Source organism: Phasianus colchicus, chromosome 28 (assembly GCF_987193195.1).
Source record: "Phasianus colchicus chromosome 28, bPhaCol1.hap1.1, whole genome shotgun sequence".
Classification (NCBI taxonomy): domain Eukaryota; kingdom Metazoa; phylum Chordata; class Aves; order Galliformes; family Phasianidae; genus Phasianus; species Phasianus colchicus.
Genome location: NC_143463.1, coordinates 570,905 through 813,945, shown reverse-complemented (window position 1 = coordinate 813,945; position 243,041 = coordinate 570,905). Strand labels below are relative to the sequence as shown.

The following is a 243,041-nucleotide window of genomic DNA, read 5'->3' as shown; positions in this document are numbered from 1 at the left end:
CCAGGGACATGGAGTCATTCCAAGAGGAATCCAGTTCAGGGTGTCTAGAGAGTACACATGCAAGTCCTGACAATACTAACAGTTTTAAGAGTAGAATTTGAAAACATATACATGACTTGCACTCTTTGTTTGCCTGTCCTCTGCTCTGAGATGTCCTCATTCTCCATTGCAGAATCATAGAATGGTTTAGGATGGAGGGGAACTTAGGTCATCTAGTTCCAACCCAGATGCCATGGGAAGGGTTCCCAGCCACCAGATCAGGCTGCCCAGGATCACATCCAACCTGGCCTTGGATGCATTCAGTGACGGGGCATTCATGATTTCTCTGTGCAACCTGTTCCAGCACCTTTGCACCTTTTGAGTAAAAAATTTCTTCCTAACATCTAACCTAAATCCCCGCTCTTTTAGTTTAAAGCCATTCCCCCTTGTCATATCACTATCAGATCATGTAAAAAGTCAATCTGCCTCCTGCTTGGCAGGAAGTGCTGGAAGGCTGCAATGAGGTCTCCCCAGAGCCTTCTCTTTTCCAAGCTAAACAAGACCAACTCCTCAACATGCCTTCTAAGGTGAGGTGTTCCAGCCTTTGGATCATCTTTGTGGCCCTCCTCTGGACCCTCTCCAACTGTTCCCCATCCCTCGTGTACTGGGAATCCTAGGCTTGGGCACAGTACTCCGGCTGGGGCCTCGCAAGAGCACAGTAGGGAGGGACAATCATCGCCCTGCCCTGCTGAACACTTTTCTCAGGTCTTCCATGCACTTCTGGCTCATCTTCAGCTTTTCAACTATCTGGACCCCCAAGTCCTTCTCCAAGGGCTAATTTCAATGAGTTCTTCTCCAGGTCGGCACACATATCTGGGATTGCATCAATCCCAGTGCAACACCTTGCATTTGACCTCATTAAACCTCATTAGGTTCTCATGTGCCCACTATTCAAGCTTGTCCAGGTCCCTCTGGATGGTGCCCCTTCCTTCTACAGTGTTAACTGCACCACTCAGCTTGACACCAAGCAAACCTGATGAGAGCGCACTCAGTCCCACTGTCTATGTATTTGATAAAAATGTTGAAGAGCACCAGTCCCAAGATGGACTCTTGGGGGGACAATACTTGTCAACTCCACCTGGACATAGAGCCAATGACAACAACACTTTGGCTGTGACCTTCCAACCAATTCTTTATCCATGTAATAATCCACTCTTCAAATCTATATCTCTCCAATGTTTATCTCCAAGAGATAAGAATGTGATATGGGACCAAGTCAGAGGTACATCATATATATACATATATATTGTGTATACATACCTGGCACAAGTCCAGGTAGATGGCATCAGTTTGTCCAAAGGTGCCATCAGTCCATCATAGAAGGCCATGATAAAGAACCAATGAGCAGCTGCTGCAGTGAAGGACTAACTAATATATTCATTTGTCACTTTTCTTCCTCCTTAGCACTCTTTTCTGTCTACTGTGGCAGAAGATATAGTGTCTCAAGCAAGATCCTGGGAAGGAATGCATTGGTATGGGAAGTGCTTCTGACTGGCTTTGAAAGAAACTGAAGAATCCTTGGTTTTGAATGAAGCAATTCCTCATGTGACCACAGGCAAACTCCTCTGCATGACTTATCCTTGTAACTTAAGAGGTACAGCTACAATTTTTGCTGGTAATGCACCAAAGTTCACTGAGTTTCTCTTGAGTCTCAAGCTTATAGGTGTTTATAGAGTTTTAGAGTGAGGAAGACCCGTCCTACCACTTCTGGCAGAGTTAGAGGGGTATTAGCAGAAGAGGAGCACTTTTTCATCTCCTCTGCTTTTTGCATTAGGATTTAGCCCCAAACTAGGAAGCTGGAGACATGCAAGCATTCATGCACACTGACCATTTTGGCACATAGTAGCAGAAATTTTCAGGTTTCCATTCTGTGTTTTTCAAGGAGAGAAGCTTTCTCTAGTTCCTGTGTGGACCTTTCACATTTTATTGGGCTTTGGGAACTTCACTGCTTTCTAGTAGACCTTGAAGCATATTTCTTGCTTCAGTGTGATGGAGCCCATGAATGGAAATAACAGGGATTTCATAAATGGCTCTTATAATACTATTGTTTATTTCTCTTTCTCTATAGCAAGACAAATAGCCATCCTTGAACTGTAGGAGAGGCAAGAATTTGAGACTGGTATTTTTTTTTAAAGCAGGTAATGTTTTCATCAATAAATCCTCATGTTTTAGGTGCTGTTTATGTTCTGCTGCACAGTGGTTCCTTTTGCAAACTTTCTGTATTACCAACCTTTTTACCTTAAACTGCAACAGACAGTTTAGGATGGCTCTAACACAGATGGTTGGTGATAATCAGGAGAGGTTCTGATACTGCTGCCCAGAGAAGCTGTGGATGCCCCATCCCTGGAGGTGCCCAAGGTTGGATGGGGTCCTAGACAGCCTGATCTGGTGGGTGGCAACCTTGCCTATGGCAGAGATGTTGGAACTAGATGATTTTTAAGGTCTTTTCCAATTTAAGCCATTCGATGATTCTATTAAATCTAGAAAATAAGGCAGGAAGAGGTCATTTATCCAGTACATAGCAGTTTTCTAATTAACCAGGTAAAGCCTGGATTTCTGCTTCATTCTCTCTATTCTTACACTGGAATTCAGTGTTCTCATTTTTACTTTTTGCTAGTCTCACAAGCCCATGGAGATTAGCTGCTGTCTTGACTGTTGTTCCCAAGTTTTTGTCTGTTGTGTTTTCAGGACAGAAGGTACTGCCTACCTGAAAGATTGCATGTGAGGTTTTCCATTAGCTCACACATTGGCCTCTGGGAAGAATGAGCCATGAGGATTGCTGGTATAATTCTGAATTTGCAAAAACTGCATTTAAAAAAGTGCTTGTCAAGCTTCTGGTTTTAAGCTTTTCAACTTCCTGCTCATCCAGGCTGATATAAGTTACATGGTTCTATACTGACATATAGTAAAAGGCTACATTTTCTTAGATGGACCATGGAGACTGCAGTATTTCTACTAAAACTCCAAGAACTGTGATGTGTGCTCCCTCCCTCCTTGATTCTTCGGATCTGCTCTTCCTGTCCTTGCATAAAAACATTGAAGTTGCTAAGTCTAATGGCAGTGGCTTCTCATTTGTTCAGCATGCAGCTGGCTAATCCTGCCCCACAGGGCTGGGTGTTGCCTCTTTCATAGAAATTATAAGAAGAAGAAATGTCCAACAAGAAGTAATCAGCCAGCAAAACCATGGGAATTGGCTTACTTGGTACAAAACTTACTGAAAATCTTCCTTCTGTAGTTTTATTTGGCGCTTGTTATGGCATTCAGAGACATCACTGGGTATGAATAACCTCATGTGTTTTCTGTCAAGGCAAAAGTTACTGCACACACTGTATTTTCCAACAGGAATTATAAAGACAGAACACAAGCTGGCTGCACACCTGTGGATGCACAACAGAAAAGGACTGGGAGTGTCTGATTGACCCATGTACCCAATTGTCTTCATTCTGATACACCTGCACACACATTTAACACTGTAGTTTCAAATGGCCAAACAAAATGCTGTGAAATCTTTGTATGATTCTGCTTCTTTTCATCACGTTACATCATGGCTGTGGCAGTCTTTGAAGATCCAAGACCTGAACTCACTGCCCTACTTGCCCAGGAGTGGTTTTGGTTTCATCATGCAGTTGCATGCATTCGTGTGCACTCATAGATGTGCCATTATTTGTTCAAGCAGTAGGAGTCCATCCTATAGGATGGAGAAAAGACTTTCTGATAAGACTGGAGTTCTGCATGCCTTGTGCTTGATCTGGACGTTGTTGGCTATACCCATTCTTGCCTTTTGCCACTCTTTAGTAACTGCAGAAGATTATCCAGACACAGGAGTGCAACTCAGCAATCTTCCTGCCGCAGCATATTCACAGACACTTGGCACAGCTGCCAAAAAATTTGGGAAAGAGTGTGGATGAGACTATCAACATCCTTCATCTTGTCCTAGGCAGCCTCCTCAAGGAGCTGCCCATCAGCACCCAGGACAATGTAAGGAAACTGCAGCCATATCACACCTGCAAGCAGTTTAAAGGCAGCAGTTATTTAGCTTCTTTATGAGGAAGATGCATCAATTTGGGACTTGTTTCTTACAGGAGTAAAGAATTCTTGGCTGTTTACTTGCATTTTGGAAAAGGAATTGCTGAATAAATATCCTCATGTTGTACTGACAGAGCTTTCAGTTTGCAAACAGAGGTGCTACTCAAAGCACAGTGCTGTGTGTAATTTATATGCTACCCATTAAATACTACCAAGAAGATACTTGATAAGAGGGGATTGGCAGAGTATGGCTTACAGTAGAATTTGGAGTTCAAGTTGATATGAGTCACTGCTGTACAGTGTTTTATATGTAACAGCCACATTTTTGGTGTGTGACAGCACAGCTCATTACTCAGGTTTTGTTCTTTGGTCTGTCATTGCTCACGATCTGACCTTGGACAAGTTGTTTAACCTTTCTGGGATTATGACTTATAAATGTCTGCATCATTCACATAAAAGCCTGAGATTACTGTGTGCTGTTTTGGATGATGCTCTCTCGCTTGGCTGAGATACTCATTTTGCTTCTAAGACCTCTGTAATTCCTCTTGGCTCATCATGCAAACTTACAAGGATGTCCTATCTAGAAGCTAAGAGAATCAAAGCTTTTTTGTAATTGAAACACTGTGAACATGACTCTTAAATATTTCTCTTGCAGGGCCAGTTCACTTTGATGGGATACGAGATACTTTCAATCAAGGAGATAAGAAGCAAATGGGAAGAAATTGTTGCAAACACATTTATTATTCCTGATTTGAAATTGTTGCAAAAAAAGAAAATAAACACAGTAGCTGAGCAATTCAAAAGCCACTTTTTTGGAAATCTGACCTGCTGTGATACCTGTGCTGCCCTTTCCACTTGGCTATTCCTGAATCCGAGCTGTTTATGGTACAACTGTAGGTAAACATAAATTCATTGCCATCTGGTCACTTCCATCTCTAGGCTCAACGATTCTGTGATTCTTTTATGAAAAACATGGAAGCTGTCCATTAGGTCAGCCAACTTTATTCTATGTGTAGAAATGAGAATCTGAGGGTTGAGTTGTGCTGTGATAACTTCATACAGATGGGAAAGTAGAAATATCTGAGTTCCAAGTTTTTGTCCCAGTGAGCAGAGGAGTGCCCCAAATTATCTGTTTTTTTTTTTCTCCATAATTGTTATCTAATTATCTCGGAGGATCCGAGAGCTGAGTGAACTGCAGCATGAGGAACAACTTTATGACATAAACAGCAGTATGTCATTTTGACACACCTTTCTCTAAGAGTTCTTATGCTTTGTCAGTTGGTCATTCCATTAGGATCCTTTCACACAGATTACAGAGCTGATCTCAGCCCAGAGATCACCAATTTCCTTGGCACTTCCTTGCCCACTCAAGGCTGGAAACCTTCTTGCAGGAGCTCTGTGAAGTGACCAACCTAAAGCTGAGGCACATCAGATCTGTGAATGAATTCACATGGAGGCAATGGATTTATGTAGCCCAGCAATCCACATGTAGAGATGACTTTCCCTTCTCTGCTTCTGAAAATGCCTGTGATGGAAACAGTTCTGTTAGCACATTACTGCTCTGCTGATCACATGACACAAGCATCACTAGTTGGAAGACACAGCTAGTTGGAAGACACCCTGCATGCCTCTGGCATCTGTGACTCCTCTGCATCTCATGCAGGCTGTTTTGGGAACACTGCTGAAGTAGTTGCTACTCTTGAGTGCTAAAAACAAGCAGCCACTCTGATGACCATACTTAGCTTTCTACACAGACAACTTGGTCCTACCAACTTGATTCTGGGTTCCTTAGCCTACGAAATCCTCCATGGCATTTGTAGGTTGCTGTACACTGGCTATTAATACTTACTCTTTGATTTCCAGCCTGAAGGAATTGTTCTTTCCTCTCCTTGATGCAAAAAGACTCCGAGTTGGCTACAGAGCTGCAGGATGCACTCCTGGATGAAGCTCTCCTTTCTCATGCTGTTGTTACCTGGAAAGCAGCTGCTGTCTTCAGGAGAGCACAGAGAGAGCTAGGACAGCTGGCAGCACAGTCTGCCCATGACCAGCACTGTGACCTTCCTCCTGGTGCACGGGCACTGGTAGTGCCTCAAACATGCAGTGCCACTGAGGTCCTGGATGTACAGGGACTGGCATTTCTTCCAGATTCTCACTACAAGTGATGATTTTGTGTGGACCTCTGAGTGTGGATTTATCTTAATCTAACTGGGGGTCAGCAGAAATCACAGTCCATGTGATTGTTGCGTCACTACAGATGTTAGCAGCAATGGATTAGCTGCAGGCTAAGACCACCCACCTCTAATGAAATTACCCAAATTTTGCCTACTGAACTTGGGTTGTAGATACTGTGCTACTAGAGAGCAAATTAATTTAATTATGTTCATGCTGTATACACATTTTATTTTCACCACTGTACAATCCATTGTTGGAATGCAAACATGTGAATACTGATTTATTGCAAAGTTGCACAACTTTGGGTGCCAGGTGGTCTCCTGCAAAGCCAGCACACCCCAGGATTTTTTGTGAAGCTTTTTTATACATATTTTTATCACATACCCACTGCCCTGGTACAGCCCTCTGCCTACAATGGGTGAGTTAAAGATAGGGCTCATCTCCCTACCTGCAGGCTATGTTAGTCATGCTCATTAACTACACTTTTTTTTCAAGATGCTTCTGTCTTCAAATACAATTTGTGTTGTGATTAAGAGTTCCTCTACTTAATTAATTAAGCAGTTTCAAGAATGCTCATCCTGACCTAAATAAAAGTACGTATTTACTGTATCTAAGGACGCACATACAAAGACTTGTACAGACTTCAGTTCATATTGACTGACAGCATTATGATTCTACGATTACATTGACATAGCCACATTCCTGTTGTTTGGAAGTTAAAGCTGGATAGAGTGGAGCCCGTGATGTATGAGATGAGCTTTCAATTTTTTATCGATATGAATATGATAGAGCCTGAAATGTCATCTAAGCAAAGGCAGCACAGTGAGAGAACTGTGATGAACAGCCTCCAAGAGGAAGGCTGCTGGAAGGAGTGGTCATAGGGTAACTTAGTGCAGGGCAATCAAAGGAGAAACTTGTGGATATTGTTTAAACATTTGAAAGGCTGAGGTACACACATGTGGCCATGGATTCTCCTTTACGGCCTCTTTGTGGTGAGCAGGACAAATGTTTGGGGTTCCAGCTGTTGCAAGGGAGACTTGGGTCAGTGTGAGGTGATAGTAAGAACAGAGAAGCATGGCAGCAATTTCTCCATCACCATCAAGAGCAAGTCTCACTTGGCCAGGAACGCCAGGAGTAAAGCTGTCCTGCTAAGAGGTAGGGAATGTTGTGCCACACAGCACAAGAGGTGCCGTGCTCAATGCTGCCAACCATCAGCAACACAGTGGGATCTCCAGCCATCTGATAACACAGCCAGTGATGAGTGACAAAACCCAAAGGTTCCCATTTCTCAATACCACCTGGTAACTTTTGGATGAGAAGATTGTGGGATTCTGCCTCAAGATGAAGAAGAACTGACTGGCATGGATGGAAAGAGAACACAGTGAATCCCTAAACGTCTCAGGCTGTAACAGCTTTAATGATGGGGATGTCTGTAGGAGCACACCTTGCTGTTCAGTGGGAATACCAGGACTTGCTCCTGGTGCACTGTGGAGCAGAGGCACCTTGCTGAACTCTTGCAGATGCTCCAGTGCTATCTCCTGCAGACCATGGGTGGCCCTGTGCTGCTATCTGCAAAGCTGGAGCTGGGACCTGCCTGTCTCATGTCTGGCTTTTGCTCTTGGTGGAAGGCAATGTGGCCCAGACACACCCTGCCAGGTTTCTCTTCTGAACTTCATTTCTAAGACTGCTTGGCATTGCTGCCCTGATGGTTCCTTGCCCTGTTCTCTGGAGCTGTGCAGGAAGACATGGGCAGGGATGTGAGCTGAATGCTGGGATGGGCTGCAGGCTGGGAGCTGGCACTGCTCACATCAAGGTTTCCAAACAGAATCAGGTAGAGCAGATTAATAGAGGGTCCCAGTTTCTCTACAAAGATCTCCAAACTGTGGCATGAACTGCAGCAATCACATCATCAGAGCTTCAGTGAAAGTGCTGAGCTCTGTGTGCTGGGCAGCATGGGGGCTCTGACATGTGGACCCAGAGCTGCAGGGGTGAGGCAGCCTGGGCTGCACAGCTGACCTGGGCAGAAGGCAGTCAGCCATCAGCAAAACAATGACAAAGAAGAGGAGTATCAGGGCTTGGTTGGCAAAGAACCTAAAATGCTTCTGAAGCAGCAGGACCCCTCCCACATGCATTCCGGATCTGCAGTGCAGTCAGAATGCATGCAGTTCTCCTTCTAGGCATGGTAGTGCAGCCTCCTTCCATGGACAATTCCCCAGGGACAGCCAGACCGGGCTGTGTGCTGGTAGCGATCCTAGTGGGTGTGACATTCCCAGGCTGAGCCCTTCCTGCACCTCCCTTTGGTTCCCAAGAGCTCCTCCTGTGGGTCTCTACTCCTGTCAGCACTGCTCCTAACAAGGTAATACTCCCTAAGAATGATGTAGGGTTTTTGTATCAATATGTGGTTTGCACATAGCAAAAGGTGGAGAAATAGCAGAGGAGAGGAAGGAAATCAAGAAGGTTCCAGCTGGACCCACGCTTAAGAACAGATTTAATTCTCACCTTTCTCCTCACATGAGAATATGAATACTCTCTCAGGAGCTTTCCCATTCTTTCTCTCTCTTTTCCTAACACTGCCAAGACCTGTGTCCCTTACCAGCCACCCTTACCGTGAGGCTCCTCAGACTACAGCTGGATGCTCTTCCAGACCCTGGGGAATCTGTGTCTGAGAAAGGGATATGGCTTTTATCTGATGACACTGAGAGCTGCTCACCTAACAGGGCTAAGTGAAAGTACAGCTCTCAGCTCTCATCAAAAGTCCAGTTTTACCAACAGCTACTTTTACCTTGTAGCTGTTATTATCTGTATGCTTGTGCAGTCACAGTCCTGTATTTTTAGAAGGCCAAACAAGACTCTGAATTTATATGTATGTGATCTCTGTGTTAGGATATGGAAGTTAGGATGCTGTCCTGCATGTTTCTGCTCTGACCTTGAGAATCTCACAGATCTCTGCAGCCTCCAGCCCTCCCCTCTGCCTCCAGCCTCCTGTGCGCTGCCTCTTCCACCAGCCATCCCTCTGCCCCCACCCACATCCCAGCTGCCAGGTTGGCACCATCTCCAAAGAGCACCAAGGAGGAACCAGCAGCCAGAACTGCCAATGGGTGCTGCCAATGGGCACTGCTAAAATGCACTGCCAATGGGTGCTGCCAATGCCAACAGGCACTGCCCACAGGTGTTGCCAATGGACTCTGCCAACACCAACAGACACTGCCAATGGGCACTGCCAATGGGCGCTAAGAGGCACTGCCAATGGGCGCTGCCAACTTGCACTACCAATGGGTGCTGCCAATGGGTGATGCTAATGGGTGCTGCCAGTGCCAACAGGCACTGCAGATGGGTGCTGCCTACAGGCCCTGCCAATGGCTGCTGCCAACACCAACAGGCGCTGTCAATAGGTGCTGTCAGTGGGTGCTGCCAGCATCCACACAAGCTGTCAATAAGCACTGCCAATAGGTGCAGTTAAAGGGTACTGCTTATAAGCACTGCAGATGGGTGCTACCAGCACCAACAGACACTGCCAGTAAGCACTACCAATGGGCACTGCCAGTGGTTGCTGCCAATGCCAACAGACACTGCCAGTGGGCACTGCCAATGGGTGCTGCCCACAGGTATTGCCAATGGGTGCTGCCAATGGGCACTGTCAGCATCTGCCCCGTGCCCAGATGGGAGGAAGGCACAGAACCACTTAACCCAAAATAATTTTATTGTTGCTGTTGTTTCCGATACAAAAAAGGAATCCCACAAAGAGCCATCTCTCTCTGTGGGACAAGGGCACAGGGTTCAGTTTCAATGCTTCCAAAAACATCCAGCAAGAAATGGCAATACAAAAAACACCACACCAGAGAGGAATTAAGGAAACCTTGAGCTTCTTCATGTGATAGCTTTGGCTCAACACACACACACAAACCCATCTCTGCTCATTTATTATTATTAATAGTTTTGTTGTTGTTTTTTTTTTTTTTTTTAAAAAAAGCACCTGTTGGGAAAACCAAACCAAACCAAAATAATAATAATAATAATAATAATAATAATAAAAACATCAGGCCACCCATCCTGTCACAAGCTCTGGAACTCTTGCAAAACCAGAGTCTGGAGCTGCATTATACAAAAAGAGTTTTCAAGTTTGACGTTAGCCCAAATACAGCATAGGTACGCTTCCCCACCCCATGCAGTGGAAGCGTACCAGGAGAAAACAACCACCCCACCCCCAAATACCAAAAAGAAGTTACAGAATATGCACTCCTCACACCACGGAGCAATCAGGCTGTGGTGGTTACACATAAATACGGAAGGGTGGATGGATACAGTGCACTAACGCCGACAGTTCCATACCAGCACCAGCTTCTGAAAGCACCTTTGGTTTGTTGTCAGGTAGTTCTGTGTGTCACCAGAGTGAGTTAGCACCTTTCGTGCCTTTGACGATGCACAGTGTTGATGCAGAAGTGAGAACAGATTCCTACAGAACGAGGCCATGGCACTGCAGAGCTCTGTGTGAAGGACCACCCTGAGGTGGGGGAGAAGCCCACCTGGACAGGGCAGCCCACGTGGCCAAGGGAGGCAGCGGGGAGAGCTCCTTTCACTTCACTTGTACCTTCTAGGCTCTTTGGAGCACATTTCATTTGTCTGCACTAAGAGGGATGCCTTTCAGTTGTCACCAAGGTGCAGGCAATAATGAGGGCAGTGCCCTGCAGCTTCCATATCCACTCCTGACTGTGGGAAATCAGCCCCCTGGTTCACACCGATGGGTGGCTCAGGGTCAGGGACTGACCACGAGGGTGGGCTGTCCCTGCCTCACGCTGCAGAGCCCACCCCCCTATCTGCTCCTGCTGGGAGGAGGGTTTTAAAAGATTTTAAACCACTCATCAGTGGTGGCCAGCAAGTCTGCCCCTGCAGTGTGCCATAGATGTGCACCAGGTTCTCCATCCCCACTGGCAAGGGAAGGATGGATGCTCTGAACCAGGCTGGTGACATGTTCCCTTCCAGTTTAGTTTGTTCATTTGCATTAACCAGTGCAATTATTTGCTTTTTCCCAGAGTTCCTATTCACTTCTGTAAGGACACATTAACCCCTGGCTTGCTGGAGCTCTGTAGAACCCCTTCCAGCACCAATCTTTGGAGGGAATGCACTGTTGAGCACACTGCAGTGTGAAAACCCTACGGTCCCTGCAGGAGCTCTGGTCCTTTGGGCTGGCTGCTTCATAAGACGAGATTTGCAGCTTGAGATGCCCCCTCACTCACTAGCAAGCTTTTCAGTTTGACAGAGCAGCCCAAAAGGACCACAGGACATGGAGAAGACAGAGAGACAGTGGAGCCAGTGTAAGTAGGGCTCTTGTGCAGCACCATTATGACAATGCAGAATCAAAGAAAAAAATAAACTGTTGGGAAAGGCACCGACATCACACCCTTGAAGCAACTCCCAAAGCCGCCGCCAGATCCCCTCCCATTTACTGGGATGTGGGGTGGTGTATGGGCTCTGAGCGTGAAGGACCAGAACCTTCCCATGGTGCTGCCTCTGCCAGCTGAGATCCACAGCACCTTGTTTAAAGGAGACAGAAGGAGCTGAGTGCAGGGAGGACGCCCCTGCTAACACAGCGGGAACCTTTGGCAAAGCTTGCATGAGCTCTTTTGTGGTGTGGCTTGGTTTTGAGCCAAGCACCCCATGGAATGGAATACCCCTGCATGGCCCAGGTGAGTGCTGAGCCCACGGGGACATTTCCCATCAGTTGTGCAGTGCAGTGGGGGAGGTGGTGGCAGGGGGTGCAGCAAGAGAAGAGGCAGATGTTTCCAGGTGTGGATGGCAAGGCTAAGGACTGTACTGTCGGTTGGGTGGGTGGGTCTCATGGCTGTTAGTAGAGCTGGAGCTGGAGCTTCATCCTCAGTGCTTGGCCCAGCTCCCCTGCTAAGTAGTTGAGGTCATTCTTGGCCTCTAGTTTCTGCAGTTCCCTCTTGCGGTACAGGGGCACGCTCATGATTTCCAGCAGGTAGGTGCCTGGCACTATTTTCTTGCGGCCAAGGTGCAGGAAGCTGAGCCCTTCTTTTTGGTGGATGCGGAAGTAGCCATCCTCATTCCCATGGGAGATGAGGTACCGCACGCGGTTCTCCAGGGGCTCCACAGCTGGCAGAAGCTCCAGGATGTGCTCGTTGTGTGCCAGGTCAGAGAGGTTCAGCATCATGGACAGAGGAGTCTCCACATCCATGCTGGCCAAATTCACAGTGTGATCCTAGGGAAGGAGTCAGGCGTGTTACTTACAGATGCCAAGAAAAAGGTGATGACCTGATATGAGAAGACTTGATTTAGGGGGTTCTGCCTCACGTGACATCCTAAGGCAGCTCTGAGGAATGGGTGCCACTTCTATGGTCCTCCAAGTGTTTCTTGGTGCCCTGTTTCCATCCTTGAGACGGAACCAGCATGTCCACAGCCCTCATCTTCAGTGAAAAGCACCAAGAAATTCTTGGGCATTTTGCTCAAGGCCTGAAGAGCCTCCCAGACCCACCTGTTCTGAGTAGGCCTGTGAACATGGAAAGCCTTTTACAGAGGTCAAGAAGAAGCTGTAGGGAGACTGACAGTTCTGGAGCCTGATAGCCTTCTATGGCACTGTGGAACCTGTTACCCCAATTGCATCCCTCACAGGGAAACATGGCCAGACCACAGAAGTGTGTGTCACCTAATTTCAAAGTGGATCTGCCTGGATTGAGACAATCCCACAGGAATGGGCATGCTGTATGGGTTCCACTCCAGGCAGCCACCCTCAAGCGACTCAGCTTTTATCTTGTTCCACCCCATCTGGGATGTCATGAATTTCTTACCCTGTGCCTCTCGGTGCCATTGACACTGCGTCGCTGTCGACCTCTCTTGGGATAGCCATTTATCTTGCACTCATAGCAGGTTTCAGGGGAGAGCAGATTGTCTTCATCCTCTTCTTGAGGGGCAGGAAGGTAGGACCCCTTCCCAAAACCCAAGCCAGAAATACAGTGTCTGGTGGCAGAAAAGCAGAGAGTTCCATCTCAGATTCATGCTTTGAGAAGGAAAACTTTGCATTGCACTCATGCGTTCCTCATGTGGCACCCAGACACAAAGGGAAGAACACGCCTTGCATGGCTTGTGCAGAATACCTTATGGTCAGGACATGCCAGGGGAGTTATCAGGCCACATCTTTTTTAATAAGGCAGTAGGTTCAATCTGTTTGAATCTGTGCTGCATCTGCTTCACTGATAGCAAGTGCACTAACTAGTGTGCTGGAAGAGGACACAGGATTTGCAAGAGGACATGGGAAGAGGATATGGGCATTAGCAAGGGGATTCTGTGAGGGGACAGCAACAGTCTGGCAATGGAGAAGCCAAGGGCTCATGGGAATGGGAGTTCACTGGCTTCCAGGGCTCCCCCAGATTGTTCTGGTGACTCTGGCAGGCAGCAGAGGAGTGGTGATAGAGGATGCCTGGGGACAGCATGCACAGAACAACCTGCAACATCCCCTGGCAATGTACAGGTGTCTGTGTGGACACCACAAAATACACATTGTGCAGCTCATGCCCACCTTGGTTGTCATTTTCAGGGGCTGAGCTGCTGAGGAACTGTGGTGGAGCTGGGGCACCTTCACCTGGTACCTGGCTACCTACATACTCCACACAGAGCAGCAGGCACTTCTTAAAAGTGTCTTGGAGCACAGAAGAGGAGTGTGAGATTGCTTTCTGGCAGTAGAGAGCACTCAAGCACTTTGCTTCACAAAGTTGAGGTGAAGCACAAGCTTGGGAACAGCACCTGATAAACAGCTGCACTTCAGCATTCACAGTGCTGAGAGATGATCACTTACAAGGTGAGGTTGGGGCAGTGAGTGAAAACTGCATAGGGTCCTTGTCAGGAAGCACTTCCAGGCTCTGGTTTCACCCAAGTCTAAAAGCATCCGTGATACAAACATACATGGCTCCAGAAGCAGGCTGGAGATGAGCTGGGGTGAAAACCAGCTTCTAGTCTTGCTGGTCAAGCTGGGCCATGGTGGGCAAGTCTCAGTCTCTTAATATCACTCTAGATGCATTTCAAATGTGCTTTATCCAGGTATACCTCAAATCTAAGAAATCCCTACAGCAGAGACTTGGCTCTTACCCTTGTCCTGCTCGGAAGTAGCCTCCAGGACAGCCACAGAGGTAACCACCATCTGTGTTGGAGCAGCCATAACTACAGGGGCTGCCGCCAGCTGAGCATTCATCCACATCCTGGCACCCCCCAAAGGCCTGGTCAAAGTCAAAGCCAGATGGACAGACGCACTTGAAACTTCCCAGAGTGTTGTAGCAGGAGGCAGAGCCACAGGCAGTTGGGCTGGAGCACTCGTTTTCATCTGCACCAGAGACAGCAAACTAGTTAGAAACTTAGTGGGCAAAGGTTTCTGGGGCAGAGCAGGAAGCATAGTGATGGCACTGCAGATGTGAACCCAAAAATCAGTGTCAGCAATGGTCAGGGTGGCTGCAGAGGGACTCAGGGCCCAGCTGCCATCTATCCCTCAGCCCTCAGCCCATGATATACGGGTCCCTGTCCCACACTTACCCACACACTGATTCCACTGGTAGTGCTGCACGTAGCCCTGCGGACAGCCACATCTGTAGCCTCCAAGCACATTCTGGCAGCCATGCTGGCACCGGTGGTTTCCATCACACTCATCTACATCTGCAGGAATGTAACAGAGGGGGTGGTGAAACAACTCCTCCCTGTCCCGTGGGCGGCCATAGGTGCACAGGGACCACACGTGTACACAGTACAAGCTTGGGAGCCAGTACCCATCAGGGTACTCATGCAGGTGAATGGTTCTGCCTTATTATTGCTCTGTGGCTTGCACCTGCATAGCACCATCAGCCCCAAGGCCCACATATATCCCCTTGCAGCTGCTGCTTGGATGATTTTTGCTCTGAGGCCTCTTGGTCCTGCCTGGACCATTCTGTTTTGCTTCATTCTGCCTGTGTTCAATACAGGCTTCTCTTTGGCATAGCACATGGTGGGGTTTGCCTGTCATGAGCTCTCCCATAGTGAGACACAGGCCCATTCCTTTCCCATTCCTGGCTGCTGTGATTGCAGTACCAAAACCTGCTTGTCCAAGAGCAAGTCTGTCTCCAGGCAGATCAGGGCAGTGTGATGCTGTGTGTCAACTAGGAGCTCTTTCACATCGAACACATTTCTGTCAAAGCACCTGAGAGAAAGACCTACCTTCACAGTTAACACCAGAACTGTCCAGGGAGAATCCCTTCTGACATTCACAGTTGTAGCTGCCTGGTGTGTTCAGACACTGCCCTTTGGCTCCACACAGAGAGGGCTGAGCCGTGCACTCATTATTGTCTGCAAAACATTAACATTGTAAGTCCAACCCCAGGGGGAGCGCAGCTTTGAGGACAGCTCCCTGGCACTGGTAACAGAAAGAAACATCAGATACTGACTGCAGAGAAGTCAGCAGCAGCTCTCTGCAGAGCTGCAGTATTCCACAGCCAGAGCTGCAGGACTTGGAGAGACTGTAGAGGGCCTGAAGCTAACCCCCCCCAAGACAGCCTCAGCATGCACAGCAGCCAATGCCTCTACTCACCTATGCAGGACGAGTGGTGCTGAGTGAAGCCTGGAGGGCATTTGCAGTTGAATCCTCCAATAACGTTCACACACAGGAACTGGCAGTTGTGCTGCTTGGTGGAACATTCGTCCAAGTCTAAAGCAACAAGCACAAGAACACGTCTCAGTTTCTCCTACTGAGATAGCTTATCTCTGTCTGAGTTGATGGCAGCTGTGTACACGTGGTGAAACAGCTGTACTGAAAAGATTGGGACCTGGCACAGACCAACCTCAGGAACACCACACATAAAGTTCCTGCATGAGAATCACAAGTCCAGGCAGCCTCTCCCCCTCTGATTACATACCAACACATAGGGAAGACACAAATTTTTTTCTCAGCCTCTCCAGAAAGCCACAAATCACAGCTCTCCCAGATTCTTAGATCACTTCTGCAGCCAGAGATGAGGCAGATTCTCTGCTGCTTCCTTCTCCTGGGGAAATACCTTTGCAAATCTTCCCATCTTCTTGCAGAACGTATCCTCTGGGGCACGAACACTGGTAGCTGCCCTCTGTGTTTTTGCAGATGAAGTTACATGGTTTAGGGGACTGGTTACATTCATCCAGATCTGCAGTTGAGAGACACAGGACAAAACGTTTATGGGCTGTGCTGCTGGATGGGACCCCATGTCACACTTGACCATTCAGGCTAACCTTAACGCAGATGATCCTGGGTTTCATGGCTCAACAAAACTAAGCAGTCACATGGGTCCTAACACTCCCTGCCCCAAACAAATCTATTTTTCCCACCAGGAGATCTAGAAGACCTCCTAAGGAAAAGAGCGTAATCATCTTCCTGCTCAGACATGGGATGTGATGTGACTGGAGGATCTGACAACCTCTCCAGTTCACTCCTGGCTGAAGAGATGTATGGAAGCTCCTCCCAAATACCAGGCACAGCCCTGTATTTCTTGGTACTGTGTCACCTTGGCTGAGCAAAGAGCAGCAGCAATGGGCTCTGAAAATACCCTTAACTTTGAGCCAGGTTGGAGGGCACATACCTGGAGAAATCAAATGTTTAGAGAGAAATCCTGGCTTGGTGCTCAAGGTCACAGCTCCCCTCCTGGGCACAGAGCTCGGTTTCTGGGATCTAAGACCTCTTTTCCACTCTGTATCCAGGACCTGTCTGCTGGCACAGTCCTCAACACCATCTCAGTACTGGATGTGTGGCACCTCTTCATCCCCTTCCATACTTTCCCAAACGCTAGCAGCTGTGATTCCAGGAGTGGCTTTTATGGCAATACCTGAGTGGCACTCAGGCTGGCTAAAGCCTGCCACCCTGCAGCAAAACGTGTGGCTGCTCACAGATTGTCATCTCTGAATCACGTTCCCTATCTGTCTCTGTGACCCCTGAGGTCAGAGGGACAAGACAAGGGTTTTGGGGTTTTGAGGAGTTAAGCACCGTGCAGGGATGACTTTGATGCACTGCCATGTAAGAGGACAAAGTGTGCACAGCCCTGCCACGGTCACACAAGACCATATGGACAGAGGTGGAAGCCAGGCTCTGGGAGAGGAGAGAGGCTATAGGACCCTCTCTTTGCATGCTGGAAAGTCAGAGAGAGGGAGGCCTGCCAAGGCCAAGGGCCGTACAGAGAAATGGGTTTCCTTATCCCAACTCACCTACACAGGCTGTGCCTGTGATATCTGCTGTGTAGCCCAGCCTGCAGTGGCAGCGGAAGGAGCCAATGCTGTTGATGCACTGTCCATTCTTGCAGAGGTTGGGCAGTACCTTGCACTCATCGATGTCTGCAGGAGAGAGGGAAGGAACTGTTAACGCCAGTACTGCCTCTATCCCCATGCTCCTATGACTGCATTCTGCCAGGGCAACCCAGGATCTATCTGAGCGCCAGAGGCTACGTGCAGGGAGCTGTAAGATAATATTGCAGAGGCTTCTTGTCTGCTCCAGGGACTGTGCAGACCTGCCCCAGTCAGTTCCCAGTGCAGTTCTGCTTGTACCACATTTCTTCTTTCTCCCCTCTGCACTAAAGGTGATTTGAACCCCAGCTCACCTCTCCCATCAGTGGAGTACCCTGGACCATGAGGACACATTTTCTTGTACTGTGCAGTTCCAAGTAGGGGGCAGAGCTCACACTGGGGTCCCCAGCTGCGCCCACTGTTACAGCAGCACTCAGATTTGGTGACCAGGTTGCGGTTGGTGGAAGACATCTGGCACATGGTTTGCAGTACTTCAGTGAAGCAGAAGCCCTGGCGGGTGTCTGAATAGAGAGGGTGGGAAGACAAGTTCGGGATGTAAGACTCTGCCAGCAGCAATGATAAGTGATAAAGCTGTCCAGACTTTGAAAGTTCCAGCACAGAGACTAGTCTGGTTTGGGTAATACAAAAGACAAAGGTGATTCCACAAGAGGCATCTCCCTGCAACTGGGTGCTAGGTGTCCAGGCTAGTCCCTGTCTCTAGCCTTTGTCCTTCCATGTCTCTAGCCACGTGTCCTTCCATAGGCTTTGCCATCTCTTTTACTCAGAAACGTTCCCTGGCACTACTTGAATATACATCAGAGAAACTGTGACCTGTGCCATGGGTGATAGCTCCCACTTTCTGAGATGCATAAAGTCCTGGTTTTCAATGAGGATATGCAGCTCACATGGGATACTTCTGTCCAACAGGTGAATCTTTTTTGTTCCTGTCCTGCGCCCCAGTTCTGGCCCACTCACTTCTCACCAAACCTGCCAGATCCTGGGGGTCTCCTTGGCGCTGCCCTGGCAGCTTCTCACCTCCCAACTCTCCTGGCACAGCAGTGGCAAGGCTCAGTGCCCTACAAGGCACTTGAGGTGCACCTTACTTCTGTGGGCAAAACTCAACATGGTAAAGTGTGGACAGCAAACTGTCCATAAAACAAATCTTAGCAACAACCTTGTCTGCATTTTCTTCTGTCCCCACAGCTCACTGAACTTGTGGTTCACCATTTTTAAATCTTACTTTGGGCAAATTCAATTCAGAAACCCCGAAGCACCTGAAAAGCACCACGCGTCACTAACTAGTGGCTGATCAAGACCATGGTAATTACCAATACACTCTGTGCCAGAGGGACTGACTTCAAAACCTTCATTGCAATCGCAGCGGTAACTTCCCACTGTGTTGATGCAGCGGCCGTTGGGGCAGATTCCAGGCTTGGTGCGGCACTCATTCTCATCTAGGAGAGAAGTCACAAAGAACTGCGGTGACAAATTTCAGCTTTCCATGAGTTTCCATGCTACCACTCAGCTTGAAACAAGTCCACACAGTCCTTTGAGGTACACTCCCACATCCCTGGACAGCTGAGAAACATACCCATGTTCCTCGGACCTCCCCTAAAGCAGAGTGCCCAACTTCCCTGCTTTGCACATTCTCCACCTGCAAGTGGCCAAGCTGCCAGAGTGGGAGTGGAGCTGGGTCTGCTCTGCATTCCTCCTGTCCCTACCACTGTGCAGGTGTGCATGGGCCAGCACTTCTGAAAGCAGCACAGTGCAAAGAGGCCTGACACAGACATATGGAAAAATTCAAGAAAAATGTAATGCTGAGTCATCCTGGGCTGGATATGGGTCTACCGATGAGCAGAGACTGTGGGTGTGCAGGCACCTAATAGGACTGGAAGGTGTGACACACGGGAAGTCCCAGGAAGGACTTGTTTGACAGGACATAAGCAAAAGCTACAGGTCTGCATACAGGTCCAGCCCCACTGAGAAACCCTCCCATCCCGGCCCTTGGTACCTGTGCAGCCCTCTCCATCAGGTCTGCGCTGCATTCCTGGTGGGCAGATGCACATGAAGGTGCCAATGAGATTCTTGCACAGCATTCCTCGAGACTCGCAGTCGTGCAGACCCTCTGCACACTCATCCAGATCTGCAACCAAAAGTTTGGTGAGACCATCCTGCCAGCTTGCATCACTGTGGGAACAGCTAAGTGGTGTTCAAAGCTACACTGTTCTGCCAACCCCTGCTGCCTTGGCCGAAGCTGGCTGGCACACAGTAGACACCAGTGTAGATGCAAGAGCCCGAAGACAGCAGTCCAGACGTCCTGCCTTCTGTCTAGCACCAGAGACAGACAACCCTGGAGAGAGGGTAGGAGATCCCCAAATGGCTGCAGAAGGAGGATTTTATACCTCTGCACATTCTTCTGTCATCTCGGAGGGCATATCCAGATGGACATGTGCACTCATAGGAGCCAAAGGTGTTGATGCAGCGGAATGCACAAAGCAAAGGATTCGATGCACACTCATTAATATCTGGAAGGCAGAAGAGAGGAGAGAGCTTGACTCTGCACTTCGAGCAGGATCAGCTGACAGTAATGTCAAAAAACCTGCCCAGTACAGACTTCCCTTCTGTGCATTCATCTCATGACAACTTTCTGTGCTTCACCAGGGCTTCCTGTCACAGTCTGCAGTTGTAAAGGGATACACAACAGGTGACTGAGCCCCTCTGATGGGGACAGGATCCTGGATCCTTGGTGAGGCAGCTACTGCCCTCACATTGGCCTCCAGCACTCACCCTGAGCTCCAACCTCAGAGGAAGCCAAAGGGGATGCTGACCTGACTGCTGCTCACTCAGCCAGGCAGTGAACGAAGTGGGGGCATGCACATGGCCTGGATGTGGGTGTGGTTTTCTGAGACAATAGTTCAATTTTTGTACAAGTGCCTATGGAGGTAGGGGGATGGACACTGTGGGAACCAAGAGATCAGGAGAGTGGCAGGCAGGAAGGGATTTCCTTGGTTTCTCCCATCTGCAGTTCTGCAAGGCAGGGTGAAGGGGCAGCCCTACAGCAGCTTTACCTTCACATGTCATCATGGGCCCGGGCTCAAAGCCCTCATCACAGGCACATTCGAAGCCTCCCACCACGTTGGTGCAGGTACCATTCCCACAGGGGTTGCCGATGGAGCATTCATCTGTATCTGGAGGAAGATAGGACCAGGTTACGTATATGATTTATATAGGAAAGATGTAAGGTGGTAACTTCTTGCAGCCAAGCATTCACACAGGCTCAGCAAAATCAGTAGCCAGGGTTAAAAAAGGAAGGGGCAGGGTAGAAGTGCATTCAAAAATCTTTCTTTCCACACACACACACTCACGTGCTTGCTCATAGCTGTTGACATGAGGAAGACAAACACTCAGGCCCTTACCCACACAGTTGACTCCTGTGTAGTCGAGGTTGTACCCAAACGGGCACTCGCAGCGGAAGGAACCATCAGTATTAATGCAGGCCCCGTTGATGCAGACACCCAGGTTCTCTGAGCATTCATTCACATCTAGAGTGGTAACCAAGGCAAGGTTAAATCACATGGGAGTGTATGGCCAGAAACACCCCTGTCCTCTCAGAGCTGGCCCGGAAATCCCAGCCTCCTGCCAGAGCTGGGGACTGCACGAGTGAGCAGAAACCATGAGCTCAGGAGGGACTGCACATCCCCCCCTTACTGCCACTGGGATTCAATCCTTCTCTCATGATAGCCAAGATAGGGCTGCTTCTAGACTGTCACACCTCGCCCCCCACAGGACACAATGCTTGTCCCTGGACCACACCATACCTTCACGGGTGTCACCCGGACCTGGGATGGCTCCGTGGCCATATGGACACAGCTCCTGGAAGGCAACTGGAAGAAAGCAGAAAAGTGAGCTGGGATTAGACATGAACCCATTCCCAGATGCCAAAATGTGTTTTTGCTGCTTCTAGGGCATGACTGACGGCTTGACAGCTCGCTGCACAAATGAGTCCATAAAATTCCAGCACACTGGGAAACACCTAGGCTTGCTTTGGATCCGGAGGCACTGAGATGCTTTCGTTTTATCTAAAGGCACATTGAGAATTTAGAGCATATCCAAAACAGAACTAAGCAATCCATTTCCCAAGAACCCGACTGTGGTTGCTGAAGACCTAGAGAAAACTGCAAGCTGGTCAGAGTGATTCTCCCCACATGGAGGAGCCTCTTTTGCTGGACAGCTCACACAGCTATTACATGTCTGGACCAACCTGCACACCTTCCCTGTGCTGCTCATGTTGGAGGCCATCTCTCCTAGGGCCCAGCCCACCTACCATTTCCTTCTTGTGGGCACAGCTCACACGGGTCTCCCCAGCCTTCTCCTGGCATCTTGCTGCAGCAGCACCGAGCCTTGGTGGTGTTGAAGGCCTTGGGGACAGAGCACTTCCCATTGTCAAAGCGAGTGAAGCAGAAGCTCTGGCGGGTATCTGTAGGAGGACAGGGAAATGCACAGAGCATTGCAGTCATCCAAGGGTGATGCTGTTCTCCTCTCCGCATTATAGCCCTTCAGCATCAGGAAGGGTTTTCTTCAGGATACTGATGTTTTGGATGGCTCTGCAGGCAGGCAGTGCTGCTGTAGAGGAAATGGGCAGCCCACCCACCCCTGAATTTTGGCTCAGAGACACGAAGTTGTCCTGCAGCAAACCAGGATATCTTAATATCCAACCCCCACTCCTACCAATCTTGAGAACACCTCTAAGGGGTCACAGCAGACAGCTGTGCCAGCTCCTGCCTCCATCCACGGTGTTTGTGTCTGCCATGTCCTGTACTTCCCCATCATCCTGTGGGCAGAGCTGCACTCACCAAAGCACCGTCGGCCATTATCAGACAGCACAAAGCCTGGGGGGCAGACACACTGGAAGCTGCCAGGAGTATTGGTGCATGTCCCAAAGAGGCAGATGTTGGGCTCCTCTTCACATTCGTTGATATCTGGAAGCATTGCAGATGTATTACTTACAAAGCAGCCAAAGATCACTCCTTTTTTCATGGCATTAAAACCAGCTGAAGTTGTGATCTCTGTGGAATTCTGCTGCCTGCAGGTCACCACACTTATTGGGGACAGAAACCCCAGCCCTACTCCTGAACGCACCTTCAGGGCAAATGGGACAATGAAGTGGTCAGGGTACAGCAAAAACACTGACCCTCCCCAATCCTGGGAACAGCTTGGCCTTGCTCTGTGCCCGGTTATTTCATGAGGGTATTTGGGGGTGGTGACACATGCCCAGCCCACCCAGGAAGAATACGGTTGCTATGAGAGCCACCCAAGTTGGTCATGAGCTGTGCTGGAAATAGAGGAGACAGAGAGGCAACATTACCAATGCAATTGTCGTTCTGCACTTCATACCCGGGGGGGCAAATACAACGGAAGGAGCCCTCCAGGTTCTGGCAAGTGCCAGGGGAGCAGGTCCCAGGCAGGCTTACACACTCGTTGATATCTGCAGAGGAGGGGAAATAAGCAGTGCATCAGTGCTCAGCTCTGAGAACCCAGTTGCAGACTGCCTTTCTGCAGGCAGGCCCTCAACTAGCAGCTGCACACTACTTTGCTCTAAAGACAAAAGAAAGCATTTTCCAGACATGCACCTTGGCAGTGCAGGCTCAGCTCTGCAGGACAATGTGTTGCAGGAGGCAGTGTGACAGAGACAGGTAACTCGGGCACAGTATGCTTGTCTGACCCTGCACAACAGTACTGGCAACAACTCCAGCAGAGCCAGTCCTGACTGTAAGGTAGTTCTCAAGGCATCACAGGTACAATTCTGGATGCTTTAGGAGGACGGACAAGGCAATGTTCACCCTTGCTGCCTGTAGGTCTCAGCTGGTGTTGCTTGACCAGAGATGCAGGCACAGTGGGCCCAGTTTCCATGGGCAGTAAAATGTGCTTTGGCTTGATTGGACCTGGGACCTTGTGAGTGGATCTGGAGAGTCTGTTGCCTCCTATGGGAATTCCCAGCTCGAGACCATGTCTCTCAGCACTGCCCAGTGGCAGCCATGCCAACACACAGCTCAAATCCTTGGGAAGGAAACTCACCTACACAGTTCTTCCCATCGGGAGTCCGGTCATAGCCCTCTTGGCACAGGCACTGGAAGGAGCCGATGCTGTTGATGCATTGGCCATTCCGACACACCTGTCCCACCATGGATGAGCACTCATCAATGTCTGTGGGAGGGAAATGATGAGCAGAGTGGGAAGAAATACACACAGCACATTATTGTCAGCGTGCCACCATAACCACCCCGTGCCCCTGACTGGTGACATGTACAACCACTCCTGCAGTCACAGCCTGGCAAGATCCACCAGTTACTCCTGTAACTGCTACAACCCGATACACAAAAGTGAATTCCTGTATGCCACTGCAGGACACACAGGGAACGCCGCACAGCTCTTACCAGATGACATCAGTCTGTCATCCATGTGCAACTCACCCATGCAGTCATTATTGTGTGTTAGCTCAAAGCCAGGGAAGCAGAGGCAGTTGTAGGACCCAACTGTGTTCTTGCATGTCCCATTTCCACAGGGCTGTCGGTCACATTCATCAATATCTGCAGGGAAAAACACACTGCTGACTGAAAGGCTGAGAGCCGCTGTCTTGAAGAAGAGAGCAGGGCCCAGCCAGATGCACAGTGCCACTGTGGTTTTGCAGCCTGGGATTATGAGGACACAGTGGCCCTGACCTTGGCTGTCTGTGGCACTACACAGCAGGTGCTGGAGGAAGCTCACGTCCGTCATGAAATGTGATTTGCTCAAAAGGGCAGCATAGAACTGGGGTGGCCACACTGACCCATGCACATGGTCTGCTCCCCGGTGGCCTTGAAGCCGTTGTGACAGATGCAGATGTAGCTGCCCTCAGTGTCAACACAGTCCCCATGGCTGCAGACGTTGGGGATTTCCTGGCATTCGTTGCGACCTGCGACAAAGCACAGTGGGTGCTGGTGAGCAGAAGGGATGGATCAAAAGGAAAAAGCCGAGGTGCTGCCCTTCTAGAAGGCACTGCTGAGTCTGTGAGCAAAAGCACAGCAGGACAAAGCTGCAGGTTTCTGAGAGATGGCTTCACTGAGAGCAAGCAAGATGTACTGATCTGCAATCTCTAAAAAAGGATTTCAATGAGTTGCTGAATGAAATCTGCTTTGCTGCTTCTGCATCCTCTGGGCCACATTAGAACTAAAAAGAGGAGCAGATAATAGAAGGATCTGGCCTTCTGCTGGGTGATAGACACCTGTGTGACCAGAGACCTTTCCTCATCCCTCAGGGGCCTACAGTCCCTAAGAACTATTCCGTAAGTGGAGGTATCCCACAGTCACAGTGTGGGCAGGTTGTGGTTCCCAGGACTGACAAAAGACCAGGAAGGAGCACAAGGGAATGGCGCATCCCTCATCCCATCCTTCCCTGAGCCCACCCCAGTGCTCTGCAGAGCCAACCAAAGCGCCCAGCAGTGCCAGCACTCCCACACTCATCTCTGAAGCAGGCAGCAAGCAGCTCCCATCTTACCCACGCAGGCTCCGCTAGGTGACAGCTTGTATCCAGTCGAGCATTCGCACCTGTAGCTGCCTGGGATGTTGATGCAGTCAGCATTGCGCTGGCAGAGGTTCTCTCCGCTGCTGCATTCATCAATGTCTGCGGGAGAAGCGCATACGGACAGTTGGGGCATCATCCTGCTGGGGCTGGAGAGGCTCAATGGAGTCACCTGAATTTTAACCCTTGTTTTGCTTCAACCAGTGTTTTTTTTTTCTTTGTTTTTTTTTTTTTTCTTTGTTTTTTTTTTCTTCCAATAATATAATATATTTTAGGTGCAACTCAAATCTTTTAAATGCTTTTAAACCCAATAATCCATGCCAAGGGACAAAGGAGGAGAAACAGACAGGAAGATTCATGAACATCAGCGATCTTTGTCCAACCATTAGTGTGGCTGAGAACATGCAGATTCTGTTCCATCTCTGCTGACTGCCCTGACTGTGATGCACCATGAGTGAAGGAGATGCCAATGCTACACTGCAACCCCCTCAGCCTCCCACTCTCCCCTGGCAGCAGTTCTGGCCAGTTACCTTCACAGATGAGCAGTATGTTGTTGTAGCTGAATCCAATGGGGCACTCACACCGGAAGCTGCCAATTTGGTTGATGCAGACACCATTGGTACAGATAGCAGGGATCTCGCTGCACTCATCAATATCTGCACACAGACAACATCTGTCACCATCCCAGGAAGGCAGAAAGGAGGAAAGCATCCCTCATTACTGAAATACCATTGCCCTTGTTTATTTTAGAAAGAAGATCAGCAGGAAGGAGCCAGCAGGCAAACAGCAGAACAACTCCTGCAGGAATGATACTGGGTTGTGTTGACAGCACTGGGCTGTGGCCATTCTGCAGAGCTCTGTGCACACAGCAGAGCCACACGAGACTCCATGTCATAGGAGATACGGGATTGCTGGCAAAGCCTGTATGGCACATGTTAGAAAGGAGCCTGCCCAGGACATCCACTTTGCTTTGTCTGATTGTACCTCTGCAGAAATGAGGATACTTGCTCAGGGTCAGGGACCAGGCTGCAAATGGGGAGCTCAGGAGGGCAATGAAGCACTGAGCTGGCTCAGGAGTCCCTGACTCTGATGCTGTGATCAGCACAATCCACCAGCAGCCCCATCGCTTTGCTTCCTGGGGATGGAAGATGAACTCATTTTCTCCCTCTTCATTCTCCTGTGTTCAGGTTGGCACTGTCATGACCAGGTGAAGCAATGATTAACTAATCTGCTGTCTCAGAAATGTCCAGCAAGCCCATCTTTTATGACTGCAAAACATCTGTGGACTCCTCAACATCTGTAGACTCCACAAACACCTGGATTCTCACCAAGACCTCTGGCTTTTCATCTATTGAAACACAAACCTAAAAGTTCAGCTCTCAGCACTCTAAGGCTGTCAGGTCTGTGCTGCTGGCAGCACGAGCAACAGGTGAATTCTGGGTCTAGCTGGCTACTGCCTGTGGTCACTGACCATCTGTCTCTCCAGGTGAAACAGAAACCAACAGACGTGCAAACATGGGAAGCTCTGAGCAAACTGGACACTTGGGAGAAAGGTTTGAAGCCAATCATGTTTGCCACTTTTTTCCTTGCCTTTTCTCTGCTCAGGTCTTAATTTGCTAAGGGAAGGGAAGCAAACAAGCTCTCAGGCACTGTGGTACTGCAGGGCATGGGACTGCAGGGCTGGCATACTCACCAATGGGCTTCCCTGTGTGGATGTCGATGATAAAGCCAGGGGCCTGGTTCCCACACAGGATTTGGTACTCGGCTGGAAGGAGAACATCACAGTCATGGCCATGCCTGGTGAGCAGGCAGTGAGGAACAAAAAGCCCAAATATGGCAGAGAGGATACAGAGAGCAGGGGGACCCGCACAGTGCTCAGCCAGGAACCATAGGGCTGGCATGTGAGTACACCAAGCACCTGTATGGCTCAGGGTAAAGGTCCCAAGCCACTGCATGCCCCCACACCTCCTCAGCAGATCACAAACCTCCCCATCTCTGCAGACACCAACTTGGTCACCTGCATTCCTCCAGCATGCAGAGCTGCCTGTCTGACATTGTGCACATCTGCAAGAACTGCCTGCCAGCCATGATGCTCTCCCTTCTCCCCAACTATTTTGTCACTCCCACTGTGCTCATATCCCAAAACGCTTGGGGGCAGCCATGGTCCCAATGTGCCTTTCCAGGAAGGCTGACTTACGGCTGGCTGGTGTAGGGCAGGGCTCACACGGTTTGTTCCAGGCTTTGCCAATGTTGTAGGAGCAGCAACACATCTTCTTTGTCATGTTGAAGGAGAGCTCATTCTCACACGTGTCATTGTAGTTGCGATAGCACACGCTCTTCCTCATGTCTGCAAAGGTAGCCCAGACAATGACTTGTGCCTCCTGAGCCCCAGCTGTGCTCCCAGCACTTCCTGTTCCTTCCACTCAGCCACAATGCCCACAGTGTGCTGCCCATCATACCACCCATGAGCAGTGCACAGCCAGGATACTGACACAGCCCTTCCCAGAGATTCAGATGATGCCATACCCATGCAGTTGTTTCCTCCATTGACTTGCATGTACTCGGGGGGGCACACGCAAGTGTAGTTGCCGAGGGTGTTGTAACAGGTCCCAGGGCCACAGATCCCAATGTGAGCAGAGCACTCATCAATATCTGCCAAAAAGAGGAGTCTGAAGGTTAAAGTACCGAGCACAGGTAGTGACAGGCCTGACACAGAATGGAGGGTGGGCTGGGCACAAGATATGGACAGGCTTGGACCAGGGTTCATACAGCCTGGCACAGGGATCAGGCTGGCCTGGCACAGGGAAAGGAGCTAGGGTTTGTGATAAGGATGGAGAAAGAAGAGATTCTGCCAGCCACTCCTACAGCATGAAGGAAAGGCCTTGCACAGACAGAACCACAGCTCCGCACACACATCCACACACGATGTACACACCAGGCACAAAGACATGCAGGGCACAGTGCAGTTACCTTCACAGATCCGTGTGTCCTCGTTGAGGTAGTAGCCAAGGGGGCATTCACACTGGAAGCTGCCAAAAGTGTTCACACAGTTGCCGCCCTGGCAGAGACCTGGCAGCTCCTGGCACTCGTCGATATCTGTGGAGGGAAAATAGGGGGTGTTCATCACCTGCAGCCCCAGCAGCACCCACAGCTCAGGACCCCCATTGTGCTGACCCACTGCCTGCACCCACTGCTGGCACTTAAGCAGCTCTGCCAGGTGTCTGGAGAATGCTTGAGGAGAATATATGATGTTGTCGCTCAGTGGCTGGAGCTCAGAGGGCCCAGCAGTGCAGCAAATAGTGGGAGGGCTTTGGGCAGGCTTACCTTCCAGGATGACAGTGATGGGGTTGGGCCGGAAACCTTCTCCTCCAGGGCACAGGGTTTTGTACTCAGCTGTGGGAAAAGTCAGTCAGGAGGTCCTGAGCCAAGTGAGCTCATGTGAAAGAGGGCAGGGAGGGAAAAACAGGAGAATTCCAGGAAAAACAGGCCATGAAGATGGTGACAGTGGTTCAGGGTGAGAGGTCCGACTTTCATCATACTCCAAGCCAGCTTAACTCTCTCCCTCTACCAGCCCACTCCTGAAAGGAGGTATTTCACACCCACTTCCCTCTCCCAGCCTATTGTGCTGAGGTACAAAGGACACCAACCTAGACTTCTCATGCACAACTTGCTGTTTTTCCCCATCCCACCTTCTCTCAGCCCTGGTCCACCTATGCAACCTTGCACAGCAGGGTAAGCCTCTCCTCCCTCAGCTTCCTTTGCTTTATTGTGATGATCACAAATACCAGACCTGAGGCCCCTGAGAAACCATAAGGACACAGCCTCTTCCTGTCTCCTCCCTCTTATACTGCCCATTCAGCCCATGCCCAATTTCATCCCAGATGCCTTCCCACTCACTTGTGTTGGCTGGAGGACAAAGCTCGCAGGGGTTGCCCCAGGCACGACCCAGTGAGCAGCAGCAGGATGCCCGAGTGACACCAACTCCAATTTCTGCACTGCAGGAGATTCCCCCATCTCCACGATCCTGGGTGTCGAGGAAGCAGTTCCCAACACGGGTATCTGCACAAAGAAAGCACTGTGTGAGCAAACCTGTCCAGCAAAGAATTGTATGCAAGGGAGAAATAACATCTCTCCAATCAGGAGAGTACCCATACTAGTGAAACAAGGTGGGCCAGGCTTAACAGGAGGAAGATACTCTTCTTTTGCTGCAGTTAAGTCTATCTCTGGTAGTGGCCAGCTCTGACCACGAGGGACCGACAAGAAGGACCACCAAGCTCTTGGTTGGAAGGTGTGCTTACAGATCCCCACTCACCCACACAGCCCACACCAGTGGGGTTCAACTCGAAGTCTTGTGGACAGTTGCACAGGTAGCTGCCAGGAGTGTTGACGCACAGGCCGTTGATACAGTTCACGGGGTCTGCACATTCATTGATGTCTGAAAAGATGGAAGGATGATAAAGACTGAAACGAAAGGAATCTGTAATTCTGTGATTCTGTGAATGTTGAAGACTGCCTCAGAAACAACAGTCCCTACCCTAAGTTCTGTGTGCTGTGTACAGGATGTGTTCCCACAGCCATGATATTTGCAAGGCTCACAGAATATGCTTACAGAACAGCTCAGTCAGAAGGGACCTGCAAAGATCATCAAGTCCAACTGCCTGACCAATTCAGGGCTAAACAAAAGTCAAAGCAAATTAAAGAAGGCATTATTTGAATGCCTCTTGATCACTGAACAGGCATGGGGCACAACTCTCTAGGAAGCCTGTATCAGTGTTTGACCATCTCCATGGTAAAGAAGTTTTTCCTAATGTCCAGTCTGAATCTCCCCTGGTGCAGCTTTGCACCGTTCCCATTTATCCTGCCATCAGTTATCACGGAGAAGAGATCAGGATCTCACTCTCTGCTTCCCCTCTTCAGGAAGTTGTAGCGAACAGTGAGGTCACCTCTTAACTTCCTTTTCTCTAACCTAAAAAATTGGATGTCCTTAGCCTCTCCTCATAGAATATGTCTTGCCTTTTACCAGCTTTGATGCCCTTCTCTGGATGCTTTTAAGTATCTTAACATCCTTTTTATACTTTGCAGCCCAGAACTGCAAACAGTGTTCAAGGTGAGGCTGTACCATGGTGTGTTGAGCCTCATCCCATGCACCCACAGAAGTCCTATACCTGTGCAGTTTCCTCCACTTCTGTCCAGTTCGTAGCCATCATCACAGGCACAACGGAACATGCCAGGCAGGTTCTGGCAGGTCCCAAAGACACAGATATTCTGGAAAGTGCATTCATCAATGTCTGCAAAAGAAGGAGAGCCGGGTACTTAGGATCTAGCAAGGTAAGGGACAGAAAGGGCTTCTCCTGCTCCCATTGAAAAACATTCACTACCCAGCCACTGATGTGGTAACCCACCTTCTCATGACTGTTCTAGTGCCAAAGGATATCACCTCCTGAGTGAACAGGACAATGCATGAGGTATGTATGCCTTCTCCCCTAACTCTCATTTATTTGATTGCTCATATCCTGCATGGATCCTTGGCTTAGACCAGCTCTCTGCAGGCTGGGGACCAAGTCCTCTAAGTGGAAGAGCTGACAATTCTGCAGTTGGTCTCACAGCCTGGACCTGACAGCCTGGAGAGCAGCAGATTGGTGTCAGAGCAGAGCCTGCAGTTTTGTATGGCCCACAACGATCTGCTCACTAGCAGTGTGGTACCCAGCACTGACTGACAGGTTTCTGAATATCTGCAATAACACAGGAGCCTTGCACCACCAAACGATGGTGAGTTTTGCTTAGTAGTGGATCTGGTGGCTATGGTGCATTTGCAAGGGAGAGATCAATGCCACAAAGGACCTTGCAACTCTCCAAACAGCAAACAAAACTCTGGTTACTTACCCTGACAGGCCTTGCTGTCTTCTGTGGGATTGAAGCCCATCTCACACTCGCAGCGGTAACCCCCAGGTGCATTGAGACACTGCCCATTCTCACACAGGTTCACATTGTCTGCACACTCATCCACATCTGGGGAGTCAGGTGAGATTGAATTGCATTAACCAAGAGAGAGGAACTTCCTCCACTTTGCCCAAGACATTCCCACAAGCTTGTTCCCTCCCCTCTGCTAGAAGGCTGCAAAGAAAAGGCACTGCAATACTTCTAATTGTCTTGAACCTCTCTGAACACCTGCTGAGAAGAAGGTAGATGTCTCCCTAATGTACCTCACAGGTTATTCTGCAGGGCAGGATGCTTTTAGGGGATATCTGGTTTGGGGAACTGCCCACAGGCAGCCAGATGTCAGGAGAGGTTGGTAGTTAAGATGAGATGAGACAAGCAAGACAGTTAAGTCACATTCCTGCTGCTAAGTGGGTCTGTGGGCCTCACCTGAACAAGAGAAGCCATCTCCATTGAAGCCTTCTCGGCAGGCACAGCGGTAGGAGCCCGGTGTGTTGATGCAGTTGGCATTCAGGTTGCACTTGTGCTCTTCTGTGGCACACTCGTCCAAGTCTGGGCAGGGAGAAGCACCCCCTCAGTATTTTTGCCTCTGGCCTTTCCTCTAAGCATGGAGAGCTAGTGTAGGGACTCCAGGGATGTGCTCCAGGTGGACACATAAGTGGCCCAGGAGACTGTAGCCTCCAGGCACTCGGAGCCTGTGTGTCTCCATGGCCATTACACACTCCCCTGGCAGTGCCAACAAAATCTGGCAGTAAGAAACACTCATGCACACGTATCCATATCCCTCATGCATCCCTAGTTCAGGCACACATACCATGCATGCACCCGTACAACCTTTTATACACACCATACACTTGGATCCAAAAAATCCCTGCACTCATGTATAAGCACCATACACACAGCACAACCCCACATACCTCCCACACTAACATATCCCTGCGCATTCTACAACATGCACCAACACACCACCATACAGCCATGGTGTCAGTCTGACATTCAACACACACCTCAATATCACCCACGCACTCCACATCCCACAGATACATGCCTTCACTCCCATACTAATTGCCATGTCCTCCCCAGACATAGTTGCAGAGCCTGACAGTGCAACACCTGCAGACTCCATCCCACACCTACAAAAATCCACATCTAGAGGGTTTCAAGAACACTGTAAGCACAAATGCCAACAGAGCCCAACTCTCAGAGGTACCCACAGAGCACACCAACATCCTCTTCAAGGCTGAGAACTCACCATTGCACTTCAGCCCATCTCCAAGCCAGCCTGTGCGACACTTGCACTTGAAGCTCCCAGGCACGTTGATGCAGGAGGCATGCATGTCACAGTTGTGGGCCCCAATCTCACATTCATCAATGTCTGCAGAAAGGAAGGACACTGGAGTACGACAGAGCTCAGCTTCCCAAAGACACAACGAGGGAGCCAGGTGACATCCTGCTAACTGCTCAAGACACTGATGGCTCCTGGAAGCCTGATCCCCAGGGAATGAGAACAAGGTGATTTGTGCAAGAGGCTGCCCTAGGTTCATATCCTTGAACTGAAGAGCTGATCTGTACTCCCCACTGGAATATAAAGATAAAAGGAACGGCAGGTCCCTGATTCAGATATAGAATAGGAAAGTGTTACCCTGTCAGAAATCTTCCCTACTGCCAATGTCTGCCTGCCCAGCAGGGGCTCCCAGCACAGAGTACATTCCTAGGTGCCCACAGTATCCCCATCAAAGGGAAGATGTTCCCTCCATGGCAGCTGCTATGGGTGTTTGTGAAGGTTCCTACCAGCACTCCTAGCTCCAGGTCTGGCGTGCTCTCACCTGTGCAGCCTGTGGTTCCCTTCTTGACAAAGTAGCCCAGCTGGCAGTGACAGATAAAGGAGCCCTTTGTGTTTTCACACTCGCCATGCAGGCAGATGTTAGGGTTAAGATCACATTCATTCACATCTGCAGAAGAAGAAGGATTTACTTTGACCACCACAATAACCATATTCTGACCCTTGGGCAAGCTTCTGCTGCCATCTTTCTCTCTTTCCAACAGCAGCCTACAGATCTAGTGCTGACATGTGCCCAGGGCACAGCCTTGTCCTCACCAATGCAAGTTTTCATGTCCAGGGATGCCATGAAGCCATCAAAGCAGAGGCAGCGATACTCCCCAGGGATGTTTGTGCACTGCCCACCATCACAGATGTCTGGATTATCCTCACATTCATCAATATCTAGAAAGAAGGAGACTGTTGCTGAAACATAGATGTTAGAGTGTGGGAAAGTATACTGTGGGAGCAGCAGGAGCAGGAGGGAGTCACAGGTGGGGCTGTGTAACAAGTCATGTAGTTACACAACTGGGGGTCCCAAAGTGAGGTGCAAAGCAAAGAGTAGTACAGAGAAATCACCTCTCTGGAAGTCACCCAAAAAATGAGAACCTTTCACCCTGAAGCCAGTGCTATGGGCAATGGACACAGAGAACGCCAGGACAGGATCTATGAGAGCCAGGCTTAGTGCTTACCTGCACATGATCTCTTGTCTGGCATCAGTGCATAGCCTTCACTGCAGCTGCACTCATAGCTGCCCTCCGAGTTGGAGCAGTGAGTGTCACAGCCACCATTGGTTATGGTGCACTCGTCAATATCTGGGGGAGAAAGGAGAATCTGATTGAGTCATCATCCAGACTACATGCATTGCAGCAGAGCTGCTCAGACACAGTGCCAGTATGGAAAGAGAGAAAGTGGGAGAGGTGCCTTTGTGGTGGGCTTACTGAATAGCTCCCCCATGACAGAGGAAGGTATCACTGTCAACTCTCAATAGTTGATTAGAACCCTTTGTCAAGAGCATTGGTCTGGCAGCAGCTCAGGCAAAAAGTTCACCTGTCATCCAGAGCTGACACTCAGGCACCCCACTGAGCACCTCAGGAGTTTAAGGCCAGGAGCTTTGAGGTCTTGGCACACCATATGGCAAAGCAGAGCACTCACCAACACAGCCCTGCCTGTCTGGCGTGGCCTGGAAGCCTGAATCACACGCACACTGGTAGGTCCCAATGACGTTGACGCAGCGTCCGTTGCGACACAGGTTGTCACTGAGGGAGCATTCATTGATATCTGTGGTGGACAGAATTAACATTTTGAGCAGCCAGCCATCCTGATGCCATGCTGAGCATCATTTGGCACCCAGCTCTGGGTGCTCCTAACTACTGCTTCCAAACTTGATTTGTCCTTGCTTTTTGACCTGAAACACTCTCAAACACTTTCTGTCCTGAGATGAGAAAGCAGGCTGATCCTCAAGTCAGGATTACAGATCCATACCAGCTCTGGGCTGGTATGATTTCACTCTTTCATTTTTCCATCCTTTCTGAGCCAGCAAATCCTCCCAATTTGCTGTCTTCTCCCATCATTACTTAGTGTTGTTTATGATTCCCCAAAACCTGAACCACAGACTCCTTTCTGGTCATGCTAGAACCCAGCCTCAGTTCAGACCGGGCAAGTTCCTTTTGCTCACATGCCTTTTGCACAGCTTACAGGTTATAGCCATGCAAACAACCTAAAGAGAACTAAAACCGAATTGGGTGTTTAACACATAACAGCCCCTGACACCTTGTCACACTGGATCTACACTTCAGAGATTACAAGGGACTAGGAACCACTCCTGCTTGAGGTGTAACCTGCTTGGGAGGTTAAGAGTTAGGGTGTATAGATCTGTATGGGTAGAGGTCATACGGCTCCAGGTCTAGGGAATGATATTTCATTTACTGGTAAAGACAGAGATATAGCAGTTAGAAGGAAACTCAGATTTTCCGTTTCCTTAGCATCATTCCTATTGCTCAGTCTTCAGTGAACAGCAGTTACAATAAGAGACATCCTAAACGCAATGAATTCCTGGGAGTAACCTCAGCCCTTCCTGGTGGAATGCATTCTACTCATACAAGGGATTGGAAGGACATTCCCAGGCCAAGCATGACACTCACTTCTCCCCACATCATTATCCTAACCAGACTCTGGTCGTAACATAGCTTTCCATCATCTTACCTACGCAAGTGTTCCCTTCCGAAGTCAGCTCATGTCCAGGGGGGCAGATGCATTCAAAGCTGCCATCCGTGTTCATACAGATCCCACCTCGGCACAGCAGTGGGTCTCGCTCACACTCATTGATATCTGCAGAGGGTGACATGGAAAGTGGCTGACAGATCCCTTCAGCTGGGCTTTTCAGATGATGGGTGATGCTGGTGCCACGCACCACAGCTTCATCACCAGAGATAGATCATAAAGCAGAGGCACATCTCCAAATTAACAGGACTTGGGTGAGTGCAGTGGACTAATGGTTGCATTTAGTGTAATAGCAATTCTTGCATTGAGCTCAGCAAAATGTAAAGTGTGACATTAGGAGGAAATAAGATATTAGCTTTGTGCAGATTAGCCAGCAAGGACTGGATGGAGAGCTCCTAGTTCCCATCCCACCACTCTTAGTCGATTTCCAAAAGTCCTGTCAGCATAGTGAGAGATCTCTGGAAAATGCATCACTGACAGAAGATGACCAGACAGACTCCATTGGCAACAGCCTTTGAGACAGCCCCAGTATCACACACGTGATCAGGAAATAGATATCTGTACACATCTGAGAAAATTACACATGTACAAGGCGACTGAATTTACTAGAAACTGGAGAAATTCCTTAAAAAGCTGAAACTGCTGTGATGTGATCCAACCAAACTAAGACAAAACCTGGCTGCTGGCACTAAAAAAGAAAAAAAGTAAGACAGTAAAGTTTATAAATGCATTAAGGAGGGAAAAAAAAAAAAGGAAAAAAAAACAAACCAATGAACAGAAAACAAGCAAACAAACGAAGACCACAAAGAGAACCAACGGAATGGTGCACTGGTGGTAGCTGGAAACTAAAAACATGGGAAGGAAAGGAGGAAGGAGGGAAGGAGGGAAGGAGGGAAGGAAAGAGGGAAGGAGGGAAGGAAGGAGGGAAGGAAGGAGGGAAGGAAGGAGGGAAGGAAGGAGGGAAGGAGGGAAGGAGGGAAGGAAGGAAGGAAGGAAGGAAGGAAGGAAGGAAGGAAGGAAGGAAGGAAGGAAGGAAGGAAGGAAGGAAGGAAGGAAGGAAGGAAAGAGGGAAGGAAGGAGGGAAGGAGGGAGGGAAGGAGGGAGGGAAGGGAGGAAGGGAGGAAGGGAGGAAGGGAGGAAGGGAGGAAGGGAGGAAGGGAGGAAGGGAGGAAGGAAGGAAGGAAGGAAGGAAGGAAGGAAGGAAGGAAGGAAGGAAGGAAGGAAGGAAGAAATTTGTATAATGCCTTTGTATAATAACATCAGAAATCTCATTACTGAAAGTTAGAAAGTCATCAGTGGGGACTCTGACCCACTCAGTAGCTCAGAAAAGTGGGAGAAAGGTGATCAGCCTGAGATGCTGCAATCCAGGCTATAAATTGTATGAAAAGACAGGGATCCATTCCAATAGCAGAGCAATGAGACATATGAAAGAACGCAGAGAACTAAATAAGAAACATAAATAAATTGTATCGGATCATGCCACAAATTGATACGGTTTGAAATTCCATGCCAAAGCGGAAAAAGCATAATATTAAGACTAGGTTACCCAAACAAGTTAGTCTAGCTAGGCCGATGAAAGGAGGAACACGGTATGCCAGGAGACAGAGGACAGCCACAGTCTGGCTGACTTGGTGGAGATGAATGGTCGTTGATGCAACTTATTAAGGCAAAACTAAAAATTATTGAATTGAAAATAGACGAGTGATGGAATACAAAGAAGAAACTGACAGATGGGAAGAAAGAAATTACTTGAGGATAAAGGATGATCAAAGGCACAAGTGAAGGGAAGCCTTGACAGTGATAACTGGAAAAAGAGCAGGGTAGAAGAATGCTGCTGGTTTATCAGCAATTCTTACGAAGGACTTGGTATGTGCTACATGTGGGGGACTAGGCACTGGGGCAGTCAGTGCATTCCTCAAGGGATGAAGCTGCTATGAAACTGCTGCAGATTCCAATCTCAAGGAAAGGTGTAGAAACAACAGCAGTTGATTATATATCACTGACAAATGAGATCAGGTTAACAGTCATTTTGGAAAGATTCAATGGAAGGCAACTGCAGAAAAATTGGATGAAACAGCAAGATTCAGAGCTGGAAGAAACCCAAGTTATCAAATGAGTGATCTGTTGCTGAGTAATGTATGGCACTTAGGAGACATCTCCATCTTCTGATGCTAAAGAAGGCATTTGATTTAATGGCACGTGATTCTAAGATGTGCAATGACAGAAGGAGGCGAAGCAGTGGTACAGAGATCAAAATTTGTCATGTATGTATCATTTATGTCTATGGATAAATTTATGTATAGGAATGGAAATAATAAGTCTACTAATTTCAGCAGTGATCTAACGTTAATATAGCTGACAGGAGCTTTTATTAACTACATGTAAGTGGATTAAAATGAGCAATGTAGCATTTGTGACAGCATTTAGGGCAGGTAACCCAGGTTAATCACAGGAGGACAATTCTGGTTGTACTACACAAGAAGATCTACAGGTTGAGAAACATTTTGCAATGGAATATGAAAACAAAAGAGTTGAACATACCATATCACTCATGCCTGGAGATGGGTGTATGTTTAGGAGTGTGGATATGTAATATGTAAACAATCGGTGGCAATAATTAATAGTTGTGTAAGAAAAGGCTGAAAAGCAGTATAAAGAGCTGAGTAGTCACACGGAAGAAAAAGCCAAATATGTATGAGAATTGGAGCTCAAAGCCATTAAGTTCAAGCTACTGGCCTGGCAGAGCTCCACTGAGCATGAGGTAATCCCCAAGTATAAGGGTGGTATCCTCACATGACAGGAATGAAAACACCAGGCATGGACTCTGCTCTTGGGTTAGTGACAATGGTTCCAGACAAGATCAGAAGGCAGTTGATCAAAAACCAATCAGGTAAGAGGTTCAAAAATGGATGTTTAGACACTCAATCTGGCTTTCTGGCTCGCTGAGTTCCCAGTATGGGCTCACCTCTGTTCTTCCATAGCTGAGGGAATTGTGGCCAGGACCACCATGGCAGGGCAGGACCAATGATGTCCCACTCAATGTCATGGCAAGAAGAGCCATGGATGCTCCCCTGGGACACATACTATTCCCAGAGGCCTGGCTGGCCAATCTTCATCCCCTGCTCAGAAGGCACCATCAGCCCAGGTGCTGGACAAAAGCTCTGGCTTCCAGTTGAGAAAGTCCTGATAAATAGATGTCTCTGAGGGAAAGCTGCCACTTGTGTCCCCTGTTATCAGGACTATCATTGATGGATTATCAGCCCACAGAAGGTACAAAATCTGTCAGGAAGTAGAGGCTACATATTTGTATTTTTGCCTTCCTTCTTTGGAGGGGTCCAGGCCTCAAGCTGGGGATGTGGCCTTTTCCTTTGCTTGCTCTAGCTCTTGAGAGGTTGTGCTGCATCACATGGACCCCTGACTTCACTTTGCGTATGCTTTGCTGTCATCGCAGGAACATCTACGGTTCTCTCAGCTCACACACACAGACCTTTATCTCTCTCACAGGTGCTGCCCTTCAGCCCAGTTCTATCTTTGCAATCTAAGCGAGACAGAGAACTCAACTTTGTCAGATATCACTTCAGCATGGAGACTCCTGTGATACCCCTAGAAGGCAATGTACAGATTTGGCTTGATACCAAAGAACAGAATGCTAATCAAACTTTTTATAGCACCTCTGCATGCCCAGGTCCTGTTTTTTGTAATCAGCAGTGCCCAGGTGCAGCCAGAAGAATGAGAAAGACAGCAGCTTGGTGAACCTTTACCAGATCTGCTACCAGCTACTTTCTTCTCCATTGAAAAACAGTAAGGGTGCTGTTATTAGCCCTTACCCATGCAGTTCTTCATCATCATGAAGCCGCTCTCATAGCCTTCGAAGCACTCACACTCAAAGCTGCCCGGCGTGTTGACACAGGTGCCATGACCACACAGGTCTGGTGAGATGCGGCACTCGTCAATATCTGTGGGGAATGAAAAGCAGGTAGTCATGGCAGAACAGGCTACAAGCGCTGCTACAGCTGGCATTGCACTGCTTGTCCTGCATGTTGAATTTTATGGCCCTGGACTCCACCCAGGCAGACCAAAGATGTCTGCTCCCTGAAGGGAGAGATAGCAGTGAAGAATTCTCTGGTGCAGAACCAATCCTTCTTCCCAAAAGATGGAGAAGCCTTCTGATTGTGACCCTGACCTTGGCTTCTCTGCACATCCACACAACAATTGCCATGAATCCTCTGGGTACCACCATGCTGAGCATCCCACAAGGCAGTGATGGCACTGAGATGGACAAGAGTGGTTCAGAGGGTGGTTGCTCTTCCCTTACCTGTGCAGTTTCTTTCCTCAGCATCCAGAGCAAAGCCATTGCCACAGATACATCTGAAGCTGCCAATGGTGTTTCGACAGGTTCCATGAGTGCACAGGCCAGAGAAGACTTTACATTCATTCACATCTGTGCAAGAAGGTAAAACAGTAAGTGTTTCAGGGAGGGGATGCCTGCAATGAACTTAGGGTCCCAGAGCAGGGAGCAGCTTCCTTGAGCTGTAGTTGAGATCAGCTGAGAACAGCCTACAATTAGCAGCTCCCCTCTTCCTTCTTACCTTTGTAGAAGGGCCTGCCTGAAAGCACGTCCCCTCGGTTGGCAAAGCCAGGTCCCCTTGGGCAGATGGCCTTGTACTCATTAGAGCCAATCTTAGGACATTCTTCGCAATCGATGCCCCAGGCTGAGCCCACAGAACAGCAGCACATGTCGATCCGGTACTTGCCCGGCAGAGGCTCTGTGCACTCATCTTCATCCCACTTCATGTAGCACTGTTCCACACGCACATCTGGTGAGAGAGCAGAGCTGAGTCCCTTCCTGCAGCACCTGATCTCTGGGAAGGCCAGAGATACCATTTTCTGGAACAACAGCTCTGTGGCACAGTTAGCATTGTCCTTGAAATAGCTCTGACTGGGGCTGGAATGCATTCTCCATACAATACCCAGACATGGACCATTTTGATATGGCCATCTTTGCTGGGATGCTAATAAAGATTATTAGAATGGATGTGGCTGGTCTGTGACTGCTGGTACTGGGGCACAGAATGGGCTCTTCAGGGGAACTAGTAATGCAGATGGCCTATGGAGGGCACGGGGTTATCATAGCGTGCCAAGAAAGCAGGCAGAAGTTTCTCTAAGGCTGCAGGGCAGGGTCATTAATTAATACTGTTACATCATCTATTTAAAGTCTAATCACTGTAATAGCCAACCATGATCAGAAGCAGTGGACCTTTGAAAATGCAGCACACAGAACTGGTTACTCATTAAGTCTACCTAATAACAGTGACTGCATTACTGGCTGGATATGAGGACATGAAGCAGTGGCAAACTTGCTTTGATGGGGTTGCTTGGTTTGGCAGCTGGGATAGGGGATGGTTGGGGCTAAGTAGGGATGGTTGATGAGGATCAAGATTCTGGATGAGATGAAGTGTTCTTACCCACACATGTCCTAGCAGTGCCATCGAGCGTCAGTCCTTCTGGACACTCACACCGAAAGGAGCCAGCTGTGTTCACACAGCGACCATTTGGGCAGACACCAGGAAAAACATCACACTCATTCACATCTGTTGGCAGCAAAGCAAAAGGCAGGCATGAGAGTGGCACAGTCACGACTAGCATGGCATAGAGGGACTCCTGGGGATCCAGAAAGAGCCTAGAGCTGCCCAACTGGCAAAAACTGGTGGCTGGTGGCTTGTCACATTGAAAAACACCCTCTAGGCACAGCCACAGCCACACACAGAGATGTTTGCAAGAAGGCTGTATCACAGTGTCAGAGATGAGCAGACAGAGGGTAGCACAGGTCCACAGTTGGCATAGTGCTGACAGAGAAACACCAGGGCTCACAGACATCAATACTGTGTCTGAACACACTGGTGTTACATTCTGGCCATATTCCAGCTGCAGTGCTCAGAGCAGGTGCCAAAACAAGAGAAAACACAAAAATCACAGAGCCTTGTCAGGCTGTGTCCAAACTCAAAGATGCATAAAAACAGCAAATAAATAATGACTATGTTCCCAATTAAAAAGTCTTCTGTGTCCTGCAGCACTTTACCTTCACAAGTAACCCCCTTCATCCTGGCATAGCCCCGGGGACAGGCAGTATCTGCAAGAGAACAGGAAACGTGAGGATTGTTAGCAGAGAAATGGGCTACAGCCTGCCTTCCTGCCAAGCAGAACCTTACCAATCTCACAGCGCTCACAGGGGCTTCCCCATGCTGCTCCCAGTGTAGCACAGCACTCTGATTTCAGCGTGGCCCCATTGATGTTCACCTCACAACGTCCATCCTGGATGTTCAGCCAGCATGTCCCTTTCATGCTGTCTGCAGGAGCAAAAGCAAGGCATGAGTGAAGAGCGGTCTTTGGCCAAGGTTGCTAGCTTCACAACAGCCAGCTTTCCACAAGCAGCAAGTAGGATAAACTATTTCTGAGTGTGTGACTATCGCTTCTTGGCCTCACTTTACCTTTCAGGCTGTGGAGTGAAGGATTTTGTAGCATGGACCCGAACTCTGCTCTTCCTCAGAGCCTTGTCCTACCACTGTTGCAGAACAGCATATCTGTGCTCTCTGATACAGCTATTTCAACAGTTCTGTGTCTCTCCCCTTTTCCTATTTCCATCCTCTTTCTCTTTTGGGTCTCTCTGCCTTGCTATCCCAGGTCACCACACATCAGTGCTCTGCAAAGGGCTGACCATCTAGGAAGCAAGGACCAGCTCACCATCTTGATAACAAGGGATGCGCTTTATCCTGGCATGCCTTAATCCCAGCACACTACAAATCCATCTGGTGAATAAGAACCCACCATCCTGATGCCCTGTAGGATCTCCTCAGACCCCATGTCTGCTCTTTGTCTTGCTGCAGTATATTTATGGATTTCTCTGTGACAGTGCTTGGAGCACTGCTGGGAGCTGCAGCTTTTCAGGCTTCCTGGACTCATGACAGAGATGTTCATTGTTACCAACAAGCAAATAAATGCAAGGTGAGAAAAAGAAAGCCTCAATGGATATCCCCATTCCTAAGCTAGGATTGCAAAAGGTGATGCAGGGCAGGGCTGGTATCAGTGTCCCAGATCTGCCTTCAGAAGGCCATATCCTTACCCACGCAAATGGTGCCGCTGGGATCCAGCTTGCTGCCTGGGGAGCACTCACAAGCAAAGGAGCCAGCATTGTTCCTGCAGACACCGTTCACACAAGGATTAGAGGTGCACTCATTGATATCTGCAGAAAGAAAGGGACTGTCACTGTGGTAAGTGCCATAGGACCCAGACTTCTGGGCCAGGTACTTGGAGAGATGAGAGGCAAAGAACATGAAGAAGGGGGATTTTCACTGTACAGAGGATCACCAGCCCAGGTTATTCAAATTCTACACGTACAACTCAAGTATGCATCATCTCAAGGAGAACAGGCACTGATAGCACACTCCACTACAGCGAGCTTCTTCAGGGTTGAGGGAATGGATGCATTGAGGTTAATGATAAAAACCATGGGGGAATGATGGACTCGCTTGCTCAGGCTGCTCCTGGCTAAGGTGGAGCAGTCATAGCATTGAGTATGGCCTTCATAAGCTACGTGAGTCTACACAGCACTTGCCATTTGTCACAGACAATGAGGGTTTTGTCTAAACACATGGGTAAAGTGCCACTGTTTTGGGGCTTTGTGGCTGGGAAACAAATATCTCATGCTCCATGCTGTAAGGTTTCAATTAAACCCTCAAAACTTGTAATTTTGGTTAGACTTAAGCTACAATTTGGGGAGCCTAGAGGAAATTGTTCTAGTTTTCTGTTACCAAAAGGCCAGCATCTTTTGGGTTTGGATGTCTTCTATTTTGAATGAAGAGTGAGATCCCCCCCCCCCTAAAAAAAAGAACATCCCAAAGCCTGGATCTGCTCCAGTACAAACCACTGCAGTCAAAAGAGAACCAAAGCCATTTTGAACCTTGAGCTCCTTTTAGGCAGGATCACAAGACACATCTCATCCTTTACACAGATGCTCTCTGTTGCCTTAGGGTCACATTACCTTCACAGGTATCTGTCTCAGTCCTGAAGACAAAGCCCTTGGGGCAGGTGCAGGTGTAGCTGCCAGGTGTGTTGCGGCACAGCCCATTGTCACACAGCAAACGGTTGACAGTGCATTCATCAACATCTGTGGGCAGAGAGACAGGATTTCTGAGCTACAACACCAGTGTGCGCCCTCCTGCAGCGCTCTGGCAGTTTGAGAGGCAGAGAAATGCCCAGATAACACTATAGAGGATATAAAGTATGTGAGTGAATACACACAGGTCTACAGACAAAAACTGAAGGAAGATGAGACAAAACAATCATCTTCCACACACTGACTGCTTTCAGTGGTTTGCAACAACACTATGCAGTGAGATGCACCTCTTCAGGGACTTAGCTGAGTTGGGTGGTATTTCTAAGGTAGGTTAGTCCATCACACACAGCCTAGCATCTTTCCTACAGCTCACTCCCCTTGTCTCTCTTGGGGGCTGGTGCTTCCAGGCCTGACACCAGGTGCTGGTGACAGTTTTGCTCCAAGGAGGAGACTGAAATAGGTCACTTCGGAAGGCTCCTCCACCAGAACTCCTGTGATTACGGTCACCTACCCTTCCCTTCTATCCAAGCTCCTTATCCAGTCAATGGAAGGTGGACAGCAGGTGATATGGTGTTCCTCAATCAGACTTGGGGTGGCCTGAATTGTGTGACGGAGGGGCCTGCCCCTCCTGAGCAATCCTAAAGCAAGGTTTCAGAGATAGTGAGAAGGAGATCCAGTTCCATCCTTAAAGCAACGCAACATGAAAAGTGTGTTAAATCCCACACACCCAACTTCTCATGTAGTTCCTTGTCCTTTTCCACTGGGACAAGGTAGGGATATTGCAGGGCATCAGCTGCTGTACTGCCTCAAGATCCTCTGCAGCTGTGCTGTGAAGGTCTGTGACTGCCTCACAGCTTCATATGCTGCATCTGTACCATCTCTCTCCTAGCAGTGAGTTGCTGCTTCCCTATGCCACACCAAACCCGGGCTGCCCCAAACTCACCCACACAGTTCTTGCCCGTGGGGTCAGACTCGTAGCCCAGGTTGCAGATGCAGCGGTAGCTCCCCCGCAGGTTCTCACACATGCCATTGGGGCAGATGTCAGGGTTGAGGGCACACTCGTTGATGTCTGTGTAGTGAAAGAGGACAAATTAGATGGATCATGGCCAACCACAGACACAGAAATCTTCCACACTCTAATTCCTCATTGCTTATTGATGCCAGTGGCCATCTGAGTCACTCCTCTGCAGAAATCCCTCATTCCTAGCTTACCTACCCCTTGGTATAAACCAGTAGGTCCTGGGAAGCTTTACTGCTCTCCTCTTGATGCTTTGGAGCTGTGTGACTTAGTGCTGGGGATGCACCACTTATCCAGCACAGAGCTCTGAGCTCAGCAGGAGAGAACTGGACAAGGGGTAGAGATGAACCCAGATGTATTACCACACCAAGCATGCCTAGGTTTCTCTGTTTTGTTCCTGAGTCTCCTGACAGTATCACTGTCCCAGGTACTCAGGTCAGACCATTTAAGTGTCCTGTTCATTGGAAGAACTGGGAAGAAGAAGCTGTTGGGAAGGTGCTCCTAGCAGGATAATGGATAAGCACAGAGCATGATGGACAACCTGCTTATGCATATACAGCCCTGCTGTGGGGGTCCACTGCTGAGGGCAAAATGGGGATAACATTACCCAGACATGCTGGAGAGCACCCTGTGGGCAGTGGAGCCAGCAAAGGATCATGCCCATGTCTAGATGGTCACAGCAAAGCTGTTCCAATGGCACCAAATCCTTGCAGCCCCTAGCCCAGCCATGGTGCTCAAGCCGAGCGCTTGCACAGACTCCCTGACCACAAAGCTGCCAGGTTGGAACATGTACTGATCAGGTCCAAGTAAATTTTCTTTTCTTTCTGCTCACACAAAGAACTGACTGGGCACAGCTTGGCATCCTGTGAAGACCAGGGGCTCTGAAGAGTGTGTGGTGGTGGCAGGGCAAGGAAATGAGGGGTGTGTTATGTCTGGGTGAGTCTAGTGCCATGAGCCAATGCCTGCAAGGTACAAAAACTTCAGTTTCAAAGACTTCCAAACTGCCTTGGATAAACTCTCCCCAGCCTACAAAATTCTGGGGCAGCTCTGCAGTGATGTGCACTGGGTACCATAGGCCACAGCAACCCATGTGCATGGTGAGCGGGCTGAGGTCTGCAGTGGTCTGGCAGTGAGAGGCAGAGATGTCTGCCATCACCAACCTCCTATTTCCCCCCACAGTGGAGCTGTGTCCTGAAGAGGAGGGTGCTACATCTGCTAAAGAACCGTGTGTCCTATACATGTAGAAAGCAAGGTAGAGGGGTAGAATCCAGGCAGGCAGCTCCTCCTGCTTACTATGAACAAAGCTCTGGTTGCCAGGCAAAGAGACTCTACCATAGCAAGAAACAGTCTTCCAACAGAATAAAGCAAGTTTTGTTAGTATAGTAGTATCCTCACAGTGCCATAGTCCCACATGGTAAGCCCAGACGTCAGGGCTGCCCAGACACCAGACACTGCTGGTCTTAGTCTCCATGTTGTCAGAGTTCAGTTATATCCACAGGGAGCTGCAAATCTGGAGAGGTGCTCAATATACATAATCCTGGCTATGGACAATCCTAGGCTGACCAGAGCATGTCTGACACTAGCATCTTGCATGGATCTTATCATCAGCCTGAGAACAATTTTGGCCAAGAAACGGTGCCCTGGGAGGAAGCCCAAGAAGTCACCAGTGATTTGCCTCTGGCTCATTCCCATTTGGAAGGTTTTGAAAGGCTGTAGTTATCCAGCTGCTTTGCGCTCTTCCTGCTAATGCAAGCACTGCCCAGGGTTGGCAGATCAGTCCCTTGGCAACACGTCTTATGCAGCACAACATGCATTCTCAGCTTCCACTCCTTGGGAGACTGCAAACCCTCCTGTTCTGCAGCCTAGGAGATGGAGGGCATAGGAATGAAATGAGCAAGAGGATGTAACTGTCATGTTCTTTATTCCTACCAAAGCAAGGCATAAAGTCAAACTCTGTGTGCACACCCCCAGTAATGTAGTTCCAGTAGGGTGCCAGAAATCAACTACTTGATTCAATATCCAGTCCTCAGGGATGTTTGATATCGTTTCAAACTGATGGAACAAGGGGAAATGGTTTCAAACTAAAAGAGGGGAGATTTAGATTGGATGTAAGGAAGAAATTTTTTACAATAAGTGTGGTGAGGCATTGGAACAGGTGCACCCTTATGGAGCTGTAGTGTCCCTGTTCATTGCAGGGGAGTTGGACAAGATGAGGGTCCTTTTCAACTCAGAAAGATTCTATGATACTATGTTTACTTAACATTAACTCACGGTGCTGCAGGGAGGAGAAAAGACAAAGAATACCTCTCTCCCCTTCTTCCCAAGCCCACATCTCACTTCTTACTAACACAGAGGTATGCTCTTGCATGCATTTACACCCACCATGCTATGCAACCTCCCCTGCACTTATTCACCAGCAGCTCTCACATACACATGCACAACGTTTTAACTCTCCTCCACAGCACTAAGTCTCTCATGACGCATGCTCCCACAGTCACACAGATGAATGCACACTCAGCTAAAAGCAGCTGAAAGAAAGACCTGAGAGTGACTTTAGATGTGTCTATTTAGAATACAGTATGTGGGATGCACGTACCTCTGCCATCAGCTGTTATTCCAATGCCACTGCTGCAGAGTGCCTGGAATTCAGCTACGTAGAAAGCACAGTAGAGTCATCAGCTTTTCTGGACAATTTAAGTACAGTTAAATTAATGCTGAGAAACACTGAATTTATAGTTTGCTTGTTACAGTATCATTTGTGGGCTTCCAAACAGTTTGTTTACACTTATGCAATACGTATTTTAGATCTGATACTCTTCTAGGAATAGTTAGGAATCCAAAACTGTGAGAATCCCTGCAATGAGATCAGTGTAAAGTTTGTTTGTCGATCCAACCTAAATGTGCTGACTGCAAGGTGTTGTCTCTTTCTCCCTGCCCATGTCTTTACCATACCACTGCCAGGCTCTCTAGGGCATCTCACTGACAACCCATCACAGACTCACAATGTCTCTGAGCACATTCCTGGCTTTTTGCAAACCCATATGGGAAAAGGAGCTTACCAGAGTTTTTGGCAGGGCAGGGTTGGCAGGGCTCTCCAAAGCCATGATCTGGGTTCGCACAGCAGCACTCAGACTTGGTGACTGCCCCCGGAAAGGGACGGGCACACGTGCCCTTCTTAATGCCTCCATAACATGTGCTGCGCATGTGGGTGTCCACACAGACTCGTCCATCCACCCCGATAGCCAGGCCTCCAAGGCATTCGCATCGGAAGGAGCCCTCTGTGTTAATGCACCAGCCATTCATACAGATTCCTGGTGTCTCACATTCGTCAATGTCTGGAAAAAGAACCAAAAAGTGGCTGTTAGCAAACCTTGGGCAGGAAGACACAGAAAGGGGCTTTGGTTTACTTTGCGTGGAGATCTGGAGTCTACAGGGGAGTCAGTTGGTCAGTCTGAAGCATCATGTACCCTACAGATGATTCAAGGAAAGGAAAAGTGGGCTGGACATCTTCTGAGACTCAGTCCCTCTCAGAGCAGCAGGGTCTGCTCCCTCCTACGTTAACAGAGCAGTGAGCTAGAGAATTCATCCTGTGTCACAGCAGTATTAGAGAAGTGCTAAGTTCTCCTTCCTTTCTCCACTCTGCCTTCATATCCTGAACTCTCTGCCTTTGGCAGATGACAAACAAATCCTCATGGAACACACTCTAGAGACTGGTGAGAATGTGGAGAAGACTGCTGTCAGCTCACACTATGTATGTCATAAAGAGTCTCATAGGTCTACTTAACCTTCCATGGAAAGAGGATTTAAACTCAAAATTGCACTGATGCAGTGGAGCTGCAAAAACATTTTCCTTTGAGTCCATTCCACTGAAGAGGGGAATTTCTGGCAGCAGAGAAGGGGATGCATGGCAACAGTCTTGCTTTTTCTCAGCTTCCCTTGGCCTCAGACCCATTGCAAGTCCCCAGCAACATGGATGGCCAGGTGGGAAGAGAGCAAGGCAGAGACCAAGAGACGTACGTACCAACACAGTAGCGCCCATTGGGAGCCAGCACAAAACCTGGCTTGCAGATACATTTGAAGCTGCCATCCTCGTTGATACACATCCCATTGAGGCACATGTTGGTTGTGGCACATTCATCATGATCTGGGGAGGACAAGCAGAAAACATGAGCAGAGTCTGAGAGCTGCAGCAGGATTCTCCTGTGCTCAGACACTTCTGTCACCCATCCTGTAGTCAAATTGCTTCTTATGGCAACAGATGTTAATCATCAAGACAGAATTCCCACCGCTACTTCTTCTAAGAGCTGTCCTGATGCATCCCTACCACTTTCAGCACCTTTGTCAGTGATCCAGCTTGCACTAGGACTTGTACATTAGCTGCTGGAGGAAGCAGCTCTCAAGGTGATGGAGAATGTCTTTCTTGCATACCCATCCCCACTCATGGTCCTGGATCTCAAAAAACCCCAAGGAAGACTCCAGGAGCATTAGCACCCTTATAAAAATGCTTTCCTTGTTTAGTACATCTCTTCTTTCACCATTCACTCTGTCATGGTAGTGTCTACCCAGAAGGAAGGAAGTTGATGATCCTTGGGGCCCCCTCCAACCCAAGCCATTCTATGATTCAGTGATTCTATGAAGTTCAGATTGAAGTAAAAACCAGTCCCCATGTAGGATATAGTTTCAGCCTCAGCCTTACCAAGGTGATGAATGACAGCATATCAGAAAACAGCTTACCAACACAATTCTTGCCATCAGGGGTGATTTCAAAGCCAGCATTGCAGATACACTGGAAGCTGCCATCAGTATTAACGCAGCGTCCATTCCTACACATCACTCCATTCATGATGCACTCATCAATATCTGGTAAGGAAATAAACATAGGAAATTAGTGGCAGATGGATTATGGAGCAGTTCCAGTCTTATCTGCTCCATGAGAAAACCAGAAAAATGCTCTCAGTCTCTCCAGGATCACATACTTCCACTATGTACAAACTGCAGAAGGTGAAGATGCGAAGAAAGCTCTCTGCATGCTCTGGGAGCAGCACTACATTTGGGAGTTGGGCTCTGGGACTTCTGGCTTTCCATGATGTCTCTATCAACATTATGTCCCCAGGCGTTCCTTACATCTGAAACTATCCTAGATCTGTTTAAGCCCATGGTAACAGCAATAAATCCATTCAAAATCATGGACTCTGTCCTACTACTTACTGCCTCAGAGATGTGGTCCCAATGCCTTAGCAAAAGAAACAGCAGGCAGAAGAGAATAGAACAGAATATTCCAAGCTGGAAAAGATCCATAAAGATCACTGAATCCAGCTCCTGGCTCCACACTTGTAGGACTACCTACAAATTAGACCATATTTCTGAGTATGTTGTCCAAATGTTTCCTGAACTCCAGTGGCCGTGACCCTGCCCTGAGGAGTTTTTTCCATGCCCAACCACCTGCTTGGTGAAGAACCTCTTCCTAACACCCAACCTAACATCCTCAGTCAGAAGCTGGGGTACAGAAGTTGGACAGGAAGTTGGACACAATGTAGTTGACAAGTATGGCAGCAGGGAAGTTGCTGTGTCACAGATCAAGAACACGGTGTGCACTCCCTCAGGGAGACAGGATACTGAATGCCTATGGCTAAACATGAAAGACAAAGAGGGTATCTCAGGTAGTGGACTGATACTGATCCTTTATCAAAAGCTGGGAAGGAAAGGGTGATCCCTTCTAAGAGCAAATTACGGGAAGTCAACAGTCCCCATACCAATGGGAGATACAGACTCTTTGTAGAACTCTGTTATAGGTGGAGAAGTTACCTGGCAGAAAAGGATCTGAATCACAGATGAAATGGGATGGTTAGAACAGAAGGAAATCTCCTTTGGGCTATAGCAACAGAATAGCACTGTGTAAGCTGCGTGGGATAGTTTCTTCTCCTGACAACTAGAGAGGTGACAGGTAGAGAACTACATCCAATTTAGCACAATGCATTAGAAAAGATAAAGACAAAATGGAGAAAGTTGACAACGTAAAAACAAGGATGATGACACGATCAGAAACATTAAACTCAACCATTCTGTGATTATTTATAAGAAGGGACTGAGAGGCTGTCTAGACAGGAGATGGTATCAGAGGGGTTGCAGGTTGCAGTTTCCCAGCACATAAAAACATGCTGAAAAGGAGACAGTGATGAGCTCATTTTTGTGGCTAGGAGGAAACATCCAGGAAGAATTCAGCTTAATTTTCAACTAAAAGATTTAGATTGGAAATTAGGAAAAGGCTTTCACATTGTCAGGCCATTGGGAGTTCCTTTGGAAATCCCTTTATCAGAAACATTTGATATCATGCCCCTGGAGGGAAATAAGGTGATCTCCTGAAAACCCTACTAAGACCTACTGTTTGTATTCCACTTCAACATTTCTCCTAGCCTCACCTTGCAGCTTTTCCTTGTAATATGACCCCATCTATGTAATGCTGCACAAGAAATAGGCTACAAAAAAAAAAAAGAAAATACCAAAAACACAGCCTTGGAATAAGAGGAAGCCAGAGTAAGAAATTCCTGCTCTGTGCATTGTGCTAAGTCACGAAAGAAGTGGACCAACCATTGACTGCAAAATAAAAAAAACAAAGGTCAGCCATTAAGAGGGTAATTTGTCATTTCTTCTTGTTCACATGGGACATTATCTTCCCATAATTCTTTTATAGCACCTCACCTGAAGTACCACTTTGCTGCAAGACGCTGACAAATCTTCGCTAGAAACCACTACTTCTACATTAATACAGAAATTACTCAAAATCCTAGTTTTTTATCAAAAGAAAACATCATCTCAAAGTAGAATTAATCGCTTTAAGAGGACTCCACAAGTTCCTGGATTGCTGTTAGCCAACTCTATGATAGATAAAGGCAGAAGAAACTGTTTTTCCCAGACAGATTGTCAGACACTGCTGACAACTCAACTGAGTTGATCTGAATGCTATCACATACCTAGCTGGGAAGTTGTTAGGTGCTGAGAATTTGTCACTGTTGTTTCCCTTTACATTCTCTTTTCACACCTAACTCCCTGATAATCCTGCTGACACTGGTGCAGCACACAGAAAAGACATACCGATGCAAGCCTGCTTTGTTGGGGTGCTCTGGAAGCCTTCGTGGCACTTGCAGTGATAGGAGCCAGGTGTGTTCACACAGTCGCCATGCACGCAGGGGCTGCTGGAGCACTCATCTACATCTGCAAGGAGAAAAGCATAAGTCTGTGAGTCACCATCATGCAAGGACCTCACATAGAGCTTCCAGGAAAGTCTAGCTTCTATGAGCTGCTGTGCCCATGAACAGCATGGCCAGCAAGGGAGAAAGCAGTCAGACTGTGCTGGGGAGCCCAGACCTGGAGCTGCTGGAGGATAAGGCCAATCAGGCTTGAGTACACAATTATGTAAAAAGAGTGCAGTCAGAGAAAGGGATCTACAGTCGGGAGACTGGACAATCTATCCTCTTGCATTTCTTTTCGGAAGTTCTGCCCACTGAGCAAAGCAGAGGGAACACAGATTTGCTCTACGCTGGGATGATGTTCGAGCACTGTCAAGCAGCTAAGCCAATGGCTACCAGAGGAAAACTGTCATCCTTGCTGGACAGATAAATACTTCCCATCTTCTTCCAATTTCATTAGCTGACATGAGCCCAATGCAGCCTTGTGAGGAACTGTCCAGAATGAGAACTGTTGGGGCATCAGCTCAAGGTGGTATCAGGAACAGGCATGGTGCTGGGGCACTCTGGGGGCTGACCTGTGTTTGTATGTATCCAGCAAATTCCACTCACCGATGCACTCTCCACGCACATCCTGCTTGTAGCCCATGTTGCACTCACAGCGGTAGCTGGATGGGGTGGGGATACAGCGTCCGTTCAGACACAGATTAGTGAAATGCTTGCATATGTCAATGGTCTGATTTAAAGTCGCAGTCCCTGGAAAGCACAGAAGTGGCATCAGACAGAGAATTACAGCTCCCTTCCTTTTATTTTCTCCCTGAAGCAGAATCACTAAATCCACCATGGTGCTGCAGGCACAAACTCAGCTGCATCAGAACTCTCTGTGGGCACCGTGATACCCAGTGTATCCCCACCCTAAGGGCATGCTCAGGATTGCACAGCAAGCACGAATGGGATTAATATTTATTGACATCCAGTGCACTTTTACAAGCCTCAGTTCTTGGCAAGGAGCTATACAGAGATGTGTATAAAAAGAGTGTCTGACACAGTGGGAAAAAAAGTTTGTTTAGGGGAAGCAGAGAGGGTGGGAGTGATGTTAGAGCATCATTCCTGTTTGGTAATTAGAAAGTTATTTCGCACTGGAGCCAGCTTCAGCTTCCTTGCTCTGCCAGGAGACACTGTTTGATCTCCTTCTGGGCTCAGTATTCTGCACAGCATTAGTATCACATCCCATCACTCCCTCGGTGTCAAAATAAACCCTGTATCTGGCTAACAGCACTAGTGCTCTGCTCATGTGTACACGGCTGAGGACTGGGCTGGCACACAGGCAGACATGCTGCGTATGCTCTGACAGAGGCAGCCAAACCAGGACAGCACAGTAAGACAGTAATTTTAATTACCGATGCTTGAACTTCCCGGGCCCATTCCAGGCAGGCCTGGGATTCCGCCTTGTCCATTTGCCCCATTTGGTCCGATGCCTCCAGGCCCGTTGAGTCCTGGCCCAACACCATTGGGCCCGAATCCAGGAATTCCTGGAAAGCTCCCAGGGAACCCTGGCACGACTGGGAGTCCTTCGATGCAAAGCCTGCGGTACTCATCTGAAACAAAGCAGCTGCCTTAGTGCTTGTCCAAGAGAGCAATAAAACCCTTCCTGCCTCTGCCAGAGTGCAGAGAACAGAAGCAAAGGGATGTAGAGGCACACAGCAGACAGGGTGGGTGCTAACGGGAACACAGCAGGTTGGTGAGGACGGCTGTAATACCCAACACACTAGAAAAAATGATAAGATACAGCTTGCAGGGTGTTTGGATTCCTGTGGTGTGATGGGCAGCTGGTACCAGGAGTTTCTTTCAAGCAGGAAAGGACAAGACACAGAAGGCTGCCAGACTGGGGCCGTAAATCTCTGCCCTTCTCAGAGGAGAGTTTGCCAGTGATAAAGGAAAAAAGGCAGAGAGATATAGATAGCTACAGCGTAGTGCCTTCTGACTGCCTCCTGATGCCTGATCTCACTGTTGTTTGGCCCAATTGGTTGTGGTGTTATGGTGAAAGCCACAGACAGCAAAGGGGGAAGAGGAAGGGGATAAACTCTTGCCTTGGCTGAACTCACCTGGCTCACCTTCAAATGAACACCAGGCATAAGATCCATCATTCCCATACCCACCCAAATTTCTCTGGGTATCATGATGACAATTCACCATGTCTGCGCATCCCTGGGGTGTCACCAGGATAACAGAGCCACAAGTTGGCCCAGCAGCAGGTGGAGAACCTTTGTGTTGCACTTACCAGACCCCCGGACAGGGCACATTTCTGGAGTTTGACCAATGGCCCAGCAACGCCCTGAGTCACAACAGCACTGCATCTTGGTGTATTGGCCAGGAAGGTCCCCAGCACAGCGGCCCCCAATCAAAGCAGAGAAACATGTCCCAACTCGTTGGTCTGCAGAGAAAAAGAGGAGAAGGAGACAATTTAGAGGGTGACTTCACCGTACTCTCAGGTCACAAGGGACTATTTCCATTGGTGAGTTTTTCCTGCTGTCTAATATCCAAATCTGAACTTCTGTTCTTCCTCATCCTCCCGGATTCTGATGTTCACCACCTTCATCTAGAGCACACTGAGACTGGGGGCAAGCTTCCTTCTCCCAGATTGGATCTCACATTCCCATTTAGCTTCCTATATGCTATAAGCAGCCTGACCAAGAACCAGTAGGTGAGCAAACCCCTTTCCATTGGATTTTCTCCATTGGCTGTTGTCCTGAACCCTGCAGGAAGAACAAGCTGACCCAGCAGATTTTGGCTGAATTCACTTAGAAGAAAATAGATGAGATCCTCCACTTCATCTCATCATCATTTGATTTTAACTCACACTTGAGTTTCTAGGCTGTGGTCTAAGAAGGAAGTGCCCCACAAACAGTGCTTGAGGGACCCTTCGGAGCCTCCTCATCACCTCTAAACAAGGACTGGGACAAAGCCTCTCCTTACCATTTCATGGCTCAAATACTGCATCAAAAGTAATTCAGACCTCCAGTGAAGTCTAGAAACAAAGCAGACTTGGTGAAAATGGAAGTCAATGTATTTGGAAACACCCTTAATGCAATTAAAGTATCACCAAATCAGACGAAGTAGCAGAATGAGAGTCAGTCAATATCTAGTTACAGCAACAGGCAGAAATATAAAGGCAAAACTTGTTTGGCTTCAGGACATGAATTAGAATCAATTCAGAGGAATCATGACCTGATAAGAACAGGATGCAGAAAACACCAACTAATTGATTATAATGCCTAAAGTACACAAGGAGACAAGGCTCTTTAGTAAACCTAGAGGGCCAAACACTTGATTTTGCTTACAGCATCCTTTAAACCCTCTGTTCAACTCAGATGAGTTAGGATAGCAGCTACAGTGAATAGACTTTTTTAATGAGCCTAGTGCATCAGTCTCATGCATGGCCTGAGTAACACTCTCCTCTCTCGGCAATGGCACAGAGCAGGAGGCAAATTCATCTGGGGAAATACTCTCTGGGAAGAGAGAGCCTTGTGATGTAGCTTAATGGTTGTAACCTCTGGAAAAGGACACATGTAGGTCACTCTGAAAGTAATGCCTCCTATTTATTTCAAGAGAAACTACAGCAACACTATTCAACTGTGCAAATTCTCAGCTACAAAGGACTGTTTTTCAACAGTCACCACCAAAAGCTATGTGTTTTCTCCAGCAATGAACAAGAGCCTGGATGCCATCCTCATAAAAATATGCATGGTCGTCTGGAACACAGCTTGTCTTCCACATTGCTGTTGCCAGCGTGATATATCTTCCTCATTTAATATCTGCCAGTAAAATTTCTTTACTATGATAAAAACAATCCAGAACAGTGTGCTACTGTTATGAGGGTTCCCCACTCCTGCTATTTGTTTGACTACCATACTCCCTTCTGTTTTCACTTGTTGCAGGACAGAGCTGACAGACCAAGGCAATCAGCATTTCCTACACTGCTGGTGATGCTAGGGATCAGAGTACAACCATTCCAGCATTAGCCCAGTGTTGTGCTAAGCAATTACTTTTCCACAGCCACCACGATCCTGCACATGTGGGCCTGCACATCTCCACCACGGCCCTCCCCCCCTTCCCACTATGGCTATATTGGCACACGCCACGTCCTTTACCTCCTGCCAGGTCCCAGCACCTCTCTCTAACCAACTGCAGTTGTTTCCAACCTCACACCCCTCCAGTCGGATCGCCTCCCGTTCCCAGCGGATGCCTGTTTCAGGTCATGGGTCAGTTCCCACTGCCTGGCCCGAGAACAAGCTCTGGATGGTGGTCAAAGTCTGTGAGCCCAGCCAAAGCCACAGACACCAAACCTGGCACTGGTGTTTAGTGTGTGTGGCTTCTGGACAAGACCCAGGAGACTGAGGGTCTTTCACATGTCTAGCAGGCCTTGTCTGGCACCAAGCCCTGTAGGAAAACCTGGAATCTTCCACTCATTCGTCTCCTGTCCTTGTTTTTCAAGCAAATTAATGAGGGGGAAAAGTCTGGTCTGATTTGTTGTTTGTGCCTCTAGACTGATATTAGTCAGCAGGCTGACGTTTTCCTGAAATATAATTGAAATTAATTGCATAGAACTGTTTGATCTGTGGCCTGTGGTTACATCTCTTCCCTAATCACAACTCAGGGACTTGCAGAGGACAGTGACCCCATTTAAAGCCAGGGTGACTAAACCAGCAGGTCCTTCCTTAGCATTCTGCAGCACTGAGCTCAACATTAACCATTCCTCTAATCACAAACATTATCCACCAAAGACTTGCAGAAGGACAAACAGACTTGGAGAAGGGAAATTTGAGCAAGAGGATTGAATGCAACACAGGATTAGCTGCTAATCCAAATGAAACTATATGATGTTTGAGCCACCCCAAGTCCTTGATCTCTGGCAAGTGACAAGAGTACCAGAGCAATGCCCATGCCTTTGAAGGTTTTGGCAGCAGCTGCTTGAGTGCAGAAGAAGGTTGTGTTTCCACAGCACCTTGACAGGTGGCTTAACATCACACATAGTCCAAAAAGCTGCTGATCTCTGAACAAACTAGGGAAGAAGAGTGGGATCATTTGGAAAATCTGCATGAACCCCTCCACCTCAAATCACTAGTGTGAGTTCAGCTTAACAAGTTGCTTAAGACAGAGCTTAGATGGATTTCTAAATCTGACTGTCCTAGCTTGGAATAAATCCTTTGGGTATTAGAGAGGAGAGATCCCACCCAGCCTTCTTTTCTTTTGTGGGATGATTGCTGTCATAAAGTCAGTGATACAAGGTGACAGCCAGCCAGCTAATGAGCAAGAAGTGATTTGGAGAATGCAACTTCGTTTCCTGCAGACAGACATTTGCTGACAGGTTTGACAAGGCAGGGAGGTCACACTAGTTTGTGTAATGGAGGGAATGGTAAAGCCCTTACTCATCTGGACAAATGTTTATTAAATTCAGCTGTCTTTGCTGCAATTTGTAATAATCTCTCTCAGAAATGAAGGCCAGAGCTAATTGAAAACCCATCTGGAGCTGCCTTGGGCAGAGGCAGGGGTGGATGGAAAGAACAGTGGGTCCCTGCAGTCCCTCTGTGACCTCTGCAGGACCACCCACATGCTGGAGGTGCAAGCACAAAGCCAGCACGCTTCTATTCTGCCCATTACAGCTGATAAGGGAACATGACACAAGGATGTCAGTACGTCAGATAACACTGCAGGTGAGAAAGGAAGTAAAATTCCACAGGAGATTACACAGTGCGCAGAAGTAGGGGACACAGCCACAGATTTGTTGCTTGTCTCTGATTCTGAATTTGTCTCTGATTCAGAACCAGGCTCATTAAAAAAGGCTTTACTAGGAGCAGGAGATGGAGTCTGGCCTGTACATTGTTATGGGACAGGAACAAGTCTGAGATGGAGTTGCCTGCTGGTGTCTGCCAGGGTCTGCACTCGTGGCTGTGAGTATCTCAGAGGTACAGGTGTGCCCTGATGCCTGTAACAAGCTGAATACCACAACCTGCACTGTATGGGGACATTCATCATGGCAAGTCAACATCACCCCTTTCTACGGGAACATCATCTCTGTGGTGGGCACAAGATCTGCCATGAATCAGTGCACTTTTTTTTTTTAGGTTTTCAGACATCTCATTGGGGTTCAACAGAAGAGACAGAAGTATGTGCAAAGGAATTGCACAGAGCATGGGGTTCCCTTGATGTACATACAAAATTCTGCTTGGCTTAGTCATGAGTAGTTCATGGAAATCATTTGTGGAATAGTAAAAAAGTCAGAGCACCAGGCCAAGGAGTTTACACAGCTCTGCCAATGGAGCTGAAACCATCACTAGGAGGTACTGGCAGTGGCACAGGGCAGTGCAACTGCAGAGGTGGGTGCAGCACCAACACTACCGTTATGGGAGCTGGTAGTAGAGGGAAGAGCAATGGGTGCAGCTTCTCAAGTAAACATGGATAACCATATGCATGGTGCAGTGCTGAGATTGAAGACAAGAACATCTCAAAGCAAACCTGCTATGAGTCATCCCCACCTCCCTTAACACCTTAGGAATTGCTGGGAGTTGTTCAGGGCTCTGTTCGTGGTCTCTCCAGCTCCTTATCATGTTCTCTCCTGCTCCTTATCAACCATTTTGAGACCATGTCCCTCACACTGCTTCCCTGTCGCCATTTCTTGGCCTTATAAATAGTATCTCCTCATATTTCCTATTTCTCTTTCCCTTCCTGGACAATGACAAAGCAGTCAGAGGGGTTCCCCAGTCAGGTGAGGCCTGCAGCAACATCCTCACAACCTCCTGCAAGCTCAGGAATTTGCAAAATAAACAAAATCTATCCCTAACTGGAACGTGAGGCAGTAAATGTGCTGATGTTACCCAAGGAAAGATAAGACACAAATCTCTCTGTCAGAGCTTTGATGCATTATTGGGAAAAAAAGAGCAAAGAAAGCAATGTGCAGGAGTGCTGACTTGCAATGTGCTGGAGTGCTGACTTGCAGTGAACAACGGGACATGATGTACATGACTGGAAATGCATCTGGAAGTCTTTTTCTCATTTGAAACCTATGCTTTTAAGCTCACAGCCTGCTAGAGCAGATTCTGCTGCTGCCTGCAAAACAGTGAGCCTGTCTTTTAGATGAATGAAACTGTTATGAACGCATGTGGAACTGGATTCCTTCTGTCAAGCACAGGTGGGTGAATCATTCAATGAATGTTCATTTCAAACCATGATGGACTTTCTCCAGCTACGCCACTGTTTGTATTCTCACTGAGGAAGGCAGCTAATGAGATTTGGGATCAACTCAAGCTCACTGTCTTGCTGTTTCAGCTGCAGAAACTACAGGACATTATTCAAATGCAATAAAAAGATGTTTACTTTACTAAAAAGGGAGAGGAAAAGGATGGGGATATACTGAGGTTGCCACTATAAAGTCACAGCATAGGCAATGTGGGTGCCCCACGATATATGGGCCACATGTGGTAGTAGCCTCTTCTGCTCTCTCCTGATGCTGTTCTAACAGTAGCCACATTATTTATTAACCTTCAATTTTACAATTTCTTTGATTGATATCATAGAACGTAATTCACGGGTTTAAACTCTCAAAATGAGCATTAAAACCCCCTCAACTGATATAAACAGGGTTTGTGAAATATGGATCCTGGGGCAACAGCACTTTATAGTAACTGCATTTTGCCAGAAAAAATACTGCCTATCCCAAAATGTGACAGCACGCTAGCTCAGGGAAATGGCTGCAGCATGATGCACTGACTTTAGGCACGGTTACAGTTTGCTGCAGCTAACTAAGCACTGCGCTATTTTTAAATGTTGGCTTTCTAATTTTATTTAGTTTTCCTTTCTTGAAGCACTCGGTTTCAAGGAAAGTGGAGAAATGTTCCTTTGACTCATCATGCAGCCATCACACCCTGCAGGGCTCATGGCAGGGCCTGGGAAACAGCGAGAAAAGGAATTCCATTCTTGTTAAAATCAGGTGCCCAAACAAGGTGACTCATACGTTATACTTTATGACTTCTTCTTTCTGGAACTGGAACATGATTAATTTTTATTGCAGATTCTGGGGATATAAAAGAGCTTGAAAATTCCTTTTTTTTTTTTTTTTTTTCTCTGTATTAATTTCCAAGTCTTTTGAAAGAAAGCCGTACCTAGCACTTTCCACTGCACTAACAATGATGCTTGCTTTTCTTCTAACAGTTTCTCTTTATGCGTCCTTGCATCCTTGCCTTTCTAAAGGCAAATTAACTTGTTGAACAGTGAGACAAACCCTGGGATTCATTTTGACTGAAGTGAGGGCCCCTGCTGAGAGCAAGTAAACAGAGAGCTGATCTATTTGTTATAGAAACTGTTGTCTATTACAAAGAGAAATGGACCATCAAATATTTAGAAGGCTTGGAAAGGAATTTTGATCTGTTAAACATGCAAGATACATTCCAGGTTCTGTAGTCTGAAGGCAAAACAGCCTGTAAGCCTGGAGAAAGCTTGCCTGGACTCGAGCCAGTTCTGGAAAGCTTTGAAATAGAGCCAAAATAGAGCCAAACTGAGACTAAGTGAACGTGTATGTCTGAGTTTGTCAAGCGGCGCACACTGGCCCAACCAAGTCCTTCATGTAGTCTACAGGATGAGGACTGCAAGACAGTGATTTCCATACAGGCCTGGAAGTCATTTTGTTGCCAGTAACTGAATATCATGGTTGGAAGGTGGGCTATAGGATAATGTGTAAGAGCTTTCACAGCAGCTCTGTGAGCTGACAGGCTCAGCATATGTGCAGGAATGCATGCCTCCAGTGCCCTGTCCCATGCTTGGGAAGCACCTCCTTCTCTCCACTGAATACGGAAGGAAACCGGACAGCAAGCTCAGTGCAAAGCAACTCAGTTTTGAGAGTCTGAATTCCATGAGACGAGGCCAAGTGGGTTCTAAGCCCTACTGACAATTAGCTTAAGACAGTAGAAATTTATGAGCTGTTACCTATGGTCTGAGCAGGAAGAAGGAGAAGATTATAAAAGTCACCATTTATTTGCACTGGTTATGCAAACCTCTAGAGCAAGCTCTCCTGCTCCTTTACCTCTGCGAAGCAAAAGGATGAATGTGCAGTTGCAGGATGTTCCCCACAACCATGCCCCTCTTTGCTCCAGGAAGGCAGCTGTTCTCAGGTAGGTGTTCTCTTGGACCTACACACTGCGCCTTGTGCTGACCACAACCACACACTGTGCCTGCAAATTCAGTTGCAGGGAGAGCAGTGATGTATCTGGCTGGCATCTAATGTGGTAGAAAAGGGGTGGGAGCACAAGGATCCTTCTTGACCTGCTCTAGGGAGCCTTCTTTGGCAGGGGAGTTGGACTTAATCTCTGGAGGTCCCTTCAAACCCCTACAATTCTGTGATTCACATTGACCACTGTCCTATCCAGACACCTTCTACCTCAGTCCTCCTTTCAGTGTCTCCAGCAGGACCCCCATAGCACTGCAGTGCAAGTTAGTTTCTGTGTCTGGGAAACAGCAAAAGCTCTGGTCCACAGAAGCCAAGGAGGAGAGCAACAAAGCTACTGCATGAACAATGTGTCCTTTTGGAATGATCTGTAAATCACTGTCGAGATGTGGGGTCTGGGTTTCAGGGATAGTTAGTGTCTTACCAATGCAGCGGGATCCATCGTGGCTGGTCATGAAACCACGTGGACATGTGCACACGTAGCTGCCTGCTGTGTTGGTACACTCTCCACCATCACACACGCCAGAGATTGCGCCACACTCATCCACATCTAGAAAAGAACAAACCAACAGGGGTTATGTTTCCTTGCAAACCATTTCCTACCTGCAGCAAGGATTCCGGACCAGAGCTGAGATCACATAGGACAGCTGCTGCGTTAAGGACTGCCATGGGATGCTTGAAACCCTGAGTTGACTCCCAGCAGTGGATCCATTGAGAAAACAAGACCCCTCCAAAGAGTTCTTCAGAGAGCTTCATGAAGGCATGTGCCTTTCTCTCCTCCCAACATAGGTTTTTGGATAGGCTGATTTAAAATGTTAAGCTCAAAGGAAGTTAGGACAGAAACATATGCTCAGCAACAAAGGTGAGGGGACAAGAAGGAGATAGAGAAGGATATCTGGAGTGATGGCATCCTGTTTGTCTTCCTGAGAAACCATTACCTGTGATGAGTATCACTTCTCTGAAAGCGGATGGACATCTGCTTGGTAATGGGAAGCAGTGAATGAATTCCTTGCTTTGCTTGCACACACAGCTTTTGCTTTGTCTTAACCCATGAGCTCTCACACCTTTCTGATTTCTCACACCTTTATGACTTTCTCCTCTATCCCACTGGGGGAAGAGTGAGCAAGTAGCTGTGGGGTGCACAGCTGCCTATGGGGTTAAACCACATCACCATGGAAAGTAATGGCATTACAGGCAGGCACAACAGCCGGCTTTCTGAGCCTCAATCCCAAAACTAAGCATCTAGTTCTGAAATCTTGCTCAGAGTTACATTCTAATCCATGCTGGCAAGTTGAGAAACTACAGCTTTCTGTGCAGTTTTCCCAACCTTCCAGTCCAGACCAGCTCAAGTAGAACTCTGTGGATATTCTTGGAGTCACTATTTCCTCTGCACTATTTGAAGAGCTTCATAACCTTGTGAAAATTCTGCTTAAAAACAAATGGAAAACCGTGGAAAAAGGTCAAAGGCTACAGCTTAACAAACACCAAACAGAAACAGAACAGTGTGAGGACAAGGTGCAAAATACAAGCAAAGAGAAGCAGATTGTGACTTCTGGGTGTAGCTATCACCTGGGATTTGAGGAAAACCAATGGGGAAAGACTTCCAAATTAGTAGTTTTGCAATTAGTAAGCTGTTTTCCACACATTTTGGCCAAAATGTCAGTGTTGTTAAATGTACGGGGTCGCGATACGATTCTGGGGCGACTGACTGGAATCAAGGCTGGAGATTTGCCTCTACTGCCAACTGAAATCTCTGCTGGAAGGTGAGGTAGAAGTAGATCCAACCACCAATCAGTGCACTCAAAACAATCAGCTGGTGGTTATGGTCCAGGGGATGAGTAAAAAAAGAAATATTTTCCGGAGAGATTTTTACAGTGGCAAAAAAAAAAACAAAAAAAAAACCAAAAACAAAAAACAGAACAAAACAAACAAAAAAAAAAGCAAAAAAAAAAAGAAAAGAAAAAAAACACCAACCCAAACTCTTAGTGATTGGTAAAATAAACACTTTCTGATAAACACCTTTTTTTATTGTATTTTAAACCTATCAGTTTTGCAAGTGAACTGAGGGCTTTATATGCACTTTAAGTGCAGCTTAGGTCAAAGTCTGATCCTTCGAGGGGTCTTTTTTGATGTGAACAGCACAACAGCCTTGCACCAGCTGTGGTGTTACCATGTGTGGAGGGTAGAATTACTGTAGGCAAAGACAAACATGCAGAAAAACAAGCAGAAATCAATGTGTGCCATCCCTGGAGACTTTTAAGGCAAGGCTGGATCAGGCCCTGGGCAACCTGATGGAACGGTGCTGTCCCTGCTCCTTGCAGGGGAGGTGGGCTAGATGGCCTTTAAAGGTCCCTCCCAACTTTAAGGATTCTATGATTCTCTAAAGTCCTCTCATCTGGGAGTGGAAATGGAGGATGCCTTTAGAAGAGATGAACTGGCAGACTTCAATGATGAAAGCAGCATAAACATGCTGTAAGGGAAATGGGGGGTCACCAGGAACTCATGGCCACTTGGATATGTATGAGCTACAGCGATGCATTTCAGAACTGGATAAACAATTTCTGTATGAAGTGGGTGTAGGCTACTCAGAAGGCTACTAAGCTTCTTTCTGTCCAGTGTGAAACTGAGAAAAACATGAGTTAGAAAGGAAATGTCTGACTCTAATCTCACAGTGCCATGCAGTGGCTAGTGATGCTAATGCAGGACTGAAGACATGGGAGAAATACAGAGCAGGAGCACGTGGGTGATGTTACCTCTGAAAGACATCACACAGTTCTGCGTGGGGCCAGCTCTTACAGCAGGATATTAATTACATGGAGTGGTTCTGAGTCCAAGGGAATGATTCAACCCTGGAAAAACCTGTTTGACATTAAGGTATTTGCAGAACTCAGTTTGATATCTATGCAGGAAACAGTGGGGATAAGAAACACAAAAACGATTCTGACATCACAATGCCCTACAATCTCAGAAAGAAAAGATGAAAGGTGAAATTCAGGCTGGAGTCAAGTAGGTAGCTTTACAACACTGGTAATTAAACCTTTGTTTTGGTATCTAGGGAAAGGGTTCTCCAATATGCAGGTTGAATTCAGCTCATCTCCTTTAATGTCTGTAAAAGTCAGTCTCATCTGGGCACACTCTGAGGCCACCAGAAATTTACCTTCTCAGTGAGAAAAGCCTTAGGAAGGTGTTGGATTCCTTCCTCTGGAGATCCCACCTGATCATGAGAGAGGAATAATCAATTTAGACTTCAATTCCCTGTCTGGTCTTGCCTTGAATCTGCAAATGAAGCCTCCCCTTCTCTGACAGACAGCTCCTGAGTTTTTCCCACCCACGTATCACTGCAAAGCTGGACTCTTCTCTTTGTTCCTTGCCCATGTCTCCTTCCTGTTATAGCAGCTGGATTCCATATAAGGAATTCTGCCTCCAAGCAAACAGCTCCACAACCACCAACATTTTCCAACCAACCATCAATCCCACCTGAACATGTTTTCTTTTCCTAAGGGAAAGCTCATAACTCTGTCCCACTGGTCCACACAGGCTCTGTCAAAACTACTTCCTACACATAATTATTTAGCTGTGGCTGAACAATTAAGGATTGGACCACTGATATCAAGAGTCAGATTTTTCATTAGAGAGTCCACCAAGCCAATGCTGTGTTTCAGGAGGCTGTTAATTAATGCCCGTGCAGCTCAGAGGTAAATGCACCCATGACTGCAACACCCTTGCAAAGCTGGGCAAACCTCTGCACAAGGCCAAGCGTTGATACGGAGAACAGACTGGAAGTGATTTCATTTCAACATCTCAGCATGCTTCTGGGGCTTTGTGTTTTGCCAGGTCCTGCCAAGGCACTCATCAGCATTCTACTTGTCCTGTTCTCCAAATCGGGGGTTTGAAAACTTTTCTGTAACATGCAAACCAAAATTAGAAACCAAACATGAATTCAAGCTTCAAAGTTGTTATTTTCTTCACTGTTTTACAGGTCTTTCTGCTTTGCAAGCTGATCTCTAAAACCTTCCTTTGGAATGGCTTTACTCCAGTCAGTGTAATGGGTATCAGCTTAACCTCCACAATGATTTCAGTCTGAGGAGGAGGATTCAGTTCTCTCAGTTTGAGCACACTGGTCTGGCAGATAAGTATAAACCAATGGTCACATAAGCTAGAATCAAAGTGTATGCAGGCAACTAGTAATTTACTCCTCCCCAAGGTGCTCCATCACAGAACCACAGAACCACCAAGGTTGGAAAAGACCTCTAAGATCATCCAGTCCAACCGTTCATCTATCACCAATATTTCTCACTAAATCATGCCCTCAGCACAACATCTAAATGTACTTTCAGGACAGCTCAGATGTGTAGTTTCACATGAACTTCTCTACCATGAAAAATAAGGCCCTTCTTTGGCAGCAATTCCTATCCCTCCAGCTACTGTGGATTCCCCTGGATAGATGTATCTCCACTGGAGAGGGACCTGGGAAATTCATCCAAGGTTCATATCTAAGTAATGCCTGTACCAAGTGGGAGGGGTGACTGCAGAGGTTTCACAGAACCAGTGCAACTGTTATTGGGAGCCAAACTGGGATGAGGGGGGCATGAAACCCGACAGCACAGAGGTGACTGTCATGGAATTAGTATTGTCCTCAGTCCTTCAGAAACACTGTCATAAACTTCATCATTGGCTCTAAAATTAGACTGCCTGCCAGGAGCCTTCAGTCCTTGCCTCTCAGGCCCGGTGACTCCACTACCACTGGCCTTTGCCTGCAGTGTGGGACAGTGATGGCCATCAGATAATTACAATTTATTGCCCTTGCTCTGGCTGGACTTCGTGCTGCTGAGGATTGCCCAGCCCTGCCGTGTGTCAGGGTCTCTGCAAGGCCTCTCTGCCTCTGAGGGAGTCAGCAGCTCCTCCAGTTTAGGGCTGTCCTCAAACTCAGCATCCACTCGAGTCCTGCATCCAGACACCATCTCCAGACTGAACCTCTCCTTATTCATAAAGGACTGATCCTGTAGAGAGGGGTGTGATCTGAGAGGCTTAGAGATCTGAGAGGCTTACAGAACACTCCTTCTTTCCTTCGGTGTGAAATCTCAGATTGAATTTGTATTTCATCTCCCAAAGGAAGTAGAAGCAATGGCTCCAACATCAATGTAATGATTTTCTGCAAGAATCGAGCTGTATGTTCTTAGCTGCAGAGATACACAAATAGATAACAATCACAGCAAAATATTTAAAATTAATTCCAAGGGACAGCTTCCCTCATGGAGTATTTAAGTGCTCTCAAGCATGAGTGCTACTACGGCAGTGCTGCCCTATGGGAAACTTCAATACATGGGGAAGTCTGAAGATCCCATGAGAGATGCAACAAATTGAAAAAAAAAAAAAGAGCTTTGTGTGATGTGACTGATTGCCATCTGACACTTGAAATGTGATTTAAGCTGTGTGTGACTCTGTTTGTTCTCCTTAAACAAGGACGAGTATGGAAGATCTAATAAATGTAACCTCTCTTGTTTCAAAGACCTAAGTTAAAATGTTTAAAGTATAATTTTAAAATTGAAAACATTGGAATCTAAGTTTGGATTCATGTGACTTGGCAGGAATGGATTTGACATGGATGTGCACTTCTGTTCTGACAATACTGAACGTACAGAAATAATCTGTTTACAGTTTTCAAATAAATGTTGGTCTTCTGCAGATTCAGCCACAGGTCTAGGAAAGCTGGTATAACTGTGAACAAGCTGTAATACTTCAGAAAGTTACTTAAGTCAAATTTGGAAGGAGTGTTAAAGGGGACAGCTGTAACTGAGAAATTTCATGGAATTGCAGCACAGCCCGAGTTGGAAGGGACCCATGGGATCCTTGAGTCCAGCTCCCAGCTCCACACAGCACCATCCAAACCCAAACCTTTTCGCTGAGAATGGTGTCCCAATGCTTTTGTCTCCAGGGGATGCTGCTGCCTCAGACCCAACTTGCTCTTGGCAAGAAACCATAGGTCCCTTTCTGCAGGCTGCCTTCCATCCTCTTGTGCCCCATCTTTACACACAGCCAGGGTCACCCAGTCCCTGGTGGAGAATCCAGATTTACTTTTGTTAATTCTATACAACTGGTGATTGCTCAGCCTTCTAATTTGTAAACACTTCTCTGCAAGGCCTGTACACCCTCAAGGGGATCAACAGCTACTCCCAGTTTGGCATCATCTGCAAACTTAGTACAAGTTTGAGTCCTACGTTCATATCATTTACAGTAAGTTTGAAGAGAACTGGCCCTAGATTTGAGTTTTGGGGAATCCCACTAGTGAGTGGCTGCCAGACCAATGTAACCTTTTACAATATAATTCTTTGTGCTCAACTCATTGGCCAATTGTTCACCCATTTTATTACATACTTCTCCAGCTGCATGCTGGAAATTTTGTCCAAATGGATACTATAATAGACAGTAATCACAATCTTTGCTAAAATATGAAAAAAACCAGCATCTGCTGGCTTCTCTGGGTCATCTAGATGGGTAGCTGTCCTTGCTGTAAAAGGAAAGTAAGTTAGTTAAACAGGACTTCCCCTCAGAATTCATGTTGGCTATGACCAATGGCCGTGCCATCTTTCAAGTGTTTTTTAATACGTTTCAGAATGAACCTCTCCATAATTTCCAAGCGCTGAAGTGAGACCAACAGGACTGTAATTATCAGCGTTTTCTTCCTTACTTTTCTTAAAAATTAGAGCAACATTTGCCAGTTTCCAGTTAACTGCTTCAGTTTCCCAAGACCATTGAAGAATAATTGAGATAGGTCTCATCATGATACCAGTCAACTCTTTGAAATCCAGGGATGAAACCATCAGGACTCAGAGAATTATGAGCATCCAGCCAGAGCAGCAAATCCCAAACAAGTTCAGAACTGGGGGGGAGTTTACCGTTGCCACAGTCATGATCCTCAGACTCAGGTTTCCAGGGAGGAGGAAGGCACTAAGTACCTCTGCTTTGTCTACACCTCTTTTTGTGAAGTGACCATCATTGAGTAACGGGCCAACGTTATCTCTGCTCCTTCTTCTGCTGTTATCATAATTTTAAAAGCTCTTTTTGTTGTCCCTCGCAGTACTGGTCAGCTTCAGCCCTAACTGAGCTTTGAACGCATATTTTCTCCCTACAATGGCAACCAGCATCTCCATAGTTCTCCCACGTTGCCTGACCTTGCTTCTCACGTCCATGTCATCATATATCAAGAGAGAAAGATGCATTCTTATTTGGTTTCTCAGTAACTAAAAGTATAATTTCTGCTGCCTTTTTTTACACAGAGTAAAAGACATTGCTTCTATCCTTGCAGTGTTCCTTTATCTTTTTGATATTCAAAGTTACTGCAACAGATTACACGATTTGAAGCCTGGAAAGACAGCAGTGCAAATCTATAGAAAACATTTCCCCCACATGGGCCCCCACGGCAGGGAATGAGATTTTATCACTACAGCCCACCCTGACATTTAATAACAGGCCTGTGTTTGGTTACAATTTGCAGAACACTCGAAGTGAAAGACCTTTATAAAGTGAAAGCTGACTGTGCTATTAGAAATAACTATTTAAAACATCCACATATCTCCCTTGAAGTTCATCGTGTCAGAGATCTGGAGGCCAGCTGACATCAGTACTTGGAATGCCAGTCACCCAAGAAAAGGTATTGTGTTGGGATAGTGGGGAGCAACAGCAACTTGCATTCCATTCTTAAGGAAAAACAGAGTTCATTCAAAAAGTTAAATGAAACTGCAACTTTTTTCTTTCTATTTAAAATCCTCGCTCAGATGAGATGAGTGTTAGCAACAGAATCACCAGGAAAAAAAAGCTAATGTTTCTTAAGGCTACTTTCACATCCTGTACTTTGAGAAACTGAGCTCCAGTCTTTGTTGTTGTTTCACTTCTTTCCCTCCACATCTACCTTCATTATTATACTGAAGTGCCTCAGAGTTTCGATTCATTCAGTGCTGAAGCCCTTGGGGAAGCCTGACACAGTGGGACACAAATGTGCACCTCTCATTAACACCCAGCTGCCAGCTCTGGCTAGGGAATTCTTCCAACTTCATCCTGGCTACTTCATGACTTTTCCAACGTTCTGCTAAGAATTAAAGCAATATTCTTTGCACTCTGCACTTCAGACAATGGCAGAATTCAATGTAAACGTTGATTTTGGATCCGGTCTCCCATATTGCTGGATTGGATTTGGCCCGATCACTTAATGCTGAAGATGCTGGAAGCCAAAGGCTACAGAGCTTCAGAAAGAGAGCTGCAGCCCGCAAAGCCCATCCAACTCGGGTGCCCATAGACATGCTGAAACCCCAACCTTCCCATCTGCTAAAAATACAGGAATTGATGGAGAAAACATCTCTGTGTCACGTAGCAGAGGTCATGCCTCATCAGCCCTCTTCTCGTGCAGCACACGGGACTTTCAGGCCTTCCTTTCCAAAAAGCACAAAGAAACCACAGAGGAGAGTAACACAGACCTCCAAGCCATACTAATTCCATGGAAATGAGCTTTTAATGGATATAAACAATGAGCTCTTTTGTAGTCATTTTGTAAGAAAATTGAAAACACGCTAATAAAATGGCTATCGTGTTCCATTTGGGAGGAAAATGGGCCGGCCTACCCTCTCAGCTCATGGATAATACAGGAAAACTCCGTCCAATTTTAAAACATGAATGAGATTCAACCAAGTAAAAAAAATAAAGCCTCGTCTTCATCAGAAAATTCGAAATGTGGATTAGTTGTGACAAAAAGACTACTGCAGATCAGCCCTTAGGGTTATAAGTAGCATCTAATGTGTCAGTCTACAAATGCTAAATAGAAAGGGGTGAGTAAAAAGAGGTGGGCTTTGTAATTAAAGGATCTATTCCTCCTTGGCAGAATCTGTCTCCTATAGAGGCAGATGACTGTCAAAAAAGATCTGTCCTGGATGGATTTAAACAGAGCTTGTTGCACACAGTATGCAATGCCTTTCACCTCCTTGTCTGCTTTTTGTCTGTGTGCTTTACTACATCTTGTACCTTATCGTTCTAGAACAATTTTGGTTGTAGGACAGTTATTGCTTCTGGGGCACTGGAAAGCATCTTGGGTGACATGCCATTACATATTTCACTGATAACAGGGCTAGGAATTTTGTCATGCAATAGAGGAAGTGCTATTAAGAAAAGTGAAATTATTGGAAGAGAACCATTAAAATTATGGAAGGAAAGGATTTATTCAGCCAGTGATTCTACCCTTGAGAACAAGCAAAGGAATTGTTCCCTTAAGTATAATCTGATTTCTTAATAAAGATCTTTGTATAAGGAAGATGTGTCTGATTTCAGGTGTGACGTTTTTCTTCATTTTGTACCACTATTTTCAGAAGCGTTTTCTCGTGTCCTCCACAATTGTTTTCTTCCAGAGGTGTTAAGAAGTTAGCTTGATAGACGCACTCTTCTTTCAGACCTCGCACACTTCTAGTTCCCTGCAAACCTCAGCAGGTGCTGCTCTTTTCCAGTTCCTCCATCTGTCAATTTAGCAGTAAACTGACAACACCTGCCCTCCTTGCTCACCTTCTCATATAAACACAATATAAATGCAGTCCTTCGGTTTTCCCAAAGCTGGCTTTTGTTTTCAGGACTTGCTAAGAGAGCAACCCCTTCTCCACCTTCAGATCTTGTCTCTCCTCTTCCTCTGTGTTCTGTGTTTCACAGATGCCTATATCTACCAGAAAGTGAGCGGGCAACTCCCTGTGCCAGAAATTTCTTGTTATGTGTTTCATAGCCCTGAGCTCAGGAACTCTTGATCCCTTGAGCTGGCTCAGAATACAGTGGCCAAAAGCAAAAAATAAGCCACTATTTGAAACAGTCACAGTTTTTTACCGGGCACGGGCTTGCTCAGCAAGGGGAGCAGAAGCCTGAAGGGCATGAGAAGGGAATAGAGAAGGGCATGCAGAAGGAGAGAAGCTGCGAGCCGAGTTGAGAGCAACCAGTCAATGCAGCAAGCAGAGCAGGCAAGTGTTGAGATAGGGAGCGAGTAGCAGGAAAAGGCAAGAGCACCAAGAAAAAGAAGGAGAGGGGCAAGCAGATCAGTTAGGGAAAAGGAAGGGCATGCAGCTCAGCTAGGGAAGGGAGGGGACAGCTGCTCAGCTAGGGAAGGGAAGGGACAGGAACTCAGTTAGGGAAAAGGAAGGGCATGCAGCCCACCTAGGGAAGGGAGGGGACAGCAGCTAAGCTAGGAAAGTGAGTGGATAGCAGGTGAGGTAGGTATGTGAGGGGACAACCACTAAGGAAGCCAAGTGAAAAAACAACTGCTCAAGTACGTAACGAGGGGCAAGGAGCTCAGCTAGGTAAGTTAGGGGGAAGCAGCTCAGGTAGGGAATGAGAGGGGCCAGCAGCTCAGCTGGGAAAGTGAGGGGCAAGCTACTAAGGCAGGTAAGTGAGAAAACAGCAGCTCAGCTAGGAAAGTGAGGGGCAAGCAGGTCAGCTAGGTAATTTTTTTCGACGGGATGCCATTCAGAGGGACCTCGAGAGGCTGGAAAGGTGGGTCCGGGTGAACCTGATGAGGTTCAACATGGCAAAGTGCAGAGTTTGGCACTTGGGCCAGAGGAATCCCAGGCATCCCTACAGACTGGAAGGAGCGGTCCTTGAGAGCAGCCCTACACAGAAGGACCTGGGGGTCCTGATAGATGAAAAACTTAACATGAGCCAGCACTGTGCCCTTGCAGCTCGGAAGGCAAATGGGATCCTGGGCTCCATCAAAAGAGGGGTGGCCAGCAGGGACAGAGAGGTGATTGTTCCCCTCTACTCTGCTCTTGTGAGGCCCCATCTGGAGTACTGCATCCAAGTGTGGAGCCCCCAGTAAAAGAAAGACAGGGAGCTGTTGGAGAGGGTCCAGAGGAGGGCCACAAAGATGATCAGGGGACTGGAGCACCTCCCCTATGAGGACAGGCTGAGGGAGCTGGGCTTGTTCAGCCTGGAGAAAAGAAGGCTGTGGGGTGACCTCATTGCAGCCTTTCAGTACCTAAAGGGAGCCTACAAACAGGAGGGGAGTCAACTCTTTGAAAGGGTGAGTGACAGCAGGACAAGGGGAAATGGTTTGAAGTTGAGGGAAGGGAGATTTAGGTTGGACGTCAGGGGGAAGTTCTTTACAGAGAGAGTGGTGAGGTGCTGGAACAGGCTGCCCAGGGAGGTTGTGGATGCCCCGTCCCTGGAGGTGTTCAAGGCCAGATTGGATGGGGCCCTGGGCAGTCTGCTCTAGCATTAGGTGGGATGGTTGGTGGCCCTGCGTGTGGCAGGGGGGTTGGAGATTCATGATCCTTGAGGTCCCTTCCAACCCTGGCAATTCTGTGATTCTGTGATCAGAGATGAATTGCAGAAATAACTCTAGAACTGAGCAACCCTGTATTTGGGGGACGTACAGATTCAAATTCAAACTTGATTCTGTGTGCACGTTTTCTTGTTTTGCAGATGGAGCATTTTCATTACAGGGCTGACCAAAGATTCATCCAGTGTATTCAACACCAGTCTTGCAGCCATCTGGTACGCTTGGGAAATTGGGACCTGAGCTTGCCTATCAGCACAGTCGATCTTGCATAAGAAAAGCATCTTTACTCTTTGGGGACTCAGAAACTGAAAATGGAGCCTTGATTCCAGGTGCCATTTGCATTAAGAGATAAATATCAATATGGGAAGCTAACAACATTATTTGCTCCAGCATACTCCCACCAATAAACAGCCCAAAGAAGATTGGTGTTACATGCTGCTGTGTTGATGGGGGAGACATCATTAATCAGCAAACACAGTGACACAGGCTCTGACCTTTGGCTCAAATACAATCCCATCTGCTGACTTCACTCCCCAGGAGGAATCTTCTAAGTAGAAAACACAAACTCCTGGGAACTATGGAAGAATTTAACAGAGATATTTAATCTAGCTTTAATATTTCCTGGTTGCTTGGCTCAAATGAAGAATCTGAAAACAAGTGAAAACTATCTCTTCTTCCTAAACAAGATGGTCTCAGTGCAAACTGAGAATTCACTGTTTTCACCAGCTGCAAAATAAGTACAAACAGATTCAAAAAGAGAACTGCAGCTTCGAGGTTTTATTTTTGGAGCACACCTGGATAAAGGACATATCTTCTTATGGTTGAGGTCATTATCTTGATTTAAAACACTGGTCCAATGTTGCTTGGACTGTTACAGTAGTACAGACATTTCAGAGAACAGGAATGCGGGGCTCTATCTGCTTTAATAAGTAAGCTGTTCCTGACATATCAAAGCTTCTGCAAATTCTTTGACACAGGGCCTAGCTCTTTTTATATCGAGGAGGGGAGAGGAGAGGAGAGGAGAGGAGAGGAGAGGAGAGGAGAGGAGAGGAGAGGAGAGGAGAGGAGAGGAGAGGAGAGGAGAGGAGAGGAGAGGAGAGGAGAGGAGAGGAGAGGAGAGGAGAGGAGAGGAGAGGATGGGGTGGGATGGGATGGCTCAGTTGGACGAAATCTGCAACCATCATCAAATCCAACTGCCTGACAACTTCAGGGCTAACCAAAAGTTAAACTATATGAGTGAAGGCAATATCCAAATGTCCCTTGAGTGCTGACAGGCACAGGGCACCAGGTGCCTCTCCAGAAAACCTTTATCAGTGTTTAATCACCTTCATGATTAAGAAATTTTTCATAATGTCCAGTCTGAACCTCTCCTGGCACAGTCTTGTGTCATTCCCTCCCATTCTAAATAACAACTTCATACTTAGTGTCGGACAAACCCCTGACAAGATGCCAGTTCTCCGTTCTCCTATTCACACAGTTGTAGTGACTCACATGAAGCACATGGAGTAGTGACAGCTCAGACAAAGGTATCCTCTTCTTCTGACTTCATGATTGGGACACACTGGTGATTCATGTCTGGGAAACGAGCCTTCAAAAACAAACTCAACCCTGCCAGTTTAGAGTATCCTTCATGTTTATGTTGCTCTCACAGAAAGATCTGTAAGTCAACAGGTTGTGCCATAGGCAAGCACCACTCTTTTGGTGGTCTCTTTAGCAACTGAGGAAAGATAAGCTATGGAACAGACACTGTAGATGCTGGAGATGTCTCTTTTTATGGCTGTTCAGGAAGGAGAGTGAAAGGAAGCTGTTTATGGCTGCATCACACTGCGTTTGCAGGCAATCTGGAAGTGAGGACCCATGCGGAGGCCCCTTGCATCTGGATGACAGATTCAGACAATGGATTGTTTTTAATCTTCGTGTATAAAAAATTCCAGCTAAACTGATTTCATATGTGCTTTGTCTGGTCCCTGGCCAGCATGGGTGAGGCAGACCAAGGCAATGAGAACATTTTTTTTGCACACTAAAGTTGGGTTCATGGTTCTAATATAGTCCAGCCTTGGCTCATTGACTAGTCAAATTGCATGGGACATAATTTGATATGGGGAACTGGTTTGTTGTCTGAGATCTGTGTTAAAGGACTATTTTAGATTCTACTATTTCCAAGTCCACGGGTGCTGGAGAGCTGCAAGAAACCCTCCTGTTCAAACTTCAGAAAGTCTCATGGCATCCTGCCAATAAAAATCCACTGACACAGATGTTTTCTCAACATAAAAGACTGTCCAGCCCCCATGGAAGATTAACCTCCATAGCTGTATCTCACTTTGGAAAAGTTTTTCTGAAGGGCTGAACCCAAGTCACATGGCATGCACTGACAGAAACACTGCTAGAATTATACCAGCAGAGTGTATGTCTGGATTGCAGGAGAGTGGGGATATGGGAACAGTCACTTGGAAACAGTGATTTTGTTTTTCCCCCCTGAGAAATGACTCTTAGGAGCAACCTCACAGGAAACACATGCTGCAAACCCAAAGTGTTAGGAAGGTGGGTTTCTGGCATGCTGACTGCTTCTAATAGCTAGCTGCTTACAGCTCTGCCACTGTAAATAACTTTGCCACCTGGAAACAAATTCCAGGTTAAACATCTGGATTCTAGTGCATTCATCATCCCTTGCCTTCATTACAACAGAGCCTTGGAGAGGAATGAAAGGCAAGTGTAATTCCTGAAGCCCAGCTAGGTGGGACTGAGTTGCATGAGCACAATGAACACATTCCATCCTTAAAGTGGCATACACAGGCTAGTGGGGTTTCATTACAGTATGAGCTTTCATATTTGAGACAGGAACAGTTTAATATTGTTTTCATTTGTCAGATGTTTGGAAAATGCAACAAGTGTTTATTCCTCTACTTCTGAGAAGCGCAGCCTGCCTGGCAAGGCACAAGAACTGCTGCAAAACATTTGGGGACAGCATGTTCCTCCTATAGAGGTCTGCTCACCTCTCAGGGAACATTCTGAGCAGTGACAGAGAAGCTGCTGAGATTGGACCCTAAGGAACCAGAGCTAGGCTATCAACACAGCATCAAGAGTGCCCAGATTGGTGACAATGAATGATAATATATTCACTGTACATAATCTTAGTCTGTGCCCCACATTTTATAGAATCACACAGAATCACAGAATCACAGAATCGTAGGGGTTGGAAGGGACCTCCAGAGATCATCGAGTCCAACCCCCCTGCCAAAGCACAGGATCCCTACACCAGGTCACACAGGTAGGCGTCCAGGCGGGTCTTGAATATCTCCAGAGAAGGAGACTCCACCACCTCCCTGGGCAGCCTGTTCCAGTGCTCCGTCACCCTCACTGTAAAGAAGTTCTTGCGCACATTGGTGCGGAACTTCCTATGCTCCAGCTTCTGGCCATTTCCCCTTGTCCTGTCTCCGCACACTGCTGAAAACAGTCTGGCCTTGCCACTTTGCCCCCCACACCTTAGATATTTATAGACCTGGATCAGGTCCCCTCTCAGTCTTCTCTTCTCAAGGCTAAACAGACCCAGATCACTCAGCCTTTCTTCATAGGGGAGATGCTCCAGGCCCTTCACCATCTTTGTGGCTCTCTGCTGGACTCTTTCCAAGAGATCCCTGTCTTTTTTGTACTGAGGAGCCCAGAACTGGACACAGTACTCCAGATGAGGCCTTACCAGGGCAGAGTAGAGGGGGAGGATCACCTCCCTCAACCTGCTGGCCACGCTCTTTTTAATGCACCCCAGAATGCTATTGGCCTTTTTGGCCACAAGTGCACACTGCTGGAATCATCACAGAATAGAATGATAGAATGGCCTGGGTTGAAAAGGATCACAATGATCATCTTGTTCCAACCCCCTGCTATGTGCAGGGCTGCCAACCAGCAACCCAGGCTGCCCAGAGCCACACCCAGCCTGGCCTTGAATGCCTGCAGGGATGGGGCATCCACAGCCTACTTGGGGTTTTACTGCGGAATTCTGTGTCTTAGGGGTAGAAAAGGTGATGAAGACATTGCTTTCTGTGTGAGTTCTGAATGCAGCCAAGTGGAGCAGCGAACAACTTATCCTAAGCCAGAGAGTAAATGATAGTTCCAGGGGCTTCCAGGAAACGTTCTGCTTTAATTACCACAACTAGTCTTAATGCAGTTAAATTTTCACACCCTAAACAAAACTAGCCCTCTGTTCTGAAAACCAAGTCATTTGGCCATTTCCAAACAACACTACTTATCCCCTGGAAAATATTTTGCTTGGGAATGGCAGAACAGTGCATCACTTCATCGTGCCCTGCTGAGCTGCTAGACTGATCCTTGACCTTTACCAACAGACTGTAATCTGACTGCTGACACTAGAGATCAGCTTGCCCACATGCTCAGAATAGAGCTGCACCTGCTCACCTGGGCAAGGCATCTGGGTGCACCACTGAAGTGTTTTTAGAAGACAATTAATACTTAAACAGCATAGATAAGCACAAACTGTGCCCCAGAAACAGAGCATCATTTCCAAAAGAAATGCTGAAAATGTCATTCTCATCTACAACTCATTTGAAGAGAAGCAGAGGCTGGGATGGCATCAGTCTCCTTGATTTAAAGGAGGCTGCTGGTAGCCATGCCTCTGACAGGCAATTCCTGCCTCTGCCACTGAATTTTTGTTGGTACGCAAGGACAAATTTCAGGTTCTGGTCAACACATCAGTTGGAATAATATCACCAAGTCAGTGAAACAACACTGCACTGATTTGCTCCACACCCTCATCCTATGAAATCAGGTCTTCTGCAGTGCAGTGATGTTATTTCTGGTTGTCTTTTTCGATCACCATGAGCCAGTTGGACTCCACTCCGGACTTTCAGTTACTCTACTGAACTATAAGCACCAAGCTGCAAAAAGATAAATACCAATTGGATATAAGGGAACTATTCCTCACTATAACAGTGACAACACCCTGGGACAAGAACTCCAAAAGGACAGGTCTCAAGCATTCAAAACTCCATCAGAAAAGGTCCTGAGCAAACTGATCTAGCTTTGAAGCTAGCCTTGATCTAAGCAGAAGGCTGAGCTAGAGACCCCTTCTGTTCAATGAGTCGTGTTGGAATTAAAACAGCCTTCAGAAAACATCTGCAGGAAAAAAAAAAAACAAAAAAAAACCAAAAAAAAACAACCAGCAAACTATTTTGAGTTTAAGAGGAGATCTGTTTCTCATTTCCTTGCTTTGCACTCCAGGAAGCAGATCAGAAATTCATACTGCAGTGCATTCTCTGACCTGCCTTGGTGCTTGCAGAGCCCATTCCTGCTTGGAAATCGGTATCAAGGTATGGAGGCTCTCTTGCATCTCTGTTTTCCCAGCCTTGGAGATACCCTGCATTGCTGAGAGATTCTCAGGTGTTTACATGTTTTTCTGTTCTCAGAAAGCACCTGGGAGCAAAGCGCTGAGCAGTCTGGTGAAGCTGTGCAGATGTCTGCAGTCTTACCTTCACATCTGTGGCTGGTCTCACTCTGCTTGTGTCCTGCAGGGCATTTGCATTCATAAGAACCCACTGTGTTGATGCAGTTACCACCCTGGCAGAGTCCAGGAATGGCTTGACATTCATCCACATCTACAGGAAGAAAAAAGCAAAGACATTGGAAATTATAGCCATTGAAATAGATGAAGGTTCAGCCTAGGATGGTGAAGAATAGATCTATAAGAAATAAGAAACCTTGCTCCAAGTAGGTGAATTTATATTTTTCAAAGCAATTATCTACCAGTTGCATTAGCTATAAGGACATAAAATGGACAGATTGCTGGCATAACTACACAAAAAAAAAAAAAAGGGAGAGAAAAGTGTAATAGTGTTTTCCAAAGCCAAAATCCCCAGGCTCAGCAAGAACCTTCATATGGACAGCAATGCTACGATCAGTGTGGCTGCTCCCTCATGGGAGTAGCTGAGTTTGTTCCAGGTTGGTAGCTGAGTACAAGATGAGAAATGGTTTGCCTGCAGCCTTTAGAGAGCAAAGTATGATGCTGGGCAAAGAGGGGAACCTACAGACTGTTAGCTGTTCCATCAGCCCAGCCCCAGGACGCTCAGCCTGCAGCCAGGAGCTCCTCAGCTGTGAAGGGGCACTGCTTTCCAAAGCACCTCAAGAAGTTCTCAGCACTCACAGCTAGATCCAGCACTTCCATGTGCAGCAGATATTGATACTCCAGTTTTGTCTGCAGTAACGGTGACAGCACATAAATAAGCCAAGCTCACACAAAGAGATTGGGGCCATATAATGCAGATTACGATAGGCAGCAAGAAAGATCTCTGCATTCTCAGTTTTATCCTATAGACAGTTGTTTATGTAGGTGTTGGATGCAATAGGCTTTTTGGTCACAACAGATAAAGGCTCACTTTGGTTGCAGATGCAGAAAGGAATTCATGCATCTCTGCATGGAGATCCCTGCAACCCACCAGTGGGGAAAACAAAGGCTGCCAACAAGATTTACTGATCAGAGCTCAATAGACCATTCTGCTGTTATTGCCTGAGTGTCCTGGACATTGAACAAAACCTCTAACCATTTTTTATGCCTGTTTTAATTGTTCGTGTGATCTCAAAGGAGATATGACTTCTGTTTAGACCCAATGTTAATGTTAATAGAGCACTAAGCACCAGATACAAGACCATGTGCTCCATTAGCAGCAGCAATGCTCCAGAATGAAGATACATGGAAAGCTTAAGTGGTAACTTAGTTTTAAGCCTGGTGAAACATTAGCCTGATGTACTTCATCTTGCAGCACTGGGGATGTCATTTGAGAACTACAGCATGGACAGAACCTTTAAATGAGATAAGATTACCTTAATAAATGCAAGCAGTGTTGAGCAGAGAAAAATTGCACTGAAGCTATCCATCAAACCTCTGTGTGCAGAAGATCTGATCAGTAACTGGAGCTACAGATCCACATGAAAAATTCTAGATTTTATTTTACTTGTGTTTTAAACTAAATGTGACCAGGAATATCCATATATTGAAACTGTCTCAGAATGAAAATCCCCAATAAGTTTATTTGGGATCTACACAGAGGCCTGAATACAACTATTATAACATGTTAGAAAACCAAATACCTACATGCACATTAATTAAATTATAATATAAGAAGTTTTACAAGTCTTATGGAGGAAAAATGAACAAGGAAGGCAGATATTAGGTCAGAGAAAATGGAATCAAATGATAAAGTTGAGATATCCACTTTTATTCAAATAATTCCAGATGTTCCCTTTGGAAACATAACTAAAAGCAACACAATCCACAAGCAGTTGTATCTCATGGAATATTTCCAGCTGAAGACGTTTCTGCTTGCAGCGTGGGTAAAACCTGAACACGCTGCCCATGGCACAAACATTTCTCTCCCCCAATTCACTTTCTTGATTAAGGGGAGCAAACTTTGGCCTTTAGCAATAGGTAAAAAAGTGTCATTCTTGGATGCCCTTATCTTGGTTCTGTACACATAACAGTTTTTCTCACTTATGAAGAATATCACTGAAGTGGTTGTCAGGTGGGAGAGCTAAGTCCACGGTGATACTTTGTGACATATAAGGATAGATATAGCACATATATTTACACAAATAGACGTTCTCTGTACTGCGGCTCCTGGCAGTCAACCTTCACTTGAGCTTTCAGTACACATCAGGATGGATAAGAGAAAATCCTCTTATGTGTTCATGACATTTACCTTGGCAGGCTCCAGTACGAATGTTGGGAATGAAGCCTCGTCGGCAAGGGTGAGGCTGGGCAGGGCACATCTCACACGGGTGACCCCATGCCCGGCCAATGGTGGCACAACACATGGTCTTGGTACAGACGATCCCGCTGAGCTGGCCCTGACACATCTGGTTATTTACTTGGCTAAAGCAGGGACCGGTACGATAGTCTGAGGGAAAATAAAAACAACCACAGGTTAGATCAAGATGCAAGTGCAAGGTGTCTGTTTAAACAGCTGTCTAATCAGACTGGATCTATTTCTCATCCTACCAACAAAGTTTTTCAAGTGCAGACTCACAGAATCATAGAATCATAGAGTCACCAAGGTTGGAAAAGACCTCCAAGATTATCCAGTCCAACCACAACTACCATCAATATTTCCCCACTAAACCACGTTCTTTAGTGGTTGACTTTCATCCATGTTTCATGAGACCACCAGGAGGTTCTCCAAAATAGCTCTTCCTGGTTTCCCCAGGCTCATCCCAAGAGCTACAGTTATTCTCTTCAGTCAGTGTTCTACAAGCACTGGCCCAAAACTAATTCAAAATGCAACATCAGGCAAAGGGGAGATTTCAGGGCTGCAAACTCAGCTGTTTTGTGGACTGCTGGCGACAGTGAAACAATCAAGCTTCATATAAATTAGATTAACTGGAGAGAAGATAATGGCAATGGCTTTAAACAAAAAAAAGAGGAGATTGAGATTAGATATTTGGAAGAAACTCTTAACTATGAAGCTGTTCAGGCACTGGAAAGAGTTGCCCGGAGAAGTTGTGGATGTCTGATCCATGGAAGCGTGGAGGGCCAGAATGGATGAAGCTCTGAGCAACCTGGAGATGTGGAATTTGCCCCTGCCCCTGGCAAGGGGACTGGAACTGAATGGACTTTGAGGCCTCTAGGGACAAAGACACTTATGGAGATGGCATTTCTTGGACAACCTTAGGGCCTGGCAATCCAAGTAACATAAACATACATACAGGCAAAGTAAGTATATCATTTCAGTCCTCGAGGACATCCTTTCATCTCCAGTGTCCCACTGCCATACTCAATGAATGCAAATCTCATACCTCCAGGTCAAGAAAATTTATAAAAACAATCTTGTTTCAAGATACTGGGTCGCTTACTGTGACCCTGAAATATAAATGAGCCCTCAGGCAGTCAGTCAATACAATCACACATCACCTAAGGAGAGAGATGAAGGAACTGTGCTCATAATCCTCTCAGTTTCAGGCACCTGAAGGTTATGTATATGGAAGTACATACGTGAAGGTGCTCCTCGTTTAGAACAATGGACTTTAAGTCACGATTCCCTCCAGCATCTTCTATACCTATCTCAGGACAGAGGGAGATCCACCAACTAACTTACATCACAGAAAAGCTGGACTTGTCTTAGCTTCCATGCACCCTGCAGTGAAAGGCAGATGGGGCTCACGGTCACATGCTTTAGCAGCAGGATTCTCAGCTGTCTGCTGAGAATGATTGACAGCACTGTGGTAAGCTCAGACCATCAGTTCAGCTGGCTGTTCTATTAAAGCAATAAACGATTTAGGCTTTACCTTCCTATAGCACCAAGATGAATACACATACTACTGTCTGCCTTGGGTCAATGGTGAAATAGAATTGAGAGACAAAGTTGTCGCAACAAATATACAACACAGTTCTGCTAAGAATTTTCTCTCAAATTTTTCTTGGCGACAATTTGGAGATGGAGATGTCTTGCTGTCAGCCTGCTGCTTGGCTTGCAGAGTACCAGCCCTAGATTCACCCACAAAACCTTCTGAGAGAGAATTCCCCAAACTTTCTCCATGCTGTCTGATGTAAATGGTGCTTATAAAAGGATTTCTGTGCTCTCTGACAGTCTCTGTAAAGGCAGCCTCCTTCCGTAACACATGTTATAGTGACTCATTTCTTCTATTTAACTCTTAAAGGTCCCTTGGCAATTTTAACTAGATCTTTAAAACCAGATGCTGCAAAAGCAATCAGCTCATTTCCCATCCCCAACAAAGTTACTCCCAGCCCTTAAAAACAAAAGGACTTTGAAGGGGCTTGTTTGCACCACGGGCAGTGGGTTTGCCACTCTCAGGGCTCTCATGACCCTTGGTTGGGGCTATTAGCACAGCAGGCATTCATCAGGAAACAAAGTTCTTAGACTTCTTCCTTCCACTGGGAATAAATGAATGCATGTAAATGTTTGATCAGTGGCTGGAAAAAGGACACAACCATATTACTGTCACACCAGAAAATTCCACATTAGCCATCATGGAAGTTAGGTGTTGGTTAAACACGCTGTTCTATATCAGATAACAGGCTACAAATCTCTGCCTGAGGAATTGCTTAGGGAATTTTGATGTTGGACTAATTGACTCAAAATTAAAATCCCAGCATCAGTGACCAGATTAGCCCACAGATGTCTTTGCAGTGAAACATTTGGATTTGAAATGCAAAAAAAGTTACATGGAAAGTGGTTCTAAGAGCTATAAGCAGCAGTGGTACACACATCTATTGACTTACAGCTCTGTTTCTGGAAATGGGTTAGTACAGCATCAGTGCTGAAAAGAGCAAAGCTTGTTGTCCATGCAAGTTTTCAGGTTATGACCTTTGTGATCAGCTGCTTTCTTTCTAAATCCCAGCATGCATGTGCAAAGATCAGGTAGATGGTTTGAGACAGGAAACTTTCCTGCAATGGACTTTTTTGCAGGACAATCACGTTGCCAGACCTGCACTTGCATGAAACCACATCAGAAAGGCTGGGCTGTAAAAAATCATCTAGAAATGCAGTAATTACTGCAAGCCTTAGAATGAGAGTGCATGTGCTGATCAGCCTTCCTCACTCCTGCTGCATGTACTCAGTGAAGACTGGGGGGGTACATCTGTGTTTCAGTTCCATCTGGCACCAGGTATGCATAAACTACATGGGAAACATACAACAAATCCTCCTCTGTCTCTAGGAAAGAGCCAATGACCACAGGAATTCCTTAATCACATCTTATGGTTCTCTCTCATTTCTATTTTTCAAGCAGCTGAAAGCATAACAGTACTCAAAAATTAATGCTGATAAAATTGTCCACAGCAGTTTGGAAAGTGGATGTTGCTGAGATGTAAACAGGAGGTATCTGAGGATAAAAGGGCAATGGTTTTGAAGTTACTCTGGTTAAAGCAGTGACAGGTGTGTGTAAAAACACCTCTGTTTAGACATGAGAACAGAACTATGCACTATCTTTGCAGTGGTGAATTACCAGCTAGTCATAGTTTGGCCTTTGACTCAAATTTTAACAATACCAGCCCACATGGTTCACATTAACATTGCCTGTCGTGCCAAGCTTAATGCTTTAGTTGGTTCTAATTTATTCCTAGAAAACAGATCAACATATTTTGAGCCGATTTCTCACTCACTGCCTTTCTTCTATAACCTGTAACAATTAATCTTTAAATGGAAATGTCTGCTGTCATTGTGGTGTGCATCTACAAAGGGCTCCAACTGACTTAGCAAGTCAGATCACAGCTGAGAACGGGGCAGGGCAGCACTGCCATGGGGTAAACCTGAACCTGTCCCGCCATCCTGCTGCTGCAGGTCGGGTGCACTGCAGCAGGAATTCCTGCAGACTGATGATGAAAGAGCAGTGGTAAAGGGAACGCTTAGTTTTAAACAGATAACTGGCAAAAAATAGAACTGCATATGTGGATCACTTCCTTGGAGGGAATGCAGCTAAGCAAATTGCAGCCTCGAGTACAGAAGGTCTGCCTGCATTCCAGCTGCCATCTGTTGCTAATTTTAATGGGTCCGATTACTAAACATCGAATGAGGCACCAATCAAGCTTGTCTTTAAGGAAATGCATGTGCTTAAGAGGCATCTAAAGCCCTCCTACAGTCTACGTATAGGATCCCATCTTCCAGCCTTACAGCAACAGCATCCTCTGGTAGAACATGTGAATCTGTGTAAGTAAACACTTCTGCTAAGAATTCTGTCACTTTTCTTACTTGAAAGTTGCATGAAAGAAATATAGAAAACATTACACGTGTTAAAATGTCCTTTGTGGTAAAAAACTTTTTGATACAGTAATAAATGCTTTATTTTATCTGTTGAAATTTGATTCCTACATCCTTCAAGTACAATGTACACTGTCTATTACATTCGTAACAGCAAAACATTATGACCCAAGAAATAGCTTCCTTCAGAACTTGCATATTGTGGTGTTCTGTTCTTTTAGTGATGGATAGTTCTTCAACAGTATACTTGGGAGTTCTTTCTGTGCATCTCTTACTGTGTTACAGGAATAAAATGGGATTACTGTTCCTCTTGTCTTTCTTTCCTCATTCTTTGTATTACCATGATAAGAGATCTTAAGATGTTGTAGGTCCCTATTCTGTGGGTCTTGTCACTCTGCTAAATGCTAAAACTTTGCTTCCAGTGAGGTGTACTGTGGCAGGAAGTGTTCAAGTGTCCCTGGAAGTGTTCAAGGCCAGATTGGATGGGGCCCTGGGCAGCCTGGTCTAGTTAAAAGAGGAGGTTGGTGGCCCTGCATGTGGCAGGGGGGTTGGAGCTTTATGATCCTTGAGGTCCCTTCCAACCCTGGCCATTCTGTGATTCTGTGATTCTGTGAATCTCGGTTTTCCCACTTGCAGGTAAATCTCTCATTAAGGGACTGCAGGAAATATGGGATCAGGCCTTATTTTAGGAAGAAAAGCTTCAGTCAGACTGAGTCTTTCCAAATCTACAGGAGGGACTTTCAACACAGGAAGGCCATGCACATCCAGATCTTCACCAATCAATTCTACATGAAAAAAACCAACACACCAGCTCACCGCCTGGCTTATCTCCTCCAAAAAATAGCAAACAGCAAATACTCATTATAGGACAGACGTCAGGTTTCCTCCCAATATCTATCAATCATCAGCTTCATCAGTGCATGGCTCTCACTTCTTTCTCGCGCTATTAACTTCAAAGCAGACCATGCTCAGTGCATTGCTCCGTGGGCTGCTTATCTCCATGAGTCAGATTAGGTTACTATTCACATCCTCATCTCAAGCAGCCCACAAGGAGTGAGAATGCTCCAACTGCAGAATGCACCAAGGAATCGGAGCTGCAGCATCAAAGTGTTTGTGTTAGCCATAAGAAATCGTATACCTCGCTCCTTGTTTTCAATGCTCTCCTCCCCCCAGCCCCACTCTGACGGTATGGCTTCAAGCACCAGCAAACCTAAACTATGGACTGTATGGGGAACAGCTGTTTACATGGATGGATAGTGATAGGACTAGGGGGAATGCTTTTAAACTGAGACAGGGGAGGTTTAGGTTGGATATTAGGAGGAAGTTTTTCACACACAGGGTGGTGAGGCACTGGAACAGGTTGCCCAAGGAAGTTGTGGATGCCCCATCCCTGCAGGCATTCGAGGCCAGGCTGGATGTGGCTCTGGGCAGCCTGATCTGCTGGTTGGCGACCCTGCATATAGCAGGGGGTTGGAACCAGATGGTCTTGTGGTCCTTTTCAACCCAGGCCATTCTATGATTCTATGGTTCTATGACTTCTGCAGGTGCTGCAGTCAGCTTGAAACTGCAGTAATTCCCATCTCCCTAATGCTGCAGCCAACACATGGCTCAGATGTGCTCTGAAGAATTGACCTCACCCAAATTTCCCTGTTTGGGGGCTGTCATGGGGATCACCAGGAATATGTATAGCTAACGAGTGGTCACTCCTGATGACTACAAGCCCCTGGGGAGTTCATAGGAGTCCACGCTGTTGGATGCATGTTTGCATTGAGCCCCTCTATTCCACCTGCAAACAGCCTCCTGCAAATGTCCCTTCAGATATTTTTTACCTTCCTCATTACGTGCCTACGATACAAGCAGAGGAATAACTGCTGCTGCTGCTGCTGACTACTCCTTCCCCAAACACGCTGTATGGACTACTGCTGGGATGCGCGGGACAGTCTGACACTACAGTGGAGTAAGTGGGCTCCAGTGCCCCCAGCTCAGCACACTCCAGCACCAGGGCCGCCCTGCTCAGGGGTGCTGCCCTGGCTTTGCCTGCAACACTTCAGCCACCTTCCCAGGACATATCTCACCTCCTACAGGCAGTAATAAAGAAATACACATGACTCTTTGCCAACCGTGGTGGTAATTTTTGCCAGAAATACAGCTTGGTCTCATGAAAAAGAATAATCCATTTCAGACTATTTAAAACTACCACTCTGAGACGATCAAACTTTTATGTAGAACAGTTGGAAGGCACCTTCTTTATTGCTAAGTTTCCCCAACACCAAATGAAGACAATGGAAATCTTTTGTAGGGAATGCCTCTCTGGGACACAGAGCTCAATGGAATGCCATTATTTTGTAGGGGAATATTAATCTGAGCAACTCAGTTTGAGTTCTTTGAAGGAGACCTCAAACCAAATGCAGTAAATAAGGACATTTTATCAGATGTTAATTGTAACTCTACAAGCAGCTTTACATTGCTTTTTATAGCAGCTGAATTGGACCCGAAATATTTACAAATTAATTTCAGAATCTAAATTACTGCTTTGCATTTAATTGAAATTCTAAATTAACTCCGTGCTGCCATTTAATTTGTCCTAATTGTCCCTTTGGGGGGAAAAAAAAAAAAGGTAGCTTCAGATACTGAACTATTCTGTGTGACAGTTTTCCCAAGAAGTAGAGCTCTCCCACTCCTGTGACATCCATCAGCCCTGTGCCGTAGCACTGAGTGCATCACTGCTCACCATGGGAATTCAGATTCCTGGGTAAAGACTCAAGAGCATGAAAAATTATACTGCTTTCTTTGCTATTTAGAACCATAATCCTAGAAAGCCAAACATGCCTGACCCCCCTGCAGCTTCCAGAAGGAATGCGAACCAATTGAAGTGTCTCTGCCTTTCAGACTGTCCCTTCTTCAGCACTATTTGTCTGGCATTCCTGTGAGATGGGCCATGGGCTGAGTGAATCCTTCTTCACAAAATAAGCAAACAGAACAGCAAGGAAGAAGAGATCTTTTTTGAGAAAAATCAAATTCCTACTCCTAACAAACATTGCTTTTGCCGAAGGCTTCTTCTTCAAGCAGCGAGGACAAATGCTCCTTGTGAGCAATCCACAGGGAGCTCCAGCGCCCACCACAGTGAGGTCAGTGCAACAAAGCTCAGCCCCTGGCATTGTTCCACGCTGCTCTCTAAAAGCTCCAGCAGCCAATAACATGGAGCAAGGACAGGGGATAGCAAGCCTGACATCTGTTTTTTAATTGTCACTGTGTGACTTCTTTCCCATTCGTGCCCAGCTCACAGAGAGATCACAAACTGGAAGCACCAGCGTGCAACAGCCACCAGCCAAACTGCAGGCTGAAAGCTGCTGGCACAAGGCTACCCAACAGCGTGCAATTGTTCCTGCTGTACTAAATGCACACTGAAGAGCATCAGTTACAGGTCTCTGCACATGGTGCAGCTCTGCATCTCTGCTGGGCTTCACAGGCTGTGTACAACACCAACAGCATGGTGGGAAGGGAGAGGGCAACACAGGGAGAACAGCGTGGGGGTCTCTGTGCAGGGCTCCTTCCCATGGAACGCTTTCCCCACCTCATCATTTCCTTAACTGATGCAAACAGTCACATTCCTAATGTTTAACTGTTTGGACTTGTGCAAAAAAAAAGAAAAAGCTGGCAAGGGCAGTCTATAAGGCCAGACATTCTATGCGCTGAAAAAACACCCTTAAAGGAAATAGTAAGGAGAGACCTTTTTAACATTTTCCCGTCCTATTCTTACAGTTTCCCGTCAGTCTCAGCCTGGTGAAACCTGAGAGAGAACTCCATGCACAGCCCTTCTCCAACAGCTCTGCAGAAATCACTCTGATGGAGCGATCTCCATCAGATCACTCCAGGCAGTGGTAGAAATGTGTGGGTGGGTTGGAGCTGGCACTGATGCTCTGTGCTCTCCATCCTGAGAGGGAAGCACTGAATCCCTGCTGGGTCAGCTGATGAAGACACAGAGGTCCTGGGGGTGGCACAGGACTTTCAAAGAATCACAAAATCATAGAATGGCCTGGGTTGAAAAGGACAGTGATCATCTAGTTCCAACCCAACCTGCTATGTGCACCAGGCCAGGCTGCCCAGAGCCACATCCAGCCGGGCCTTGAATGCCTGCAGGGATGGGGCATCCACAGCCTCCTTGGGCAACCTGTTCCAGTGCCTCACCACCCCTCTGTGTGAAATAGGTTGGGACTCTTCTCCATATTGTAAACTTTCCTACCTATGATTCTATGATTCTATCCTGCTGTACAGTGAGCTTGGAAAAATGACTGAGAACACAACAGAGTGAGGACTTGTAATAGTCTGGCTGGTTTAACAGTTCTTGTCTCAACATTACCATTGTATGAGCTGCAGCTAACTGCTGCTCCTTCAGCAAAGTTTCTGTATATGAAAAGCAGCAATGCAGTGCATGGCTTATGCTAAGAGGGGGGGAAGGTGATCGTTGGAAGAAGCTTATCTACAACTGAAATATCTTGAAATAGAAGGAAGGAAGAAGTCTCAGGAATGACCAAGCAGAAACAAATAACATTATCTTCTTTCAAACTCAGTCAGTGAAAGTAAAAATGTTGCATTCTCCTTAGCATCTTCTTATCGCAGTACACTGCAACAGGCTTTGGCTTTTCTCTGCATTCAGTGGAGAAATGATCTACCTATTAGGCAGATTATGAAAAACGTGCAAAAAGGATAACCTTAACTTTCAGATTGGAAGAAAATGCGTGCTCAGAGCTCAGCTCAGTAAGAGATAAACCAGTAGTATTCTCCTAGGCTAGAAACACACTGCCAGCCCCAGTAACTGCTCACGGAGTGGAAGCAGCTCAGTAGGAAACATGGAAGGCAGCTCAAAGGCCAAGACCACAAAATCATCCACTGTCCTGATGAAGCACTGAAGATGTAACAGCCCTGGCACTGCTTTCTAGTGCCTTGTGTAAGTCATTGAGAGGTATCAGAATAAGGTGATCAGATATACCCCAATCTGTTATTGTACAACACCTTGTTTCCAGCAGGACAAAATCACATGCTCTGAGTGTTACTTCTTCAATGACTGTGGACTTTCAGAGGAAAAAAACCACATCTGGCTTACCCAATAAAAAGCCAATTTACTGCTCTGCAAACCACTCAAATTGTAGAAAAGTGTGTGGAATTCACCCTGTCCAGTCCTTGTGTCCTTGGGTTGGAGTCCAATTTATTGATGATTGGGATTAGATTATTCAAAATTAAGCTGAGAAAAATTTTAAGTCCTCTTTTTTTTTTTTTTTAAATCCCAAAACATATTTTTTCTGGTCGCCCCATGAGGAAGTAGTTGCTTCATCCATTCATTTTGAATTAAAAAGACACTTTCTTGAGTGGACTTTCAGTACATCTCCTCTTAGGAAAGGAGACAAGGGTTAGTGCTGGGGGTGAAACGGTGAGGAGAGAACCTGAGACCAGTTCAGTTTGTCCAGCCTTCATTCATATCCTGCCCCACATAAAGGAAAGGTTTGGCTTTCTTGCAGGGTTCCTGGATTTCCTTCTAGTTTCTTAAGCTCTCGAGGAGCAGGACAACACACTGCTGCACAAGTGTGGTTTGCGGACCATGCTGGCCTGGACAAGTCTGGATCTCCTGTGCAACTGTGAGCTGAGCACCCATTTGTAGAACTGCCCAAGGGCCTTGACTACACATGAGCCAAGCAATGCCTCTCCTGCCACTCTGCATTTTCTCTTCACAGGTTTGCAGACGACAGTGTTGATGCCCATCACCCTTGGATTGATCTCAGGGCACTGGAGCTGCAGCAATTCATGTTTTTTGCGATGTGTTGTGCATTGCACTCAGTCAGCTAGCAGAGGCTGCTTGTGGCCCTTGCAGGAGACTCACCAGATCTGAGTGAAATGTGGAACCAAGCATTTATCTTCTTGCCACTTTCTTCCCACAAGGACCATTTCTGATGTCATGTCCTGCCAAGTGGCTGGTAGCTGCCAGATCCATTCTGCACTAGGGAGCCCTGCTGGCCTGGTGCTTTGTTCCAATGTGCCACGTGTTTAGATCCATTCAGCAGAGACTGTGGTGTGGATTTAGCTGTGTGAGAAACCAGGGCATTTCACAAGCTCTGCACCTTCTGCTCCAGAGGTGCTCTGCTTCCAAATGCACTGATCAGAAGGTTCAAAAGCATCAGAATACTCTGTTGGACATCTGGACACACTGCATCCTAAAGGTCAGACAAAAGGTCAGAAGATAGGAAGTCACCTTCCTGCCTAACCTACAGCAGGCAATGAGGTGACAGCTACAGAATGGGAGGCCCCAACCTATGCCATTCCATCGTCCTCTGGTGCACAGCTGAACTGAGCCTCTTACCAAACACTATGTGGAAAATAGCAGTATTAGATAGCTACACTGCCCCCCCATGGGGAGAAAAGTACTGTGTGATCACCTCATTAAGGACTGTACCCTAATGCCCTAATGGCCATGCAGCAAATTGGGATGTGTCTACATCCCACCAGTGCTATCAGCCAACCATGGCATGGCTTTCTGCAGAGGGAAATGTGGTTTCTCAGGACTGTAGCTAGCTTATCAAAGAAGCCTGTCCACAAGGACAAAATAGTAAGCTGCAGCTGTGTCCAGAGTCAAACTCCACCCATGGTGATATCTCTACCAGATTGTTCTGCATAAAGCATACTACAAGTTAGAGAAGTAGAGGTCAGCACAATCTTTGTTGTCTGGACTAAATTTGCTTAATAAAGTACTTAATTTAGGTACTTAATGTAGAGAAATGCTTCATATGGCAAAACTGGAGTCCATGCCTCACCTCTGGAGGCAAGCAGAGTAGAAGGAACACAATCACATCTCTCAGCTTTGAGTTCTGTTTTATGTCTCACCATCCAGATTACCAGTCTTCCTAATGGAAATTTTTTAATAAAGGCTTATTTGGGAAAAGGAATAAATCTTAACCACTGCCAGTAGCATTTGTCGATCTGATTTTTTGCTTGAAGTAATTTCAAATTTCATCTGGAATTAAGTGGAAGAGTCACTCATTAGGTGTAGGTAGACTCACATCTCAGTGACTCAACCATTCAGACAGCTTTGATGACAGAAACAAGCCAAGGCAGCCACTGTTTCCCATTGTTTTGTTTTTTTTTTTTCCCTATCCCAGAGAGCTGTAACCCAAGAAAAGTATAAGATATATGAAACCCTAGAACAACCTTTCAGCTCACGGGATTCCAGTGGAGGGTCATGCAAAGTGAATTTCAATTCAGTGTCTTGTATGAGTGCAGCTTACTCCATCCATGCTCAGTGTTTTTCTGAACCAACAAGGGATATCAGCAAGGCAAAGGTACAGTGTGTGCCTAGAACAAAAGCAAAGACTGCCCCACAGTATACATGAAATGATATTTCTCCTACCCCTTCCAAACACGGATCAAAGCAGAGTGCTCCATCTGTCTTACTAAAATCCATTCCAACGCAGAGACAAGAACAGCACAACAGGAAGGAAACCTCTCCCTGTCCTTCATCAATCTTTCACCATCTCCACTGTGCTAGGTTCACATCCTTGCTTATCCCCTCAAAGTGCTGCATCGTCTCAGCTGAACAAACCTAATTAAAAGACCTTCTACGTTATCTTGGGGATCACTAAATGTCCACGAAGTTTCCGTGGTCCCCTTTGTTAGCATGATGGCATGCCTGGCATGCCTGATCTTTGGGTTAGTTTTCAGCTGAAGGTATGCAATGTGGACACTGGCTCCTGGCTATTCTACTAAAAGCAGAATTTTGGACGGATTATGACCTAAGTTAGAAAGGAGTGAGCAAAGGGAACATGTTTATTGCTGGCTGCTTCCTGTTAGGACTTTCACACTGATGCTAAGGGGATCAGACACACCCTGTATAGCTGCTGCTTTTCTTATAAGACTCCAAATTAAACTGGAAATGTTGAAGAAAAAAAGAAGCAAATGTTCTGATGAGAAAGCAGAAAAGCTGAGAATAATTCACTCAATAACTCTTCTCATGGTTGGAGAGACCCTACATGCAAGAATAGTGGAGTATTCTGCAATATTCCCACCATCTGATAATCTGTGTGGATTAACGTGCCATCCAAAGTGAAAGATTCTTGAACATCCATCTGTATGTTACAAGACAGAGCACATATTCTGGTTATATACAGCATGGGGTGTCTTGTCACTAGAAAAGCTACAGCTGGAGGGAATGTATGAGATCATTTTGGATTCTTCCTTCCCTTAGACAAGACTGACTCTACCAGATTTTGTATTGCTTGCTATCAAGCACCTGCAGTTACGGAAATCCACACGCTCCTCCAGGAACTCTTCTATCTGGAATAATATATAAATAATAATAATATATAAAAGTGGCAGTTAGATTAGTTGACATTAATTGTCACAAACAATATGCTTAGAAATTAGAAGGATGAGAGGAATTGTTGTCCTATACAGAAAAGGTCTTTGAGAAATTGATGAAGCATACACAAATCGTGCTCATCTCGGGACTTGCATCAGTCTTACTTCTTGTTAATGGAGGTTTCTTCCAGGACTAGAATGGTATCAGTTGTGAGGAACCCACTGTTTGCAGACTCAAAACAAACAAAAAAAGACATCAAAGTCTTTTGGAAGCTTTGAAGAACCTACAGACACAGACACGTTGTACAGATCAGAAATCCCCCCTGAGATTTCGGAGATCCTCATGTTATGTACATGTTAAATATAAAGTTTTGCCTCGACATATGAAAAATAATGGAAATGCAAGACAAAAACAGGCCCACTGTCAGTAGCAAAATGCATTGAGTGGTGCTCTTTTCCCTAAGCGCTATGTCTTGTTTACTAGGAGATGGTGTGGCCCTTCCTTCCACAAGTAGCTGTGGCTTCACCTCAAGACCTGTTGCAGAGACTGGTCATGACTACACCATGCGATCAAGGCCAACACACATCAGATATACCCTTCATAATTGATTCAACTTGTACAAACATGGCAATCTTTTAACACTCCTGTCCTGCTCTCCTTTTTATCTCCACGCTCAATGGTTGACTTCTTATGTTTGTAAAAAAAAAAAAGAAAAGGAGAAATAAGAGTCCCTTGTAAATGACAATGTATTGTTGTAAGACATGTTGAGAAGGTGCTGTTAAGAAGCGTTTTCACTTCATTCCAACCCAGTACTGGATTTCGTTTTGGAAAGAGAGCAGTCCTGCAACGAGGACTAAAAGAACAGGAGCTACTTGCTATGGATCCATGGATATTGATGCCGAGGGCTTCCTGTGGCTCAAATCCTTACTCTTTTTAGCACTGCAATATTGTGTGCAGGAGTATGGATTGATTTTCATGTGCTGACTAATGATGAGCCAGAACTCAGACTGTGTGTGCCAGTTCTAAGTTTGCTATTATTCTTATACATGACATTATCAATTTCTGGGTCTTCATGAAGTCTGGGACGGAGTTAACTATCAGGATAGCAGCAATATTGTGTTTTACATTTCTCAGCCCAGCATACATTAGACACTGTCACAGAATCACAGAATCAAAGAATGGCCAGGGTTGGAAGGAACCTCAAGGATCATGAACCTCCAATCCCCCTGCCACATGCAGGGCCACCAACCTCCACACTTCATAGCACCCCAGGCTGCCCAGGGCCCCATCCAACCTGGCCTTGAACACCTCCAGGGATGGACGGGGCATTCACAGCCTCTCTGGGCAGCTGTTCCAGCACCTCACCGCTCTCATAGTAAAGAACTTCTCCCTGACATCCAACCTAAATTTTTCTTCCCTCAACTTAAAACCATTTCCCCTTGTCCTGCAGTTATTGACCCTTTCAAAGAGTTGATTCCCCTCCCCTCTGTAGGCTCCCTTTAGGTACTGAAAGGCTGCAGTGAGGTCACCCCGCAGCCTTCTTTTCTCCAGGATGAACAAGCCCAGCTCCTTCAGCCTGTCCTCGTAGGGGAGGTGCTCCAGTCCCCTGATCATCTTTGTGGTTCTCCTCTAGACCCTCTCCAACATCTCTGAACTGTCCAAGGACACAACAGCCATACACAACGTGTACAGCCTCATCTTTGGGAGGCAAAACACAAAGTCTCTTGAGACAGAGCATGGAGCATTCTGGGCAGAGAAATTCTCATCTGCACAAATGCACACCTTCCCTGGCATCTCTGACACATCCCAAACTGCAGGCTTCCTTTGTACTACCCTCTGTCTGGAACATGGGAACTGACAACAGATATGCAAGGCTCCAGAATGCTTTAATGAGAGGTAGCAAATGGCATCTACGGTGATGACTTCACCATTTGGATGGGAAAGAATCCCATAAATGAAACCTCATCCTTCTAACACAGGAGAAGCTTCCACTCCTTCACTCAAGATAAACGGCATTTTTTGCAACAATTTCGTTTCCTTCTTGAAAGAGGGTAAAATCAAAGAAATAACATCACAATGTTTCCTTTTCTTTTCAAAGAAAACTCTAAAGGAAACCATTAAATAGAACTAATCTCTCTCCTCACAGATTCATTTTCTTCTACACTAAGTCTTCCCCTCCTAAATCAATTTAATGTGATTTCATGTCACCCTACATGTCAAGCAGAGGGAGGAAATGATGTTAAGATTCCTTGAGTACTTTGCTATTACGGTGTTTACTTCTGAAGCAGAGCATTTCCTGAATGAAGTGTGAAAGTAGTTGACTTGCTCCCATTACAAAGCAGCTTCTTACTGGAGCTTTGAGCTGTTGAACATGCAACCTTGTGTGTACAGCAGCAGAAGCTGCTGCTTGGTGTTGAGAAATCCAGTTTCTTAACAATTTAAAAATTAAATTATCTCATTTTATGTTTCATAGCACAAAATAAAAGCAAATTAAAAGCCCAAAAAAAGTCTGTAATCTGATAGACCTATGCGTTTTGCATGCGTTCTGTTCACCAACACAGATGGGTACATATTTGATGCATGCCTGTCTAAAGTTACACCCCAAGTCTTTTATGGAATTAGACCCTCACAGTGCACAGGAACAGCTAATGGCCATTCCACTGTTGGTGCTAGAGACAATAGAGCTGCATTTGTCCAATGTTAACGATCCTTTCTGAGAATCCAAATGTTTTGGCACAGATGTTAGCTGGACAAATGGAGCTGTGTGTTCAGTATCATTATATAGCATTGCCTTCTGTACAAACAACAGTCTGAGATAAGGGGACAATGCTGTACTCTGCAGCAGGCAGAACTCTACAGACAACTATAGTTATACTGCTTTGGGCTTTAAAGGTTTAAATCCAGCATCAGATAAGCCACTGTATGACAACCAAGGACTCTGTAGGAAATCTTACTGCATATTCCCTCTTACTCTGAAGATGAAGATGGGATTCCCATGAGATGGGATTCTCAAGGATGGGATTCACTTGGATAAATGTTGAGAAATCCAAAGTGCTAACATCTGAGGCAGAACTGATCACCTAAAGGAAACATCTGCATTTGGTCAGTGAATCCTGCCCTCCAGCACTGCTATCACTCCACCACCTATACAGTTTCGTGAGCTGTTGTGCTCAGTTGGAAGTATCAACCCCCCAGGAGTCTAAAGAGAGGAGATTTAGCACAGGAGGGGCTGGACTCATTCCTGTGCAATACAACCAGCTGGAACTCCTTGTTAAGAATATCTTTCTCTTTTTTCCATTTTGTACTGGTTTTGTGTCAGCTTTCAGTTCCTTCACCTTGACTGAGCAGAAGGACTCAGGTCTCTGCTTTCACAGACTGTAACGTTCTAAAAGAAAAGTTTCTCTTCTGATGAGCATTCCCTCTGAGCTGCTGCCAAACAGTCACTTCTGCCAGTATGTGCACAGCTGGTGAGGGTACAGCCCTCAGGCTATCAAATATGTTTGACCAAAGGATATTCCTGAAGTAATTACACCGTTTCATTCAGATGTCCTTGACAAGAAATGTCCCTGAGAAAGACTGGTGCTTTATCTTCTATAAAGCACTGAGAGATTTCTCCTGGGTAAAGGGAATTCCTTGGGATTCTGGGCTATGCCCGTGCTGAATGCAGGGGGTCCTCCTGCAGAGCTCTTTGGTCAGGATGCTGATGGGCAGAGGGCAGATAGAGCAGGCCTTCCAACACTTCAACAGCACGCCAGGCCAAGCAGTCAGCAGTAAGTGGCACTGCTACATTAGGCATCATCTGGGCTGTTTCTGCTACACTTTACCTTTTGGATATCAGTGAATTTTGATAATGAGGGTTTTTTGGTGGATTTTATTTCAAGCTAAAAGCAGTGGTTTTGTTTTTGTTTTTTTCTTAGGTTGAGGCGACATCTCCACCTGCAAAAGCATAGTCAAATACAGAGTGCTGATGCTGGCTGGAGACAAACCAGCTCTTGGTCCAGAAGCCATTCACAATAATATGCACTGGTCTGAGCCTATCCTTCTTAACAGACCCATCTCTTAACATAGCTGTTCAATCTGAGGCGCCTTATGGTTTATTTAACACCATGGTTCCAGCCTGGAGGCAGCTTATCTGGAAACATGGACAGGAGCAAATGCTCAGCTGGCTTTATCTCACCACAGGGTCCTACCTCAATTGTTCTCTTATCAGTGTCAATGGGTGACTTATCAGCACTTCTGGAACCCTTTGGTGACTCCTCACAATTCCCATGCTGCAGCTAAATGGCTGCTATTTTATTGAGAAACACAGAGGATGGATATGTAATGAACTGCCTCACCAAGCATAAGCGGTGTCCTGACCCAGGATAGAGCAGCAGACCTTGTTCAGAACATAAAACCTCTGCATCATCCAGCTGTGAATCAAACCAACTGCTCCATTTCAACAATGAACTGGAAGAGATGGAGAGATGCAGCCTACAGCACATCCTGTCTTCTGCAGGCTGCTAGCCATTTATGTAAGTAGACATCTCACAGCTCAGAACTGAGGGAAATCACTGTAAATAGTATGTTACTATTTCTGAAGGCAATTAAAGACTGGGTATTTTCTTTGTAGTCTTTAGCCAGGACAATCTCCCATTTTGTACTCTGGAAGTATATTTAAGGATACTAGGGTTACTTAGTCAATAAATAATAGCAGAGAGCTGTGTTCAGTAACTACCAACAGATCTCTCTAGAGAAGCATCACAGTAGATACCCCAAGTGCAAAGGAGAAAGGTGAACAATATCTCATTAGAAAGTAACTGGTATTAATTGAAGCCTTCTCCCTCTGGAGACATGGTAGGAATCTTAAGTATTTCTATAGAACTCAACCATGTATAGAGCCATGCTAGGAGAGCATCAACATGGAGCCTTGGGCTGAAACTTGGATTTCCTACATACAAAATCAGTAGGTTCCAGGTTCTGTTTTGTATGTATGGGATGAGACTCAGAGCTAAACTGAGAGCTATGCATGATCCATGCTGCTTTCAAACCTGTCTCCTTGTTACTGGAGACTTCCAAGGATGCTTGTAAATATGTCACATACCATCACTGACTTAAAAGGTGAAACCGAACAGAAATTAAATGGTGATCATGTCTCCAGTAAGTCTGGTGCTTAAGGACTTAATGTGCCCAGCAATAGAGCAGGTATTCAGCCTCTCCTTGGAAGGGTTAAGTTCTTCACTGTCACACTACTGATTACCAGTAAGTCAGTCACAGCCACCTCACCTGGCTGCAAATTCCCAGCCTTCCCAGCCAGAAGCATCTTTGAGAAGTGTAACTTTTAACATCCTCTAGCCAAATGAGTGCTCTGTTTGTCTTGGCAGAGAAGACCTGTGTATACACAGCTGGAGAGCTTGTTTTGTCTCTTAGTACAAGTCTGGACCAAACCAAATCTCTATAGGCTTTTTAAAAATGCTCTCTTTATTTAAAGAATTTTATACATTACAAGATGTCTCCGAAGTTTGCCTGGACTCAGTCCCATTTTGCCTGCCTCTCCCACCCCCAGTCTTATTCCTTCTCCTACCAAGCACAGAGTGAAGTCCTTTGGATTTTTAAGCCTATCCTGGCATTGCTGTGTCCAGAAATGTCTTTAAGAAATGTGTAGGTTTCTTTTCAAACACAGTCAGTGTCCACACCAACTTTAGATCACTGTGAGTTAAGGAAAAAGCAAGTGGCTCTACAGACAGTTCTGGAGCTCAGGTTCAGGATTTGTGTGGAAGAGAGCCTGCAAGGTAGAGTCTTCAAGAGGGAAGGTTTTTGTCATAATATCTTTCCATAACTAATGCAATGTGTGTGTGCTTGAGAAAGGCAAAGGGAGGGATTAAAGAATACAGTTTGCAGTATAGTAGAAAGGAGGAGACTGGAATAATGAAACGTTACTTAAGTAAAGATGTGTGGAGGCTTTTGCAGAGCTTTCCATGCTTGGCATCCAATAAATGTGAAGCTCAAACTACAGCAGAGGCCTTTTATGTGGCACCTGCACCATGAAGTTGGGTACATACTTCTACAACCCAGGAAACATTGCACAGCTATGCTGAGTTCTGCCTGTTTCTGCTGGCTGCTGTTCAAACAGGACTAACTGATGCCTGGGCTACCAGAAACCAACTGTTATTCCTATCTCACCCTCTAAATCATGTTGCCAAAAATCCCCAACTTGGAAAAAAAATATTAAAGGCAAGAACAGACCAATCCTTGAACAGAGAGTTAAACTGAATTATCCCAGTGTTGGGAAAGTGACAGGCTAGAAAAGCGGAATGTCTCCAGGGCGCCCTGATTTTAATCCTGGGAGTCTGCACATCAGCTTGGTGTTTCAGTTTCATTTCTGCTCTGTGCCACTCCAGCCCTTCGCCAAACATTATTATCTGAGCAATGTTGTGAGATGTCCTCTTCTCTCATGTAACTGGTGATAGAACTAGAGGGCATGGCTTCGAGCTGCGCCAGGAGAGATTCAGGCTGGATGTTAGGAAATATTACTTCTCTGAAAGAGTGGTCAGGCACTGGAATGGCTGCCCAGAGAGATGGTGGAGTCACCGACCCTAGAGGTGTTCAAGGAACGTTTGGACTTGGTGTTGAGAGACATGGTTTAGTGAGAACTATTGAGATCGGTGGATGGTTGGACTGGATGATCTCGTATGTCTTTTCCAACCTTGGTGATTCTATGATTCTGTGATTCTGTGTCCACCTAAGCCAAGAGGAAAGGGTGAAATTTTGTATCTCAGAGCCAACACCTCAGCCACAGTCACACTGCTTTACACACTGTAAAGCTAACAGAGCCACTCAGCACGTGCTGGCTGGATGAAACGCAGCGAAGTCACCTTTCACTGTGAGCCAGACTTCTGACTCCTTATTGTGGCCTTCCAATATCTGAAGAGAGTTTATAAAAAGGAGGGGAATGGCTTTTACAAGGGTGGACAGTGATAGGACTAGGGGGAATGCTTTTAAACTGAGACAGGGGAGGTTTAGGTTGGATATTAGGAGGAAGTTTTTCACACACAGGGTGGTGAGGCACTGGAACAGGTTGCCCAAGGAGGTTGTGGATGCCCCATCCCTGCAGGCATTCAAGGCCAGGCTGGATGTGGCTCTGGGCAGCCTGATCTGCTGGTTGGCGACCCTGCATATAGCAGGGGGTTCGAACCAGATGATCACTGCGGTCCTTTTCAACACAGCCCGTTCTATGATTCTGTGATTCTATGAAAGCTGCAACTCTTTGTGAAGCTGCTGGTATTCATAGTGGATGAGCAGCTAGCATCAAACTGCATGAGGTTCAAAATAAAACAGAGCTGGCTAATGCTTCTCTTTGTAATGTTGTTATTTAAAATAAAGCTCGTTCACTGAAAACCTGATATTCTGGTTGTAGTTTTCAAGATTTTCAAATAAGTATTGTACCAAATCATAATAGTAACTTGCAGATGTTAGAAAATCGACTTTCTGGGTTTTGAGTCCTTGTTCATTTGAAAATCAACAGTTGTTAGCTCTGGTGACATCGTTAGTTTTCATTTTTGAGGGTACGCAGTATTCACCTCCTTCAGCCCAAAGGAATGGTGTCTTGCAGCAGAAAGACCATGTCAAATTGAGGGACTTATTGCAGAAGTTTGATTCTATATTGAAGGATGCAGGAGACTGCAGAAATGGTCCTTATGCCATGGGAACTGAGTGCTTGCCTGATGAACTGCAGCCTGTTCATGCCTGGCAGAGTTCCTGCAAGCTGTCCAAGTCCTTAAACCAGCAAAAGCTTTTGGTCCCCTAACTGCATGTGTTCTTTGGACATCACTCTTCCACAGCTGCTGCAATGAGAAGCAGTTCCACTTCTGAGCAGCCTCAGTGAACCTTGGAAATCTGGTTCAAGATAGGCAGCAAAATTAGCTGGAGAAGCCACTGATGTTTTAGCTGTTGATGAATAGCACTTACACAGCGTCAATGCTTTCTCCCCAGCCCCCTGACCCTCACCCTCAGGAAGTGGTTGGACATCTTTCTGTCAATGGGAAGCAGTGAATGAATATCTTATTTTCCTTTGCTTCCACATTCAGTTTTTGTTTTCCTTATTAAACTCACACTTTCACAATATATGAGTCTTCTCACCTTCCTTCTACCTTCTCCCCATCCAAAGGGAGAGGGAGGTGAACAAGATGCAGGGTGAGTGCTTGGCCAGAATCAATGTATCACACTGGCACATTAAAAGTTTTAGCGTACATTTCTTTTCACAGAATCACAGAACTGTAGGGGATAGAAGGGACCTCTGGAGATCAAGTCCAAACCCTACCAAAGCAATTCCCTATAGCAGATAAACAGAAATGTGTCCAGACAGGTCTTTAATATTGGCAGAGAAGGAGACCCCACCAACTCTCTGGGCAGCTGAGAGCCAGGGCTCTGCCACTTCGCAGTAAAGAAGTTCTTCCTCACATTCAGATGGAACTTCATGTTCCAGTTCATGCCCAGTGCCCTGGCCCCATCCTCTTGACTTGCACACTTCAGATATTTATAAACAGTGATGAGATCCCCTCTCAGCTTTCTCATCTCCAGGCGATCAGCCCCATGGCTCTAAGCCTGTCCCCACCAGGAGATGCTCTATGCCCCTCCCATCTCTGCAGCCCTCCACTGGGCTCTCTCCAGCAGTTCCCTGTCTTTTTTGAAGTGAGGAGCCCGGCACTGGGCGCAGTGCTCCAGCCGAGCAAAGGGGAGCAGCACCTCCCTTGCCCTGCTGGCCACGCTCTGTGCAGTGCACCCCAGGGTCCCATTGGCTTCTTGGCCACCAGAGCACACTGCTGGCTCATGGTTCACCTGTTGACTACCAGGACACCCAGGTCCTCCTCCACAGAGCTCCCTTCCAGTAAGGCAGCCCCTAACATGTACTGATGCATGTGGCTATTCATCCTCAGGAGCACGATCCTACCTACTCTTGTTGAAGCTCATTGGGTTCCTCTCTGCCGTTCTCCATCCTGTACAGTTTTCACTGAATGGCAGCTCAGTTTTCTGCAGAGTCAGCCACTCCTCCCAGCATTGTACCATCAGCAAACTGGCTTCATCCAAGTCACCAATGTAGATGTTGAACAAGACCAGAGCCAGTTCTAGCCCATTTTCTCCCCTCTCTCAGTGTTTAGGAAGGGGCTGATAGTGTCACCTTCCTTTATGAGGATGCTGTGGTAAAGGGCTTTCTGGTATTTCTAATCCACGCCTTGGTGATCGAGACAAGAAGCAGGAAAATGCCCAAGAGAAAAACGCAATTTTTGTTCTGAGCACAGGGATATTTTCATGTTTAACACTACCACAGGAGGCCACACGTGGGTGAGGAGTATCCACAGAAACAGAACAGCAGGCACTTTAAATACTTCACACTTGATAAGCAGAGATCTGAGAGAGTGCTTTGGACATGAGGCTGTTATTAGAATCACAGAATGATGAAGGTTGGAAAAGACCTCTAAGAACATCAGGTCCAACGTCAACCATGCCCAATAAACTTGAGTCAGGCCTGCTCTCCCACTAGAATGGCAGTATGAGTTGGTGTCATTGGCCACCACTCTTGAACAAAGGAAGAACCAACCAAGATGAGGGAACATTTACATTGATTAGGAGAAAAACTTCATTACTCAGTGGATCTCAGCACCACAGGATTTTCTGAGGTTGTAAGGATGTATTTGAGGAACATCATCTCTCAAATAAGACAAGTTAATAAAAACTGTAACTATATATAAAAAACAATCACCATCTTCATACTGAATATAATGGAAGAATTCTATATCATCAGCTATGCAAGTGGAAGAGATGAAGTCTTCCTCATGAGACATTTTTAATGCCTGCAGTAAAACTTTTTCAGACTCAATTTAATCCCAGAATTAGAGACTGTATCATCAGGCTAGGAAACTGAGAAGAAATTCACTTAGAATCAAGTATCCCTAGCATACATACCTGAATACAGAACTCCTACGCTCAGTCAGTGATAATATGAAGATGTTCCTTACCTCTCTCACACTGGGGGCCAGTAAATCCATAAACACAAGCACAACGATTTGGTCCAATGCAACGACCTCCGTTCTGACAGCTATTTTCACAGACAGCTGTTTAGAAATAGAAATGGAAATCAGTGATTTCTGCTCTCAGGGAAATGACAGTGTAACTGTGTAGTGCTGGAAGAACTCAGGATATCTACCACCTACTTTGTGTTATTCACCTCTTCCATGTAGTGAACATATCGAGAAATGCGTGATCTTTTCTTTTTCTTTCCCCTCGAAAATGATTTCCTGTTTATGAGTGAAACCATTTATAAAAAGGCTACAAACTCCCATTTCACTTGACAGGATTTCCTGTGCTCTGGAATCTCAAGTTCATTCAGGTCAGCACTGGGATTTAAATGTCAAGGTCAAGATGAATTTATACAAATGAGAAACTGCATAAAGGCAATTTAAATCTAAGGAGAGGAAAACCGGAAGACAATAAAATGTGAGAAGAGACCAGTCAGCCATTGCATCCCACACATGTGAAACAAGGAAGAACCAGAGGCCAGTGTGATATGGCAGCAAACAAATATTCTTTGACTTCAGATTAGCCCTGCTATTCTTAGTTGAAAATCTCCTGTCAACATGATGGAAGTAAGGCAGAACACTTATGTCACTGATTAGGCTTTACTAGCTGAAAAACCTGCATGATGTGAGCAGTTGCTGGTTGTGACAGGTAAGAATGTGAGCTGTTGAAGAAAGTTACAGGTTGTGCTGCAAGCATTGGCTGGGTTTTATTGGGAGGTGAGGTGAAATCGTGGGCACTTGCCAAACCTTGCAAATAACTTGACTGGGGACTTCTGAGGGAGTTTTAGAGGTCTTACAAGGCCAGCAGTATTTGGGTAACTGTATTGGCAATAGCATGCAAGGCTGAGATTGCATCAATAATAATATCAGAAATAGCAAATTTGGGTACAGAAGAGACAAAACTGAGACAAATAGGACAAGGCTTATTGGAAACAAGTTTATCTACAAGGAGACTGAGGCAGAAAATGAAAGTGGTGGTGGAAAGCAGGGTCAAGAAACAAGTGGCAGTCAGGTATGCCATGTGAGCTGTTGGGTGCTCACCCTGCAGGACCACAAACCAAACCTATTGTTCTGACTGCAACAGTGACAGCATGTGCATCAGGAGCACATGAATGGATGGATCAAACATTCTGGCACAGTGTCAGTGCCCATTCTAGGAGGCACTGGCATCAACTCATCATTTCCTAACACTATGGTAGGATGAGTTCATTCAGTGACATCAAGAGATGATGCTCTGCAGGAGAAAAATAACCTTCCAGAGAGAACTGATGGAGACATGTATAAAGCTCAGCTGGTAGGAACTCCTCTGTAAATGAAATGCTCTCAACTGTTTTGAAAATGAATGCTTTTAAGTCTTGCTATTTCAAAGGAGCTATACAGTTGTCTCTGATACACTCATGGTACAGCAAAACTCCTGTGAAGTACTGTGGATCCAAAGGGTCTCTGTGCCCTGTCTTTCCTCCACAGAGGCTGAAGAAGTGAACTAGATGGAGCTGGGACCCTTGTGAGAGCCACTGTGTGGGAAGAGGGGCTCATCCCTCCTACAGACAGCTTCTTTCCTTGGGCTGGTTAAAAAAAAAAAATCAGAGGCTGCATCTTCTCCAGAGTCTGTCTGCTCCAGAAATCCTCTTCTGGTGCCATGGACAAGCTTGCTTTCATTTTCTGTCATGTGTCATGTGATCCTACAGGAGTTTGTTCTCAACAACCTCAGGCAGTAAGGGACCACTTCTATGCCTTTGAGATCACTATTGCTCAAGCTACAGCACCAAACTGAAAGCCAAAGGCACGAGGAGGAAGAGGACTGCAGGTCCTGGAAGCTCAAGATTAAAGTAAGCATCCTTTTGTTCCATCAGACTCTCTGGCAGGTTCTGTGATCAGAGTGGGAGTGGGAAGTCCCTTTGCGAGCAGTAGGTAAAGAACACAAGCCTGAGAAAAGTCAGGAAATTTGGTTTCTTCAACAATCCAAATTCTGCTGTATAGAGTGTGTGGTATCACCAGCTCCCAAAACGGAAACACCTGTCTTCTTCTTCACCTACCTTCTTCAGTACACCCACACTAGCTGGCATTCTGTTGTGTGTGAATACAAGATGGAAGTCAGCAGTCATCTGCAGCACAAGATAAGTGCTGTAGAGAGAGTCAATGAGAGGCTGAGAGGGACAGGATCCCACAGAGCTATTAAAATCTCAGCACTTGTTGGGACTAGTTAGGGCTGCTAAGGTATTTCCTAAAGTTCCTATACAGATTTTCACCCTTCAAGCTACTCAGTTACCTAACACCACTGGCACACTGAAGATGACACATAATCTCATCTGAAAAGTGAGACCCACAGCAATCTTGTACAGCACTGAGCGTGGCCATCACTAGCTTAGTGCCAAGTGCCAGGCAACAGAGACCAGGTGCTGCTGCATATCACAGCTTTCAAAAGTTACACCCATTTCAGAGCTGAGGAAGCTGAAATCTGCTTGGCTGGAATGCTGCCAGTGGGGTCCCACCCTGCCAGTGATGTGCTGCCAATATGTGAACCGTTATGAAAACTCTACTGAGGATATTATAGGTGGAGCTGGTAGCAGCACTTAATAAAGGTTGCTTAGCACACTCCAGTATAAGCTCTGGTTTGCTGTTACTTACAATTTTCCCAAGCTTTAACTGTTCAGAATGAAATTTTCCATATGGTATGTCTGTCTTCAGCTGAACTTTTTGGAACGTTCCAGCAAAAATGAATCAGTTGTAGCTGAGGATAAGCTTAGGGAAAATATGGTCTTTTGTCTGTCCTAAAGAAAATTCTCATAGATTTCACCGAGAACCTCAGCAGTTCTCACATTCATACATGGATTTGAAATTTGCCTGTAAAATTCCATTTGATCAGAGATTCTTTTAATATTGTTCTGCATACTTGCTTCCTAGCTGCTTATTACAGACAGCACATAAGTTCTTTGGTTGTTTATTCTACAATATGCACAAGCAATCATTTAACTGCCAAATCCTATCATAGGGCACTGGGGAAAAAAAATGCAGTTTTTCCCTATGAAAAGTAGAGGTACTTTGACAAAACAGAAGATCAAGTTATAAATTATTGTGAAGTTTCTTTCAGTGACCACATTGGGGCTTCTTTATAAAAAATCAGTGCTGTCACATAAGCAGAACTAAAAATTTAGATCTTCAAAATGTAACAAGTACACTTTATAACCAAAACATTTTTGCCTTTTTTAAAAGGTTTTTCCTCTTCTAATTGAAAGCAGACTTCATTTGAGCTAAAATGAAGGTTTCCCACAGGAAGACTTTTCCCAGAGAATAAGCTGTTTTTCAAAAAATATGTTCTAAAAATATTTACAGAGAAATAATACGTAACTCCAGCTAGTGTGGTCCACTGTAAAACAACAGGGGACGATCAGCAAAGGCTGCACCTGCCCTTCCTAGCATGGGGTACTCAGGCTGAGAGCCAAGAGATGTGCACTCAAAGGCCACATCTTTGATATGAGCTCCCTCAAACTCATGTCTGGGGAGCAAGGTGCAAGTCAAGGCAGGTCATGACTTTGCAGTCAGCAGTGCACGATGGGCAGTGCTGGATACACACCGCAGGGCAGTTTGGATCTACAGCTGTGGGGAACCAGAAAGATGGCTGCAGTGACAGTGCTGACTCTTCTCCCAGCCACACCAGGCAGAACAAATGTAACCCGCGTCCCAATGAGAGTGAGCTGAGACTCCAATGGAGAGCAGAATGCAGTGAGGACATCAAAGTCTACACTGCAACCAGCACATCAGCACACGCAAGGTGACCTCTCTATTTATGAGGCTGTACAAATCTAGCTTTGTCCTTCTGCTCACTGTGCATACATATAGCTGATGTTGCAAGTACTTACGCTGCCCACAGTACGTTCCGGTGTAACCTTTCTGGCAGAGGCAAGATTCCTCATTGCAGCTTCCACCGTTCATGCATCTGACATTGCAGGTTTGGACTGTGGAGAAGAGCAGAGAAGTATTACAAGACAGTGCAAAAACCAGCCCATGGCAGGAGGTGCACACCTCACGTGTAACTTTCTTAATCTCTTCTCCCCTCAGTGCACAGGTGATGTTAAATATTCCTTCAAGTTAAATGAAGTCACTGCTGAAGTCTCGCTACAGAATATGTGCCCACAGTGGGTAAAAGGCTTGTACTTTTACTGAGGTAACATTATTTCAGAGCTTGTTACAACTATGAACACTTAGTCTGTTCTGTATTCCCTGGACACAAGACATTTGGACTGTACTACAGATGGAAGCATTGCACCGTTGAGACAGAGACAAGACATGAATGCTACAGACAGTCACATAACACTATGAGCAGTGTAGGAGAGGTGACACTTCAAGGCCATGTCACACAGGACAGGGTAGGATTGCTCTCTTATGGCAAGCAGTCTTTAACAGAAATAGACATCGTTCTATGGAAGCCAGAGGCACTACAACCTTCCTTCATTACAGGGTCTCCCCTGATTAAACATCTGAAGTTTTGTCTTTTTTAAAGGATGCAGCTCATGTGACTGAGAGTAAGGGCATATTTACTCCTGTTTCTCTATCTTCTGGGATATTACACATTTCAAATATTTGTGTACCCTTTAATCATTATTTTAGAATTTTTGCTCTATTTCCAAGCTTTTCTCATTCTGGGTTATTTAATCTTTAAAATGTTTTCTTATTACAAGCATGTTAAATGCTGAGAGGGCTTGGGAGAAGAATTTTATTCTGTGAAGGAAAACCATAAATTTTTAAGGTATTTCTCTTCTTTTTCCAATAACCATGTGGCCTTATTAATGAGTTCCATCTACAAGAGTGGGTTTTTTAACAAATCTGCAATGGAAAGCATGCATTATCTATTCTTTCTATGTTAAAGTTCAGCTTCCACTGTAGATTATGGAGCCGTGAATATGAATAATACACTGTAGGAAAACAATAGTAATACAGAAGAATCAGGCAGTTTTACACTGAGGGAGACACATCGCCAGTACTAGTTTTAACTGCTTCATTACTATACAATATTTAAGGAATGTGATATTAAAGTAGAAGAGCCCCAAAAGGGAGGTTTATTACTAAACACTAACTTACAAATACAGGTCAAACAGCTCTCATTTGTTACAGAAATGCCTGGAACAACGCATTCTTTCTTTGTCAAAAATGACAACGCAAATTGTAAGTGCTTCAGGTTACAGCAAGTTAAGTGAAAACTGTTTTTCAGCATATACATCACAGTTCCTGCCTGCCAGGATGGGAGGGGCTGATGGAGCTGGGGCTGTCCAGCCCCCAGAAGAGAAGGCTCTGCAGAGACCTGAGTGCTGCCTTCAGTATCGAAAGGGGCTGTAAGAAGGAACAGGACAGACTATTTAGTGGGGTCTGTTGTGACAGGACACGGGGAAGTGGTTTCAGACTAAAAGGGGGGAGATTTAATTTGGGTATAAGGAAAAAGTCTTTACAACAAGGGCGGTGAGACACAGAAACAGGTTGCCCAGTGATGTGATGGATGCCCATTCTTGGAGACAGTCAAGGCCAGGCTGGACCAGACTGTAAGCAACCTGAATGAGCTGTGGATGACCCCGATCACTGCAGGGGAGTTGGACTAAATGACCTTTAAGTATCCCTTCCAACTCTAACAGTTCTATTGTCCTATGACTTGGCAGCTTGAAGAAGGTGGAACAAGAGTGTGTACGTGTAAGGAGATGCTCAGATGAGGTTTGTGTCTTGTCTCTACGTGTAACAACAGCTTCAAAAGAGAAGAGCTGGGGGCAGTGCAAGTGAAACATCTGCCCAAAAGGCAGCAGGAATCATAAGTGTCCAATAAGGATTATTACACGGTTCATGCTTTGTTCATAGAAGGCCTGACAGGAAGAAGGAGTGGAGTGAGAAGTCTTGGAGCTTTGCATTCAAAATGCTAAGCACATGTGCTTTACATTTAATTCATGCATTTCTAGTATGGTTTGAATTAGTTATAATGTCTACAGTCCTTCCTATTGCTCTATGGCCAGAGATGAGGCCAAATTTAGATGAAACTTAATCATTAAAGAAACTAAGCTTAAGGCTTCAAAGCATTGCCCAGATTGTCAGACATGAGACCAGTCTCTCTGGGAAACAGCTCTGTTTCCAGCATGTTCTAACCCTACATCCCTCACTACAATTAATCAGTGCTGGGAAAGCAATTACATGCCACAAATCTGGAGACCCACCCAGAAAGAGGTAGCTAGGAAATGTCTGTCTGTCCGCTGTCCATCTGTCAGAGCTTTTCCCTATACAGTCTGCTTTGCTTTGCATTCAATGCATTCAGCAAGGGCTAAGATTTAATGAAGCTGAGAAAATTTAGGAGTTTGGAGTACAGACATAACGCCCTGACACTCATCCAGAAATTTTCCAACTAATTGGCAGTGATCGCCTTACTTCTGCAGTGATCCCAAAGGCCCTGAGATCCCATCACTATCTCATTTATCTGCAGTGCTGGCACTGAGAGGTCTGCTAGATTTGGAGTGAACATAATTCAGCCAAGAACTGAAAGGCCTGCTACACTTTGTTGGGATTTTCCAAGATAGCAGAGACAAAATTTCTAGGAAAAAGAGAATGACAGTTCACCCTAATTAACTCTTCCCATTGCATTGGATCAGTGTTACTTTATTTTAAAGGATCAGTGGTTGTGGCTGATCTGCCAGCCATCAGCAGTGCAATTTGCAGACAAGCTTTATGTCTGCTAACAGATTGCTACTATCTAAACAGTCACTTGCAAATTACTCTTTAAATACCTCAAGTAAGAAACCAAACTTTTTGTTATGACAGAGAGAGGCAGAGCAGCTTTTATTGCCTCTGGAATGCACTGTTTGACTATTTTACCTCCCTGAAGCATTCATGATAAATGTAGATACAAACATCCCCTCAATGAATGCCAGATTTGATGAAGCCTCTGCAGAGAAACCAACCCTACCCCCTAACCCTGAGTGCCTGCTGAAATCCACCTCAGGCACAGTGGAATGCCAAGTCTGTGCCCAAATGTATATACTGCTAACAGCATTCCTTGCATTCCTCTGTGATTGCTAACATCTGGACACTCATTCCAGAAACTTTTGTGTCTCCAGCACCTTCCTGTCAGCAGAGCAATGGTGAGGTCTGCAGAGCAGTGCTCACATAGGCTTCAGTGCTGAGCACTTTCTGGGGACATCTGCAGGGTTGAAGGGCAATGTGGCACTCTGGGATCAGATACTGAGAATTTCCTTCTTTGTGTCATGCTTTGAATGTGGTTTTGAGGTTTGACGGGGCTAGGTCTGTGGCCTTCAGTCAGATGCCTGCAAGACACTTTATTAACAATAGCATGCCTATAGATGGGCAATAATGGAAAATAAATTACTGCGTTGTTTCCAGCAATTGCCATGAGACCTAAAAGATGCTCTAAAATCCCACTGAATTCTGCATCTTGCATAGAGCCCTGGAAAAAATAATCAGCATTCTTAAAACACTGTGCCACTAGCTGCACACATAGACCATAGACTCAGAATTTCAGCATGTCTGTGCTTGGGAGGGACCTCACAGCCCCCTCAACCCTACACCTGCTATGGGCTGGGTTCCCCCAGCTCAGGCTGCTTGGGGCCCATCCATGGCCTGGGGCAGCTCCAGGAATGGGGCACCCACAGCTCTGGGCAGTGCCGGGGCCTCACTGCCCTCTGAGTGAAGAATTTCTGCATGACATCCAATATAATCTCCCCTCCTTTAGTTTAAAGCCATTCCTCCTTCTCCTATCACTATCAGAGTGTAGACAAGTCGGCCTTCTTCCTGTTGATAAGCTCCCCATCCCAAATACTGGAAGGCCACAATGAATACAGGCCTCACTGGCTCCTCTGGATGGGCAAGAGTACTTGATAACCACATCTTTCCGGCCTCTGAGTCCTATGAAGGAATCAGATGATTTTGTCTGCTTTTTATCAGCTGCTTGGTAGGTATCGCAGTTCAAAACTCAGTGTAAGCTACTCTTTCAAAAAGTCGTGCACAGACACACACAGGCTGGTTACAGGGCTTGCTGGATGGCTCCATCCAGCTTCCCCATGGCCACAATGGCTGTGACTTTTTCTGGCCAACGGTTGAAACCACCCAAGGAAGGCAATCTCCCACACCTCTGGTGACCTGTCCAAGTACTGCACCACCCTCTGGTGAAAAGAACTTTTGTGTACTGTCCAAACATCCCAAGCTGCAACCTGTGGCCAGTAGGCTTTGTAACATTGGCTGCCACCACCACTAAAAGTTTGACTGTACTTCCTCCATAGCTTCCAGAAATTACAGATCCTTCTTCGACTAAATCAGCTCAGTTCCACCAGCTTCACTTTTGAGGACACACACTCCAGCTTGCTGCTGATCTATCCTCATTTGCTACACATCCTTCTTGAAATGGCAGCCCCGATGCAATGTTCCAGCTATAGTCCCACTAAGCAGATAACAGAGAGGACAACACCTATCTTTGACTTTTTCATCATGATTTCCTTCGTCTAGGTTGCAGTGACTGGTTTTACTCACTGCCACAATGACTACTGACTCCTATTCAGCCTGCTATCTACCATAAATCCCAGATCCATTTCAATCATACAACATGGTAGGAAAAGTTGCACAGAGGAACAGAAAGTCCACACCAGTGAATACACAAGGCCACCAGCTAACAGGGGAAATGGCTTTAAACTGGAAGAGGGTAGATTTAGACATGATATTAGGAAGAAATTCTTTCCTGTGAGGGTGGTGAGACACTGGCACAGGTTGCCCAGAGAGGTTGTGGATGCCCACACCCTAGAAGCATTCAAGGCCAGGCTGGATGGGGCTGTGAGCACCCTGGCTTAGTGGGAGGTGTCCCTGCCTACAGCAGGAGGTTGGAACAAGGTGATCTTCAAGGTCCCTTCCAACCCAAACCATTCTACAATTCTATGGTTGTATGATTCAGACTCAAACAGGAGGGGTGCCTTCTGTGCAGAACCATGTGCCGTAGAATAATGGAGCATTTGCACACAGAATCTCATCTTGAATATGTTCTGAAAGAATTACCAGAGGGTTATGGGAATTGCCTGCTGGATATTTGACTGTCACTCTTCAGAGTCCTCCACAGTTTGTTTCTGTGCAGTATTTTTCAAAAACCTCAGCCACATAAGTTCCTCCCCGAGCTTTTCAGGTTTTTGTCCTGAAAGCCTGAGAGGAGAGAAAAAGGCAGAAAAAGTGGCAATGGAATTTCTGCATTCCCAACTCTGCCAGCACGTTAACTTCGTGTCACTGCAGTTCACTAAAAACACTGAGTGACTCTCCCTGACATTCAAATCACAGCCTAAGCAAAACATGAATGAATTTAACATTGGAAAAGATAATTATTTGGTAAACAAAAACAGCGACAGATTTAATCCCACTTCAAGGAGCGGTCAGGAGTGGATGGAGCGCTGCTATTTGCTGCTGTGAAATTCAGTTTCTGAGCTTTATCCTGTATGATTTCTCATACCAAAAAAGCATAAGTCAAAATAAATAAAAGATTTTGTGAATACTGCCCAAGTCAGTTTAGGACCTGCTAGCTTATTGTGACTGCAAAATTTTTATGAAATCACATAAATACTCCAGAGGGAGGAGAATCACCACCACTATTTTCTTACCTCCAGCTGAGCCACAGTTGGGAGAGAGCTGTCCATTGGAGCATGTACACATGTTTGGCCGTGAACAAAATCCATCACCACAAGAATTCCTGCAAATTGCTAGAGGAAGAGGAGACAGTGATTAGCACAACATGCTAGTGTGAGCTTACAGGCACTGTTTTGGCTGTCAAAAGGTTGTGAATTCACCTTGTTTGAAGAATTACCTGGGGAGGAATCTGGGGCACATTTTGAGGACCCTGGTGTGGACATTGGCAGAGAAGGATCCATTCATTCACAGGGCATGAGTTCCTTCCTGGCTGCCCAGAGCAGCTGGGATGCCCCAACCCTGGAGGTATCCAAGGCCAGTCTGGCACCCAGCTCATGGCACAGTGAGTCTGAACTGAATGGACTGCATGGTCCCTTCCAACCCTGTCTATGATCCTAAAGATGTCTTCCTTTTATCACACACTGTGGCTGGCTCTGTTACCGTATTTTCACCCCAGAAGAAAATGTGGAATCTTTCCCTGCCAAAATGTCTGCACTCACTGTGACATTCACAGTGAGATAGGTTTCCTTAAAATGTTGGTGTTCCCATGAAGCACTCTGCAGTCCATCATTTGGCTTGGAGCAAGCAGACTGTTACTGCGATGCAGCTCCAGCTGAATGAAGGCTTAGCTGAGTCAGTCAGAGATGCATTTACACGATGCCTTCACATCATCCTTTCTTGTCTGGAACTCCTGTTAATCTCTTCCCCTTCCCATGCCATAGGAGCCAAGAACACAGCTGACAGCTGATATTGTTTCACCTGTGTAAGCAGATTTTATTAGAGTCCCGTGAAACTCATCTCTGTGTGTTTTATAAATATAATCACAAGGCAGAATTCCCTGAGGACCTCCAGCCCAGATGGCACGTTTTACAGCTATGAGAGAAGTCAGCAGACAACCCTCAATGTTACTAACCCTGCATGCCACTGAGCAGCTATTTGGCTGTCAGTTCCTTAACCCTTCGCTTCAATCAGAATTAAACTGAAGCCCTGTGTGCTTCATGGGGTGTCTGCTCTCTGAAGGGAGGTAGACTTCCTAAGGTGATGATTTTTTGAGTTTGCTCATCTCTTCCCATAGGTAAAGGAGAATATGCAGAACATTGTATCTCACCAATCTATCTTTCCATCACCAAGGGTGAAGTCAAATGCACTTAACTCTGGAGTCGTTACTTACTGCTGATTTTCAGTGAGTCGCTTGCCATACTATGGCACTGGTTACTCAGTGTGTGCAAGGACATATAAACTGACCCCATGACTTGTGATGCACTAGACACCATTACTTCTAAAAGCAGAAGATTTGCAGCTCTGGGCTCAGGTTTGTGCATTTCAGATCCTGGACAACTACCTACTAGGAAACACAAGGCATTTCTCACTAAGGCAACTGAGTTTTCAGCTCAGTTATTTCAGTGAAATAACTTGCGAACATTATGTCAGAGATGCCAGAAGAGGGGCCTATGGTTTTCCACAGCTAGAAATATCCCACTGTCCATTATTTTTAGGAAGTTTTGCAAAAAAAGCATTCCAAATGTGCTCTAATATAGAAGGTTCTTTCAGAAAGCTAAGATATGGGCAAATCCAAGCATCTCAGAGTTTTTTCTGCTATTTGGTATGTCCAGGATGTGGTTAATATCTGCAGGACACCATTCATTTGCAGTATGTGCTTACTGTGCTTCAGTATGTAGCATGATCAAACACAGGCATAACAATGCCTTTTGTTTCCAATAAGAATCTCATTTCTTTATCCCATGGGAGCATCCTCTGAAGGGCAGACCCCTTCATCTCCCTATAGCTTATGCCTTAATCTACAGAAGTGAGATCACCAGCTACAGGTCCTAGGCCCCTTAATGAATTATATAGGTGTGTATCAGCACTTGAGAGTATAATAATGCTCTATTCCAAACAGGACAGCTACCTGTTGAAACAGAGGTGTGATCTACACAAGTCAGCATTCTGCTTTAGAAACAGGACACTGAAAGAAAGACACAAATTCCTGCTTGTGGACAGTTTCACATGATAACATACTTACAATGGCAGCATCTAGCTCTTGTCCTAGCAGCCAAATTATTTCATCTGACTAAAGACTCTAAAATTACTTTCTCAGGAGTCACTAAAATTGTTCCGATGAGCAAACACACAAGCTGTCAAGCAACAAGGAACAGCAGCAGCTTAGCAGAAGATAAAAGGCCATGCACTAAATAGGACCGACTGCAACAACCCTGCTTTAAAAAAAAGTAGTAGAGACATGAACACCCAACAATTACTGCTTCTATCCTTGTGGATTATGCAATGTTTTGTCATCTGCTGAAGCATGAGCTATGTTTTCCTTCCCACGTGGCAGTGAGTTCCGTTGGTGCCCTTAACAGGAAAATGGATACTCACGGACAATGCACTGGTTCCCTCCAGGCAGCGTTTTCCAGCCAGGGCAGCAGTAGGAGTGGAACCTTGAGCCACAGACATTGGGTCTGAAAATTAAAAACAATTTTTTCCTTTGTTTCTGAAGAGTGCCACTGGATATTCTGTACATATTATTGGTGCATGTGAACAGTTGAATAGTCTCTTAAATGACATTATTTCTGCCAAAATCCACTCCCTCGCTCCAAGCTTAAATAAGCCTTGTTTAATTCCCACTGAATGGAGTCACCATACAAAATTTTAATAACTGACTTCCAACCTTCCTGTTCAGAAAGCCCCAGTTAGCTACACATTTGTGCAAAGGGGCAGAGGGAGAAGTGACTGCCATCATTTCAGCTACAATGCACTGTGCTAGGGTCATGGAGCTCAAAACTCATGCTGCACAGAAAGTGTTTTTACAGACTGGCTTTCTGTTCATCTGATGACTTACACAAAATGTATGGTTGTTAACACCCTGTGTCATGAACAATGAAATCTAGGTTGTGGATTAATAGTCAAGTATCATGGCAGAGTTCTTCTATGATCCACCAGGGAGACTGATTTGCCTAGAGCAGATCTGGAAGTTTCTCACATCAGTAAGAGAGGGACCTGAGCATGAGAGCAAGTCTGGCCCCATCCTGGTCCTCTGAGGGAAAGGCCACTAAAGATCTAAAACCTAAACCACTTCTTTTCCTCAGATCCAACATAGGTAGTCCATGCATGGTTGGAGACAGTATGTGGTGCGGATAGTACCTGTGGATGTGGGGATTGCTAGGATCTTGGAGCACAATCAACATATCAGGTGAGAAGCGTGCTAAGCTGACCAGAACAGCAGGGTCTCAAGGTCCTACTGGGAGCTAAGGCTGGTGGGCTGGTGGACTCCAGAGGGGGATGCTGAGTAAGAGCTCGGCTGAGTAGGACAAGTAGAAATGCATGCCAAGTTAAAAGCATTTGGAGGCCAGAGGAGAGACCTGTGGTACAGACACAGGTGTGACCAGACACAGGTGTGACCAGTTCTAACCCTATATAAGTTCAATCAATTGTACCTGGTGTCAGTTTCCCTGAGGAGTAGGAAGAAGGAAACTGTCCAAGGAAAGTGCCTCTTCCAAACTGAGAGGCACAAAGGAGACTCGGGTGCTGCCTGAAGTCCATCAGGCTGGCAGGAGAGGGCAAGCCCAAAGGATGGCAGCTACCTATGTAGCTAAGCAACTCTATACCTGCATGGGGTATGGAGACGCTCCGTCCCCTGCATGGGGACTAAATGTCCTTATACATTTTTTTCTGCAGACTGTTCATGGTGGAGCGATTTGTTCACAGCAGCCATACTAGCTGAAACCAGACCCACTCTTGTAACTCCAGGCTGTCAGACTATGTAAAATCAGAGTCCCAGATGCCTAGCATGACCCTCTTAGGATGACATGGAAGAGTGAAGAACTGAGGCACAGTCAGGTCTACTCTGATAAGGCAGAGCAGGCAGGTAGAATCCTAGGTAAGGAATGGGGCCATAGCCACAAAGTTAGATACAGACAGTTCGTGACCTTTTCACATGGGAACAGAGGCTCCTAGATACCAAACAACCCCAAAAACCACAGGCAAGTGAAGTCTTGATCATCTGAACAGAGCAAGGGCATCTGTTCCTTGTGCATAGAACTCAGCAGTGCTGCATATGCTCAGCATGGACAAAATCCTGCTCTTTTATTCTGAGTGGCAAACTTATGTGCATTCAGAACTGCCAACCAGACAAGCTGGCCATAGCTTCTTCATTTTCAAATGTTTTTTGACAGTTTAAGCAATGCCACATAGCAAAGAAGACATGAAACCCAACCCAAGCATATACTTCAGCTTGGTATCTGCACCATGCTGTGCCATGCTACACATCCACAAATGAACTAGCAGACTTCCCCAGAAAATCTCCCTGAAGAAAACATGAAATCCACAAATTCATGCGATGCCCATACTCCTGTAACTTTGTGGAGTTATGAGAATGCAGCCCCTTACAAGATTTCTAACAAAGGACGAAACACTTGGGGGAAGCCAGTAAACAGATAAGTAGAGAGTTCATCCAGACTCTTGTGCAACCCATGAGATATCACGACTTTTAGAGAGGCATGAGAATTTGAGCTAAAATCACTACTGAAAGATAGACTGTGGTAGAATACCAGTAAGAAGTAATCCTCCCTGTTAAGGCTGCTGTATTTAGGATCTGAATTCACCTAGCTTCTACTTTCAGCTAAGGGATCTTGTTCTGTATTTCACTGCTGGATTTATTAATGAAGTCTCTTCCACTCATAGACCTATGCATGCTCTAACACCAACCATGGTCATCTAATCAGGATATTGCCCCAGATTTATATTGTTTGGCATCCATCATACTATCCTCATTCTCATTTGAATAAATCAAGCTTCATGTCAACCAATTCAGTAGGTAGCTTGGGGGTGGTGATTGACAATTAGTAGCTACCATCATCACTGCACAGAGATGGTGGTGTTATCGAATCACATTAGGCAGCTTCTGCTATGCAGTTTGGAATGATTATGAAACACTGAAGTTTGAACACCAGGAAACACTTCATCACTGTGACAGTGACAGAATGTTGGAGCAGGTTGACCACAGCCTCCATCCTTGGAGGTCTTCAGAAGCCATCCAGACATGGTCCTCTGGGCATCCTACTCCAGGTGATCCTTCTTGAGCAGGGGTTGGATCAGGGGCCCTCCCAAGGTCCCTTCCTACCTCAACTGTTTCGTGATTCCACGATTCTATGTCCACTGTAATCCATTTCAATGTGAAATACACTTTCACAACTGCATATATATCTTGTCTACTGGTAGAAATACCTCTAGCTAAGCTGTGCCTCAGCACAGGAGCAAATTTATGGATGCGCTGAGTGGAGCAACACCAATATCTGATTTTTAAAAACTACAAAAGCATTGGTTGCTTTATTTTTTTAATTTTCATTCTGGAAACCAGTCCATTCACCTCAGCTTGACCAGCGAGTTCATTTCATTTTCCAGATAACAGTCTCTCCTCATTTCCCTAGTGCTCTGTAACAGCTCTGCTGCTGGTCTGTGTTGCTGCAGATGGCAGCTGTGAGGAAATAACATCTGAGAACAAACCCTAGTTTGTCCTTTTTCAGAGTCTTTGCTGAAAGCAGCCTTCAGCCTGGACATGGTCCTTTCCAGTACTTTTCATGAGACTACTACTTCAAAACCAGAATCAGAACACCTACATTTAAAACCAGGAACAGAAATGCCTGCACTGCTCATGTTTCATTGTTCTAGCAAACTGCACAACTGAACCCTCACCTCCTATTAAAACCAAATGCTGTCAAAACCCTGTGTAGATTGTATATGCTTTGGATACATTTAGGAAAAAAAAGTGACCTTAATAGATAAAAGGATTTCAAGACCTAAAATAAGAATCTGAGCATCTGCTTCCACTTCTCATGGAGGCCAGAGTACCCTGCATGCCAATATATTCCTTGAAGTGACTCAGTGAGAAAGCACAGAAAAAATGAAATACCAAGGATAGCTTTCAGGAAAAAAATAGCAGCTCAGTATCACCAGTCACCTTGCAGGAGCAACACTAAGAACACTGCCTCTCTAGCTGTTTCTGAACGTGTTAAGCATCTCAAACAACATTAGTCTCTGGATGGACCTGGTTTGTTCTCACAAAAGCCAGGCTGTTGGTATTTGTTGTACCACCTGCACAGCATTACCCAGCAGAGCACAGACGTCTGTGCTGTTTTCCTTGTACCAAATCACTGCTGAGAAATATTATGTGTTGCTCCTGATGTGAATTTAGATAGCAAACTGGACCCTCTGGTATTCTGCCACCAGCAAAGAAAACACGTAAGACACATATTGTCTCAGCATCCCTTCACTGCTTCATAACAGCATCCCAAACATTGCCTGTGGCCTTGTAGACATTGTGACTGTGCCTCTACCTTCCTACCATGCCATGAAGTGCTTACTGCAAGGCTTCTCTTGCTAGTTCATCCTCAAATCCTGAGGTCTCACAGAATCACAGAATGGCCAGGTTTGGAAGTGACCTCAAGGATCATGAACCTCCAAACCCCCTGCCACATGCAGGGCCACCAACCTCCACACTTCATAGCACCCCAGGCTGCCCAGGGCCCCATCCAACCTGGCCTTGAACACCTCCAGGGATGGACAGGGCATTCACAGCCTCTCTGGGCAGCTGTTCCAGCACCTCACCGCTCTCATAGTAAAGAACTTCTCCCTGACATCCAACCTAAATTTTTCTTCCCTCAACTTAAAACCATTTCCCCTTGTCCTGCAGTTATCGACCCTTTCAAAGAGTTGATTCCCCTCCCCTCTGTAGGCTCCCTTTAGGTACTGAAAGGCTGCAGTGAGGTCACCCCGCAGCCTTCTTTTCTCCAGGATGAACAAGCCCAGCTCCTTCAGCCTGTCCTCATAGGGGAGGTGCTCCAGTCCCCTGATCATCTTTGTGGCTCTCCTCTGGACCCTCTCCAACAGCTCCCTGTCTTTCTTGTACTGGGGGCTCCAGACCTGGACACAGTACTGCAGCTGGGGCCTCACAAGAGCAGAGCAAAGGGGGACAATCACCTCCCTGTCCCTGCTGGCCACCCCTCTGCTGGTGGAGCCCAGAACACTACATTACAGTAGGTGCCATCATTCTACACCACTCTGTGTTTTCCTGAACTTATCCTTGTCTGTCTCCTGGAAGTTTTGCCTGAGTAATGGGGATTTCTGAAGGTTTTCTTCCGCTGGTTTCAATCCCCAAAGTTCTGTAGGGGTGGCAGAGGCTGCTGGGATGGCTGGGCACCCTGAGAAAAACAGCCCATCTCAGTAGCACCCTGTAGGGTCCATCTCCCAGGTACCAGTCTGTATTCTGGCAAGAACTTGTAGTAGTTTGCAACAACAGACCTATGGCTGAGAGAGGCTAGTGTGTTCCAGAATAAGCCACCCAGGCATACACGAGTTTTACATCTTCAGCATGACTGCAGACATGTACAGTAGATACTGAGAAAGAGAAAACATGCAGTAATCATGAAGCATACAACATACCTGCATAAAACACACACTAAACAAAAAGATAACAGCAGATGCATAGCAGTCATACACTGGACACAAATCAAACACCGCAGAAACACAACATGTTCACTACAGTCACAGTGAAGATGTACAGTGCACATCCAGCAAATGTACAGCAGAAGCACAGCAGACACAAAACAGGGACATGGCAGAAGTGCAGCACATATGCAGGACATAACCAGCAGATGTGTAGCAGACATGCAACAGATTTATGGCACACGTGTAGCAGAAATGCTGACGGTGTACCTTTCCAAGTGTAAGAAACAGGATGTTCTCCAAAGGGAAAAAGCAATTGGGTAGAGTTTACAAGAACAACAAAACAGCCAATTTGGGCTGAGAATAAACTCTCAAAATCTCTCTATTGAATATCTCCATCAATGATGAAGATGGATTCTGATAGAACAAAGCTGGGAAGAGTGGCTGACACTGCAGAAGGCTGTGCTGCCATTCAGTGAGAGCTGGATGGGATGGAGAGGGGCAGAGAGGAGTATGATGAGCTTCAACAAGAGTGAGTGTAGGTAGGGTCATGCTCCTGGGGATGAATAATTACATGCATCAGTACAGATTGAGGGCTGCCCTACTGAAGGGAGCTCTGCAGAGAAGGACCTGGGTGTCTTGGTAGCCAACAGGTGGCCACGAGCCAGCAGTGTGCTCTGGTGGCCAAGAAGCCAATGGGACCCTGGGGTGCACTGCACAGAGTGTGGCCAGCAGGGCAACGGAGGTGCTGCTCCCCTCTGCTCTCTGGGGAAGCACAGCTGGAGCACTGTGCCCAGTGCCGGGCTCCTCACTTCAAAAAGACTATGGAGGGCCACAAAGATGATTGAAGGCACGGAGCATCTCCCATGTGAAAAAAGACTGAGGGCTGGGACTCTCCAGCCTGGAGAAGAGAAGGCTGAGGAAGGGAAATCTCATCACCATTTTATATATCTCAAGTGTGGGAGTCAAGTTTTGAAGGTGGGCCAGACTCTTCAGTGGTGTGCTGCAACAGAATAAGTGGCAATAGGCAAAAACTGAAACCAAGTAAGTTCTATACAAACACAAGGAAGAACTTTTTTACTGTGAGAGTGATGGAGCACAGGAACAGGCTGCCCATAGAGGTGGTGGAGTCTCCTTCTCTGGAGATATTCAAGACCTGTCTGGGCACCTACCTGTGTGACCTACTGTAGGGAACTGCGTTAGCAGGGGACTGGACTCAATTATCTCTCTTGAGGTCCCTTCCAACCTCTGCAATTATGAGATTCTGTGGTGTTCCATGTAAAAGCAATCTTAGCTTCTGCTTTCCATGGTGGCTACAAGATGAGCAGCACAAATATTAAATGACTTTCTGTGCAAAGTTGTGTGCCGCTCTCCTTTTCAGTTCTGGTGTTCCCAGAGCACACAATGACCTGTGCAGAAACTGTGGCAACTGTCTACATGTGCTGCATTTGCCTGGTGCTCTCTGGAGCCTCTCTCCCCAAACCCAAAGTGCAAAATCAAAGTCTCTGCTATAACACTATCAAATTTGTTGTTACAATTGAAGGTGGAGAATAAATCTGTATTTTGACTTCAAATGGGCTTACTTTTTTTCCAAGAGGCTGGGCATCTGTTGCTTCTCCTGTGATGAGCAGATAAAAGGGGTCCCTGAATGCAGAATTGATTCTGTTGCCATGGATTTAAGTGCCCTGCAGATGGGGGAACATTTTGGGCTTCAGTTCCCGATTGCATTAGGTTGGAAAAAGTACAAAGCCAGCCAGTGCTGCCACTGATACTCAGTTGTAAATATCAGTAGAAGTAGATATACATCTTTGGTTGATATTAACTCGGAAGGCAGAGTTCACTTTGAGCAGATGGTGGTCTGTAAGTTTCAGCTCTCAAGTCCTCAGGATACAGAAGAGATGAATGGATGATCTTTAATGATATAGCACTTTTGATGCAATTGGCAGGGAGACTACATGGCCAGGCACCAAACACCGCAGTTTGACTTACATCTGAATGTGTCTGCTGGTCCTCATTTTCAGCACATAGATGTGAACAGTTATGCACAGAATGGAGCCACTGCTCTCAGCACACTCATGAATTGGACACCCAGGCCTCAGCCTACTTCAAGCTTATGTGAAGGTTAAAGAATATTATATAGTTATTTTATCAGACAAAATACTAGGAGTTTTTGGATCAAAATCATGGAAGGAAGAGAAATCCTGCATCAGCCTCATAGACTAAAACAAAAGAAACTGGAAGTTGAATTAAATTCAACATGAGGTGTGGCAAGTACCAAATGTGCAAAGGTAAAGATAAGACAGTTTTCTTAAAGACTTCAGCAAACCCTCTGCAGAGATCCTGGCAGAAGTTCTGGGCACTCTGTTACACAGTAAGTTAAGCTACAAGTTCACCACTGTTTCTTGAAGACTGAACCTTTACAAGCACATGCTAAAAAATAGCAGAATTTCAAATCAAAACCTGGGGAGAATTCATTGAAATTAATGGTGCCACAGAAATTACCTGGAGGGAGAATGAAATTGGATTCCAAAGCAAGACCTCAGTAAGGAGCATTGTGTTTTATAGGAAAAAGTAACTCCATCAGCAAAGTTGTGACAAAAAAAAATGCATGTTGAAAGGAATAGCAGTTATCTTGATCCTGGAAAACACAAGCTGGCAATACACGTCCTCCTCAGCGAGAGGGTATAAATAAAAAGCATCTCATTTACTTGTTCAGATGACAGCAACCACCGCTCATAGTGAAGTGCTTCAACTAACAAGAAGGTGAAAGCTAGAGGAAAATTCATTCAAGTTCAGCAAATTTGTACACAACATTCTTATTATAGCTGGTAATTGAAACCCACAGATATTTTAGAGTCCTAAATTAAGAATGAAGAGATTTTTTTAGCTTTCCTCATTTCAGCTTTATCTCTGGTAGCTAATAGTAGCAAGGGGGTCTTATCCAGACATGATGCAGTCCTGGAGAGACATAACTATACTGGCTATAGTGCCAATAGCCTTGTGACTTTTCCTTTGGGTATTAGAGCCATGGAAGTAACAGAGCCTGTGCAGACAAAGAAAAGGCTAAAAAGATGTTAAAGAGAATTATTTTAATGAAAATTAATATGGATTAAAGGATGATGCTAAGAAAGGACAGAGGGAAGAGCAATGCTGGCCATAGTATCTTCTTTGTTCACTTTAAATAAACAATAGGATTACAGAGATAAGCATGAATTTCAACTGATGGCACCAAGTCCTGCCTGCCGGCAGTGACTACATCTGAGAACTGGGAAAGCAAGCACAGAAGCATGAGCAAGCACTGGGAGACAGTTTACACCACAAAAATGTCCACAGGCTCAGGATGCCAATTTGCTAGTGGGGACAGAACACAAGTGGCGTGAGGCTGTTCCTGTTTACAGCCTGAGAACTACAGCCTAGAGCACTGAATTGTTACCTACTAGTGATGCAAGCAGGCAAAAAGGGCTCAGTTTGCCAATTATTGTCAGATGCCTAGTGTGACCCCAGGAGAACTGTATTCATTGTTAAAGGTAGAAGAGGGCAGACAGCACAGCATGTGAAGTTTGGGCTAAGAATGTTTTGCAGACTCAAATCTAGCCAAAAACTAAGTACAGCTACCCTGAACTTCCTGCTTAACCCACAGCTATGTTCTTAACACACATGGATGCATGCAGATCTTTGCACACTCCTTCAGCCTTAGGAGAAAGAATACCCAGTGTGAAGTCTGTCTTCTTCAGAAGGCCCTGCACTGTAATGGAAGGACTGCTTTGTGCAATGTCCTGCGAGTAGCACTTCTGCCACCCAGTAAGACCCAAAGCTAATGAAGCCTTGACTACATGCAATGTGTGCTTTCCAGACAGCAGGCACAGCAGCCCAGCATTTGTCTCCCTTGTCATGGGTAATCAGTGTGCCTCACGTTGTTGCTGGCTTTCAGAAGTGGTATTTCCATTCCTTAAATTAGAGGAAGACAGAAGTGAATGAAAATTGGTGGACTGCCAGGGCTGGGGTAATTCTCAAAGCTGCTCTGGTCTGCACATGGATTGTTCCCTGCTGCTCAAACATTCTCCTTGATGGCCTCACCATCTTTCCAGGAAAACAAATGATAATGTAAACCACTGTAAATGGTTGTGAAAGACTTGTTATCTGCCCTGCACTCACTGACTGTTGCATTACCAGTAACATCTCCATGGTATACCCTGGGGTACCACCAAAAGTGATGCTGCATTTCCAAAAGCGCAATTGCACAGGGCTCCTATTGAAGCCAAAATCTCCCAGGAATATGGTTATGGACAAATTAAAGCAGAATCTCTGCAGTATATATACATTTAATCCTAACACCTTCCCATGTAGCTGCAGAGCTATATCCATCCACTCTGAATGATTTCATTTGTTCTTTACCCTCTCCAGATCACAGGACCTTCACAGGAAAAAAGGATATTGGTCACTCTGTCTTGTTTGCCACAGTGCTTGGCTCACTATCATCATTTTTAAATAGCTCTAAAAGACAGTCTTCAAAGACGACTGACTTAAGAGCTCTCCAAACAGGAGGATATGAACTTAAGATAAAGCTGAACAGAAGTTGTTCTCCAGATCCATAATGTAACTGAAGAAACAAATGCATTCAGCTTTCCAAGGTCAGGCCATGAATCATTTCCCTCCCTGACACAGCCTAAATCTTTTTCCTGCTGGGTGGAAACAGATCAACAGATCCTCAGTGCTGTGGCAGCCTCCTGAGAACTACTTTCCAAGATTATTCCCTGTTCAGTGAAAAAGAGTCTGAACTAAATGGTCCAGCCAAGATATGCTGTGCTGAGCAATGACTTTCTGCACTACTTTGAGTCTCCTGGTGGGGACAGAGACAGCAATACTTTACATCTCTTGCAAGTTTAATGATCTCAGACTGAGGAGCTGCACAACTTAACTATCAAACCACAAATATAATGACCAAGAGGTAAAAGATTTCCTCATGATACTAAATGGGTAGCATGGAATGTGGTCACAAGAATGCAACCAAATGTAGGCCTAGAACCTGAAGGGTGTGACTGCAGGAAGAGAGGAGGTGGAGAGATGTTTTTCTAGATGTTTCACAGCATACACACATGCCCCTGTATACAAGCTTCCTGGGACAGTTAAATGAACTTGGCATTGCACCTTAGCACGTGCTGACTGCCCACAGATTAAAAGTGCTCATAAGGGTTCATTACCAATGCAAAGTAAACTGTGTTCAGACCATCTATCCCTGATCAGATACATCAGTGAAAGTTTAGTTCAACATCATTCTTAAGCAGAACTGTGCAGGCACTAAACTCTATCAACTGTCTCCTGGGGAACATACTACTTGCATTTTGAGACAGCACCTACTCACACAGTGGGTCTCCAGGGGCAGCAATGGAAGAAGTTCTACATGGTTAACCTGCTCACGCATTCCTCCTGCTGAACAGATCGATCCTATGAGAAATCCACAACAGAAGCGGCGGACATCCTGGGACAGATTAGGAGGAGAACAGACAGCAGGTCCAGGGAAACTATTCCCCTCTCCTCTAGGTAATGCTGTGGCCAAATGTGGAATACTGTTCCAGAGGGATAAGGGGAATGTGGAGGGAGGCCTCCTTGGACTCGAAGCTGATGACCTTTGTGACTGCTTACAGCTGTCCTTGCAAACTGCTCAGCTATTTCCTTGTTTCCATGCACTAAACATAGCCCTGAAAGGCCTCCAGTTCCCAGTTTCTTTTCAGAATGACTGCCTCTGCCCAGTGTGGAAGAAGACTTTTTAGTGATCTGTCTGCATCTTGAACTCTCACTCAGAATCATAGAATTACTCAGGTTGGAAGGGACCTCAAGGATCATCAGGTCCAACCGCAGCCTAACCACAGTACCCTAACTCTAACAACCCTCTGCTAAATCATATCTCCAAGCACCACATCCGAACGGCTCTTAAACACATCCAGGGACGGTGACTCAACCACCTCCCTGGGGAGCCTATTCCAATGTTTAACCACCCTTTCTGTAAAGAAGTGTTTCCTAATGTCCAACCTAAACTTACCTTGGCACAACCTGAGGCCATTTCCCCTCGTCTTGTCACCTGTCACCAGTGAGAAGACACCTACCCCGCTCTCACAGTAAGCACCTTTCAGGTACTGGAAGAGAGTAATAAGGTCTCCCGTCAGCCACCTCTTCCCCAGACTAAACAGCCCCAGCTCCCTCAGCCTCCCCTCATAGGGCTGATTTTCCAAGCCCTTCACTAGCCTCATTGCCCTTCTCTGGACCTGCTCCAGTACCTCCACGTCTTTTCTGTACTGAGGTGCCCAAAACTGAACACATTACTCAAGGTGAGGCCTCACCAATGCCGAGTACAGGGGCAGGATGACTTCCCTGGTCCTGCTCACCACACCATTCCTCATCCAAGCCAGGATGCCATTGGCCTTCCTGGCCACCAGGGCACACTGTTCAGCCGACTGTCTGTCAGAACACCAAGGTCCCTTTCCGTCAGGCGGCTCTCCAGCCACACCTCCCCAAACCTGTAGGGTTGCCTGGGGTTGTTGTGACCAAAATGGAGGACCCCACACTTGGCCCTACTGAAACTCATGCCGTTAACCTTGGCCCATTGATCCAGTCTGTCCAGATCCCTCTGCAGTGCCCTTCTCCCCTCTGGCAGATCAACACTCCCTCCCAGCTTGGTGTCACCTGCAGACTTACTGAGGGTGCACTCAATCCCCTCATCAAGAGCATCAATGAAGATGTTAAACAGAAGCGGCCCCAGTACTGAGCCTTGGGGGACACCGCTCGTGACTGGCCACCAACTAGATTCAACTCCATTGACCACGACTCTTTGCGCCCGGCCATCCAGCCAGTGCTTCACCCAGCAGAGCGTACACCCAGCCAGACCACGGGCAGCCAGCTTCTCCACAAGAATGTTATGGGTGACAGTGTCTGAAGTCCAGGTAGACCACATCAAGAGCCTGACCCTCATCCTCTAAGCGGGTCACTTTGTCATAGAATGAAACCAGGTTTGTCAGACAGGATCTACCATTCATAAACCCATGCTGACTGGGCCTGATCCCCTGGCTGACCTTTAATTGGTCCATGATGGTTCCCGAGATTATTCGTTCCATGACCTTCCCAGGCACCGAGGTGAGACTGATAGGCCTGTAGCTACCAGGATCATCTTTCCGGCCCTTTTTGAAGATGGGCGTCACATTTGCCAGTTTCCAATCCACCGGGACATCCCCAGTTAGCCAGGACTGCCAAAAAATGATGGACAGTGGCCTGGCAATCACATCCGCCAACCTCCATGGCACTCTGAGCCTATTTATCTTGGATGCTAGTGATCCGAGAAAACTCTTGTAAGTATTCATGGAACAGATCTCTGAGATGAATTCAGAACAACATTGCACCTATCAGTCCCCAGACTTTGCTTATCAGCTCCTTAGAAAGACTGCTAAACAGCAGTTTAATTTCACAACATACAACCAATGTCTATTTGTAAATACAGTCATATGGCATCTGTCTGTGGTCCATATATAGTACATTTTCTCAAGCAGTGACCAAAAATGGATGCATATAGAACAATATAAACATAAGAAATTATTTCCCCCAGAATGGCCCTCAATTCTACATTTTCAGTCAAGGATGTCCTAAGATAGATTTAATTTCTATGTATGCAATAATTGGCAAATGTCTATTCTTTGAACTTCTTTAGACTCCTCTTAACACCTTGTTATCTTGTGGTTAGCACCACAACTTCATTTAGAAGTCCATCAAGCTTGCCCAGACTCCTTAGTTTTCCTTCACCTCTTCTCTTGGCGTTTTCTGGGTATCCCAACAGGCTATAAAATCTCTCTTCTGCTCCACAATGCATCCACTTTGGGGTGGAACAATTCTGACATCTTATATGGGATGAATAAATAGCTGCTGCCCTTCTTAGGTGTTACATTTAGTTTTTATTTGTCTTTCAAAATTCATTTAAGAAATATTTATGGTGAAATCAAACCACTTGGAAACAGATTTGGACAATTCTCAAAACTTCTGTTTGTTCAGTTTTAGGAATGGACATTGGCACAAAGACTACCCTAGATATCCACAAACCATTTTGAGTTACTCTTTGCTGTAAATTCAGCAGCTCAGTGAGAATTTAGCTAATTCCAAGCTGGTAAATATTTATTTGATATTGCAGAAAGAAAGGGCATCTGCTCTCCACAGATCATCTATTTTACATATGAGATATGGAAACTCTTTTTAGAGTATTTGTCCTTGCAACTTATTTTCTTGTCATGGAGTTCATGCCTGCGCAAAGTCAAATAAGAGGAATTTGCATCAATACCATTACTGCGTTCTCTAGTTGTGTAAGATTGAAGCTTGTGGCTTTTCCAAGGAAGATGATCTTGCCTCTCCACTGAATCATAGGAAATCTTCCCTATGATTCAGAATTCTTTCTGGTATTGATCTTAGCCTGATTCTTTGTTGGGCCCCAGGGATCATCTCACACAATAAGTGGGAACACCACTGCAGGCAGTGGAGATCACTAGGGGGACAATAATTACTGCCAAATGTGATAGTGGTTTTTGTCTGTGTATCTCTCCATCTACAGGGATTTGGGATTGTGTAATGGGGCAAGAATAAACCTGAAACTGTGCTGACATTTGGATCTCTGGCCTAAAGCACAGCTAGGGATCTTGAGCGGAGTTCTTGACTTACCCAACCCCTCATATACATTGTAAGTACTTCTAGTGGTTTACTGTTTTGTAAGTCTAGGAGTGGGCTATCTGTACATTCACTGAATATTATCCCAAGTCTAGTCTATGCATGTTCTTGTGATGGACAGTTTGATAAGTAATTAGCAAACTAAAAAGAAGAGCAATGCGACTAGAGAAGCCAGATGTCTTTATCATCAACAAATACACAGAAGAAGAAATATACCAGGCAACCCCATTTAATGTAAGGATAGTGACTACAGGTGCTTAACTGCTCCTACCAGAGAAATCATTCTCTTGTTCTCCAAAACAGCATATCCTATACTTAGCTTTTAGGAGTAAGTTTGTCCCAGTGATGTCACTCATATTTGGTACTAAGAAACCAGTTTTAAAGGTGCAGAAATGCACCTTTAGTCTTTTTGTTAACATCAGCACAAGTTATGCACTTTGAAAGAGCATTTATTCTGCTGGGTAAGACTGTAGGCATGAAAGTAGTGACAATTCAGAACATACTGAAGTTGCTTACTGAGCAGAGCTACAGATCACTTTCCTGTGGCTATCAGGAATACCCAAACTGAGACCACCACTGTGTCAATGAGATGAGCCCAGGATGGGGCTGCTTCATGCTGTCTGGCACAGTCAGCAAAGTTCTCTGCCCTGGGGTGACATGCATGGACCAAGACACAAAAAGCAGGTAGCTGACCCTGTGTGGGACCTGCCCAAGAAGGAGATGCTCATCTGTGACAACAGAACTATTTAAATCTGAGCTACTGAAATCCCAGACTTATGATTCCCTCATATTCCTGCTGGAGACCGTTACTCTCTCTGGCCCCTGGAGGTCCCCTTACTTCAGTTCCAAAAACCTCAATCCTACCTCCAAAAAGTGGTTGTGAACTGGCACACGACTTCCTCCTGAGCAAACTCTAGTGCTATCACTGAGCACTTCCCTCATCTGTGCTCCTTAACAATACCAGCCTGCCCTCTGCTTGAGCCCAGACCCAGCTGGTACTTGGAATATCTCAACATTAAATCCACAAAGAGAACTGAAACTTTCAAGCACCTGAATTCAGCTGCCAAATACTCTAGCAACAGAACTGGAGATTGCTCAGAGGTGACAGCACAGTCACTTAGTCCTGGGATGGGACCAACCTCTTGTTTGTTGAGCAACACAGAAATGATGGTATCTGCTTAAAATGACCACGATAGAGATTGGAAGCGAATGGCTTGTCTGTGTTGCAGCTTCTTTTGAGGAGAATTTATTCTTTGAGCAAAGGATAGAAGAGAGGAGCCAGGAGATTCAATGAATTAAAAAAGGTGAGAGAGGATGTAGAGTAATCTGGGAAGGGTATGTCGAAGAAATTTTAGAGGAGAAATGGGGATGGAACATAGTGCCAAACAGCAGAGCAAATATAAAGAGCCATGGAAAGTTCTTTGGGCAAATGAAATTATCCCTTGTACTTTGATTCTCAACAGCAGACATCTTTAAGGAAATAGGCGCTCTACGAAGAGGAACAAGCATGCATCACTGCTCCTCCTCTCAGAACCAAGGATGTGCTGTCACCAAGAAACATTGATTTAAGTGAAGAGAGACTGTATTTTTCTTGGTTATTTTAGTTAACAAGAGGAAGTATTAATTTAAACAATTATTTTAATGTATGTTTTTATGTTTTAGTTATTTTTCCTAGAGAATGGATGATTAAACATAGCCTTGATGCTTAAATTAGGAAGCACACACTATCAGAATATATACCTTTTAAGTAAGCAATTATGTAGCTTAAAATAAAAATATTCATGTTTACTGTTTTCATTATTATATTAAAAAATGGTGAGAAATTAACTTTTTTTTCCCACTCTTCCACTCTTACACTTTTTAATACATATTTAATTATCTTTGGGTTGAAATTGAAACAGCATTAAAATGCAGCAACAAAACATTTATCAGAAAATTCTTTGCCTTCAAAAGTAATTTATAAATTGAAGGAAGCGCTGTGATTCCAGAGATGCTTTCTTGGGTGAACTCTAAAAGGTATCTTCTGAAGGGTGAGATGGGATTTCTTGCTTCCAATCACAGCCTTCTCTGAGATTTTAAAATCAGTACATCTCATCCTGTCAGTGTATGTTTATATTCCTAGCGCAGTAGAAAAAAATTAAATTCCCCCGTTCATCATTCCCAGACATTAAATTGATTTGGCTGAATAAAAAAGTTAATTCAAATTTATGATGGGCTCTGCCCGAAAAGGCTTGAGTGGGCCTTTAAACTGTGTGCCAGAACTGCTCTGCTCTCAAGGCAGTTTTCAACTTTGAATTTTGAATTTCAAACTAATTAGGAGGGCAGCTCCTATTGCTTTGGGAACAGCCCACTTGAAATACATTGCTTTAAAGATTACATACAGATGTCTCTAAGCCTCGTTTCATTTGTTTCCTTTTTACCTTACTTAACTAGAGAACACAAGTTTTATTTTGCTCATGACAGTAATTACATCAAAAATTAGTCCTCCTCTCCTATCAAAAAACCCCGTGTCTCATTTTTTTCTTTAATGAGTTAGCTCTGTTGTCAATTTGAAAGCCAAAATTAATGATTTTACATTTTTAATGACTTATTTCAAGTTGTCAAAACTTTCCTTTGTCTGTTGGCCTCTCTGTTTTGACATAAATGTTCTGACGTCTAAAAAAAAAAGAAACTTAGTCATCTCATTTACATAAAGGGCATTAGTGGTTAATTACTGTATGCTGGGAGTTTAGTTCCCATAATTTTCAGCACAATGAGCCACAAGATCCAAGATTCTCCCATTGTTTTTCAGTTTCATAAAAAGGAAAACAAGAAAAATGCAAAGAAAGCCTTGCTTTCACAAGACTATATACATCTACAGTTAGTGGCAACTTCAAGACCAATAATGTTAACAACCTTTTTTTTTGCAATGTGTGTCTCCTACATCTTTCATTATATATCTTTTCTTTGTCAGTAATTTTGTTTTTTCCCTTTATTCAGATCTTCAAGCATTTTGTATGAATGATGGTAGGGAAGTCTGCTCTTATTTGTGCAAATTTGCTTAAGTTCTCTATGTTGGCAAGAAACCACAGAGTAGACTTTCCTTTGAAAGAGACTGAAAGTGCAACTGATTTCCAGGAACTGTACAACACTTTAATTTGGAAAGCAGCGTTACTGACTCTCCCATCCTTTTTTTTTCTTTCACATTCTGAAATAAATCAAACTTCACATCCATTTCTTAAAAATTCCAAACAAGACCCTATATATGCTACACTTTATGCCAGACAATCTTTTACCATGCCAATACTTGCCTTAATGTTTCCTGCCAATAACAAGAGCAAACAGCCTTGGACAGAAGCTCAAGATAAACCGTTTCAAAACATAAATCAACACATAAAGAAAATTTAGGAATGAGAATCCTAAATCAGAAGCTGTTGCCTTAACACTGTTCCTTCTGTTGGTTGCAGTATTTCTCTTTCGGCTTCATGACTAAATATGAAGGTTTACATGCGTAGAGTATAAGGATCTGAATGCTGTCAAGATGTTCTCAAGGAGCGAGTGGAGCTCAGTGAAAGAAGCTCCAGCCACACTTTTATTGAGGTGCCACACAGCTGATGTATTGCCATCTTAAACTCATTTTTATCAGGCTTTGGAGCTGAGAGATTTACGTCCTGCCCAGCGCAGGAGTACAATGGCAGAAAGCAAGAAAACTTTGCTAGAATTTGGCCATGCTCTTCCCTGCCATGTTCTTCCTTGTTGCTACATGGAGATGCCCCAAAGCTGCCTCCTCGAAGATGGAGAGTCCTTTGCATGGACATGCAATTCAGGGGCTTGTAAGGAAAACCATACTTGATGTGTGGACAACCATAAGCAACACAGCTTCTTTCAAACAACAACTCTTTGCATACATGCATGTAGTTTCTTTTGTTGAAGTTGGTTAAATATCCCACAAATCTACTTAATGAAGTGTTTCTATCACTCTGGTTCGGGGTTTTTATCAGAAACAACACACACACTCAGTAAGTGGGAGTCTGACTGCATAAACTGTAAAATTCAGAAATGGGACATTTTAGCTTTCAGTGCTTCTCAGTAATCATGATTCCTGCTCAAAACAGGAATTCACTTTCAAGGGAATTTTCTACCACTTTGAGGTCAATATATATTTTTTTCCTTAATAAAGACTCAAAGTTGAGCTTCTACATTTAAAGGACTCTGGGACTCTGGGACAACAGCTCACAAACTTACACTAGGACTGGGATGGTAATGGCACAGGAAAGATTTGCTGACTCCCATTTAAGCCAAATTCCTTTTCATAAAATCAATGAAAGTATTATCCTAAACCTTACCAAAGGCAGAATCAGGCCCATAATCACGAGACACACAAACAAGTTGCTTTTTTCAAGGACCAGCTCTTTATAAAGGCTTGTTTCTAATAAACCTGAAGTATCAGCGGGGAAAAAATGACAGTTGATTCTGGTAAAAAAAATCAATCCTGGTGTTCGTCACACAGGGTATCTGTATACGGACTGATATTTTTGCTGAGTAAATAGGAGAGTTAATAATCCCCACTTACAGAACTGCAGATGCCACAAGACACATGGGACTTGGCTGTGGTTTCACTGTGCTCTGCTCCTACCAGGACTCCAGGTTGATGCAGACTGGTTTTGCCTCTGAACGGGACAGCCATGTGTTCTGCTCATCTCTGGCTGCTCACTCCAGTTGGGCATCATCTTCTCCATAAGCATTCCAGCAGCAACACAGATTAGGAAAGCAATGGCAACAGTAATGCAAAAGAGGGAGCGGTGTGATGGTGAGATCCCATTATGCAAGGACAAGAGAGCTGATAACAGCTCATAATTACTGTACTAAGATCTTGTGGAACTGCAGTGTTAGGGATCAAGTCAGATTGAAGTGCTGCTGAAAATCACCTGCTCTGTGCACATCTCAGTGAATTGGAAAAGCAGTGAAGCTGGTCTACACTGCGCCCAACTCCCTCTGACATTAAACATCATCACAGTGTCAACATAAATTTAAGTGGCTGCCACATCACAGAATCACAGCCTGTAGCTCCCCCCACAAACACTGTACTTGAGCTTCAAAGCTGGGGTGAGCGGAGAATTTAGCTTATCCACACCCCATCAATTCCTCCCATCTTCTGCAGTCACAGTGTCCTTCCTCTCTATTCCCCACAACTCACTGAAATGCTTCTCTGTCTTTTTGCATAAATCAGAGCAATAGAAGAGATACAATGCATGTCCTTCTTTCTGAAGCATTCCGTCTTCATCCATCTTCTCAATTGCAGTGGCCATTTCCTAATTAATGGGCTTGACATAATTAGTTTTGTTTAAAGTCAAGCTATAGCTGAGCCTTTATTCAGGCTTGAAAAAAACAGGCAGCCATGAACTTACAGGAAATCACACTGCCAGCAAACAGCTCAGCTGGCTGCAGACTAATCATCTTTTCTTTCCTCTTTGTTAAACACATTCTTGCTCTTGGAAACTGTTCAGTAGTTCATTAAACTAATAATCCTATTCAAATCCTACTTCACAAATGGATTTGTCAGTGCTGTTCCTTTCAGGAGACACTAATTCTAAATTGCCTCCACTTTAATGGGTTTAAGGACAGATTAAATCACAGCTTTGGCTGCGATTTATTGCTCCACATTATTTCATTATTTGCTATTTGTAAAGGCATTGGTGAATAATGCACTTGTTTACTTGCATTTATTCTGTTCTTTGCATTTGTTTAATACTTTCCCCTTATTAAAGAAGATTGGGAAGGAAACAGCACCATTTTCTAATAGAACCACACACAATCCTGCATTTCAGCAGTGGCGACAGCAGCAGTGGGTCACCTCCACTGGTGCAGATTTGTACAAGCACGGCATGCAGCTCTTGTTCATTGCTGGTGAAAATGCACAGCTAATGGTGCTGACTGTGCTGCAAAATAGTGTTTTGTAGCTGAGTATTTGCTCTATCAAACGGTGTTTTTGTGCTCTCTGTATCTTGTTTCAATGGAAATAAATAGGAGGTGTTACTTTTGAAGTGACCTACATACTAATTGATGATGGCTTCATATAAAGCCACTGGGCACCAAAGCAGAGCAGATATCCAGTGCTGCTTGGGTTTACACAAGGCTTTCCTGGGAAACCCACAGGGAATTACTCGTAGGAATGTGTTCTACGTGCAGCAGCAGGAAGAAACACCAAACATGCTTGCTTATTTGATTCCTCCAGAACTGGTAAGCATTCCCCATATGGCAAGTTGGAAATAAGTGGAAGACACCTGGGTCACAATTCTTTGTCCAATTCAGGTTCGATCCTAATCTCCTGCCCAAATTTAAATCAAACAAAATGTAGAGATGGAGAAAATCCATAGTTCCATTCACTCAGGACAAAAAGAGGGGCACAATGGATTAATTGGTAGAATAAGTATCAGAGAATCATAGAATCATAAAATTGCTCAGGTTGGAAAAGACCTTCAAGATCGTCAAGTCCAATGTCAGCCTAACCATACTTCCCTAAATCTAACAATCCTCTGCTAAATCACATCTCTGAGCACCACATCCAGATGTTTTTTAAACACATTCAGGGATGGAAGAACCAGCTCTAGTTTGCTGAAGTAGGTTGCTTTAAGTTCTCTCATGCATACATTTGTCTGCCATATTCCACTTTGGGAGCAAAAACACTTTCTGTCATACACAAAATGATCTGTTCATGGCATGTTAATATTATAAAAAGCTTTTAAGATCTGGCAGGATAGGAGATATCAAGCATACGTATAAAAGGAAAATAGATTTTATTAACTTGCATTGACAAAATGAATTCTTTCAATGAGTAAGAAGTCAAGGATACGGACAATTCTGAAGGCTCAAGTAGAAGGCTTCTACAAAAGAGAAGAGGAAGAAGAACTCAGGACTATGTACTGTACCATCATCATTAGATCTGACCAAAGACCCACAAAATCTTTTTGCCTCTTTCCTTCCATTCAGTACTGGTCTACAAATTTTTGAACGCTGTCACCAAAAATAGAGAGCAACCAGGCTGGGTTGGCAGCCCAGGTCTTACACAATCATCAGGCTGAGAAAGGGAAGCCACCAGCTGAACTCTATGTAATGCAGTTCAGCTTCATTGTATTTTAATTCTGAAAGTCTCAGAATTAAAGAGTCTTAGAAACAAAGATATCTCAAATGAAGGCTGAACTGAAATTGGTGTATCTCTCTCAGAACACGGGATACTCTCAGGGTCACTAGACACAGAGCATGGGAAGTGCCCGAGGCACGAGCCCAGCTACTGTGCTTTGGCAGTGCTCCCTGCATTGCCCACCATCATTCTCTCAACAACAAACTGTCCTCCCAAGGGCCAAGAAACAATGAATCTCCGTCTAACGTACATTTGCTGAGATGTCTTTAAACAGATCTTGCACGTTCCCCAGTGGAGTTTTTCTCTTCCTACAGCAATTGCTTCAGAGGACATTAGGAAAGCAGAGGGAAAACCAAAGAACCAGTGGTGTGGTCCTTAGCTCTCAGCAGGGGATTTGGAGCCAGGCCTGTTCCTGATCCTGCCTCAAACTTACTGTGTGGCCTTCAGTTGCTTACACAACAGATAATTTAGTATTGCTTTACTTCAGTGTTGGCCAACCAATGTCTGAGGCTTCAGAGAAAAGTTTTCAGAAGTCATTTTTAACTTGGGAACTCAGGCTCCATTTTTTAAAGCATATGGCATTTGTATGCTTCAGGCCCACTGAAAGTTAGGAGAATTCAAGCTGTAAGTCATTTTTGAAAACAGTGTCTGGTTACCTAAGTCCCTGAGTTTCATAAGATCACTGGCTTCTAGTGACCTTCCCTGAGATCCTGTGAGGAATGCAAATATCACTTCTGTGCTCTGCTCTTCCTTGTTTCTCACAGGGCTACACATGATAGGATAATTAATGAACACATGAACTAACTCCATTTCTTTCTATCTGCATTATGAAAATTGTGATCACCTCTAGCCCTGGGTAGCCACAGTCTCTGATCTGGCAGACTGTCATCTTATCCTTTGCAAGAAATGTCCTCCATCCCTTCAATCATAAAGATTTGGAATGTTTTATCTGAATGGACTCAAAGATATCTGAAAGAATCACAGTAAAGGTCCTTTCAGATTTTATTGGGGAGACACAGGGTAGCCCTGCTCTATGAGGGAGCTAATGGCCACTTTTGGTATCTAGTTTTGAGAAGACCAAACCCCTAGAAGAGCTGTTGTACATCATTTCCAAATCCACCACAGCAGAAGCAAGTGGCCATGCACTTTTGAATTCCATGAGCAAATGCTGCAAGCACCGTGGCCCTGCCTGTTGCAGCTCCACTGCCAAGCTCTGGGTTCCAGCTCCAGCCCAAACATGTACGTTTGATTGTCTGGGCTGAAAGCATGGCGCTCCAACCCATTCAATAAGAATTTCCCAGCAAGTTCTGGAGGACTCTGGCACCCTCCAAACTTTGCGCGTGTATCACGTTCTGCTCTGTTTCTGCCCACTAACACAGAAACGCTTTCCAAGAACTACAGCCAGGCAGACTTAAAATAACCCAGAATCAATTCTAGAGCCAGGAACCATCTTGAGAGCAAGCAAATACAGCTGAGCTCCAGCACAAGCTTGAGTATTCTTTAGCTGAGCCCTGTCTCCCTCCTCAAGTGGAAAATCCTCACGGATCCAGCTCTCACACCCATTTTTTTTACAGGTGGGGCCACAAGCCCCAACTTTACTTCACAACAGATAACTTAGTGTGTACCCTTGCCCATTAGCAATGATAGAGAGAACAACTATCAATGTAAAAGCAGCCAACAGTATAGCCCACATCAATTGGCAGCATGACAGAGGTCACACACCCAGTCAACAACATCCTCACTGGTGACAGAAAGACCAGCCAGAGCCATCCCTCCAGGTAAATGTCCAATACTCCTCCCACCTGCAGGCAAGATGTTGATGACTCCTCCCAGTACTCATGCATGAGCCCAAAATTGCTGTGACCCCCTGATCAAAGCAGAAGAGCTCAGTGCACAGCACTCTATTCACACAGCAGCCTGGGTTCTCTGCCTGCTTTGCTATTCCCCGTGGCAAGAGCTGTCCTCCTACACTGTCTGCAAAGCAGATTCCTTCCTGAGCGCAAGGAAAGGGCAGAAAAGCAATTCTGTAGGCATGTTACTATGTGCTATAATAATAAACCAAGTTCTGCTTTATAAAATAGAAATGAACATTAAACGTACCCTCGTAAAGTGTCTTGGCCTCTTCTTCTCACTCTGTTTGCTGGCTGTCTTTCCTCATAGCCTGCAAATCTGTCTGTCTGCAAGTCCCCTTCATATTGACCCTGGGCTTGTTCCACATACAAAACTGCTGTACATCCCAGCATGAACCTGGCCAGCCACAATACCCCCATGATGGCACGGATTCCACGGTTCCTGGCTGCCCTGAAATCTTCTTCCAGCTGGAGAGTCCCTGCTGCCTTGGTGGAGAATGGATTTTGGCAGCAGCCCTTAAATGCCAAGGTGCCTTCCTGCCGTTCGCTTTCTAGAATCAAAGACAGAAGAAAGAGAAACAAACAAGTGTTCTCAAGAGCTTCCACATTTTTAAAATTCACCCCAGGCTGCCCCTCCCCAGAGTTAATACAGTGAAGTCATACAGTCACACTGAGTGTGGCTCCTTGTACATGCAGCCAACATGCTTACAATGTCATTTCCCACCGTATCATTGCCAAAGCCCTCCTTTCCCAAGAGGTAGGAACCAAATGATCTCTAAGGTTCATGATTCTGCCCTTGCATCCATTTTCATGCCCTTCTGGTAGGGAAATGAAGAGTGACCACAGAGCACCTGCCCTGGAATCCCCTGGTATCAGGTTATGCTACTGAATTTGGCACGGTAGCTAAGTTCAGAGGAGCAATAAGAGATGCAAAGCTATGAAGCAAGAAGAGACCAGGGATCAACTTCTCAGGCCCCACTATATTGTATTCTAGCCAGGCCAGGGCATGGAATAAAGATCAGTTGCTTGAAAAAAACCTCCAGATACTTGGTATTTTGAGCAGTCAGAGCGAATGGTGGAAACACATCAGAGGGGCACGTATGTCAGTGCTGAGGTAGGCAAAAGCCTCACTGAAGGCTGGAGGGGGATGTAATATTGTTGTCTGAGGCTAGAGGATGAAGACAGTGCATTAAGCTAAGCCTGGTTTCCATGACGGTGAAGGGACAGAGAAAAAGGCGGTGGGCTGGGCGTGCTGGGAGGTGTGTAGGGGCAAAGCCCATGGCTGCCAACACACCTTGGGGTGAGAACAGCAGGGCCAGCTCTTCTGGGCTACAGGCCTCACCTGAGCACGCACATCGGGCAGGGCCCAGCGCCAGGGTTTTGCCCTGAATCGCACCAAAGCAGCCCCATGAGATTTTCTGCCCCGTGCAAGCCTGTGTGGAGCGGTCCTGATGACCAGAACCATGCTTCCTCCTGTGGGGTGCAGCGATGTGGGGAGGCACGAGGTCCTGTGGGCAGCTGAGGACGCCGCCCTGGGCCAGCAGAGCAGTGCTGGGGACTGTGCCCCGAGGGGCGGGCAGAGGTCACCTCCTGCCAGGGGGCACTGAGTTCATGAGGCACAGCGGTCTCTGGAGCAGCTCTGTTTCAGTCCTTGCCGTCATCCGAGTCTGATGCGGCACTGAGAGCACAGGAGAACGCCCTATGGTCTGGGGCGCAGCTCCCGGCACGGCTCAGCCCCCGGAGGACCGCTGTCGGGCCTCGGGGCCGCCTGAGCGCCGTGAGCACGGCCCGGGCCGAGCCGCGAGGAGCGGTCGGGGCGGCGAGGCGGGGTCGGGGCGAGCAAAGAGAGGCGCGGGGCTGAGCGGAGCGCACCGCAGATCCCCAGACTGCACCCCCGATCCTTCGCCTTCGTATTCCTCCCCCATCCCGCGCTGCCCCTCCCATTCCCCACATCTCCCGGCCCCGCGCTGGCACGTCCAAATGAGCGCTCAGCTCCTCCGTTTCCCACCCCCACGCTCCGGGGCCGGGGTCCCAGCTCTCCCCTCCGGATTCCGACGTGTGCTTCTCCAGGGAGGGGTCCCACCGGCCTCCCTTCTCCACCCAGAGTGGAAATATCTGGGAGAGACGGGGCCCCTCAACTCCCCCTGCCCGCCCCCCCAGCCGTCCCACAGCAGCCCGTTCCTGCTCCAGCCCAGTCCCACAGCAGGCACAGCCCAGAATGAGCCTGAACAAAAAAAACAAAAAACAAAAACAAAAACAAAAACAAAAAAAAAAAACAAAGCAAAACAAACAAACAAAAAAAACAAACAACAACCAACCAACCAAAAACTAACAAAAGAATACCCAAAATAACAGTAATAATAATATAATAAACACTCCCAGCTTCAGAGCAATGTTCTAGCTGGGAGTTTAACTCTTGAAGGCATGCATTTTTCAGGCTCTTAATATTTCAAATGCAGTGAATGAGAAAGACGGAGTAGGAAGGAAAAGGCAGGGCTGGGAGCAAAGGCAGAGACAAAGAAACGGCCCTTCCTGCAGCAGCCCTGCGAGCTCTGCTGCTGCCTTGCTGCACATGCCTGCGCCGAAGGCTGGGATGTGATTATCTTCCGCAGGACAAAAGGGAGAGCGTTTACTTTTCTCCCAGAGCTCTATAGGTGGCACACACATGGAAAAGAAGTCATAAAAAAACCCACATTTTTTACACTTCGAGAGGTTTCCAGCTTTCATGCAGAAACTTAAACTGAAGGAACTCCATTTCCTCACAGAGAACTGAGAAGCATGACAAATGATCGATACATAGGCACATACCATGAGAGCATTAACACAGTCCTTACTGAGAGTAAGGAAAAGTCATTTTACACCATCAAAAGAGAATTTTAAGAAAGGCTCAAAAGTTCCTTTGAGCGCTGAGAAATTCCATCAAGCGCCACTTGTAAGAATTTGCCCTGACAAAGCAAAGAGAGAATCAATCACTAAATCAGACTTAAAACTTAGCTGCAAGTTTGGAAGGAATCGGGAAAGGCATCTCAAAAAGCCATGTCTTTGAGTGTGCAAATTAAATTAAGCCCCCCAAAAATGTGCAAAACACCGTAAAATACAGTTAGGCAAACAAAGAATTGCGATTACAGATAGAAAGAAATCAGATCTTAGCTATGCAGGTCGGGATTTAGTCTGAAACTGTTTAAATACCTTTACGTCCTGGAACTGGTGATGTGCCCAGAGCTCCTTTGTTTAGTGGAGATCTGGGCAGAAAAGAAGGGAATAAAACCCTCACCCTTGAAGGAGAGAAGAAAAGGTACAGCCTAATCCAAATTGAGCAGGGGGAGGGCCTTGTGGCGGAGGAAGGGGTGCAGGAGGAGTGGGAGTAGCAGGAGGACAACCCTACCGCATTCTTGAGCCAAAAGTTTTTAACTTCAAGGAGGGGCTGGGGGGGGGGGGGGGAGGTTGGATTTAGCGTTTGCATGCAGACGTGGTTATCACCTAGCCGTTCCTCGTGAGCGCAAGGCTCCTTGGCTCACTTAATTAGTGAGTGCTTTCAGTTCAGCTGGACGAAGTGACTCCTTGTCCCAAATTTAGGCTGGAGCTGCAGGAGGTAGAGGGGCATTAGTAACAGTGACTTCACATCAAAAGGTTTGTTAAAAAAAAAAAGAAAAAAAAATCTTTTTCAATTTGGGACTGGTTCTTCATCTCTTTTTTGAAAAGCGATCGTGTGCTAAGGCGAGCAGAAAAAATAAAAAGGTTTCAAGTAAAACAATTTTCTTGCTGATCGTTCTCTTGCACAGCTAATATAAAATGAGGGGGCTTGAAGGATTGATGACACAGCCTAGGACCTTCACACTCAGAATTTACCTTGGCTCCAAAAGAGAAATTCTTTGAAGTTACAAGCACTTCCTCAAGGTTAATAAACAATAAATGTACAACAACCTTTGTTTGAATGTCAGATCTGAGTCTAATTCTGCTCTTTGGCTCTGTGCAAAAATAATTTCTCTGTCTCTTGCTTAGGAACCATTACTGATGTCTTTTCTTTATACAGAAAATACAATGCACATGTTCCTCCTCCTCTTTGAACTGTCTCTGCTCCGTGCTGCTGCACACCATCAGAAGGAAGTGCAGTCCGCACACATGGATGGCCAAAGTCTCCCCGGAAACCTCACATCAAGCTGTTTGTCAGGTCAAAGGTGTTCAGATAAGTCTGCACCAAATGGACCCCAAAAGGCTGTGCACGGCACACGCGTGAGGAAGCTTCCACGTTGTCCTGCCATGTGGCTCAGAGCTCAGTTACCTTTTTACACGCAGCAGATGAGGGCTCAAACACCGCTCATTTCACAGGGGTGCAGAAATTCCGAGGCAAATCCAAGCTGACAGGGAAATTCAGTCCTTCTCCTCCTGTCCCTCTTTGAAACATCCTCACTGCCGTCTTTGTTCTTTTCTATTTTCCTAATCAACCCCCTGCTAGCTTTATAGAAGTCAGAATGATGCTCAGCCTAATTAACAACAAACTTGTGGAGACTTATAGGGAAAAGGCAGACCTCATTTTCACCAGCAGCCAATAATGGAGCATTTCAAGGAATGTGGCTCCACCACCAAGTCTGCAGTGTTTTGTAGAGCTCAACAAGATACAAAAACTATTTCCTGGGCCTAATTCTGCGATACTTTTTCCTGTTAAAATAAATGTGAACTTTTCCTGATTGAGAAGAGCAGAAGTGGGCCCTCAAACAGAGTGGCACAGCAGTGGGAGCACAAGAAAATACATTTTCCTCACTGAAGGACAGCAAGTTGGTGACAACAGTTGATGCAAAATGTTCTTCTTGTCATTCCACTCTAGTTTAAGGCTTCCTAACTTCTGCATTGTCTTCATGACAATGTTTACATAAGTATTGGGTATTTAAAGGTATTTGGCACATAAAAGTACACACAGGGTCTTTGTTATATTTGCAGAAGTTCCCAGAAATATATCTGTGACTTTTGACCACGGAATATTTTAAAAAGTAGGCTTTGAAATGTCCAAAGCAGGTGATACTAAAATGGAAACATTTTCTTGTTTCCTTTCTAGGTGTGAACTCAGCCACAGGTTTTTTTTTGTTTGTTTGTTGTTTGATAAGCATTTGTAATTCCAGTTAGGATTTAGTTGGATATACAGTCTAGCGTATCTGGGCTAGTGAGAACTGTTCTTTGTGCTTGGAATAGATGCTGTGTTGTGTCTCACCTCTGCCACGATCCTTCTCATTCCATTTCCTCTGTTAACTCATATGTAACATGAATCTGAGCGAGCACATTTAATTAACATTTCCCAGGTTCATTTGCTCTCCTTTCTTTCAAACTTCTCTCTCAGGGCTGCAGTTGGACACAGATCTGCAAATGACCGACCTGCAAGGGAATAAACTTTTTCTTTCTACAGTCCACATTGAATGGTTAAGAAGCATTTTATCCATTCAATGTGTTCAGATCCTTATGAACACGATGCTTTTAGCTCTCTCTGATTTTCTAGACTGAGGCTTTTCAGCACAGCTGCATCTGATTAAGACACAGCAAGTTCCAGGATTCAGACATAGCAGCAAGATCTCCTTCAAAGTCTCATTCAAGCCTCCAACAGTTCTTTATTTCCCTGCCATCAAATGGTTGTTGCTGGCCACATGAAGTTACAAACACTTGTGTACGTTTTGTCTGGCTCTCCATCTGCTTTCCCTCTGGGTAGCTGACTGTTTGTGCACAACAGTGTGCTCACCCAAACTGTTCTTGGATCTACCTGGTCCAAGGCATAGTGAGTATCTAAATGTGTAATCTTCCTCTAAAGTTTGTGCCCAGTATAATTTTATATCAAGCCTCAAGCTGGGAATGGGAGGGAAGACAGCACTGGAGGAATGTCATCTTTCTTTCAGGCAGTATCGGGTTGTGTCCCAGCCCCCTGGGAAACAAGAGCTGGTGCCTGTGGCTGTGGTGAAACTGCTGCTTTTTCTCCGCTGAATTGTTTCATGGTCCACTAAATTGCCAGGGAGAAACTGGAGTGTGGGGCAAAGTAGGATGGTAAAATGTACCCCCAACCAGCCCACAGAACGCTACTCTTGGTAATCAAACAAGAAACAGTTGCCCTTGTGTGGTTTCAAACAGCCACAGGGAGCATCTCCATAGGAATGAAGATCTGTAGACGGATAAGTATACATCACATAGCGTATCTATCTGTAGCAATGTTTCTATAGGGTAAGTACAGAAGAAGCTGTTTTAACTAAGGCTCCCTGCCCAACTAACCTAATTTAGAGATCTTTTATAGTGTGGCCTTTATGATTTCCAAATCATACCCACAGAAAACTTTCCTTTTCTGCCTGTAAAAATTGTCTAATAAATATTGTTGCATTCCTGCTGCCTTGAAGAGAAGGAAATATTCCCAGTTCGGTCTTCAGATTTTCATCATACCTTTCTAGGATGCTCATGTCTTAATGTGAGCTCTGGGTCTCATCATGTGAAGCTCTCCAGAAGTTTCTCATGTGGGTGTTGGTAGAACTCTCAGTACATATGTCCATATCCTCTTTTCTGAAATTTAACTTCATCTTTTTCCTTTACAAACCAATTGCAATAGATCACCTTTTAATAGACAGTTTTGTGTCATATTTGTCTCTTTCCACTTAACTGTGCAATTAAGCACAGGATTTCTGGCTTTTCACTGCTTTTCACAGTGAACATCATCAAGAGATGCTTAGGAAAGGCTGAGAGGTGGCTATGCTGGTATAGAGCCTGCATAGCTTAGTAAGTACAGAAAGAAAAAGACAGACTGTAAAATGCAGTGAAACATTATTTTCCTGGCATTTTTAATCACCTAATCAAAGTAAAATGTAGAGTCCTACTCACATTCTTTATATATATAAATATATAACTATAAAGATATTCAAATCACGTTTTCATAAAATTATCTGATCTATACTGTTTCCAGATGTTTTACTTTCTATCTCAGCTACCTGTGAATCTTTGTGCTGTGGTACTCAGCATTAGAATATGTAAGTAATGCAAGTTCTTCAGATAGACATTAACACAAAAAATAGAATTTCCTCTTATTAAAGCCACACATGAACCATTCAGGAAATAAATATGCTTTATATTATGCACTGCAAACTACCATCTGTTTTACTTTGTTATATCTCATATATGGAAAATAACTATTAATCTATGAAAGTACTCGTTAAACTATTTCCACACTTCCTATCAAACTGCACTGACATCTCATTTAATGAGTATAATTTCAAGTATTTCAAGTAGATTACATCAGCTGCTCTTCTTTTGTCTACTGAAGACGACGTCATTCCATCACAGAGGACCATGAAGCTGTGCTGGTTGTCTTGGATCACCTCCTGATTTCGCATGTGCTTTGACATCCCTTTCAGCAGGATCAGCTCTGTGATCTTCCCAGGCACAGAGCTGCGACTCACTGACCTGTAGTTTCCTTGATCTTCCCTTTGTCCTTTCTTATGAATGGGAGTGATATTTCCTTTTTCCAGTTTCTGGGGACTTCACCTGACAGCCACGACTTTTCAAATATGATGGAATATGGCTTGGCAGCTGCATCAGCCAGTTCCTCGAGGACACTGGGATGCATATCATTGGACTCCATAGACTTGTACATGTTCAATCTCATCAGGTGGTCTCAAATTTGCTCTGCTCTTACAGGGGAGGGATTGTGCTCTCCCACAACCCTACCTAGAAGTTCAGAACATGAAAGATGTTGGAAGCCTGACTGCCAGTGAAGACAGAGGCAATGAACTTGCTGAGTTCCTCATCCTTCTCCATGCTGGTCTGATGCTCAGACTGACACCAAAGTTGGGTATGAAGTAGCACATTTGTAGCAGTAGTTTGTCAGCAAGAGATGAAAGACCTTGGAACCAGGGCTGGCACTGCTGTATTTTTCCATAGCTACATGATTTGGAGCCCATTGTTTTCAGAGGCCCAGCACAGAACCAGTGGGTCTCCTTTGCAGAAATGACCCTGTGGAAAAATAACATGAAATCATCATTAATTATTGTCACTATAATCATTAAAATGCAGAGGGGAGGATGTTTAATGTCACCTAGAAAGTTGTTAATCCTCTTTTTTTTTTTTTTACATACCTGACTTGCTACCTTGTGGCTTCTCCTCTGGGCAACACATGGCATTGGGACCTTAGGAATAAATGTGTAATGAGGGAAGTGAACTTGGCTTTTTCTGTCTCTGTCACTGGTGTCAGTTCTGATGCTACACATTATCACACTCCTTTCCTGTACTTCTGCATAAACAAGTAGGAGATTATTATTAGTGAATGTCAAAAACATATAGCAAAGCTGAGCTATGGTTGCTTTAACTTTTCCATTTTTGACTTCATGGAAGGTAATCTAAAATTAGTACATCTTGCTTCTTGCAAGATGACACAGTTGCTGTCAGGACAGCAACAATTCTTAAGCATGATGTCATGTAAAACAATCAAAATCAGACTCTTACATTCGGATTCTTGCTGAGAACTGAGGTCAGGGAATGTGGGATTTATGCTGCTGCTCCACGCTCCCTGCTAGGCTGTGTCCTGGCAGGCCCACAGCTGCTCACTCCAGCTTTGAAATGAAGAAATCAGAGATTATATTTAAGGGGGATGGTGTATAATAGTTCGAGCAGGATGCTGCATGGCATGTCCAGAGTCTTGTGCCTCCAAGAACAAGACCTGTCCAAAAATAGGCCATCTTAAGTGATCTAGGTATCAGAAGGGAAAGACACAAACCCTGTATGTGCTTTACTGCAAGCTAATAGAGCACCAGGCTGGTCTTCCAGGCCAAGTTTCTGGTAGTACAAAGCAGTAACTGCAATTCAGGCTCTGGCATAGCAGGAGCCATGCAGCGGTGTGTGCTCGTACAAATAAACCTGGCAAGTTAGCAGAATGTCTGACAGTCTGGGCGAATGGCCCATGGGCAGTCTGCAAGGCTGCCACATGGGAAAGCGGCATGTGCTGCTCACAGAAACTACAGACACTTTTTAAATTACTTTTTATTGTTTACCCATAGCTTTCTCAGCCTTCCATAAGAGTACAAGTCCCACATAGTATTATGTAGTCAGCATATTTTTGATGCTCTTCCTGGTGTTCTACATTATAACTGTTTTACATGTGCTCAAGATCTAGTCCAGGAAACAAGCTCCATCTTTTGCGCTGAGACATAATTGTGTCATCTCTCTGTGCTACAAGATATCATGCTCCCAAATGGGGGTATGATCATGTTTCTTTTGAAACGTGATTCTGAAGTGAATAGGAATCAAAAATAAATGCAGGAGATTTCCAGAAACTTCACATCCAGTTTCATTTCAAACAAACAGAGATCAAAAGTGGAAGCTATTAGCACTATATGAAGGATTTAAAGATTGTGAGGAACAATTTCAGACAAAGGTTTCCTCAGGGAAATCATCCTACCAGAATCATTTTACTTACTTAGATTTGTCAACAAAAGAAACATCAGAAAAATTTTATCATCCTATTTGGTATTCCAAATAATACATGCCAGATCATTTCACTACCTCACCCTTAACAGAGTCCAGTAATTTTTGTTTGCCTAAAACATCTATTTAAAAAGGTTCTATGTGAGCATCAAGGGAAGAGGATTAATGACATGAAGCCCATAATGACAAAGAGTCAGTGGAAAGGATAGCTGATTCCTGTCCTAAGGTCTTGAATAAACAGGCAAACTGAGCTGTATACTATATACAGCTGCCCACAATTAATGCCAGACTAGTTTATTGTGTGATGGGAAGAGTTAAATGATGTGTCAGTTCCCTGCCTTTGCCATGTCACTGATCTCTGCTGCATAGAATTTACTGGTTCCCTTAGAAATTTTCTTGCATCACTCTTGGATCAATAGGGGTCAGTAGAAGACAGACATCTGCCTAGGTCAGTGACAGCTGATGTTAGCCCATCTACTGACAGTGGGAAATAGCAGTGGCCTTCATTTCCTAGAATACTGCAAAACTCTACAACAGTGCATTGACTAGAATAGTTATTTCAGTTGGAATGGACCTACAAAGACCATCAAGTCCAACTGGCTGACTAGTTCAGGGCTAACCAAAATGTAAAGCAGATTTAATGAGGACATCATACAAGTGCCTCCTGAACCCTGACCGGCATAGCACACCCACCTTGCTAGTAAGCCTGTTCCAGTTTGACCTCCATCACGGTAAAGTAATTTTTCCTAATGTCTAGTTTGAATTTACCTGGCACAGCTTTCTGCTGTTCCCTCATGTTCTACTATTGGTCATCAGGGAGAAGCAACCAGCACTTCCTTTTCCATTTGCCCTCCTCAGGAAGTTGTGGAGATTAATGTGGTAGACTCTCAGCCTTCTTCTCTCCAGACCGGACAAACCAAGAGTCCTCAGCTTCTCCTCACAGGACATGCTTTCCAGTCCTTGTAACGCTCTATTGCCTTCCTCTGGATGCTTTCAGGTATACTAACATTCTTCCTATATTGTGAAGAGCAGAACCATATAGACAGTGTTTAAGATGAGGCCACACCAGCACTAAGTATAGTGGAAGAATCGCCTCCTTTGACCAGCTGGCTGTGTTGAATTTAATGCATCCCAAACTGTGGTTTGTCCTCTTGGCTGCCAGGGCGCACTGCTGGCTCATGTCAAGCCTGCTGCCAAGCAACATTCCCAAATCCCTTTGAGCTGAGCTGCTCTCCAGGCACTTGTTTCCCAGTCTGTACCTGTGTCCAGCATTACACCGTACCAGTTAATATGAAGAAAATTAATTCTATCCCAGATGAAACTGTGACATTTTTGTTACTACATGCTGTTGTTGATTGTCTACTACTCCAATATATCTCAGTTCCTCTGCAAGACTTCTTGATCCCTCCAGGGAATCAATAGCAGCTCCTATTTTAGTATCATGATCCTTGAGGTCCCTTCCAACCCTGGCCATTCTGTGATTCTGTGATATCATCAGAAAACTTGTTGATGATACATTCTATTCCTGCTTCCAGATCATTGATAAAAAATGTTGAACAGGACTGGCCCTAGAAACGAGCCCTGGGAAACCTGCTAATGACTGGCCTTCAGCCAGATGTAACCTCATTCACTGTGATCCTTGGAGCTCTACCACTGAGCCAGTTCATTATCCAGTGTAGCATGAATCTATTTATCTCACAGTTGGACAATTTGTCCAGAAGGATGCTGTGAAAGATGGTATCAAAAGCCTTACTAAAACTGAGAAAGATTATGTCCACTGACTTACCTTCATCCTCTAAGCTGGTGACCTTATGATGGAAAGAAATCAAATTGCAAAAGCATAAAACTTTCATGAACCCATGCTGACTATACCTGGTAACAGACTTAGTCCTTTATTGCCTTTCAGTAAGCTCTCAGATTCTTCTCCATAACTTTTCCATGGACCGAGATTGAAATAATAGTTTGTAGCTTCTGGTGTCTTCTCTCATACTCTTTTCTGTAGGTGGGCACAACATTGGCTACCTTCCAAGCAGTGGGAACCTCCCCAGACTCCCAAGACCTCTGCTAAATTGTTGTGAGTAGTCCAGCTGTGTATCTGCTAACTTCTTCAGTACCACGAGTGAATCCCATTAGGCCCCATGGACTTATAAACATTCAGCTGATACAAGTAGTCCTTTTTTATTTTGGTGACCACAGATGGCAAGTTATTTCTCCCACATTCATGGTCCTCCAGCTCTGAGGTCTATGTAGGACAAGATCTGTCATTACTACTAAAGACCGAGGCAAAAAAGCATTAAATACATCTGCCTTTTCTTCATCCTTACTTCTTAGGCGATCATTGGCTTCAAGTGTCAGTCCATTGTTTTTCTTTGATCTCTTGCTTTTCATAAAGGAAAACTTTGGACCTTAATATTTCACAATATTCCTTATGCTCGGTACATAAATGAACCAAGGTATATGACACCCAGGCAAGAAACAGGGCTGTAGAGTCTCCAGATCCAACCATCATAGCCTGGGGTGATCCCTCGAAGAGCTGCCTCCACAGAAACGACTTTGGTTTTCTCTGAAAAAAAAAACCTACAAATGACTCTCATTAAGATCTTCACCAAGTATTCAGAAGGTTTATAGCTCAGCTTATAGGAGAAGTATCTGTTTTTGCAGAAGTCCCCGCTGGACCCTCCTTATCATTAATCATTGTTTGGTATTTCTAGAAAGGCAGGTTTTGTTTGGTGTGTTGCAAAGGGAGCCACAGGCATGAGAAGAGCATCTGACTCCCAGCATACTGAGTGACAGGCAGTGGAGAAGTGGGGAACGGGACTGACAACGACCTTTGGGTGCACTGAGCAAACCAGTCACTTGTGGCATTGGTGGGAGATATTACTGCAGGTGCTAGAAGCAGTGGGAGAAGATAGGAGAGGAGTCAAACCTGTGTAGAAATGCTCAGGACAGTAATGTCAGCCGTCAGCCTTACCATTGCCCACAGTTCCCATGCAGGATCTGCAGAGTCCTGCTGCAGTTCATGCAATATGCATTTTAATAGTTAAAGCAGTCCTTTGTTTCATTGATTTCCAAAAGCAGAACGTGCACTTACTTCCTTTGGCTTTTGGGTCACATTTTCCAGATATTATGACCATGATTGAGGTTGGGCAGGAAAGGACAACTTTCTTCTAAACATGCAGGACAGGAACAATCCTCTGTTCTCAGTGCATGCAATTCCAACCTGAAACCACTATTACTTTGTATGACCCACAGACATTAATAGAGCCTTAAGTGGCCATGTTCCTGCAGCAGGCCAATCCTTGCTCTGCTTGCATAGTTTCAGCATATTCACTCTGCAACACGATCGGATCGGGACGGCACCTGGGGAGTATCTGCTGGCTAGGAGACAGCCCTAGTGCAGCTGGGCTGTGAGTCACCACATAAGTGCTAGTTAGATGCATCCTTGATTCTATTAGCATTACAAGAGTTAAATTTGGATTAACTGTCTACCTCCCAACCTGAGACTTGGAGGTTCAATCAGAGGTATTCAGATGGCACTGGGTCAGATTCAGGCCATGATGGGGTTGCCATTGGCAGTCACAGGAATCTTAAGTGCTGACCTTGGGAGGGTTGAGGGACATTGCTACTGGAGTTGGGGACAGAGGGGCAAGAGGCAGTCAGATCATCACTGCTTTCTGCCTTTCCCAGGGCTGTACAAATATTCCTTAATTTTGCACACAAGGCACTTATGTAACAGGACAGTGATGTTCCTGTGGAAGTTGGGATGCATATTGATCTGAGCAGACTCATCTACTTTGCTGGAGCCAACACTAAAACTCAAACAAAAAGTATCCACTCATGATAAGTTGCTATCAGTGTTCTGCTCAGACCATGGCTCCCGTCTGTGTGTAAGATCTGCAATCTTGGAGCTTGTGATCACAGTTGCAACATTCCTTTTGTTTTCTAGGAAATCAACTCCACCACGGAGAGAAACCACAGGGAAATTGTTTCAGTGTGCACTCTGGATTGGGAGAGAAGGGATGGGGCTGAGGCATGATGCATCACACACAACTAAACAGCCAAGATATCTTAGAAAAACACACTTTTATTTAAACCTAAGGAAAGTAACTTTTTTCTCTTTAGCTTGGCAGGCGGCAGCAGCCTTGCTGAGCCTAGGCAAGTGTAGATCAAAGCCAGGCAAGTCTGCTGTGAAAATCAAGCACTGGACATTTATTAAGGTTTTATTCATAAAAAGCCATGCAGTGAGTGCAGTGGGATTTCACTGTGGAACTTTTGACATGGGAGCTGCCTGATTTAGAATGAACATTGCGTCTTTCTCCTGCCAGGAGTAAGGTGATCCCTCCATTTCCTGTGAAATTCAAATGAGGGATACAAACACCTTTCTTGTTGCCCTCAGGTGGGCTGGAGCATGCATGCAGCCCTCATTTGTGGGGTGAGGGATTTGCAGACTTGGAAGGGTCATCCCTCCTCACTCTCCTAGCAGATGTTTGAATGTAGAGAGGTGTCCCCACTGCAGCTATCTGTGCTAGCTCCAAAGAGGCCCACCTTTCCCTTGTCTGAATTCCAAGTCCCTCGCTTTCAAACCTTTTCATTTGTAGTTCTTTTCTCTCCTTTGTGTAATCTGTAGCACAGAAGTTTAACTTGGCAACAGTGCCAGAACAGATGGGGAACACTGGACAAACTCCTCAGATCCCAGGAACTTCTGCTCAATACTGCATGCAGGATTTTCAGCTGCTTACTACTTGAATCTGCCAGACAAAGCCTAAGAACAATTTTCAGATTAAGAAAGGGGGATTTTCTTTAGGACATCAGCAATCAGTGAGTCACTGAATGAGTGTACTTCCCCAGTGGAGGGGCCAAAATCCACACATTTCACATGAATTAATTTCAAGTGAAAAAAAGCCACAATGATAATTTTAGGGAAACCTATGGTATCTATTCATATGACTCACTTGATAGGATTATCAGTGTGATAAAGCCATAGTTGGCTTACCTTGAAGATGAAAATCAACCAGAGCTCTGTGCTTGCCTTTCAAGCACATTCACAGATTTTTGAGCTCAGACATGAGCAAGGCACAGTTTGGAGTCATTCCTCTTGGGAGAGAACATCCTTTTATCTCCTTTCAGGGAAAAAAAAAGAAAAAAAAAAAAGAAAAAAAAAAGAAAAAACCATATTCATTAACATTGTGTTCAGTCCAAGTTTAGAGCGGGCAGTTGGCTCAAGGAGATATAGCAAAAGAATGAACCCACAGGGACTGGAGAGGTTCAGGAGGGGAGCGGAGGGCAAGACTTCCCACTTTCAATTGTAAGAGAGTCAGAGTGCATGACGTATGAGGAGAGATTGAGTAAAATGAGTTTGTTCAGTGAGGAGCAAGCAAAGGGAGGAGGATCCTGTTACTTCCTACTGCTACCTAATAGGAGAATAACAGGTTTTCTCAGAGATGAACAATGAAAGGCCAATATGCAATGGACACAAGTAGAACAAGAGAGAAGACTTGGCATTTTCCCATAGCCCTCCGATGAGAACTCAATCTTAGGACTCAATGATGAAGCAAAAATGAGAAAACTAAGAAAACTTGTGCTCAAGTGTCTATGCTTTCAAAAACAAATGAGTTGGTTCAGTATTTCATTAGTTCAAGCAGGAAGGTGGACACTGAGACATTGTTACGGAAAGACAAGAGATAATGGACTCTGAACAAAGTGCTAGGTTTTTAAGTAGGAACTAAAATAGTAATGACAGCCCAGGACATAACCAATAACCAAAGTGTCAGTTTTGGGGGATTGAGTAGGTAAGAAGTGTTGACAAAACTGTGTCCTACTAGAATTTCTGGAGAGTGAATAAAACTGCTTTCTGATCTGGACCCAGGTCCTGTTTACTACCATGTTATGATCTCTGCTATTGTCTCTCTGCTACCATGTGATGTCCCCTTCATGAACTGCACTCATGTTGGAGAGGCAGAATTTTAGATATTTAATAATGTTTGTGCTATAGGGAATATCACACCATTCTGCAGTCCCAAAGACATCTACCTGTTGGAAGTGGAATGGAGATAACCACAGACTCATAAGGTATCCTGTGTATGTCATGGGCTGGTTGCTCCTCTCACCACCAGCTTTGAAGGCACCATGGGTTTGCGTGACTGATGAGTATTTCTCAAATGAGATGCTTGCTCACAGTTTGTTCCTTCCCACTGCCAGACTGAACGCACCTCCTTACGGATTGCAGAAAGGCAAGTGACAAGCATCCCCAACAAGAAGATGAAAGCAGTTAGTTTAATTAGCTATTCATTCGGAGAATAAAAGCTGCCCCATGTATGATGTTTTAAATTACCTACTCAACACTACTCAACAGGTGGAAAGACCTGTGAAGTCATCTTTTACAGTCCCTGCCAATGTATGATGCTATATCAGATTTTGTTTTCCTTTCTCAGTAGACAAAACAACTACATGTTGACTGGGACCATGAACCTCTGAATTTTGATCTTCAAAATTTGCCTATGTTTGGTTCTGCTCTGTTCAAACAAGTGATCTTTCTGTACTCTGAAAAGAAGGGCAGAGCAGAAACTGATGTGAGTGAAGGGCTGGGAGGAATATTCCCAGCATCTTTCTTTGGACTGAAAATGGTTGTTTCAAATGCATCATCCCATCTTAACCCATCAAATTCCACAAGTGTCACCAAAAAGAAGCTGTCCTAACGCTGACCAAGCATTAGAGCTCTCAGCTGAGTAGAGAGCAAACATCTATAGAGAGATTTAGAAACAAATAAGTACAGTGCTCTTATGTTTATGAATTTTTGCAGTTCTGCAAAACATTTTGCTAAAACAGCATTATTCTTCCTTGAATAGATTGTCCCCTGTAGCAATGACTCTTGAGACCTCTACCCGCTATCAAGTGATGGGATGATGCCCTTTAATAGCTTTTAACCATTTTATTTCATATCATACCTTCTCAAATACTGCACAAGCTCTGCTAAAAGCACGAGGCTATTCTTCACTTCTTGTTCAAGATGTATATCAATGGACAAAACTGCCTCTGCACTTTGATCATTGTGAGATGACAAAGGCAACACGCAAGCTGGGAGAGGCAGGCTTACTGACCAGTGCCACAGAAAACAAAACCCAAGTAGCAAATTCAGCCCTGTATTGTCTCTGCAGTAAACTGCAATACTTCGAATGCAAAAGCAAAGCCTGTTTCTGCCACCCACTTCATGTTATGCTATAAGAAGGTGGAAGTGCCACTGCTCACATTAGTAAACTAATGGGAACTGTTCCCTGCCCTGAAAACTACTATTTGGATATTATGCGCATGGATAATATCCAGATGCTTATGTTGTTTTCCTGACCCAGAACAGACAGTGACATGTAAACAGGTTTTTGACCTCATTTATCCCCTGAAGATGGTAACTGGCTGAACAAATGTTCATTGCCTTGGTCCACACCAGGGTGCTAGCAGTGTATCTGGTTGGACTACAACAGATGTGTGTGTAGACCCACACAAGAGTCTGCTTGGCTGTAAGCCTCTCCTTGTTGCCTAAGAAGAATGTGAAATCTTCACAATATATTCGAAAAGAATTGTTGAAGAGCACAGGAAGTCCAAAAGTGATAAGAAGAATTTTTGTCCACCAGTCTTTAAATGACAATAGCCATTTACAAATGGCTAGGTAGTGTAAGTGTACAGAATTCCTGTCTTGAACACTTAGTGCAATCAGTGCAGTCTTTAGCATCATCATAAGCAACGTGCACAGCAAATGTCTTGGGCTGTCTGGCAGAAGAGCATTCTTTTTCTACTGGGAGTTGCATCATTATTTTGTCTTCTCATGGATATTATTAATATTTCAGGATCCATGGAAATACATTTTCCTTTTCATTCTTTTGATTCATTGGCAGACTGTGCTTGTCAGGGCCCTGTGTGAGTCACCATCACCCTCTGTTATAAGTTAGTCTATCAGCTGATGTCATTATTTGACCATAGTAACCTGAATGTCTTTAGTCTGTCGCCTGCAGGGTCTCTTTTCCATGCTAGTGCAATGAAAGAATAAACCAAGCACCAGTAGTAAATCTGTTTCCTTTTAATTTATATAGATTTGAGCTAATAGTTTAGCTTTTTCTTCCTTGGGAGCTGCAAAACACCTTCTTTCTTCTTAGCTCGTTCATAGTGCCAGCTGTGAACTAACAGTAGAAGTAAATTTTCCTCACTGCCAACACCTACGTGACTTATGCTCTCAATACAGGCAGTTCGTGATGTCTCTGTCTGATGTCTGACATGATCCAGGCATTGCCTGTTGACCTAAGGACTGGTGCAGCTGGTGGAGGCCGAGGAGCTGTGCCATGGAAGGTGTGGTGTGCTGTGCTGACACCAGTCTCATGGGTCTCCACTTTTGGTGAATGTTCAGGATTTTCACTAAGACAGGGAATTAAAGCCTGAAGGGACAGGATGAGGATTGATTTTTACTTCCTGAATAGCACAAGTTTAATTTATGGCCTGTATTGCTCTTTGTATTACCTACAGTGAAAATCTGTGGGAGAAGCTTAATGACAAGGTAAAGGTTAGTGGTTCAGATAGTATCAGTGAATATCCCCAAAGCTCCCTATCTTCCTACAGGTGTGGTTGTGTTGTTTTAATGGATGCTGCAGAGTAAGCATGTCTGGTAATACAGTGCTACCACACACTCATAAGAAATCAAGCACAATACAGTTATTTAAGTCACTTTCTAGGAGACTTTATTAACAAGGTAATAATAATTGTTGCCTCCTTTACACCTTCAACCTTTTATTCTTTGAACGCTGATGCTCTTTTTTTATTTTTGATCATTTCCTTTGAATGCTCCAGTCCCAAACAGGAATAAAAATATTTCATATAACGATCTTGTTTTCTATCCAATCATTCACACTGATGCTTGCACACCTATATCAAAAGTCTATGCTGTGTACTGGGTACATAAGTAGCTATGAGCTGTGCATAGAGTCCTCACTCTGTCCATCTCAGACTCATACTAATTTTCTGTTTCTGAAGCACGTGCCCTAGTATCATCTTTTCTGATGCATGTGGTTTTTAGAGGGAAGAAAATAGTAGTTTCTGCTACAAGTGTCACAAAGACTGTCTCATGTCCATGGGTGAGGTGTATTGGGTGCTGAGGGAGCTGGCGGGGATGACTGCCGAGCCATTCTCTGCCATCTGCCAGCACACCTGTTCATCTGGAGAGGTCCCAGAGGATTGGAGGCTTGCTGATGTGACTCCCACCTACAAGAAGGATCTGGGGAACTACAGGCCTGTCAGCCTGACCTCGGTAGCAGGGAAAGTTATGGAGTAAATCATCTTGGGTGAATCACACGCTATGTGCATGGCGTTCAGGGGCTCAGGCCCAACCATCATGTTCATGAAAGGCAGGTTGTGCTTGACCAACCTCATCTCCTTCTACGACTGGGTGACCAGGGAAAGGCTGTTGGTGTAGTCTACCTAGACTTCAGCAAAGCCTTTGACATGGTTTCTCACAGTGTTCTCCTGGGGAAACTGGCTGCCCGTGGTCTGTACAGGTATGCCCTTCTTTGGGTAAGGAACTGGCTGGAGGGCCGTGCCCAGCAAGTAGTGGTTAATGGAGTTAAGTCCAGTTGGTGACCCATTTCAAGTGGTGTCCCCCAGGGGTCGGTACTGGGCACATCTTGTTCACTATCTTTATTGATGATCTCGATAAGGGGATTGAGTGTACCCTTAGTAAATTTGCAGATGACACCAAGTTGGGAGGTAGGGTCGATCTGCCTGAGGGTAAGGAGGCCCTTCATAGGGATATGCTGGATCTGCAGATAAGCTGGATCTCTGGGCTGAGGTCGGATGAGGTTCAACAAGGCCAAGTGCCGGGTCCTGCATTTTGGCCACAATAACCTCATGCAACGCTACAGGCTTGGGGCTGAGTGGCTGGATGACTGTGAAGAGGAAAGGGACCTGGGGGTGTTGGTTGATGCTCAGCTGAACATGAGCCGACAGTGTGCCCAGGTGGCCAAGAGGGCCAGCACCATCCTGGCCTGCATTAGAAATAGTGTGGCCGGCAGGAGCAGGGAGGTGATCATCCCCTGTACTCAGCTCTGGTGAGGCGGCACCCCGAGTATTGTGTTCAGTTTTGGGATCCTCACCAACAAAGCTGGTGAGGGGTCTGGAGCACAAGTCTTATGAGGAGCAGATGAAGGAGCTGGGATTATTCAGCCTGGAGAAGAGGAAGCTCAGGGGAGACTTCATTGCTCTCTATAACTACCTGAAGAGAGGTTGTGTTGAGGAAGGGTTTGGCCTCTTCTCCCAGGCAACAAACAGGAGCCAAGGAAATGGCCTCAAGTTGTACCAGAGAAGGTTTAGGTTAGACTTAAGGAAGAATAACTTCTCTCAGAGAGTGGTCAGGCACTGGAATGGCTGCCCAGGGAGGTGGTGGAGTCACCGTCCCTGGCAGTGTTCAAGAGGCATCTGGATGAGGAGCTACAAGATACGGTTTAGTGCTTGTGGTAGCAGTGGTGATGGGAGGATGGTTGGACTGGATGATCTTGCAGGTCCTTTCCAACCTTGTGATTCTATGAAAGACATGTCTTCTTAGGGAGATGGGTGACATGATCAACATCTATTGGGAAGCTGTCTTTTAATTACTCTATCAAATCAGACATGCACACCTCACCGAGCAGACGACATCCAGCCAATGCCCCTTCCTGTGGCAGTATCAGAATCAAACTGAACTTTGACTTGTGTATTTGGGAGACTCAACTATAGAAAACAAATTTGTTCCTACTCTTAGTGTGACTTTGGCTTATCCCATGGTGAAGACAGACTCTGTATTGCCCATAATGGTAACTGGTGAGCAACTTCTCTGTCCTTACCTCAAACCACATGTTTTTCTCATCATATTTGCTCTCCCTGTCCTTTTGAGGAGAGAGACTAAGAGAGCAGTATGGTGTTCCTCAGTTTGGTTGCCCATCAGTGTTAAACCCCAACATCTTCACTCAGATTCAGCAAAACATTGGTGACAAAAAGCTGACTATTCATGCTTCAGAAACAAAGTCTTGGTTTTGTCCTGTAGGTGGTGACATTCTGGACCATGAGAAAGAATGTAGTTTGCAGCATTGCTAGGTGTGATCAAACTTTTTTCCTGTGCAGAAGTAGTCTTCTTTTTATTAGTACCATTGCTTTCTATTTCCATCTCATGATGTATTTTCTTTCACTACATCATACGGCAAAAGGCTTGTGCTGAACTTCAGCTTTCTGGTACAGGAAATTGTATTTTATAATAAAAGATTCCTTTTCTAGCCAGTGGCTGTGCCTGAAGGAAATGACTAGTGGACAGAACACTGTTACCATCTGTCAAGTAAAAGGTTAAAAAAATAATTAGTCACATACACAACGATGAAGAACTCTTCAGTCATTTCAGCACTTACCTTCAGTGCATTTGTTCACTTATGTGCTATGGAAATCCAGTACTGTCATGGTTTTATGTTTTTTGGTTTTCAGTATTCCACATCATAACATCATGTAGTGCACTGTTAAAGTGTTAATGCTCCAATTCCAGGTACCTATCCCTATATATTACGGAAGTCATGGGATCTGACCCTTCCGGGTGGGGCAGTCTCTACTGCCTGGCAGTGAGTGCTGGAGGTGCTTTCCTAGCCGTTCCAAGCTTTTCAGGTTTGACTCGGTCTCAGGAACTCTCTCTCTCCTATCTTATTTGATTTATTAGTCTCAATTTCAATTAGATTGTATTATATTGTGTTATCTTGCATTCCGATATCATAGTAAAATAAGTTTTCCTCCATAGATCATTGCTGCTGTTTTTTTTTTTCTTCCTTCTTTGAGCCCAGCTCCCATCTCCCTATCCCTTTTCCTTTTCCCTTCCCATTTTGTGGGGCCATGTGGGGGCCAGGGACCTACTGTCCCCCTGTCACAGGCATAGATTGATCTAGTTAACTCCATTACAAGTACATTATCTGCTATACTTTGAGATATTATTAGGGTTAATCATTTATTAAAAGATGAGAAGAATGGGTTGTAAATTGAAGCTAATCATATATCAGTGATGTTTTCACTGTTATACAACATGCCTCAAAATCCACCAACACAGAACCCCCCAGACACACCTTTGATACTTGTGACCCTTCTTTGCCTTGTTCTATGGTGTGTCCCACTGAAGATGACATCCTAAAAGTGTACATTTGAACAGCTTGTTATTTATGTCACCCTTTTGAGATTTGACTTCTAAGATATTCTTGATGGCACCTTACTATGTTGACTTTGACCTTACAACATGAGCCACTTTGTCTTGCCCATATACACAGATCCAGGTGATTAACATATTTCTCTTTAAACTCCTATAATTCACAGAGAACTCAGTATTGCATTAGTGTGAGACAAAGAAATAACAGACTCAAAAGACTTGTTTAATATGGTTGCTGTCTACTGAAACTACTGAAAACAAAAAGCCCAACCTCCTCACTGCCAAGAGTGACTGCCCTTAGTACCAGCAGAAAGCCCCAGTCAGAGCCATCGAGATTCAGTAGCTCACAATAATTGATGTTAGCTTCAAACTCTTCAAGCAACTCTTCAGTCAACTGCACTCCAAGAACTCGTGTCCTTTCTAGAAAGATCACTCTTCATTTCTATTTGCAACTTTTGAACTCTTGTATTCACTTCTCCCTGTTTTCCTAGGCAAGGGTACATGGTACAACTCTTCAGAGGCAGGTAACACCATAACTTCTCTGAGAGTGACTTAAAATTCCTAGTGTGTCTGAAATTCTCAAGTTTTGCTCATCTACTCAAGTTTTGCTGATCTACTCTTCTCAAGGGTAGCAAAGTCACCCAGTGCCTCCCGTGAGCTGGGTGTTCGCAACACACGTCTTTGTATCTGCAAGGGTGCACTGGAACTCATTCTGTCATGGTGTTCAGAATGAAGAAAACATCAGGATTCTACAAAGAAGAGCAGGTGACTGTCCTGCGCAATGGAACTCACATGGGAAGGAAACCATCTCCTTGTGCAGGGGCTCTGTCACCTTACTGTAAATAAGTTCTTCCCCATGTTCGTATGGAACTTGATGTTTGTGCCATCCAGACTGTGTTTTATTCTGGTTAAAAGCATCTATTCAAAACCGCTTTTCTAAGTGATGCAAAAGAAGCCAAAGGAGGCAATAATAAAATGTGACCTGGGAGTTTGTATATCAAAATAACTATCTACAAGCATTTTCCAGTCATCTTAAAATTAATTCCACCACTTTACTGCAGCTTTGTGTACAAAGCCAAGCTCTCAAGAATATGGATGTATTGATGCCCTCTATACAGTAGGACTGGAAAAAACATTGGTTTCATTTAAGGTTAAAGCAAAAATTTGATCTCACTTGAAGATCCTCTCTTTTATTAAAACAAGAACACTGTTCGAGTAAAGTACAGAGAAGGTGGTGTCAGTGAGATAACGCTCTGCAAGTTTCAGGTTTCTGCAGTCAGTCTGTGTAAAAGATGTGACTTCCTATATGATGCTAACAAGCTTTAGTTTCCTCCTTTTCAAATCGCTTTAGTCTTTTCCTTTTTTCAGCATTACAGTGACAACTGCAAACACAATAAATGTTCCGCACTAAATGTTCCATGCTGTAAAGGAACAAGGTCTAGGCTCATCTTCCAGCAGAGATACCCAGTTTAGATGCAAAGACTCAAGACATTGTTGAATTCATTTGCAAAAAGATACAGTTAAGGGTTTGAAATTCTAGCAGTCTCACATCTCATACCAATATTGTTTATGTGAAGTTTTGGCACTGGGTATTAGGAAAAAGAACAGTCTAGATTTTTATGTTAGAAGTGGCCAAGTCTTTAAGAAAATAATAGAAGTTGGTCTTAGTGATTGGAAAGGGAGCAAATGTGCCCCAAGCAAGGCAAGCCCTCCATCCTAGTCACAGAACTTCACCTACACAAAACTGAACTTGGTTAAGAGGAAGACAAAAACAAAGACATTAAGAGGAACAGAACTTGATTTTTGCGGATTGCAATAGTGCAGCAGAGGAGTCCGGTGATACTTTTATGGAATCATAGAATCATTAAGGTTGGAAAAGCCCTTTAAGATCATCAAGTCCCACCCCAACCCATCCCCACCGTGCTCACTGTCTCTGAGTGCCACAGCTCCACATTTCTTCAACACCTCCAGGGATGGTAACTTCATCACTTCCTTGGGTATGGACTATTTTTGCACAGGTGGGAAAAAGACACAGAAATGGTCAAAAGGCTATAGAGTGCACCAGTGGTATAGAAAAAGAAAACAAGGGAGTAAAGGTTATTACAATATTTTACTCCCTAACAGCCAACTACTGCTTACTGGCAAAGTTCGCAGTAGTCTAGTCTGAAACTGCCACTTCAGTTTAGCTTCCTGGTTTCCCTAAAAACTCACCAGCACAATAGGTCACATTTCCTACTCTGTTTAAGGGATTTGACACAGCCCAAAAGTCACCTTTTCTAAACAGACGAGACATTTACAAGTACAAGGAAAACAGCAGTGGTGATCATAGTGCGTGCACTGAAAGCCCAGCAAGAAAAATAGACTCTTCTACCTGACACAGGATAAAAAAGTATCAAGAAACCAGCTCCAGCAGTGCAGCCCTGACATCTGGAAAGCAGCTTTGCAGACAAGGACCTGAGGGATCTGATAGATACCAACTTGAACAAAAGTCAACAGCATACCCTTTTAGCAAAGAAAGCTAATGGTATCATCAGTTGCATTTGGAGGGATCAAAGGTGATCCTTCTTCCCTGCTCAGCACTGATGAGGACACAGCTGGAGAACTGTGACCAGTTTTGGATCTTCCAGCACCAGAGAGACATGGATCTACTGGAGAGAGTCCAGCAGACTAGTTAGGTTTTTCTTGCAGTTTGGAATATCAAGATTAAGATTTAGAAACCATTCTGAGAACATATGGATCCCAAAGCAAAGCCATCTGAGCTGGGGACACAGAGCTAGCTAACCCATATTTTCTGAGCCTTATTCCTCCTTCAAGTGTTTAAATGAAGCAGAATGACAGAATGATAGAACAGACTGGGCTGGAAGTCACCTCTGGAGGTCACCAGTTCCAACTCCCCTGACTGAAGCAGGATCACCCAGAGACTGTGAGTATCTCCAAAGGCTGTGAATCCACAGTCTCTTTGGCAGTCTGTTTTACTAGTCTGGATCATGGCAAGACCTGGCAGAAGTATCTGTGAAACCTGGTGATTGGCATGTGTGCTGTTAATGAACACATTTTGAAAAGACTTGGATGTACATAAGGCAGAGGAGCTTTGAAAGGAGCTGTTGATGATAAGGAAAACATTCACAGCAAGCTGCTGAGAAGGCTGAAGCTAGGACTGCACAACAGCCTCAGAAGCTGGTGTTATTGTGCTGCATAAGGAAAGTATATCAACAAAATGAATGTGCATGTATAATACATATTTATTGCAAAGATGCTGTGCTATTGGTGATGTTGAATTTGAATTTATATGGATAACTACATGTCAGTAAGCCACTTTGATCACAATTAATATAAACCATAAGAATTGACCAACTTTACCTTGTGGAAACAGTAAAAAAATAAAAATAAAATCAGTAGGCCATGGAGTTCTTTCAGATGTAACATAACAACTAAGAGGTGGCAGAGATCCCACAGACCTTCTGAATCTGCTGTGGGTCCAGATGCAGCAACAAAGTAATGTGCTTAAGCCATGCATACATAGCCGCGGGGGCATACGTAGCGTCACTGGATGAGTCAGGGATTGCTCCGCGAGCCTTAGAGCACATCTCCAGGGTAGACTCTCAGTCCAGAGCTTGAATTCACATTTTCTGTAATGAGCCAGAGGACAATTTTCTCCTCTTTTTTTCACTGTGAAATCTTCTCTTTCCCCATCTCCTTTCAGTGTGTGTCCTTGACTTTTTCCAGAGACACCAGCAAGGCCATTCTGCAGAATGGTCTCTTTTGCAGCTGCATATCACCCAGAGTTTACAGAGTTTCCTGGTCCTACTCACTGGAGACATGAGTTCATTCAGGCTCCCTCTATATAATCATTAACAGGCACAGGGATGGAAAAAAACCCTCACACACCAGAGGAGAACATAAACATCAGTGTGATGTTCACAAGCTTATGAAGACGGGACTATGTGAAACACATGGTTCTATTTTAATAAATATTCTTACTTTTCCAGTGCCTTTTTTATGGCTTGTTACTGAGCTGTGAATAGCAATACTTGTTTTCTTGTTATTGTATTTTATGAGGACAATACCATGTCCATAGCCACAGACATCAGATATTTTTAAGGGAAAGATAAGCTTCCAGCAAGAGCTCTTGGCTCCTTCCCAGGTCTCTATAACTACTTCTGGGACTGTTTGGGTTTTTACAGGCATGGATGGGTGATGATGGACCACTCAAGAAGCCCCATATGCTCTTAAATATTTTGTCTCATCTTTCTCTTAAACAATTTCAGCCCCTATGGTTGGATTCCTCAAAGCCCTTCATGTATTCTCTGTCTCACAGCCCATTTGCTGACAACCTTTGGTGCACAGGGAAGAGGACTGTCTTCTTTGCTCAGAAACAAGGAGGGCATCTGGAACATCTCCCTCACTGAAAAAGGACTTGATCAAACATGGTCAAACAAGAGTGTGGATATGGGGGAAGTAATGGGAAAAGATAAACCCTTCTCCATATAAAAAGTAGATGTAACTTCATAAACGGCTCTTGGGTCTTCGTTACAGGGATGAAGTCTGGAAGGATGAACTGCTGAAGGACGGGATTGGTCCTTTGGGATAGATTCAACCTGTTGAGTTTCAGAATTACAGAATTACAGAATTACAGAATTACAGAATTGCCAGAGTTGGAAGGGACCTCAAGGATTATGAATCTCCAACCCCCCTGCCACACGCAGGGCCACCAACCATCCCACCTAATGCTAGAGCAGGCTGCCCAGGGCCCCATCCAATCTGGCCTTGAACACCTCCAAGGACGGGGCATCCACAACCTCCCTGAGCAGCCTGTTCCAGCACCTCACCACTCTCTCTGTAAAGAATTTCCCCCTGACGTCCAACCTAAATCTCCCTTCCCTCAGCTTAAAACCATTTCCCCTTGTCCTGCTGTCACTCACCCTTTCAAAGAGTTGATTCCCCTCCTGTTTGTAGGCTCCCTTTAGGTACTGAAAGGCTGCAATGAGGTCACCCCACAGCCTTCTTTTCTCCAGGCTGAACAAGCCCAGCTCCCTCAGCCTGTCCTCATAGGGGAGGTGCTCCAGTCCCCTGATCATCTTTGTGGCCCTCCTCTGGACCCTCTCCAACAGCTCCCTGTCTTTCTTGTACTGGGGGCTCCACACTTGGACACAGTACTCCAGATGGGGCCTCACAAGAGCAGAGTAGAGGGGAACAATCACCTCTCTGTCCCTGCTGGCCACCCCTCTTTTGATGGAGCCCAGGATCCCATTTGCCTTCCGAGCAGCAAGGGCACAGTGCTGGCTCATGTTAAGTTTTTCATCTACCAAGACCCCCAGGTCCTTCTCCACAGGGCTGCTCTCAAGGACCGCTCCTTCCAGTCTGTAGGGATGCCTGGGATTCCTCCGGCCCAAGTGCAAAACCCTGCACTTTGCCATGTTGAACCTCATCAGGTTCACCCGGGCCCACCTTTCCAGCCTCTCGAGGTCCCTCTGAATGGCATCCCGTCCTTCAACCGTGTCAACCGCACCACTCAGCTTGGTGTTGTCAGCAAACTTGCTGAGGGTGCACTCAATTCCATCATCGATGTCATTGATAAAGATGTTAAAGAGCACCGGTCCCAAGACAGACCCCTGGGGGACGCCGCACGTTACCGGCCTCCACCTGGACATAGAGCCATTGATGACCACCCTCTGTCTGCGGCCTTTCAACCAGTTTCTTATCCATCGAGTGGTCCACCCATCACATCCACATCCCTCTGGTTTGGAGATAAGGATGTAGTGGGGGACCATGTCAAAGGCCTTGCTCAAGTCCAGGTAAATGACATCGGTCGCCTTTCCCTTGTCCACCGATGTCGTCACTCCATCATAAAAGGCCACCAGATTGGTCAAGCATGACCTTCCTCTGGTGAAGCCGTGCTGGCTGTCACGGATCACATGCCCTTTCCTCATGTGATCAAGCATGTCATCCAGGATGATCTGTTCCATGATTTTCCCAGGCACAGAGGTGAGACTCACCGGCCCTTGTTTCCAGAGTTTGTACGCACCTTTCTTCGCCCTCTGCTCCCTCAGCAGGTCCTTCCTGAACCACGCCAGCTTCCTCCCTCCTCTGCCCGCTTTCTTGTTCAGTGGGACAGAGAGTTCTCGCGCTCTTAGGAAGGTATCCTTGAAGAGTAACCAGCTCTCTTCAGCATTTTTGTTTTTAAAGACAGCATCCCAGGGGATCTCGGCCAACAGTCCATTGAACAGCTTAAAGTTTTCTCTCCCAAAGTTCAGGGTCCTGATGCCACTCTTCACCAGGCCCACAGTTCTCAAGATCACAAACTCAACCAGAGCGTGGTCACTGCAACCCAGGCTGCCTCCAACCTTAACACCATTAATTATTTCCTCCACATTGGTGAGCAGCAGGTGGGGGTGACGTGCTCCATACGATGCCTCAGTTATGCGCCCAGATCTCAGGGCCGATAGGGACTGGCACCACCAGTCAATCTCCTTCTCACACTCTTTTATGGTCCTCAGCCTCAGTTTCAGCATGGCAAACTTCACATCTCTGAGTCTGAGTGGTTCTGCTCTCCTGTGCAACCTCTTTAACACAGCACCTGAAGCACCTGAAGCACCTGAAGCACCTCCTCCTCTGGGGGTGCCCCGGAGCTACAGGGAAGAGATGGGACCAGGTCCCTGCTGGCAGTGTGCATGCAGCAGTGGGAAAGGGAAGATGGTAGGAAATACACAGAGAGTTAACAGTGAGCTGGATGAGCAGTGTGCCAGAGCACCCAGCAAAGACCCCAGACACAGTTCCTGGTTTGACCCACTAAACTTTGATCACAAAGCTCAGGGCTGTTCAGGGCTTTTTTTTTCTCCACACCCAGATGGGACATACTCCTTGCAGTTCCTGGCAGCAAGGCAGTCTGTTTTAAGGTCACTTGCATTAGCAAGATGTGAACTCTAGATGAAACTCCATATGACATAAATGTCTGGGCTGTTTGGGGTGGGGGGAGCGGAAGGAAACTTAGCACACTGGAGTTCAGGATGACCATTTGGATATGAAGTTATAAGACCAGCCTGTTCTCCCTTCCCCTCCTACTCCTCACATCTGGGCATTCTGCATTTGCTGACCTCCTTCATCATAGCAGCATTGTTTTCCGTTCAAAAGCCCCACTAAATACAATCCAGCCTGCATGGGCCCTTGTCTGCAGCAGAATGTAAACAGGGAGACCTCCTTCCAGGATAGGCAGACCCCTCAGAGAGGGCCAAGAGGACAACTTTTGAAGACATCCCATGGATAAGAAATTCTGAAGGCTAAATCAACTATGGCTGGAGGGGTGGAACCCCAGAAGAGTCATGCTCTCTAAATGCTTCATGAATTGTTGTTGCTTTTAACACAGAACGCATGAAATACTGTCTTTTGGGGTTACAGTTGGGCAAGAATTTGCATTCAAAGACCCAATGGAAAAAGCAGTTATATGCAGTGAAGTAAAATCATGGGCCAGTAGCTTTACAAAGGTACAAAGGCAATCAGGCAGACATGTCACCAGCACAGCAGAAGAGTGCATATGTGGGGCGCGGAGGGCTTCAAATATGCCTGTTTGATTATAGATTTAGGAATATCCCTCATTACAAATTCTTAGTTAGCAGCCAGCCTCTCCTGTATGGCTGAGATTCCAGCTGCTTGGTGAAGTGGATGAGCATGGGCATTCAACAGGAAGAAAGAATGTAAAGAAGCAAAGGTAACAGCACTGGTTTAATCTTTCTGAAACCTAGACTAACACGGAGAGAAAACTCATGCATCCAAAATATTCTTTGAGATTTCTGCTCACTACCATCCCACTGCATGTATCTCCTGAGAAACCTTTCATCCTCACCATCCTCTTTTCCTTCCTTTTTGTTTTATTCCTTCTACAGCATTGGTTCAAAAGGCTCTTATGTAATCGTTCATGGTTTCCCCATCACTACAAAGAAATGCAGTGGAACGAGCTGAATGAATGCTCAGCACTGATTGTACAGTGCATCTGCCCAAGTAAAAAGGGAGAAAATTCCCTCAATAAACACGCCTAATAATGTAGGAGCTAGAAAAGGACTCAAGTTCCATCCCAGACCTGTTGACCTCTTTGGTATTCTAATGCACTGCATCACTCCAGCACTGCTGAACCAGGATGTGCAGCCCTCTCTGACTATGCTCCTTTTACAACTAAGTCCCATGCTCTCCTCCTTCTTTCTTTCCTCCCACATTGGACAGAATGGTGTTTATTTTGAAATGAGAAGAGTCTGTTTTCCGCTGGCTGCAGGGAAAGAGGCTTGGTTGGACGGGAGGGAAGTGGATAAAGAGAGGAAAGCACACAGGTTAAACTGGGGAAAGTGGGCCTCCTGACTGTAAACATTACCCAGACGTCAGGGGCTGCTGTGTCACACTGACATTGTGAGAGACTGCATGGACTCTCAAGGGAAGATGGTATTTTCCAGCTTTTGCCAAAACCGGTAGGATTTTGCCCACTTCCTAGAACATTCCTGGAACTGAGCACTTGCAGAGGTGCAGTTCTACAAAGCCATCGTGTTCCATGTGGACAGCTGCCACGGTGCCGAGCTCAGGGCTGCTCTGCACTCCGGAGCCCAGGGCTGCTTCCAAGCTCTTGACCACTTCCTCACCCTATTCGCTTGGGTCTGTTGGGGTTACTCCAGGAATTTCTCCCTCAGTGCTTGGGAAAAAACACAGAGATGCTTCTTCTTGTCCAGTGCAGCACTGTGACATGGCAAACTGACTTGCAAGCAATGTGCTCACATCTGTTCACAGCTCAGCTGAAGATCAGTCTATTGTGGCTGCAAGAGAAGCAGCTGCAGGTATCGTGGCTTTGAACAATCTCTGCAGCAGTGTGCGTGCTCAGCTTGGTTGTCTGTCACTGATGCATCTTGATTTTGATTTGAAATAACTTCAGTAATTAGGAGAGAATAATAAGATAACATTCAGTTGTGTATACTGCAAATTTGAGAAATATGATGAACTATGAACTGCAGTCTGATGTGTTCTGAGTTTCAGCTGCAGTACGGTCTGTGAGCATGTAGGCACTACCCCTGCGGTTGGAAACTGGGCACAGAGGAAATAGGAAATTCATCCTGCTTCAGCATGGGGTACTCCAAAATGTTGCAAACTGGGAAAGAAAGAAAAAAAAAGCTACAGGCCAGAACTCTGATTCCCTTTGCCACTTCCTCATGTCTTGTATTACTCTTCCATATTTCAACTCCTGGTTGAGTAGGACCTGGCAGGCAGTTCACAGTCAGCCTCTGCACTGTCTCCTTGGGGCAGAGCTGTGCTGTCCTGGCAGCTCTTGTAGTGGGGGTGAGCCAATCTGGCTGACAGCTTCCACGCCTGCAGGTACTGTGCTGCCGATCCACTGGGTCACCCCCTGAACAGCTTTGCCAGGGTGTTAGCAAAGGGAAATTCAACCTTTCCACAGATATTTTATTTTAATTATTTTAAATAATCCACTCCCCCCCCCCTCCAAGTCAAATGATAGAAGATTTCCAGTGTTAATTCAGGATATCTCTGTCACCCCTACCTATATAGCAACAAGATCGTTAAACAGTGAGCTATGACAGCAGCTTGGGCAGGAGCAGAGAGTTATAGAAAATCTGATGACTGTATAGCATAATGATGTAATAAGGGTCCATGAAAACCATCCCATCAAAGCAGATGAATTGCCTTCATTCCAAGCAAAAGCATAGAAGAGACAAAATACTTTGGGTGTCATTTCTCTCCACATTATTAGAAAATTTAATATGGTTCGCAGTCTTGGAGAGAAACCAGAGAAATGTCTAGCTACTGTAAGATGAATACAAATGAAATTAAAGGAATGAACACAGAGCAATTGGATTAGAGTGATGCAGGAGGAGGAGTCTGGACACTCACTGCTGGAGGAATCAAGAGTTTCAGGTTCACATGCAACAGAGCAACAAAATCCACTTGGGTTTAACAACTGCCTTGGAAATCTCCCAGGAGTCTCTGGTTTCCGGTAAGTTGGAAATAAAACAAACCATTCTCACGGTATTTCAGCCTCTGTATTCAGACTAAACTAAGAAGCAAGGGAGACTGAATTTACTATTTGCACAGCAAGTGAGCAGAAGTTTTCCACAGCCCAAGAAGACTGCATTTCTGGTCATGGCTTATGCCAGCTTTTGGACTCTTTCTTCTGATGCAAATTCCAGCTCCTGTGGTCACAGACTCAGTTATTCCCCAGAAGGAAGGGCAAGAATCAAACTCAGGCTGACCCATGGAGGAGGTACTGAGAACACAAGAAGAGCACAAAAAAACAAAACAAAACAAAACAAAACAAAAAAAACCTGTACTCAGTACAGTTGAGACATGCCAGAGAAATGGGGGAAGTTGGAATCCAGAAAAACTAGGTAAGTCATGACAACTGGCCAGGAATATCCCTATGAAAACAAACCTGAAAGCAGCTACTAGCCGCATAGCCAGGACTGCCAGAAACAACCAACTGACCATATCGTACTGCACAAAGTATCTGCCAAGGCTGGAATAAGTGATAGCCTATGCAACCTTGCACATCTTTTCTGACTGAATGTGTCACCCTGCTTCATCTTCAGCTAAAGGTCCTTTATTGAGTGACTGCTTCATAAAGATCTTTAACTCTTTCCACTGTTTTCACTTGCTGAGTGTCAGTGCCAGTTTGCATCTAAAGTTCATAAGGTACACAGAATCACAGAATCACAGAATGGCCAGGGTTGGAAGGGACTTCAAGGATCATGAATCTCCAACCCCCATGCCACATGCCACTGACATTCTCATTTAATGCTAGACCAGGCTGCCCAGGGCCCCATCCAATCTGGCCTTGAACACTTCCAGGGACGGGGCATCCATCCGGGTACATGCCTTTTCACGTTGTGTCATAAAATTTGAAATTCAGTCAACTTCTTTTGCAGTATTTTCTTTCTTCTCACATATTGTTCTTTGTGCCATGTCAACATAAGTTTATGCTAATCAATCTCAGGAGAGTTCCTAGTGAATGGCACTGCTATATGCCCCACTGTTGTATCTAGTTAGCTGCACTGTAGATAAACAGGAAATGAGGAACCTTGAAAAGTGGCTGAACTGCAAGGCTCAAGGTATGCAGTCAGCAGTACAAAGTCTGGATGCCAGTACAAAGACTGGATGCCAGTCATATCCCAAGGGTCAATGCTGGAGCAATTAATGTTGAATGTCATCATTAATGACATGGATGATAGGATATAGAGCACCTTCAGCAGATTTGCAGACAACAAAAAATGAAGTAGTTGATACACTAGATGGGTGTGCTTCCCCTCCATTTTATTTCAATGTGGAACTTGAAATTAAAATTAAAAAAAAAAAAGACCCACACAACCAAACCAACCAAAAAAAAAAAAAAATCCCACACCTGACAGCTTATGGGTTATGTGATATGTTTCAGTATTCCATGGTGGACTTAAAGAGACAGAGTCTAGGATTATGAAATGTCGTAGATATGGAAGAAGAAAGAGGCCTAAAGTTGATCTCACGTCCTTTCTACATTCTTGCATTTGCTGGTGATGTGCCACATACCAGCAGCAATCAGAGCAGTTGTTCCTGATAGAGTGGAGGCTTCAACAGAGAGAGAGCTTCAGACAAACAGATGCAGTCCTCCAGCTTGGAAAAGCTGTGCTATCAAGTGATCATGTGGTGTGGTGTTAATAAAAATGAGCAGGTTAGACAGACTCTTATGTGCTACACATCAACTTGTAGACCCTCTGACCCTGACTGCTGGTAAAATACAACAGTATTCAACCTCACCACTGAGGTAAGTACAGCCTCTGGAGAACGGGAAGGATGGAAAGCATTGACTTCTACCTGCCAGAGAAAAGTTTCACCCCGTCTTGGGACTTGGAACTTGACAATAGGTTCACTGTCCTCAGTGTTGAAGAGGAGCCAGACATCTACTGGCAATGATTCTAGCCCGCCTAACCCACACAGGGCAGCCTGGAAGAAGTGGTAAATCATCCACTCATACACAAACATAAACTCTGAACCTGCAATATGGAAGACAATCAAGGAATTTTGGATATAGCACTGGCGCTTTCCTTGGTGTTTTTAGTGAAAGCATATATATAAATATATATATAAGAATTGCAGGTACACAAAAATGACCAGATTGAATTCCAGTAAGATCCTCTTATTGATTGTGCACAGACATCACAGAGAAGTACAGTCAAAAGAATGATTTACCCAATACAGCTCTAGAAAGAGTTAAATCCATTCATAGACTCTGAGATACGTTACACTATCTCCTTACTAAAACGAGAAACAGTCATAACCCACCCCATCTCACAGTCATGTTTTCAGAAATAGAAAAAGATATAAAATCCTGCTCAGAAATTATTTTCTAAAACTTTGTCTAAGAGATGGGCACTGATGGTGAAAAGAAACTCAACTGAAATTTGTGACTGGCACCACTCTAAATTCAGTGAGATCAGAGGTCATATATAAAAGGTGACCACAAATTGCTACCACAAAGCACAACTGCATTTCCAAGACACCCTAAACTAAACAAATTTAATGATGCCTCCCACATGTTGCCACTGCAAGAACATCTGTTTCCTGTGCAGTGAAAAGATACCCTATAGTCTAATAGATTTTGGAAGATTAAAAAGATAGACATCTGCAATTTTCAGTTTCCTAAAACTTTACTTTTTAGATTTAGGAAGCATGAAAGAATTCAAGTATGGAATTGTGCCAAATGAAATAAAATTGGTCTGAATAAAGATCACGAGGAGCCACTGAAAAGTGAAATAATTTACACATCCTTGATCACCTGGAAAATATTTCCATAACGTGGACCTTTCTGAAACAATCGTAAGGTGTTATCCAAAGTTTATACACAAGTACACATGTGCTTAAATGTCACTCCACGTCTTGGAAACCATAACCTTGGAAATCATTAAAACTAAGTGCACTGTTTGTCTCTGTAATATCATCAGCCAAATCATCAAAGCAGTGTTTGTGAACACAGAGTGGTGACATCCTCAAGTCATGGAGGAAACTTCACCTACGCAGCTGCAGGAGTATTTGATCTCTTGGTCTGACTTTGCGGATACCTCGCACCTGGCATGTTAGGGATATAGCATGGGTGAGAAATGTCAGCTGTGAACAAACACAAGACAGCCCTTAACATTTTTTAAGTTTAAAAATAACAGATGTATGCATGCCTGAGAAACAGTTTCAGGTGAAGCAACAGGAGGCTGGAAGATGGCTACCAGTTTTTGCAAGTTCCAGCTAGGTAGCAGTCCATAACATAGCATCCAATAGGAAAAATTCCACCTAAATTTCATAGAAGCGTGGAATCATAGAATCACCAAGGCTGGAAAACCACCATGACCATCCAGTCCAACCGTCCACCTACCACCAATATTTTCCCACTAAACCACGTCCCTCCGTGCCACAACTACACGTTCCTTGAACACCTTCAGGGGTGGTGACTCCACTACCTTTCTGGGAAGCCCATGAAGCCCATTCCAGCTCCTGACCACTGTTTTGGAGAAGAAATTGTTCCTAATGTCCAACCTGAATGTCTCCTGAAGCATCTTGAGGACATAAAGGTGTTTAAGGGGTTCTGGTAACATCTGCTTCACTCTCTCCCTTTCTGACTCATGAATACCTGCATTTCCCACATCTCCTCTCCCCCAAAATCTGATACCAGAAATCAAATCTAAGAAAACTGACCCCATGAAGATTCTAGAAAGGACTCTGTGAGAAACAACCATCTCATTAACTACAAGGCACAGTCTCCCCAAATTTCAGCCCAAACCATAAGTTAGAGCATGATACAGTTCAAGTAAACTCACAATGCAACTGGTCCTCAGTCCTGAGCCAATTAGAACAAAATGTGGCTCTGGGAGGTGTGAGCTACTTTGTCCAGCTTAAAATATGTCCAAATTGAAGCTGAGCATGGAGAGTGCTGTCAACTATTTCTCTGCAGAACCTTTTTCCAGAGACATCTGTATATTGCATGTTATGCAGGTGAAATGTGATTCCTCATGTGATGTGGAAATGTGTGAAAATGATGTGAAATCCTCAGGAGCAGCTAGCCCTACTTGTTCTTTGGGAGCACGATCTGTTTTTTTCCCATCTGTCTTCTCTGTTTAAATAAGTAGATAATCTAATTTCTGCCCTAGAAGGAGAAGCCTGTGTAGATATCTCCCATTAGGAAGAACTGAACAGAAGAGCAACAGATGTGGTGTCACCCCTGCTGGTGCTAGACACTCATCTGACTTTGTGGAGCTGTCCACGTGTTGGAGAAGACATTGGTTGTGGACTCGGGTTCTTCTCAAACTATCACAACTAGATTAACCAAACTCAATGTGATAGCATCCATAATCTTAACCCCATGAGTCCTGCAGTTCTGCTGGTGCCCCAGGCAAGGGGCTCCAGGTCTGTCAAGCCCAGCCGCTGTTCAAAATGCACGCCACAACAATCTGAGCCCCAAGACTTTCTTTCTCCATTAAGCCTGGGGCAATGTCGGCCTTATGTTTCCATGTGCTGAGTTCACTTCAGAGAGGAAAGTATGCTACAAAAGACACACAGCCCTTATGCTTCTTTTGGGACTGAACCAAAAATGTACCTCCCCTCCCCCTGCATTTCCCCCTGACACACCTTTCCTTCCACTGGAACATAACCCCACATAAGATGTTGGCCTGACATTAAAGCAAAATGTATAAATATTTTTTAAAAGAGAAGAATTCCTGCCTCTCCAACAGTTTGCTCCAACTAATAGGTTTCAGATGTCTCACATACTTCATTCATTCAGCCCCATTCAGTCTCCTAGGAGCCCCTGCTGTATTTATTAAACACAGCAATTGTGGAATGTTCAGCACTTACAGAATAAAACACACCATTTTTTGCATCTCCCCAATTGTAATTAATTAGAAAGCTTTGTGAGTAACTTAAAACTATCTTTCTGGTTGCACAGTGCTCACTCGAGCATTCTTCAGCTATACTGAATGCTATGCCACAGCTTAACCCTTTCTCAGTTGTGCCAGACCCCAAGTTGTGCCAGACCCTCAGTTGTGCCATCCTATGCAGGATTGCTTAGTTGCTTTCATGGAGTACCTCCTTTTTGCTGAGTTACTATGAAACATTTTGGACTATCAGCTCTCCAATACGTCTTGTCTGTACAGCATCAGTAACTCTTCCTACTGCTAGATGCTAGCCTCCAGTCTTGACATTTCTGCAGAATGCAGAGCTAATTTCAGCAGCAAAGAGCTGGAGAGCACGAGATCTTTCCTAGAGGTTCTCAATTGGAAGCAGACATAATAGAATAGCAATTTTTCATTACAATGCTGGCAGCGAGACCAGAGGAGGATGTCTGGGATAGAAGCACTCTAAAGAGGCAATAGATTGTTCCAGTGAAAGTAACCTGCCAGCCCTGTGTGACTGCTCAGAGCCGTTTGCTGAAGTCTGGCATTGTCTCAGCACCTTTTCTGGGCAGAGACGCTTCAAAAGCAGATTTTAAAGGGGATGAGGCCCTGAGTCTGGCCTGGGAAGACCTGGCAGGAGGCAGCAGCAGAGAAATGGACATTGTTGAAATGTCCATTGTTGAAAGTCACATTTTATTGTGTGGCCTGTACATTACTGTCAACAACAGGAAGACTTTCTATAGGTACATTAGCCAGAAGAGACAGGCCAAAGCGACAGTACCTCCTTTGGTAAATGTAAAAGGAGAACTGGTTTCAACGGACGGAGAGAAGGCTGAGGTACTGAATGAGTTCTTTGCCTCAGTCTTCACTGGCGGCCAGGACTCCAGTACTCCTTCCGTCCCTGAGCCCTGCATCCCTACACCTCTGGGTGGGGATTGGGGTGGTAAATCCCCCCCCGCTGTGAGGGCAGAGCAGGTCCGAGACCGCCTCATGAGACGGAATGTGTACAAGTCTAAGGGGCTGGATGGCGTGCATCCCAGGGTTCTGAAGGAGCTGGCTGAGGTGGTTGCCGAGCCGCTCTCCATCATATTTGAAAAGTCGTGGCTGTCTGGTGTGGTCCCCCGGATGACTGGAGGAAGGGTCACGTCACTCCCATTTACAAGAAAGGGAGCAAGGAGGACCCCGGGAACTACAGGCCGGTGAGTCTCACCTCTGTGCCTGGGAAAATCATGGAACAGATCATCCTGGATGACATGCTTGATCACATGAGGAAAGGGCGTGTGATCCGTGACAGCCAGCACGGCTTCACCAGAGGAAGGTCATGCTTGACCAATCTGGTGGCCTTTTATGATGGAGTGACGGCATCGGTGGACAAGGGAAAGGCAACTGATGTCATTTACCTGGACTTGAGCAAGGCCTTTGACATGGTCCCCCACCACATCCTTATCTCCAAACCGGAGGGATGTGGATTTGATGGGTGGACCACTCGATGGATAAGAAACTGGTTGAAAGGCCACAGACAGAGGGTGGTCATCAGTGGCTCTATGTCCAGGTGGAGGCTGGTAACGTGCGGCGTCCCCCAGGGGTCTGTCTTGGGACCGGTGCTCTTTAACATCTTTATCAATGACATCGATGATGGACTCGAGTGCACCCTCAGCAAGTTTGCTGACGACACCAAGCTGAGTGGTGTGGTTGACACGGTTGAAGGATGGGATGCTCAAGGGGCTCGAGGGACCTCGAGAGGCTGGAAAGGTGGGCCCGGGTGAACCTGATGAGGTTCAACATGGCAAAGTGCAGAGTTTTGCACTTGGGCCGGAGGAATCCCAGGCATCCCTACAGACTGGAAGGAGCGGTCCTTGAGAGCAGCCCTGTGGAGAAGGACCTGGGGGTCTTGGTAGATGAAAAACTTAACATGAGCCAGCACTGCGCCCTTGCGGCTCGGAAGGCAAATGGGATCCTGGGCTCCATCAAAAGAGGGGTGGCCAGCAGGGACAGAGAGGTGATTGTTCCCCTCTACTCTGCTCTTGTGAGGCCCCATCTGGAGTACTGTGTCCAAGTGTGGAGCCCCCAGTACGAGAAAGACAGGGAGCTGTTGGAGAGGGTCCAGAGGAGGGCCACAAAGATGATCAGGGGACTGGAGCACCTCCCCTATGAGGACAGGCTGAGGGAGCTGGGCTTGTTCAGCCTGGAGAAAAGAAGGCTGTGGGGTGACCTCATTGCAGCCTTTCAGTACCTAAAGGGAGCCTACAAACAGGAGGGGAGTCAACTCTTTGAAAGGGTGAGTGACAGCAGGACAAGGGGAAATGGTTTTAAGCTGAGGGAAGGGAGATTTAGGTTGGACGTCAGGGGGAAATTCTTTACAGAGAGAGTGGTGAGGTGCTGGAACAGGCTGCTCAGGGAGGTTGTGGATGCCCCGTCCCTGGAGGTGTTCAAGGCCAGACTGGATGGGACCCTGGGCAGCCTGCTCTAGCATTAGGTGGGATGGTTGGTGGCCCTGCGTGTGGCAGTGGGGTTGGAGATTCATGATCCTTGAGGTCCCTTCCAACCCTGGCAATTCTGTGATTCTGTGATCTTGAGAACATGAATATGCCTTGATGACCCTGTCCAGCTTCAGCTGAGGCCCCCACCCACACCCTTCCATTTCAGCTCAGCCCTGTCTGAGTTATGTACAAGGTGAGCATGTCTTCAGCTGTGTCTTTGGTGTTCTGGATGCTGAGCTGACCCTGGCTGGTCCTTGGTTGGATGCTGACTGGTTAGATTCTTGCCCCAGTGGCTGTGCTGTCCTTCTCATCTGACAGCCCTCCTTCCTTAGGGAGCAGCCTACCCTCTCCCAGGCAATTTTGAGCAGGCAGCCCAAACAGGCAGTTCAATAACCAGCCCATGGAAAATCTGGGAGTGTGCACAGCTAAGACAGAGCAGAGCACCTGGCTGAGAGTCACTAAACCAGGGAGGCATCAGCAGTGATAAGGGATCTTCAGTCATGCCCTTGGAAAAATTCATGGCTAGACAACTTCTGGCTCTTGCTGTTGTCTCTCTGGAGCACAGCGGCAGTGGGATCCAAGGCTTTACACCAGCTTATCGCACAGTGCCTAAACCAAGTCTGACAATGCAGAGAAAAACATGCAGGGTAGTATTTAGAGGAAAAGGCATCAGAATCAATCCAAGGTGATTGCCACTGTAGGTTAAAGATAACAGAGGGTGCTATCCAGGCAATATATATATCCACTGTCTGTGGTGCGTTGTTCAGGATAGCAGTTTTCCCTTGGTCCCCTGTGTGGTAAACAAGAAAAAAAAGAGCAGGGATATGTGTGGGGCTGAGTAACCCCACCACAGCCAGCCAGGGGAAGCCTGTGACAGATGAGGGGAGTCTGTTGTTGTTTAACACTGATAAACACACAGCCCATCTTTTACATCCTCTTCTCAGCAGGACAGAGGGGAACAAAAAGACGGGGGGGGGGGGGGGGGGGGGGGGGGGGGGAATTAAAGGGGAGGGAAAACTTGTGGGTTTGAGACAGAAACAGTTCAGTGAAAGAAAAGCAAAGACTGTGCAGCAGCAAAAGGAGTAAAGAACAAATTGTTTATCTCCCATCAGCAAGAGATGCTCATCCACTTCTTGGGAAGCTGGGCCTCAGTATGCATACCTCTTTCTCGGGGAAACATTTTCGTAACAAGAGCCTCCTCTTCTCCCCCCCGTGCTTTTGTTGTTGGGCATGATACCATACAGCATGGAATATTCTCTTGGTCAGTTCACCATCAAGAAGATCAAGGAAGCAATACGGCCCAAAGGATTTAGGAGAGCCACGGTCTCTGCAGCCTGCAAAAAACTATCAGTGGATTTCTTTGCAGAACTTGGGAAGTGCCTCTGTACTGACCTTGTTTGTGTGACTGGAGGCTTCTTCACCTCCTCTTTTATGAGCTGCAATCACCACACACTGTGGAAATTCTCTGGGCCCTTTCGTCCTGCAGTGGCAGTAGTACTGCAGTTATACCATGAGAACAGATTCCAAACACATCATGGGGATACTGGTCTCTCCCAAAAGGTGCTATAATTCATTTTTCACCCTTTTTTGGTTGAAGGGCTCCACGCCTATGCCCAGATGGGAGATCCTTTACTCTGTGGGAGTGACACTGGTGTCACTGTTTCCACATTACTGCCTGCTTCAAAGGCTGCGGAGCCCCAGACACATTCCCAAGAGAGTCATTGGTTTAGAAGCACGATCCTTGATTATTAGTCCCATTGCAGAAGGTTATACAGGAATAGATGCATACTAATGTGTTATAAAATGCTCCAAGTGTTCTGACAGTCACTGTGGAGAAATGATGATGTTAATGCTTTGTTAGAGCATTTTCAACAGAAAGCACATCTGTCCCAGCTCTACTTGGGTGGAAGAACAACTCCTGGCTGTGACCACTTCCATGGGTTTCTCAGCTCTGCAGTACTTTTCTCTAATGACACAGAAGGGAAAATACATCGGGGAGCCTTGGTTTCTGAGTATTGTAAAGGCTTGCTCCTTGCTCATCTTTTCAGTTTCAGCACTGCTTTATACCATCATACCAGCAAACCTTTCATTTCCCCTCAGCCAGTTACCTTCACATCATCTTGAAGCGTTCCTTTTCCTAAATTTCACTTAATTACAAACCACTCAGTTATCACATGCAGTCAACATATGGGAACTAGCGCTCCAGACAAATTCTCTGGTGAGCACAGACTCTTGCAGGGACACTCATTTCTACTTAAACCGAGCAGTTGTGCCCATTCGGGTGCCCAGCTAAGCTGGAATATTTCAGGTAGTGCCACATATCCCCTTCTTCCCACTAGTATTCTTGCCTCATCAGATACTGACTCCTTTCTTCAAGGCTCTGCCTACTTGCAGAGGAAATGTAACATGATCTGAAGAAGCTTCCTGTAGCCTTATGCAAGTGTAGCCAACCTCACAGGCTCACAATAAACGGAATTAGCTCATGCCCTGAAAGGTGGAATTGGTGTTGATAGCATCTCTGGGTGCAGCAGAAGGTAAGTCAGCACTATCACGAGGCTCAGAAGCAAGACAGGATAGTAGAGTGTTAGGACTCTGCAGATTAAGGCTGCAGAGAGATGCAAAGGAGAGATGCAAAGACCTTCTTATTTCAGCAGTCTCCCCCATTGCTCTGATGTAACAGCTGTGTGCAGGGAGGACTTTGATATGGCTTGTCAGGTAGTTGGTTCACAGATAGCTGGGATGCACAGACAGGACTGGGAGTGCACCCCAACTTCCTGCATTCCTTCCCAGCTGGCCCTCTCTAACAACCATCAGAACTTGAGAGTTCACTCCTTTCCAACAAAACAGACTGGGGAAAATAAATAAATAAATAAATCTTTCAAATCAAAAGTTTCTGCATTCACCTTACAGAACACAGGGCTCCAGATTTCTTTGGGGGTTTCCAGTAAAATTCAGGGCCTTCCCGGTTTCCCAGCAGCACACTTAGCAGGCAGCTTCAATCACCTATTGCTACAGATTGCACAGATGTCTCTCAGAGCCTTCACAAGAACTTTAGGAGGCTCCAGACTAGTTTAGGGATTGCAGAATGCTAGCGTGAAGGGTCTGGAACCCATGGTGCTTTGTGATTCCATTAGTGGCTGTAGGTTCCTCACCTCAAAATTGTTCCAGCTTGAATTGTGCCCTAATTCTTCAGTGTCAGCCTCGTTTGTACTTCCAGCATATTTACAGATTTTCTGGAAAGATGCCCAGTCCATGAACTTGAGCCAGCACCGTAGGCTGAGCAGCTGACCATGTACTGGAAAAAACCCTAAGGAAAATTCCTGACCATTCCTGTAAATTAGTGCCTCTGAGACAATACTCTCCACCCCACTATGGGTTTCCAGACTTTTTTTTTTTTTTTTTTTTTTTTTTTTGTGTGTGTGTGTGTGTGTGTGTGTGTGTGTGAGGGACTGAGCTAAGCATCTGCTGGTGATTATGGTTTTTGTCATTTTGGAAGGAGATGACAATTACCTCTAATTATTCAAACTAGGTCAGGTTCTTCACTGCAATGTTTGTTGTCTAGAAATTTGGCCCAGTGGTCTCTGGAGAACAGAATTTACCTCTCTTCTCTCACACAAGGGAAAATCTTTCTCCTTTGGTATATGTCATTTGTCTGCAACGGAGTCCTGAGCCCCATCAGTTCAGACAACTTTGTGAGTTTGGGACACCCAACGGTCTCTTTGTCATCATGAAACCATCACAGTCTCTGTAGATAGCACAGACTGGGAAAATTCACAGTTAGTCATCTTTTACATGTATTTATGTGACTGGGTGACACAAAATTACTCAGGTCTGGAAAGCCCAATGCTTTAAAATATGGCTTTAGTTCTCTGGATAAATCCACCAAAGGACTCAGAATCCCACTGACCTGAGAGATGCTGACATCCAAGAGAACTTCCTCCTGCAAATCCACAGTCCTGGCCTGCATGCCATGGAGGAGGTGATAATTCAGCATCCTATGCTGAGTTCAAACAGCCGTAGGTTCTGCCAGTAGGAAAAGATGAAGAGCAGATTATGCCACAATTCTGTATCTGCCACTGTGTGACTGTCCAGTCTTGAAATGAGATGCAGAGTCTACCAAAACAGGAATACTTCTGGTCTTCATAGAATCATAGAATCATGGAATGGCTTGGGTTGGAGAGAACCTTTAAGATCACCTCATTCCAACCCCCTGCTATAGGCAGAGACACCTCTCTCTAGACCAGGTTGCTCAAAGCCCCATGCAGCCTGGCCTTGAGTCCTTCCAGAGTGGAAGCATCCACAACCTCTCTGGACAACCTGTGCCAGTGTCTCACCACCCTCACAGTAAAGAATTTCTTCCTAATATCTTGTTTAAATCTAACATATCCAGTTTAAAGACATTTCCCCTCGTCATGTTGCTACATGCCCGTATAAAAAGTCCCTCCCCAGCTTTCCTGTAGGGCCCATTCAGGCAATTGAAGGCTGCTATAAGATTGCCCTGGAGCCTTCTCTTCTGCAGTCTGAAAAGCCACAGCTCTCTCAAGCTGTCCTCATAGAGGAGTTGCTCCAGCTTCTGCACTTGCAGAAGAAAGGAGCGGTAGCTCAGATGTTCCTGGCCTGGTGTTTACTATGCATGGGTTATAGCTGACAGCATAGTGGGCAACGTGCTTTTGGACACCTGCTGGAAAAGATGTCTTTCATCCAACTTGAATTCTCCATGCACCTGTATCTCTCCCTAACATAGCCAATACAGCCAATGCCTGAAAGAGAGATAAGGTCCATCAAGACCAAATTCAGTGCTATGTCTACGAAACCATCAAATGACCAGGCATGTTTACTACATATTGACTCACTCTTGAATGCACAGATTTATCCTTTCATCTACCCTTACAATATTTGTCCTTGCTGGCCTCTTTGTCTTTATGCTGACAGCTTCAGCACGTATACAGGGCAACATCCAACTTCTCTGCTAGAGAACAAAGCCTGTAAACAGGAGGGGAATCAACTCTTTGAAAGGGTAGATAACAGCAGGGCAAGGGGACATGGTTTGAAGTTGAGGGAGGGAAGATTTAGGTTGGATGTCAGGGGGAAGTTCTTTACTATGAGAGTGGTGAGGTGCTGAACAGCTGCCCAGAGAGGCTGTGGATGCCCCGTCCATCCCTGGAGGTGTTCAAGGCCAGGTTGGATGGGGCCCTGGGCAGCCTGGGGTGCTATGAAGTGTAGAGGTTGGTGGCCCTGCATGTGGCAGGGGGATTGGAGGTTCATGATCCTTGAGGTTCCTTCCAACCCTGGCCATTCTGTGATTCTGTGATTCTGTGACTCCTGATGATCACATGCATAAACAAGACAGAAAGAACACTTTGAGCCCCAGGTTTGGTTTCTCCAGTACCAGTGGAGTGTTTGTTGTCCACTCTAGTTCAGCAAGCTGTCCATCATCTTAACTTCTCCCTCCTTCTTCCAGCTTTCCAATCCTGTTCTTTTCCCTCAAACCAGTTCTGCAGTCAAGCTGAAGCCCACCGTGTATTCAGTGGGGTGATAAGCCATAAATTTGTTCATCTGAAGCCATTTTTACAGCTCCATATTTTGCATATTGCCAGAGACTGACCAATGTTACCACTGTTGCAGATGCTATCGGGACATTGGAGAACTGTGCACTGAACTTTCCTCATCCCTTGTGTTTTTGCTTACTGACCAGTTTGAGGGAGCCTTTCTGAGGCATTCCTGCTGTGTTTGTAGTTACAAGTGTCCCAGCAGTTCTGTCCACTGTACAGGGAACTGAAGAACAAGTCCAGTTCTCCAGAACTCGACAAGGAGATACAGGGCATTTCCAGCATGCTGGAGAAATTCCAAAGGCAGTTTTCTCATTGAAGTTTCCATGTCAAAATTGCTAGGTGTCTCAGGTGCACGAGAACAAAGGATACCTCATTCCTGTTTTTACACACAGGCTTCTTATATCCACATCCCTGGCTGTTTTCAGGCAGACTTTTGCCAGTCCTATTTAAAAGAATATTCCTTTGAAAACAGGATAAATTCATGTATACCCCAAGATGGAGCACAATCTCAGTTAATTAGAAGGTTAAAATGGTACGAGCACAAATGGAAAATATGCTGCAGTGAAAGGCCAGTAAATTCAAATTCCTTCTCTCTAATTACATGTGATTGCTTTTTGGCAAGCACTCAACCTGCCAGAGCAGTGAGGTTTTACAAACATTCACATAGGCATTAGATCATTGTTTGAATGAGTTATTGGCAACCCAAATCTGAAGTAAAAACATAGTTTAAGGAAGACCACATTGAAGAGGGTGAAGCTGTCTGCTGTCATATCTCCTGATTGTCTCAGGACACACAAGATCCCCTCTAATTGCATTTCTTTCATACCACAAAGACTTTCATGAGCAGGGATGTCACACTTTTGTGATCTTCTCGCACAAACTTGTCACTCCTACAAACAGCAGGACATAGAAGAATTCTTTTACCTAATTGCAGACTGGAAGTGATAAGTTTGAAATGGATGTGGGAGGAGTTGAGGAAAGGCTGTGTGCTCACTCAAAACTGGAGCTAGCTCACATCACAGGCGGCTATGGGCAGAGAGTAGAAGCACACAGTCATGTGCCCTGGTGATCTTTGTGGATCAGCTCATATACATTTGCACTATACCAGTGGTAAAACCATAAAGACAGTCAATCTTCTCCACAGCCTTCATCCTTGCCTCTGCTGGAACAGTTTGAAAACAAAGGGTCAAAATATTTGAGCTCCAGAGTCCTGTGCAATCCTCTAACAAAGCGTTTGTGTAGCAGCCTCATGGCAATGTTGGGTTAGACAAACTGGAGCTAACACAGAATCCCTGAGCCCTCGGGTCAGTACCAATGCTTTGAGAAAGCCATCCAAGGCAAGAGGTGACCCACAGAGAAAAGAGACCACAGTGTCTGACACAGATCCAATGGGCTAAACTGAGTAGGGTGAGCTGACGCAGTACAAGAGCTTCATAGCACAAGTCTTTGGCCAGAGTCCTTCTGTCTGCAGTGTGCAGCTCTTTCTGTTCCAGCACAAGTCTCTGCTGCTGGCTGCTGCCATCAGGGAACCTTCAAACCGCTCAGGAAGAAATAATGCCTGCTGTAGATGCAGGCTGCCCTCCACAACACTCAAGTGGTGCAGAGTTTGAGAAGAGCCTCTGGTAGCTTGACTCGTGAGCTGGATTATGAATAACAACACTCTGAGCTCTGGCAGCCAAGCAGCCTGCAGTACTGCCAGGTGCTGCTCCACCTCAGATGCACTTGTAGGACACCCTTGCCTTACATGTGCTTCCTAAATTAGATCTCCTGAGACTGATGTTGGCTTTTTAAGAGGCAAGTGAGCTTGTTAGTAACCAATGGTATCCATTAAACAGGAATCAGCAGCTTTTATCAGACTTAGAGGTGCTGTAAAGGGAATTGAGGGAGTGTACAACATCATGAGTCCATTCAGCAGCAGAGACACTTTGCCTGGCACAGAGGGGTTCTCAGTCTGGCATTCTTTCAGGTTACCATAATTATTAAGTTACCTAGTGCTGCTTAGTTACAGCAAGCCCCAGACTAAACACAAGGAGCGTTGTGGAGGTGCAAGAAGAGACAAGGTTTGTCAAGGGCAGCTCTCCAGTGGCCTCCTTCTCATGAGGCAGAAGTGAAGGAAACTCAAGCTGGAACAGAATTATGTGATGACTGCCAAGCTCTCCACCCAGGAAAGTCAGAGTATGTAGGATTCTTTCTCAACAAATCATAGTCTTAGTTACATATGCTGTTTGCCACCTGCTGTGTTTCTGGCATACAAAAACCACCGATAAAGCACATTATGGCATATCAGCACATGCACTTTACAGAATCACAGAAACACCAAGGTTGGAAAAGACCTACAAGATCATCCAGTAGAAAAAGTCACTTCCATAGTGACTGCAAGTCTTTCCCTTCATGCAGCATCCTTCTAGAACATGCTCGGAGATAATGTGTGAGAGGGATGTTCAGCAATCATGGATACCCTGGGTGAGGAAGGAGCCTCCAAAAGGTGCCAGGAGTCCCCAGCCCTTGTGAGAACAGCTGAGGAGGCATGCGAGAAGGAGGGAGAGGTTAAGACAGTGGACAATGTGCAGAACCAGATGGGTAGCAGACACTCCACTGTTACTGGAGGAAACAAACCTGAGGCTCAAAGTTTTCTTTCTGTCTTGTTTATGCATGTGGTGATCAGCAGTCACAAGCCCTATTTCTTTATTCTTTTGCAGAGAAGTTGGATGTTGCCCTGTGTACATGCTGTCAGCATAAAGACCAAGAGGCCAGCAAAGACAGAAATTGTGAGGGCTGATCAGGAGGATGGGGAGGTGGACAGTGTTTTAGCCAGCTAACAGCTAATAAAGCAAACTGATGTGCTAGTTTGGACTATTTTATCCATGAAGATGCTCAGAGGGCTGGAGCAGCTCCTCTACAAAGGAGGCTGAGGGAGCTGGGCTTGTTTAGTCTGGAGAAGAGAAGGCTCCAGGGAAACCTTATCACAGCCTTCCAGTACTTAATGGGACGTTATAAGCAGGAGTGAGAGCGACTTTCTACATTATCTGATAGTGATAGGACAAGGGGGAATGTTTTTAGACTAAGAGAGGGGAGATTTAGGTCAGATGTAAGGAAGAAATTCATTACTCAAAGGGCAGTGAGGCCCCAGCACTGACCAGAGCTGTGGGTGCCCCATTCCTGGAGCTGCCCCAGGCCATGGATGGGTCCTGGGCAGCCGGAGCTGGGGGCACCCAGCCCATAGCAGGGAGTTGGAACTGAAGGAGCTGTATGGTCACTTCTAACCCACTCTATTCTATGATTCTCTGATTCTTCGAGATTGGCTGTGATTTTACCTAAATTTTGGAAATGGTCATGAGCAGAGATCCCCAACCACTCTGGAGACCAGGTCTGTACCCTCCTGGGAAAAGTGTTTTTCCTTATATCTAAACAGAATCTCCCAAGTGAAATTTGTGGCTAACAACAGCATTTTTTATTGTTTTTGCTAGTTTTGATTTTTTTTGTGTTTTGTTTTGTTTTTTTTTTGTTTCCCCCCTACCCCAATAAAGCTTGTAGAATAAGATGTGTTCCCATATAGGACCAGAGATCTGCCATTTCAGCTACAGAGATACAATAATAGAGCACACAACTGTCACTGTCCGCTGCCTTGTTTTCCAAAAATTCAGATTCAATAAAGAAATAAATCTTGGCACAATTTTGTTACAGAGAAAAAATGCAGGAATAAAAATTGAATGTAAAAAATTGATGGATAGACATCTGTGAAAGTTTTGAGAGCTGCCAGGCAACAGTAATAAACTACCCTGCCATGGACATTTTTCAGTAAGAATCCAAATTTAAAGATTTCTTATAAAGGGAGAAGGAAGAAAAAACAAACAAAAGCTCCACACAATGTTCAGATGACATGAACCACCCTGGAAAAGCTCTCAATCATTTGCCATCACATTTTGAAAAGAATGTGGAATTTATGCCCTGTTTTGAATTGATTTCAGAATGCAAACTTTGTGTTGCAGGCAATGGCTTTATTAAGATCTAAGCCAACAAAAAGCTTCAAGGTTTTTTTGAATATTAACTAATTCCACTCCAGCATCCCGTAAGATATTATCTTCATCCTAATGGTATGGAAATTTCATAGCAAAACTGATGACCTCCCTCAGATAATACTCTGATGCAAGTGACAAAGCCCGGAAGAAAAATAATCAGTTCTGGTTTTTAAGCATTAAGCAACGCTGCCTCCCTGAAATAAGTTATACAAACAATTTGTTTTCTTGCTTAAGCAGCAGAATCCACGAAATGAAAAGAAACTCAAAATGTGGATTTTTGTCTCTGTATATATAAAATCATTGCCACTTTTTTATAATATTCTGTCCTAGTCTGCACATGTCACTAAGCCTTGAGTTGCTTTAAGCTGCAGAAACTTCCCTTTGCAGACCTAATTTCACTCCATACACTTCAGTTTTAACTCAGAATCTGTTTAGCCTGTGGAATTGCACTAGCAAAGCCCAGATGTTTGAACTGCCCAGTTTGCAGTCTTTCTTTCAGTGCAGTTTGGATCAGTGAACGGGCACACAACGGCTGATTGTCAGTGTGTGGCCAAAGGAGCTGACACTTTCCCAGAGAGTAATATCTTTGCTTTGTATTTGGAAGGTTACACAGCTGAAAGTCAGACATAGAAGGAGCAGAAACCCTGGAGGGATCCTTCCCTTAAACACACACGTGTTATGGAAGGAAGCTTTTCTGTAGATTGACATACCATTGACTCCTGCCAGTGGGAGCCCATTCCGATGGCTGGAAGTCCTTTGCAACCTCCAACTGCTGGTTGCTTGTCCTGCAGATAACTCTTGTCTCATCTGTGACCTCGTGACTTGGCCTGGCTTGTATTTATTTTTTCATCTGATAAGAAACAGGTTCTTCTCTGAAATTACTGTTGGTGGGAATGCTGTAGTGAAGCAAGGCTGAGACCTGCACTATACAATATCAAATATTTAAGCAGGAGAACTGGAATTTTGTCCAAAAGATCATTTATCTTCTTTAGAAAATCTCTGCTCTGCCAGCTCCTAGGCGTGTCATCAGCTGAAGCTAGACAGAATTCCACTGTATGAGCTGAATGAGCCCTTCTCCCAAATGCACTTTAAGAATCTTCTTTACCATTCTCATGATGAAAAAATTATATTTATCAGAGAGAGCTAGGCTAGAAGACTAAAAGCACATTTTTAATATGCTACACTTTCATTTGTTTCTGTATGTTTTTAAATGCTTTGGGCTCTCACAGAATAAACACAATTACAAAATAAGTCAATGAGATTTTACGCATTGTTACAGAAACCCTTAAGAGCAATCCACTGTCAAACTTCGAAATTATCCTCCACTTCCTTGTCACAACAGCTTACATATTAAAAACAGAGACCAGGAAGGAGAGCATTAAAAGGAGAAAAAAAATAGATGAGACTGAAGAAGAGGGAACCTCAGATGAGAGATGAATGTCAGGAAAATGCTGCACGTCACTGCTCTGAATTAAGAGGTACAATAGCTTCAGAGCCAGGGAAGGCCCTTTATGGCAGGGCATTTTAATTACAGCAGCAGTGTGCTGTTTCTCCAAGGGTCAGTGTCTGTGTAAACAGAAACCTTTTCTCACTGTCTCAGGTCTATCAGGTCAACCCTCCTCAACAGGTTCATTATTTCCTATTGGAAAGATTTCCATCCTCCAGCTGGCTCACCAGCCACCTCTCTGCACTCGGGAATCAGCAAGGAACAATTCAAAAATGACCTTGGGTCTCACCTACCACTTACTGACCATGCCAAGATTCTGGAGTTCAACAAGGCCAAGTGCAAGGTCCTACATCTGGGTTAGGGCAATCTCAAGCACAGATACAGGCTGGGCAGAGAATGGCTTGAAAGCAGGCCTGAGGAGAAGGATTTGGGGGTGCTGACTCAGTGAGAGCTGGCAATGTGCACTCACAGCCCAGAAGACCAACAATATCATGGATCTCATCCAGAAAAGTGTGACCAGCAGGGTGAGGGAGGTGATTCTGCTCCTCTGCTCTGCTCTCATGAGACTATCCTGGAGTACTGTGTCCAGTTCTGGAGCCCCCACACAAGAAGGACATAAAGCTGTTGGTGTGGATCCAGAAGAGGGCCATGAGAATGATCAGAGGGCTGGAGCACCTCTGCTCTGGGGACAAGCTGAGAGAGATGGGGCTCTTCAGCCTGAAGAAGAGAAGGCTCCAAGGAGATTCCTGTTCAGTACCTGAAGGGAGTTAGTGACAGGACAAGGGGAAATGGTTTTAAACTGGAAGAGGGTAGATTTAGACATGATATTAGGAAGAAATTCTTTACTGTGAGGGTGGTGAGACACACACAGGTTGCCCCGTGAGGTTATGGATGCCGTCTCTGGAAGCGCTCCAGGCCAGGCTGGACGGGGCTGTGAGCAACCTGGTCTGGAGGGAGGTGTCCCAGCCTATGGCAAGAGGTTGGAATGAGGTGATCTTCAACGTGCCTGCCAACCCAAACCATTCCATGGTACTACCATCATTCCTGACCAGATTACAAAGAGAAGGCCCCCTCCACCAGCCAGATGCTGACAAGCTGGAGTCCACGAGCAGCAATGTGGGTTTGGGTTGAAACATCATTCTATCTGTAGAGGCAGTAATTCTCTTCCTTACATTACTGAAATGCCACAGAAACAGCTTCCAGCTACATCCCAACTCAGGTCAATGCAGATTCTGAGAGCTCTGGAAAGTCTGAAATGCTGTTTAGGCCATGACAGACCTTTTCCAAGGATGGACCCAACATGAAGTATTGAAGTTGGCCAATATAATCATGACTCCAGGGTCTGAATCATTTTTTATTATTAAAAATTCTTGATCTCTTTTCCTCCAGCCTTCAGAATTCACAAACATACACAGTTTTATCAAAGCATTTTCCCCAGTATGTTGCATCTCACCTTTCCCAAGTCGGTTAAAGTGTAACTTATCTTGAATGTGTCCAACTACAGGATTTACATTTATTTAAACATCAAATATTGGTGACCAAAATCTTCTGAAAAATGGTTTGGGATCCCAATTCCACACATATTTCCACTATTAGATTTGCCATTTTCACCCACTCTTGAAACCATAATTTTCCTTTCCATTTTTATGCAATGCAAATGGAGTAGGAGCTCAAGAGTGGTTTTGCAATGGAAATCTCTATGTTTGAGATGCAAAGCTTTTGATCATAAGCTTCTGAACAACCTGTAATTGCATATGCATAGCTTGAACCCCAGGTCAATTTAAAAAAATCCAGTTTTTACTGTGAAATTGAATGTTATGTCTGTAATTTAGGAATTGTTTGCCAAAATTCACATTCTACCAGTTTCACTGATGGGACTGGAGTCATTTAGATGGGGCATTAGCTTTTTGTTTTGATAGAATAATTAAAAAAAACAAAAACAAAAACAAATCTGTAGCATTTTTCCTATACATAAGCCTGATTCCAAACAGCTGGATTGAAGTTTTGAAAAAAATACTTTTTGTTGAGCTAACAAACATTATTCAGGAAGGTAATACTGAAACAATTCCAAGCAGCTGGATGTGGCCATTAATGGCAATGTGAAAGTAATTTAGGATAAAGCAATCACTAACTGCATGGCAAGTGGGGCCCTTCTGTTGGCTGCTCTTGCTGTAGGGTGCAGAATGGGAACAGGATGGGCTGGCAGGACATTTTCAGATTAAGGCAGTTTAGTGAGAGTGGGATGGATTGAAGACATGATTTAAACAAAGGAATTCAATAAAATACCTCCCTGTGTTTCTCTGCCAGGGCATTATTTGTGTTTCTTATTGTTGTTCTGTCTTACAGTGTTTTAACGGAAATACTCTGAATCTTCAATCCTCATTGAAAGAGTCATGAGCCTGTTACTTTTTGGCTCTAGCATAAAACAGTCAGACCAAACAGAAGAGGCAGTGGAGGAGCAGCAACAAACAAATACTCTTCTCAAAGTGCATCTAACAAATGTTTTCATGATGTTTGATGCCAGTACTTTGTACAGAAGGAGTCTCACCCAGTATATAGAAATACAGACTGAAATATGGGCAGAAATACAGGCTATCACCAACAGAGGTGGTGCTCTCTCCCATGGCTCTGCATCCTCACCCACTGCTGTTACTGTCACTTAAGAAGCTGCACACTGTCACAGACCAGAGATGTGATCTGTCTGAAGACCAAACTCCCACTGCTGGTGGGAGTTTTCCATTCTCTGACTTCTGGGAAGGTGTGGTCCATTTTTGCCACAGCTGCTTGGAAAGAGCACAGATCCATGGTCTTAGAAGAGCAAAACCTCTGCGGTAATACCAGATCAAACCAATGCCACCAGGAAGTGAGCAGAACAGTGAGGCCCTGATTCCTGAGCAGTGACAAAACTACAGCCCAAGGATGTTTTTCTCCATGACCAGGCACTGTCAGGGAGCCACCACTAGCAGCAGAACTTGGTGTTTTCACTTTCCAACTTATCTGGACAATCATTGCTACACAGACCAGCCCACTGGCAGGCCGTGGATGTGAATGGGACCAGATGGCAAACCTGAAAGAGGATAATTTTTACTTTCATATTTTGAGTCGATGTAGCAATGCTGCCTTAATGCAGAACAAAGGTTCCTTCCACAGGTTATCCCAGGAAACTGCCTTGCAGGGTATGACTAAGAACCTCAGGCTTGTGCTTACTTCGATGTTGACTATGTTTGTATTTTCAGTAATACTGAAACTGGCAACTCCACAACCAGGTTTAAAATGTACTGAACTCCTTTCACAGAGAGCTGAACACTGGATTGCATCTCCAGGAAATTAAAAAAAAAAAAAAAGAAAAGAAAAGAAAAAAATAAAAAGAAAGAAAAAGGGGAAAAAAAAGTGAAATACAAAGCTAGAGGTAAGGAGTGATTCAAGGCATTCATCCCTCCTTTCTCCCAGCTTCAGTGTTGAAAGCTATCGTTCAAGTTCCCATTCTCCCCAAAGAAGTGTCTTAGGTCACAGAACTTCCCTCTTCCCTAGTCACCACAGGGTGAGTTCAGGGTCTTTTTACAACATCACCAATCCTATGCAGCTCCACAGGCTTCAGAACAGTCTTTCTGAGAATAGAATTGGGCTTTTAAGGATTTGTTCATGCCAAAAGAAAGCAAGGCATGCAAGCCAAATGATCCAGCATAGCCAACCTGTAAGGCCCAGACTCCATTAATGGCAATGAGACTTTAAAAACGTTGTTGGCAGGATCCAGAGATCGGGGAGGTGTTCTCCATTTACAACAGCTTTGTTTGTTTATTGGTTTCCTTGCTATAGATGTTTTTGCTTTCCACCCCATAAGCAGAGGGGGAAAGCCCTAGGGAGTGTGGGAATAACAGAGTAGAAGCAGTCATAAAGGACAAGGATTCTAGCAATTCCTCTGAAAAAGAGATTTACACTTTGGCATCTGCTTGGAAAATTTTACTATTTTTGTCTTTGAAATGAGATGAGAGCAGCTTTGGCAAGGGTCATAGGAATGATACAGGCAGCACTGGGAAATGAATGTTCATGACAGCGTCGGCTCTGGTTATAGTGGAAAAAAAAGAAAAGAGAGAAAGAGAGAAAGAGAGAGAGAAGGAGAGAGAGTGAGAGAGAGAGAGAAAAAGAAAGAAAGAAGGAAAGAAAGAGGGAAGGAAGGAAGGAAGGAAGGAAGGAAGGAAGGAAGGAAGGAAGGAAGGAAGGAAGGAAGGAAGGAAGGAAGGAAGGAAGGAAGGAAGGAAGGAAAGAGAGAAAGAAAGAGAGAAAGAAGGAAGGAAGGAAAGAGAGAAAGAAAGCGAGAAAGAAAGCGAGCAAAGACTGTGAAGGGTGCGGGATCTGAGGCCAGACCAAGTTGCTCACACACTGTGGGACTCCCTGGAGAGGCATATGGTTTCCTCTTGTTTGACTCAAGCCCAGCTGGGGACCTAGATAAACAATAGCTGGGCTCAGCAGTCTTGGGTAAATACAGAATGGAGACAGTTGTGGTTAAGCAAATAATTCAGAATGGCTTTATTATGGGCTCTCTACCAACCTCAACAAACCCCCTTCTGTTCCTCCCACCTCTTTAACTCTTGGTTTCTGGGTTTCTCAGGCTGGATGCAGCTAAGCATAAATGACCGATTCCACCACTATCAGCAGGACAGAAGTGGTGTCTTCAGCCCTGGAAAAAAGAAACAGGAATATCAGTCTTATTTGTGAGGATAACAGCCACCTTGCCACAGAGAAGCAGGCGTGTAGTCATCCATGCAGGTGACTGCAGTGTACCCTGCAAGACTGGATAAGTATATGGACATGTTATTGAACCCACTCCTTCACAACCTAAGGGTGATGAAGGGAAATGATAAGAGTTTCTGCCAAGTATAAATCCTCTGCAGATCAGGACATTAAGGTAATAAATTTGGAAGTGAAGATGCTTCCACTTAAGACAGAAAACAAGAGCATAATCTCTTCTGCACTATTGGTCACAGCAAGGATTGCTGTCTCCCAGTGGTTTCTTCTCCCTGAATGACCTCATATCCCCTTCTCCAACTTCACAACACAGTAATAATCCAAAAAACACCAGGGAAGTTCTGTACAGGCTTTCAAATATACAGGCAGCCCAGGCTGTGACTTTCTCAAGATAGATATATGTCTCAAAGCTGATGTTTATCTCCATTGTTGATGCTGTAATATTTGACCCTGGGAGTGGTTTCAGAGCTTTTAGTTTTATGAAAGAATAAAAATAACAATAAAAATAAAAATTGTACCTTAATGGATATGAGGGATTCCCTGATACTGAGCAGGGAACCCAGAGCGAGCAAGATAAAAATGCAGGAATCCAAGGCCCTAGCTTTTGGTACAACTAATATATTATCAGCCCAGCTAAGTAATTGATGCATATAGAGTCCTGTGTGGGTCATACACATTTCTGGTGGGGAAGGACACAAGGCAGGAGGTGTCTGAACAGAGCCACTCTCCCAGTGACCATATTCCAGGGGCAGAAGACCAGAAATAGAAAAGCTGACGGACAGTAGTGGCCCTGCAAGCAGAGCAGCATGGGGTGAAGGTCTGCTCAGTGGTTGTTTTCATGCAGTAAGTCTGCACTGGTGGAGGAGATTCTGCAGTGCTTGTAAAGGCACAGAAAGTTGAAAGTTGGAAAGGAGATCTTGAGCCTCCAAGCAAAGTTAACTCAAAGCTGGACTGGGATTCATAGTGCTTTTTCCAGTCCAGTTTTAAGCATCTTGAGGTACGTAGTATCCTACCTCTCTGGGTACCTGACATAAAGCTGAAGAAATTCCATGCAGAAGAATTCTTTCACTGGAGGAAGTTTTTCACACACAGGGTGGTGAGGCACTGGAACAGGTTGCCCAAGGAGGCTGTGGATGCCCCATCCCTGCAGGCATTCAAGGCCAGGCTGGATGTGGCTCTGGGCAGCTTGGGCTGCTGGTTGGCAACCCTGCACATAGCAGGGGGTTGGAACTGATGATCATTGTGATCCTTTTCAACTCAGGCCATTCTATAGTTCTATGATTCTATGATTCTGTCTGTTGGCTTTTGCCATTTTACAACACACCTCTGAGAAAAGTCTGGTCCCATCTTTCTCATAACTCTCCTCCTAGTTAGTGGAAGTCAGAGAGGATGTAGTTTCCCCCCTCAGCTTTCTCATCTCCAGTCTAAAGAAGCTCCATTCCTGTAACCATTCCTCATGGCAGACTGCAGTCCCTAACTGCTTTCCTGGTCTCTGCTGGATTTGCTCCAGTTTTTACTGGGGTGCCACACACTACTCACTGTATCCAAATGTGCCTTTCTAAGTGCCACAAAACTATGTAAGAATAATGTCCCTGAAAACGGTATCTGTGCTCTTAGTAATGCAGCCCAATATGTGGTTGGCCTTCATTGCCACCAGGGTACACTACCAACTTCACTGATCTTCTAGTGCTGAAGCAGTACATGCATAGATGAAAGGTGAAATAGAAATTCCACAGCAGCTGGCACATTTGCTTGGTATCCAGCAGACGCATTTTAAAACATTTCAACACTGAGGTAAGAGGCACCATGGAGGAGGGTAAGTGAGAAAACACTGCTCTCTATTGCCTGGCAGCCACAACATAGAGAACATGCAAAAAGAACTCAATCAAAACGTGGATTAAAGGCCTGAGATCTAAAGAGTCTAAGAGTGATAGCACCCATAGGAATGGCAAACAATGTTTGCACTGCCAGCAGGAGCATGCTAGCTGGGTTTCATTCTCACTGTAACTCAAATAAGTCAGTGTAGTACTCTGGCTTCACCTCCTGTGGCCTCCCATGAATGCCTGACATCACTGAGCTGTGCTGAGCCCAATGGCAGACAGTTCGTGATGGCGTGGGGCTGTGGCCCCTACTCTTGGAGGAGTGTGTTTGGAAGCAGGTATTGGTGCATTGTATGAGCTGGAGGAGGCACTGCCTGTGCATGGCTCCCTGTGTGGGCTTCATAGTGTTTCCCCAAGCTCCAAACCACTCAGTAGGAATCAAGCCTCATGCCTTCTACCAAAACCAGAATCCAACTTCTTCCTTTCTTTGTCCACTTCTTGGACAATTTCCGGTCTGCACCACACTTTTCCTGTTGAAGACTGGAAGCTGAGGACCCTGATTAGGTCACTGTATGAGACTCAGAGAAAGCATGTTGAGTCACTGAAAGCAGCTTCCAGTGGCATTCTCCCCAGGAGGACTCAGCTCCCCATGGCGGTCACATAGCAGCAGAAGTGCAACTGAGGTCCCAGGTTCATGAAGCCTTAGAGTTCACTGCGGCAAAAATACAAATGTTTACAGTGGATGAAGCATTTAACATGAGCCAGCAAAGTGCTCTTGCAGCTCAGAAGGCAAATGGTATCCTGGGCTCCATCAGCAGAGGGGTAGCCAGCAGGGGCAGGAAGGTGATTGTCCCTCTCTGCTCTGCTCTTGTGAGGCCCCATCTGCAGTAATGCATCCAGGTCTGGAACCCCCAGTACAAGAAAGACAGGGAGCTGTTGGAGAGGTTCCAGGTGAGACCCACAAGGATGATCAGGGGGCTGGAGCACCTCCCCTATGAAGACAGGCTGAGGGAGCTGGGCTTGTTCAGCCTGGAGAAAAGAAGGCTGCGGGGTGACCTCATTGCAGCCTTTCAGTACCTAAAGGGAGCCTACAAACAGGAGGGGAGTCAACTCTTTGAAAGGGTGAGTGACAGCAGGACAAGGGAAAATGGTTTTAAGTTGAGAGAGGGAAGATTTAGGTTGGACGTCAGGGGGAAATTCTTTACAGAGAAAGTGGTGAGGTGCTGGAACAGTCTGTCCAGAGAGGCTGTCCATCCCTGGAGGTGTTCAAGGCCAGGTTGAATGGGGCCCTGGGCAGCCTGGGCTGCTATGAAATGTGGAGGTTGGTGTCCCTGCATGTGGCAGGGAGATTGGAGGTTCATGATCCTTGAGGTCCCTTCCAACCCTGGCCATTCTTTGATTCACACCCAAAGGCACTGGGGATCAAGACAAGTGCTCTGTGAAACAGAATAGTGAGACTTCGACCAGATAATTTATGTTAGGAGAGTGGGTACAAGTGATGGATTTATTCTGCCTCCTCTCAAGATAGGAAGGCCAATGGCCCTGCTGTTTTTCTGAATGTAGTGTTGCAGCCATCAGAAGAATTGAGAGGGAACCTGATCCAGGGCTATAAATATCTAAGGTGTATGGGGCAGAGTGGTGAGGCCAGACTGTTTTCAGCAGTGTGTGGAGACAGGACAAGGGGAAACAGCCAGAAACTGGAGCATAGGAAGTTCCTCACCAATGTGCGCAAGAACTTCTTTACGGTGAGGTGACGGAGCACTGGAACAGGCTGCCCAGGGAGGTTGTGGAGTTTCCTTCTCTGGAGATATTCAAGACTCGCCTGGATACCTACTTGTGTGACCTGGTGTAGGGATCCTGTGCTTTGGCAGGGGGGTTGGACTCAGTGATCTCTGGAGGTCCCTTCCAACCCCTACGATTCTGTGATTCTGTGATTCTGTGATTGCTTTTATTTCAGAGTCTGACAAGGGAGTAAGCTGGGTTATTGTGGATGCTTTGCTCACCTCTCCTTAACTTGTACAAAGCCCCTGCCTCATTTTTCTCCTGAAAAGAGCAGTTTTCTATTATTTTTTTTTTATATACATGAACATGATAAGAAAAGATTCTGTCAGAGAAATGATGACTTATTTCTTTCTTCCATCTTTGATTTCAAATGTTGGTAGAGGTGATGAATTTTTGTTGACAAGTGTCTTATACTATTCATGGGAAATCTTGGCACCTCTCTTTTAGCAAAAATCTTCAGTCACTACTTATCCCACAAGACCAGTAATTGTTCTAATATCAGACTCTTAAATCCCTTCCTAATTTTTTCATTAATTGCTATTCCTCATCTCTTTTGTTTGAAGAAGGATGAAAGATGGTCTGAAGACCTTGGTTTTTCATTCTGTCTATGGGTAGTTTTAACTTTATTTGTTACCTCAAATCTGTGCTCATCATTTCCTAACACAGTGCCCAAGCTTTCTGCTGGTGCTACACAAGCAAACTCAAGATGAAAGGTTATGTTAACTGCCATTTCAGTGTTTCATCTGAAAATGTTTTGCACTTAAAATCAGACCTTCAATTGTTATCTGTTTGAAATCCTGGGAATCAGCCAGATTTCCAGGGAAATGAGCACTAACTGATGCAAGATGTTGTAAACATATGGAAAAAATAGTGCAATGCAACATACACTTTCAAAAAACTGACCTGGAGTTCAGAGCAGTCCCTAGGGAAAGGTCTAAGAGGCTAATAGTTTTCAAGATATGCAGGGCTATACTTCTCCTCATCAGAGTCTCAAATAGCTGGCTGCTTTATGTTACTTATGCATTTCAGTCCCTTGTTTTTCTCCTTTAGTTTTTACAAATGTACTCGCTGCATCTATAGGAAGGAGCCAGATCAACAGCGAGGCCAGTCTGGCAAGAAGAGATTCGCCCTTTCTACTCTTCTGCTTCTAGATAAAAAACTGCTTTCTTCCATGACATCATTTCTGGGGACTGGAGCCACCTGCTATGTGATGCTCCACTCTGTATCAGTCTGAATTAAGCTTTAGATAGACAGCAGAGAGACAGTTTATTTGTGTGCTGGGGAGACAAGTAGAGGGCTGTGGTCAGCTATGCTCAGTGATAATGAGTCTGTCTCCTTCTGAGATCACTCCAATTATTTTTCTGTGTTCGCTAACAGCACATTGTATCTTATAAATCCTCATGGAGAAAAAGCTTCAGCTGCTTTTAGCATGGAAAATGAGATACAAACAGACGGTTGCTATTTACTCCCTTATTGATTTGATGCACATCCGGCCTCTGCTTTAGATATTCACTAACAATTCCTGCAAAAGCGCTGCAAGATAAGGGTAGCATTGCAGCTCTTGTATCACACATTAAAAAAAAAACAAAAAACCAGACAGGTAGATTTTCTCCCCCCAGTCCTATAGAACAAGACACTATCTGAGGTGGTGTTAAATTTCTGCTTTGTAAGTACATCGCACTCCACACAAACGGCCTTTCTAAATACACACACACAAAAATCTCTTAAAACCGACACATTTTATCGTCTAATCCCCACTCCCAATTCCTGTCACGAGAGAATAATACAATGCTCTGAAATCTAGCCCAACTAGAGTGTGATAGAAAATAATCATCTCAACAAGAGAAAAGGAATATCATTGGAGAATGGTTGTTACTCAGGAGTGTGATGGGGAGTGCACAGAGATCCCAAGATTGGTTGTAGCAAACCTTTTCTGGCAACTCTCCTTAGCATCTTTTCTCAACCCTTCAGTGACAGCACAGTAAGTATTCCAGCTCGGGTTTGATGGAGTCAGGATTCAAGCTGGTAGAGTTATAACCACAGAAATGTGAAGAATCATTCAAGAAGTTTGGGATTACCAGGAGGCTTTAGGAGAGGAGATGTAAATCATATAGTCACAGAATAACTGGGGCTGGAAGGGACTTCTGAAGATTGCCTTGCACATCCACCACTGCTCAGAGCAGAGTCAACATCCAGTCAGATTTTTATCAGCTCCAAGTGTGGAGACTTCACAGATTCTGTGGGCAATCTGTTCCAGTGTTCAAACACCCTCAAAGTACAAAAAAAGCATTACATTTAAATGGAATTTTCCATATTTCAGTTTGCATCCATTACCTCATGCCCAATCAGTGACACCATTGAGAAGAATCTGGCTCCATGAGGTGTTCATGTAAATTTCTTTGTATTGATGAAAACTCTCCTGAGACTTTTATTCTCTACACCAGTCTTCCCTCATTTGAAAGATGTACCAACCCCTTATCATCTTCATGGCCTTTTTCACACCAGCATCTCCATATATTTCTTTTACTGGTCAGCCTAAAAGTAGACACAATTCTCCAGATGTGTCTTCACCTGTCACCTGACCCACTGGCAAGGCTCTGTGCAATGCATCCTAAGATGCTTTAGGACTCCTTTGCTGCAAGGGTGTACAGATAGCCTTTAGACAACTTCTTGTCCAACAAGAGGTGCATAGGCCCTTCTCTGCAAAGCTGCTCTTCAGCCTTTTTACCCCATACCTGTACTGATGCATGGAATTGTCTCTCCACAGGTGAAGGACATGGAATTTATCGTTGCGTTGGCACATTTCTCCAGTCTATCGAGGTCCCTCTGAATGGCAGTTCAAACATCCAGTGTTTTGATATACCACCCACTTCTGTACCGACTACCAACTTGCTGAAGATGCAGTCCGTTCCACGATCCAATCATTAGCAAAGATTTTCAACAGTACTGGCTCCAGTATCAGCCTCTGGTTTCCACCACTAGTGACTGACCTCCAGAGAGACTTTGTGTTTCTTATCACAGAACTCAGAGCAGCACGGTCACTTTTCAACCCACCTTTCTGTCTGCTTATTTAGCTCATCCTTCATCATTTTGTCAATGAAGCTGCAAGAAAAAGTGTCAAAACTTTCTAAATCAAGAGAATTAATATCAACTGTACTCCCTTTGATGATCAATCTAGTTGCTTCATTGTAGAAGAGTATTGAATTGGTAAAGCATGGTTTCACCTTCATAGCTCTATGTTGACTACTCCCATTTAAATTAATGTTTTTCACATGTTTGGAAATGGTTTCCATAAGGAATTGTCCCTTCCCAGTGATCAAGGCTGACCAGCCTACAGTTCCCCATGTTCTCCTTCTAGCCATTTGTGAAGAGAGGAGTAGTATTTACCCTGGGATCATAAGGATTATCCTCTCATGATCCTTAGGACTTTTCAAAGATTGTTGAGAATGACCTCATAATGACATCACCTAGCTCTCCCATCATTCATGGATACATCCCATTCACTCCTGTGGGGTGGATATACATTCAACTTCATTTAGATGTTTCCCTGCTTGATTCTCCTCCACCAGATGGGACCATTCCATGTTCCAGACTTTACACAGGTTGCAGGGGCATGCGATTCCTGACACCATTTAACAGTAAAGAAGTACTGACTTCATTGGTCTTTTCCATGTCTTTTTTCACTTGGTCCTCGATTTTATCAGCAGCAGACTCACATTCTCCTTAAATTTTCTTTTGTTGTTCATATACCTGCAGAAGTCTATCTTTTTTCCCTTCATATCTCCCACCACGTGCAACTCCAGATGAGCTTTGGCTTTCCTCACTCCATTTCTACATGTATGGGCAGCATGTTCTTATTCTTCCAGGGTGATACGTTTACTTACTACAATATAGTGAATGTGCAATGGAATTATTCTCTCAAACAGAAAATACTATAATAGAGAAGAAATTTAAAATACTAGCAAAATAGTCCAATATCATGATGCACATTATAGTAAAGGCCTGGCTTTGGGCACTGAATTCCATCCCAGTCAGGGTTCCCACCCAGTCCTAGATCAAGCATGGCAATAGCACAGAGACATGTTGTGTCTACATTAGCATCTTGGTTTGGAACAGGAGTGTCATTTTCTGATGAGTTCCTTGACTCTCCACATTCCAGCTTGCTTCACCATGTTACTTGGGTACACAGTAGAGGAGGAAATATATTCCTTTGGATAAATCTAAACCAGAATCTTTGCCCCATATCCACTCTATCCTCTAATGGGGATGCAAGGGTCAGAAAAAGAGGTCAGTTCTCTGAGCAGTTTTAATCAGATTTGTGATGGGGATATTTAGTCTGGGGAAACAGACACAAAAATACAAGGACCTCTGATAAGGTCTAACTGACAATTTTTAATTTCCTTTAATTAATTTCACATTGTGACCTCAAAGCATGCTCATCAACTGTGCTGGCTTTTAAGTTGCAGGGCCCTTTCTTCTAAGGAGCTCCCAGTGGCTCTAGCCATGTGGGAAGAGGGAGGTTGCCCACTCAGTGGTACTGGAACACCAAATTCACAACACCAGCACCAGCACTGTCACTTGGTCAATGCTTGTGCTACCAGCTAAGTGCTGTTTGCATTGCCTGCACCCTGATGTTCTCCCCAGAGGTACTGCACGACACCAGAGAGGACGTGCTGGATTTGTTAACTCCAACAAAGCAGACAGGCAGACTCCAAGAACTCTTCACTTTCCAAAGGGTACCCCAGGAAGTGGGGCTGGACCCACTCCTAGGCTGACTGCCACTGGGCACTTTCTGTCTTCATTTAGGCTATTATCACTGAGTAGCTCTTGAGCCCCTAAAAGCAGTGAAGTAACAGAGATAATTGATGCCAGAAAGGGAAATGAGATTTTAGGTAAAGATTTCAGATCACTCCACAAACTCCAGTGCTTTCAGCTGCCTGAGACCAAGAACCAGTGTGGGGAAGCTGACTGCCTCTCAGTCCAGAAAAAGGAATGTGACAGACCTTACATGGCTGGGTAGGCAGGAGGGAGGGAGGGAAGCATTCAGGAAGAGCAGGACATTCCACCCCTTTATCAGGAGTGTAACTGATACACTTAGCTAAAGAGGGGAGCATTCTGTGGGAAGGATAACAAACAGTGGTAAAAGCTTTAGCTTACATATTTAGCAAGTCAAGATTGAAACCATCTGTTCTGCACATTTCTCAGACTACAAATTAATAATTGCAGAATCCTTCTCCCTTTCTTCTCTCCCCTCTGCTGCTTGCCTCATCAAAGTAATACACTTCTTTCATTCTCTTCCTCTCACTCTCCTACTTTGGGTTTTTTTGCAACTTGGGCTCATCTTCCTCCTTTACCTGTTTGTTTTTCCTTACTTCCCTTCCCTCTCACCCCTTTCTACTTTCTCTCCTATCTGCCATTGCCCCATGGCAATTCAGATCATTCATCTCCTTGTGTCTCCCACATTCCCTGTCCTATTGGCCTTCCCTGTTCCCTTCAACCTCTTCTCCTCTTGTACCCTGTTCCTATTCTTTCACATTTTTGATCCTCCCCCATCACAAATCAATCTGTAATTAAATCTTCTCCCAGATAATAGTGAAAGTGAAACTAATAAGTTCTTCCTTTATGTCTCAGAGAGTGTTTCCATATTGTCATGAAATTCCCGAGATGCTTCTTGATCCCTTCAGGAATCTCCTGTGCTCCAAATCCCTTCTGTAATCCCTCATCACCAGAGCAGGGAGTGCCTGGAGGCTGCAGCACAATCAGAGTGGATTTGCCAAGGTTTTTCCTGCATGAAACGTTAAGGTGACTCTTGTTTATCTTCTTCGCAGAGATGCTGTGATCACACATTCATTCATGTTGAACTGAGATACTTCAGTTCCAAACTGCAGTTTTTCAGACACCTGCTTAGCTGCTGCCTTTTGCAATGGCACACAAAGCCCAAAATCCAACATCCAACCCCAGATTTTCCAGAAGCTAATACGTGAGTTTGGTCAGACCCAAACATACCTCATCCTTTCCAGGAGGACACACGCCCAATTGCTCTGATAAGCACATGGTTCTGTTATCTGCATTCATGCCCACGCATGAATCCTGACAGGTACCAGATGATGTGGGAAAACAGGTTGTTGAAAATAGGATCTTAGTTGCCTCTGAGATGTTGCTGAGTGAGTGTTCTCCCCTCCTCCCCAGCATGCAACTCCTAACTGCAATCTATGTTTTATTATGTTCTACCCTTGAGAACATGTAGTCTGCAGTTTCAATTCAACTGCATTAAAACTGTCCAAAAATGTTCATGGTACTGCTTGCAGCATACTTAGCAGCTTAGGATCCTGCTTATTTCTGACTCTCAAATCCTTCTTTTCTGGCTCTGTTTCAGAGGAGTCAGTCAGGAGCTCAAAAACACTGCTCAGCTATCCTGTTACTGGGTGTTCCTGTGGAAAGGCAAGCCTCACGTTTCGAGACCATTCTTTAAAGCACAGATAGACAGCTCTAGGTGTTCTACTTGAGCAGAGGTGGTTACACCAGAAGATCTTCAGACGACCATTCCAATCTCATTATTTGATTCTGAGACAGCTATAAGGACCAGAGAAGTTGGAAATGGGGTCTGTAGCTAAATACAACTGGATGTAGTGTTCACATGCTTAGCTGCCGAACCTTATTTCCTACTGTGCTGCTGCCTCCAAGTCAACCCAGCTGTATGTATTAATTGTGCATTCAGAAAGGAGGAATGCCACGCATATATATAGACTGGAAGGAGCAGTCCTTGAGAGTAGCCCTGCAGAGAAGGACCTGAGGACCCTGGTGGATGAAAAACATAACATAAGCCAGCAGTGTGCTCTTGCAGCTCACGAAGCAAATGGTATCCTGGGCTCCAGCAGAAGAGGGGTGGCCAGCAGGGGCAGGGAGGTGATTGTCCCTCTCTACTCTGCTCTTGTGAGGCCCCATCTGCAGTAATGCATCCAGGTCTGGAACCCCCAGTACAAGAAAGACAGGGAGCTGTTGGAGAGGTTCCAGGTGAGACCCACAAGGATGATCAGGGGGCTGGAGCACCTCCCCTATGAAGACAGGCTGAGGGAGCTGGGCTTGTTCAGCCTGGAGAAAAGAAGGCTGCGGGGTGACCTCATTGCAGCCTTTCAGTACCTAAAGGGAGCCTACAAACAGGAGGGGAGTCAACTCTTTGAAAGGGTGAGTGACAGCAGGACAAGGGAAAATGGTTTTAAGTTGAGAGAGGGAAGATTTAGGTTGGATGTCAGGAGGAAGTTCTTTACTATGAGAGTGGTGAGGTGCTGGAACAGCTGCCCAGAGAGGCTGTGGATGCCCCATCCCTGGAGGTGTTCAAGGCCAGATTGGATGGGCCCCGGGCAGACTGGGCTGGTAAATGTGGAGGTTGGTGTCCCTGCATGTGGCAGGGGGGTTGGAGGTTCATGATCCTTGAGGTCCCTTCCAACCCTGGCCATTCTTTGATTCTGTGATTCTGTGAAGAGACATTAAAGTCTTTATATGTCCATTGCACTCTCAACAGTGTTTTCTGCTGTTCAGTTAAGTCCCTGTGCACACAGCAGGCTCCCAATAGTTATCAGTCAAGCACATTTATGTGTGTTGCCTGTTGTCGTATTTAAGCTGTGTTGTACTAGCGCAAGAGATAAAATGATTGAGGATGTACCTCCCAGTGTGACCTCAAAACTGTATGTTGTCAAATTAGCCACTCACTTGTCATGATGACCTTCATGATTTTGCACCTCTGATTCCCACTGATATGAAAATCTGTCCTTCAGATTGAGTCCTTGTAGTGGAGGTACCAACCACCTCCAGAGCCTGATGCCACAGTGCAAACATCTCCACCATGTCTGAGTACATAAAACAAAACACACTTCACTCAGTGTAAAGCAGGACTATTGCAGTCTCTGGAGTTCAGGGCAGTTGAGTCAGAACAGTATAAGTCACTATTTCTCTCATCCTAATGTAGACACCTGCTCTGATTGGTTAAACAGCATTCCAGAATTTGTTCAGATGGGTCTCTGCTTGCTATAAGTACGCCCCAGGCAATCTGCTCACATGCTAGTATCTCTGTTTTGCACGGTCACAGTGCGTTCCTCCCTTCGGTCAACTATAAATAAATGAAGACATGCTCACCTTCTATTAGTGTTCTGGAGTTGTCATTATTTGAAGAAGTTGGTGTCAATAAGACTGTATAAGTAAACAAAATATAAATAAATAATAATAAATAATAGAATAAAATAGAAAGAAAAATTGGGAATCTCTGACCTTTCATATGAAAACTTGCATAATCTTTGTCTGCCAGAAAAGATACATATCGCAAGTGCCTTGCGTCCAATTATGAAAAATGTGGAGATTTCAGTACCCTGAGCAATGTGATTTCAGCAGAAAATAAAAGACCAGCTTCAAGTAAGTGGCACATTTAAACTGAAAGCTATTTTCAGTTTTAAAAAAAAGCTATTATCATTATCATACTCCTCACAGAAAGCAAGAGTATCTGTGCATGTGTGATTCACATTCAGCATGGAGAAGGTGGTGTTTGCAGCAGGACTGTGGTTGGACATGGTTACTCCGTGATAGTAGAGAAATATGGATTTGCTTTTTGGAGTAAATTGACTTTGCCCATTTTCATTTCCTCTCCTATGAAATTCTGTTCATTCAGTATGGCTTTTATTTAATATTGAGCAGAGCATACAGGATGAAATTGCTCACATCACGAGCCACCAGTGGGACATGGCTTGTGCCATCCATCCCAGCCCCATCTGTTAATGATGGAGAACTTGAGGGAAAGTTCCCATTGCCAGCCACTGTGTAATGAGAAACAAAGACAGATGAAGCAGACAGTGAGTCAATCCAGGCTGTGAAGTGTGTTCTACCCCACTTTACTCTCTTTTCTAAATTTTTTGGAACTCAGAAGTTGGTACAGGAACTGCTCAAGGGAGTTCGTCATTATCCTTGGAAATTCCTTCCAATTTGGTAACTGGCAATGGAAATGCTAATTCTCTCATGCTTGGAAAGCTGCTTACTGGTTTCTCAGAAAGAAGGCCTCAGTGTCACATGCAATGTCTGTGAAATCTATGTGAATTCTGAATCTGAAGCCTGTAGTGTTTGTATCCATAACACATGCAGTACACAGACAGACTGCAGTTACAGACTGCAGATATGCAAGCATGAATTATGAAAGTCGTTAATTTTGCTGTCAACATCGATTTATTTGTGATCTCCCTTTTGGATCAGCTTCCAAATCTAATTTTATGGAGCAGTAATAGAAAACTGAGTTGGAGTTCATGTTATACATCATTAGTGTCTTCCTGTAGTTTAAGAGGTTCTGGATGTTCCAGTAGAAGAAAAATAGGATTTCTCTGTCTTTTTTAACCAGGAAGTAGAGCAAGAGCCAAGCTTCATCTGCTAACTTTAGGAAACATTAAAAACATTAACAGAACTATTAAAGAAACAAGAAAGCAGAAGAATTGGATGGAATGCTTCACATACTTAAGTACAATAATAATATCCATATCTGAGCTAACACCACAGGGCAAAGGTAGAGGATTTTCATAGGCCTAAATCAGGATGAGAGAAATCAGGTTTTGACTATTAGTAGAACTTGGATGCTTGACATGGCTCTCGTTTCCTGAAAAGTAAAAATTCCAGACATTCCTCCCAAGATGACATATCTCTCCTTTGCCCCACATATGGACTTGATTGTCAGATCAGATTTGCTCCCCCACGGTGCTAAGATTAATTTATATTTTTATTCCTCTCCCATCTGGACAGAAGGAACAATGTGTTTCTCCAGTCTGTCTCATAAAGGAATTCTGGGAAGAGAAACAACACCTTGTTAACGCCCCACCGCTGTTCTCAGTGCTATTTGTTAATGCCAATCCAACCTCAGGAAGATACTTCCAATTTTCCCAACAAACAGCTTATATTAGAAGAATAGATTTATATCTGTGACAAAATAGCCTGAATCCACTCTGGATCCATCTGACACCAGAGATTCCTTTGCCAAAATCAAGGATCAAAGATAGGGACTTCTAGAATTTTTTGGCAGAGATAGAAAACCATAGCCCCTGAAGAGGTGATTTAATCCACAGTCACACCTGAAGTGTCCAGGGTTGCTGAAAAAAAAAACAGAGCAAAACCCTTTGTAGTCCAAACACACACATACACACACAAACACCCCTTCCCAGGAGTTTCTGCACTACTCCTCCTTCATTGTGACATCTCTTCCATGAAGATCCCTTCCCAAGGACCCCATGGCCTTCCCTCATTAATGAGACCTGATGGACACCCAGCACACCAGTGAGTCTGTTTGAGCACTAAGGAGTTGTTCAGCTGGACAGTACTTAGAGCAGAGTATGAATTCTCCCTTTGAGAAATACCCACAAAGGATATCCTACCTAGAAAAGGAGCTTTTGAGGTTTCTGTATTAAGTTGGTAGTATGAAGAACAGGGACTGTGTCCCTACATCACACCATTTGGCTCTTCTCTAGGAATTTTTCCACAGCTCACAAGACTACCTGAACTCTCTCCAACCCCACTCTCCCATCTTTCTTCCTTCAGCCCTTTCAGGACAGCATGCTCCAGGGAAGAATGCTGACAGTCACTTTACTCTGCCTTGAAGGAGAAGGAAGATGTCTTGGTGTTACATAAGCACCTTGGGTAGTTCAGTGCTCCTTTTGAGGGGTAGCATGAACACTAGGAAAACGTGCCTCCTTTCCAGGCTCTGCTGTTCACCTTGTACCCCATTGCCTCACACCGTCTTCTAGAGCAGATCTTGCCATCAGGCTCTTTCACTAATTCAGATGGGATGAACCAAAACTGGAGTATATGCGCAGACTTTTGTGGAGATTTGAGGAAATGGATGTGAAGGCAAGAAGCCTCTGAGCTATCAGGTCCCATGGCAGCAGACCTCTGCAGAACCACAATGGATTGCATGTGGCCCTGCAATGTACCTATACAAGGGCCTGGAGTGATCCTTACAGAGCATCCAGGTGCTTCCGTGGACTGGCACTGTGTTATCATATGGAGCTGCCTGACAGCTCAGTGCTGCTTCAGCAGCTGGCCGTAGAATGACCACAGCACTGACCAAACAGGGAGGCCAGGTGCTATGGAAAATAATCGTTGCAGAGCACCTCACCTTCACAAGGTTCATGAGAACCCCAAGGATGTTCAATTTCGTTTCCCAAAATGTGGGTGAAGCTCTTGTGCTACCTCCCACTACTTCTGCATCATCCACACACAGCTGGCACGCAGTATGCCTAAATCCCTTATTTTTCATGTCTGTTGCAGTCCGCTCCATGCTCCCTTTTGCCCTGGCCAGTTGTCCAGGCCTGGCCATTATAGCTCCATGACCTCTTTTGGTGCTTTGCCTATATACCACATAATCCATCTCTTTCCCCTTAAATTCCCCCTGCCTGTTACATTCTGTTCCTCTTCCACACCTCACTGCTGACAGCTGCTTCCCACTGCACTAGCACCAGATACCTGCTCTCTTAGTTGTTCCTTCATGTGCACTGCTGCTAACACCAGCACAAGACTGAGTGTGCATAAGAGCAAGATATTTATACTGACAGAACAGCCTTGTTCCCACGCCAGAGTCCTCGTTCCAGCTGTGCTCATTTAATCTAATTGTTGTTCTGCCATCATTAACTGTGGATTGCATATGTACGGCAAAATCACAGTGTGACAGCCCCTACAAGGGGTGGTCAACAAGGCTTTAGCACTCACTGTTTGAAGACACTGAGCATGTAATAGGAATGAAAGGGGAATGAAGGTATCTCTCCAAAGGACAGGTTTCTGAGCACATACAGAACCAAAAAGAGGATACCAGGGCACAAGCAGTACATGCATGGGCTCCTAGACCCAGAAACCCTTAGAGGAAGGGTTCTTGAACAGACACCCTGTGTAGATGGGTGTCCTTGGCTGTCATATGCTTCACAGAGCATGTTACAGAGGAGATAAAACTGAATTGTGCTGGAGCTTCAGGCACTCAAAATTGTGCCATACGATCTCCTGGTTAGGAGTGCTATGCATTTGGGGCAGGTCTAGGTACAAAGCAGATTAGAAAGAGGTGGTCTCCTGGCTTGTGGGGATTCATGAACAGAGGAAAGTGCAAATCCTGTCATCACAGATCCATGCAAATGAAGGATACAGTTTTCCTTGCGGCAAAGTAGCATTGGTGTTCCGTGACATCTAAATACCCATCTATTGGAAAGAGCAGGAAAACAGAAGACGCTTCTGATGTATGAGAGGTTTGTATTAGGCTTCATTTTGTGTTATCTCCTGTCCAGCACAGGAAGATACAAGGAAAGTAAAGCGTGAATAAGCAGCATGAAGTTATCCTGTCATGACACAGCTGCCTCAGCATCCTGGTTTTGGGAGCTGGCTGGAGGAGGGGAGGTCTCAAACTCAACTCCTTTGTTGGCTTCTCTATACCATCCACTGTACAGCTTTCTCCCAGCTAAGCCCCAGGCTCTGGCTCATTTCTTCGAGATCCACCATGCAGTTGTTGTAATGCATGTCTATTTGGAGGCCAGATGAACTGCAAAAGCCTGTCTCTAGGGGAGTCTGGGACATTATGTTTCCATAACTCCTAGCAGCTAAAGACAAGCTTCAAATCAGTCTCTCCTTTCATTTACAGCAATGTTAAGAGACCAGACAGGAAGTGATGTCATCTTTCTCCATCCACCCACACCTCCCTTGGCATATGACATCATTCTCACAATTTCCAACTCCGTCTGTATTTTTAAAGTTCTCCTCTAAAACTCTCATTCTAAAGTATATTCATCTTTATCTACACTAGACACTTAGTAGTATTTTCCAAAGAAACAGCTTTTGCTGAAAAGCTTGAGATCTTCCCATCTTGAGTTCATAGCACCAGCATTCCCAAGATGTCGATTAATGGCTCTGTGCTAATGCAGGAAACGCAGCCAGCTGTCCTCTGGCACTAACAACTAGTTAAGGCAAACAGGGCTCTAGGAAACACTTTACACAATCCCACATGCTCCTATAGTACCAGCAAACAATATTCTTCCTTAGACCATACGAAAACAGGAACCTTCTAGTGCAGAGTAAATGTAGAGTGAAGTCACACATCCAGATTGTCGATCATAAGGGAAAAGCAAGGATGGGTAATTCAGTTCTCTCTCACCGCTTCACCTTTCTTCTCTACAGCTCAGAGAGTTTTTTTCTCTGTGTGAAGCTGGAATGGAATTGGCTGGAGTTGGAGCTGCCATAATGTCCAAATAGTAGCTAGGCTGCAGTACAGGAAAAAAGTCTCTGATGTGAAGCTACATGAAAATTCATGGCAGAAATCACTCTGCATAATGAATCAGTAGATCCTCTGTATGCAGCTCTTCATAGCTCGAACCTTCCCTGGCAGTTGGTACCAAGTGCTGGTCCATGCCACCATCTGCTGCCCTGAAGACATTGCTGTTAGCAGGTCCATTTCAACCACGCCTCAGAGAGATTGCTGAAAAAACAATAGAGAAGGAAGCCAAATGGAAAACTTCTCAAATCAGGTAGTGGGGAGGATTTCACACTGCCAGGGTGCTCAGCATCTCAGCACCCAGTGATCCACAGCAGGCTGCATTGCCTGCTCCTTACCGTGCTGTGAGGGCTCTATTCCCGAGTGTGTCCCAGACATTTGTTCTCCTGAGAAAAAGTGCTATTGAGTACAGGCATGAGCTTTCCTCTGGGCATCTAAGAAAAGTGTACATGCAGAAACTTTTAGCTAAAAGTGAAACCAGCTAAAGGATATGTGTTGTACGAAAAAAAGTCAGTTTTCCAGCCTGCATATGCTCAGATGGGGCCTATGTGCTGAGAGATTATAAAATTAGAAGAAGTAAACTAATGAACAGTAGGCATATGCCATCCCTGCAGAAGTGATTTATTCACTCATGGTCGCTCTGGGCTCTGCACAAGAGAACTGAGGAAGAGCTTTGCTATTTGAATATATGGAGGCTGTTCTCCAGCTCTGGTTCATATGCAAGCACAGAGTTCCACCTTTACAAGAACAGATGATATTTTGGATGAAATGGACTTGACTTGATATTGGAAAATTGCCTTTCTTCTTTCTCCCCTCCCACCCAGTCAGAAGTTGCCATCATAGTTGCTTTATCTAAGCCTTGTGTTGGAAAGAAATTTCAATCCGTGATGAAGCTCACCCCTTTGTGGCTGGGAATAAACAGATTTTTAAGAAGACATCCAGTCTGGGTGTCAAGATCTTCTGGTTTATAAAGCTTATTCCATGTTTTCTTCTGTTTTCTTTTGTCTTTTGTTTTCTTTTGTGCAGTACTAGTAGAACTTTCTAGCAAGTGGACCTAGTTAGAAGCAGCCAAGCATGTTTCCCAACATGTTAACTTTACTTATCAGATGGAATTCTGCACTTTTTTTTTTATTATTATTATTATTATTTGTAGCTGTATCATTCAGCAAAACTTAAGGCCAAATGAGGGTACCTTTAAGTCAGAGAAAGGTTTGGTTTGGGAAAGAGCATCACAAGTTCACCCTCTGCTGGCCATTGCAGCTCCACAGCTCCGCTATCTGCAGCACTGCCAGAAAGCTCCAGCAGCACTTCTCTTAAAATATTGTGTGAAAATAGCAGGGATGAGCGGCTGCAGATTTGACAGTGTATTCCCCAAAGTAACAAGATGCTGCAAAGAGAGGACAATGTGCTGGGCTGGAAATATCAGTACAGGTCTGTCCTTTCAGCTCTGTGGTCTTCCTAGTTGAAAGTGCAGGCTCAGCACAGCCCCTCCCTTGGACTCTCCAAACGCACAAGGAGTTCTTTGTTTTGGAGGAGGGGATAATCTGGGAAGGAAAATTGCAAGCAGTTTTTTTGGAACAAGCCAGGAATGAAATCCCATTAAGTTTTACCAAATAAAGGAGAGCCAGAGAGCTCGGGCCTCCCTGTCTGCTGCCGGGGCCAAGCAGAACAGGGAGCCATTGTAACACTGTGTATCAGCAGCGTCTGTTCAGCTCTTCCAGTCCCAGCAATTGTTTGAGGCGCTCTGCTGAGCAGCCAGGAAATGTGTTCTGCTTCCCCACCCCACATGTCCTCCATCTGATGGCTGCACTCGATCGTGCCGTGCACTGCTGGTGGCAATGGCACTTCAGGATGGACATTTTCAGGTAGCAGCGCTGGCAGAAAACAAACCCCTTTCCTTGCATGCATTCTCCTCATTCCTTTCCCCTCCCAGACCTCAGAGCCCACCCACCACTCCGTTCCCCATGCTGCCTCCCTTGGTCCCACGCCTCTTCCCAGTGCAGCCCAAGCCAACTGTGAAGGCTCAGCTACCTTGTGCCAAACATCCCAGCAGTTTTTCCTTTCCCCACTTTCTTTACGCACTTTCTTACAGAGGACGATAAATTAATTTTGTCTCTGATTCTGTGTGCTGTTATTCAGAGGCAAGTCAAGCCCTGTGCCAGACACAGCGTGGGCCAGAAGCCAGAAATAATGCTCTGCTCACCAAGCAAATAGATGTCCCTTCCATACAGCCACTTGTGTCAATTGGATATAGGCAACCGTGCCCAGTGATTGATTGTTGGGCCAATCCAGCCTTGCCAGATGGTTGGGGGAATGGTGCAGCCACTGAGTGCAAAACAAGCCTTGAGCTCTTTCTGAAGCCATAAGATGAGTGATGTGGGCTGGTGCTGTGGCATTCCCAGCCAACCAGCTGGTGGAGGTGGTAACTCAGGCATTGCTACTTGAACACAGTACACTGAACTACAGATCTGTACTGGTGCTCTTCGGGCTGTCCTGGGAGATTGGCAGATGCATGGATCTCACAGATAAGCATGAATTTTACACAATATACTCCTGTTTATTATTGTCCTTTTCTGCATTTGATCACTATAATTGCCTGACTTCTCTCTAGCACACAGGTAGTGGGAAAGAGTCAGGATCATTACCTATATGCACTTCAGGTATTTATATTTCATGCTCCTTCTCTGACCAGTGGAGAGATGACCAGTCCCAGATGATGGGAGCCCTGTGCCAGCAGCTCTGCCATTATCTTGGTTTATCTGATGACTTACTTACTTTTTTTTTCCTGTGCCTCAATTTTGAGTCTATCATGGAGAGAAACAAAGGTAAAGAACCCATCCCTGATAGGATTCTATAGGCGGAATGTTCTGACATCATGAGTGCAGATAGACAGCATTTAGATGACTGTAGGGCAGCAGAGCCTGCCAGCACTGTTTTGATTTTTGTTGTATTTTTTTTCCTGGAAATGAACATTCCTTCTGACTATGGACAGGAAAGTTGCCAAGATCACACCACACTGCATCAGACATCAATGGTTTGATCACTGGGACATGTTCCCATACATTTGAAATGTCAAGACTTCAATATTGCTTCATGACAAAGCTCACAGCTCAGCAAGGGATAAGTTCTCATCACAAAGAATTTGTGTTCCTATAAAATACTTTGTGAAAGATAGCAAAGCATGATGTCTTCACCTAAAATGTCACTCAGACGAGTGACTTCAGTGGTGGACTTCATGCTCTGGATTTTGGACAGTTTGTCCTGAATTACAATTCCTCTTCTGTTGTCATTGCCATTACAAAACAGGCACATGGTGTGATAATGGGGTCACTTTCTGAACACTCTGGTATTTACTTTTCTTCTTTTTTCAGAGATCTCCAAGTAGTCAGAATACATCTCACATACAATTATCAGAACAAAATGCATTCATTAATTTCTTCATATAAAAAGTCAATTTCAAGAAAACCCACTCTTATTTTTAATAGTTCTCAACAAAAATCCCTGATATAAATAAATGTTCCAACAGCTGCAGGCTACAAATTAAAAGCAAACTGTTACAGCACACTTTTCTTCTTGAGATGAGAAATTCAGGACTGGGTCACAGGACATGACAGGAAATAATGTGTATTTCAAAGGCCCTGGACGAGCTTCATGTGCCCATTCTATGAACTTGGGCAAGGGTCTCAGAGAAGTGCAGAACTATTGGCAGCCCCATGGACATAGGACAATGGAGCCACATCGCCATAAGGCAGTGGAGTTACCATGCTCCAGGCATGTGCCTGGCTTTTTCTACGTTTTCATTTTCCATTCTTTCTGATAGTGTAGAGTTAATATAACCTGAACTGTAAAGAAAATGACTTATGGCATCTTTCGCAAGGCTGTGATTTGATGAGGAGTGGATCAGAATATCCAGACAGTGAGGGAATTACACTACGATTACTGCATAGTTGAATAGACTGTAAAGAGCTGCCATTTACCATCTTATATATTAATTTTGACTTTTTTTGTTGTTTTAAATACAGTTAGATTCCAAAGTTGGAGTAAAAAAAGATCTTAGATTATTAAAGGACAAAAGTTCTGTCCTAGGGAAGTGAAGAAAAAGCTGAATACGACCCACAGGAAGAAGAAAGATCTGCCTTTAACATTTTATCTTTTTATCTTCTCAAGGCTATGTGTATCACTGTCATATTTTAGGATGTCAGGGGGCTCTCAAAGCAGTCAGCAGTGATGAGGCAAGACCAGGATTGAGTGCAGGTACCACTGAGCACTTGCAAAAGTTGAGGTCCTTTGGCTTGAAGATTCAAAATTGATGTCTAGCTGTGTACGCATTCCAACACATGAGCTTTATCAGCTGTTTTCAGCTGGAAAAGGATGTTAGAATCCCCACAACTGTATGTTCGTTAGAGGCAATGGGTAAACTGATTGTTAAAGCAGTCTAAGAGAATATGAGATGAGAACTTCTGGAAAAAGCAAGCCAGTCTGTAAATGTTTGTGACATGTTTAAACCTAGTAATTTGCCAAAAAAATGAAAATCCACCACAAGAGCACTTGAGTTTTAAGTGGGGAAAAAGTGAGACCTCTGTTGATGAAATGAAATGAAATGAAATGAAATGAAATGAAATGAAGCAGCTGTGTGTATAAATGCTGGTAAATAATCATAGGTTGTTTAGAGGGACATATTAAATGCCGAAGTAAATAGAGCATTCCCAAAGAATTAAAAAAGATTGTGAAGCAACAGAGAAACAGACAATATGCTCTGACATGTTCTATGTACAATTACAATATGGAATAGCAAAAGAAAATACCAAGAAGAAGCTTATTAATGACATGACATGAAGAGTAAATCTTTATTCAAACACTGCAATGGAAAGCTTGCCAAATAGCTGCTGGACCCAACAGCTGATAAGGTAAGAACTTTGCCTTGTCATAGCAGATCCTTTTTGTAAGAAGGCATTCACTGAGGAGGAGTTTGGGAAGGCTCCCACAACAAAAGCCCATTTCTGAAGGGGAAAGGATGAGGATCTGGCTTAAGGTGACATTTCAGTAGAAGAGGTTTGGAAACAAGAGGGAAGAATGATCAGCAACAATTAGGTAGCAGTAGTTTTGAAGTCCTAATGAAATGTAAGGGTGAAAGCACTAGACTGGTCACAACAGTGTGTAATTCACTTTTTAAAACCACTTCTGACCTAGGGATCTAGAAAGTAGAACATGGGGTTTCAGTTGTTATAAGGGTCTTGAGAAGGCAGGGGAACTAAGGCACAGGAGAGTCAACTTCTGTGGACATCTGAATGGGAGTAATTAAAATAAGAATACAGTTAACTGAGATACAGAGAAATAAGTTATATAAGAAAAAGCCCAGTTCTTGAGCAATGTTCAGCACTGGAAGATACTTGTACCACGTAGACACTCTATATTACCATCTCCCATCTCAGCTGGGGCAGTTGCATGGAGCTGCTTGCTGTCCCCACTGCAAGGTATCCTTCAGAACTGAATCATGGCTGAGCACGCTGTGAGTATGGCATGGATGCCCAAGGACAGACACCTCCACAGAAATGGGAAGTGTTGACATTTGTTAAAACTAGCTTGAATTAAAACTAAGATAAAGGTAGGTAATTTTTGGACACAACATAAGCACAGCCTGACATTTGCACAGGTGCTGGAAAGTCGCATGGGAGGAAATCCCATCGCTGATTCTGGAGTTCAATCTGGAAAATTTTTCCACCAGAGTTTCCCAGATTGGAAGCTCTCAGGATACAGCCATGCAGGTGTGACTAAGCTCTCATATAGCACAGCATCATAGTAATGGTTGGCTGTGACCTTAAAGCCCCCCAGCCTCACCAGTGGTTGCCCCCCACGCATCTTCCAAACCCAGTATCTTTCACATTTTTACATTAACTTCTTTTTCTCTTCACCACCCAGAAAATAGACTGAGTTGATTTTAGTTCTGTTAGGACACCACTTTGACCATTCCATTCTAATAATGTGATGTGTTTTTGCATTTCTCTCAAATGATGAGCTCACAGAACAACTTCGGGAAATGAATGCACTCAAAAGCAAGCATCTCTGTAAGTTTACTTTTGGGTAAGTTCGCTTTTGGGTAAGTTCATTAGAAGAGAACAAAGAATAGCAAAGAGATGGGTCTAGGAGTCTGCACTTCAGAGTTAAGTTTAGAATGAATATTTTATTAAGGAAAAATCCAAACAGTGAAATATAAATTAAATAGGAAAAGGCTTCTAATTCCTGCTATCAGCTCTCCCCCAAGTAGGCTGTTCCACTCTCCTGAGTAGGTACTGAACAATTGCAACATCCACAGCTTTCTTGAGATATGCACGAAGACCAAAGAAGGGCAACACACTGCTGGAGCCATTTTTTTGATTGGGCTATAGCTACAGATATGGGTGAAATAATGAGATGCTTCTAAAAGAAGTCATCAGGATGGCAGTAGCAATAAACAGAGTTTTTCCAGGCAGCTGCAGAATCATTCATGCCAAAGTCATGTCCAAGAGCCCACCTCATTGGAAGCTAATGAGCTATGTCATTCCACGAGTCCATGGATGGAAGTTAAATCTGCTGTAGAAACACTATTTCCTGCAGGAAAACATCACCATCTGTTGTATGCTTGTATTGCATTCCTGCAGTAACACCTGAAGGCAGCAGCCATGCAGTTAAACATACCTAACGCCTAGGAAGCGTGTACTGCAAAAACTGAGAGCAAGAAGCATGAAGGTCATCATGTAGTTGCTCAGTGCTTGGAGAGGAAGACACAGGCATTTCATTTAGTTTTGCATCCTCTGAGCAGCACTGTACAACAACAAAGAGCACTGGCTTTCTTGTTGCAAGGCTTGGAAGGATCTGTCTCACTGTAAACTGAGATCCCTTTTGTTTTTCTCTGTGAAAGCCTTCCAGAGCACACGCAGACTAGGCCTGTCTGCTGTCCACACTGTCACTACTACAAGATGCATCTGGAGATGAGGATATATCACATCGCATACGGGCAGATAGCTTCTTCCTAGAGATCTTAGCCACAGACAGGAGACCCAAGGGAAACAGAAGAAATGAGTCAATAGCATAGCAGTGAGTAGAATTGTAAATTCATCTTACAGCCACATTTCATGCCTTTTCCTGGAGACTGGATGGTTTTTGCATTTATTTTGCATTTCAGCTGTTTTCAAGAGTAGCCTTGATGCAAGGAGACCACGATGCAAGGGAAGTTTCTTCCTTCCTTTCTCTCTGCTCCCATCAGCCTAAAACATCCACACAGCTTACAGTGCTGTTCCTCACTGCCTTCTCACTCTAGCCTCTCCAGTGCTGATTGGAAAGGTGTGTGCATGTGTTTCTATACCCTTGCTGTCACAGTCTCTCCATAGGATCCTGGTGTAGGCACACATCTGGTAAGAGCGCACTGAGACAGAGGAAGCAGAGTGGTGAGCAAACCTTCTGCCCACTTCATGAGGATGGGGATGTCTTAGACTCTCTTCTCAATTCTCTAGGCTCAGCCCAAGGAAAGTAGACAGGCCTCAGCACAGTCTTCCCTGCAAGGAGCAGCAAGATTCTGAGTCTGGAAAGGGACTGCCACTGGGCATGGGCAGTGGTTCCATTCTGTGCAGGGTGGAGGCAAAAGCTCTTACCTGTATGAAATACCACAGGGGCTGTGTTGTCACTTCTCCCTGAGTGTGCAGCTTGGTCCAGATGTGCAAAACTGAGTTTATGGGAGGGTTAAGGATAAACAGTGCATTGGCTAGTCAGGGATAAGATCTCCCCACTGCTCCACACTGTGACTTTTGTCTTTTTAGGCCCATGTGCTTCTGCAGGAATCAGCATGTAACTCTACCAAAGGAAAAATCATGGGACAAAGATTCAGGGATCCACTGAGACCTACAGAAGGTGTAATATTACCACAACTAAGATAGCTGTTGCTTGAGCCCATCAGGGTGAAGATGAGTGCCTAAGGTTTCAGAACATGAAAGAGAGAGACCTGAGTATCTCTGACAGGTGGCAAAAGCCAGGTGGGCAGTGTCCCCCAGGGGTTTATCTTGAGACCAGTGCTCTTCAGTGTCTTTATCAGTGACATAGACAATTGGATTGAGGGTACCCTTAGTGAGTTTGCTGATGAGAACAAGCAGAGTGGTGCAGCTGATGCAACAGAAAGAAGGGATGCCATCCAGAGGGACCTGGACAAGCTTAAAAAGTGGGCCCATGAGAGCCTACTGAGATTCATCAAGGCAAAGTACAAGATGCTGCACCTGGGTTGGGGCAATCCGAGATACGCATACAGAATGGGAGATCTCACTGAAAGCAACCCTGTGGAGAAAGACTTGGGGGTCCTGGTGGATGAAAAGCTCAATGTGAGCAAGCAGTGTGTGCTTGCAGCCCAGAATGCCAATGGTACCCTGGGCTGTATCAACAGAGGTAGTGTGGCACAGAGGGGATTGTACGCCTCTGCTCTGCCCTTATGAGGCCCATCTGGAGTACTGCCTTCAGATCTGGGGTGCCCAGCGCAAAGAGGATGTGGAACTGTTGGAGTGGGTCCAGAATAGGACCAGCAGGATGCTCAGAGGGAAAGATTGTGAGAGCTGGGAAATGTTCAGCCTAGAGATGGGAAGACTCAGGTGAGACCTTACTGCAGCCTTCCAGTAATTGTGGGGAGCTTATAAGCAAGGAGGGAGAACAAATTTTTGCACAGTCTGATAGTGATAGGACAAGGGGGAATGGCTCTAAACTAAAAGAGGGGAGACTTAGATTAAATGTCAGGAGGAAATTTTTTCCTCAGAGGACAGTGAGGCCCTGACACTGCTGCCCAGAGAGCTCCCATCCATGGAGGTGCTCAAGGCTAGTTTGGATGGGGTTCTGGACAGCCTGATCTGGTGGAGGGCATCCAGCTCACCAGGTTGGAACTAGATGATCTTTGTAGTACCTTCCAACTTAAGCCATTGCATGATTCTGAGAAAGAATATGTGTCCAGACTCTCAGCACTTGGTGTGACTCTTGGTGCCTCTGTTCAGTATCCCTGATGCTGAGCTGGTTGTTAGAAAACACTAGTCACAGGCAGCATTTGCACAGGGCATTGAACCACGGGGTGACCACCTCATAGCCTCACAGGGATCCCCTTGTGGAAGAAACAGCAGCTGTAGCCTCCTGTTGTAGGCCAGCCTGGCGCTTAGGGCAATCAGCGCAGCACTGGGCACCAGGCCCTGCTCAGCCTGAACTCACAGCACCAGAACAACTCATTGCACAATAAAGAGGTCTTGGAAAGCCATTCTGTGTCGCTACGGATTCTCAGTGGTCTGAAGGATTTTATATTTAGAGGATAAATACACAGGCAGCCCCAGGAGCCAAGACTAGTTCAGGACCTTCTGACATAATGCACACATAGGCTGTGCACAAGTCTACAGATTCCTAGAAATACTCAAGAATCTACAGCCTTAAACAGAGGCTCAGATGATAAAGATATTTTATGAATTGTGAAGAATCTACCAAATACCCTGCAGGTTACTCATCCCCATAGAAGTTTAGTTGTGCTGTTGCAAAGGCCAGCTGTTCTTCTGCATGCTCCTGAAAATCCTACCATCTGGATCATTTAGCTTTAGACATATATACACACAGAAATAGAAGAGTCTTAAAACTGTCAAGAGTCTAGCTATGACCCTTAAGTATCTCTAAGATCTTGGCCTGAATTCTAACAAATGACCATGATTTGCAATAAAATGGGCCGAGCAAGGAGAAGTGTGTAGTGCCCACTCTGTGGAAAACTGAGCAGAAAACCTGTACAGTGACTTCCAGTTCAGGTTTTCAGATCAATGCTACTCACAGTGGTGGTTCTCCATTCAGCTGAGAGTCATAAAAAAGCACAGGCTTAAATTAAAATTCAGTAATCTTCCTTTACAGAGTAATTTGGAGTCATGCAAGAGTTAACGTCTCCAGCTCTTGCCTTGATGGACTGCAGCCCAGCACTGTCTGAACTGGCATGAACTACTGCTTATTGCTCCAAATGGTTTCAAGCACATTCCAGCCAGGCCCCCAGAGCAGGGCTGTGTCCTGGCCAGACCAAACACCACAGTCTGTTTAACAACTGCAGTGCAAGACACAGATCAAAGGCAGCAGCCAGGACGCCTGCTGCATGCTCACTGACTTTTATCTCCCTGCCTGGGAAGCACATCCTCCAGCTATCCCAATAAAAGGGTGCAAGTTGAACACTCCTCTCAGTTTATTTCTTGCCCTAGTGACCACAAGTGCATTAGGAATGTGGGTTGTTGGTCTCACTCTTGTCTGAGGAAGAATTATTAAGGTAAGCAAGATCTGATAGAGAATATTAGAAGTTCTCCCACCATGGCTCTTGGAGAATTCACCTGAGCCTTCCAAAGATGTGACATAAATGGCATGAGTTTACAGGGCTGGAGGTGGCGATGAATCCTGAATTTCCCTTATATCAACTGACAGAAAATGTGCTGTGGGAATGGTGGGAGGAAGAGGCAGAAGGGAATGGCTGGTGGGCTGGGGCCCTGCCAAGCTTTGAGGCTAGTGGCTGCCAACATCTCTTAGACACCTTCTAGACCAGACTATAAAGAGGCAAAGGGGGAAGAAGTTCCTTTCCTTTTCCTCCTTTGTTCTCATGGAAAAAACTGTCATCTAAAAATAAGCTGTAAGATAGCTGTTGCCCAAGGGACATCATATACCCAGGTCAGGGAGAAAGCTCAAGAAAGGTAAATTAATAAAGCTGAGAGTGTAGGAGGGAGACCATTTGGACCTGCCAGTGTATGCAGCATCTTCCCAGTATCCAGAGTGTCCTACTGGAACTCTTCAAAGATATCTGGGGTTCTGGCCAGCCACAAAGTAAGCAAAATAAGACAAGAAAACCACAGAGGAAAGGTAAGTCCCTCCACCCACACAGAAACTTAACTTTCTAACAAAGGGCAAAGTCCATCTCTCCTTACTTTGAGCTGAAAATGTTTGATGATACCCATGGGTTTGCACTGCACTGTGCTTTGGAGTGTTCCCAACACTGTCTCATGAAAAGCTCATAGGTGAGAAGGGCCCTTTCCCCCCCCTTGCTCTTCTGTAATACACGGAATTGAAATCACCGTTTCTTTTTCTTGTCATTATCAGAGCAGTTTCACAAGAAAACAGAACTGAAACTATTTTAAATATCATTTCCCTCTTTTCTGTGTCTTTGATCATTAAGGATTCAATTTCCAAAGTTTTAATGAAGTTTGACATTAGCCAGTCTTAAATCATGGTAAGTACCTTCACATTTCCCTGAGTTACAGCGGAGTTCCTATTGGTGCCCCCAGGGAGGAAAAGGTGGTGGTATGAGTTCTTGCCCTATTACAAAATACACAAGGGAAAGAAATGTTGTGTCTGCACTAACTGCAGGGGAAATGGTTGGATTGGATATCACACCTTATTAGGCACCAAAGTATCCAAGCATAAGAGTTTGATCCATGAGAAACTGCATTCTGCCGCGTCCAGCTGCTCCCAGAGCACCGCAGTCAGCAAGCAGCAGGAATGCCGTAGCATCCTGAAATCTGCACCTCTGTTCAGCTGCTGACAAGGTCTCTGTTTCTCAACAGCTTTAGAGCTCAAGTGACCATCCTACATGGCTCACCCAGCTGTGCAAGCTTCCAGATTTCTTGTTCTGCAGTTTTTTCAAGAGAAAAATCTGTTAACCAAACTTCTCACAGCAAGTTTCTGTTCTCTGTGTTGGTTTTCTGAAAAGCTGAAAAGCTTTGTTTTTTAATACCCCCCCCCCCCCCAAAGATTTTTTTTTTCATAGGAAATGAAAATGCTGTGTGGAAGAAACATTTACTGAACAGCTTAGCAGAGAAGCAGAGATCTTTGCTGGTGTGGTCAGCCCAGTTCTGAGCTGTATAGAAACTGCAGTGTGCAGCTCAGCTGGCTGCAGCTATAGCAGCTCCCAAAGAAAAGCATCAGCTGTCTTTTCTCCATAACCAGTGCAAGTCAGAAAAGCCAGCTGTTTGTCACAGTGAGGCTGAGGAACTGTCCTCAGCTCTTCAAAGGTTTCTGGAAATGATTTTTTCTTGAAAAAGAAAAGAGGAGGACAGAGAAGGCAGATTTCTAGATTTTTTTTCATCAAGAAAGAATGAGACTTTTGGAACATGAATATGGAAAGCAACTTGAATGAGCAACTATTAACCAAGCGATTTTTATAATTCCAAAAGTGGAAAGAGGGAAAACATAAAAATGGAATAGACTTCAGTCAAAGAGATGGTAGTTTCCCTCCTGGATTGGAAGTGTGAAAGAAAAAAGCATTCAGGAGAACTGGCAGTTCCATAAAGAAATTACCGAGAGAATAACCTCAAAATATCCCTGTGCAGAAGAACTGGAGGAAATGTGGCTGAATGCTGAAGTGTGGCTTCATTGCTTCTTACTTCCATCTGAAGTTGTTCAGGGTCTGGAAACTAGGTCAAAGTAATGAGAACAGAACTAAAAGAACAGCATGAGCTTGTGCAGACAAAACTGTGAGGGCAAAAAAGGAAAAAAGCAAATAATCAAGGGACAAATCGCAATGAGAAAAGCTCTGTAAGTGCTTTGTAAGTCGCCTAAGGAACATCTGCTTCATCCCTCAGTGGAGAAAGGAAGTTATAGGCAGATGATATGAAGCCCAACACAGGTCTTTACTTGACCTTATTCCCCAGGATTGCTATTGGCCTTCTTGAAGTGATCATACATCAGGCAATGAATGGAAATCACCTTGGACTACCAGACATCATTTCAGAGAGCAAACTGTTATGGAAGAAAACAGAAAATTCTTATGTGAATAATTAGAGATGAAAATATATATGAATTAAAGCCTTTTCATAGCAGGAAGTAGAGGTCTGGAGGGACTAATGTCATCTACCTCATGTAAAAGGAGCCTGAAAAATAGGTTGAAAAGGCAGATGTCATGGTTGTTGGGGCAGGAGGGAAACAGAGCACTGGGAAAAACAGCACAAGAAACTCAATGTAAGTATGTGGAAAGCAATGAGCTTGGAAAAATGAGATTCTTTGTACACAAAATTGCAGCCTCTGAGCAGACTGTTGTTAGGAAACTAATTATTACAGCCAACAGTTTTCTGAAAAGATTTCTTCAGTTCTCTAAAGGAAAGAGCAAACTAAGTATTAAGAAATAGTAAGAAAGGAACAGCGTAAAACACAGTGTCAGATGCTAGTGTGTGAGCTGATGTCTTTTTCACCTCTGGTCTTCCTCACCTCCATCTCGAAAAAGAGACTGTAGAATTGTAAAAGGGTAATTAAAGGTCAGTGAGGATAGTCAAGGATGCTAAGTGGCATCTTTGATAGTATAAAACAAGGTAAGAGATGACCAATGGGTATGTAAAGTCATATGTGTCATGGGGAGGGCAAGGATGAAATACCTGCTGACAGTGTCTTTCCATAAAAGGGGCAGGAATATCAGGTGGAACTGCCATAAGGAAGATTCAAACTTAACACAGAGAGGTCATTCACACAACACTGTTTGTCTGTGGAATTCTTTGCCATAGTGGATGATAGTGTTTTACATGCATTCACATAGAAATTAGACAAATTCATGGAAAATAAGGACTCAAGATACAAAGACCCTGCATTTTGCTGAAGAAGTGTCTAAGCTGAAAGCTTCCAGAGGGTGGATGTTGGAGGAAGTATCATTTACTCTTCCCTGTCCCTACACGCTTTTCTTAGGCATCTGTTGGACTTATTTTTTGACCCAGTTACTGATGAGTTCTACATGTACACAGAACAATCCCTTAAAAAAACTGCAGGCAGTATGTTGTAAGCTAATGGGATAAAAAGCTATGAACGTTTTTTTTATATAATTATTTATTTCCAGGACAAATTATGACAGGCCAATCTAATTTTCATCTGCACTAGGTTTAATAGACAGCAAAAGAGAGTGAGTATCAGCTATTTTGACTTGAAAATGGCTTTAGACTTTGTCTCATATACATTCTCACTAGAGATTATAGCAACGGGATATAACACTATCGGAATGATCAAAAACCACACTGAGAAAGCAGAACTCTGGGGACAATCGTTGCTAGAAAAGGACATAGAAAGCAGAGCTTGCAGTGGTTTCTTGGATCCAATTCTACTCAGTTTTCACCAATGGCCTGGATGATAGGAAGGAAGATGTGATTTTTAAATTTGTGGTTGGCAGAAAGGCTGGACTGACTCCAGCCCAATCCTCGGAGGAGTTCTGGATGTAGTGCTGCAGGAAGAGAGGGGCTAATGACCACAGGTGAGATGCAGATTTATCCCACCACCTCTTCTGATGGCACGATGGAAATACCTGGGACCCTGTCCTGATTGGGTCCTTCTGGTGATCCTTTCATTGCTTTCCTCCTTGGAGAGCAGAGTGAATACGTCAGATTCCGGGTGCGCTTCATGTGAGGCTGCCCCTTGGCCAGCCACTGCCTTGGGAGAAGTCTCCCCTAAAGCATCTGGTGTTCCACAGACGCTGGAAGCCTGATGCTCAGGTGCCTGTGGTTGTGCTGTGGCTACAGATCCCTTATACCCACGTCTTTTTAAATCAAGTATCTTTGTTTGCACAATGCTCACAGCCAACCTGTGGCTGACCTGCTACAGTCCAAGCCTACTTTGAGCAGGAGCTCTCACTCACATTGCTCTCACATAACAGCAACTCATTCTCCTCCACCCTGTGATAACTGGACCCTTCCAAATGGCAATAAAACAGAGGCATGGCTGCTCGGGATGCTGTTGGGGGCAGCTTATTGTAGCATGCAACTAAATGCCTCCAAGGTTGGGCTGAGGTGTGATGACTAGGAGCAGAGGGGCTGAGGCAGCCCTCTGGGGCACCATCAGGGACTGAGGTGTGACAGGTGATTAAAGACATGTCTGCCTTGGCTCCTGGTCTTCCTTTGCAAGGCTTCTGACGCCCCACAAATGCTGTGTGTAGAACACTGTCTTCCATGCAGAATGGCCTTACCAGAATTCCTGATCTTTGTTTCAGCAGATTCCTGAAAGTGCAGATAAAAAGCTCTGGAGTTCTGAGCACATTGCAGCCTACCGCTCTCAGGGCACTGGTACAAAGAGGATCACTCCCATTTTGCCTTCTTAGTATTGCCAGGCACTGCATGTCTGATGCAGCCTGGCATGGCAGACACAGGGGAGGATCCTGGGAAGGCAGAAGCCTCCACAACTCTTTGAATAGATACCCTTGGGACATGACACTTTCAAGTGGATTAAATGCAGAGCTCAGACAGTAGCCTGCAGAAGAGAAAGAAAAATAAGTTTTCCCCTAAAGCAAAAAATGCTTCTGGGAGAGAGCATTAAAGAAAGAGAGACAAATATGAAGACAACATGCAAATGTTTTGCAGTGTCTGGGACCAGCTGCTCCTCCTCTAAGTTTGCACACAACTCAGGCCTCTGCCCAGCCCTGCTGTCTGTCAGCAAGATGGCTCTGGGACAGGACTGCCAACCTGGGGCTCACTGCAGCCTGTATCTCCAGAAAGCAGAGCTGGGTTGCAGATAGGGAATTACAAGGGCTGCACAGTCAGACTTTTCCTCCACCCCTGCTAAATAGAAAAGACCACAGGAATATACAGAACATATCCTAGTTTCAGTGCCAGGAGGGAGATAATCAAGCCACAACCAAAATGGGAGATGTCATGAGCAAACAAGGGACTCCCAGGTCATGCACAGCTTTAGGAACTCTGCCTGAGGTGGAAATAGAGCACTGGTGAAGCAGATGGTCGAGAAGCCACCTGCACACAGAATCACACTGCAAACTCAGTGAGTTGATAAGCAAATCTGAGAGCTGTGAGTAGTGCTCCTGCCCCTGGATATAGTTGGTGGTGACAGGAGGCTCTCAGAAGATACTTGAAAACCTTTCAGCACTGGCAAGTCCAAATCTGGGTGGATAACTGAGGTTCAATCTCTCCAATGGCAGTCTGCTCTTGGTCTTGTTCTCCCACCTGCTACCTGATCTATAACATTGCGTAAGACCATTCCAAACTGCCAGATCCCTTCTTTGAAAGGCCTTGAAAGTTTTCAATCTTTGCCAGTTCTGCTTAACCACACAAATATGCCATTCTGCTCAGTCATTTTTCATATTTACTCTGCTGGACCTTGAGTAAGTTGCTGATCATGGAATTGCTGTCTATCACTGTCTGTCCCCACACGGAACAAATCTGCTCCCATAGATAAGAGTGGTCACTACAGGATGTGAGGCAGCACACCCACTCTGAGGCTTTGCAGATGGTTCATAAGTCTGAGGGGGTTAATGCAACTTGGCTACATATGGCAATTGGTGTCACAAGCAGCAGAATGCCTAACTTAAGCATCAGCCTCCAGTTGCTTCTAATCTGGCACTTGCAGATTAGAAATGATTCAGACTCAGGCAAATGAGGCATGCTGGAAATCTTGCATTTCTACTGATTAATTCAGAATATCTCAATCCCTGTATATATATTGTTACCTCCGGCAACCACTGTGACAAAGGCCGCACTGCCTAGGGGCTAGCGATTTGCATGCGCTAAGGCCATAGCAACATTGACACCAATATGATGTAGAAGCAAATGGCAATTGATTAAGGCACAGTAACCCCTTAAATACACATCCAGTTTTGCCTAAGCCCCCTAAGCATGCGTCACGTGTTACTCACACGTTACTCACAGAGCGGGGGAGGTCCTATCTCGTCACAACCCGATGCCCGTTATTGCCTACTACAACACAGCAGGGGGTCCTTTCACATCACAGCCCAATATCTCGTTAGCACTATGACAACATCTCCCCCTCCCCGTGCTCGGTAAAGCCTTGCCCCGTTACAGTGCGATGTTCGCATACCGCCTAATAGCCCTAGTGAAGGTTATACAAATGATAATATATGATTATATATTGCGTTCCTTACAGTCTCTCACGTAGCTTAAGATACTCTATTCGTTGGTCAAAAGTCCTCTCTATCATTCGTTGCAGGCTATTTTGCAGACATCCTATAAAGCACAGAAAGCAAATCAAAAGACATGCAAAGATTGTGAGCCCTGTTGTGAGAACCTTAAACAATTGCTTTAACCATGAGCCCATTTCCCCAAACAGTCCATCCAGCCAACTGCTGAAGGGATCACTTTCTTCTTTAATCTTCTGTGTATGTTTTTGCATCCATTGTAGCTGTTTATGTATTGACACACTGAGGTTAAAACCGCACATTCCTTCAACGTCCTCACATCCATGTCCTTGATCTAACAGCAAGAAGTCAATAGCCGCTCTACTTTGTAACAGCGCATGGCAAACACTACTAAGATCTTCAAGCATTGCATTTAGCATAAGCGTTGTCATATTGGCTTGTTTCGCAGGCCAACATGCCAGTCTTTCTATTTGGGCTAAAGCTGCTGCTGAAACACCAGGCAGAAGAATGAAGCAAAGATGCGTACTGTGACGCTCCACAACTTAACTTCATCATCACACTCAGGTTCCAGACTTATATTGCGGCGAAACCTATTCGGATGTAAGCTATGAGACACACTAAGACAGCCAGTATAATTTGGAGCAAGCATCGTTAGCTTCCCTAAGTAACACAGGCCACCAAGGGAGTTCTTTGGGATACCCTGCCAGGCTCTATCTCCATATATTGGCTGCATCGAAAACACGGCCCTTGTTGCTGCAGAGATCTTTGTTGTCGCAGGCTGACATACTGGATAATTTCTCTCGGGGTGTTAAGCGTTCCCGGGGTGGCCCGCAACAATGCCCTAACATTTCTCCCAGAACTAACTACCCCTTCATCCGCTGAGCTGTTGCTCCAGCTATCACCCGAGCTATCGCCTTTCGGTGTAATCTGAGACAGCAGGCCTTTTGTCTGCCCCCTCCCTGTGCCGGCAGTAAGCTGCTCCTGCTCGTGTGGGTCGTACTCTCCTCTGCTCCCTCGAGCCAGGGCACACTGACGCAATTCAGATAAAGGATACAACGTTTCACCCGACCAGTCTGGATATTGTGGCCGGGGGTGAGTCAGCGAACGTCCTCTGCTATCTTGTTGTCTGTCTTCTTTTGGACTGGGCACTGTCGGTTCAGCTCGCGGCTCCGTCTCCTCTCGGTCCCTGTAAACAACAACTGCTCCCGAGCCCCCTCCGGAACCCCCTGGGTCCGGTGTCCCAGCCCCGTTGCTGAGACCCAAAAGCAACCGAGCCTCCAACGATACTTTTTTTCCTCTCTGGCTGCCTTCAACGCTCCTAGTATCAGGCCCCAAGTTTTTAGCTCAGATCCACCCTTCTGTCCGCTCATAATATGTTGCGTGAGCGCGGAGGTGAGATTGTCCCACCTCCAGTGGTCAAGAATCTCTTGGGGGGCGTTAACCTCCCCCTCCCGCCCTAACCTGGAAATAACTGCAGCGACCTCCTTCTTAGAAGGAATGTTCTTGTCACAGTAATCTTTGCACAGCTGAAGTATTACCTTAATTACCGGTTCCATGATTCGGACCTCAGCGCAGCACCGCTACTCTGCCGTTCCGCTGACTACGAATCGTGGCACAGCGCCTGTACCGCGCTGGTTCTCGCTTGATGATGGCCCAGACCTCAGCGCAGTGACACAACCACGCTGCCTCCCGCTGACTATGAGCCCCGTTACAATTCAATGATAGCCCAGACCTCAGCACAGCGACACTAGCACGCTGCCTCCCGCTGACTATGAGCCCCCTTACAGTTCAATGACAGCCCAGACCTCAGCACAGCGACACTACCACGCTGCCTTCTGCCGACTGTGGGCCCCGGCGTCAGCCTGACACCGCACTGCTAGTTGCTGGAAGGTAAAGGGTGACAGTCCAATCTCCTCACACGGGGCACCATTTGTTACCTCCGGCAACCACTGTGTCAAAGGCCGCACTGCCTAGGGGCTAGCGATCTGCATTCGCTAGGGCCATAGCAACATTGACACCAATATGATATAGAAGCAAATGGCAATTGATTAAGGCACAGTAACCCCTTAAATACACATCCAGTTTTGCCTAAGCCCCCTAAGCATGCGTCACGTGTTACTCACACGTTACTCACAGAGCGGGGGAGGTCCTATCTCGTCACAACCCGATACCCAATACCCGTTATTGCCTACTACAACACAGCAGGGGGTCCTTTCACATCACAGCCCAATATCTCGTTAGCACCTACGACAACAATATATATTCATTCTTCCTCAGTACTGCCTGCACACTTGACCAGTAGCAAGGAGCCTGCAGCTGAGAACCACCTCAGCTGTGGTCACCAGAAATATGGGCGATCTCCATCTTGGTAGGTTTTGAAGGCTTCTAGAAAAAGATGTGGTCACGTTGGATCTGTGCTGGAGGTTGGGGACCAGTCTCATTTCCATGATCCTGAGAAATTCCAGAAATTCTTTATGCGTTTTCCTGGAAGTTACTCACAGAACATTTTAGCTGTCCTCATTTCTTTCTCCTATGGCACAGATTCTTGCAGTAGTAAGGGAAATGAAGTGTTGATGAGTAAACATCAGCAGTGTCTGGCTGCTAGTTGTGACAGGTGAGCTCTGTGCTGTGGCTAAAGAGCACCAAAGAATGAGAAAGGGACTGAGAGTTTCTGTAGTGCAAAAGGAATTCTGAAGGAGAGCATCTTTGGTACAGCTAGGCCTACAACCAGCACCTAAGAAGATAGAAGAGACCATCAAGGAATATCAAGTCAAAGTAACAGGGTAGGGAGCAGCCAACAGTAGTCAAGAGCACAGCCACATCATGAGAATGGCCATTGCAAGTTGTTTAATGATGGTAGGGGCCAACAGATGCAAATAAGTGCATCACTCAAGTCTTTTTGGCTTACATACTGTTGTCTTAGATGGCTTATGTAAAATCTCACCTACCAGTGCCAGAGCAATCTCCATGTAATAATATTACTTCCAGGAAGATGTCAGAGAGTCCCAAGGAAGAGAAAACTTCATTTCCTGGGAGCAATATGTAACTCTTGCCATTGGAGCCTAACGCTTTTCCACAGAATCACAGAATGGCCAAGGTTGGAAGGGACCTCAAGGATCATGAACCTCTAATCTCCCTGCCACATGCAGGGCCACCAACCTCCCCATTTAATACCAGCCCAGGCTGCCCAGGGCCCCATTCAACCTGGCCTTGAACACCTCCAGGGATGGACGGGGCATCCACAACCTCTCTGGACAGACTGTTCCAGCACCTCACCACTCTCTGCAAAGAATTTCCCCCTGACATCCAACCTAAATCTTCCCTCCCTCAACTTCAAACCATTTCCCCTCGTCCTGCAGTTATCTACCCTTTCAAAGAGTTGATTTCCCTCCCCTCTGTAGTCTCCCTTTAGATATTGAAAGGCTGCAGTGAGGTCACCCCGCAGCCTTCTTTTCTCCAGGCTGAACAAGTCCAGCTCCCTCAGCCTGTCCTCATAGGGGAGGTGCTCCAGCCCCCTGATCATCCTTGTGGGTCTCACCTGGAACCTCTCCAACAGCTCCCTGTCTTTCTTGTACTGGGGGTTCCAGACCTGGATGCATTACTGCAGATGGGGCCTCACAAGAGCAGAGTAGAGAAGGACAATCACCTCCCTGTCCCTGCGGGCCACCCCTCTGCTGATGGAGCACAGGATATCATTTGCTTCCTGAGCTGCAAGAGTCTGATGGCTCACGTTAAGCTTTTCATCCACCAGGGTCCCCAGGTCCTTCACTGCAGGGTTTCCCTCAAGGACCGCTCCTTCCAGTCTGTAGGGTGCCTGGGATTCCTCCGGCCCAAGTGCAAAACCCTGCACTTTGCCATGTTGAACCTCATCAGGTTCACCCGGGCCCACCTTTCCAGCCTCTCGAGGTCCCTTGAGCCCGTTGAGCATCCCATCCTTCAACCGTGTCAACCGCACCACTCAGCTTGGTGTTGTCAACAAACTTGCTGAGGGTGCACTCAATTCTGTCATCGATGTCATTGATAAAGATGTTAAAGAGCACCGGTCCCAAGACAGACCCCTGGGGGACGTCACTTGTTACCGGCCTCACCTGGACCATTGATGACCACCCTCTGTCTGCGGCCTTTCAACCAATTCCTTATCCATCGAGTGGTCCACCCATCAAATCCACATCTCTCCAGTTTGGAGAAAAGGATGTGTGGGGGACCGTGTTGAAGGCATTGATCAAGTCCAGGTAAATGACATCGGTCGCCTTTCTCTTGTCCACCAATACCGTCACTCCATCATAGAAAGCCAGACTGGTCAAGCATGATCTTCCCCTGTTGAAGCCATGCTGACTGTCTCGGATCACATGCCCATTCCTCATGATGATCAAGTATGTTATCCAGGATTATCTGTTCCATCATCTTGCCAGGCACAGAGGTGAGGCTCACCGGCCTGTAGTTCCCCAGGCCCTCCTTGCTCCCTTTCTTGTAAATGGGAGTGATGCAACCCTTCCTCCCGTCATCCGGGACTTCATCTAACAGCCACGACTTTTCAAATATGATGGAGAGCGGCTCGGCAACCACCTCAGCCAGCTCCTTCAGAACCCTGGGATGCATGCCATCTGGCCCCATAGACTTGTACACATTCAGTCTTATGAGGTGGTCTCGGACCTGCTCTGCCCTTACAGTGCGGGGGATTTACTGCCCGGTCCCCACCCAGAGGTTTAGGGATGCAGGGCTCAGGGATGTGAGAACTATTAGAATCCTGGCTGCCAGTGAACACCAAGGCAAAGAACTCATTCAGTACCTCAGCCTTCTCTTCGTCTGTTGAAGCCAGTTCTCCTTTTACATCTATCAGATGTAAAAGGAGATACATTCATTTTGACCTGCTCCTGAGGAGGTACACTCATTCAGTCCAGCGTACCTGTAGAATGTCTAGTTCTAGGCCCTCACTGCAAGAAAGACGTTGAGGCCCTGGGGCGGGTCCAAAGAAGGGCAACAAAGCTGGTGAGGGGTCTGGAGCACAGGCCTTATGAGGAGTGGCTGAAGGAGCTGGGATTGTTCAGCCTGGAGAAGAGGAGGCTCAGGGGAGACCTCATTGCTCTCTATAACTACCTGAAGGGGGTTGTAGTGAGCTGGGGGTCGGCCTCTTCTCTCGTGTAACTGGTGATAGGACTGGAGGAAATGGCTTCAAGCTGTGTCAGGGGAGATTTAGGCTGGACGTTAGGAAATACTGCTTTTCTGAAAGAGTGGTCAGGCACTGGAATGGGCTGCCCAGGGAGGTGGTGGAGTCACCGACCCTGGAGGTGTTCAAGGAGTGTTTGGACTTTGTGTTGAAGGACGTGGTTTAGTGAGAACTAGTGGTAATAGGTGGATGGTTGGACTGGGTGATCTTGTCGGTCTTTTCCAACCTTGGTGATTCTATGATTCTATGTTTTTCACATCCCTTGCCAAGTTCAGTTCCACCTGTGCCTTGGCTTTCCTGATCCCACATCTGCAAGTCTGGATGGCATCCCTGTATTCTTCCCAGGTGACACACTCTTCTTTCCAGAGCTTGTATGCACCTTTCTTTGCCCTCAGTGTGCCCAGCAGGTCCTTGCTGAGCCATGCTGGTTTCCTATCTCCTCTGCCCGCTTTCTTATTCAGAGGGATGGAGAACTCTCAGAAAGGCATCTTTGAAGAGTAGCCAGCTCTCCTCATAATCTTTATCTTCAAGGACAGACTCCCAACAATTGGCCAACAATTCCTTGAACAGCTTAAAGTTCACTCTTCCAAAGTTCAGGGTCCTGACCCCACTTTTTGCCATGCCCACATTCCTTGAGATCACGAACTTGACCAGGGCGGTCACTGCAGCCCAGGCTGCCTCCAGCCTTAACACCTTCAATGATCTCCTCTGCATTGGTGAACAGCAGGTCTAGCAACGCTTCACCTCTGGTCGGTCTGTCCAATACCTGAACCAGAAAGTTATCAATCAATGCTTTTTAATGAATGCTTCATTAATAATGCTAATTTAATTGTTTTTCTTCCCTCACCCCTTAGTCTCTATTTCAAGCAATCCTGATCCCCACTCCTCACACCCCCTAGATCTGTTTCAATGTCTTTATAAGAATTAGAGGTAGATCCCCTTTGAAAGGAGTATTTGTATCACATTCCTATACCAGAGATGACTGTTGCTAAATCCTCTCATGAAGTTTACGATATTACTGTTTCTCAGAGAAAAGTCTGCCAGATTGTTTTCTTCGTGTGTCAAAACAATAGCTTTTTTTCCTTGGCCTTGTTTCAGAAATGGAGCAAATGTTTCAGCCCAAACTTCAAGTAATTCAGCCACAGGCAGACAGGGAATGTGGTGTGTTTCAGCCCATGTGGTTAATGTTTGGCAAAAGCACAAGGAACAGAAAACATGGTCTTACAATGGAAAGTATTAGGAAAACGTAGCTCCAGGCATCAGTATCAGCTCTGAATATAATAAGTGTATTTATTTGAAACTGAAGTCAAAGATTTTGTGCAGGAATTTTCATTAGTTTAACTAAATAGCAAGGACCCTGAACTTCAGGACAGTGAACATCAGGCTGCTAAAGGAATTGCTGGATAAGATCAGCTGGGAAACTGACCTTAGGAACAAAGGAACAGAACAGAGCTGACAGCTCTGATTTTAAGAATACCTGAGAGCACAAGAGCTCTCCATCCCCCAGCAGAAGAAATCAGGCAGAGGAGATGGCTGAGCAAGGACCTGGAGATAAGGCTGATCAGACTGGGTGATAAGAAAAAGGCAGTGGAAGCAGGGATGGTAGACTGGGAAGAACATAGGGATGCTATGCAGATGTGCAGAGGTGGGATCAGGAAGGTTAAGGCATGGATGGAATTAAGCTTGGCAAGGGATATGAAAGATAACAAGGGATTATTTAAATGCATTGGTCATAAAAAACAGGCAAAGGAGAGTGTACTGGCTACATCAGACATGAAGAAGGCTGAGGTACTTAATGAGTTCTTTGTCTCAGTCTTCACTGGCAGTCAGGCTTCCCACACCTCCTGTGTCCCTGAGCTTCTAGGTAGGGGTCAGGTGTTGAAAATCCCTTCCACTGTAACACTGGAGCGAGTCCGAGACCACCTCATGAGGCTGAATGTGTAAAAGTCTTTGGGATCTGATGACATGCATCCCACAGTCCTGAGGGAACTGGCTGATCTGGTTGCTGAGCTGCTCTCCATCATATTTGAAAAGTCATGGCTGTCAGGTGAGGTTCCCAGTGGAAAAAGGGAGACATCAGACCACAGGCCAGTGAACTTCACATCTGTTCCTGAGAATACCATGGAGCAGACCTTCCTAGAAGAGATGTTAAGGCACATGTGAGATGATGAGGTGATCGAGTGCAGCCAGCACGGCTTCACCAATGGTAGATTGTGCCTGACCCATCTGGTGGCCTTCTGTGCTGGAGTGACAACTTTGGTAAACAAAGGAAGGGGAACTTCCTTTTACATCTGTCTAGACTCATGCAAGGCCTTTGACATGGTCCCACACAACATCCTTATCTCTAAATTGGAGAGACACAGGCTTGAAGGCTGAACTATTAGGTGGATAAAGAATTGGTTGGAAGGTCATAGCCAGAGGATTGTGGTCAATAGCTCTATGTCCAGGTGGTGGGTGCTCACAAGTTGTGTCCCTCCACAGGTCTGTCTTGGGACCAGTGCACTTCAGCAACTATATCAGTGACACAGACAGTGGGATCGAGTGCATCCTCAGCAAGTTTGCTGTTGATTCCAACTTGAGTGGTACAGTTGACATTGCAGAAGGAAGGGATTCAATCCAGAGGGACCCAGACAGTCTCAGAAAGTGAGCTCAGAAGAACCTAAGAAGTTTAACAAGGCCAAGTGCAAGACACTGTGCTTGAGTTGGGGCAATTCCAGATATGCATACAGACTGGGAGAACACTGAGAACAGTTCTGCAGAGAAGGAGTACTGTGTCCAAGCCTGGGGCCCCCAGCACAAGAAGGATGTGGAGCTGTTGGAGCGGGTCCAGAGAAGGGCCAGAAGGATGCTTAGACAGCTGGAGCACCAATCCTGTGAAGAAAAGTTGAAGGAATTGGGCTTGTTTAGCTTGGAGATGGGAAGGTTCTGGGGAGACCTCATTGCAGCCTTCCAGTACTTGAACAGAGCTTATAAACAGGAGATAGACTGACTTTTTACATGGTCTGATAGTGGTAGGACAAGGAGGAATGGTTTTAAACTAAAAGAGAAGAAATTTTGGTTAGATGTTAGGAAAATATTCTTTACTCAGGGATTGGTGAGTTCCTTACACTACTCCCAGAGGAGCTGTGAATGCTCCATCCTGGAGCCATTTATGACTAGTTTAGATGGGGTCCTGGGCAGCCTGATCAGATGGGGGCAACCCTGCCCACAGCAGGGAGTTGTAGCTCCAAGATCGCTTCCAACCTGAACCATCCTATGATTCTATGAAAAAGAGACATACTTTCTGCAGTTATATTCTTCTCTGGATAAACCCTGGGAAATTTAAGTGTGAACTAAACAAGATGGAAAACCCTTGGAAGAAATTGCACTCCAAGGACACTGCAAGCCATACACATTCTGTCCATATATTCCAGAGTTGTTCTTAGCACTCTCTTCTTTCTGAACTGAAACACTGCTGGTCATGTACCTGCAACTGAAAATCTCTAAATATAATAAGATCTATTCAAAATGAGTGGAGCAACAGCAGTAGAGCTGTAGAGACCTGATCTCATTTAAACAAAGTCATCAACTCTCCATGTTCCACTCAGCACACAAACATGCGTACAAGCTGACCCACGCACATAGAGAGTGCAGTATTGCCAACTAGTTCTGGAGTGGAGTATGAAGTATAGTGTGCCAATGTTTCCTCCATGCTGAAAGGCTGCAGTAGGCAAAGAGCCAAAGCAAGCATGCTTAAATTGCCATTTTATAGTGCTGTGGAGGGAGATGAAAAGGAAATGAGGAAGGTGAGGAATGTTCTGTGCACACACCACTTGCTCTGTTCAGTGGCTCCATACACTGTAGGGAGCTCTGCCAGGGGTGACGCCATGGAAAGAAGTCCATGGCACTGGCCAAGTGGTACAGAAGTAGTGCTGCTTCTAGTGGGCTGCTTTGTCCCAACCCACTCAACTCACAGCTGAACATGTGAAGCTTGGTTTGGAGTCAGTCCTCCGTCCCACACCCAGAGTAGGTTCTTGTCTTTCCTGCCAGCAAGGCCTGAAAAACACTTGCTGTTTCTATTCATGCACATTCATGTGGTGTTAGCCAAAATCTGCCTTCAGGGATTTTTTCATAAAAACCACACACAAGCCATATGGTTGTGACTCACTATAGCACTTAGCTGGCATCTCTGTTACCAAGAACCATCCAAATGTTCTCTACAAGTACAGCCCAGCTGGATCCTTTCAAACCCAACGTGAAAAAAACAAACTCTTAGATCAGCTTCCAAAAACACTTTCTTCTTGCTGTGCCTTTCTCTGTTCCTTCACTAGCAGATACCTAGTGTGGTAGACTGCAGAAGGTGGCATTGACATAACTGGCTCTTCAGGGACACAAGTTTAGCCCCATGTGATGATATTCACAGCTGAAGTGTGAACAATGCATATGTGCGGCTCCTCCTTCTGGGAATTTGACTTAGATGACTTCATAGCTTTCTCACTTTGAAGGGAAAAGAATCTTCCCACAGCAGCACTTTCCTCACTCCATCAAGCAGCAGCAAAATTGGGCTACTCCAAAGGAGAAGATGAACAAGGAGCTGACAGTGACCACAATACCCACTATATGCATTCCCAAAGGATCCAGACAGGGTCTGTTGACAGTCAAGGGGATGAGAAAGTTTCAGGGTCCATCCTGGGAGTCCACTGGGGAGCAGCAGGAGGTTGGGCCAAGAGACAGGACTGGAGATCAGGCTACAACATAGCAGCAAGGTCCATCCAGAAGAAAGGGCTTGACGTAGGTCTGAATGCAGATAAATCTACAACATAGCTCAAATATGGTCCAGCTTTGAGATTAAATGGATGTCTTACATACAGCTGGGATTAAACTATTTTCTTCAGAGTGTCTGGTATAATGGAATGTTTTAGTTCTAGGAGAAAAACAACGCTGATAACGCATCAATGTTTACACTTGTTGCTAAGCAGTGTTGTACAGAGCCAAGCCCATTCCCAGTGAAGGGGCTAGGAGGGGATAGAATCAGGACAGTTGACTTAAACTGGCCAAAGGGATATTCCATACCATATGACAACATGCAGAAGGAGAGTTTTGAAGGGGATGGGAGTTCATCTTGATCTCTTCTGCATGCTGGGGGGCTAGCTGGGCATCAGTTGGTGGGTGGTGAGCAATTGCTTGTGCGTCACTTGTTATGTACATTCAATATATATGTATACATATATATATAGTAATTACTATTATCCTTCTACTTTTCTCTATGTTACTAAATAATTTTAACAGCTGTATCTCAACCCATGAGTTCTACATTTATTTATTTTTTCTAATTCTCTCCCCCATCCCACTGGGAAGCTGTAGGCATGCTCAGTGGTTTGGGTCTTCACCTCTGAACAACTGCAGAATCCTGAAAAGCCAGTAGAATATTTGGGAAAGGTCTGTTGTCGCCCTGGCAACTCAGGGAGGCACAAATCACTGCAGTGTGCAGTGTGCTGGGGCCTGGAAGATGAGCCTTGTGGCTGTTTTCACCTCTGCTGCAGCTCCTATGGCTGATCCAAGTATTGTGATGAGACCTATGGTTGTTCCAACTCCTGCAACGGACTCCATGGCTGCTTCAGCCCTTGTGACAGACCCTGTGGCTGCTTCAACCCTTGCAATGGATCCTGCAGCTGCTCCAATCCCTATAGCAGTCCATGAATTAGATGTTAATTAGCTGTATATCCTAACAGCTTCTTTTACTCTCCCCAGGTTGCCTTCTTCTCTCCCCAGGTCCCTTCTTCCACAGGAGGTAGATTTGTCAGATCAGAATGCTTTCTTAAGCTACACAGTTATCAGGCTTACTAGTAAAGCAAGAGTTACCCAACTACCCCTAGCAAATTAAATGTAGATCTACTCAAAGAATAGCTTGTGTGTTCAAAGGTTTATCTACTTTTTCCAGTAATACTAACTATTCTACAATTATATGATGTTATGATCTATTAAAATATATAATCTCACCTTGGCCTGTCCTGAAGGCACATGCTGAAGAAAAATAAAAAATCAGTCCTTTAAACAACGGCTGCAGCCCAACACTGGCGACCAGTGACCTTTAAAAGAGATGTCAATGGGAACAGAAATAACATCCACATGTGAACGCTCAAACACACACAAAAAAGCACACTGAAATGAGACCACAGTGTTTCTTTTCAACTTTATTCTGTCTTGCATCAAATGGTCTGAGTAGTCTAAAGGTCATCTTCAGTCTGGAACTTATTACACACATTCAGATAAATCTGGGGGCTCCATGGGACTTTCTTCCTCATGGTTAGCATGACTACAGCAGTCATTTTCTATTTCAAGTTTTGCTGTTGTGCCCTCTACTTCCTCCATGGGCAACCAATAGCCAGTGTCTGGCAGTATCTTTGAGCCTTCATCAGAAACTCTTACGATCACAGAATCACAGAATGGCCTGGGTTGGAAGGGACCTCAAGAATCATGAAGCTCCAACCCTCCTGCCACAGACAGGGCCACCAACCTCCCCATTTAATACACAACTGTTGAAGAGTTTGTGATCTTCTGAAGTGCCACAATTCTGAACAGACTCCATTAACAAGTGGAATCTCCTCTCTAAGATCTTTCCTTGAAAACTGCCTAGCTTCAAATGAAGCACTAATAAAAGTGCTAACAGTTTCTAATCTGACATGCAAGTTTTCCTGAGTTTCGTTTTTTTTTTCCTCATGACTTCACACACTATTTGATTTCAAATCTCTGTCCCTAATCAAATACACTTCATCCCAGGAGACATAGTCTATTTGATAACTTGCATGAGAGGAAAGCTTCCAAAGCTATGGGATAGTTAAACAGAGAGAAAGTTAAATGACAGGAAATTAAATTACTTTTTCCAAATGAACTTAATAACTCACTTGAAACTCAAGTATTCCATCGATTCCTCCTTCCTTCTCCTCGTCCTTCTGTATCAGTGTGCGTTTGTAGGAGAGCCCCTTCCAATGATCCTGACACAGAGATCTGAGCTCTCTGTTTGCTCAGCATCTGAGCTAGTTTTCAGTTCTTCAGAACTTCAACTTTACGGTGAGTCAAATCCAGTCCAGGAATTAAGGCTCATCTGTACGTGTAAGAGAACATGTGCGACTCAGTATGTCACACAAAGACAAACCTTACAAGAGCCACGAGGCCCATAAAGGAATGTCTAAGATAACCAAGGAAAAAACCTGGGAAAGGAACATGTCCAAGTCAATCTCACATCTAACATCTAATTCAGGGTTGTGGTCAGGTATCTCCATGATGTCTGGGAAGTCTGGGCTTGTGTGCCTTGACTGTGCATTTTGGAAAGGTGGATTACATTTGGGATTCTGAAGAAGAAACAAGGTAATTACCTCATGTATAATCACAAGGCAATCACATGCCTGGCCAAGAAGTCTGGAACTTCAAACAATCCATGTGCAGACATAAGACTCAGCTGAAAGCATAGTGATGTGTCACTGTCCTCACCAAATGCAGTCAGTGACACCATTCATGTTATTCCAGAGGTTTCAGAGGAAGCAGGATCTTATTTGGGAGTAGCTCCAGATGAGGTGACACATCCCCTAGAAGTACCTGTTTCCCTTCTAGCTGTGAAAGGAAGCTGTTTTGGCTGCTTAATGCACAGAGAGCTATGTTTGTAATGAACTTTACACAGATAATCAATAACCCCTCCACCCACAGCCTAAAGTTACTGCATTCCACCTACCCAGAGCCTTTCATAGTGGTGATACCTACCCACGGAACTCTTTGCACACCTGTTTGGCACCACTCCTGAAGCTCCTGTTACCCTTTCTCTTGAAGGCCATCCTCGACCCACAGAGCATCAGCAGGCAGAAAGAGCAGATTCCTACCAGGCAGTGGCTGCACAGCTGGGCTCTCCCTATACCCATGTAACTTGGGCCAGGTCCCTAAATACAACAGGGAGATGACAATTATTCTGGGGAGGAGGATTCTCCTGCTGCTTTCTTGCAGCCATGTATGATTTCAGACCAAAAGCTTGGCTCACAGCCACATTTCTTCGAACTTTTCTGGAAACCTAGTCTTTAGATACAAGACTGCCATCTAGTTTCTGAAGTGTGAGTAGCTCCAGTCTGTCAGGCTGGTAGTATTAAGAACTTGCTTCCACACCATTCTCTCAGCACTTTGCATGACTCATGTGCAATTCCCCTGCTATTCTGCTTGCCATTTTCCTTTGCCTTTGGGAATCTGCTTCAGGGATAGACCAATACTCTGCCAATACTATGGGGAAAAAAAAGTAGAAACAGCTTCTACAACTGCCATGGTTTGCAAGAAGCTGAAGAGCATTCTTCTTTCAGACTTATTTAACATCTGCAGCTTTCCAAGTTCTCTATGGCTCCTGACAGTCCTGTTCTCCTAGAGTTTTTACTCCAGCGCCTAGAAAACTTGCAGCATTTATACTTTCCGTTGAGCTTGCTCTCAAATTCGTAGTTTTGATGGGTTCATGTCCTTTGCCTCAGGACAGTGCTAGAAGTCATTACCATGAATGTTCTAAACAATGACAACCATATCTGGAGAGATGTTTTGCCTACCTTTGAGGCTTGTAGAAAATGGTTAAGAACCACTTAAACTGCCAGAAGTCCACATACCTGAAGCACCAGTAGAAACTGCAGAAGGATTAAAGAATGGCACATGATGAAGGCACTTAGAGTAGAAAGTCATCACTGGAATGTTGATTTCCAGTTCCCAAAGCAGTCAAGCCAGGAAACCCAAGGAGAACCTACTACAAAGGATAGCCTGCTTACAGTAAACAAGAAAAAAAACGAGTCAGTGATCAGTACTGCCTAGTCTGGTGTTCAGACTCACTGCCAATATATAGAAGAGTGATGGTGCATTCCCCCCACTACTTCTTTCTCACTCCCATCTTCCTTCTTCAGATTGCCTTGCAGGATCTCCCCTTTAGCAAGGATGTTTCTTGATGTTATGCCTTTACACCTTGATCTCAAGATGCCTTGCCAAAACAGATCCTCATTAAGTGACTAATTGTTTGCTTTTAGGCTTTGTTAGTTTTGCGAGGATTATATTTTGGATTGATTGTGTATGCATAATCCCTTAGACATAAAATGTTGACCATCTGTGGAACTAAGGCTGGATCCAGCCCCACCTCATTACCTATGTGGTTCAAGAAGCTCAGAATGCAAGGTCGTCTACTCTGAGCCACATGATGCAAAGTGAGGTCCTCCTGCACGTGTGTGTCTAACCCTACCCTCTATGCAGTAAATAGTGAAGTATATCTGCCTTCTTGAATCTTTAATCACTGTTAAATCCCTACACTGTTTCTGTATTACACCAATAAATATAGTCCTGCTTGTCTCTTACCAGTGAAGTATACAGCGTAATTGTTTCCATCTGTAACAGATGGACAGGAGAGATAGGAAATGCTGAAAACAGCAAGGCCACCAAACCATAGAGAACTGAGAGATGTGACTGAGGACTCAGCAGACAGTGTTGCCTGCCCATGTTATTGCAAATGATGTTGGCCAAACCATTGGCACACATCCATCACTGTACTTGTGTGTGGGTAGTTAACTCAGTAAATGAAATTTAAGAATGACTGTTAATAAATCAATTCTGCTTAAAATTATATCACCTATATGGTATTGCTCTGAGCTTTGCTGCAGAGCTCTGCAAGGAGAAAGGCAGATGCAGAATGCTCGGACACTCTTACGATGTGCTCAGTGCTCTTGGGATAGTTTTCTCAGACTGGAGGAGCAAGGACCTCAGTGAGAGACATTGGTATCAGTCCTGACATTCACCCTGAAAACGGTTCTGCAGGCTGAACTCACAGGAGGAGTGGGCAGAGCCAGGCAGTAGAGAAAGGACACATGATTGCTTGACGAAGCTGCAGTTTCTAATGATAGCCACAGGTCGTACACTTCTGTAGCTCTGTCAGGGAAGAGATCCCGGGACAGCTTTCCTCTCTGTAATCCCTGAAGCAGCACACTCAGTGGCAGTCCTTTGAGGTTTGAAACACAAATCCTGCCAGGCTGTGTAGGGAAGACAAAATGGCTCTTGGCTTCTTCGGCCTGTCCTTAAAATAGCAACAAAGCTGCTCCCACACACATCCCCATAGAGCCTGAGTCTGGGAAGAACAGACATGGTTTCTGCATTTCTCTTTGGTCTATTACATTCCCAAAGCCACCTTCTGGATAGGGTGAGGGCACTGCTGGCATACAGAGGGACTGCTGCTATCGCTGAGAGAAGCATGTACCCTCCAGCTCACCCACCCTGCCAGGCAGGGAAATCTGAACAGCCCTCATGGTTCAGTTGTGCTCATCACCCATCTGACTGCTTGCATTGTTGCTGGCTTTATGGGAGGACTGCAGGCAGAACTCAGGGCCTCACCTTCACCTTTTCTTCTCAAATTCAAAAGTGCAGTGCTGTGATGGCAGATGAACCCCCTGAACCAGCAACTCCCGAGTGAGTCTGACCCTTAATAACAGGGATTTCAGACTCATAATGGCAGATGTTTTAGAAACACTAGTGACAACATGAGTACAAAAGTCCTCAGGTCAGACTGAATGTTCAGCCTGAGCCAATAAATGTTTTAATATCAAATTCACATTCAGAAACTGTCCGCAAGCAGTTTTGTGTGGTTATGTGTGAGCTTCCCTCAAAGCATGAGTTTCAACCACGCACCTGAAAGAGAAATGTTTCTAGTAGATGAAAGACTTGGGTCTGGAACTTAGATGATGCACAAATCCTTGTCCAAAACAACAGTAATTCAGCTGAGCCGTTTTGGGTATTCTTCCTTAGTGACTTGACTCTGAGCCAATGCTTCCCTGCTTAATAAAAGCATTTCCCTTTTGAGCAAGGTTCAATCCTCCCTGAGGCACCCAAAACAGATTTTGGAAGGTCACTCTTGAAACACAATAGTATAGGACCTGATTATAATTAAGACACATAAAAAGTGGGGCGTATCAAAGGCTACTGTCTTAGGAACTGCACAGACTTCCTTTTAGAATAGAAGGCTATATTTTCCCTATTTTCCCTTTTATGATTTCAGAACTGGTGCCAGTTTCACTCTTCCTCCTCCAGATATATGACTAGTCTTTACTCATTTCTTTTTTACCACATGAAAAGGAATAAATATTTTTCATGTGCAAGATTTTCAAGTTTCAGCCTTGACATAGGACTGGGAGTACTGCTAGAGGGAGATATGTCCACTTCTGAGTAGAAATGAGCTGGAGGAGGCATGGAGGAATAGCATGCTACACTGGAAGGGAAAGAGATGTGTACAGCTAGAATTTTTTGCTTGTAAGTGCAACCAGAAATCACATTTCTATCTGATTACAATGATAAACAAGTAACTAAACACTGAGCAATGCAGCTCTGCCCCATATTTTCCTGTTGAGTGTGGCTCAGTGTCATGATAGAGTTTAGAAACCAAATGGCATAGTGAGGGCAGAAACATTTATCAGCAGATGTGGCTGGGGTTAGCAGAGGAAAAGAGAGGAAATGGTGTTAATGGGACATCAGCTGTCACCTGCAATCTTTAGGTGGCAGATGGCAGTTCGGAGACATGGGGCAGGGATTCAATATTCCTGAATAAAACATTCTGAATCAGGCATGAAACAAAGGAGGAATCTAAAAGGCACAGAGTTACAGACAGTCTAAGTGGGAAAAGGGAAAAAGGAAAGCCAATTAACAAAAATTTCCATATGGTTGTGGCAACAAGGTACTGTTCATTACCCTCCTAGGAGATACTATGCCCAGTAGCACTGGAGTCTACTGGTATGGTGTTGACCTCAAAAGGGATCTATTACTCCAAGAAATTAATGATGGCACTGCTTTTACAGGACTAGCCATTGGTGGATTAAAAGAATAAGGGACCTACAAGGCTTGCAAGTGTATATAATCTCTTCCTAACTAAGATATTCTTTAAATCCTAATATATATTCTGCATTTCAGGTAACCTAAGACAGCACTGCTCAAAGCACTATGATTGCATTTTATCTAGGAGGGTGTATGAAAGGATTTCTCTTGTAATATTTATGTTGCTTATTGTACTTCATGAGTACAGTAGGTCAGAGATCTGGATATAAGTCCTAAAACCAAATATCTTTCAGTTTAACCACAACACATGCTATGTATAAGCCAATGCTTCCAGTGTAAGACAGCACAGTCATCAAAAAGTAGCTGGTAAACCAAGAGCACAGTCAGAACAACTGTGTGTTGTCATTTCAGAAGGTGCTGTAAGTAAAACTAAGCTCTTGCTAATGTAAATTGCAGGCTCCGGTGGCTCAGAGATCTGAGAGATTTTTGTGTGAAGTTATTGCCCTGTGTTATGCATTATATTATTGCATTACATTTTGTTGAACTGTGCTCCTTCTGGTACAACTTCGTTGAATAAATGCCCATTATTCTGTTCATTTCAATAGGGCTCAGAGAATACTGTCAGTGCTGAAGCTTTGCCAGTGCAGGTGTTTCTAGTGAGCACATGCAGGGGTGCCTGAGCAGAGCTAGAATTCATGCTCTTTAAAGGAAGGAGTTGTCAGCAGTGCAGTTAGCTACTTTTTGTGCAGACATGAGGATTTATTTTCAATGACCTTGATCAGCTGATGACATAAAGGCTTTAAGAGTCCTTAGTCTGGTAGGCAGTTGTATTGGCTTGAGGAATCTCACCAATCTAATAG

General features: G+C 45.3%; 1 protein-coding gene and 1 pseudogene across 4 annotated transcripts; both read right to left on the bottom strand.

Moving 5' to 3' along the window:
* Nucleotides 1-9,929: 9,929 nt before the first annotated feature.
* On the bottom strand, nt 9,930-140,124 carry FBN3 (fibrillin 3). 4 transcript variants are annotated; one of them, XM_031610541.2, is made up of 65 exons: nt 139,927-140,124; nt 136,988-137,288; nt 114,007-114,089; nt 111,606-111,704; nt 105,849-105,944; nt 101,929-102,024; nt 79,576-79,773; nt 77,353-77,478; nt 61,001-61,126; nt 53,641-53,793; nt 52,760-52,957; nt 51,972-52,115; nt 51,268-51,387; nt 48,910-49,035; nt 48,197-48,319; nt 47,235-47,510; nt 46,772-46,825; nt 44,101-44,226; nt 43,083-43,208; nt 42,165-42,284; nt 41,254-41,391; nt 41,124-41,174; nt 40,510-40,635; nt 39,634-39,861; nt 39,360-39,485; nt 38,872-39,000; nt 35,027-35,152; nt 33,977-34,102; nt 33,514-33,636; nt 33,101-33,226; nt 32,829-32,954; nt 32,255-32,377; nt 31,432-31,554; nt 30,949-31,074; nt 30,231-30,353; nt 29,378-29,500; nt 28,963-29,124; nt 28,390-28,458; nt 28,036-28,161; nt 27,592-27,717; nt 27,263-27,412; nt 26,759-26,830; nt 25,596-25,721; nt 25,042-25,167; nt 24,335-24,460; nt 23,979-24,095; nt 23,584-23,712; nt 22,874-22,993; nt 22,362-22,487; nt 21,833-21,985; nt 21,327-21,392; nt 20,925-21,050; nt 20,577-20,696; nt 19,911-20,033; nt 19,520-19,651; nt 18,837-18,962; nt 17,823-18,029; nt 17,434-17,559; nt 16,260-16,382; nt 15,797-15,913; nt 15,427-15,555; nt 14,773-14,892; nt 14,335-14,566; nt 13,041-13,209; nt 9,930-12,454 (listed from the first exon to the last, which is right to left on the bottom strand). In XM_031610541.2, the coding sequence occupies exons 2-65, from the start codon at nt 137,155-137,157 to the stop codon at nt 12,080-12,082; spliced, it is 8,622 nt and encodes a 2,873-aa protein (XP_031466401.2). In that variant the 5' UTR covers nt 137,158-137,288; nt 139,927-140,124; the 3' UTR covers nt 9,930-12,079. The 4 variants fall into 4 exon arrangements, with proteins under 4 accessions (XP_031466401.2, XP_089981963.1, XP_089981964.1 ...); XM_090125837.1 differs by lacking the exon at nt 139,927-140,124 and adding an exon at nt 138,080-138,964; XM_090125838.1 differs by lacking the exons at nt 136,988-137,288; nt 139,927-140,124 and adding an exon at nt 132,320-133,532.
* Nucleotides 140,125-225,867: 85,743 nt separating this feature from the next.
* LOC149914713 (uncharacterized) lies at nt 225,868-227,581 on the bottom strand (annotated as a pseudogene).
* Between the last annotated feature and the right edge of the window lie 15,460 nt (nt 227,582-243,041).

Coding starts and splice junctions, on each gene's coding strand:
- FBN3 (XM_031610541.2), bottom strand. CDS start 137,157: ATGGGGGTATTGTGGCTGGCCAGGTTCATGCTGGGATGTACAGCAGTT. Junction 53,794..61,000: donor CGATGGATCCCGCTGCATTG/GTAAGACACTAA, acceptor TTTTCTCTGCAG/ACCAACGAGTTGGGACATGT. Junction 47,511..48,196: donor CAATGGGCGCTACTGTGTTG/GTACGTACGTCT, acceptor TTCTTTTTCCAG/ACATTGACGAATGTGAGACA.